Source organism: Diuraphis noxia, unplaced genomic scaffold, assembly GCF_037042655.1.
Source record: "Diuraphis noxia isolate RWA-SAM2 unplaced genomic scaffold, SU_Dnox_SAM2 contig0005, whole genome shotgun sequence".
NCBI classification, from domain to species: Eukaryota; Metazoa; Arthropoda; class Insecta; order Hemiptera; family Aphididae; genus Diuraphis; species Diuraphis noxia.
The window spans coordinates 36,326,028-36,606,068 of record NW_028301715.1 but is presented as its reverse complement, the minus strand read 5'-3'; the positions used below and the strand labels follow the sequence as shown (position 1 = coordinate 36,606,068).

At 29.5% G+C, this 280,041-nt stretch overlaps 10 protein-coding genes, 1 long non-coding RNA gene and 1 pseudogene across 15 annotated transcripts; 7 read left to right on the top strand and 5 right to left on the bottom strand.

Annotated features, from left to right (window-relative positions):
- Window positions 1-24,035: 24,035 nt before the first annotated feature.
- LOC107169958 (uncharacterized) lies at window positions 24,036-56,598 on the bottom strand. The gene is made up of 12 exons (XM_015519933.2): window positions 56,200-56,598; window positions 28,827-29,588; window positions 28,016-28,129; window positions 27,816-27,910; window positions 27,555-27,723; window positions 27,338-27,483; window positions 26,888-27,016; window positions 26,667-26,828; window positions 26,466-26,583; window positions 25,443-25,700; window positions 25,244-25,311; window positions 24,036-25,106 (listed from the first exon to the last, which is right to left on the bottom strand). Exons 2-12 carry the CDS (start codon window positions 29,548-29,550, stop codon window positions 24,975-24,977), a joined length of 2,115 nt encoding a protein of 704 aa, XP_015375419.1. The 5' UTR covers window positions 29,551-29,588; window positions 56,200-56,598; the 3' UTR covers window positions 24,036-24,974.
- Window positions 56,599-69,400: 12,802 nt separating this feature from the next.
- On the top strand, window positions 69,401-70,925 carry LOC149055253 (uncharacterized). Its single transcript, XM_089229605.1, has one exon. The coding sequence runs from the start codon at window positions 69,801-69,803 to the stop codon at window positions 70,923-70,925; it is 1,125 nt and encodes a 374-aa protein (XP_089085731.1). The 5' UTR covers window positions 69,401-69,800.
- An 18,029-nt stretch (window positions 70,926-88,954) lies between these two features.
- LOC149055252 (uncharacterized) lies at window positions 88,955-94,600 on the bottom strand. The gene is made up of 3 exons (XR_016192221.1): window positions 94,503-94,600; window positions 91,406-91,504; window positions 88,955-89,091 (listed from the first exon to the last, which is right to left on the bottom strand). It is a non-coding gene; the product is annotated as an uncharacterized LOC149055252 (long non-coding RNA).
- Window positions 94,601-102,826: 8,226 nt separating this feature from the next.
- On the bottom strand, window positions 102,827-207,540 carry LOC107172235 (protein Skeletor, isoforms B/C). 3 transcript variants are annotated; one of them, XM_089228395.1, is made up of 15 exons: window positions 207,317-207,540; window positions 192,643-192,852; window positions 166,946-167,089; window positions 163,423-163,504; window positions 159,373-159,484; window positions 124,418-124,656; window positions 117,193-117,373; window positions 115,706-115,726; window positions 115,185-115,363; window positions 114,217-114,557; window positions 112,193-112,369; window positions 111,534-111,632; window positions 111,218-111,373; window positions 110,307-110,470; window positions 102,827-109,963 (listed from the first exon to the last, which is right to left on the bottom strand). In XM_089228395.1, exons 2-15 carry the CDS (start codon window positions 192,767-192,769, stop codon window positions 109,787-109,789), a joined length of 2,199 nt encoding a protein of 732 aa, XP_089084521.1. In that variant the 5' UTR covers window positions 192,770-192,852; window positions 207,317-207,540; the 3' UTR covers window positions 102,827-109,786. The 3 variants fall into 3 exon arrangements, with proteins under 3 accessions (XP_089084521.1, XP_089084522.1, XP_089084523.1); XM_089228396.1 differs by lacking the exon at window positions 207,317-207,540 and adding an exon at window positions 207,010-207,238; XM_089228397.1 differs by lacking the exon at window positions 207,317-207,540 and adding an exon at window positions 206,505-206,521.
- Window positions 118,145-124,382, top strand: LOC149055251 (adenylate kinase 8). The gene is made up of 11 exons (XM_089228398.1): window positions 118,145-118,225; window positions 119,163-119,298; window positions 120,192-120,283; window positions 121,710-121,809; window positions 121,892-121,978; window positions 122,114-122,205; window positions 122,304-122,481; window positions 122,637-122,719; window positions 122,983-123,092; window positions 123,257-123,464; window positions 123,910-124,382. Exons 1-11 carry the CDS (start codon window positions 118,160-118,162, stop codon window positions 124,204-124,206), a joined length of 1,449 nt encoding a protein of 482 aa, XP_089084524.1. The 5' UTR covers window positions 118,145-118,159; the 3' UTR covers window positions 124,207-124,382.
- Window positions 132,624-138,026, top strand: LOC149055250 (uncharacterized). 2 transcript variants are annotated; one of them, XM_089229381.1, is made up of 9 exons: window positions 132,624-133,268; window positions 133,397-133,489; window positions 134,023-136,254; window positions 136,315-136,425; window positions 136,481-136,791; window positions 136,854-136,986; window positions 137,046-137,222; window positions 137,313-137,417; window positions 137,474-138,026. In XM_089229381.1, the coding sequence occupies exons 1-9, from the start codon at window positions 133,109-133,111 to the stop codon at window positions 137,953-137,955; spliced, it is 3,804 nt and encodes a 1,267-aa protein (XP_089085507.1). In that variant the 5' UTR covers window positions 132,624-133,108; the 3' UTR covers window positions 137,956-138,026. The 2 variants fall into 2 exon arrangements, with proteins under 2 accessions (XP_089085507.1, XP_089085508.1); XM_089229382.1 differs by having other exon boundaries at window positions 137,467-137,677.
- Window positions 140,371-145,771, bottom strand: LOC149055249 (uncharacterized). Of its 2 annotated transcripts, none has more exons than XM_089229384.1 (9): window positions 145,133-145,771; window positions 144,912-145,004; window positions 142,147-144,378; window positions 141,976-142,086; window positions 141,610-141,920; window positions 141,415-141,547; window positions 141,179-141,355; window positions 140,980-141,084; window positions 140,371-140,923 (listed from the first exon to the last, which is right to left on the bottom strand). In XM_089229384.1, the coding sequence occupies exons 1-9, from the start codon at window positions 145,290-145,292 to the stop codon at window positions 140,442-140,444; spliced, it is 3,804 nt and encodes a 1,267-aa protein (XP_089085510.1). In that variant the 5' UTR covers window positions 145,293-145,771; the 3' UTR covers window positions 140,371-140,441. The 2 variants fall into 2 exon arrangements, with proteins under 2 accessions (XP_089085510.1, XP_089085511.1); XM_089229385.1 differs by having other exon boundaries at window positions 140,720-140,930.
- LOC149055248 (uncharacterized) lies at window positions 201,767-203,846 on the top strand (annotated as a pseudogene).
- A 9,141-nt stretch (window positions 207,541-216,681) lies between the features above and the next one.
- Window positions 216,682-220,145, top strand: osi (electron transfer flavoprotein regulatory factor orsai). Its single transcript, XM_089228420.1, has 2 exons — window positions 216,682-216,955; window positions 219,773-220,145. The coding sequence occupies exons 1-2, from the start codon at window positions 216,914-216,916 to the stop codon at window positions 219,992-219,994; spliced, it is 264 nt and encodes an 87-aa protein (XP_089084546.1). The 5' UTR covers window positions 216,682-216,913; the 3' UTR covers window positions 219,995-220,145.
- Window positions 219,745-222,239, bottom strand: LOC107167463 (charged multivesicular body protein 3-like). Its single transcript, XM_015516511.2, has 6 exons — window positions 221,995-222,239; window positions 221,857-221,917; window positions 221,509-221,688; window positions 221,317-221,438; window positions 221,150-221,245; window positions 219,745-221,086 (listed from the first exon to the last, which is right to left on the bottom strand). The coding sequence occupies exons 1-6, from the start codon at window positions 222,037-222,039 to the stop codon at window positions 220,934-220,936; spliced, it is 657 nt and encodes a 218-aa protein (XP_015371997.1). The 5' UTR covers window positions 222,040-222,239; the 3' UTR covers window positions 219,745-220,933.
- Window positions 222,240-222,453: 214 nt separating this feature from the next.
- Aldh (Aldehyde dehydrogenase) lies at window positions 222,454-227,731 on the top strand. Its single transcript, XM_015516508.2, has 10 exons — window positions 222,454-222,975; window positions 225,557-225,661; window positions 225,731-225,871; window positions 225,944-226,190; window positions 226,268-226,455; window positions 226,516-226,665; window positions 226,726-226,863; window positions 226,933-227,097; window positions 227,172-227,329; window positions 227,387-227,731. The coding sequence occupies exons 1-10, from the start codon at window positions 222,865-222,867 to the stop codon at window positions 227,532-227,534; spliced, it is 1,551 nt and encodes a 516-aa protein (XP_015371994.2). The 5' UTR covers window positions 222,454-222,864; the 3' UTR covers window positions 227,535-227,731.
- An 11,600-nt stretch (window positions 227,732-239,331) lies between these two features.
- Osi24 (Protein) lies at window positions 239,332-274,417 on the top strand. The gene is made up of 7 exons (XM_089229222.1): window positions 239,332-239,752; window positions 252,134-252,701; window positions 254,307-254,483; window positions 258,275-258,509; window positions 267,227-267,520; window positions 271,728-272,026; window positions 272,383-274,417. Exons 2-6 carry the CDS (start codon window positions 252,314-252,316, stop codon window positions 272,023-272,025), a joined length of 1,392 nt encoding a protein of 463 aa, XP_089085348.1. The 5' UTR covers window positions 239,332-239,752; window positions 252,134-252,313; the 3' UTR covers window position 272,026; window positions 272,383-274,417.
- The last annotated feature ends 5,624 nt before the right edge of the window (window positions 274,418-280,041 follow it).

The following is a 280,041-nucleotide window of genomic DNA, read 5'->3' as shown; positions in this document are numbered from 1 at the left end:
TTAGTGCAAGGATTTTTGTTTACCCGAAAAAAAATACCGATTAACGGCACTGCAGATAAACATTAAAATATAATATTAAGATAAGTATTATGGATCATAATAATATAGTCATAACACTAAAATATGTATAATAATTCTTATGTAATATTAAATAATATAAACACAGGTGCTATCAGTTGGTGACATTAAGCTTACCTAAATCAAACGACGACTGAGAGATGGGATAGGTAAATAATAGTATAATGTATAAATAAGTATATATTTACTTACACGTAAGTAAAGCATTGACAGGGTTTTCAAAAAATTCTTTTTTTTTCAACCAGGTTAGGAATTTCAGACACACCTGTTGACGTGCCTAAGATTTTTCTATACGGTCGTGGTGGTGCCCTCAGACCAATATCTATTGTTATCTATTGGTTTTATTTTTTATGGTGATGGGAGGAAGGGTGTACAAATGCATTATACGTTATACGCAAAATAATATTATTATCAATTCTGGAATAAAAAATGTTCGAGAAAAGAGTGTAAAAAAAATCTAAGAGAATCGAATGTACCCCTATAGAACTTGTGCCTAGCTGGCATGTGCATATTATCATAGGTACGTGAAGGTGGCACTACAAAGTACTCAAAACTTTTCAAAAACATTCCAACAATTCCTACTCGGACTTGTTGGACGTTGTTGGACATTTGTTGGAATTTGTTGGAAAAGTTTAGAAAAGTTACGAGTCTTTGAAGTTTGTAGTGCCAAGTACATGACCAACACTACAAAGTACTCAAAACTTTTCGAAAACATTCCAACAAGTCCGAGTAGGAGTTGTTGGAATGTTTTTGAAAAGTGTTGAGTACTTTGTAGTGCCAACTTCACGTACCTTATTATCATATACCTACGTATCATTGATGTCCGATGTAGGTACATCACACGATTAACTCTTTACTCAAAAACCTATTCACAGTGTACAGAGATTATACTATACTCACGATTGCACACATCACGATTCACGGGTCAAATCGATACATGCTTACCTACTCAGCAATTATATTATAGAAGAAAGTCCGTGGACGAGAAGTGACGGTGGCAATCATATCTATTTTGTATATGTGTCACTTCTTAGTTTTTACGCACTTCCATGAGGCATTATCACATTATGGTTATCGATAATTTACTCTGTCGCACGGGAATTAAATTTTTTTACACAAGCTTAGATACCTACCATATGTATATATACCGACAGAGAGATATTCTGACAGCTAAACGCACAGCTTGTATATTATAATATTATTATACTGGTCGACTTCTGAATGCTTAGAGTGATAATTAGTGACAAAATCTGGTCTCGACTTAATTCAATAGTTTTTGTACATAAATAAAAATCAATATTTTTTACAACACATATTATTATAGGTAAATATTTTCATTTTTTTATGTAAGCATTTTTATGAAAAATAAGTTCTGCTTCTGAATAATATGAAATGACAAATATAAGAAACTAAATGACTGTATACAACCCAAGAAACAAAAAGGTACCCATGTTTAAAAATAATAACAGATTATTTTTACATAAACGTTAAGTGTTAGAGTGCTTGTAGGTAACTATAATGAAATTGTTTTTTTTTTCATCATAAACATAATAATATTAACTACGGCTATGATTGTTCCCCCATACAAAAAATCATCCTGTATGTGCATCTGCTTATATAAATGGTGACATTATGAGTATTTTTTCTAAAACGCAGTATTGTGCCACACCGTTCTACTGCACACGCATATTTGTTGTTGTAATTGCCTATTGGCAATGATCCAAAAAGAAAGATAAAAAAAAGGGTTGAGTGAAGATAAAATATATTTTTAGCATATCAAGAGGAAGTGGGCCGTCGCCGTTGCCACCACCATTGTAGAACTACCTCTATATGTTTATTTGTTTTCTGAAATTCAAGTGCATTAGATTAATAACTCTACGACCTTAAGATTTTTCTCAATTTTCTAATTTATATTTAGAATTATAAAGAAATAATGTCAATGACATATTATACTTAGGCCTTCTTTGAAATGAAAATAACTTCCAAAATTCTTAAGTATATTATATAGATGTAGGTTAATAAAAAATAATTGTTAACTTAGAGTATATTTCCATTAAATATATAGATATCAAATCGGTGACATTTACGTATTTCCCACATTTTCAATACCAATATCTAATTATATTTCAATAATGTATAATTATTTTATAATATCCCGATTATTATAGGTACAATTTAAAAATTTTAAATATTTTGGTTCACAATAGTTATTAGTTATACTACTTCTATAATAATAATATCTATTATACTATACTATATCATTATTAAAAATATATCTGAAAAATATACATTTTTAATATAATGAATGTACTATTTATGTATCATTTTGAAAATAATAACTTAAACATATTTATTGTTAAAAGTATTATTATTATTATTATTATTATAGAAGTTATTAACTATATCACATTCAATGATATCATAAATTTAGTACCTATAAAAAAATCAATAGATTAAAAAAATGACGTAGGTATATAAATGATTTACGTTTGACTTTTGTACGTTATGGATGATAAACTTATGATTTCAGTTAATAAAACAATTAAGTGCATTTTTAATGCCATATGATTTTTTTAGATTCTGAACGAAGTGATGAATGTATAGATTTTACAATGATGTGTGTGTTTGTTTTTGTGTCTGTGTACAGCATAACTAGTCGAAATAATGCTTCAATTTCAAACTTGGGGGGTGGTTTCTGATGTAAAAGTGAATATCCTTGGTGCATTATAGAGGTCAAAAGTAAACATTTTTCAACAGTTTTAAAAAAAAATCGAGAAAAACAAAAAAAAAATGACAGCAAAACGGGAATTTTTACGCAAAACCAATTTTCGTCCAAATTGATTTTCGAATTTTTTTTTAAGTATCGGTAAAAAAATTTTGGATCCCCAAAAAAACTTGAAAATTTAATACAAGGTTCTTTATAAGTTGTTCTTATTGAAGCTAAAAAAAATTAAAAATCGTTAGTCACAATTTTTTTTATAAGCGTTTATAGTTCAAATTTTTACGAAATCTGTCGAAAACGCGAAAATTCGCAAGTAATTTTGAAGTTGAAAAATTATAAAATTTTTTTGTTTATAACTAAGGATTTAAAATACAACACTTAGTTTTCCATAAGTTTTCCTTCAAGTAGCTATAGAGAAAACTCGAAGCATCATTATAGGAAAAATTTTAAGAGTGTTTGAATTATAAATTTTTACGAAATAGCGAAACGATAACGATTTAACCTCAAACAATTTTAAACATTTGTTATTATTCAAAAAGTATAAAACGTAGATACTTAAAAATTTTACCAGTTATTTAGAATGGCATTTTATTTACATGATTTAATTTTCAAAATATTTTGACTTTTTTTGAGATATTTATAGATAACTGAAATTTTCAATTTTTCTGAAAATTTATTTTTGAAGTGTCGATAAAATTTTTTTGGCCCTATCAAAATACTTGAAAATTTAATACAAAGTTTCTCATGAGTTATTCTTATAGTGATTAAAAAATTGTAAGAACACATAGGCGCAATTTTTTTATTAGCAGTTGAAGTTCAAATATTGACAAAAACTCGTTAAAACCATGAATATTTTTTTTGTGTGTCTGTCATCACGTTTTGGAGCATTAAGAGTACTTCGATTTATGACTTCGCAGTACCTTATTCGATCAGAAAGTGAATCTAGTTATCTAGTTGGTAATTGGGGGTCAAAAGTAAAAAATTCTTAATATTTTTCTAAATAATCGGGATAGACAAACTAAAAATTAAGGGAAAAACGGGAAATTTTACGCACAATCAGTTTTCGACAAGATAGATTTTGATTTTTGATGTAACTTTAAAACAAATGACCATTAATACATGAAATTTTCACCAAATGTTTATATAAGTATATTCTATCCATAATGAAATTTTATATGCAATTTTCGATCATTATTAGTTTTTTTTTAAATTAATATCGATAAAAATTTAATTTTTGGGTAAAAAATCTTGAAAATTTAATACAAGGCTCTTAACATATTGTTACAATATAGCAGTTGAAAAATAAAATAAATTCATGGTCACAATTTTTTTATAAGCATTCAAATTTTGAATTTTGACAAAATACGTAAAAATCACAAAAATTCGCAAATTGTTTTAAGCTAGAATTTCATAAAAAAATTTTTTTTAATCTAAGATTTTAAAATTTAATACAAGATTCCTTACAAATTTGTCAATCTTTATCACAAAAAAAATGTCCACCGGAAATTCAAATTAAATTTTTATTAGCATTTGAATTTCAAATATTGACAAAAATTCGTCAAAACCATGAATGTTTGCAAATTATTTTGCAGTTCAAAATTCATAATATTGTTTGTATTTATATCTAAGGTTATAAAATTCAACACTATGTTTTCCATAAGTTTGGCTTCAAATAGCTATAGGGAAAATTTGAAGCGTCATTATTATAGGAAAAATGTTTTGAGCGTTTGAGTTTTAAATTTTTATGAAATCGCGTAAGGATACGATTTATCCTCAAACCAGGTATATGTATATCTATGATAATATAAGGTATTATGAATTATGATAACTACATGCAATGTTTTTGGAAAAATTGATTAACCATGCCTTATGCAAAATGCGTCCAAATTGAAAAATAATTAATTTGTTTCAAAATAGAGTATATAACAATATTTAAATATAACATATTCTAGACTGACAGATCATCTCCGTTCAGAATCGTTTTTCGTATACAATGATACCTATCATTGCATTCAGATCTAACCTACCCTAGTCAGAGGTCCACCCCATCACCTAATGTACAGCAGAGCGATACCCACTTTCCCGTTTTTTTATATTCAATCCACAGTGCCTAACTAAACTTATTTGAATTCAAACGATTTCATTGTTATTTTTTTAAATTTATAAATAACAATTATCTACCATCTTAGTTGCAAGCAATTCGTTATGGTTTATACCAATCATTCTTTTGAATTTTCTATACCTCAACACATAACATGATTTTCTTAATTACACTCATCGTATTATTTAAAACTTACCTTTATACATTTACAGACAATTATGGCACAAACATTTAGTTGTATTCCAAATAAAAGACCCACGATATAATTATTTATCATTTGTCATAACATTTAAAATAAAAACCGGAAGCAATTAAATGTCATTATTTTAAAAAAATTTGGACGAAATTAAATAAATATCAACTTGAGGATATACATGCTGAATAAATCCTATATAATATACATTATTCAAATTATTATTGTTTTTAAACTACCTATATAAATAATTTATCGTAATGATCAATTTTATTATTCATTACCGAACAGGTAGGTAGTTCAAAGTATTTCATTGCTATCTGAAAAATGAATACCTAGTGGATACCTAGGTAAAGTATAACGTATAACTATCATAAACATTAATAATTTATAATAGTAGATATGAAATTAATTCAAACATTATAATAGTTTATTATTTTAAACTTTAATTTAGATCTATCCTTTGTCATATTGACATCCATATTCTTCAAGAATATTGAATATCAAGATATTGAAAATTTGTACGTGATATGGCGAATTATTTTTTAATCTATTGTTTGTGTTCGATAATATGGTACGTGATTATCCGAAATGGTCTGGTCACGCCTATTATTGGTCTAAGTAGTGAAGTTTCGATATTTTATTAACTTTAAGCAATATTGTCAATGTACTACTACACTGCACCTATAATAACATTATTTTTAATGTTTATTTCCACCCAATGGCCTATTTTGCCGCGGGTTCTCCTTACAAAAAAAAAAATAATAATAATAATGTTTGACACTGTCGGAATTATCAGTAAATTAACGAAAAATAGGTAATGGCATAAATATATATATATAATCAATATACGATTCAACATAGCAGAAATTAAGTTTAATTTGAGTTCAACATAAACGAGACAAACAATGTTCGATAATTCAATTTAAAACTAAAATACGACGTGGTAGTACATCTCATATTATCTGCAAAACCACTTTAATACCACCATATACGCACAGTAGACCTTCGTATTCTCACTACAGAATATAAGCTAATTAATATAGTAGCAATAATAAATATATATGTATTTTCTTTAGTCTTACTTAGGTACTTAGCGACTTGTTGATACATTTAATTTCAACCTTACTCATTTTAATGTTAATCTGATCGTTCCTACCTATAATAGAAATGAACAAATTAATAAATTATTTCTAAAATGTGTGAACAATATGGATGTATAATGTATAAATCAAAAAAATATCAATAATTTGGTAATTATCATTACAGGATAAACGTGTGGTTTTTATTAATTTGATTATTTATAATATTATAGTAAATTATATTTATTTGTGTCTGCTTGTATTATTTGCATTAAGATATTTAAATATTCTTGTTAAAACCAAGTACTGATCATATTAACGTATCTATGTATTTATCTACACAGGTGGGTTTTCGTATTTTTCCGTTTGAATGTGTACCCTTTTAGGAAAAACAGAAAACACAGTTAATAGGGATTAAAAACCTGCTATTGTAAATATACTTACTGTACATAGAATATTAGGTATAATATTATAATAAAGTAGTAAGTATTTATCACAAATACCTATTCATAACTAGATATTTAGCTATGTTATGATGAAATTGTGTATCATATATTAGTGTTATTTGTCATTTGACCACTCATAACTGTTATAGGGTAAGTGTCTATGTTAATTATTATTTCCTCATACAATCTACAATCAAAATATCCATAAATATTCAAGTTATATATTACTTTTAGTTTTTTTTTCATTAGATACAAATTCCTAATATAAGTTATAACTATGTATGGATTAAACATAAGTAATTAGAAATATAGTCTTAAGATAATCATTTTCTAATGTGTCGACTTAAGAGTTATCGAAAAGATTTAATTAATTGTTTTAACTAGTCACTTGTTTGGTTGCATAAAATAATTATTTACAAAATTTGCCGATCATCGTCAGAATATTTTATATTTTGACACGTATAACTACGTGTAATGTCCTACTAGTTTTCATAATATTGTTATCTTTTCTTTGCAGACCGCATACACTTTCCTATTAAATAAGTTTCTACGTCATGTCTATGATAGATTGATAGTGTTTTCATTACGTTGTGACCGGAACTAATTAAATGTATATAGACACACGCCTCACAGTCACATAACAAAAACAATACTCTCAGCATATTGTGCAACTTTTGAAACTATTGTAAAATTAAAAATGATGTATAAAATATTATAATATATGGTTGGTAAAATCCATAAGTCAATTGGCAAGTTAACCTGTAATAAGGAATAAGCAAGAATAAAATAACCATATAAATAATAAAGTAGGAACTTATTTTTTCAGCAATGTAAAGTATTTTCATTCGAAATATCCCACAGTCTAACATAATGATGTAATGAAATATTATTCTGCAATAAGCTGTTAAGTACCTACATTGTCGATGCTAATTTCAAACATATTGGTTTTAGTAGAACTGTCTAATAATTATTGTTTTAATTTGTATATGCATATGATTCCTACGTTTGGGTTCTTTTAGCGAATGCGTTTATAATCCATTTTCATTGTGCAGTAAACTAAGTGATGCGTTTGTGAGCAAAGAGTTGCACAAAAGCGATAAATAGAACCAAACACAACATCCCAGAATTTCTATACCAATCATTAGGTCCAAACGTGTCAGCCATCAAACAAACACTAAACATCATAAAAGAAACTGAAATTGAAAATATATTGTAAACAAATATTATAAAATAATATGTAAAAACTAAACTACCTATGTAAAAAATTATATAAAATCAACGTAAACAATGTCAGCCAATGGCCACCACCGCCTAGGCTTATTCTTATAAAAAAAAAGCGATAAATATACGCAAATGAGAAACACCCATAATTCAATGAAATATTTAAAAGTCTTTAAGTAAAAGTACCAACTCCAAAACACGCTGTAGGTACGTAAAATAGCATAGTCAGTTTGAAGGAAGACATTTCAATATTAGTGGCTTCTCACGTTTTTTTGTTGTACACAAATCATTTAAAAATTTAAAAAAATCATATATCTATGCAAATGAGTATCACTTGTTATTGCTTTGAATAAATTTTGTTTATCACAATAATATTGGTCAAGTATTAAGGCACAGATGAAAAATAAAACAATTGAAGCTCGAATATAAAAAGATTATATAGAACTAAAAATAATAATGATTAAACTAAAAATCTTAAACACAATCTTTAAGTGGCATAATTTAATTGGCACAATAATTTTTATATGTAGATAATTATACATAACTACATAAGTCATCGCTTTATATTAAAAACTAATGTTTTTGATTTCAAATGTTTGCACGTGCGCGCAATCAAACGATAAAAATATACCTATGATTTATTTTTCTACATTTTGAAACTTAAGCATAAGGGTAAGTATTTAAATTCATTATTATAGAAAAAACGGCACGTGTTATGAGAAGTATACGATTATATTGTTAAGATATAAAAACCAATAAAATCGAAAAAAAAAATGTATAACAATAATAATGGCTTAAGATTATAGCTTAATCTATTGGAATCTATTAGTTTAAGATCGGAGACGTAGAAATTGACTTAAAATTTAACTTCAATTTTTTGATTTAACAGGAAATAAAGAAAAATATCATGTTGGAAAGCGTAACAAAAAGAAATATAATTTTCAATATTATTATTGAACTATTGTACAAGTAAATCATTTTGTCTGAGTTATGAAACCTAATATGTACTCATAGTACTCATATTACGTAAAAGAAAACAATTATCTGTAGTTTAATAATCATATCAAACATCAAATCATGAAAGCTAATTTAAAATTAGTCCATCAATTAAAACATGATTAGGCTAAATTTTAAATCTCTAGATCGTTACTCGTTTTAAATGCTATAGGTGCATATGTTATAACTGTGATAAATAAATATAAGCTATTGAATCACTTTCTAAGCTTTACACGTTCAGATAATTGAAATTACTATAATGAGGAAAAATAATAATGTGAAAAATGCTATTGGTAGAAGAAAAGTAAATAATAGTTTGTCGAAAAGAGTAGACATGCCGTAATTCTCCATAGAATTAAAAATAAAAATGCCATGTATAGGTACAAATTTAAATATATGTGACTTATTAAAAATAAACTCAACTATTTCAGGCGTAGATATGGTATCTCACGTAAAAAAACAATTACAATCGGGTCGATGTTGTAATAATTAGTAAATTATACGAAAGTAAATTTCCACCATTAGTAGAAGACTTATCAGAAATTCTAAAACCATGTTTAAAGGAAATAAATGGTTTTTTTTTTATTACAAGAAGTAAAATAATAGCAAGAAGTAAGCAAATAAGAAGAATACAATTGATTCTCATAAGCATAATATATAACAGAATGATGCAATACATATATATATATATATCGAATTTTAAAGAAAATTGTTTTTAATATAAAATAAATAAATAACGTTTAAAACAAACGAGGTTTATAACATAATATCTTGAATTGGATGATTTGATACTTACGATATTATCACTACCTATAAAAATTGTAATTATGTTTGTTTTATTTATCGACAACTCTTAACGGAGATAAGATATAGATAAGTATATATTGCATTGTTTATTGTAATATATGACTATAACAAGTAGGTATGTGTTTCGAGTCAAGTGCAAATTCACCTATGATTTATATTTAGTTGATGTATGCCATGAATTATATTTTAAATATTTAAAACAGTGATCTACTGAAAGTGCAAAGAATATCCAAAATAAAATGGATAAATATAGGTAGGTATTTCTTTGTAGGTATTTTCAGCTATTTATTCATCATTTACAATTTAACTCATTAACTTTGATGCAAATAATACGAATTGAGTAATTACATTTTTTTATATTTTTTTTTGTTAACATTTTTTAAATTTGTACAGGTATGATTTTTATTCAATAAGTAGGATTTTAACTTATACAATTATTTAAATATAAAAATTATTCTGCATTTTAATTAGATACAAAATCATTTAAATTGATCAATATTAAAATCCACGTATTACGAATGAAGGTCATTCAAATCAAGTATATCTATGGTTTGTATAAGTCAACCTAAATATTACAACTATCTACCTAATAAATAGAAATGAGTCTGATATTCTGAAGTAGATAAAGCCTTATCGAGTGGAATAGATAATTGTGTCCAATTAATAGTATTTATCAACCATTTGTTAGAGATCTATTAGTATAATATTATATTAAACTACAAAGAGTTCAATATTGATTAATAATTTAATTAACACTACTACATATACCTACAACAGATATGCGGTCAAATATAAATAATTGTTGATAGAAATTTGCTATCTTCCACCGACTGCTGAGTTTCTTTATTATAAAATTAATAACAATTACCATTATTCAATACATTTTTTTTTTAAATTATAATTGCAGCATATTTTTATTATAAAATACACTTTGATGTATTATATCATTGGTAATTGATAATAATTATAATTGTAACAATATTTATAACGTAGGTACTGATGTTAAAAGATATGTAGGTATATATCATATTCGTATACAGCTGTTGTAGAAATGCAATAGTGTTGGTGAATTTCGTCCAAATACCTTAAGTCACTCATCTCTAATTTGCGCCTATAATTTAACTATTACTGCAGTAATATTTTTCCACTGATAGTTAGTTGTTTATTGATATTTTATACTTTTATAGCATACTTCACAAATAAAAATTGAAAATACATAGTTGAGGGGGGGGGGGTGGAGTGGCCGAGCGGACTAAGGCGTCTGTTGCCATGCACGCAGTCCGAACCGGCGTTCGAACCTCGGTCACGGGCGGCATCGCTCTTTGGGCATTTCGCGGTGTCTGGAGAGAGAGGCCGCCTGGTAAGAGGAGTATTCCATACGGTAAATTAGCATTTAAAATGTACTCAAATACTTGTTAATAAACTGCACTTACAATTTAAAATAATGTGTTTATAATTGAGTCAACGATGTAATTGAATACAAATACTTAATGATTAAGTACTATTTAATAACACTGCTTCATATAGACGAATTTTTATTTGTACTAAGGAATATCATATAATAATATGTAAAAATAAAATTACCATGTGTTACAATTACCCCTGTACCGGACGTAACAACCTATAAATACGTATCCGCATCCGTCATATCATGCAACTTTAAAGCCATATTCAAGTTTTCCATGTCTTACTGAATTTTCAAATCCGTTCCGGGTATAATATATATATATATATACCTATTAGGCACTTAATTCGCGCTTGAGTGAGTGTTTTCTCAAAGTTTGTATTTCAGAAACTCCACGATGAACGTCCCCTCGAGACTCCAACGAAAACAATAATAAAACCGAGAAATTACAAGTCTCCCGACAATAATAACATAATAATACTGATATTTAAAACCAAACAAATTTTATACGCGACTTTTCGATTTCGCGGCACATTTTACTGCTGCAGTCATTGCCGAAAAAATTAATATCGTTCGTCACCGCCGCCGACCTCGTTTAAAATTATTGAATTCGACACCCAATATAAAGTGCATAATATTATCGATATATGTGCACTTTTAAATCGAAATCATAAATATTTTATGTGATAATTACATGATAATAATAACTGTAGCACAGGAGTAGATCCTGTGATTGTGTGATTGTATTATATAGGGTAACGCTTGATACATTATACCAAACCCATATTATTCTGTTGGCCCGAAACCAAATTGCGATTAATTTAAACCGACCTGCAGCACGTTTTGAAAACCATTATAATATTATATTATATTTTATAGTATCATAGTAGCTCGCGTCTATGTCGATGACGCATACGATTGCGTTTGCTTGTCATTCTATTTTAACCGGAACATAATCGATTATGTGTGTTCTATTATCAAGATCAAATGGTATTCAATAGTTTCCTCTTCTTCTTGTATTATATTTTCGTGTTTCTTTCTTTTCACAAAATGTATTATAATATTCTTTTTCATCCCAATTTACAGAGATTCATATAGTCTTACAGGTTATTAATTTATGTCCATATAATGATATGCGATGGTTATTATTACCTAAACATATTACTTACTACCTACGTCAAACGTGGAATAAATTTGAATGATAAGCGCGAAATTCTTTAATACAATTTTTTTTTCACTTATGCAAATAATTTTGATTCGGTCGGGATCAAGGAAATGTACAAACCATGTCCTCGGGAGTGAGTCCGTACACTGTGCGAGTACCTACCTACGAATGCAATAATAATATAATACAGATTACAATATTTTTTACATTTAATTACTGCGTTGATCTTGAACTTTACATTTATGTGACCTAAATATCTTATGACTACCTATTATACAGCTTTCATACTGGCGTAAAATAAAAATAACGATATTTAGCACTTGCCTAGACACGAAAATTAACGTTATTAGACTATAGTCATAAATATATATATATATATATTGTAAAACAAAAAGTAGTTCTATGAATATGCAATGTGACCGATTTGACTCGTGAAATTTTTTCTTTCTGTTATTTATATAGTTATTGTATTTCACTGTACTCTGTCGATTGTCACATTTTCGATAAATATAATAATAATTTTGGACCCAGTCTTGAAAACTAAAGTAGAATTATAACATTTCTACAAAGGACTAAACTTTACAACCTTATATTATAATGTATCAATTTATCTTTATTAATGCTAATGTTAGGCGTTAGCCAATAACCTTAGTTGTTGGGCTTAAGTAAATAAATAAAAAAAATTATAATAATTACCGTATACGTAAAAACAAAACCATTTTATTTTAAAAATTCACTGTGGTTTAAAATTATCTACATCATACACATGATAAAGATATTATACTAAACATTGGCACTATTATTATATACCTACTTTAACGCATATGATTTTAATTTTAGCCTAAATAGTGACGTTATTATTATCATATATCAAAGCTACTGGTAACATTATATTATTATAATATTAATTATTTTAATATTTGATATGAATAAAGTGTGCTCTTAACTATCCATAAATATTTATTACATATTATTACAATTTAATATGACCTAAGTAAATATCTTACATATTATATGCACAAATAATATAGAGTGTGATTTTACTTGAATTCTATTGTTTCAACGGTAGCCCACCTATCATAATGTATATATTTTCATCCAGGCCCGTCGCTAGGGTACAAGCAAGCTATGCGTTGCTTTAGGGCGGCATCACATTTTAAAAAAATGAGGCGGAAAATTGTAATATTAAATTTCCAAAAAAGACAGAAATTTAACTATTATTTTTATTCGCTTTAGGGCGGAAAATGTCTTACGACGGGCCTGTTTTCATCTAGTCTAATTGAAAACAACCTGCTGAATATATAACATAGTTGTGACACTTATAGCACTACACACCTGATTTAAACCAGTTTTCTTCATAGTTGCTACAGCCACGCTATTATAATAGGTTTGCGTGTTTTATTATGATATTAAATTAATGTTATGTCTGCAAATTAAATTTCTGAAAATATCTTTAAAATAATACTTTGATAATAGGTACTTATTTGTTCACATATTTATTTCAAAACAAACATAATAATTTAAAAAACGAAAAAAGGTCATGGGTCATCAGAAATTTATCAAACTGATTCTGAGTAAAGGAAACCGCAGATTAGACATTTCTTTTAATTTTTTTTTGTTTTGTTATTCGATGACTAAATACCTACTTAATTGATGGTTAAGAAACATGCTGAAGTGTGTTGTTTTACATCACGCATTGTAATATTGTATAATATATACCTATTGATTATATTCCGGATACGGTATGAAAAACACAGCTGTGACTTTATTATATATTACATTGTTGCAAATACATTTACTGTATACTAGTATATAATGTTTACTAGGACAATTATAATATTATTATTTGTTATAGTGTAGTATTTGTCGCAAACATTTACAACCACGTAATTCGAAAAATATTAATGTTTTGAATTTAATAATAATAATACATTTATCTGTCAAAATAATATTATACATAACATTAACAAAACTAAAATTACTATTTATGACGCCACCCCTAAGGCATAGCTTGTAGTGAGTGCAGCAAGTTTTATACAACACTAACTTATTACATATTATATTTAATTATTTAAAATATACATACAAATATAACATTTATAATATTATTTACGTATTAAATATTATGCAACAAAACGCCTATTTCATGTTATAATTTAAAATAATGCAAAGAAACTACAACTACAAGTCTTTGTTTATAATGTAACATGATTCAGATTTAGATATTTTAAAAAATGTTGATAATGATATTTAATTTTATATGATATTAGATTAATATATTAAGCTTAGATACATAAACGAATACCGAAACATTAACAACAGTTTTTCTATCAAATTCTTTATTTGGTATTTAAAATATTTAATATAATTAATTGTAATAATTTAGTCCTGAGATAATCTTTTTCCAATTTTAGGTTTATCCAGACTTTTTTTTATCTAGTCATTCGCTTTGTTGCAAAAAATAATTATTTTCAAATTTTTTTGATGTACCTATATATGTATAACGGCGTTTAATGTCCTTTTATTTTTCAATTTTTAATATTGTAATCATTTCTTTATAAACCGCAATTTACCGCACACGTTTCTATACATGTCTATAATATAGGTATATTAAATAGTGTTTTCATCGCGTTGTGACCGGAACTAATTAAAAGTGTAGCCACACGCCACACAGTCACATAACAAAAATAATACTCTAAGTATATTGATATTGTGCAGCTTTTGGAACTATTGTGAAATTAAAAACGATGTATAATATTTATACAACATCCAGCTGGTAAAATTCAAAAGAACCAATTAACGCGTAATAAGGAATAAATAAGAATTCAATAATCGTACAAAATATTCATTAAAATATAGTTACCTATTTTTCAGCGATGTTAATAATTTAAAGATTATGAGTTTCGAGTATTTCATGGATGCATTCTGTGATCACTCTCAAGTTGACGTGATTCATACAGACTTCGCATAAGCGTTTGATTGTGTAAATCATTCTGTACTTATATAACAGTACTTCAATTAGTTAACTTTGGAGAGTCGCTGATATTTTGGTTCAGCTCGTATCTTTTCAATAGAATAGAATATTATATGTATAAATTAACGGTGTTTGCTTTCAACCGGTGAATATGTAACGTAATTTTTGAAAAGCCATTAAAATGCTAAGGTTCTCGCTCAATATTTCTATCGCGAATAAAAGCTATCTAGTTCCTTAAAAGTTAATTTGTTTGTTCTATACTTGAGTATGAAACTATAATTTAGTACTCAACAGGCATGGGTGACAGCTACAAACTTGAAATAAAGTCCAACGCAAGTTTCTTGAGTGTGAATCTTTCAGGTTATCAATTGATTGTTTTTCACGCGACTATAATTCAAGTCTTCGCCCCCTAGGTCAACGAGCGTCTAGAGACAGCGCTGCAAGAGCAAATACCTTATCAATTATCATATCGTATTTCTTATTAATTATAATACTATAACCGTTATAAGACTACCATAATAATTAATAAATTTATTAAAATTTAAAAGCAATAAAAACTAAAACCGTGATTAATATTAAATTTATAATTCATTTGCAAGTATAATATCATGTACAGTATAATATAGGTATTGTTGTTTTAAAATGCATGTACAAATAATTAAAAATAAATATATAGGTAAGCGTAGCTAATACAAATTATAATACTAATAATAAAATAATATAATAATAATAAATATATAAAAATTATTAAATTACTACCTTGTTAATGATTTATTGCTCATATGAGTAGTCAAAATGTGGATCTATATGGTATATGGACATAAGGAGACTCTTCTTTGCCATTTAAGTCATCTATTATTTGCTGTCTTAATGTTGGATTGTTTAATTGCTGTTCCTCAGGTATTTTTAATCTTATAGTTTCTTTGTTGAAAAAAATCGTAACTGCTTTTTAAACATTTTTGTTAACTGGTTCACGATTTTCAGTTAATTATTAAATATAGCAGCATTGCTTTCCTGTTCATATAATATTTTTAAATTTGTGTCTAATGATAAATTATTTTTTTTCAGTTCTTCATTGTTTAATTTACCCCCCCCCCCCCACCACCTGTGACACAAACATGCTGTAAAGTTAGACAAAAATTAATAAAATACTAATACCTATTTGTTATTACTTAGTTTTATTTATAGTAAAACATTTACATTTATACATTTAAATATTATTCTAAACCTTAATTTTATTTAAATGTACATTCAATATTTAGTATCCATTAAAACCGAAATTAAATACAAAATATTCGACCCTCCCCCTATATTGATATCAAATATAGTGGTGTATATTAAACCTTGTTATAAAAAATAAAATAATATAATTGTCAAAATGGGTGCCAACACTTCAGTGTCTTTCACCTCACAAGTTTGCCGTCATTTTTAGGTTTATATTGCTGGCAACACTGAGTTTGTATATATATATATATTATATATATATCATTACTTTTCTATGAAGTGTGTGACATGCGTCGAGTGCACTGTGTAGTTCAGCGTCTAAGTCAAAGTCTAAGCCTAAGTGAAATATATTCTAATGCTATTGTTTGAAGAAATAAGTACTATTGTTTTACTATAAAAGTTGAAGTTAAGTTTTATTGTGGTAATTGAAACCGTTAACAATCTATTTTGTTTACCAGTTTGACATGTAAATTTGTTAGTATAATTGCTGTCGCGAATTATTCATTATCACGTTTACAGAAGGAAACAAATTAAAACGAAAATTTGTTTGTCGAAAAAAAAATCGCACGTTTAAAAAATATTCTAATTTATACACAGTTCCGTCTGAATCTGTAACAAATTTCAACGTGATGAATCTTGAGCACAGTTTATAAATAGTAAAACATTTAACACTCAGTTCGATTATCAAATATTATACTTAACAAACAGAAAACAAATATTACAATATTATCACAGCCAACTATTGCAATTCTTCTTTAAAATTATTTATTCGAGCAAAAAATGTACAATTAATGTTTGAATAAAAATGTCATAAATAAATTCAACGACGTGTCCTCTGTATAATAGTTTATATAATTATTCATATCCGTACTCAATGACGATAGGATTTTTAGTGATAATTCTTCTGAGAAAAACATGACATCCGCGAGGTAATAACTTAGGTACTGTTCGCATCTCAGTGTAGGTGTATTGTCCATATTGACTCATTCATATCTTATCAATTTTATTAATTTTGATATTTGTGTTGCTAACTTCGATTTAAAAATATATTAGGTATATTGTATCCAAGGGAAAATGTAGACAACGTAATTAAAACAATGAACTTGAATGGTTATATTAAGTTAATAGTTAACAAACAATAATATACAGTTTATAACTCTAAAAGTCACAGGTTAATGTGCAGAAGAAAAAATAAACAATTTATATTATATAGACATGTAGGTACTAAATGATTACATCTATACGTTACTTTAGGTTAGTTATTTAATTTATTTTAAACAAACATCCAAATCTTATATAGATAATGTATAGCTTTCAAATATTTTAAATATTGACGAAAATGTTTGTCTTAGATTTCATTATTTCTTTTTCCACACGAGTTAATAATCGAATTAGAGATAATAATTATATTATATCTAAATTTAATTATATTATAGAATACTTTCTTTTTATTTCAAATCTGAAATCATTGAATATACAGTATGGTTGAACAGAAAAATAATTAATAATTATTATTCGTCATTACATAATATAATAGTTGTAAATAATATGTTAACTTACAATGGATTTATATAGATAATTTGAATAAATTATATAATTTTAACTTGACGCGGGTTATTTGTGAAAATTAACCGGGAAATGTAGTGGTCATTATTATATTACAATATGGATATTAAAGCTAGTCAAGTAATTGAGTTAATTACAAAAATTAATGAATTCATTAAATAAGTTAAAAGTTAAAAAAAATTTTTACTTGGATTTGCAGTCATAACTTAGTAATATCTAATTAATTATGATTACACCTTTTTTAAGTTTTTTCGCGTTCGCGCAATGACAGTAATAATATGGGCTTCTATGTTATTGTTAAACCTAGATAGGTGCAATTATATATTATAATATGTTCTAGAAATTAAACAAACGCTTATTAACAAATGATGCGTGTCAATAATCATTGTCTGCGTTGGAATTATCTATGTGTATTCAATACTGGAACGCGTCAATAGGCGACGAGGTGTACCTATATGCCTTGTGAATGCAACCGTTGCAAATGTAATATTCAGATCTCAGACGGTCATTTGTGACTTATTTTGAAACGAAATAATATAAGAAAACGACATTATTATTGTTATTATACTAAACTGCAGTGCTGCGGTTTAGACGATTATTCCAATTTTAAATACACTGCATTGTATTGTTTTGAATAGTCATCGATCGACGGGCATATAGTTATCGTGAGTTCATACATATAACGTATTAATGCAGGTGATTTGAAAAATATCAAACCCAATTTTAAGTGGTTTCTAAAAGGCTTAAGTTTCTCAAAAAAAAAAAAAAAAATGGTTGATCCCGTATCGTATGCTTGCACAAATATTGTGCTTTCGGATTTCTGTTCATATATTTAAATATAAACACTGTTAGTTGTTACTATTTAAAACTAATTTTATTTAGCTCTCACCCACCCTTAAAAAAAGATCTGCGTGCATCCAAAGTACGTGGTTCTAGATATGGAAAATGATTTCCGGTTTATTAAACTGTGCTGCAGTGTTACCGTTAAATTATATGATACATTGACACCGACGTATAGTGTACCACGTTACCATAATGTGTGTTGTATTCTGAATGTATGAAATCAATTATTACGTCTATGATTTAATAATAACTTCTTATGCCATCATACAACGACGAGCATATTTCCAGCTAGTTCATTAAATAAATACACAATATGAAAACTACAAACCACCAAGCTCAATACAATAAAAAGAAGTATCACCAGATGGATTAATAATTCATTAAAAAGGAAAGAAGAATCGGTAGGTTAGGTTACCTAATGACAAAAGAAGAACCGCCATCCCTATGAGAACGCGAAGTCTGCGGTGTTCAACTAACTATAAAACACATAATAACTGAATGTATCAAATACGAACAAGATCGAAAAATCATCGGACTAGATAGTGACATGTACTTTACACTGGGACCCAACACCGAGGAAAATCGGAGGATGATGCAATTTTTAAAAGCAACAGGCCTTTACAATTTAATATAAAAATATGTAAGTTATCTATTTGAACAATGTTACTTTTTTTTTTATCTTTAATTTATTGTACTAAAAAAAATACATATTTTAATTATTAGTTCTTATATGTATAGTATAGGTAATGACCAGTTATTAACTTGAGACTTGACTAAGGTAACAGTTTATATTTAAATTAACTTTCGAAGTATTTGTATACGTTTCAAGTATGCTATGAAAAATAAATAAATAAAAACAATTTTAAAGCATTATGCTGTATAAAAAAAAAACTGCAGAGATATCAATATTCGTAATACTATTAAATATTAATACTATCGCTGTGATTAAGTGTAAGAAGAACACGGAAACGTCAATATGATACGGGTTACACGTACCTATTATCTATAATATATTATAGATTATTGACTATAGATATTTTAACGCAGGTCACGACAGACGTTAAGATGGATGATGATTGTCGAAATATTAAGTCTCAGATCATTTGACCGAAAAAAAATCTGTGGTTTAATTGAAACAGAATAGACCCCGTTGTCCATACCTAGTACCTATACGGTAATTATTAATATTAAACATCAGACATATTATTTTATATTCACGGCGACTTGATAGGCAAAACAACTACTAAGAAAATCACAACAAACACGAAATTATTCGAACTCAATATTATTTTTACCTAATCTTAAGTACAGTTAGGTTAGACGTACCAATTATTATTAAACGTATCAACATCAAGGTTATTAGCTTACAATTAGACTATATAGTTAGGTACATAAGGAGTTTTTACAATGACGTTAAAAAAAAAAAAAATAATAAGTTAAATTAAGTTGTACATTTCAACTTTTTTTTAAATGTGATTATTTTTTGTATGTTAGCACAGGGTCTTATACCTTCGTATAGATTTTCTGTATTTCACATTCTTTTTTGGCCTCCGTGAAGATTTGGCAATGGATTATGATGTGTTTGACTGTAATGAAAGAATTGCAATACCAATTATTATATAATATTTAAATACAGGCGTTTCTTACTGAATCTCTGAAGTGGAGTACAGCAGAAGTGGTCGGAATCTCTGTACGTACTGCCCCAGTGCAAGGATGCCCATATTGGATGGGGGGGGGGGGAGGTGCAAGGGAGGGACATTCGAAAATCTTGAAAAACTGTTAACTGTGATCAGAATCTATTTATTAAAATAGAATTTAAAAATTTAATTTAATATAGTATGAAAATCTGTAATTTGTTTATGAAAAATCGGTTTACCTATTTAGTTTGGCTAAATCAGGTTATCAGCTATAAATAACAACACGCTTTTTCCTTTCTATTCTATGGATAGTAAGTTATCAAATCTTAAAATATTGTATATTGCCACAAATACAGTATGTATATGTGCGTGTGTGTTTGAAAATGTTGTTCCCCCCTTGAGAATTTTACTATGGGCGCCCTTGCCTCAGTGCAACAATAATTGTTGTTCGGTGTTTATACTTTTGTCGTTAAATAAAATATAATCGTACCTATGTAGGTAGGTACACGAATCATCACGATCCCTCTTTAATCAGAAACGGTTAGCGGATTATCTCCAACGGATTGTGTATTATATAGGTACATGCGTGCAAACGAAAATGGGATACGTTGCTACTTGCGGTCCATCGCCTTTAATGGAATTGCAATAAGTGGTAAGTTATTTCAACCAAACTGCATCAATCTCTCGTCAATCATATAGACGCGGGCCCGACACGACTTCTGAAAACTGATTCGAATTCGTGTTAATGTGTCTATTTGCGATCGACCAGGCCACTTTTTTAGAAAACGCTTAGGTAGCCAAGAGAAATAACTATGCGTTTGGGACGTGACAGTGTTTATCAGTTTCATTCTACCCACGAACTAAAGGTGAGTAACTAAGGTAGTGTGGTAGGCACTATGTGCATTAGCTTATAACAAGTCAATGGGTAAATACGTTCTCCGGTTGGCGATTCAGAATAACGTGGACGTAAGTCATAATACGATGTCGGTTGGCCTAAAGCAAGTATAACCATATTGTTGGCTAACGTTTGTTTTGTATTACGAAATTTTTTCGAAATTATCCCAAGTTAGATTACAGCCGATCCGGTAAAAAAATTAAGTTCGAATAATTTACAATTTATATAGGTACACGTGGTCATATCAGAAATTTTGCTAGGGAATCATTATACACAATGTACCGGACTTGTTTTTTTTTTTTTTTTTACCAGGTTTCGATGTAGAGGTGGTAGCCGTCGAGCAGGCTGCATCCGATTAGGGTCCCAAATCAAAAATTGCTATACTAGTCGAGTTATTAATTTATAAATATATATATTGTATATCACATTTGTGTTGGTAAAAATGTGTAAGATATAAATTTAACAAAATCAAATCGATTAATTATTCTTAAAATACTTTGTTACATAGGTACTTAAAATAATCCTGAAGCCAACTATAGAGTAGTATCTGCGATTGGACCCTATAGTAGTACACGGGACTCATGATGAAAAACCACAGAACAGATTAAATTTATTAACGCTCATATAGTGCTAGTATTGTGATTACTGATTAGGTAAATCATAAATAATAATTATATTACGGTCATAGTTGAAACACATTGTGTACTGTGTAGGTGATTGTGTGTTATCAATTATCGTCTATTGTTAAATAGATAGGTATATAGGTACAATAATATATTATCGATAGGGACAATATATAGTGCGATTATAGTACGTTGTAGACACCTACTTAAATTTGCATCAATATGGTTTTCTAAGGAAGATGTGTTAAAATAAACAGCTCAAACGATATTTTTAAACCTTCCAGTCCATTACATAATAATATAATAAGAAGGGAAGTCCAAAGTTAGAGGAAAATAAAAATCTGTGATGTCTAATTCAAAAATGTGTGGTTTCACAGATTATTATGTGTACTTATTTGTGGTAAGATTTTTCTGTTTTTCATAAATTGCGCACAAATGAGTTTTAGGCATTTTAACCACTATAGAAAAACACTTATATAGAGATTTGGAGGCCCGGTCCATGAATAAATATATCGGAGAGTAGGTACTGCTTATATCAGTATTCATCAGTAAACTCTTTGGTTAAAAAATACAAATACCCCTCAGCATAAAACCAAGTACGCAACTCTTTAAACATAGTTGTATAATGTACAACTACAAAAATGTTTAAATGTTTAAGTGAAATAGATATAAAACAACATAAGTTATGTTTGTTATTGGTGATACCAAGATATTATGATATGGTATGTATAAATGAATTTGTTATGAAAACAATTACAATATAGTGTATAATATTGTAATAAATAAAGCAAGGACTTTCATGCATTTGCATATTTTTTCTGGTTAACTTTATCGTATGCTTGTTAAGTACAAAATACATTTCATAACGTTTATGATGAAATACACAAAGTTTTTAATGCATATTTTTTGGTTTAAGGGGCATATTTTTGTTTATAAGAGCATATTTTAAGCTTTTAGTGCATTATTTAATGGTTTATCGAAAAACAAAGCTCAACATTTTTCATGAACTAAGGTCAACAATTGTTATAAACTCATAAAGACGATAAAGATAAATTTTATCTTAAAATAATAATAATGGTTGGCAGTAATAATTATTTTAAACGGTGATACTTGTTCGCGCACAGTACACAATTTTTTACCTGAAAAATGACGACTCGTTTGCGTACAGCTGTTAAATTAGACTTATATTGCTACGTGTGAGCAAATTTCGATTAGATACACGTAATTGATTAACTAGTGTGCGGTTCTAAAGAAGCATTACATTAAAATTAATAAAATAGTAAATACAAACATAACATTCAAAAAACATGACAAATTTAATTTAAATTAAATCAGCAGAAAAAAAGACATTTTTAATCACGCTAGTTATAAACAGAACGTCCTAAGCCTATAAAAGTGAGAAGGAAAATTTTTGAAAACAATTTTAAACATTATTTTTGTTAAGGGTTTTTAGTAGACTTTTGCTATACTTTATGTACGCAAACGAGTCCTACGTTTTGGGTCATTTATCACATGTCTTAAAAATTCGTGTGCGCAATCGAGTTATACATTTGTACGCAAACGAGTCGCAAAAAAGGATAAATGTGCGCAAACGGGTATCGCCCATTTTAAAATATCTTTTTTGTTTTATTATGTGCAGAATAATAATTAAGAAGAATGGGTTCCAACATTCAAAACAGATTTCAAATGAATTTAATAATATAAATCTAGTTAAAACTTATATAGAATAATAAAATTAATTTTTTTAAGGGCATATATGACCGCATATTTTTAAATGCATATTTGATGATTGTTTAGTGCATGAAAGTCCTTGCTTTAGTAATAAATAACAATATTACTGTCTAAATTTTTTACAGATGATTCAGATTAAGATTTTAAGAATGCCTTAAACTTAATGTTTTTGAAGTGGCCAATGTTTTGTTTAAACAATCAAGATACTTTGTCAGACATTGTATACCATTGTATAATTTCACAACTACACTATAATTACATTTTCATTATTTTGTTAGAATCTCAATTGAAATATACAATAGTGATTTATATAATATAACATTAAATTGTGAATTTAACAGTTTATTAGAATATATTTAATTAATTACTTATAATCTTGCTAAAATGGAAAATTATGTATAACATTTAAAAAATACAATAGACTTTAATAATTTATTTAATTTTAATCTTTTATGTTAGTGTTCTATTAAAATATTTAATGCTATAATTTATTATTATAAATAAATATTATATAATTGAGTAATAAAAATAACTTTGCACGAAAATAATTAGGTACCTAATTAGATTAGAATCTTATAATATGAAACTAGTTATAGGCTATTAAACTATAACTACGAAATAGTAATGTACAAGTAAGTACTTAACATTTGACAATTAATATTTTCCAAGTAAAACATAATATTTAGATTATGGTAAAAAACTTGTTATCTAATATTGTATATATATATATAAACAAATAATGATATAAATAAAAATGGTTTTGATGGTAAAAATATTACAATATAAAAATTTAAAAAATAATAACTTCTTAATTATAATATCATGAACTTAATAAATAGTAATAACATTATATTTTTTTAAAACAAATTTCCTTAGACTAACCACAATATTATCTAAACATTTAGTGAAAAATTCGATAGAAATGTAAAAATCACAGATGTCCTGTCGTTCACGATCCATTATATTATATTATATTTAAGGTAAAGAGTCGTTACATATATATTTTTTTTTATGTATTATATTATGTACAGTAAAATGAAAACTTGTTTTTTAATGAATAGTGAGACTGTCTATACGTCGAGTAGACCACTCGCGCACACAAACCACACAAACACATATTCGAGGAACAAAAAAAAATGTAAAAAATATTTATATATAATATATTTATAGTACAATAATAATGATTGTTTCAAGCGAGACACACAGACAGTTGTAGGGAAAGACTGTAAATATATAATTTTTAATATAATCATTAGGTAGGTATACTATAACGCAACGTCGGCAGGCGCCGCTTTGAAACTGGCTCTTCGTTTGGGATTCCGACGCAACGTGCCTAGAACGTTCATCATCTCGTTGACGACGGGCTGAGGTTCATGTTTTTTGACCGGAATCTGTTTCTGAAACAGTAGAAACCAAACAATGTTTCACTAATATAATAATATTAACTAATCGCGACAAACAGAATTTCGAATACGAATATCACCCAACGTTGTAGACGGTATTCATTAATTTTTATAACGGATCGAGATTTTACCTCCTTGTCCGTTGCTTTTAGACTGAAACGTCCTCCTTTGATCTGATTGATTATCGCGTCAATGGCACCTGAAACATAATAACAGCGTTACAAATCACGATCGATCGTTATATTTTAATAATAACTATTGTTTTCCGAACTTTACCCTCTGCACTTCTGCAGTGGTAGGCATATAGCATAGTCTGCACAGGTTACTTACCGTTCTGCACTTGAGGGCCCTTGGGAGTAGCCATTGGCAGTCCTAAGTAATTCCCTAAATCTTCAATTGCGTTGGAGTTGTGGTTCAGCGAGCTAACCGTTTTCAGCTTGATGCCACCGCTCGTACCCGCCGACGCGATCGGTGGAGGGGGTGGAGGTGGTGCTGGTGGTGCTGGTGGTGGTGGTGGCGGTGGGGGTCCGCACTGGGGCGGCGCGGCCGCGGTTTTGGTTTCTCGAAGTTGTTTACTGAGTTCTTCAACTGAAAACGTAGGTAGAATGTATATTTTTTTTTTACACTCTGGCAATTTATCCATTGCGTGTATAAAATAGTTGAGTTTTTCAACGATAACGAAGTGAGAAATCCACATCATCTAAATTTGTTATTTTTGCCCCATACCGACATGCAAAAACAATTTCCCACAAAGGTTTGTTGTACATTTCAATGGAAATAATGATTTAAGTGAAGCACCAATCATATGAAATAAATAGAAAAACAATTGTTGTTTTAAAAATTATTCATAGCTCATAACCATTGTCTTTAGATAAATGTATTATTGATATTGCTTTAAGCTATAATAATAGTATTATTTGGAAAAATGAGAAAGCATAGATACATGTCTCAAAAATAATTTTTAATGTTTTTTATTAGTGTCGTATCATTATAGCTTTAAAATCATTTTACTATTGCTAGTAACACTTTTTTTTGGTACGTTTCACACGTGCGAGAGACAAACATAGTATAGAAAATCTATGTACAATACCTTTAAAAAAATGTTTCATAAATTGACTGATGACTATAAAAATGAGTATGCAATAGCTAAATTCAAAAATAATCATAAAACTGTATAGAAGTAGAAGATATATTTTACTAATTATTAATTATTGAAATAATTTTTATACCACCATTTATTTTTTATTTTTTTAATATTATAATATTAATAATTTTACTTTGTGACGAGTTTTTAAATATGAATAGTATAGATAATAAATAATAATAAATTAATATAATAATATTATATATTACCCTGAGATTCAGCAATGTCAGCTTTTTGTTGAGAACATAGTAATTCTGCTTCGATTAACTTCAACTTCTCTTCGTACAATTCGATTTGTTCGGATTCACTTTGAGATTCCAACTTTTCCTGAAAAAATCCATATTTAATAGAAAAAACAATAATTAATACAATGAGTATACGATATATTATCTCATCACAGTTTTACTCACTTGTAAATATTTTATTTGTTCCATGTGCTCTTGCCTCTCTTGGCTTAGCGTTCTTTGTAATTGTTCCACCTCAAACAATAGTTTCATTATTTTTTCGTCCGACGCAGCATCCATCATCAACAGCTGACTTTGTCTGGCTAACACATCCCTCTCGGATTTTACCTGTAAACTTTTTGATTAAAACAAAATGTCTACAAATTATTATTTTTAAGCCAACTGACTTTGTTCGCATCACTTCGTATCTTTACGCCTTCTTCTTTTTCTCTCTTATATTGTTGGTGTAACACAGTCGTCTCTTCGACTACTTTACGGCTAACTGTTTCCAAATTATCGTGTTTCATTTTTAATTCCTTAAAGAGTAGACAAAAAAATGGTTAAGTAATTATCGATTTTTTAAAAACTACAACAATCAAATCGAACAAAAGAAATTAAGTACAACAATGGTTTGATGTGTGCAATTGAAATATACAAACATAATTTTTCTATTAATCTAATAAATATCGGCCATTAGTTGTTAATTATTTTAATATTTACATTTTTTTTTCCTAATGTGTAAAGATTCTTACGAGTAGGTATATTATTTTAAATTGAATCGAAAAATATAAACTTAAGTAGCGGAACATTGTACAATTTGATGAAATATTATTATTACAAAATACGGGTGTAATTACTTTAAGTTCTTGTTCGGCCCGTTTTCGCCCCCTACGCTCTTCTTCCAGTTCAGAAGTCAAGTCTACCGTCTGCTCCTGGGCTTCAAACTCTTGTAGTTTGATTTTATTTAATTCTGCTTGTAGCCTCGAAACTTCTTGAGTAAGCTCTACACAAACAAATTACATACATCCAACATTACATGTTTCATTGCTATCGAACAGTATTAAACCTTTATACCTTTGACAGTTTTCCGTAGTTCTTCCATTTCGGTGTCGTTGTTGTCCGCATCGTTGTCATTACCGTCCGTGTCATCTGCCAAGTCGTCCAACGTGGACGGCGCCACCGACATAACTTTTTGCATTAAAGCAGAGCTCCGTCTTTTCAGTTCACGATTTTGTTTATACCACTATGTTATATAGAGACAGGAGTGTATCAATTAAAATCTAATTGAAGCAGTTGCGGTGCGGTTGATTAACGTTTAATTATTGTATAATTTACCTGCGAAGCTCGTTCCATCGCCTTTTGCAACGTAGTTGTCTCGAGTTCGTATTGTTGTTTTAATTGATCATATTCTTTGTACATCGCTTCGGAAACTATAATATATATACGCACAAAATAGCATGATTGAATTATATATATATTATTGACAATAACCAAACACTCGACATTAAAAAATACTATATATATTGTATACGTACGATTCCTCAGCTGAGAGAGTTGTAAGGTCCTTTCCGATAAGTCTTTATTCGACAGTTCGAGATTGGCGCGCAGTTTCGCCACTTGGCGTTCCATGTCAGACTTTTCTCTCAACACTAAACAATAAACAATCGTCAATGTCGAAGCAATATCGATTTATTTCAATTACACCTATATATAGTGATGTGCGTTTCGAACGATCTGGACGAGTAATAATAATAATAACCTACACACAATTTTATAACATATAGAGATATGTATCCGACGTTTTTCTTAGCCTGAGTTTTAAAAAGGAAATTTTTACTTTTTCAGAAAATGTATTACCAATTCAAAATGTATCTGGGGCGGTCACATGTCGTTACAATAATGCTGATTGTTAATAATCATGAAACTTAATAGAAAATTAGATAGATACATATTATCTATATATGCAACATAATTGCGTATTATACTTCAATAATATGATTGCAATTTGCAGTTTATATACAGCCGAAATACGTATAATCAAAAATCAAAGATAACATTTTTAAAAACAAATCAATATTCTTTATAAAGTTGATACATATTTACATTAAACACATACATTGTGATATATTTTAATTTTTTGAACTCGCATATTATTGTATGCATATATATATTCTACCACGTAAGACGCTTCCTATAATATGCTGATATCTTTCTATTACGTATAATATACGATTTGTGTCGTCGTGGTTAAAATATACATATCAAAAATCGATGAGACATCCTAATAAAACGGAATTCTTCCGCGGTGGGAAATTACATGGCTATGTATATAGAGTAGGTACTCACGTTTTTGAGACTGAATCAACAGACTCTTTCGCTTCGCCTCCGTTTCGTCATATTTGTTCTTCCACTTGTTCTCGGCGGTTGTCACAGGACTGCTGTTGGTGTTGCTGTTCAGGACAGTCGAAGATTTGACCGAAAATCTGGGCGGAGTGTTGTCCGGTAGCGGTGGCGGAAGCATTGGTTTGGCACCGATTGGCTTGGGTGGATGTACGGATACTGCTGGCGAGTGCTGTGACAATTTGACCTCACCGAACGACGTTTTCGACGTGGTTTCCTGAGGTGATTTTACAGCGAATTTTGATGCAACTTCCGCAACCGGCGACGACTTTGAGGCGACGAACCGGTTGTGCACTGGCACCTGCGCGGCGGTCATGTGCTTATTGCCGTGGCCGGGCGAACCATTTATGTTCCTCGTCATCTCGTTCGCTAGATAACTCTGCAGAAAACTGTTGTTTTTGGTCGCAACCGGCTTGATGCTGCTGTTGCAGTCTTCCGGTGCGTCCGGCTCTTCGCGAATCGTCTTGAACCGTCCACCGCCACCGTTTTGCGTCTGGAAATTCGACATTTGGTGGTGATGGAGATGGTTGTTGTTATTGTTATTGTTTTTGCTGTTCAGACTTGACGATACCGTGGAATCGGATTTCCCGTAACTCAGCCCGGGCGGATTGTACGGGACCGAACCGTTGTTCTGGCTGAACTTGTTCCGAAGGTTTTGCACGCTCATCATGTGTAGTCGAATATTGTGCTTTTGCCGACAGGAAACGCCTGAAAACAAAAACAATAAAATTATACTGTTAGGTTAAACAGAATTTTGAAACAATTAATTTTTAAAATTAGAATGCATAATATACCTCTACAGTATAGTTGTTATACCAATAGACGTTATTATAACTTACAAATAAAACTGTTGTATAATTCCTATACCTTTTTAAATTATTATACCAGTTTAACTTTACATACTTTGATATAGGAGCTCGCTTTATTTGCAATATAACTTCATTAGGTGTACTTATTAGTCTAGGACTAGGATTTTATGGCAAATGCTTCTTTTTTTATATATATGAGATAGAATTTTTACACATAAATTCGTTTTACGTCATTCTCATTCTATAAAAACCAATTTATTTTTGCTTTTTTCAGTTATTTTAGGTATGGTATTTGTATATTATGTTAAATATGTTATAGTAATAAAAAAATACGGAATACGCAATACGGACTAAATGATTTAATTGCACGGTTTTCTAAATGTATAAAAATATTATGTCAGACAATAAAGTCATTTCACTACTGAAAATCTTGTCAAATAAATATGGTAGTATGAATTATTTTTATAATTTGGTTTAGTTTTTAAATTTTTTTATTCAGCCTTACAACTAATTCATATTAATATTTGGTCATTTTTTATTTTTGCTTTTTAAAAAAAAATAAATATGCTTCATTTTAGCTTTAAAAAAAATCACTCTTCATAAAAAATAGATGAATAGGTCACTATTATGTGCGCATACTTATACCTATACATAGTATAGGCTGTAAAGTATATAAAACTAACGCCGTTTCGTTATAATATATATTGATGAAATTTTTTACAACGAGCTATTGTCGCCACTCGTACCTGGCGAAACTCGTGTAAATTACAAAAATAAATAGATACAAATTGGAACCCGAGTGAAAATGAAATTGTATAATATATATTATACTATTTCGATCTGCGTTCAGACTTGAAAGACATATACGCACAAGTGCAATATTAAATCTTATAATACACAACGATCGTTCGACAAAGGTTCGTGTATAGTTTTATGGTCAACACTCGTGACATGTCATATTGCTGTGCAATATACCTCATCTGTTAATATGTATATGTAATATATTGATATATACATATTATTATGTGTACGTGCGGGTCGTAAAATTGTATAAATAAATAAATAACGGCGGATAGCGCGAGACATGTTGAGTACCTGTAATAAGTATTCAGATGTGAACACGAAAAACGTTTTGATTAGTACCTAAACATTATTCTAACAAACATCAAAAGTGGCTATTCGGCAAACAGACAAACATTGTAATATATAATAATATACCTATGTCACTGCTGTAGGTTGTGTTTATGGCACGTGACTATTAATGTATCACCGGCTACTTTATCGTAATAGAACCATATTATAGGTACATTACGTAATTCTGCAGAGAATTATTTATTATCATAATATTATGAATTATCTATATACATACATTTCGAAATTATGTCAACTTTTGTTTTAAAATATTTTGCGTACGAATATCGAAAACGCGCCGTTCGGCTACCTACGCATGATATAATATAGCAATACATTTATCATGTTTTGTGTCGGATATTATATTATTATGATAGAATAATACAGAAATCGGGCGTAGGTACCTACTATATAACACACATGTGGGCACCATTACGCCATCACGGGTGTACCATATTTTAATATTTATTTTCAACGACGTGTGCGTTATCGAAATCGAGATTAATATTATTTTTGGGGAGTTCTACGCATCAGGACATCTAGTGGTGGTGTTTGGAATCAACATAAAAGTCTATTGTAAGGCGCAATTTAATATATATTATTTTCGCCGTCGGAGATAATACGCATATTAATGATAATAATATAATAGTAGTCTGGTGCAGCAGCTGAAGATGCTTTTCGACAAAAAAACAGTGTACACACAATAGAAATCAAGACGAATTTATACATTAAACTGGGCCGCTGTTGCAGATCACGCAGTATAATATTATAAGTAGAGATTGTGGGTATTGCGCGCACGCCATTGTGTTTTTATTTTTTTATTTTTCTCTAAAACCGATTATTATTGTTAGGTGTACCATACGTCTATACATACCTACGGATTGTTTGTGATTTTTTTTTTTATTCGTTTTAATATATTACACGATTATATATCTCTCGGATTGTCCGACAAAAGCACGTGGCATGGCATGTACTGCATATAATATTATAATACACGTAGATACTTAACCATAATACAAGAAGTGTATTTATTTATTTTTCACGCACTCTTCGTCTACCCCCGATGAGTCGTGTCGTCCCACCAATATGATTTTATTATAACGATAACATTAATAATTATTATAATGATACAACCTTCGTGATGATTACCCCGATGGTGCTGGTGAGACATACGACTATATACGTGATGGTGAACCAACAGGTTTCCAGTACTTTAAGTTATGTGTTTATTATGATATCGATGATACGCTTACAATATTATTATTTCAGTCGTAATGGAAAACCAATAGGAATTTGTACTTTAATTTTTTCCTAATATCTACACGAGGAAGCCAATAGATACACGGCTATTGATTTTGCACACGATAGTAAAGTATAATGAAATTTGGTCATCGTAATAAGTATAATAAGTATAACACATTACGCTATGCCGCTATGGGTTCAAATGTGATGAGACGCATAAAATACAAGTTTACAATAACCAAGGATATTACTGTGTAAGGGGAAAATGTAAGTGTATGTTCGTATAAATTATAATATTATTATATTGTAGCTACCAGCCGGAGACGATGCATACTCGCTACAATGGCTGTACCTGAGAAGTGATGTGGTAAAATTACAATTATAATGATCATCCAATATTGTAACTTGTAAGAGTAATAACGAGTAAAACATACACTCTCGGTACACAAAATCACGATCATCGAGCGTATTAAAAATAAAAGGCATGATAATAATATATAATATTCTATTGGAACGGTTTTGTATAATATCATAACTTAATATGGATAATAATATGCTGCTAAATAAAAATAAGACATTTCCTATACGTTCTTACTTACAGCTATAATACATAATAGTTATAAAAAACGACGAATAATATGATACATATGGATGTTATTTACATCACATTATTTATATTTACTTATTGATTTAGTAACTAACACGTAACCATCGGGCTATCAATATAATACTTGCATTGTTTAAGTCTTGGACATAGCAGGAATTAAAAAAAAAACAATAATTGTTTTTGGAACATTAAATGGGAATATTAAAAACTCGATTCTTTCAAAGAGTTGGTGGCAATACTGTTGTATATTATATTTAAATATTTTATACACAAAGACCACGTCGATGCATTTACACTAGTCTCGCACAATGAGAACCGAGACAATAATTATAGCTACTTCTTAATAGAAGTTAAATATTAGTTTTATAATATGTATACAAGATTTATTGTTGAAATAGTTGTCGTGGTTGTTGTTGTTGTTGTTGTTGTTGTTGTAATTTTTGTTGTTAAATACGGTAAGGGAAAAATGTAAATTATAATATTATCATGTACACTATATATACAGTGTACGTATATACACGCGCACACACACACACGTATATAATACAATCATGTCGACACTCTACATCGCGTACTGATGAAACACCTGTGGTTCAATATATATAAGTATTATTGCAGCATGCAGTACCCCGCTATTGTAAGAAAAAAATTGCTGACCGAATGCCAATTATATATTTATGTTTTGTTTTCTATTTTTTTTTTGTCCAAAACGTTTTTGAACTGCGAAATCATATTTTACAGCGACCGAATGTAACTCCGGAAGGACGTTTGTCTGCGTAATACATAAGTACATATATGGTATTAATTAAGTATTTCGAGTATGTATATGTAATAATTGTACATTTGTGTAATTACCTTGAAACCGCCACCAGTGCCACTATACGGGTAAACATATCGTATACGTATTGCTAATTTAATGGCATAGGTACCGCAGTCTCATCGACAGAGAAATATTCAGATATTTTAACATTGAATTACACATGCTGAAACATTATTATTATGATTTACCGACCGGTCCGCCGCAGCCAACTCGTCGCGTAATAATATGCGTGTTATGAATGTTATGATTATTATAATTTTATGTTGTGGAAAAAACTATTATTTATTTAATTTTTTTGTTATGATGGGTGTTGCAAACATTTATGTACAGACGTAGCTTTGTCTTTGTTCGCCGGGGCTACATGGGGTCACGTTGGAACCCTTTCATCGACTTATGTCGTGTTAACATTTCAACCGACATAACATAATCATAAAAATTGAAATGTCACAATGTACTGGTATAATATAACTATATACGCCGCAATGGTTTTACTATCATTATTCATGTATTAAATAAAAAACTCTCATATAATTTTTTTATCATATAGGCATTGAAAAAGTTTCTATTTTTGCAGTTATCGTTTATTCGCCTATATTGTTGTTTCAGAACCTATTATACTTTCAGTAAACTTTTAGACATAAAGTTTTATCATATTATAAAAATACGATTTCGATCGCAGAAATGTGTGTATTTAAAGTAGGTAATAACGTAAGTACCTACTGAGTACCTATGTAGATATATACAAGGCGTGTCCAGAAAGTAAGTTCCGTTGGGCAATAAAAACATGTAAATGTGTAAATTTTATTTGAATATAAAATACATGTATTACTCTATTTTTCAACATAGTTACCACCATTATTTAAGCACTTATCATATCGAGGTACTAGTTTTTGTATCCCTTCATCATAGAAAGATGACGCCTGTGATTGTAACCATGCGCTAATAGCCTTTTTCACCTCATCATCTTCGTTGAAGTTCTGGCCACCCATAAATGATTTCATGTGTAAAAAAATGTTCTAAATGAGTAAATGAAATAATCTGATATGACCGTAATTAAGATAACATCGTAAACGCGATAAAAATAGAAAACGGAACTTACTTTCTGGATATACCTCGTATATAATGACATAATGTGGAATAAACGGAAGGACTAATGCTTGATATTTTAATTTATACTTTTCAGTTCAGCTATAATAGACGAGCGATAACTGCAGATCAGCTGTGTGAATAATTCCAAATAAGTAATTAAGTATTTTGAAAGCTTTTAAAATGTTAGTTTTTTTTTTCAGCATGTGCAGCTACTATTATACACTTGTTGTCAATTTTAAAATCTAAAAAATATACTTATAATAATGTTATTTACTTTAATCTTAATGACGATCTATTTGCGAAACGTAATAGGTATTACTAACGATAATAATATTAGTACCTAATCGATACCTAAGATAAAAAAAAAAAATTATAAAACTCGATATTTAAAATATTACCTCATTGAAATGTCGACTGCAGGTATAATCAAGACTATATTATATTACAAAACGTAAGTAGTATACAGCTTATGGTATACAAGATTCAAACGTTGTAACGATAATATATGATTATCGATTATATTGTATAATCATTGAAAAAAATCTTCTTTTTGTTAGAAAATTGCGAATTATTTTTCTTTTGCATTGAACATATTTTATCGTGTCAGTACTGTCTGTGTTAAAATACAATAAAAAAACACACACATTTTACAATAATTGATGTATTCGTACAGACATTCGTGATCGTAGTATGTATAATAAATGACCGTATGGGGGCACAGAACTTAGGTATATAAAAAAAAAATAATAATAATAATAAACGTAATATATTATGCAAATTGGCTGGAAGACGCGCGCGACGTCTTCTGAACCGTCGCGCGTACAGTGCACCGACGTCGCGGGACATCGCCATATGTTATTTAAGCGGGCGTATATAAATATATGTATGTATAATGAATATAGTACATTTGAGTTATATTATTATTATATTCGTATGAAAACCGAAATCCCGGCGTGGGCGGTATAATATTTGAAAAATATATAAATGGAAAATTCAAGACTGCATACGCGCTTTTACAATGGTACACGTATGTACCTATAACATACGTAACCTTGGACCGAGATAAGTTAAAACGGGAACCGTAGAAATTTAAATAAACCATACCTAACAACACATTGTGTGTATTTATAAATACACGCAACCGGAATAGAGGAGAATGACAAAAAAAAATACATAATCTCTATTATAATATAATGATAATATTATTATTTACAATATTATGAATAAAACATATAAAATACAAAGGCTTTAAATGCTGACGCCACGTGTTTTAACAATAGAAAAAAATGTATTCAAACGGCCACTGCGGTGGTCACCCTGCATATTATATGCAATTTAATTTAAATTTTAATCAATTTAGTGCGCAATAGATGGTATACTTCGATTATTTATGTCTTTAACAACTCGCATAGTTATTAACTAATAATAATAATAATAATAATTCCGATATAGCAATTTAACGATATTATGTTTCCACCGAGAAAACGATTATATTATTATAATATTATATTCGTAAACCCATTTTATGTCTTGCATACAGGTATACATTATACACATAGATAATATAGTGTAATACAATAAACAGTATCTAAGTGTTTATTTTTATGTCATATTATAGTATAGTCGAGTACCAGCTATAACTGACAGTAAAAAAAATCAGTTTTGACAGCATGTAGACCGAGAATTTCCTTGCCATCAATTGCGTTTTAATGGCACACCGCACACACGTAGACTCATTGAGCTTCATTATAAATATTATACACGAATAATTATACTGTCGTTTCCGATTTCACTAATTAAAGTGTTTACGCCATTTAAAATTGTTCAATATGTCAACGAGGTGTAAATAATTATAACCACGCATAATATTGTTGTGACGTCGAGACCGTCGAGTATTGTTGCAGACACTGCTATAGTACTAGAGTTATTTAGTGACTCATCTATCAGATGAGATAAAATGGGGTTGGATATATAATATTCTCAGAGCGAATAGTTACAGCATAAATAAGATGTCGGTAAAAATATATAAAGTTCTAATGATAAATTAATACGATTTTAAAATCATTATGGTCGCCAAATTCTCACTATAACTAATCCTGGAGTCACTATGATTATAGGTAGTAAAACACATTTAAACGACTATTTCGAATTTCGAATAAGATACCTATTAGGTGGATAGTCAAAATTAAAAATGCATTTATGCTCGTATATATTGGGGTGGGTGGGGCGGCGTTTTTAATTTAAGAGTGGCGTGCGCAGACACGAAGGAGTAGGTATTCGTGAGGTGGTCACATTTTTTCAGATAATTTTTTATTGTCAGAAATGATTTATTCATTTATTGTTATTATTACTTTAAAACCTTAAGCTTCGGTTGGCGCGACTCTTGTTCATTTGTGAACATAATTATTGTACCGGAACGTCAGGAAAAAACTTGTTTATGTTTCTGTTTAGAATAATTGTTCACTTAATACTTATTGTAGTATACCGTGTATAGAAGCAATATGATATACATAAAACGGTATAATATAATAAAAGGACGTCACAGGAAACGATATTTTATCGATTGAGTTGGGCGGACGTTCGAAAGTCTTGATATCAATATGGTCGAAACTATAAAACCCATTAACATCATAATATTACGAAATACGAGAAAAAAACTCGTCGATTTAACATCCCGATATTTCCGTTCGACGAGACCATTTACATATTTTATATTCGCTTATTATTGTTATATTAAAATATTAAATTATTATTATTAGTTATTACCTACTTCTATATAGTGTATACAGTTCATCCTTGACACTGAATTTAGAGAGTGATGATTCATTAATTTAAAACACAGCGCAAACTGTAGATATAGAAAGGAGATGGATGAGAAGCTACGTTTCGGATGGGTTTGATTTCTAATTGTAATAATATTTATCGGTAATTTTAACTCTTTCACACGTCAAAAATCAAAATAGTATATATAACTGTTAAAAAAACCGATGAAACGTATGTTGCATGTGACTCCGGTCCACAAACATTTCAAATAATACGCGTTTAAAACTATTCCGGAGAGATTGTGTTTTGTTTTCCTTTTTAAATCCGTCCAAACTAGTTAGCCCTTATTTTAAGTGTGTTTAAAAAAAAAATACTTTTAAACGTTTGTCAAATCGAGTACACCTATACCTATAAACCTATACAACCGGTCGAAGTATGACGAAGCGGTGCGAATTTCACGGACCACAAAAGCCATATATAATATCGATCACAAAATATGTTTTATGATTATTAGTTGACTGCGAACGAGTGGAATGTCATTCTCCTGTGGTGGTAGTGGCTATAAGAGTCGAATATATTTTAACGGCGTTATTTTTTCATCTGCACATGTCTTTGTCACAAATTTTAAACCATTGCGTTTAATTTTTCTTCCGCCACACCGGCCTTGATGTAACATCACACAAGACCACGATATTTTTTTAATGTTTTCTGTCACTCTAAATGGTTAAAAAACAAATCTCTTTACCCTTGTGAATAATAATGCGCGCATTCTCGCTCGTTCGAATTAATATAACATTATACACTCCGCCGCCGACGTCGCGTGTATGAAAACGACAAAAGAGCAGCACACACATATGCATACACCGCGTAGCATCTCTATTAGGAAAAAAGTGATTGTTGGGATATATATATATATATAGATAATTACTATAAGGACGACCGCGACGTATTTTTTATAAATATATAATATGTAACATTATCCTGCTAAAACCATATAATATTGATATACGTATACGCGCGCGTCCCGCGGCGGTCGATGCTAGTTGACAGTAAGTTATATATGGTCATCATCGGTTCAAACGATATATTTTTACTATATTTTGGCACCACTTATTTCGTCGACGGTGAAGAAAGTCTATCTTATAGGTGCGTGTATGATGTATGTGCGAACTAGTAAGAACGGTCATCTGATTGAAATAATAATAATATTATATAAAATGTACACATTAAGAGCCCGCGAATACCAATTACGGGCATCAGAAGGACGCATCGCCGCCGCCGCCAATATCGCTCGACAGACGGAGCTCGGACAAAAGAAAAACGTTTCCAGAAACAGCCGATTTAGGTCATGATCGTTTTGGAGCCGGGCTGTACTTGACCGTGGACATTTTTTTTTTTTTTTTTTTAAATCTGATCGGGATTGCACGACTAGAAAACAAATAATACATACAACGACGCGATAGTCGTACAGATCGACCTATGCTGTTTATTGCAGATTTTCTTGTGTTCACAGTTCGGGACGAGAAAAAAAAATATTATACATACAAACGTAATAAATGTTATGTATAGACTATAGGCTATAATATTATACAGTATGATTGTGGTAACGTTTTTTGGCGATATTTTTCGCATTATAATGTATGCGTTCATTACTATTCGCTTAAAATAAATGCTATTTTATATTCATATATATGTATAATTATCATAAAACTGCCCCGTATACACAATTTGGACACATAATTATATTATTATAAATTAAATAAAATGCCTTTCTCCGAGATTTAGTACAATTTAAATGCTTATATTATGTAAATCTATTTTTTCTACTCAAACATTTAATTACGTGTACATGATAATATCTATACATACCATCTACATTATTTATGATCTCGAGAAATATTCAAACCAGGAATCGTGATGCACCCATTAAAGAATACAATACAATTATAAAATTTTTCATTGAAAACAAACAATGGAGAAATTTTAACGAAAATATATTCATCTATATATATGTATGTTATAGGTACTGCATTATAAACATATAAAATTTTGTGGTGTAATATGCACAAAATACTTTTTAAAAAGGTTTTTTTGTGAGAAATTTATATTAACAATATTATAATACCGATAATTACGTAGGAAAAACAAGTATAAGACTTATTTTCCGTTTAGTATACAAGATTAATTACCCACCGATTACGTTAGGAAAAACGCGAAAAAACAATTTATAAAAGTTAATTCTTAATTTGTTTTTATTGTCTCAGATTAATTGTATGATAAAAAAAAATTATACATTTGATATTCGCAGATAACAATGGATTTATTCTTAATTTATTAATATGATTGAGCTCACAGTAAATCTACAATATTTTCAAATAATTGTAGATGATTTCAAGATTTTTCTTTCAATAATTGTAGTTCAGATTAAAGACGGAGGCCAACTGTTACGAGGAAATATAAAACACAAATACATCTTCCACACAGTTAAATCAATAATATTTGGAGGCCTTCCAAGTCCCAACTATTGTAAATATTTATATATTGTATTTGTTTCTACGTGAATGTTATTTTATACTCAATGACAACACGATTTTAGCAAAAATCAATAAAAAAGTATATTTTAACTTCACAAAACTTCAATCCATATGAAATTGGCCAGGAAATATATTTCAAAAATATTTAGAAGGTATATAACTTCTCGAGTTTATTTTGTGATGTTAAAACATTTTACGACCAACGAGAACTAATACTTCTGGACAAAAAAGCATATTTTTATGGTTGATTTTTTATTCTATAATAGCTTCTTAATGTTCTACTGCACATCGTAGAAGGAAAAAAATAGTGAGAGAGAGAGAGGTACATAGATAATAACATTTGGTTTATCACCGTTTCTGGACACCCTGTAGATTCGAAACGTGATGTGTTTGCGATATAAGAAACGAAAGGCTATATTAGTACAATATTATAATACTGATGAGTGAACCGACTGCAGTTTATTACTATATCACTATGTGCGCTGCACGCGGCAAGCAATAACTCGACCGCGGCCCCCACGCAAGGAGCTCCATTCTCGGTCGAAGGGTATTTTTCGACGTCTATTTCGAGAACGACGGATCCCATCATTTCCTGCCTCTTGATCCCGACCCACGACACTTCCGCTTTGGCCGTAAACGTTCTTTTAACCCGCGTACTACACAACAATGGTATTATGTATGTCGCCGTCGCCGTTGTAACGGACTCCCACGACCGGAAGAAAACGTCAGATTTCTCACACCGATTACATAAATATAGGTATCTGAACATTCTGAACTGTATAAAGGCACATTTTATTAAAATCATTATGATAATGCGGTCCATTTTGCTTATAAATTTCCACTCAATAATTAGAACAATACAAGGCTCCTAACATATTTTTACAATAGCAGTTGCAAAATAAAAGGAATACATAGTCACAATTTTTTTTTATAAGCATTTAAAGTTTGAATTTTGACAACATATGTAAAAATCGCGAAAATTCGCAAATTATTTCAAACTAGAAATTCATAAAAGCATTTCTTTTTAAATCTAAGATTTGAAAATTTTTAATAATTTATAATATATCCTAGACAGATAAACCGTCTTCGCTCAGAATCGTTTTTTGTATACAATGATATAATATCATTGGATTCAATGTTAATTCCATCCATTACAGTAACCCACTTGTAACCTACTGTACAGCAGAGCGACATACACGACTTACCCGCTTTTTTATAATTTGTGTTGAATTTCGAGATTATATTTCGAACCATAACGTGCTAGTGAGATGTTTGAAACAAAATCCGGAAATAAATGGTATCACCATTGACATAATATTAACAAATTACACTGCATTAAATAGTTCCTGCAGTCTTATCGGATTTGCCAACCACTCATTATCCGCACTATACGTTCAGTAATGAATTATAAAAAAAATTATCCTTACTTTATTGAACGCAATTTTATTGTAGAATATGTTGATCGTACAAAATTTAAAATATAATAATATATTATAGGGGGACATTTGTAGTTATTTCTACTATAGACGAGGACGCTACTTTACGATACCATACATAGTAATATAGTAGTTATATCTAAGACCATAAATTGTCAAATTAACATATAAAAAATTAAAATTTATATTTAAAAAATTCAAAAAGTTAACTAAAATGAGGGAAAAGTCCATGGAAAACCATCCGTAACCTAAGTTAAAAAAAATTAATCACCTCCTCCACGAACGATCAAGCAAAAATTCAGATACAACATAGACGTGATAAATGTACTACATCAGAGATACTAATATATACTTCAGGTACGTTTGATCGCTATCGACGAACATAAATAACGCACTCATTGTTCTTTTTAATATAAATATATACCTACATGAGATCGAATATCTTGGCCGTTGTCGATGCAAATGTTGCTTTACGGCTAATGGATATTGCATATGTTAAAACTTATAAATAAAATTGTATTTATTACAGTAAGTAAAATGGTTGAATGGATTTTTTTTATACAATGCTTAAGCGCGAAGAGTTATGCCTATACCTATTATACTCTACAATAGTACAATCTAAAGTCTATAGACTATAGGATCCAAACAGAGGTTATTTTATATATTATATATTTGATATAATGTAATATATAATGTATTTACACGAAGTATTATACATGTACAATGCAATATAATAATATATCGAATACGGATGACTGTATAGAATACCTAGACTATATAAAGATGAAAAAAACATTTTAAGTTTTTATCCTCAAAATTTTATAAAAATTACAAGTATATCAATAGCCGATGATGAGGGTCGGGAATACTCGGGATACTAAATTTATACTAAATAAATGTTACGTATACTAGACAAAATCAGTTAATTATCTTCATAATCAAAATACATAATTCCAGTGGATCATTTGCAAAGCCTAGAATTTTTAAAAAACATTCAAATCTAAATCTTATATACAAAATATAAGTATAGGTACGTATAAAAATTTTGTCATTTAAGTCGCAAGACATAGTTTGACATATTCCTGTAGCTTCATTTATATAGGTACTACTATAATGATAATAAAAGTATTATTAACCGACAATTTCTGTTTTTTAAGCTAAGACATTTTTTTATTTTTTTGCAACACTAGGTACCTATACATATCTAACAAAAATTTAACCAACGAACGATGACACAATGTCAAACCACAATTCAAATTACCACAACGCTGGGAAGAACAAAGCAGTTACTAGTTAGCCAAACGAACGAACGGGTATTGGGGTGAGAACGGTACAAACGAGAAACCTGCTTACAAAAACGTACACGGCGTGCGCAAATAACGTGTCTATACTAAATTGTTTAAACGCAATATTATACTCACTAACTCTCCGGATACTCGTTACAAAAAATTATTATTATACGTTAATGAGTTACTATTTAACAAAATGTATAAACCCCCGTTACCATGATATGGATGAATATTTGGCATTTTTTTTTTAAACATATACAATTTTCTTATACAAATCGTTAGAATTTTAATTAGTTGATGTCTCCATAAGAAATCATCGTCAATATTTTATAACATGAAAATACTCCGCTATTAAATTAATTATGACTATATGCGCACGTTAGAAAATATATTTTATTTTATCACGCTGTTTGACACACACTCCATCACTCCAAGGTAATATTAATTGATGTAATATTATAATCATTATTAATCGTTCATTGAGGGGAAATAAAATAAAACTGACTGCTTATATATAGTAGATCCCTTACATTAATAATCACCGGAAAGATGAAATATTAAAATATGAAATACTGTATTATGTTTATTTTTTAAAATCTAAATACTGTATTCAAACGCTTAAAATAATATTTAGCATATGCGTGGTCGTTCGTAGAGTGTTATCGGCAACTGCCTTTTGAAATAGTGTGAAGAAATATTATGTTTATGACTATATAGTAAACATATAAAAGTTAAGTATTTTGATAAAATTTAAGCTAATTTTAAGGATTTCAACAGATAAGTATACTCATTAAAAAACAGTCTGATTTATTTTATAGAACGTTTTCATAGATAATGGTCTTAATGAAAATAAAACAACAAACAACTTTATTATAATTAAAGTGCTTATTTGAAGATCTGCGTATCTATATATGCATACATGAATATAAATAGTTAGAATCTACTAAAAAGCGCAGTTTTATTGACATGATGCGAGACATCCGTTATACCATAAGGTTTTATTTATATTTTTCAAATCTGGTATATTATAGGTAGGTGTATGTATTATAATATTACACATAGTATGCAAATACAATACCTACATCATAAGTAAGTGTCGTATAGGGAAGTATGAAATGCTGGCTTTTTCTGTTTTCTAAAAATTTCGTCAATAATAAAGGTCACTTAAGTGCACTCTTAAGACAGTAGACACTGAGAGGGCTAGGGGATTCAAACTCTTGAAACATGGATAGTATATATGCAAATGTATTTATTGAACAATATATAATTATTATGAAAAATCCTTCCCATATTAAGTCCATGTATACAGCACTACGCAGATGCACCCTGCTACCTTTATTAGCTATTCAGCACAAAATACTCTACAAAAAGGGCGATGCGTTTTGTCGGGTTCAGGTAATAATTATATGAGTTATGTTAGTTTTGAATAACTCATATCATTGAAATTTTATAACAACACACATACATTCATATATACATATATACATTACTATCGTCTATCACTATATATTTATATATTATATAATGTTACCACTCAGATAGCTACACAAAAATTATTTGACAGAAAACCAAATAATGAACCGGACCTGGAGAAAACACACAGTGATGACAACCTGCAATGTTAGTGGTAAGACTTGAAAACCAACGGAAAATATTGTGGTTAACCGCTCGCCACGAGTACGCCGCACTCACGACGATATGGATGGCGGTTACCTTGGCCAAGCTTACTGTACTCACCTGTGTACGAAGGATTCACGTGAGCACATACATCCACGACGAATTCATCAACGAAATTCATTGAAGTCCCACGAGCTCACGTGGTTCAAGCACGATAATACAGTGGAGTTACTGATATATATTTTTTTTATATTTTTTTGGCTTTTGAGTATTAACAGCCAACCACATAATATAAATGAATAGGGTATATTACGTGACCCAAACCCCTAAATCTTAAAAATTATCGAGAAGTTACCGCTTCCCGAAAACCACGTTCGACTCGTGTAAATGCACAAATTTACATCAATTGTTCGCTGGTTTTACATAATATGTGGCCTTTAGGTTAAACAAACAGTTTTATATATTTCTATACGACCGTTATATAGAAATTAGAATTGCATTGCATTTACATTTTATATATTATATCCTATGAGGTAAGGAGGTACCTACCTTAGTTTGGAAAATCCGAAGAAATCCTATTAGGGAAAATAATATCAAATTTATACGCGTTAAAGGCAATTCATTTAATTGCTGGTTTATTTATATGCCGATGATACGCGTATTTTTCAGGTGTTATTATATTAACTTTAAGTCTTTAAATCATTATGTATTGTGTCCAATATTACTACATTATTTTATGGTTCTTTTGGCAGACTTTCCTAACTTTGTCAATAATCTGAATTATAATAATCAACAAATAATGTACTTATTATGGTATGATAATTGCGCAAATGTGTTCGTCATATAGGCACGCGCTCTGAAAAGTACATTTCATCAAGTAGATTATAATAATTAGTTAAAATTACTTTATTGACGATTTCCTACAAAAATGTATATAAAATAGTAATTGTATCTACAACTATGACTCAAAGATTACAATTATAATATTCTCTGTCAAACGGACCAAACGGTTCTATACAATACTAGCGCTCGTATTTATATGATTTTTGTTTGCTAATACTTAATTATTGTATAAAATATATTATTGAATTGTTTATTTTTGAAAAAAAAAATACATTTTATTAAATTTATAAAAGTAGACACAATGATCCTCTACAAAAACGTATTGTAACGAACCTTGTAGTAAATGATTTTTAATTAGTCTGATTACCGATACATATATATTAGACATTTAATAAAATTAATTAAACCCAATTGTATGTACAATTATTAAATTTAATAATAACAAAATGTGATATTATATATAATAGTAGGAAAGTACTGGTATCGTGGAAACAAATTAAAAAAAATTGTAATTTCAGACATTATATTATATTCACTTAAAAATATATAGGTAATTTAATATAACATATAATATTATGGATAAACCGATAATGTATTATTCACCACTTGTGACACCGTATTCATTATTGTTGTAATACATTAAAATGGCTCACAAACGTTAAGCCCATTAGTCATACCTGCGTTTTATAAACTCTAAAATATACAAATATTAATATAACCAACTAGGTATGTACAATACAAATCAACGAAAATACGAGCATTCAGTTAGATTATATACCTAGTTATTAAACATTGTAATTACACTATCCTATACTTCATACATTATTACGATTATAAATCGTTATACCCAAATAATATTACATAATATTATAATATATTGTTAAAAGTGGAATGATGTACATAAAAACGTATTATATCCGCGGTGATATACCACAAACCAGAAATAATATTTCCAACGTATATTTTTTGCAGATAAAGCAATTTTTTGTAGCCCTGCAATGTTCCGAATCGATATTCACGAAAACTATACAACTATTACTGGAGTAGTGGAGTGGAGTGTGTACTAAATACAACACATATTCATTAAGGTGTTCGGAGTTTGGGACAGCAAGCTGGGACAAAAATCATTATAATAATTTTAACTACATAACCATAAAATGTACTTAACTACTAAATAAAATTATTTTAGCTACCTACTCGTTCGCGGCCATCAAAGCAGACCGTAAAAATAGAGGAAAGATCCCACACCGTAGAGGAGTGGCAACGGAGATGGGAAGCAACCAGGAAAGCGTCTTGGACCTGATCCTGCATCCCATCCATCAGACGTTGGCTGGAAAGAACGGTCCCGCTAGTGCCCCTGACGTTCCACATGTCACAGGCACTAACGGGACACGGCTGTTTCCAGTCATATCTCTACAGGAGAGCCAGGACCGCCAGTCCAATGTGCCTACAGTGCAGAGGCGGCGAGGACACGGTGGAGCATACTCTGCTTGAGTGCTACTACTGGAACGTCCTCCGTGATTCTTTGTCCATCCACCTGGGGCACAGACCGCGTACAGCCGACATCCAGGATATAATTTGCGGGCCGCCATTTGACCAGCTTCCAGCAGACCCAGATGAAAAGTTGGATATACTAAGGTACGCGGAGGAGTCCTTTCGGCTGTTCTATGGAATGGTCGAACGCATCTTCTCACGCAAAGAAGAGGAGCGAGTCTGCCAGGCTGCGGAGGTGCGGCGATAAGAAATGTTGTTGCAAAAATGTTGTTGTAAAAATTATTATTGTAAAAATTGTTGTTGTAAAAATTGTTGATGTAAAAGGTTGTTGTAATATTAGCGAGTGGGGGATTGTCCCACCACTAATAATTGTCGTTGTTATTGTTATCAATAAACGATGGGAGTCAGAGGAGAAGTAATGCTAACGCGGTTCCTTCTCTGGCTCTTGACACAAAGGGAAAAAAAAAAGCTACCTACTCGTATATTACAATTATATTAAAAGTATAATAAAATCGTTTAGAAATTAATATAAAATAAACATTTAAAATTTTATTTTAAGCATAATATTATTGAAAATATTTCATAAATACATAAACAGAATAAAACCATAAAACAAACAAATAAATAGCTTATTTTTCTAAAGTAAATAATAATTTAAATTGCTTCTATAATACTTTTCCTACAAGTTACTAACCAACTGGGTATTAAAAATAAAATGTTTAGTTCATATAAATTGTAACATAAAAATTACTCATCATTAAAGTTAATTTAATTAGCCAACTATTTCAAAACCAAAAGTAACTTTAATAAGACTATACTACACATTTACACTTAGTTTAATAAAGTTAGAAAGAATAATTATGGCTTGTAAAATCTTAAACTCATTAATGCAAATCAGCATGCATACTTTGCACTTCGGACATATATTATGTACCTACTTATACCATTCTTCGTATACTATACCTTATAATATTTCCTAATTCCACGCGTCTGGATTTAAAATTTAGATATTATCGTTTACACTCATAAGTAGGTATCACAGTATTATTTATTTATCTTTCATAAATCAGGATATTTTCGCACATCATGATATATATTATAGAAACTCTTTCGTTATAAGCACAATGTATGCGTTTAGGATTAACAGGACTGACAAATCTATAGGACAATATTTTTGTGACGCAATTCTATTAGCGAGCACTGTTTTTTTTTTTAGCTGCAGGTGCCTAGTATAATATAATATGGTTAAATACTGTACGTAGGTACAATGCATGCGATATACGCCCAGAAGCTAGATTTACTAACTACGCTACAATACTATAATCACTCGTATAATCATAAATACCAAAGTGGGACCTAACCTATACAATACATAAATTTAAAAACCAAACGATTAGTAGGTATTCTTATTTCGTTCGGGGCCAAACGCATATATAAATGAAATTTATTTCTCAAATTAATTGTTATATGTGTCTATTAAATTGATTCAAAATATTAATTTAATATACAATAATATAACGATTTTAAAACAATAAAACAATAAAATGGTTCTTATTTCCTTACAGTTGTAACTTTTAAAGTTGTATTTACTAATATTATCATAATCATAATCGTTATGTGTCAATAATTATTTTTTATTTTCAGTGAAATATATGTATCTACAAAGTACATACTCTTCATATCTAAACGTTTTATATTTGGTTTTGTACATATTACATCATTCACGATGATGCGAAATAATTATATGTAAAGATTGAAAATAATCATACCTATGCAATACTGAATTGAAATTCAAAACGAAAACAACAAAGGTTATAATTTTGATTCAAATGACCATGCCACGTGGATAAACTATAGTTTCTACACAAACCATCATTTATACCGTTCGCCTATTTTATAACCATTACGATCGCTTCAATAAATTATCTATGTTCTATATCATCATTCATCATATATAAATCCGTATATCCGTAGAACTATCATAAAAATGAATTTTTGCGGAATGTAAAAACAAGATTACCTAGTTTTTTCGTCTTAAACCACCCATTACCTGTACCTTTATAGCTCACAACCTCATTACATTCCAAATTACTCTTAACTCACCTTGTAATTTAAAATATAATATAATATCATAATATAATTGAATATAATATTAACAAACTATAAAAGATACTTACACTATCGATGGAAAATTGGAAACTGTTAAGACTTTCGCAGAGTATTAAAATTGTGATTCATTAATAAGCATGTATTACTATATTAGATATTTTTACTTGAAAATAATAGTATTAACTATGATTCATATAATGAAAAAACTAAAAACATCATGATAAGTATAAATTACTCGACACCTTAAAATGTGAACACCATTTATGATGAACTATTATCACATTGTTTTATTCTGAGATCATTCGAAATCGTGTAACCATAACGAAAAGCCGATCTGCAAAAGCCGCAGGGGTCTACTTTTTTAATACACGTCTAGTCTACCTATTTATCTTAATAATAATATTATCTTTAGGTAGACATAAACGTAATTATTCCGGTATATTTCACCTGTAGAATAAAATAACGGAACGTCCGTATCAAACTAGAAATATACTTTTAATAATATAGGTACCAATATTATATTATATACGCATATCTTAAATATACATTTAAAGGTATTCCTTGTACATCGCTTCGGGGTTCGCGCAACTGTTGATAGTCACCAATCGGTACATGTTTTAATATTATTACTGTGTAAAAATAACATATTATTTTATGATAATACACGTCTGCAGCTGTGATGAAAATACCTCATTGCATGTAATAAAACTTGTGAAATTTTTTCAGAAAATCGAGTAAAATAATATTGATTCTTCTATATTCGCACTCCTGCGAGCACTTCTGTATACAGCCTGTATACTACCACGATGTTGCCGCAGGGAAATTTGATTTTTTTTTAAATGTGAATATGTAAATTTTTTTACAACTGATTACCTGGTATAAAGAAACTAGTTCCACCACCGCCGCATCAGTAGAATATATATATTTATATTAATATACGTATATAATATACATGTAGGAGACCAACAAAAAGAAAATATCGACAATCCGACTACGATAATAATCATTAGACACGGACAGTTTTGGTCCAGACACATACCTATTACCAAATACTCTGCTATTATTGTTAAATATATATTTATTAAGATCATCATTAGGTATGCTAAACACTGCCCCGATCGTATTATGAGTCATTTGGACGCATGATGAGTCACTAAAATGCGGTTTGTTAGTTTGTTACGAATCTAGTCCGTGAAAATTGACATATTCGACGACTACAGTAATATGATTATTATATTAAACGTATAGATACCTACTATCGTATTCTGTATAGACGCACATTATATGATGATGATGATTCATATAATTCAATTTATTATAATTTAAATGCGTACTGATTGCACATTATTAATACGATAATTACAAGAAATTCATGTGGGAATATCAGTCATCGGACATCGCAATCGATGCATTAATACACTTTGGTAGCTGTCAAATTAACTGCAGTTAAAACCTGGTCTTAGTTACGAACAGCACGCGTGGAATAGTACCTCCATAGCTATGCGTGGTATAGGTACTGACAACGACGAATGAGTATTTGTTTTAATAAATCATGACAATAATGCGATGTTATAGTAAATATAGGTAGGTGTTATTTCCTATACAGGTACAGAGATACACAAAATATATAATTTTAGGTAAAAATTAAAGGATTATTATTTACTGTAGAATATTTAAAAAAAATGTATTTCCTATTAATTGATTTTTAAGGTACTTTTCCATAAACGAAGAATAAAATGATATAAATTAATATAATATGTTTATACCAAGGCACATAATATTATAGGTATATATGTATACTATATTATTATAAACTCGTCAAATTTGTCTTATTATGCATCCCAAATGTAAGTACGAAATTTAGCGGCATAAGAATCTTATTCACACATGATGATACGCATATATTATATGAAATAGTAGTACTTCTTATCAATCATCTTTTCCAAATATGAAATTAAAATGATTAGGGGTAAAAAAAGTAAAAATCCAAAGTACGTATGGGTATAAAATTTATTTTAAGAACTATTTTAATTATGTCAAAAATACAAAATTACCATAGGTAGGTATTAAAAATAAAAACAAAATAAAATTTGTGTAATAATATAATCATCTATCAGTTAAATATTACATACGCATAATTTATATAGTATATATGCATACAATGCACAAATATATATATAATCAAAATTAAAGAGTGGGGGTGTAGTAGCCGGGCGGATTTTTTAGACGTCGGTTGCGACGCGCAACGTCACCGGTTCATCAAATCCCGGTCATGGGCGACATCGCTTTCCGGGCAGTTCACGCTATCTGGAGAGAGAAACCGCCGCCCCCCACACGGGTATGGCAGAATATTGCAGAAACCTACAAGTGCCCACTAGAAATTCTGCCGAAAAAAACACACACGCGCATGAACCAAAAATTTAAAACCCTTACAGTACCCTCCCTACACACAATGGCCTATGTTTCCGCGGGTTGACTAAATAAAAAAATTAAAATTAAAGAATCTGGTACCTATAGCAATAATATAATTTTAAGGCATAGTAATATAAGCCATAATAACAACGACGGCGAATTTTCTTATAATGCCGATTACAGGTAAGAAAATAAAACTGGTGGACTTGACAGTTTACATTAGACATTTTCGTTACCCTTTTAACTACAACCGGCATTTAAGTGAAATTTAAAATCGCTCCCTAAAAAGGTGTCCATATATTAATTGTGAAGGATGTATATTACAAGTACCTATATAATAGGTACAAATATTATGTACTATAATGTACATTATAATCAATGGAGGCTACTTTTTTTTATTAGGTCAACAGTGCATGGAATTCCGGACGTACCTACGTGTCTCACATCAGTTTAGTCATTATACTCGTAGATTTTGACACATTTCACAATATTTCAATTATTAGATATCAAATTATTATTAAAATGTAACATACGTAATGCTGAAAGAAGATCAAATTAGGTATACTGCAGGGTGTCCCGTGAGAATTTACCCATTGCGATATCTCCCGAAAGAATTGTGATATCGATTTTGTAATAAAAATCACATGGATAAGAACTACAATTGTTTCATATTTTAATTTATTTTTATGTTTTGGTAAAAAAGTTAAAAAATATATTTTTATATTTAATTATTTCCAAAAAAATTAAGATAGCCATTTTGTAGAGTATATTTTTCTGAAAATATTGACGTTTCAAAATTTTATTTTCATTAATTTCCTGATTTTTAATATTTTTTTTTAGTTTCGAGAAAAATTGTGAATTATTTAACACCGCATAATGTTATCAAACATGTGACGCACCGCGGAGCACGCATTCCCATACGGTCGGCCGAATACTTTCCGTGTTCCTAAGAGTTGTAAACTTATAATCATATTTTATTTCTTCAAAACTAGAAAAAATATCAAGAATCAGGAAATTAATGGAAATAAAATTTTGAAACGTCAATATTTTCAGAAAAATAAACTCTAAAAAATGACCATCTTAAATTTTTTTGGAAATAGTTAAATAAAAATATATATTTTTTAAATTTTTTACAAAAACATTAAAATAAATTTAAAAATGAAATAATTGTAGTTCTTATCCCTGTGAATCTTATTATAAAACCAGAATTTTGATATCTCCTTTATTTCGTGAGATATTGCAATGGGTAAATCCTCGCGGGAACCCTGTATAATAATATATTATTGTATTAAGTATGAACGATTATATCCAATATGAGAGAGAAAGCAGCGAATGAAACAGAGAGAATGTAGGCATGAGTGTTCATGAGGGAGAGAGCAGAAACTGGTAACTTTATAATTTAACACGACTGCAATCGTAAAAGTTGGCAATAAAACTTCATCACTTCCAATAAAAAAATTAGTTATAACAAAAACATAAGAATCGATCGTAAATTTTCACCTGGTCTTTTATAATACTAATAATAATATTTATTAAGCCAAATAATATTAGGAAATTTAACGGAAATTAACATCTTACGTAATCTTTAATCTTATTTATGGTAGATATAAACAAAGGCTCGACCTCTCGGCTTTGCACGAGTACCTAATATTAATTATTAACGTTCGCTTTCCACGACGAGCAAAATAAAATGTCTGAAAAGTTGGTGATGTGTTTAACGTAATATGCATTCACGTAAAACATTCTCATTGTTTTGTAAAAATACAGTGAATGATATAATATCATTTAAGTATTTTAAGTTAATTTTAACGTCATATGCCTATTTGAAAAAAAAAAGAAAACATTTTAAGATATTGTTTTTTATTAAATAACTTACCGATGTAGCCATATATTACTATATTACTATATTACTATATTGGTATTATGTAATACAAATAAAAAATAGTTCGTTTAAAATATAATGGTTAATAGAAAATTCATCATGGTAAACCGGAAGGTCGTTCGATGGTAGACTATAATATTTGCAGAAAAATTCGCAAAATTAAAATTAAAAAATAACGGCGACGATAAGCGCAGGGATCTATAATCAACCTTTCTGACAACGTCATAATATTACTTAATATTATGCCATGGCAGGGAAAAATAATTGTTTCGCGCGATAGGATTTTTAAATTAATACATAATATTCATATTACATAGTTTACTGTACAGCATTCGACAAATAATCATATAAATTACTATAGAAAAAAAGAACCTTTGGGCGTAAACTCAGCATACTACGTAAAAAAAATACTATTGCCGCTTATGCACACAACTATTTACATAATATATAATAGTAGCTACCTACATTAGTACATATAGGTATTACCGACGTGTCAAACGCAGATTATTGGTTCCTTTGTCCGAGCACAAACCATTTTGTTATTATTTTTTTTTTTTTGTCGAGGATAGGGACCGCCGTGGTTGTGTATTGTAATGTTTTAGCGCACCTATAAATAGTCACACAAACTATACACGTACTTCGACTTAAACACGATACTTCCATTAATAAAATCTAAGTAATCAACAGAGTTCAAAGCGGCAATTTTCATATGGTCAGTGCGGTATCAATGTATCATCATATACGATCATGACTTCACGACCCCATATCCTTATACGTGCGCGTCAGCAAGTGCATTAGGTAAACAACGAGGTAAACAATATATACGAATAATAGATACACTCACGATAAAGAATAGGTAATAACAATATTATTTTTGTATTGTTGCAAAAATATAGTTACCTACTAAAGATATGTTGCACTTGGTGAGTGGAGGTGCAGTGTCACAACTATAGCAAAATATAGAATAATTTCGGTAGTGTATATTAGGGTAGTCTGATTGGTTTCCATTTTTCAGGAAATCATAATCGAGGGCTGATGTCTAAACTACTAAGTAGGAAATCTACAAGGAAAATGTTTAAAAATTCAAGATTTTGAATTCAAAGTTGGTTTTTAAAATCATTTCGAGTTTTACCTATAACTAGGTTTTTTATGAATAGGTGTGAATGGTGGGATGTACGGGATTATTAAAAAAATTAATGTACAACCATATACATAAGTGATTATTAAAATTATTAATTTAAATATATATTTTAAAAATCGTTTGAAACTAAGAAATAGATACAAAACTACTAACAAAAAACACTTGAACACACATTAATACGACGCGAGAGTCTTATTATAGATTTATATAAGAATATAAAATATTTTTTATCGTATTAATTTTGTTTAGGTCTTATTATTTGACTGGCTGCTCAACTGACCATGACACTAGTAGGGGTTATTGCTAAACACCTAAAGTGGGCGAAAAAATGATAAATCGAGGATAAAATATTGTTGTCTTATTCGAGTATTTCGTCTAGCTGTAATTGAAATTTGTCGATATGTCAAAGGGTATTTGGCGAGGTATTTCCATTTGGCGTTGATGGTCTACCGGTGATAACCTAAAAGGTGATTTAATTATTTACCTCGTTATTCACCATGATATTATAAGAACCGGTAGATAGACTGATACAGATTATAAAATATACGTTTTAAAGGTGGGAATATATTTTGTAAGTTGTAGTATCGACCCGTGATCACATGACTATGGTTTTTAAATTTAAACCAAGCAATTACATTATGGTTATGATTTATTAATATTTTGACAATTATTTCAAGCCAAACGAGTCTTGATTTTTGAATTTATCGTTAAAAATATACCCAACTATTATAGCCGCATTAACTCTTACGATTACTTCGACAATGGTCGTAGGGTCATGGGTCAGACGTTCAACTCGAATAGGATGAACTATTATTTATTAAAATAATTGTACATTTGTACAACAAAAAAAGCCATCACTCATTGGGGTTTTCCCTACATATTCAGAGTAGACGTACGAAAAATTAACACATATTATACCCATTTTAGTGTTAACTCTAATAAGAAAAAATCAGGCAAAATTGGGTTCAAGTTAACTCCACCAGTAAAAAGATCAGCCATCAGGTAATAGTATAAAATTAATATAATGTATTATTATAAAAAAAATTATTATAGTTCACATTAAATATTGCGTAATAGGTATACCAAAATGGTAAACTTAAAAATAAAATGTTGGTTAAAAGTATAAAATTAGATTTTATTTACATTTATTTACCTACAGTATCAAATGTATAATATGTAAATTATAATTTTTATAATCATAATCGTCATCGTTGAATAAAAGTTATATAGGTATGCGTATATGCCAAAAAATATACATAACTTAAAATTAAAATAATAATTGTCCATACAAATCATATAAATTGTAATAATCATAAAATATGTACTTAGACATCTAATGTTACATTAGGTACCTATTTTATAATATTTTTTGAACTGTGAACTAAATTTATCTTATTCAATTTATAGATTCTATTCTATTTCCACGTATAATATAAATCCATTAGTGTAAATAATTATTAATATAAATATAGATATTTATATAATAAAAATTACTTCATAGCGTTCGTTTAACATTTTTTTTTTTTTTTATTTTCAATTTTCAAGCTTTTTGGTTGTGATATATTATAAAGTTTAAAGGTGGGTATAAGGCGGAGTATTCTAAACCCACAAGGTACAGGCAAGAAAATAAACCTGACGAGGTTGGTCCGGGTGCGTGTAAATGTGAATTTGTAATACTATAATAATAAAAATACTTAACATTGTATTTTCAGAATTTTTCCTCGTGTTTAAACGGATAAAAAAATAAAAATTTTGTTCGAAAAAATACGTCGGGATGGAGGCGGTACCAAAACGAGCGCACCTAGGTAGAGGTACCTTCAATATTTCAACGGATTTATGGGGCTGTATAAAAATAAACACTGAAATTCTAACGTTGGACATATTTTATACCCCATAAGGTATAATCCTACATTTATACCTCCTGTGGTTATCAGTACAAAAATGTCGTAAAATAATATATATTAATATATTATGCAATAGTTATGTTCTGCTAGAGAAAGATTTTTAAAATAAATTGTAATATCGGTGGTATCGACGACGAAGAAAATATTTACTATATTTACTAAATTATCTACCCAACTCCAGTAAAAACCCAAATTACCTGTTTGTGGCGGCGTTTGCGTTTAACTATTAATCCTGTGCACTGTACGGTGGCCAACGGTAATCCGGTGTCACCGATTCATCCTCCGAACACGGGTAGAGTCTACCACACGTTCGGTGCGCACAACCGGCGAGGATACCGTAAAGTGGTTTTATTCTGATGCTGTTGTGAAAATCTCCGTCGAATCGTGTCTCTCTTACACCCACAATCGAAAACCCACCAAACCGCTTCGATGCGACGAACATACAATATTAGAAAAAACGCGACGCAAACAACACACAACGGACGGCTGCGATGCACTACGCGCTGTAAACGACCGTTCAGAACCGCATGTGGCACATACCTACCGCGATAACGTGTGAGCGCAAGTACCACAGTACCACACAACCATTCTATTCCACCACAACGCTGATAACAAGTCGTTATTGAAGGCCACCGCGCGACCACCACCACTGTCGTCGTTGCGACATTTCCATTACCATAGCTACAACAATGTTGCACGAAGCACGACACTGTCGTGGTAACACCAATCCGATAAACAATAACCGAAAGTAATAATAATTTAAAGTGGCGATGTACAGGTGTAATAATGAAATACTAATTATATACTATTGGCACTCCGAGTTGTGAATTATTGTAACCGATGCCGCACTGTCGTCCGTGAGTTATCGTTTTAGATGCAAGCAACTCGAATTATCTCAGATGTAACGTTTTTTTGTAAAATTTAAAAAAAAAGTCTTACACTATTCCATTTGGTGCGTTGACAAAATAGTGCGTTACAAAATAAGTTACATTTTTGATAGTTTGTATAAATGTTTTGTTATCTCTCATAGGTTATAATAATAATAATATATAGTCTATCAGTTTATCAGTTTATTCCTCGAAGTACAAAGAATGGACTGGAAACGACAAAAGGCAGGTGAGTGACAGGGATGTGTAGATATTAGAGCTTGTGATAAACTTATATATAAACATATTATGTTTAAGGGGAGTAAGAAGTATCTACGAAAATCTATGAGCCAGGTTCTCATAATTTGAGCGGAAAGTCCTGGCTATGATAAAATTGTTATCAACGAAAACTTGTCGCGCTATATAATCAATTATTAGTATCGTTGGCAGTTTTACAAAAGTAGTTATCTTGTTAATCACAACAGTATTTTTGTTCATTGACATGTTTTTATGAACAAATTGTAAAAAATGCTCTAAAAACTTAGAAAAAGCACGTCAAAAAATGCGTTTAAGGCGGTTTAAGGTTAATTTTATCAAAAATGTTATACAAAATTATTTTAAAATAATTAGTACTTTTTTAAAAATGGCTAATAATAATAATAAAAGTTATATAATGATATATGTATTATATTATTTAAAAACCATTGCCAACTTAATTTGAAAACGACCAAAATGGCTTTGGTCGAAACGGGAAAGGTTGATTTTGGACGAAACGGGTGCCGCCTATGTAAACTGCGCCCCGGTAAAATTACAGGTATAATAATTAATTCGTTACAGCCATATATAATATGAATAATTAAATAAAATATAATTTTAAAAAGCAAAATAAATACAAATATTACAAATAATAACGTCATATTGTTATAAGATACCTATTAGGAATTAAAAAATATATAATTTAAAAAAGCGGGTAAGTCGTGTATGTCGCTCTGCTGTACAGTGGGTTACTGTAATGGATGGAATTAAATTTGAATCCAATGATATTATATCATTGTATACAAAAAACGATTCTGAGCGAAGACGGTTTATCTGTCTAGGATATATTATAGATTATTAAAAATTTTCAAATCTTAGATTTAAAAAGAAAACTTTTTATGAATTTCTAGCTTAAAATAATTTCTGTATTTTCGTGATTTTTACATAATATGTTGTCAAAATTCAAACTTTGAATGCTTAAAAAAAAACTTGTGACTATGTATTCCTTTTATTTTGCAACTGCTATTGTAAAAATATGTTAGGAGCCTTGTATTAAATTTTCAAATCTTAAAATTAAAAAGGAAAACTTTTATGAATTTCTATCTAAGATAATTTGAACATTGCCGTAATTTTTACGTATATAGTCAAAATTTGAACTTTAAAATGCCTAAAAAAAAAAATTGTGACTATATATTTCTTTTATTTTTCAATTGCTATTGTAAAAATATATAATGAGCCTTGTATTAAATTTTCAAATCTTAGATATAAAAGGAAAATTTTTTATGAATTTCTAGCATAAAATAATTTACGAATTTTCGTGATTTTTACATAATATGTTGTAAAAATTCAAACTTTGAATGCTTATAAAAAAAAATTGTGAATATGTATTTCTTTTATTTTTCAACTTCTATTGTAAAAATATGTTAGGAGCCTTGTATTAAATTTTCAAATCTTAGAATTAAAAAAGAAAACTTTTATGAATTACTATCTAAGATAATTTGAATATTGCCGTAATTTTTACGTATTTAGTCAAAATTTGAACTTTAAATGCTTATAAAAAAAAATTGTGACTATATATTTCTTTTATTTTTCAATTGCTATTGTAAAAATATATAATGAGCCTTGTATTAAATTTTTAAATCTTAGAATTAAAAAAGAAAACTTTTATGAATTTCTATCTAAGATAATTTGAACATTGCCGTAATTTTTACGTATTTAGTCAAAATTTGAACTTTAAATGCTTATAAAAAAAAATCGTGCCTACGAATTTTTAATATTTTTTAACTTCTATTGTTACAATGTGTTAGAAGCCTTGTATTAAATTTTCAAGCTTTTCTACCGAACAAATAAATTTTTATCGATATTTATAGAAAAAAAAACTAAAAAAGTTGAAAAATTGAAATGTCAGTAAACAGCTCAAAACAAATCTAAATATTTTGAAAATTTTATCAAATATATAAAACGCCTATATAAACATTCAGTCAAAAATTCAAGTATCTGCGGTAATTTGTTTTAGAGTTACACCAAAATAAGGAAATCGCTAAAAGTGAACATCCAATGTTGTAAAAATTTAAATTTCAAATGCTCATAAAAATTTAATTTGAATTTCAGGTGGAATTTTTATTTGTGATAAAGATTGAAAAACTTGTAAGGAATCTTGTATTCAATTTTTAAATCTTAGATTTAAAAAGAACATTTTTTATGAATTTCTAACTTAAAATAATTTGTGAATTTTCGTGATTTTTACGTATTTTGTCAAAATTCAAACTTTGAATGCTTATAAAAAAAAATTGTGACTATGAATTTCTTTTATTTTTCAACTGCTATTGTAACAATATGTTAAGAGCCTTGTATTAAATTTTCAAGCTTTTCTGTCTAACAAATAAATTTTTATTGGCGCCCGCAGGCAAATGATTTTTAAGGATCAAAAAAAAAATTTGGAAAAAATTATGGTCTTTGAATACACAATGAAGTGTGCATTATGCATTTTTAAGAATAATTAATGAAATAAAAAAAAAAATGATAGTTAAATAATGATAAAATTATGTTTTTTAGTTGAACATGGTTAAAAAAGTTTGAATACTTTTGACAACAAAAATAAAAAAGAGCTATATTTTGAAAATAAAAATTGGAAAGTGGTATTGTCGCCCGCAGGCCATTTTTAAGGATCAAAAAAAAAATTTGAAAAAAATTATAACTATATTTTGAAAATAAAAATGGGAAGGGGGTATTGGCGCCTGCAGGCAAATGATTTTTAAGGATCAAAAAAAAAATTGGAAAAAATTATGGTCTTTGAATACACAATGAAGTCTGAATTATGCATTTTCAAGAAAAATAAATGATAGATAATTAAATCATGACAAAGTTATGTTTTTGGTGGCAAGTGGCTAATAAAGTTTAAAAATTGTGTCCACAAAAATAAACTAGAGCTATATTTTGAAAATAAAAATGGGAAGGGGGTATTGGCGCCCGCAGACAAATTATTTTTAAGGATCAAAAAAAAAATTTGGAAAAAATTATGGTCTTTGAATATACAATGAAGTGTGCATTATGTATTTTTAAGAAAAATATATGAAATAAAAAATGAAGGATAATTAATTCATGATAAAATTTTATTTTTTAGTGGGGAGTGGCCAATATAGTTTAAAAATTGTGTCCACAAAAATAAACTAGTGCTATATTTTGAAAAAAAAAATTGGAAAGGGGTATTGGCGCCCGCAGGCAAATGATTTGTAAATTTCAAAAACGAAATTTAGAAATAATTATAAACTTGGAATACATAATGAAGACTGCACTATGTATTTTCAAAAAACAAAAATAAATGAAGGATAACTAAATCATGATAAAATTATGTTTTTTAGTGGCAAGTGGCTAATAAAGTTAAAAAATCGTGTCCACAAAAATAAACTAGAGCTATATTTTAAAAATAAAAATAGGAAGGGGGTATTGGCGCCCGCAGGCAAATGATTTTTAAGGATTAAAAAAAAAATTTGGAAAAAATTATGGTCTTGGAATAAAAAATGGAAAGGTGTATTGGCGCCCGCAGGCAAATGATTTTTAAGGATCAAAAAAGAAATTTGGAAAAAATTATGGTCTTTGAATACACAATGAAGTCTGAATTTTGCATTTTCAAGAAAAATAAATGAAAGATAATTAAATCATGACAAAGTTATGTTTTTGGTGGCAAGTGGCTCATAAAGTTTAAAAATTGTGTCCACAAAAATAAACTAGAGCTATATTTTGAAAATAAAAATGGGAAGGGGGTACTGGCGCCCGCAGGCAAATGATTTTTAAGGATTAAAAAAAAAAATTGGAAAAAATTATGGTCTTTGAATACACAATGAAGTGTGCATTATGTATTTTTAAGAAAAATATATGAAATAAAAAATGAAGGATAATTAATTCATGAAAAAATTTTATTTTTTAGTGGGGAGTGGCCAATATAGTTTAAAAATTGTGTCCACAAAAATAAACTAGTGCTATATTTTGAAAAAAAAAATTGGAAAGGGGTATTGGCGCCCGCAGGCAAATGATTTGTAAATTTCAAAAACGAAATTTAGAAATAATTATAAACTTGGAATACATAATGAAGACTGCACTATGTATTTTCAAAAAACAAAAATAAATGAAGGATAACTAAATCATGATAAAATTATGTTTTTTAGTGGCAAGTTGCTAATAAAGTTAAAAAATCGTGTCCACAAAAATAAACTAGAACTATATTTTGAAAATAAAAATGGGAAGGGGGTATTGGCGCCCGCAGGCAAATGATTTTTAAGGATTAAAAAAAAAATTTGGAAAAAATTATGGTCTTGGAATACATAATGAAGACTGCACTATGTATTTTCAAAAAAAACAAAAGAAATATAATTTAATCATGATAAAATTATGTTTTTTAGTGGGAAGTGGCTAATAAAGTTAAAAAATTGTGTCCACAAAAATAAACTAGAGCTATATTTTGAAAATAAAAATGGGAAGGGGGTATTGGCGCCCGCAGGCAAATGATTTTTAAGGATTAAAAAAAAATTTGGAAAAAATTATGGTCTTGGAATAAAAAATGGAAAGGGGTATTGGCGCCCGCAGGCAAATGATTTTTAAGGATCAAAAAAGAAATTTGGAAAAAATTATGGTCTTTGAATACACAATGAAGTCTGAATTTTTCATTTTCAAGAAAAATAAATGAAAGATAATTAAATCATGACAAAGTTATGTTTTTGGTGGCAAGTGGCTAATAAAGTTTAAAAATTGTGTCCACAAAAATAAACTAGAGCTATATTTTGAAAATAAAAATTGGAAAGGGGTATTGGCGCCCGCAGGCAAATGATTTTTAAGGATCAAAAAAAAAATTTGGAAATAGCTATAACTATATCTTGAAAATAAAAATGGGAAGGGGGTATTGGCGCCCGCAGGCAAATGTATTTTAAGGATCAAAAAAAAAATTTGGAGAAAATTATAACTATATCTTGAAAATAAAAATGGGAAGGGGGTACTGGCGCCCGCAGGCAAATGATTTTTAAGGATCAAAAAAAAATTTGGAAAAAATTATGGTCTTGGAATACATAATGAAGACAGCACTATGTATTTTCAAAAAAAAAAAAATAAATGAAGGATAACTATATCATGATAAAATCATGTTTTTTAGTTGGTATTGGCCAATATAGTTTAAAAATTGTGTCCACAAAAATAAACTAGAACTATATTTTGAAAATAATAAATGGGAAGGGGGTATTGGCGCCTGCAGGCAAATGTATTTTAAGGATCAAAAAAAAAATTTGGAAAAAATTATAACTATATCTTGAAAATAAAAATGGGAAGGGGGTATTGGCGCCCGCAGGCAAATGATTTTTAAGGATTAAAAAAAAAAATTTGGAAAAAATTATGGTCTTGGAATACATAATGAAAATTATGTTTTTTAGTGGGAAGTGGCTAATAAAGTTTAAAAATTGTGTCCACAAAAATAAACTAGAGCTATATTTTGAAAATAAAAATGGGAAGGGGTTATTGGCACCCGCAGGCAAATGATTTTTAAGGATCAAAAAAAAAAATTTGGAAAAAATTATGGTCTTGGAATACATAATGAAGACAGCACTATGTATTTTCAAAAAAAAAAAATAAATGAAGGATAACTATATCATGATAAAATCATGTTTTTTAGTTGGTATTGGCCAATATAGTTTAAAAATTGTGTCCACAAAAATAAACTAGAACTATATTTTGAAAATAATAAATGGAAAGGGGGTATTGGCGCCCGCAGGCAAATGATTTGTAAGTTTCAAAAACGAAATTTAGAAATAATTATAAACTTGGAATACATAATGAAGACTGCACTATGTATTTTCAAAAAACAAAAATAAATGAAGGATAACTAAATCATGATAAAATTATGTTTTTTAGTGGCAAGTGGCTAATAAAGTTAAAAAATCGTGTCCACAAAAATAAACTAGAGCTTTATTTTGAAAATAAAAATAGGAAGGGGGTATTGGCGCCCGCAGGCAAATGATTTTTAAGGATTAAAAAAAAAATTTGGAAAAAATTATGGGGTTGGAATACATAATGAAGACTGCACTATGTATTTTCAAAAAAAACAAAAGAAATATAATTTAATCATGATAAAATTATGTTTTTTAGTGGGAAGTGGATAATAAATTTAAAAAATTGTGTCCACAAAAATAAACTAGAGCTATATTTTGAAAATAAAAATGGGAAGGGGGTATTGGCGCCCGCAGGCAAATGATTTTTAAGGATTAAAAAAAAATTTGGAAAAAATTATGGTCTTGGAATACATAATGAAGAGAGCACTATGTATTTTCAAAAAAAAAAAATTAATGAAGGATAACTATATCTTGATAAAATTATGTTTTTTAGTGGCAAGTAGCTAATAATGTTTAAAAATTGTGTCCACAAAAATAAACTAGAACTATATTTTGAAAATAAAAATTGTAAAGTGATATTGGCGCCCGCAGGCAAATGATTTTTAAGGATCAAAAAAAAAATTTGGAAAAAATTATGGTCTATGAATACACAATGAAGTGTGCATTATGCATTTTTATGAATAATTAATGAAATAAAAAAAAAAAAATTATAGTTAAATAATGATAAACTTATGTTTTTTAGTTGAACATGGTTAAAAAAGTTTGAATACTTTTGACAACAAAAATAAAAAAGAGCTATATTTTGAAAATAAAAATTGGAAAGTGGTATTGGCGCCCGCAGGCAAATGATTTTTAGGGATTAAAAAAAAAATTTGGAAAAAATTATGGTCTTTGAATACACAATGAAGTGTGCATTATGCATTTTTAAGAATAATATATGAAATAAAAAATGAAGGATAATTAATTCATAATAAAATCATGTTTTTTAGTGGGGAGTGGCCAATATAGTTTAAAAATTGTGTCCACAAAAATAAACTAGAACTATATTTTGAAAATAAAAATTGGAAAGGGGTATTGGCGCCCGCAGGCAAATGAATTTTAAGGATCAAAAAAGAAATTTGGAAAAAATTATAGTCTTGGAATACATAATGGTGACCGCACTATGTATTTTCAAAAAAAAACAAAAGAAATATAATTTAATCATGATAAAATTATGTTGATTAGTAGGAAGTGGCTAATAAAGTTTAAAAATTGTGTACACAAAAATAAACTAGAGCTATATTTTGAAAATAAAAATGGGAAGGGGGTTTTGGTGACCGCAGGCAAATGATTTTTAAGGATTAAAAAAAAAAATTGGAAAAAATTATGGTCTTGGAATACATAATGAAGTGTGCATTATGCATTTTTAAGGTCTTGGAATACATAATGAAAATTATGTTTTTTAGTGGGAAGTGGCTAAAAAAGTTTAAAAATTGTGTCCACAAAAATAAACTAGAGCTATATTTTGAAAATAAAAATGGTTAAGGGGGTATTGGCGCCCGCAGGCAAATTATTTGTAAATTTCAAAAACGAAATTTAGAAATAATTATAAACTTGGAATACATAATGAAGACTGCACTATGTATTTTCAAAAAACAAAAATAAATGAAGGATAACTAAATCATGATAAAATTATGTTTTTTAGTGGCAAGTTGCTAATAAAGTTAAAAAATCGTGTCCACAAAAATAAACTAGAACTATATTTTGAAAATAAAAATGGGAAGGGGGTATTGGCGCCCGCAGGCAAATGATTTTTAAGGATTAAAAAAAAAATTTGGAAAAAATTATGGTCTTGGAATACATAATGAAGACTGCACTATGTATTTTCAAAAAAAACAAAAGAAATATAATTTAATCATGATAAAATTATGTTTTTTAGTGGGAAGTGGCTAATAAAGTTAAAAAATTGTGTCCACAAAAATAAACTAGAGCTATATTTTGAAAATAAAAATGGGAAGGGGGTATTGGCGCCCGCAGGCAAATGATTTTTAAGGATTAAAAAAAAATTTGGAAAAAATTATGGTCTTGGAATAAAAAATGGAAAGGGGTATTGGCGCCCGCAGGCAAATGATTTTTAAGGATCAAAAAAGAAATTTGGAAAAAATTATGGTCTTTGAATACACAATGAAGTCTGAATTTTTCATTTTCAAGAAAAATAAATGAAAGATAATTAAATCATGACAAAGTTATGTTTTTGGTGGCAAGTGGCTAATAAAGTTTAAAAATTGTGTCCACAAAAATAAACTAGAGCTATATTTTGAAAATAAAAATTGGAAAGGGGTATTGGCGCCCGCAGGCAAATGATTTTTAAGGATCAAAAAAAAAATTTGGAAATAGCTATAACTATATCTTGAAAATAAAAATGGGAAGGGGGTATTGGCGCCCGCAGGCAAATGTATTTTAAGGATCAAAAAAAAAATTTGGAGAAAATTATAACTATATCTTGAAAATAAAAATGGGAAGGGGGTACTGGCGCCCGCAGGCAAATGATTTTTAAGGATCAAAAAAAAATTTGGAAAAAATTATGGTCTTGGAATACATAATGAAGACAGCACTATGTATTTTCAAAAAAAAAAAAATAAATGAAGGATAACTATATCATGATAAAATCATGTTTTTTAGTTGGTATTGGCCAATATAGTTTAAAAATTGTGTCCACAAAAATAAACTAGAACTATATTTTGAAAATAATAAATGGGAAGGGGGTATTGGCGCCTGCAGGCAAATGTATTTTAAGGATCAAAAAAAAAATTTGGAAAAAATTATAACTATATCTTGAAAATAAAAATGGGAAGGGGGTATTGGCGCCCGCAGGCAAATGATTTTTAAGGATTAAAAAAAAAAATTTGGAAAAAATTATGGTCTTGGAATACATAATGAAAATTATGTTTTTTAGTGGGAAGTGGCTAATAAAGTTTAAAAATTGTGTCCACAAAAATAAACTAGAGCTATATTTTGAAAATAAAAATGGGAAGGGGTTATTGGCACCCGCAGGCAAATGATTTTTAAGGATCAAAAAAAAAAATTTGGAAAAAATTATGGTCTTGGAATACATAATGAAGACAGCACTATGTATTTTCAAAAAAAAAAAATAAATGAAGGATAACTATATCATGATAAAATCATGTTTTTTAGTTGGTATTGGCCAATATAGTTTAAAAATTGTGTCCACAAAAATAAACTAGAACTATATTTTGAAAATAATAAATGGAAAGGGGGTATTGGCGCCCGCAGGCAAATGATTTGTAAGTTTCAAAAACGAAATTTAGAAATAATTATAAACTTGGAATACATAATGAAGACTGCACTATGTATTTTCAAAAAACAAAAATAAATGAAGGATAACTAAATCATGATAAAATTATGTTTTTTAGTGGCAAGTGGCTAATAAAGTTAAAAAATCGTGTCCACAAAAATAAACTAGAGCTTTATTTTGAAAATAAAAATAGGAAGGGGGTATTGGCGCCCGCAGGCAAATGATTTTTAAGGATTAAAAAAAAAATTTGGAAAAAATTATGGGGTTGGAATACATAATGAAGACTGCACTATGTATTTTCAAAAAAAACAAAAGAAATATAATTTAATCATGATAAAATTATGTTTTTTAGTGGGAAGTGGATAATAAATTTAAAAAATTGTGTCCACAAAAATAAACTAGAGCTATATTTTGAAAATAAAAATGGGAAGGGGGTATTGGCGCCCGCAGGCAAATGATTTTTAAGGATTAAAAAAAAATTTGGAAAAAATTATGGTCTTGGAATACATAATGAAGAGAGCACTATGTATTTTCAAAAAAAAAAAATTAATGAAGGATAACTATATCTTGATAAAATTATGTTTTTTAGTGGCAAGTAGCTAATAATGTTTAAAAATTGTGTCCACAAAAATAAACTAGAACTATATTTTGATAATAAAAATTGGAAAGGGGTATTGGCGCCCGCAGGCAAATGAATTTTAAGGATCAAAAAAGAAATTTGGAAAAAATTATAGTCTTGGAATACATAATGGTGACTGCACTATGTATTTTCAAAAAAAACAAAAGAAATATAATTTAATCATGATAAAATTATGTTGATTAGTAGGAAGTGGCTAATAAAGTTTAAAAATTGTGTCCACAAAAATAAACTAGAGCTATATTTTGAAATTAAAAATGGTTAAGGGGGTATTGGCGCCCGCAGGCAAATGATTTTTAAGGATCAAAAAAAAAATTTGGAAAAAATTATGGTCTTTGAATACACAATGAAGTGTGCATTATGCATTTTTAAGAATAATTAATGAAATAAAAAAAAAAATTATAGTTAAATAATGATAAAATTATGTTTTTTAGTTGAACATGGTTAAAAAAGTTTGAATACTTTTGACAACAAAAATAAAAAAGAGCTATATTTTGAAAATAAAAATTGGAAAGGGGTATTGGCGCCCGCAGGCAAATGATTTTTAAGGATCAAAAAAGAAATTTGGAAAAAATTATGGTCTTTGAATACACAATGAAGTCTGAATTTTTCATTTTCAAGAAAAATAAATGAAAGATAATTAAATCATGACAAAGTTATGTTTTTGGTGGCAAGTGGCTAATAAAGTTAAAAAATCGTGTCCACAAAAGTAAACTATAACAATATTTTGAAAATAAAAATGGGAAGAGGATATTGGCGCCCGCAGGCAAATGATTTTTAAGGATCAAAAAAAAAATTGAAAAAAATTATAAACTTGGAATACATATTGAAGACTACACTATATATTTTCAACAAAAATAAATAAATGAAGGATAACTATATCATGATTAAATTATGTTTTTTATTGGAAAGTGGCTAATAAATTTTGAAAATTGTGTCCACAAAAATAAACTAGAGCTATATTTTGAAAATAAAAATGGGAAGGGGGTATTGGCGCCCGCAGGCAAATGATTTTTAAGGATTAAAAAAAAAATTGGGAAAAAATTATGGTCTTGGAATACATAATGAAGACTACACTATATATTTTCAACAAAAATAAATAAATGAAGGATAACTATATCATGATTAAATTATGTTTTTTATTGGAAAGTGGCTAATAAATTTTGAAAATTGTGTCCACAAAAATAAACTAGAGCTATATTTTGAAAATAAAAATGGGAAGGGGGTATTGGCGCCCGCAGGCAAATGATTTTTAAGGATTAAAAAAAAAATTTGGAAAAATTTATGGTCTTGGAATACATAATGAAGAGAGCACTATGTATTTTCAAAAAAAAAAAAAATTAATGAAGGATAACTATATCATGATAAAATTATGTTTTTAGTGGCAAGTAGCAAATAATGTTTAAAAATTTTGTCCAAAAATATAAACTAGAGCTATATTTTGAAAATAAAAATGGGAAGGGGGTATTGGCGCCCGCAGGCAAATGATTTTTAAGGATCAAAAAAAAAATTTGGAAAAAATTGTAACGGAGCCTAGTATATTACCAACATATAAAACGGTCCTTTTCAGGACCACCAATCACAAAACAGAATTTACAAAATACAATGCCACAAAGATTGAGGGGCGAATTTGAAACCCTTCTAGGCGTTGTATATTCCCAACAAATATGGCTATAGAAAGAGGAGATCGTGACGAAATAAAATATACCATCATAATAATTAAAACTCCAAAATTGACCAAATAGCGAGGCAAACCGTACCGACGGCAAACACAGTTACGCACGGCGGCACACCGGTGGTTTACGAGTCGGTACGGGAAATAGTATATATACCGATCACAGTAGCAGAGCAACATTCATTCTTCCGCCAACAATACTATCGTCAACAACTTACCAACGGCAGCGAAGACACTCGTCAAAACGGGGCGGCAATCGACGATCTTACCGACGGCAGCGAAGACACTCGTCAAAACGAGGCGGCAATCGACGATCATACCGACGGCAGCGAAGACACTCGACAAAACGAGGCGGCCACAGACGATTCTACCTGCGGCAGCGAAGCTACTCGTCAAAACGAGGTGACAACCGACGATTCTACGTGCGGCAGTCGACAGCGAAGGCACTCGCCCCAAGGCTACAATTATCCAGCGCAATTGCGGATTGGCCAACGCCAATAAGTCTTCTATGAACAAATTCCAGCGGCTTCATACGCGGGCTTGTTCATAGTCGGCTCACTTAAAAAGGCTCTTTTCAGAGCCATCAACAATTATAGTGCACCTACATAGGTTTCACTACCGGTTGATATTGAATCACGACTTATTAAAGTCCGTGTATAATTCAATATTACCCATTCAATATCATATACTTTTTATTTGTAAACAGATTTCCAATCTGTAAAAGTATATCGCGCCTCTACAGGCCTGATACCGCCCGCTGTGGTCCGCTTCTTTAAGCTAGCCCTGCGGCCCGGATATATCATGATACTTATTTATTATTTTATTTATTGTAAATTTCAATAAACATTTCTTAATTGTACAAAACTATGTATTATGAAATTATTTCCGTACATGGTACGTCAAAAGTTTGACGCACCGTGTCAGCTGGCGCCCAACCCGTGACTCGAAATCTTCACCAATCAGAACGACTATTCAAGAAGCAAGTTTACTAGTCGGTACGGCTGAAACATATACCCATAAATTGCCAGAACGACTATTCAAGAAGCAAGTTTACTAGTCGGTACGGCTGAAACATATACCCATAAATTGCCAGAACGACTATTCAAGAAGCAAGTTTACTAATCGGTACGGTGGAAACATATACCCGGTAACACTCAGTAAAATTAGGAATACAACAAATAGTTAATATTCATCATAATGAGTCCAAACCAAAGACAGAAACGTAACCAGGGCACGTCTGGAGGAGACACACAAATATTAGAAAAGACGCAACAATTAGAGGAGAAAATAGAAATACTGGAAGATACTGTGCAACAACTGCAGAAAAAACTAGAGACTATGGAAAATCAGTATGATGCATTAAGACAACTTATTAATGATACGGATACCAAAATATTAGTAACAACAGCACGACAGGAAAAAGATATCCAGAATCTACAGACCAATGTAACCACACTGCAGACTACAAAAAATGATGGCGTATTTATGAACACCAGCAATAGGTCAACGGTGGATATTATAGCCCCAACTTTTAGTGGAGAGAGCAAGACGGAACATCCAAAACAATTTCTGAAGGAAATACATACATACTTAGAACACAAACAAATCACCATCAGAAAAGAAAAAATGATAGTCATAGAAAATAACCTTCGTGGAAAAGCAGCAAAATGGTACACAATGATCAAAGACGCATCACTAGACGAAGTAACGTTCAATGAATTGTTCCTCAAGCATTTCTTTTCCGAAAACCATCAATGGGATATCTTTATAAAATGCACGGAAGCGGGAAAAAAACCGATTAAAAAGGACTTCCAAGAACATTTTCACCATTGGATGGCGGAATTGAAACACCTTGATTCACCCAAAATGAATGAAGAACAAGCAATTAATTTGATCACGAAACATTTTCCAATAGCCATTCAGGCGTACATACAAACGACAAAGGAAAAAAAATTTTTACCAATTTGGGAAAAATTAGGTGAGTTGGAAAATAACATAAAGCAAGAAGAGGAACCAGTTAAATATAATGAAAACCCAACTAAACAGATAAATACCAGGCAAAACAACACATACAATAGAACAACATACCCGACAAACAACCAAAATTATAAACATACTTCAGATGTACACAAACCATACACGCAGAGACCGGTACAGCACTATGGAGGTAACCGTAATCCCAACATCAGACAATTAACCATGGATCAACCAGAACTCGATGCTGACCACATAATTAGCGACAGGGAGGAGACGATTGAAGATATTGATAGGACAAAAAACTGGGAACAGGGGACTGTGGAAATGGATCAACCTCAGTCATAAACACCCTTGATCTAAAAGACATTACAAAGACAACAATGAAGAAAAAGCACCCACCAGACAAGTCATTAAATTTATTAAAATCAGAAGATTTAACAAGAGATGAAGACTTTGACGTGGCATTTACCAAAACACAACAATTGGGTTGTCCATACATAAAAACATCTATAAACAATCGAGAGTATGACATGTTAATCGATTCAGGAGCCGAAATATGTGCAATATCGGAGGAATACTACAATAATATAATACAAGATGACTCAAAGATACCAGTAATACCATTAACTGGACTTAGTATACATAATGCGATGGGCAACAAACCAACAAAAGTAACTAAGCAAATTTTGTTACCAATAGAAATAGGAAATGAACAAATACAGACACCATTCATTGTAATAAACAATTTGAATGAAAAAGGTATTATAGGCAGTGATTTTCTGGAAACAAATAAATCATTAATCGATTATGAAAAAAGACAGTTGACAATAAAAATAAACAACAATATGTATGATATACCATTTTCGGAAAAAGAAACAAAGCAACCCATGCATTTACGAGCAATATGCACACAGCCAATCACGGAACCATTAAACCAAATACAATTCAATACACTACCTGACCACATTCAAGAGAAATTAGATAAATTAGTACAACAATATCATAGTGTATTTCGGAATATCCCTGGTGAAATAAAAGGGTATGAATGTGTAATAAGATTAAAAGACGACAAACCAGTTAATCAAAGACCATATCCTATTCCGATCACGAAACGTGAAGCAGTCGAAAAAGAAGTTAAACGAATGTTGGATATGGGCATCATCAAACAATCAAGATCACCATATTCGGTACCAATTGTGCCAGTTTTTAAAAAAAATGGTGACGTACGATTATGCTTGGACGCCCGAAAAATTAATGAACAAATTATTCCAGACCGAGAATGTCCTATGACAATAGAAACAATATTCTCGAAATTTGAAAAAATAAAATGCATTAGCACGTTGGACCTCCGAAGCGGATATTGGCAAGTAAAGCTTGCAGAAAAAAGCATGGATCCGTGTTCATTTCTCATAAATGGCAGAAATTATTCATTCAAACGTTTGCCATTTGGACTCAATATAAGTGGGTCAGAGTTTCAAAAAAGCATGGACATTGTATTAGGCCCGTTATTACAATCCTTTGTAACAATTTATGTAGATGACATATTAATTACATCGGAAAACGAGAGTAGTCACTACGAACACATAAAAATGGTTCTCGAAAGATTTGAAAAATACAATGTTACCATCAACATTGACAAATGTCAATTCTTCAGAAAACAAGTATCATTCTTAGGGCACATAATTTCAACGGAAGGAATAAAAATGGACACTGACAAAATAAAAACGATTCAAGATTTTAAAACACCAAGCAAAAAGAAAGAAATACAAAGTTATTTAGGATTTTTAAATTTTTACAGAAAATATGTAAATAAGTTCGCACACATAATCGAGCCATTAATTGAATTGACAAGAAATAACGTGAAGTGGAAATGGGAAGAAAAACACCAACGAGCGTTTGAAGAATCAAAAAAGGCATTTTTGAATGACGTGATAATAATTTTTCCTGATTTCTCAAAACCATTATATATAAATACAGATGCGTCAAATGTAGCCATAGGCGGAGAATTATACCAAATACTAGATAACAATGAAAGGGCAACATTAGGTTACGCAAGCAGAACACTAAAATCACCTGAAACAAGATATACAACAACCGAAATTGAAGCGTTAGCTTTGGTATATTGTTGTAACAAATTTCGACAGTACATTGTAGGCCATAAAACTATTATACAAACAGATCATCATGCGCTTACGTTTATGAAGAGTTGCAGACTAACTAACGGAAGACTGACCAGATGGACGCTAGCTCTGCAAGAATATGATCTGGAAATACAGTACATCCCGGGAAAAGACAACATAGTGGCAGACACACTTACTCGTTATCCAAGGATTACCGAAGAACGAGAAGAAGTAAGCATATCAATTAATAAAATCAAAAAAGCAGAATACAGCGTGGAGTTAAGGAAATTGATTGAAAATTTAGCCAAGTTGCAACAGTCTGACATAAAACTAAAAAGAATAATTAATGCAAAAAACGAATATATGAAACTAAATGAAAACATAGTATTTGTAAAAGGCAAAACTGAAAATAATTGGCGAGTAGTTATACCAGGACAAATAGCAAACAGATTAACACAAGAAACACATGAAATTATGGGTCATCCAGGAAGGTACAAAACGTACCATGCATTAAAAGGAATATGCATATTCAAAAATATGCACAAAATTGCAGCCTTAATTGTAAGGAATTGCGACAGCTGCCAAAGAAGTAAACCCATTAATTACCAATCAAGCGGACCAACAAAATCTCACAAACCAAAGGCACCATTTGAAACTGTATCAATTGATTTAATGGGACCACTCCCGACTGGCCGAGGAGGAACTCATTACATTCTAGCGATATTAGACACATTTTCAAAGTTCATAAGATTATATGCACTAAAAAGGGCGTCCGCAAAAGCGATAATAAACAGACTTGAATTTGACTATATACCCAAAACGGGTAAACCTCAGTCAATACTTACAGACAACGGTACCCAATTTACGGGAAAATTATGGAAAACGAAACTCCATGAGTTAAATATTATAATAAAACATTCTACCAAGTATCACCCACAATCGAACCCGGTGGAAAGGTATAACCGAGAGATAGGTAGGTTGCTAAGAACTTATTGTTATGACCAACACACAAAATGGCCGAATTACTTAGAGAAAATAGAAAAGTGGATGAATAAAGTACGATCGGAAGTAACAGAAATGACTCCATGGGAAATAATTAAGGGAGAAATACCGAAACAACCATTAGAAGAAATAATAAACTTTCCCGAACAAGAGAATAAAGATAAAAAAAAAGAAGAAATAGTACAAATGGTAGCGTCCAGAATTAAAAAAAAGGCAGAAAAACTCGAATCAAAACAAAAAAATAAAAAAAATGTTAAATATGAGATAGGACAACATGTTTTGATAAAAAATCACGACTTATCTAATGCACAAAACAAAGAGATAAAAAAATTATTCCACATATTCAATGGACCATTCATTGTAACCAGAATAGTAAGTCAGAATACACTAGCCGTAAGAAATATTGACTCAGAGCGGGAAGAACTTGTCAACGTATCTGAAGTTCGCCCATACTACGGTATGGACAAACAAAACATCGATTAAATACAAAAAAACTTATCATAAGAAGCCAATGAGAGGTATGACAGCTTTGACAAATCAGCGGAAAGCATTTAACATACAATTAAATATATAAGAACGGTCGACAAAGTTATACTCATCAGTTTCAAAAATGGCACCAATAAATGCAGAACGTGAAAAGGCTAAACAAGAAGCAGCAGAAAAAAGAAAACAACTGTTAAAACAATTAAAAGAAAACAAAGAAAAGTTTAATGGATTAGCATTAATAACGGCGACTAAAATTCAAACATCAAGCTTAACTGTAAATAAGAAGGAAGCAGACAGACAGAAGACAGACTACATAAGTAAATGGGTAAGCAATGTAAATCAGGCCAGAAACATTGCTGAAACGCACTGGAACCAACCTTGGGATTGGAGATTTGTAACTGAAAAAACGTTGCACAAATATATCCCATTTGAGAAGAATATTAGCATATCACAAGCAATGGATCACATTACTAACAACCTTCAACGATATAATCCAGCACCAAAAATAATATCATCTCCGGATGAGGATACTCCTCTCTGGAATTTATCAAGAAATGCGATTCGACGGGCGTTATACAAGGCTTCAATCCGTAGGCGTATAATCCACGGTTCAACAAATTTGTCATCAGTTCATTCCAATTCCCCGGTGACAAATCTGGGGGGGGGAGTTGTAACGGAGCCTAGTATATTACCAACATATAAAACGGTCCTTTTCAGGACCACCAATCACAAAACAGAATTTACAAAATACAATGCCACAAAGATTGAGGGGCGAATTTGAAACCCTTCTAGGCGTTGTATATTCCCAGCAAATATGGCTATAGAAAGAGGAGATCGTGACGAAATAAAATATACCATCATAATAATTAAAACTCCAAAATTGACCAAATAGCGAGGCAAACCGTACCGACGGCAAACACAGTTACGCACGGCGGCACACCGGTGGTTTACGAGTCGGTACGGGAAATAGTATATATACCGATCACAGTAGCAGAGCAACATTCATTCTTCCGCCAACAATACTATCGTCAACACCTTACCAACGGCAGCGAAGACACTCGTCAAAACGGGGCGGCAATCGACGATCTTACCGACGGCAGCGAAGACACTCGTCAAAACGAGGCGGCAATCGACGATCATACCGACGGCAGCGAAGACACTCGACAAAACGAGGCGGCCACAGACGATTCTACCTGCGGCAGCGAAGCTACTCGTCAAAACGAGGCGGCAATCGACGATCATACCGACGGCAGCGAAGACACTCGACAAAACGAAGCGGCCACCGACGATTCTACTTACGGCAGCGAAGTTACTCGTCAAAACGAGGTGACAACCGACGATTCTACGTGCGGCAGTCGACAGCGAAGGCACTCGCCCCAAGGCTACAATTATCCAGCGCAATTGCGGATTGGCCAACGCCAATAAGTCTTCTATGAACAAATTCCAGCGGCTTCATACGCGGGCTTGTTCATAGTCGGCTCACTTAAAAAGGCTCTTTTCAGAGCCATCAACAATTATAGTGCACCTACATAGGTTTCACTACCGGTTGATATTGAATCACGACTTATTAAAGTCCGTGTATAATTCAATATCATATACTTTTTATTTGTAAACAGATTTCCAATCTGTAAAAGTATATCGCGCCTCTACAGGCCTGATACCGCCCGCTGTGGTCCGCTTCTTTAAGCTAGCCCTGCGGCCCGGATATATCATGATACTTATTTATTATTTTATTTATTGTAAATTTCAATAAACATTTCTTAATTGTACAAAACTATGTATTATGAAATTATTTCCGTACATGGTACGTCAAAAGTTTGACGCACCGTGTCAAAATTATGGTCTTTGAATACACAATGAAATGTGCATTATGCATTTTTAAGAAGAATATATGAAATAAAAAATGAAGGATAATTAATTCATGATAAAATCATTTTTTTTTAGTGGGGAGTGGCCAATATAGTTTAAAAATTGTCCACAAAAATAAACTAGAACTATATTTTGAAAATAAAAATTGGAAAGGGGTATTGGCGCCCGCAGGCAAATGATTTTTAAGGATCAAAAAAGAAATTTGGAAAAAATTATGGTCTTTGAATACACAATGAAGTCTGAATTTTTCATTTTCAAGAAAAATAAATGAAAGATAATTAAATCATGACAAAGATATGTTTTTGGTGGCAAGTGGCTAATAAAGTTTAAAAATTGTGTCCACAAAAATAAACTAGAGCTATATTTTGAAAATAAAAATGGGAAGGGGGTATTGGTGCCCGCAGGCAAATGATTTTTAAGGATCAAAAAAGAAATTTGGAAATAATTATAAACTTGGAATACATAATGAAGACTACACTATATATTTTCAACAAAAATAAATAAATGAAGAATAACTATATCATGATTAAATTATGTTTTTTATTGGGAAGTGGCTAATAAAGTTTAAAAATTGTGTCCACAAAAATAAACTAGAGCTATATTTTGAAAATAAAAATGGGAAGGGGGTATTGGCGCCCGCAGGCAAATGATTTTTAAGGATTAAAAAAAAAATTTGGAAAAAATTATGGTCTTGGAATACATAATGAAGAGAGCACTATGTATTTTCAAAAAAAAAAAATAAATGAAGGATAACTATATCATGATAAAATTATGTTTTTTAGTGGCAAGTAGCTAATAATGTTTAAAAATTGTGTCCAAAAAAATAAACTAGAGCTATATTTTGAAAATAAAAATGGGATGGGGGTATTGGCGCCCGCAGGCAAATGATTTTTAAGGATCAAAAAAAAAATTTGGAAAAAATTATGGTCTTTGAATACACAATGAAGTGTGCATTATGCATTTTTAAGAAAAATATATGAAATAAAAAATGAAGGATAATTAATTCATGATAAAATTATGTTTTTTAGTGGGGAGTGGCCAATATAGTTTAAAAATTGTGTCCACGAAAATAAACTAGAACTATATTTTGAAAATAAAAAATGGAAAGGGGTATTGGCGCCCGCAGGCAAATGATTTTTAAGGATCAAAAAAGAAATTTGGAAATAATTATAAACTTGGAATACACAATGAAGTGTGCATTATGCATTTTTAAGAATAATATATGAAATAAAAAATGAAGGATAATTAATTCATGATAAAATCATGTTTTTTTAGTGGGGAGTGGCCAATATAGTTTAAAAATTGTGTCCACAAAAATAAACTAGAGCTATATTTTGAAAATAAAAAATGGAAAGGGGTATTGGCGCCCGCAGGCAAATGATTTTTAAGGATCAAAAAAAAAATTTGGAAAAAATTATAACTATATCTTGAAAATAAAAATGGGAAGGGGGTATTAGCGCCCGCAGGCAAATGATTTTTAAGGATAAAAAAAAAAAATTGGAAAAAATTATGGTCTTGGAATACATAATGAAGACTGCACTATGTATTTTCAAAAAAAACAAAAGAAATATAATTTAATCATGATAAAATTATGTTTTTTAGTGGGAAGTGGCTAATAAAGTTTAAAAATTGTGTCCACAAAAATAAACTAGAGCTATATTTTGAAAATAAAAATGGGAAGGGGGTATTGGCGCCCGCAGGCAAATGATTTTTAAGGATCAAAAAAAAAATTTGGAAAAAATTATGGTCTTTGAATACACAATGAAGTGTGCATTATGCATTTTTAAGAATAATATATGAAATAAAAAATGAAGGATAATTAATTCATGATAAAATCATGTTTTTTTAGTGGGGAGTGGCCAATATAGTTTAAAAATTGTGTCCACAAAAATAAACTAGAGCTATATTTTGAAAATAAAAAATGGAAATGGGTATTGGCGCCCGCAGGCAAATGATTTTTAAGGATCAAAAAAAAAATTTGGAAAAAATTATAACTATATCTTGAAAATAAAAATGGGAAGGGGGTATTAGCGCCCGCAGGCAAATGATTTTTAAGGATAAAAAAAAAAAATTGGAAAAAATTATGGTCTTGGAATACATAATGAAGACTGCACTATGTATTTTCAAAAAAAACAAAAGAAATATAATTTAATCATGATAAAATTATGTTTTTTAGTGGGAAGTGGCTAATAAAGTTTAAAAATTGTGTCCACAAAAATAAACTAGAGCTATATTTTGAAAATAAAAATGGGAAGGGGGTATTGGTGCCCGCAGGCAAATGATTTTTAAGGATCAAAAAAGAAATTTGGAAATAATTATAAACTTGGAATACATAATGAAGACTACACTATATATTTTCAACAAAAATAAATAAATGAAGGATAACTATATCATGATAAAATTATGTTTTTTAGTGGCAAGTAGCTAATAATGTTTAAAAATTGTGTCCATAAAAATAAACTAGAGCTATATTTTGAAAATAAAAATGGGATGGGGGTATTGGCGTCCGCAGGCAAATGATTTTTATGGATCAAAAAAAAAATTTGGAAAAAATTATGGTCTTTGAATACACAATGAAGTGTGCATTATGTATTTTTAAGAAAAATATATGAAATAAAAAATGAAGGATAATTAATTCATGATAAAATTATGTTTTTTAGTGGGGAGTGGCCAATATAGTTTAAAAATTGTGTCCACGAAAATAAACTAGAACTATATTTTGAAAATAAAAAATGGAAAGGGGTATTGGCGCCCGCAGGCAAATGATTTTTAAGGATCAAAAAAGAAATTTGGAAATAATTATAAACTTGGAATACATAATGAAGACTACACTATATGATTTCAACAAAAATAAATAAATGAAGGATAACTATATCATGATTAAATTATGTTTTTTATTGGGAAGTGGCTAATAAAGTTTAAAAATTGTGTCCACAAAAATAAACTAGAGCTATATTTTGAAAATAAAAATGGGAAGGGGGTATTGGCGCCCGCAGGCAAATGATTTTTAAGGATCAAAAAAAAAATTTGGAAAAAATTATGGTCTTTGAATACACAATGAAGTGTGCATTATGCATTTTTAAGAATAATATATGAAATAAAAAATGAAGGATAATTAATTCATGATAAAATCATGTTTTTTTAGTGGGGAGTGGCCAATATAGTTTAAAAATTGTGTCCACAAAAATAAACTAGAGCTATATTTTGAAAATAAAAAATGGAAAGGGGTATTGGCGCCCGCAGGCAAATGATTTTTAAGGATCAAAAAAAAAATTTGGAAAAAATTATAACTATATCTTGAAAATAAAAATGGGAAGGGGGTATTAGCGCCCGCAGGCAAATGATTTTTAAGGATAAAAAAAAAAAATTGGAAAAAATTATGGTCTTGGAATACATAATGAAGACTGCACTATGTATTTTCAAAAAAAACAAAAGAAATATAATTTAATCATGATAAAATTATGTTTTTTAGTGGGAAGTGGCTAATAAAGTTTAAAAATTGTGTCCACAAAAATAAACTAGAGCTATATTTTGAAAATAAAAATGGGAAGGGGGTATTGGCGCCCGCAGGCAAATGATTTTTAAGGATCAAAAAAAAAATTTGGAAAAAATTATGGTCTTGGAATACATAATGAAGACTGCACTATGTATTTTCAAAAAAAAAAAATATATGAAGGATAACTATATCATGATAAAATGATGTTTTTTAGTTGCAAGTAGCTAATAAAGTTAAAAAATTGTGTCCACAAAAATAAACTAGAACTATGTTTTGAAAATAAAAATGGGAAGGGGGTATTGGCGCCCGCAGGCAAATGATTTTTAAGGATCAAAAAAAAAAATTTGGAAAAAATTATGGTCTTTGAATACACAATGAAGAATGCACTATGTATTCTCAAGAAAAATAAAAGTTGGATAAATAAATCATGATGAAATTATTTTTTTTTAGTGGCTAATAGCTAATATATAATTTAAAAATTGTGAACACAAAAATTAACTAGATTTCTTATAGTTTATTGAACAAATTATGATCAGAGGACGTATTATTTATTGTGATTGACATTAGTTCATATGATATACTGGTATAACACTTATACTCGTATGGCTTTAAAACCGTGATCCAAATTATGACAATATTAATCTGGTATATATAATATTCTAAGTATTAAGTATTCATTATAAAAGCTAAATATTTTAATATAAATGTAGTATTAATATTTTCCTCGTTAATTTTTAAATATTTTTCATTGTTATGTTGACAATTTCGAATACCTTGTTAGTTAATAGGAAAAGATCTATGCAAAGGTCACGACCAGTGATGATAGTCATCTATCATCACTTGAGCTCAACATACCATTGGCTATAGGTACCTAACCTAAACAACCTCCTTATGACTTAATTAACCATCTGCATGTCCGCGGGGAAGGCAGTGCCGTAGCCAGGGTTAGGATTTGGGGAGGGAAAAAGTGTATACAGTACTATACACTCAATACCCCTCGGGAAGGCTGACTACGACACTGGGTTTAATAAGTATCAATCTGAATGATCGTATAAAAACAAATGCTATTTGGGTTACGCGTGACAAACGGATGGTTAACTAGGACACTTTGAATAAAAAGATCCTTAGTTGATTTCCGATATAAGTGTTTACTTATCAAGTTGTTCTCTTGATTGTTAACCTCTTAGAAATAGCTCTTATTATAAGATGCTGAGCCTCTTGAAATATTTTTCTCCCTACTAGATTTTTAGGACTTCGGTGAAACTGATTCTTAGATAATATATTACCTATGGATAGAGCCATGCCCATTTTTTTTATGTATATAACTTTAAGCACATATTTATATGACGACGAGTGTCTGGCCGCGATGAGTGCATAAATAAGTATACGTGAGGGGAACTGTTGTTAACACATCCATAGTACATTCTATCAAGTCCTAATCAAAAATTGTCATATAAACTCGCAAGTATGATTGGATGTAAATTGTACAAGTAATAACTAATAATTTTTAAAGATTTATGTGTTTGTATTGTCTCCACCTTACAAAAGTCCTGTTGAAGAGAATGAGAGTGCGACATCCCCATTAAAGCAAAACAACTTTTGTAATATTATTACATAAATGGTGTAATATCTAAATTATTTCCTCTTCCAACATACTAAAATTATAATTATCATGCTTTTCTGGGCCCAAAAACGTCGGGTGGTACCATAATGGTAATTTTATATTTATTTTTATATGGTACCTAATAAAAACCACCCTATACACTAGAAATTGAATTATTACGATTTTGAATATTTTTTAAATGAAACGATCAAAAAAATGTTTACACAATCTTTTCTACAATAAAATATTATTATTTATTATTTCAACATAATATTTTGCTGTGTGATTGGTAATCTTTACTTCACTGTGTCTGTACATTTTTTGTGTCAATGATCAAGTGTCCAGAAGAAAATTAAATCATCTAAAATATCTCAAATTACATACTTTTTGTTAATTATTATTATTAAAAAGTTATAATATGAAGTATAATATCTCATATAGACTTAAACAATGTACAATTGGTTTCTTATTTTTTTTATTATTACATAATATACGTTTTTTTTTTAAACAAATCCTTCAGCAATTATATATCCATATTGCGTGTGTTTGTTTAGAAACACGTGAGTATGTGGGGTAAGGATTCGTCACTAAGAACCCAGGTGGTCACCCATCCAGGAGCTACTGACGCCAGGCGATGTTTGACCACGGCAAACCACCGCGCCACACCATACCCCAAAAAACAGTATATACGACTAGTGTGCAGTGCATATAGGTACCAGGCCAGAGGCAATTTTTTTGTTTTCAAGATATCAACTGCATAACCTGATTTTACTGTTTGGTTTTAAACACATGTAAATAAGTCTATGATTCATCACTAAGAACCCAGGTGGTTGCCCATCCAGGAGCTAGCGACGACAGTCGATGTGTTGACCTTTAGGTTCAAAATTTACTTTTTTTAACATATAGAAACCATATCTATTATATAAGATAATTAGTACTTGTGTACGTCTATTTTTCATCAAGTTCAAGAATGTTTTTTTATTTTTATAGCTAATAATAACAACAACACGTATGTCACTTAAAATATTGAATACCTAGGTAATAAATACATACGTGAACAACAAAAAATTTTTTTTCTCAAATCTTAAATTTAAAAATTCCATTAGACTAGTCGAAAAAGTGTACGATTAACACTAGTATAGATTCCAACACTCAACTAAAATAATACTTTAAAAATGATTGTATTTTTCAGAAAAATTAACTATCACCAGATCTTATTTCTTCTTTCCAGTATTAGAGATTTGGATTAATTTTAAAAAACTAGTAATATAAGTTGCTTTCAATTTCATAATGAAATTCTTTTAACTCTTAATCACCTTCAAAAGTTGTTTTTCTTTTATCTCGACAAATTACTATTACAAATTTTTATTTTAAAACATTTTATGTTTTCTAGAGCAAAGACTTTTAATGCATTTTATATATTTTTTCTTTTTTGTAAGCTTTATTGTATGCTTATTTCTAGGTTAGTAGTAGTACACAGCATATTTAAAAACTTATGTGATAAAATTCTAAATGTTTTAAGTGCATCTTTTGATAGCTTATCGAAAATCAAGCACTTAGGTAAATATTTTTTGGATCAAAATATAATTATATTAAATATGAAAGAAAATTGAGATTTTTACTAGCACTTTAATTTTTTTTTTTTTAATATATACAATAAATCATGTGTCTCAAATAACAGGGAGTACACTTTTTTGCTCATTAACCTGTAAATATCTTTAATTATTCTGTTTGTTGGACATCAAACTAGACAAATCATTCATAAATTCCTATATCACTTAAAATTCTTATAAGTCATGAATTTCTTCATTTTTTTTAAATGGAAATCCCTATTTTAAATATCATTTTTGGATATCATGAAATTCTCATACAAGGAAGAGCTCATCTGATCATACCAATCTAGTATGTCGGACTACCAAAAAAAAATTTAATTTTCAATAATTTACAAAATAAATAATGCCATTGTACACTATAAAAAAAACCAAATTTACTGGAGACCAAACCAAAAAACTAAGAAGTATAAATAAAATATAAATAATCACACAGAGATGTTTAGATTTAAATAAAATAAAAATATATTATAGTCCAAATGATGACTATTAATAAATAAAAATAAAATAAATATATTAATTTAATAACAAATAAAATTAAAATTATAGTCCAAACGATGACTAATAATAAATAAAATATAATCCAAAGAAGATTAATACATTTTTATAAAAGAATTAAACACAGAGAATATTTTTATATTCAAAAAAATTAAAATATATAGTCCAAATAATGACTTATAATAAATAAAGACCTAATAAATATATTAATATAATAACAAATAAAATTAAAATTATAGTCCAAATGATAACTAATAATAAAAAAATATCTAATTAAAATAATAACAAAAAAATTAAAATTATAGTCCAAACGATGACTAATAATTCATAAAATATAATCCAAAGAAGATTAACACATTATTTATAAAAGAATTAAACACAGAGATGTTTAGAATTTAGATTCAAATAAAATTAAAATATATACTCCAAATAATGACTTATAATAAATAAAATATAATCCAAAGAAGATTAATACATTTTTTATAAAATAATTAAACACACAGTTGTTAAGATTCAAAGAAAATTAAAATATATAGTCCAAACCATGACAAATAAAATATAATCCAAAGAAGATTAATTATACATTTTTTATAAAAGAATTAAACACAGAGATGTTTAGATTCAAATAAAATAAAAATATATTATACCTATATTATAGTCCAAATGATGACTAACAATAAATAAAGATAAAATAAATGTATTAATATAATATCAAATTAAATTAAAATTATAATCAAAGCGTTAAATAATAATAAACAAAATATAATCCAAAGAAGATTAATACATTTTTTATAAAAGAATTAAACACAAGGATGTTTAGATTCATTTAAAATTAAAATATTTAGTCCAAACGATGACTAATAATAAATAAAATATAATCCAGAAATGTTTAACACATTTTTTATAAATTAATTAAACACGTCATAGTTGTTAAGACTCAAATATATTATAACTATATTATAGTCCAAATGATGACTAATAATAGATAAAAATATAATCCAAAGAAAATTAAAACATTTTTTATAAATGAATTAAACACAGAGTTGTTTAGATTCAAATAAAATAAAAATATATTAGAACTATATTATAGTCCAAATGATGACTAATAATAAATAAAGATCAAATAAATATATTAATATAATATCTAATAAAATTAAAAAATTATAGTCAAAGCATTGAATAATAATAAATAAAATATAATCCAAAGAAGATTAATACATTTTTTATAAAAGAATTAAGCACAGAGATGTTTAGATTCAAATAAAATTAAAATATATTAGAACTATATTATAGTCCAAATGATGACTAATAATAAATAAAATATAATCTAAAGAAAATTAAAACATTTTTTTAAAAATGAATTAAACACAGAGATGTTTAGATTCAAATAAAATAAAAATATATTATAATCCAAATGATGACTAATAATAAATAAAATATAATCCAAAGAAGATTAAAACATTTTTTATAAATGAATTAAACACAGAAATGTTTAGATTCAAATAAAATAAAAATATTTTATAACTATATTATAGTTCAAACGATGACTAATAATAAATAAAGACTAAATAAATATATTAATATAATATCAAATAAAATTAAAATTATAGTCAATGCGTTGAATAATAATAAATAAAATAATTTAATCCAAAGAAGATCAATACATTTTTTATAAAAGAATTAAACACATAGTCGTTAAAATTCAAATAAAATTAAGATTATAGTCCAAACGATGACTAATACTAAATAAAACATAATCCATAGCTGACTTTTAACAAATAAGTCTGATTTATATAGAAAAGAAAAAAATAATGATAAAAAAATAAATTTCCAGAGATAACAACAACGATCAAATAACTGAAACAAACAACAAAGTTTACCTAACATAAGTTCATAATCATGGACAAAATGAATTTTTCAATAATATCAAACAAATGTTTCTTTTTCAAAAATAATATTGAAATATAAGATTTCACATTTGATATATCACATAAAAATGGTAAAGAAAACAGAGTATCAGACTGGCTACAATAACATAAATACAAACGATAAAAACATTGGAATCGACAAATCACTTAATTAGGTACGAATGTTTGACATAAATACATCATATACCAAAGATCAATTTTGCATTTACAACAAAAGCGATTAATGAACCCAAAGAAAATATAAATAAAAACATATTAAGGAATTCACGACAATTTGTCATAATAAATAACATATTATATTATCAACGATGCACACCATATTATACCAATTATAGCATTTTTTTTTCCTAATGCATGATTTTGAACCTTATTTTCCAATAGATATACTAATAGCAGAAAAAGCATGCCTTACAACATATAAAAATTATTAAAGAAACTAAACAAAATAAGAAATGAAATTCCACAAATACTAAACGAAAATATTATTTAGACAAAAGTCACGGAATAGTAAGCTTTAATCCAGGTGACCAAGAATTAATAAAATTTCCATTTTCACAAATAGGAAAAACGCTTAAATTAGCACAAAAACATAGAGGCCAATTTAAAATAATTTAAAAATAATAAATAAATATCAGAATTAAATTCTAAAGTAAAATTATACTTCGATAATAAACTAACTGAAAACATCATTCATGTTAGAAGAATAAAATCATATTATCACAAGTTAACCATACAACAAAAATACAAATTTAACATAATAACCAATTTAAATGTCATAATTTACAGATTTCTACAAGACTATAGGTACCTAAAAATAATACTAATAATCTAATTACAAATCAATGTTCAAAAACAATAAAATAAAAATAAAAATTTTTAATTTATAAAAATAATAAATGTAAGCTACAAGAAATTAAATGGATTATCCATTCAGATTCCAGATCATAATCATGAAATCCTTATACAAGGAAGGGCTCGTCTGATCATACTAAACCACTACAAAAACAAAATTCTAATTTTCAATAATTTACCAAATGAAAAATGTCATTGAACACTATTGCCACAATCAAGCAAATATTCCAAGAGTCTAAAGAAAAAGACAACAAAACATCAAATAAGAATAATACAATAGAGATTCTAATATCCAATCTCATACATATTAAGTACTTCATAAAAAGCTGTTCGATATTCTACTACCTACATACCTACAAGTTATCAAGATAAGACATTTATACGATAAATTATTAATTATGCCAGGAAACGCTAGATGCTAACTTCATAATAAATATAGACAACAATAACAACGTATACAAATATTAAAAGGCATCTTCACAAATCTTACTCAATTTATCTCGCGTATACAGAATGAAAATGAATTTAAAAAAAAAAAAAAACACTAAAGATAATAAATTTAAAGAAGACGTAGGTAACATTTCAACATTCAATCACAACATTCACAACAACAACAAAATGCCTTGATAAAACCAAAATCAAAAACATTCAATGAAACATCATCATACTAAACACAGGACTTAAAATATCGCTACTATACCTACCAAACTTTTGATTGGAGTATCAAAATATTAGCAAGACATTTTACTAATCTAACACAATGTTTCATGAATAAACAACATAACAATATATTCAAAAAAAAAAAAATACTCATGGGAAACAAAAAGTAGAAGTCTACGCCAATCACAAAAACAACAAAACCAAGTTGTATGGATACCACTAAAATATTTGTGTTAAAAGAATTTTAAGTCATATAGGAATTTATGATTGATTACAGGGTATAATTAAAGGGTAATGAGTGATAAAGTGTACCTACCCTGTTTTGTGGGACACATGGTATATATATAAACATATGATAAATGCATAAAATATTTAATTAAGTAATTTTTATAGTGTAATAAAATAATGTAATTAGTAAGTACATAAAAGTCCTAGCTCTACAGTTATTTATTATACTTTTTACTTCCAATCATGCCTACTTTCAATTTTATTTTTTTAATCACAATCCTATGATTTTACTATTATAATCCTGTAAAGTAATATTAAACGAAAGTATTCAAATATTTTATTTTGAAATTGAAGTCCTAGGGAAGAAGAATATTTTGAGAATGAGAATTTATTATATTTAAATTTGTTTACTTATCAAGCCACAACTCTAATACTTTTTTTTATTGATTAATATAAATTTATTAATACTTTTCATAATAAGACTATTAACTTTAATATGTTTAATGAAATTGCAAATTTGTGTATAAAATTGAAATTTGTTATTTTAAAGATAATATTCATTTGATTGATTTTAACAAAATATTTAATGACAAATTCATACTTTTTACAAGACTTATAATAATGTAAACAATCAACAATCAAGAGCTTTTTTGACTTGATAACACTTAAGAGGATATCAGTGCATTTCTTTTTTTTCTCTCTGACCCACGCACAACATAGCAAATATTATGTTCACTATAATCATAATAATTTCTAAAATTAGAGTGAAATGGCCTCTTTTAAAATTTTAAGATACTTATTATTAATACCTAGAGCATCTTATAGGTTATATTTGAAGCGAGTTATGAATACTTTAAAATATTCATAACTCACTTAATAATTAAAGTATAATAAGACTATGATATGCCCTAGATAAAAATTTAACCATTAATTTTTCTCTAATTTTAGAAATTATTAAGATTATTGTGAACAAAAAATTTGATATATTGCGCATGAGTTGGAGAAAAAAAATTCCACTGACATCCTCTTAATCGGCCTAACCAACCTTCTCTTTTTATTCTATCCCATAAGTCGAAGGTTGTAAACCTTACCTAACCTGGTAGTATCACTCAAAGGGTCGAGTAACCTTTGCAATTTAAGATCCTTTCCTACATATTCAAAATTGTTAACATAACTATTCTACCTAACTATTCCCCTTCCCCCCACCTTACCTAATCCTCTCTCTCTGCCACTACCCCTCTTTCTTCCTATCCCTATAATGCTCTCCCCTTCACCTATCTCACTGTCTCTCACAACCTCTCACAATTCTCTCTCGCTTTTTGTTCTGTTTCCCCACCTAACCTTATCATCTCCTTTTGACACTACCTCTCTCTCACCCTATCACTTTCACACCATCCCCCTCACCTATATCTCTCACACTCACTCGTCTGACATTCCCCCTCTACCCGTTTTTCTCACACTTGCACCCTCTCATTCACTTTATCTCCTTATCCTTCATCCTATCTACCTCTCTCTCTCCCTCTCACACTATCCTTCTCTCGCCCTCTCTTTACAAGTCACTATAGTACCTACTTTACCTAACCTAACCTCACACTATCTATCTCTCTTACTATCTCACCCTTTTCTCTCGATTTTTCTTCTGCTTCTCTACCATCTCTCTACACTACTTCTCACTACTCTCTCTCTCTCTCTCTCTCTCTCTCTCTCTCTCTCTCTCTCTCTTTCTCTCTCTCTCCCCCCTATCTCTTTATCCTTCTCTGCCCCCACTCTCACTCTCCCAGTCCCTATAGTACCTACAGGTCATCGTACCTGATAATTGGAAAAATATTTAAATATCATTGAGGAAATTATTAAAAAAAAAAATTTTTAATATTATATCTGATCAATTTCCTAATTTTTATCACGATTTTATTGATAACTTGAATAGTGTTATACCAGTGATTAGCAACGAATAATTTAAAAATTGCAAGTAATCTATCCCCTGATCAATTAATGAATTAATAAAATAAAAATAAACCTACTGAAAAATAAAAAATCACTTACCCAATATCTGAATCTATTATAAAACCTCATCTTCGAAACATTGTTAATACATTTTACACAGGCTTCAAAACGAATATGATATTTAGTTGGCAAATCTTCACTGACGAATACCATCTCTGAAATTTCAATAAAATATTCAACAATATGTTTTGACCTATTCATTTTAGATTCTGAACGAAGTGATGAATGTATTGATTTTACAATGATGTGTTTTTTTTTTTTTGTCTTTACAGCATAAACTTGTCGAAATAATGCTTCAACTTCAAACGTTGGGGGGTGGTTTCCGATGTAAAAGTGAATATCCTTGGTGCATTATAGTGGTCAAAAGTAAACATTTTCCAACTGTTTTCAAAAAAATCGAGAAAAACAAAAAGCAAATGACAGAAAAACGGAATTTTTACGCAAAACCAGTTTTCGACCAAATCGATTTTATTATATAATTGTAATTCAAAAACTAATCACTGTTAATACTTGAATTTTTCACCAAATGTTTATGTTAGTGTAATCTATATACAGTTTAATTTTACAGTTATTTATAGACCACAGAATTTTAGATTTTTCTGAAAATTTTTTTTTGAAGTGTCGATAAAATTATTTTGGCCCTATAAAAAAACTTGAAAATTGAATACAAAGTTTCTCATAAGTTATTATTATAGTGATTAAAAAATTATAAGAATACATAGGCACAATTTTTTTTATAGGCGTTAATAGTTCAAACTTTTACGAAATCTGTCGAAAACGCGAAAATTTTCAAGCAATTTTGAAGTTGAAAAATCAAAAAATGTTTGTGTTTATAATTATAAAGTTGGATGGAGTTCAGATATTGACAACAATTCGTCAAAACCATGAATATATTTATTTTTTTGTGTCTGTCATCACGTTTTGGGGCCGTAAAAGTGCTTCGATTTTTGACTTCAGTACGTTATTCGATCAGAATGTGAATCTAGTTGGTACTTTGGTGGTCAAAAGTATTCTTAATATTTTTGTAAATAATCGGGATAAACAAACTAAAAATTAAGGGGAAAACGGGATATTTTACGCACAATCAGTTTTCGACAAAATCGATTTTGATTTTTGATGTAACTTTAAAACAAATGACCATTGATACATGCAATTTTCACCGAATGTGTTTATAAGTATATTCTAACCACCATAAAATTTTCAAAAATGTTTGACTTAAGTTGAACTATTCATAGGTATATGCAATTTTACAGAGCCAAAAAAAAAAATACAAAAATGTCTTGAGAATGTCATCATGTATATAAAATTAAGGTTTTTGTAAGTTTTAATGGAATCACTAAAATATTAATTTTCGTCCGAGGAGGTAGAGATACAAATAAATGTTTATTATTTACATAAAAACTATTTTTTTGTAGATATTAAATATTGTTTATCATTATTAGTAAATTGTCTCTGTGCTGCGCCCGTGTGTGTGTGTGTGTCTATTTTTGTAATGGCGTACCCGCATAGCGCATACGGCCTCATCGAAATATTATTTCAATTTATAACTTTATCCCTTATCTTTTGTTTATTAATATAATATATATTATTATAATAATATACACGATTGTCCAAACGTCCGATGTTCAGTGTCGTAATCTAATTGTTCAGTGTACTCATGACAGTGTTTAGTGTACAGTCGTGACTCGTATTTGCAAAATACTGCAATAGTTATCTAAAAAGTTTAGGTAAGTAAATTTTATGATTTAATTTTTTTATTGGTGGATTAGACGACATAATGTATCCAAAAATTACGTAGGTAAATCGTAAACGTATTAACAGTGTTCTAAATACTTATACGTAAAACTGGTAAAACGGTAAAACTGTAAAAGTGTTTAGTGCCTTATGTTTAAACCTTAGTGCACCACTCAGTGATCAATTCTTTTATTCTTTAGGTCATAGGGCTTTATAGGTGTAGTAGGTGTACCTACAATGTAATAACTTAATAAGTACCTATGATATTAGATATAAGATAAAGAATAAAGGTTATAAATAACTATAAATATCTATAATATACATAATTTATGGAAATAAAATATATTTTATTCTAAATTCCTGACTTCTAAAGTTGGATTTGGCACAAATTATCATTTACGAATTAAAATTGATCCCTATGAGTTTTGGAGACTGGAGTTATCAGTTAAAACGGATATTACAATTAATTAACTAAACAAAAATTGAAAAATGTCGATTACAAACACATACCTAGGTTATAATTATGAAATTATAATTATTATACGACTGGCAACCTGAAAAACGACGCAGCGCGTTTATATTATTCGATCTCGCGTATTTCTTAATTTCGCGCTTAGAAATAAAATATGCGTCAACGATACTTGGAACTTGGAAAGATATTTTTAGTGACGTTAAATATTTATTTAAAGCCTAACATAAGATTCAAGCCTCAAAAGAATATGAAAATAAACTTACCTCAAACATCGACTCATTTTCGGGGTTTTGGTGAAATCCGAGACGTGTATGGGTACACTCCGATACCGACGTAAGAACGCATCAGTACTTAATTGAAGTCTGAAAATATTATTAATTATGAAATTAAAATTATACGGAATACAGAATATTTTTAGTTCATGTTTGCTCTAGTGCTCATTGAAATTATAATTTTAGAATCTTTAATCGACTGCCACTTCTGATTCTGAAAAAACAATTGCCACAGATTATATTATGTTACGCTAATAGGATAAATCCAAAGATATATAATATTTCAATAAAACTTCTATTACCAAGGAGGTTCACGTTTATGAATAATGCGTGATATAATAAAATGTGATACAACAATAACCAAAAAATATTTGTAATTTTAAATTTAAATTATAATATAATATATTATTTTTCTTAGCCTATTTTTGTTTGATTATTGATTACGATCATGCTTCTTTTATGCATTACAGGTATTATGTATCTAAATTAATCCGATGAATGTTTAATTTTTATCTTCCCTACCTAGTTATAATGTGTTAATTTATGTTTTAAATATTTTTTTCAAGATCTTATTATTTCTTCACTAGTTCACTAACCACAACAAGTTATCTACTAAAACTCGAATACCTACCGGTTCGTTTTTATTTTAATAACGTAAAGATTAATTATAATTATTTGTATTAATGTTTATTTATTTTACTTCGATAATTTTTAAAAATATTATTCCAATTTATTATTTATTAATTTTTGATATATTGTATTTTTTTTTTTAAATAAATAATAAATGCAATTTTAATAAATTATTGAATTAGGTACCTACGTAAAATATAAAATAACCTATTCATGAAAAAAAACCTAGACATAATTAATTTTTTAAGAAAAACAAAATTGTTCAATCTTATATAAAAAAAAAATGTTTTATCCTAATTAAATAACTTACCATTGTATCAGTACCTACATATTATATTATATTTTATATCATTATTGTAAATAAGTGTAAACTAATGGCCTTTGTTTTCGATGTGAATATGCTCAATAAAAAAAAGAAATATATAAAATAATTATAAAATTGTTTACCTATAAATCTGTAAAAATTTAATTTAATTTTAAATGGTTTAACTTTTAAGCAATATGAATTATAAATATAATGTATAAATAGGTAATAATATATTAATGTATGTCAGTTGTTGGCTTATTGTATATATTTTGTATAATATTATATACCCTAATAAATACCGAATGTAATTCATTCTATTAATCATTTTCTGATCATTTCTAATGTACAATATCAACCATACATTTTAATTTAATTGTGTTATTGTTCTATGAAAATATTAACAGCTATTAAAAATGCAGAATTTAATATTACAAATAAAGTAATATTGGATTGTTTAATACTACACCTTCAGTGATACGTACATGAATATGAGAACAGTAAGTAGGTAATTAGCAGCTACACAGTTGCAATTTTTTACAAGCTATATTATTATAATATTTTTTCAGACGATTTACCATTGAAATCCACACATGACACATTCAAGCAAATCAAATGAAAGTTCACAAAATTGCATTGAGCTAGTAGGTGCCAATGGAAACTTAGTGTGATAAAATAACTGACTCTAATAGTAAATAATAATTTTATCTTGATCTCGTGTTTATATTAACTTTATGTTACAACACAGTTTGTATTCTGTTTACAGATTTAGATAATTAAGATTTTGATGATAGTATTAAAGACAAGGACTAGAAGGAAAATAAAAGCTCAGGAATATCATAAGAAAGGTCTAAAATCAGAATTTGATGACATTTTAACTAGAACAAGGTGTCATAGTAAAGATTTTTGTAACAACTTTAATAAAAATACTATCGGTCAAATGGTTTTATAGAGAGATAATAAATTAATTAAAGTTAAAAAAGAATTCCCTGATAAATTGTTTTTACAACAATTTAAACAACTTATGGGCAAGCAAATTATCAAGAAATTATAGTTTTAAATAAAAATAAAATTATCAAACATAAATTACATATGAAATTTGCATTTATTGAAAATCTTGGAATCTTACAAATAAAAAAGATTCAATTTTATCACACAAAGCAAAACTTAATCCAGATACTTATTATCATTTATATAAAAACTTAAAAATATCTGAGATTGATAATACTTATAACAAATACTAATAAAAAACTATGAAGATGGTGATTAATTTATATAATAAATTAGACTTATTATTTATTTATTTTCAAAGCCATAGGTACTATAATATTACTAAACATAAGGCCATGATAATTATAATGAGTAACTTTTTTTTTTACATTGTATTTCAAACAAGTATTACCTATATTATTAAAATAATAAATTATTCAAATTCGTACATAATGTTATAGTCTTAGTTGTTGTTCAAAAGCATTTGATTATTTTATAGTCATTATCAGTTTAGAATATTTTTTTTTTAATTTGTCATATTATTTGTTACTCCGATACATAAAAATATGCTTATTGACTTAAAGACAAGTAGTATTTTATTTTTTATTTTGTGTTTTATTGTAAATTATTTTTAAAGATATTGATTACATACCTACAACTATTAAATGATTAATTTTCATCCTTATATATATTACCTATACAACTATAAAATATAACACAATTATTTTAATAAAATTTCAAAAAAACTAACAGTTAATAATATTTTATTATTCATTAATAATTTAATGTTCAATACTGCCATAATTGGATATATGATACAAAAATAAACATAGCTTAAATTCAATACTGCCATATTTTGGTATGTCTGAAAATCAATTTCTGTATGCAATACAGCCACATATCAAAATATGACAGTCTTGCATTTACTTAAAAAATTGTAAAAGACCATAATAAGCCTGACTTTTTGGGTTCAAGGGAATATTTTATTATATTTGAAAAATTCACAATATAAAGTATGCTTTATGTGCCTATTGTAGTTTTTAGTTTCAAATGCATAGGTGAAGAACTCTAAGCAAACATCACCATTGTAAAAGTGTACGAACGTGTACTTCAATTCTTTTATAATATTAAGCCGCAAAAGAATTGGTATTAAAATAAACTTACCTTAAATATCAATTATTTTGGGCTTTGTTAGAGTCTGCGACGTGTATGCACTCCGACGCTGAAATGGAAACGCATCAGATACTTCTGAATTGTAGTCTAAAAATAATGTGATTTATGAAAAAAAAAAGATTAAACGGAAAGCAGGATGTTTTCCGTTCATGTCTACTTCGCTATCTAATTGAAATGTTAGAATCTTTAATAGACTGCGTCCTCCGCGACGACTTTGACAATCGCCATGGATTATATTGTACCAAATCAATAAGAGAAATCCATAGATACCTAGATTTTTATTATAATACTACTTTTATATCAACGATGTCCTTGCATACAATCTGTTTATTGCAGGGCATCGGGCAATAATGAAATGAGATAACTATACCGAAATAATGCATAACTTTAAATTAAAATATATTTTTTTTTTTTGTGTTAAATTAATCAATATTACAGACCACAATATTTTAGCCGAAACTTATTAAAGCAGAATTTATACCGATGAGCGTTATAATAATCAATTTTTTTAAATTCATTACATAGTGATACTGCGATAGACAATATTATATATTATTTTATATACATTATACCCTAGAACAAATTATAAATAATATAATAGTATATTAGTATATTAATCAGTAGGTATATAATAATATTGTATTGTAGGTATAATATAATTAGATATCAATATATTATGTTCAACACTTCAAACACCTTTTTGAAAATAAAATCGCTGCACTGGCGTTATTAATAATTCTTGATGGAAGTACTAACAATTATAATGAGCACACAGAAAACTGACATTTTTTTATCAACTATCAAGAACAAATTAAGGAATACTTATAAGTTATAATACAAATTACAAAGCAAAAAAAGGTTTATTTTGTAGGTATATAATTGTTGTTAAAACTAGACAGCTCTAAGAGCTTAAGAGTAAGACTAACAATGCTCCAGAGCGTACATGGTCCTGTAGGCTTGCATTTATTTAAACTATAAGTTAGATAAGTATAGTAATATGCTATATCAATCTCTGTCAATAATATATAGGCAATGAGGCAGGGATCCAACAATTCACCTTTGCAAAAATATATATTGTTTTCAATTTTTAATCAATAATATCTGTCCTTGTATTTTATTTGAATGTACCTATCTATAGTTTTTCTGATTCGTTTATTTTAGAATAATCAATATTGTTTTACTCTCTTTCTCTATCACAAGTTTGCTTAAAAGAGCTTTTATACTCATAAACATTGTACAAATAATTTGTATTGATAATTAATTTAAAAAAAATTGTTTTTCTCTTGAAAAAATTAACACAAGAAAGTAAGAAACAGCAATTTAATTTTTGTTTTTTGTTAACTTGAGCATTTATATATTTATATGCAAATGGAGAATTTTAAATGTAACTGCCAGTTGAATAAAATATGCCACCCAAAATTATTATTTTCAATAATAATAAAGAATAAAAAGGTTAAATATGTATAATTAATGCAAAGCTAAACTGTTAGTATTTCTTGTCTGTAATTTGTATGCCTAACCGTAAAGTCAAATCATATATGCATAATGTATATATACCTAAATAGTATAAATTGTATGTACACCTGTATTATATTATGATTTTTTCATCATATAATACATCATGATATAATTTAATGGAAGGATCACTATTCATATCTTCTTCTTTGAAAGGCATCAATATTCGGTAAAATAAATTTTTCGTTTGATACCTACATTTTAAGTATTTTGTTAATGTTCGTGATACCTCATTTTTACATAAATATCTAAATTCATTTGCAACTTGATTTTTTTCCAAATACTTAAAAATAAATACATTAAATTTAAATTAGTTTGTTTAATTTTTTATTTTCATAATCATAATTGTTCATACGTAATACGCTTCCAATACATTCATTACTCTCTCCTTATCTAGTTCAAATAATTCGTTCCTTATAAGGTGATAATAACGCACACATTTTTCAGTATATTCTTGATACTTTGATCCACTTAGATTTATTAAATTCATAAAGTCGAACCCTAAGACATATTTTCATGAGTGGTTATAACATATAACTTATATTACCTAATCGTATTTAGTAATACGACAAGGTTATCACTACTTCCGGCATAGTTCTGCTAGTTATTAACAGAAAAGTTAAAAGAAATTCAAATAGAAGACAGAAGTATACATTAAACTAAATAGTATAAATGAACCGTTTAAATTCCAAAACTATAAAAAAAAAAAAAAAAAAAAGTTAGAAATGTATTTAATAAAAATAATAGTAGTCAAATACCAATTGATGAATAGGTATGTATCCACCATATGTTATTGTTTGTAATATTTATAATTATTTTAATTTTTTACATTTCCTAATATCTTATATAACAATATGACGTTATTATTTGTAATATTTGTATTTATTTTGCTTTTTAAAATTATATTTTATTTTTAATTATTCATATAATTATGTGGCTGTAACGAATTAAGTATTTTACCTGTAATTTTACCTGGGCGCAGTTTAAAATCTCCGAAAAAAAAGGCTCCGAGGCTGAGAAAGTTTGAGAATCACTAGTATAGTGTACACTTACAGAGTGTACATGAAAAAAAATATTAATTGATAAAATTATTTTTTCAGAAAAGCGTGGACTGGCTCTGGCTTTGCATCTGATTATTTATTCACCTGTAGTAAAGTTATATCCACGAATGATATGATAAGCTAATGAAATAAAAAAACTAATTTAAAATTTATAAAATATAATTTAAGATTATTGCATTGACTTTCATAGGCAATAGAAATATCTTTTAGTTTTATTTAAAATCTTGGAGTGAGGAAGCTGTAGCCCACTCAATTTCCCCCAAACGTAAATACATCTGTGGGTACTATAAAATACCATACGTTCTTATATACGAATGAAAATAACGTTTATTTTGTACCTTTCAGTTATTCAACGCAGACAACCATAGATATTTTATTATACAATAAGTATTACATATTGTATATGCAGACAGTTGTAGTTATTACAACAGCACTCCAATATATTCTCCCTCCCACCCCGACAGTACATCCACCCACACTCACATATCAATGCCAGATTATTTCTACCTGTAGACGCGTGGACCACCAGGAATTCGTGGCAATAACAAAGAATGTTTTTGTGTATCTTTGTACAAAAAGAACAGACTTGATATAATGGCTTATAATAGAAAATTATAATACCTATATGCATAAAAAATGATTTAGAATAAAATAAATCGTTTATACAAGTAGGTATAAAATGTTTTTTTAAATTTCAAAATCTGTTTATATAGATTATAGTTAGGTAAAAATAGGACATTGCGTAAATAATACGTATGTAATGTACTAATGTGCATATAACACCAACGCAATTCAATATAGTAATTATTCATTACACATTAACGAGTAATAATAATTAACGGAATGAACATTACAAGTTTATAACATTATATACAGTCCATGTATAGGTTAGGCATATACTCCGCATATACATATAGCCATATTTGTTTTTAGTACCAACTATTGCCAAGTAGTTTAATTGATATTAGAAATGTATTTTATTACACGTCCTACCTGCCTATTTGCCATTCGTTGGTATATTACATTTTTTTTTTTTTTTTACCATTTATACATCACAATCTGTAAATATTATTTTACAATAAGCGTATGTGATAGTGGTGACATGGCTTGAGTTTCAGGGAGATAAGAAGCCACCCATTGGAGGCACTTAAGGTTAGGATTTTAATGTGCTAGCAAGAGAGAATATACAGGATTAAGGGGAGGTAGAGGTATATACAATTTTAGATGAGTAGGTCACGACACCAGCAGGTACGTTTAAGACGCCTTCTGGGGTCAATAGGAATAGCGTTGGTGGATATAGCTCGGAAATCGGGGGATTACGATGGCTATGGAACTTGAAGTGAGTGCGTTTGTATAGAAAGTTTTTGCGACGTTTTGGACTGTTGGAATGGCTAGAACTCTATGTAGAGTGTCGTTAGATATATAGTATTATAGGGGGCTTTGGTTATTTGGTGGAGACATTTTGATTGAAAGACTTGGATTTTGTTTAAGTTGGGCTTTTTGGATGCACCCCAGAGTTGGATATCGTATGTCCAGATAGGTTTGCGTAGGAGTTTGTATAATAATAGCTTGTTTTCTAAGTCGATGTGTTGAGATGTGAGGAGATAAATTAATTGGCGAGAGCGATTATTTAAGACAAGTCTTTTGTTGTGAGTGTGAGTTACCCAAGTTAACCTGCGGTCTAGATGTAAACCAATAGGTATCGGACATTTTGGGCGGTTGGGAGAGGTACATTGTTGAGGTATATGGGAGGGCAGACAATTTGTCTTAGTGTGAACGTACAGTGGATGGATTTTTTTTCGTTGATTTTTATACCCCAGTCTTTATACCAGGTTGATAAGAGATTGAGATGATTTTGTATGAAGTTTAAGGCTATTTCAGGGTCAGCATGGATCGCTAGAAGTGCCTTGTCGTCGGGTATATTACATAACTACATAAAACACGTCATAATAAAACAATAATATGTATGCACTAGTGTAGATATACTGGAATATTTACCTAGTTTATTGTAATCAATAATTTATTGAAACATAATATTGTTTCGTTTTATAATAATAAATATATAGTTGTCTAGCTGATTAAAATAATTTAACTTTAATTTTAATAATTTTTCTAGTATTCAATATTCATCAATAATTCCTAATTTGTACCTATTTGAAAGTTGACTCTTCAGAGCCGAAGTTTCTTTTTTTTTCACATCAAAGTTTTTTAAACAACGAAAAGAAAACTATAAAAGTTTTACAAAGATTGCAGGTAACATATTGTGTTATTTTTTAAGAAAAACTTGAATCTGTAAAAATTATTACCTAACTATATTTCAAGGGTAAATTTTATAAAAATAAAGTTGGTATATAGGTTGATAAGTACTTTATAGAATTAATATTTTTCGGTAATTTAAAATGTATTTGAAAATTTACATATTATGACACCGAAATTCTTATTACTTGTCATTTTAAATAATGATGTATGATATAAATATACATTATACAATGCTATATATTGGTATAAACACCAAACTAAAACAAGTATTCATCAACTAGACGCTGTTTACACTTTCTATAGTATCATACATTTTGTCCATACCAACTTTTTTGAAATTGTAGAGTAAATATTAAATATCTATTAAGTGGCTAATATATATAAAAAAAAACCCTGGTAGTAAATATTAAACGATTGTCATCACGATGAGGAACTTGGAAAATAATTAAAATACAGACTTATGACTAATAAATTAGGTAAAGCAGGTAATAACTAATATTTTGTATTATTTTAACATAGTGAAAAATAAAATGGAAACAAAATCTTATAATTTGTTTACTAAATACATTATACCTACCAGTGGGTAAGAAAAATATTATGTTACTTGGAAGTTTTTAGTACCAAAGTACCAAACTACCAACTACAAACACGATAATTAATATACAGCATGAGCTATATTTTATAAACCCAATGTATTTGAGTGACTAGATTTATAAATTATAGTTAATGGTTTATGGTATAACTATTTTTTTTTTTTTTTTAATTATCCCGCGGCAACTAAGGCCATTGGGAAGAGGGTAGTACTGTAGGTTCTTATGGAACTGTAGGTTGGTTTTCCACGTGGGTGAGAGTTTTTGGCAGAATTTCTATTGGGGCATACCCGTAGGTTTCTGCCGTATAACTATTGTGTTAGTAGTGTACCTATATATGCTTTTTTTATAACGCTACACGGTAACGTACAGCCAATATAGAATCATCATTTATATTATGTAAATTATGTAACTGACAACTGTATCTACGCGAATTGCCCCTACATCATAATGTAATAAATTATAATAGTCGAAGACTGAAATCGCTTATTATTATATAATATTGAGAAAATGAGAACTGTGTATATTTCTTATATTTATTTAGATGTGGTAGCAGTTGGTTATCCTGCGATTTGACAGATTGTGGGTTTTTAAATTTTTTTTATTTAATTAAACTAGAATCTATAATCAGTTAAAATCAGCTGCTAGATGACTTTGTAATAATTAAAATGGCCATGTTGGCCTAACAGAATAAACATATAATGATAAAATTATTCCAAATTAATTTAATGAATAATAATAATCTTAACTTTTTGATTCATTTAGATAATGTACCTATATTCTATTATATAAAATACCTACTAGGTAGCTGTATATTAATCTCTTATAATATATTTGTGTTGCAACAAATTATATTATTTATTATATCATTATTTCATATTTATTTGTTATCAGCAATATGCGAACACAGACAGACACATCAACCATCATTACGTAGCTCTTTAGATTTGAACGGCGTTCACAGCCACTCTGAGAATCGAGCACGCAAATCATTATTATCTGCTGAAACATAAGTTTTTTAACCTTATGGATTATATAGGGTTGAGGAAGTGCTTCGAAAACACTCCCCAACAGAAGAACAATTAATTTAAAATATAATAATGCCAAAAAATTATTTTTTAAATGCCCATCGTGTGTTCAATAATTCAAGAAAATGGTAATCATAATTTATTTGCCACCATTACCAAATATCTTCGAGTAATTATTTATAGCTTTAATAATTTGTATAAAATAAATTTAATTTTTAATAATTTTAAAGCATTATTTCTGATTTATAATAGACATTTTTAAAAACATTTTCAGATGATATTTGCATTTAAGTATAATAACATTAATAACTAATACTTTGTATTATTTAATCACAATTTATTAATCTAAATAAAAATAGAAACAAAATGTACTAATTTATTTGCCCAATATACATTGTATCAGTGAGTGGGTAAAATGTTAATTACATCTCATAAAAACACTTTATATAACTTTTAACCCTCTTAAGAATGAAAGACGATGTCTGCCAAAACAATTTATACATGAGCTTTTTATAAAATCAATTTATTCGAGTGGCTAGGCTTATAAATTATGGTTGATGGCTATTAAACGTTATTAAGGCTTATAATATTAGCTAGGTATTTGTTTTACGGCGCCAGTAAACGAACTTTATGATTATATGGGTACCTGTGTTATAGTTGAGCTGCGGTAACAAAGTTTCCAACATTCAACAATTTATCAACTATTTTTGTATGTAGAAAATATTTTACGTAACCAGGTAAGAAACTAAGAACCTTTTAAAAATTCTTGTAGTTTAAGTAGAAGGAGAATAAACGCTGCAATATAACTTTTATTATATATATAATATATTTACATTATTATATAGATTTAAATTCCAAAATGCATAATAATATTTTTTTAAACAAAAATCTAAATAACCACGATTTATTATGAAAGCTGTGATTACGCTTTTTTCATCTTTATTAGTCAGATTTATGCTACCTATACATCAGTGATTCCCAAAGGGTGTGCCACGGCACACTAGTGTGCCGTGAAATTTGAAACGTGTGCCGCGACAACTTGAACTTTTTTTTATAAAAAGACATAAAATGATTTTTTTCAAAATATTAAAATATATAATACAAATAAAAATAATTAATAAAAAATTAACTTTAAAATTACAAAAAAAAGATATAATTGTAAATTTTAGTGTGAAACGTGTGCTTGATGTTGTTTGCATAATAATTCAATTCTAGGGAAATCGACGATAAACACACCCGTATTTCTTGTTCAACTGATAAAAGTCGTTCACGTTTCTTATTTTTAATATTTATATTAATATTTTTAATATCTATACGTATTATTCGATAAGTATATAGATAATATTTATCCAAAGTGTGCCGTGACTTATAATAACTAATAATAATGTGCCGCGATGGGAAAAAGTTTGGGAACCGCTGCTATACATTATAGTATACTAACGTCCAACAGCGTAAGGCATTTATTAGTAAAATACTAAAATGTTTTCATAATTGGTCATCTTTCAGTTATTAAAAATAGAGTCTTATATAAAATTCACATCCTTTACTTTAGGTATCTATTATCTATGGACTATGTTATAGGTCTGTAATAATCTACATCCGTATATAAGTATACATAAATAATTAACAAGTACATTATTATAACTTTGAAACGTTCGGTAGAGTTTCATGACTTATTTTATTCTGTAGTACCTACCTACATTCACTATTAATCACTACAAATAATAATAAAAAAACATTATTGTCTTATAATATTTCCATTCCTCGTATTAATAGAAGTATATATAAGATAGAAAGATATATAATCATTAAAATATACAAGATGAATACGATATAATAAACACATAATAAAAAACAAAATATACTTGTAATTTTTTTTTTATTAAATAAATAGAAGAAGTAAGTGTTATAATTATTTTAAAATCCAGTCATACGATTTACATTGTAGATATATTTTAAAGTTTTAAACATATATTACTTTTTTTTTAAATAAATTTTAAACTGTGCTATTTAGTAAGTATGTTATGTCCATTATAATATAATAATAATAACTGCTCGAGAACATAAGAAAACGTAGACAAACAAAAGTGGTTGGTATAATAAAGAAAACATAAACGATACACGTCATCATCTTTTAGTTTTACTTAATACTTAATAATATGAAATTATGTATATTATTTGAAATATAGCTGTGAGATAGCTAGCTTAATAATAATGTGGAAGTTCATATTATTTTGATAAAGTTTGTCAAAAAAAAAAAATTGGCTACCATCAATAAATATACAAATTAAACTAATATTATTGTCAAGTGTTCATATAAAGGTAACATTAACACATTTATTTAATCTAAATTAGTTTACACAGCAAAAATTATATTTATTATTGTATTTTTTTTTCAGAGAGAGACAAACAGGTGTACACAAATCTATTTATACGATATATAAATATATATACAGGTATATATATATTTAATATTCTTCACTCAATTAACCGTGTCTGTAACGTTTTAATAATTTTTTTACACATTGCACACTTAAATGTAAAAAAAAAAATGAATATTTTTACAATATCCCATCTCTCTCTCTTCTGTTTCTTATAAATACGAAATACCTATACATGTCTAAGTGTAATTAATCGTATGAATGAATTTTTTTTAATAAAAAAATCCTTTCATAAGCGATAAATACATACATTATTCATATTAAAAGTTAACCTATATTAAATTGTTATTTATTAATCATCTAAGAAAAATTATTGTCGAGGTTTACATAAAATTCAAATTTGACTTGTAGCCCTTAATAATAAAGAACAACAATTATTATAATAATAGTAATAATAATAATAAATGTACAGTGTAATAATTATTGTCATCAAAAACACAGATTTGTTCCTTATATCTACTTATAAAATATTACATTAAATAGGTATACATTATAATATTATATAGCAATAAATATTATTATTACACTTCAATACATAATAGGTAGGTACACGGGAATTCGATTTGTTTTATTGTGTATGGTTTATGTGTGGGTTTAACGAAAAATTTTGTATTGTTTAATAATAAATTGTAAACTAACATGTTTTCAATTTTCCAAGTGTAATAACATCATCTGCGGCATAATAAATTAGGTCCGATATGAGTTTGGTAAATTTTGAAAGTATTAAATTTAGTCAAAGGAAAAAACAGATATTAGGTAAGTTGGGTCCCTCGAAAAAAAGATTGTAGATCCCGACTACTAATCGAAAAAAAAATGAATAAATTTAATTATCATAACAATTATATATATTATGTATTCTATAAAAATAAATTACATTATACATAGGTATTACATTATTATTTTTTTGTTATTGATCAAAATACATCGACAACTAGGCCATTAGTATAAGAAATTTTTTTTAGGTTACATTTTCAGTATTTTAAGTATTTAAAATTTTTACATTAAATTAAATTGTACAATTCTGTTTTTTAAGAATAAAATTAAGTTTTTTACATCCTGTGGGTTTGGTCCAAGTGCTTGACAGATTTGTTCGGATTATTATTATTATATATATATATTTGGAAGCTAATTGTGAGGTGATTAAATCAATATCAATGAAGTTTTTACTGAGTACATAATATATATATATATATATTATACCTATATGATATTAATAATGACATTTATTTTTTATATTTTTAATCAATATAAATGAAGTATATAATAATATAATGATATGATGAAATTTATTTTTTTAATTAGTAGCCGAGATTTAAATATTTTTTTTCCTGGACCCAACTTTCCAATTACCTTTTTTCCCCTCGACTCAATTTTCCGAGTGAGGATCATTTGGGAATTGGGACTTAATTTACCAATCCCGTATCATCATATTATTATTTTGTACTCTTTTTTTTCTCTCGATATCTTTTGACTGTTTTCTTCACCACATATTTTTTTATTGCGTAGCTGAATGATAATTACTGATACCCTTGAGTATTTTATAAAAATAATTACCTACCTATAAATGATACATTTGGAATCTACACACATTTACGTTGAATACATTTCATTCCCGGTACCGTTAAAATAATGTTGACTGCATATAAATACGATTTTCTTTAGATATAAAAATCATATTATAATAGGTAGGTAGTAATATTAAAAATACAATATAATAATATTATGCTTAAGACTTAAAACACATAATATAAAAAACTTAACCAATATTAAACTTTTAACACGCTCTCGTCAGAAATAAAATATAATTCTATAATGAAGTGTAAACAAAACAATTAAACTAATTAACAATGTACGGATTTAGGATGAAACTTGAAATGAATAGGTAAATATACACTATTGGTACGTTACGACGTACTGATGTACACCACACATAATCGTAACGATTATATTACGCATTACACCAAATTAAAAATAAAACTGTTTATTTATCTTTTAAACTTCCTTATTATAGCATAGTCTAGGGCCGTCTAGACGATAATTTATAGTATGGCTTAGATAATTATATTCCCGAGGGCGGGCTAAAAGATATGTAATTTTCACTATTTTAGTAGTTAATTTCTCGTATCAGGGACAATATAAGTTTTTATACCACAATTTTAAGTATACCTACGAAGGAAATTAACTTTGATGTGTATAATAAACTACCTTATTAGTTATAACCAGGGCTCGGGACTTAAAGCATTTGCTTATTTTTATGGATTGACTTAAAATGTAGCAGAGTGCTATAGAAGTGTATGCCATGTTGCAACACGTTCAATTATGAAATTTGAGAGTGCGTTTTTCAGTGAATTTAAAAAAAAATGCTTATTTCAAGTTTTTCTGATAATTATTGCTTTTTTGATCAGTTTTTATACTTTTTTATGATTTTCTCCTGCAAACTTGTTTTTGATGGAATTAAAATTAAAAATAATTCTTATCTTATCTACGTTGTCGCGTAGTCCGTCGCCGACCACGGCATCGTTGCAGGGTTAATAAGAATATTCCAACGCTCAAAATAGAACTGGATTTCGGGGACACAAATTAATATAATTGAGTTCTTGTTTATCAGTCTATCACTAATTAGTAATTTCTCGGTAAATAATATTATTTGACCGTCGTGGTTTTATAGGCGTGATAAATACAAATAATGTTTTGATTTCAAAGTTTAGTGTAGTCGACTGTCGTTTGTCGTGTTGCTTTCGTTTCCGAACGAAATTATAACTTATAACATATACAAAGAACCTGTTAATTTCTCTCTAGATAAATGCAATTGTTTACGTTATTATATTTTAGGACTGAATTGAATTTCAATTTTTATTTTACACAATATTCTATAGAATAGTATAATTTATCAGAAAATAACCATTTCATAGTTTCGTGTAATGCGTATATTATGTGCTGTATTATTAAATAGTAAAAAAAAAAAAAAATGATGGACGAATTTAGCTACAAATTACTGTACTCTTTTATAATGTTTATTCGTCAAGAGCAATATCAGATAAAAATAAAAAAAAACTACTTAAATATTTACAACTTGACGAGAGAAATGTTGTACAGTATACTATTATTATTATATTTTAATATTTTATTTTATTATATTATAATTTATATTTATTTATTATCATGTGCACATGGGTACAATAGCCATATTAATAGGTACCTATATGAATTACGTAAACATAGTTTGTTACAAAAAATTATACAAAAACGATTAACATAATATTTTAAACATAATAACCACTTAGAACATATATTTTATTGTCAATAATTACCTATATTATATTTTATATTTAGAGATTCCTTAAAATTTAAAACCTAGAAAATATTATTGTCATTTTGTTTCAACATTCAGTTAATTGGTTTAAACGTTTCGATTACATTATAATACAATATATAATATAAGGTATTATATTGTATTATATTATGGGATGCGCGAAGAAATCTGATGATCGGTTGTAAATTTAAATTTATAATATTATTATTATTAATAAATAATAATCACGAGGGCGTATGAGTTTATTGTATTCGCGGATTTTACTCGAAAATCGGCATCTGTCGCAGACATTAATATTATGTTATGCGTGATCGTGATATTATTATATTTTGAGCAATATTGTTAAAAGATTTGATCGGACCGAATATATAGGAATCGGAAGTCGTACCTCTCAAAGTCGTAACCATGAAAATAAAATCATTGTCAATATTATTATTTCATATTACAATTGCATTGTATTATTATAAATAATGTGTGCGTATGCTTCATTTAAAAATTTTCGAATGACAAATTCATCGACACTCGAATTTATTTAGACGTTGTATCGTAAATAATATTACGATAAATCGAAGTCAAATCTAGCTATTTATATAATTTTATATTTTTATAATTTGAAGTGATCTGTGGTGTATATTGTATATGACGTTTTTTCGTGTGTCTTACGTCACGACATTAATTAGGTATAACCGAATGTAATTGTTAATTTTTTTTCAACTTTAAAAGTGAGAGAATCTATTATTAGTTTTATGCTGTGTGTTTTACGACTTTGATATTGTTTTGGTCGGTGCTTAGTGCTTACAAATCCCCACGTTTCCATTCGAGTTCACGAAATGACGTTTTTTATAAAAAGATTCTTCACCTCTACCGGTTTATAATTTGTATTCTATAACATATAGCACAACAAATGTACTCAATATTGCATTTTTAGACTGAAAATGTAGCCGAAAAGTTGGCCGTCGCGTTACACATAAACATGAACCTGGTACATGTGCTATATTTGCAGAAAAATAATGTTGTATTTACGTTGGTGGTTGTATTTTTTAGTGTATATAAATTGTCATTTGAATTGTGAAAGTTCAACGGTTTGACTTCATGCTGACGTATTTTAAAATGTTTACAAGTACCTACATCACGATATCAACTCAACAAATAATAGACACTCGATATAATTATTAAATTATAGTCTTTGCTATAATGTTGAGGATAACGGTGCTGACATGCTGTGGTTTAGATGATTTAATAAGTATTTATCTAATTATGGGTTTTATTTTGTTATTGTGGATATCCAACAACAATTAATTGAATGTATTCGCGAAGCTCTTCTTGTCGGCCACTTCTTATTTGTTGTCAGAATTTAGTTCCAGGAAATATCATTACCGTTATATTTGACGGTGGTGGCAAGAAGGTCCCTTTTTTATGTCCATTGGTTTAGGGAGAAAATAATTTCCAGCAACGAAGCTTAAGAATAATATACAATATTGAATTTACGACTTAAGCGTACCTATACTTAATTATAATATTCTACTTACAACAATCTACCGTTAAACGTGCTTAATAACATAATAATATTATACATTAAATTATATTACCTATATTATTATTATAATTTAATAATAATATGCCTTAACGTCTACAGCAAAAATCCACTCAATTATTAGTTTACTATGTGCACAATTAATGATATTATACAAATGATATGTTTGGTTTTGCTTGATATTCTGTTGGGTAAACCGCGTTTTCGTTTTACGTTTAGTTTGTGCGTTGGACGCCGCCTTCGCGTTTCTGTTCTTGATATTTTAATACTTATAACCTTTATAATAATAATTAATAACGGGTCAGGCGCCGCATTTAATAATATTATCGCTATTTGCCTTGTAGATGACAAACAATAATAAACACCATTCGAATTTAACGAGAATACGGGATTAACGTATTTTGTTTGTTGTTATCGGATTTTGTACAACCGACACCGTCGCCCTCAAGTCAAATGTGATAAGATAACCATAACGTGTGAAACGTTCGAAAATATTACTGCGTATCTGCCAATTCAATAAATTAAGTTACATAGTATTTTTGTTACATACGTAGCAATATAGGATTCTAGCTCCACAATCAAAAAATAAATTAATAATTTTTGTTCGAAATATATACTAAATTATGATTCTAATGATAATAATTTATGTACTATTGTAACTGTACGTCTGTAGGTACTCTTATATTATTTTAACATGTTCTGATGCATACTCAAGTATAATAAATTCTAAATTCTAATATTCCAAATAGAATGATTATGACTAATAATTATTACGGTTGTTACTTTCAGCTGTTGAACAATAAAGCTGCGATCGGTTAAATGTGTCAAAGTCAGATTCCGGGTGGTCATGAGCACGACCACAAGACGCTATGGACGACGGCGTGGCGTTCCAACTCACAAGTCACAAACGTAAAAACGAAAAACGCATCATAATATAGAAAGGTATTAAATGTGCGACGGCGAAGATCGCTTGAAATTCGCTCGTGTGGAAACGCACTCATCGGGTGTTGTCCCATGTAAAGTTGTAGTTTTATCGAAATATCAATTAAAAACATTCGTCGTCGTAACGACAAGCTCTCGAACGCCAGAGACGAAAACGCTTGGATTTGATTATTATTATTATTATAATTTTTGTTTTGAAGTACACACGCGACAATAATAATATTATTGAACCAATCAAACTGATCGTCTTGTTTTAAACGCGACAAAACCCCGATACTGTAGCAAAAACTGTTCGGTGACAATTATTATAAACGACAAAAAAAGCCGCCCGAGGATAACATTATAAAAATATAATATTTTTCCATACTTGATTTATCAATAATATTATTATTATCGCGAAGACGAACGTTCACGTCACTGGTGTTCGGTGATCGTCGACGTCGACTACGGTGGCGGTGGCGGCGGCGGCGGTCAAGTGTCGTGTTAATATAATATTATTTTTGTTGTTGGGCGGTGGTATTGTTGTGATCACGCTGCCGCCGCCACATCGTCTCCGTCGTCGGCCCGTTATTTACCGGATCGTAGATACGCATCACAGTAAACTAATCGTGAAAATCCACTGGACAGTTACAACAACAATTGTGAATATCGCGCACGTCAACGGCAGACCGTCGTGCTGGCTATTGGCCGCGTCTTTCTTGTCGTCGCTCCACTTGTACCCGGGATCGACCACGTGGATTTTCCATCCCACGAAAGTCTGTGAATAGCTCTGCGAAATCGACAAAAACACTGCATGTGAAACTGGGTCGTTAAGAGTGTGTTACATGGTTACTGGTCAGGCTAGGTCGGGCGCACGTTTTCAACACTTTTTTAAACGTCACTCGCCCTTTTTATAATATACAATGTACCCAAAGATGATCTACCCATTGCGATATCTCCATAATTAATGGATAAATCGTAACTATGTTTTTTTTTTTTTATAAGACTCACTAGTTAGGTTACATGACTACAAATATTGTTATTCATCTATTCAAAATTCGTTTGAGGTGCAAGTATAATTTTTTTAACTAAATTGTATTACTCTGACCAAAAATGATGGTTTATAATTTCACCTGATAGTAGACCAAATCCGGTGTTTCTTCAGCCACCGTCCAATTTAGTAAGCCAACGTTACCATTTTCGCAAGATAATTTTAATGAATCAAAAAAGGCGTCGAAGGTTTCCATTTCTGATGAACGGTCGTAAGACTTGAATTTAAACTCACAATATCGACCGGCTAAAAGAATAATAACACCCAATATATTAAGTAATATAATATATAATATATTATAAATTTTCAAATGTTTGAAAAAAATAAGTTAATTCTATCCTACTGACCACTAATATAGAAAAAAAAATGTGTAATAGACAATAGTACTTAATATAAATTATTATTATAAGATATTTTTAAAAAAATGTGAGTTCTCCGATCAAAATAGTTTTTTCAGTACAATACTACAATGATTATAATCGTTGAATTCACATTTAATATATCTGTTACAGTGATCTGATATTGAAATAGGCCTATTATACAGCAAAGCGACTTTTCCGTTTAATAGAATTATATCAATCCCAAAGCTCGAATTTCATTTTAAATTCTGAGTGGAATGTAAGATTCATATTATAATACACCCGAGCCCAGAGGCACTGATGTTTTTAATTATTTGGTGTTGTAAATACAAATACATTGCTTCAATTTAAAATCTTAATATTTTTAAATAAAAATTAATAATAATATTTAAGCTCTCATACTTTAATTATTAAAATATTGTGATATCTATTTAAATAACAGGACATAAAAAACCCCTTGTTAAGTGAGTTGAGGCAATTTTAAGTACTTTTAAGTAGATTTGGTGGTATTTCAAATCCGAATAGCATGTGTATGTGTATTATGTCTACAATAGATATTAATATTAATATTAAAAAGGTTTTACACTAAACGTTTACCAAACTTTTGCGTAATAAATTAATGTGAATAGAATACCTGTCGTAGGAAAAGGTAAGCCGTCAGAGTCGTAGACAATTCCGGCAAAAACCCGCTGTTTCCTCTGTTCCGCATCGTCTTTCTGTCCGAATCCTCCTTCACTGCTGTCCGTGATGTAAAGCGGGTGATAGTGTTCGCCTTTGTTGGGGTCATTTCCTTCGCGAATTGTTAATTATATTCATTAGGTGTTTGTGTTTTAATCGATCTCGTTAATCATATTAGTAAATATTTGAATAATTTAAGCAAACAATACCTACGTTGTGTGTATTGTACGCGAGTATACATAAATAATAAACCATTAATGTTATTAAATTACCTCCTTCGACAATGAACGTGTAGGTCTGTCTCCTTTCTACGTAGATTTCAGGTATGAGTTTGTCGTTTATGTACCAGACGACGTCACCCGTAGTATGTCCTGAAAAAATTGAAAATTATTGAAATTGTTAAATACCCATCTGTTAATATTAAATTGTCTAGGTATGTTTTTGATTTACCTACACTGTCCAGTATAATATTATAACTATAGCAGCTAATTGTTAATATTTTTTTCGCAAGTTAATACTGCATGTACGCTATACACTCATAATTTGTGATAAATTGATAAGATGTGTTAGATATGTAGGTATGGTTGTAATAGTTGAAATATTATTTATTTTTTAATTTGTTGAATATATTATGATTAAAATAATATATAATATGAAAAAAAAAATATGAAAATGTTTTTCCATTGCTTATCCATCTTAGACAAAATATGTCGGTGATAGCTAGGTAGACTTAAAAACCGAAGAATTTTAATTCCGTCGGTCCGTAAACCAACGTTTAAAACGTTTCAAAATCGGTTCAGTAGATCCAGATATTTCCCCTAACAACGTCATAAACATTTCCTGTTTATATATAATGGTCAAGATTGTATTGAATTATATTAATAACTCGATTTCTTTGACCGCATCCATTACAGCTATGTTAAATTCTTACCAGTAATGGCCGTGTAACCCCGAGCACCACCCGATGGCCCGAGCTTTGCTCTAAACTCTTTTTCGCCAATGACGATGTTCGGCGGCCAGGCGGAGAGCTCCATGTCATCGTCCAGATTGTACAGGGATATTGTACACGAGTGATCGTCCCTGGAGTTGAAATTTATTCGTATTTCGTCTGTGAACACCGATAAGGTTTGGTTATTGGTAAGTTTAAATAGATTTTTTTCAGAGCGTGTAAGAACTTAAAATACCTATATATCCTATAATTTTGTTTAGTTTACCTATTTGAAGTCACGAAAATGTGAATATTAATTTTGTATTTAAAAAATTTTAAATTTTAAAATCTAAATATCTTTAACGTTCGAAATACTTTTTATGGGCCTAAACCATGTCACCCAATTTCTGACAATGGGTTTGGTAAATATTATTTACAATCATCGTTTTCAAAATATTATTGTGTTCGTCCAATTTCATTATAATTCAATATATTATATTTAATACTCATCAATTGAAACATCTAATCGTACATATAATGTAAGAACACGAATATATAAATATATGATAATATGTACGACATTTTTGATATAGCTGCACTGAATTTAACTGATATTTTCGACTATTTTGACAGATCAAAATTGAAAATTCTCAGTAGTTTTCGAAACTCTGGGAAAAATCTTATTTTTTTACATAAAGGATAAAACCAATTTTTGAAAAAGTTTTTATTTTTTTGTGTAACACAAAAACTATTAATCTATTTATAGCCATGAGTTATTTTTGATTTTTAATTATTAAATATTTTTTATTCATACAAATATTGGAGTATGTCTATATTAATGGAGACACAACGTCTTAGCTCAGAATCATTTTTTGTATGTAATGACATATTATTATTGAATTCAAATAGAATACATCCATTATACAATGACATGCTCGACAGCTACAATTATGCAGTTTAACGAATAAAAATATTAATAATCTTACTGTCCGTTTATCATCTGTTTAATCTCGCGGTTTCCATTTACCTCAATATACGAAATTATATAACGTAACTTGTTTTAACACAAACACGTTTGGCCGATTATTACATTAAAACTTATAATATAATTAAACATTTATAGGTATTTCAATTATGCGTGTGGGTGTATAGACGAAAGATCAATGCGAAGACGTTTATGCAGATTAAATTAACTCAAGTAGGTAATTAAAAATTTATTTTTCAAGTAAATGAATGAACGAACATTATAAACGTTGTATTCATAAAGGCAAAAGGAATTTCAAACAGCCGAGGTAGTGCATTATTATGTTTTTTTATAATTTTATAGGTACATATTAAATTTGCATTATTATAATATATACGTATAAATCATAAGTCATAACTAATAATAATGCAAAACTATTCACTCATTCATGCAGCAAGTACCTAAAGTGATTTCCTAACCTATAGGCTATAATACACATTGATATATGATGTACTATAATAATGCACGTTGGTAAAAACCAAAGTCAAGTAGTACAATAATAATTGACGATATGTCATAAAAAAAAACCAGCGTGCGAATTTTATTATCGTGACACAGGTGTTCGTGTATGTTTGCGATAGCTTATTTTCAAGAACATTTTGACGTTGAGTGATGTGTGCCGATTGGTTTTCCTATCTCGATTCTCGAAATAGTTTTCAAACATTTTGAATTGAATAGAATTTCGGAGCAGATAAGTTGAAACTATATTTGTGTACAAACAATAAAATATGTATAATACAGGACAAATAAAATACTTTTGCAATACCGATAGTGTACACGTGGATAATAATATGTTGGATCAGTATTGTTCGCCGTCTTTATTCGAAGAATTTTTCATATTTCGCTAGATCTCCTTCCAAGCAAAAATATTCAAAATATGCCACTGCACAGGCCCCTTGAAAAGTCCTTCCATCCCGCCCAATACCCGAACAACACGTTTGACAAAGTGATAAATTATGCATAGCTGCAGGCATCTCGCGGTAACAAGATGGCAGAACCTTACCTGCGGTCATGTCCTGGATGGCGTGGGCGCCAGGCTGATCGGAACTTCCCAGTGGGCCGATGGCTGCTATGACCAGTGCGGCCGCGTCAACGGGCACTGGCTGGTCGTTGATGGCCTCGTTGGTCTGAACCGGCCGACGGTACACGATGCACGTGACGCCGTTACGCCGCGTGCCGGTCACCAGAACCGCATCGTTCCTGCCACCCAGTCGCTCGTCCTGGCACACGCCGTTCTTGTCGTCGCACTCGGTAGTAGCAGACAGGTAATAGTCCTCTGCGTGGAACGAGTTCTTAGCTCGGTTGTAGAACACTACCACTACGTCGCCGCCGATCATAGTCACGCTGTCGAGGTTGAATATTAATTATGCATCGTTTATATTTTAACATAAATATGTTTTCGGGGCGGCTGCGACTTTATTTTTTTCTTCGCCCGGTTTTCGCAACACTCTCTGCCGTGGCAGCACCACTCTCCCTTCGCCATAAAAAAGAAATTTATGATTCGTAGAATTTCTTTGCGCGGAGGAAAATTATCGAGAGGCGTGTTATACGTTTGTTACATACATACTCGTATAATACTGCAGAACACTCATATACTTATATAAGGACGTCTCACTATATAGGACAATTTCTAAATAAGTTTAACTTTTCGTGTATCGATATTTCAGAAAAAGCATAAAAGTACTCATTTTTTATTTACTATTATATTTCAAAGTTATTACATTATAGGGCATAGGCGTTAATATTTACAGTGTCAATTCCGCCCCCGAATTTTCGTATTTTTAAACAAAATTGTTGGTTATTTTTTTTAGAGAACAATATAACAATATTATTATTAGGTATATTTTATATTATATATACACATATTTAAATATTGATTTGAAATTGTATAAAGAATATAAATTATTACGTATTCTAGCTAAATACTATTATATATTATATATTATGTATATAACTATTAATGGTACTAACCTATTTTGGTTACCACTGAGACCAAAAGCCATGTATTGGTTTTCACGTATCTTTCCGGTCAACTGCACTTGAACCCAATCGCCTTGCACTTCCCAGTGCACTTGTAATTTACCGGGTAATAGTTCTCTACAGTTGCTCATCTCCCAACGTCCTTCAGGATCTGAAGTAGTGCTGCTCGTCTATAAAGTATAGCATAAAACTTTATCGATTTTTTTTGTTCTAATTTCTTAAGTATACTTTTTTTTTCGAACTGAACTCAAAATGTATAACGTGAAATGAATGCAATGAATCATAAACACCTGTTCTAATATGCTTACATTTTAATTGCAATTAAATGGAAGAAGAAAATGCATTTAAGTTGAAGCCAACTCATAAAATCCTAATTTGGCTACAGTAATAAGTACAATTTTGTTTGGTTGATTAGGATTATTCAATGACGCTAATAATTCTTGGACTTTGAGCCAAACATATATTACCTTTATTAAACTAGGTTTATAAATATCATTAAAATTTTTACTTACTGGATTGTACCACCATGTTGGCTTTAAATTCGAAATGCAGCACAAAATAAATACACAAGTCAAAAACATATTATAATATTATATGAGTTATTAAATAAGTTTTATCATTAGTTATTCGTTTTATCAATGCAATGTTTTTGAGCTAGTTAACCAAAGTTGCTTTTTAAGTTGGTAGTATTTTATAGACTCAAAGAAAAAATATTTATTAAGTACAATATAAATGTTTATTATTAATTATATCATTTTAATATATGAGTAGGTATGGCATTTTGTAATCAAATCTTTTAATATCATGGATTGAAAAATGTATTGCGATGAATATACCCATCACACATTTATATATATTTTTTTATTTGACTACCTAATATTATACATACTTATTAATGTAATATATTTATACTTATTTAAAATCATTAGTTGTTTTGAAATTTTATACATTTATATAAATCACACGATTATTAAAATATTGAGAAAATATTTTAATGTTTTCTTTGATTATTCAAATATTCTTTTATTATGTTAAAAATAAGCAACTGTAATAAAGTTACGATTGATTGTAGACAAAAAAAAAAAAACTAAACGATTTTGCTTTTTATAAAATTAACAATAATATTTAATATTTAAATGAATGTAAAGTTTATACTTTTAGATAAAAGTAAACGTAACGATTTATATTTTACAATTAAACTTAAAACTGATTATAAAAATGAGAGAATAATATTTACTGGAAACGTTTGTATATAATATATATTTTATTTTTATGAATAACAAAAGTTTCAATTTAATGCATTTTTTGTAAAAACTTAATATTATTTACAAACGTGTATTTTAATAGACAGGATTTGTAAACTAAAGAGAACGGATTAACCTCCCCCCCATAAAACAAAATACACATATAAAAATACAAAAATACAAAAATAATAATAATAACAAAAAAAAAAAATAAAAAAAAAAAAATAGTCGTCTTCAACTAGAAATAAAACTGCTATGTATGTAAAAAAAAATAACACAAATCATATTTTGTAAATCGTAAGAAGGTCACTCTATTAAAAAAATAAACTTATAACAAAACCGATTAAAAATTCAAACGTTAATATACTAGATACTTAAACAAAACAAAATAATAATAATAATAATAATAATAATAAAATAATATAAAACAACATAAAATATAAGGATACGAAATGATAGGTAAAATAGTTATAGAACGTATATAATCGGGGTGTACAGTTATGTTGGTAAATAGTGTACTAATGTCATTATGGAATATGATTATATTAGTAGTTAGGGTACCGCGGTATCTTGGCAAAGACTTCACGTCTGGTTTGCGGATAAGATTCGAAAACCCACGGTGGCGGCGGCGGCGGCGACGGTGGCTGAGATGACGACCACGTCTGATGGCGCCGCGGTTTTTTCGTCGGCCCATCAGTCGTCGGCCTACCGCCCGAGCCCTGTCCGCCACCGCCGCCTCTGAATTTACTACTCACGGTGAGCTTGGTCTGCCCCAACGCCGGTGGCACGTCCAAGTCGTCCGGGACGTTGACGTGGCCGAAATTGTGCGTGTACTGCACGCACCAGACGGCCAGCCAATCGATCGAGTGCATCGTCAGGCTTCTTGGTAATTGGATTTCTATGTCTTCACCCTGGTAGCCTTTCAGTGGTTCCAAGCTGAAAATATAAATTCGTATATTGTAATGCGCATTACATAAAAAAAACGTGTAGCCGAAAAACGTCATTATTCACGTTGCACTTCAATCATGACGATGACGGTGAAAAGTAACAAATTATATTTATAAATTAACTCGTGAGCACTGCTATCTGTGATATCGCTGATACATATATATACTATAATATATAACTTTTCTTTTTTAGATATTGTGTAGTGATGAGTTATGACCGATGTTAACATAATACAGTGTTCGAATATAACATACATTTTTTGCCGGATAACAATTTAAAAATATTGAAGAACTTTAAAGACTGTTAATTTGTTAGATTTGCAAGAGGAGGCGCGTGCTGCGTATTAGGTACTATTCGTATGGAACGTATTCAATATATATATAATAATAATATGGTAACTATAAACAGGGTGATTCATTTAAAATTAAAAAATTCGAAATGTTTTAAAAAACACAGAACATTTTTAAATTTTTACAATTTTAAGAACGGATAGGTATCTAAAGTCATATAGTATTATTACAAACAAATACAATGTGTTCTCAACCGACAAAAATAAAAATAAATTCAAAAAGGATTGCATTTTTTTCTTTCTATAGAGTTCACGATAAATGATGTGTATATTGTTTTTATTATTTGCATTTTGAACGCGGAAATGTGGTTGCCATGAGCGACAAATTTCGTGATATTAATATCACTCGTCCGGAAGAATAAAGGTAACTGACTTATTCGTTTTTCATAGCCTTGACATTACTCATTAAGTCTTAAACGTCAACCATGGAAATTATCAAAGCCAGACAGACGTGTTACTTGGAAAAGCACAGGATATATGAAATGTTTAGGGTACGTACACATATACGTATCAGCTAGGTCTCTATTCTATACGTATTATAATTTTATGCCTCCTAAAAATTAAGAAAAAAACCTTTCAATTCAATTCATTCATTATATAGATGTGTAAACGAATTAGTAATATCACAATCGTCAAAAATATGATCATCGTATAGTCAAAAATCATACAAACATTTTTTATAATTTTTTTAAATTAGCAAAAAATTTTACTGGCAGTTTTATTAATTATTTAAAATTCAAATACCAAATTATTACACCTCGTGTAATAAAATATATTTATGAAATTATGCTTTAACTTCTCGCAAATCCTTTATATTATATTTTAATATTAACATGTCTTATAAGTATAATTGTTTTTTAAATAATTTTTGATCTTTCATAGCTGGATAACTCTGAGATCACATGTTTACTTGCTTTTTTTAACTAGGTAATAATATGTTTTTGGGTTAAATACAAACTAATTTCGAATATTTATCGTGCTTTAGTAAGCACAATAAAATATTTCTAACTGATTTTTCGTAAGTTTTTCGCTGTCATGGTTACTTATTAACAAAAATATTTTTCATTTTTATTGGATTATACACAATCTGTAATGGTTTTTACAATAAACATATGTGCGAAAAAAATATATGTATAAATTCAAAACATGGTCACGTGAAGAGAAAGGTCAGCCAGTAGTAATACTCAAAAACCTATCTATAATATATAATTCATAAATTTTCCTTATAAAGGAAAAACATCGAGAAGTGGGCTAGGGTTTAAAAAACAATAAATAATCGTTGTCTTTGATTTTAAAGGTTTAAAATAGTCCTACTCATAGTTTCGTGCTATAGCCCTAGATTGTTGTACGTGTATTCATAATAGCGTATTATTTCTAAAGGTTAGACAATTAATGATATTTATGTCGATGAATTTTTTTCTTTTCCAGAACATGGTTAAGGCGTTCGTCATCTCACAACCCTCTGACCCTTTGCGGTTCATTGTACGGTATTTGAAATGCCGGCGTCACGTGGACGTACCAAAAATTTTGTTGGTCGCTCCTCCCGATCACCGATTGGATACAGGTATACAGGGTGGTCCCACAGAGATCTGACAAATGAAATAACTTTTGTTTTAATTAATATTTTTTTAACATTTCTTTTTAATATAACTCGTGCTACATTTTTAGAATACATTTTTATTTTTTATTTTATAATACTAAAAATAAAAAACCTAAATATTTTTTTCGAAATATTGGATATAGCCAATTTGTAGATCTGATTTTCAGAAAAATTTACATGGTAAAAACACTTATTTAAGTCAAATGACTTATTTTTTAAAAATATTTTAAATATACAATATTTTCGTTAAGTAAATTACGATCTAGTTTATGTTAGAAACATTTTAATTTCAAATAATATAAAGTTTTTTAAAAATATTTTATAAGAACATTTTGAAATAGGTGCATGTTCAAGTCTAATTATTTTTTTATTGTATTTATTTTAATAATATGTGATGCATAAACTATAAATTACTATAATTTACTATAATTTACTTAGGTAACGAAAATATTGATATTTAAAAAAAATTTGACTTAAATAAGTGTTTTTACCATGTAAATTTTTCTGAAAATCAGATTTTCAAATTGGCTATATTTAATATTTCGAAAAAAATGTTTAGGTTTTTTATTTTCAGTATTATAAAATACAATATAAAAAATGTAGCACGAATTATATTAAAAAGAAATTTTTTAAAAATATTGATTAGAACAAAAGTTATTTCATTTGTCAGATTTTCGTGGAACACCTGTATATCGATGGTGAAACCTTCTCTTAAGGCTTACGCTCACTATTCCCCCCCCCCCCCCACACACACACACGCACACACAAGGGTGAGTCGGAGTAGTGTTTATATGCAATATATTGTGATCCGCAATCTTGTGCAAATATTGACTACCATACTCGATGATTTTGTTTAGACAAAGTGAACGTTGCACTCAACATAGCCAAAAGCACCGGAGTGGTAACCATCGATCGCCGGAACGTATTGCGTAGATACCGGAAAAAACGAGTTCGTACTCACACGAGTATATTGAACATATACTCAATTTTATAAATTATAATGCATTATTTACCCTCCACGATATCTTTACATACGCTTTCCTATTATATTTTACATTCACGTGCATGTGTTCCACATTGGTATATTTTGTTGTAAAGTACTTGCAGTTAAAATTAGAAAATACGGATATTATTCGTTGTAAGTACGTAATTACTGCTACGCATTGAAAAAAACCTAAAGAGATAACAAATAAAATACTAATGTTTTCATTTCTTTTACATAATATTTTGAAAAACAATATCAAAATAAAGTAAAAATATACATAAATATACAATATACTATTATTATCACAACGTCATGATGATAATACCTATGCTAGTATGCTACCTATTGTAAAAAATTAGAGATGTGAGTGGTGTAAATTTACAGGGTAAATTTTTACCGGTAAAAAAATTTACCGTAAATTTTACCAATTTTTTTTACCGGAAAATTATTTTTTACCAAAAAAAATGTTGTGTGACCTCTCTAATCAAATGAAATCGAAAACGCCTAGTCTTAATTGTAAAGAGATATATTTTTTATCAAATGATAACAATACAATAATGAATAATACCAAGAATGCAGATAGTGTGATATTGATAATATACTATTATTAATACAAAAGTTAAGTCTAAATATAAATGTTTTGACTTAAAAAGAAGTAAAGGTTATGTGAATTTTTATAGTTTAGTTTAATTTAAATTATTTATTAATTGTAATATGAATAATTCAATATTTATATTTCATAAAATGTACTAATTACTAATGTCTAATACAGAACAATATATATTTTAGATTCATTTTTTAAATTTTTTGTTATAATTATTGTTATTATTAGAAAGAACTAGATTTAACAAGTAGGTATACAACATTAGTACCTAATACAAATCGTATTTACTAATTTCTAATAGTAAAAAATTACAATGGCTCTAAGATTTAGCTATTTTACCATTTTTACCACATTATTGGTAAATTGACTGATATTTTTTTTACGTAAATTCTCCATCTCTAAAAAAAAATGTATTTTATATTTGGACACAGTTAGGTTATAAAGTTTTAAAAGTACCTTGTTTACTTTACCCTAAAACTTTTTGATTTAAATGTTATAAAAATAAGATTAAAAAAAAAGGTATTTTAATATCGTTATTATAATAATTGAGTAAAAACTTTATAACAATAGTTTATTTTTACTAATAAAACTTATTATAATTGAGGTACAATGACCATCGTGGTCAAAAAATATTTGAAATTTAATTACTTGGTATACGATATTAATGATTCGAAGTTTGAAAAGCGTGTTTGATATAAAATATAAATCCACATCTATCTATTGTTCTTATAAGCTATTATAGTGATAAAAATATTATTCTATGTGTATTGTTCACGTGTGATTTAGATAGACGATGATGACGAATGTGATTCAACGGATTTCATGACCATGTTGAGGGAGTATATGAGAGCGAAAGGGGCGTCTGTAAAAGGATGGATACTTTTAGGTAATATAATACAAACAAGTCTTGTAATTTCAAGAAACCGACATAATATTTGGGATATTGTAAATTTTTTATGTTTAAATAGATATCCCACATAGTAACAAAGAAGCAGACATGATGATAAGTCTTGGCATTTTACCGACACACACAATCGTGCTGAAAGAAGCTCCAGGTAAGAAGGTTGTGAATTTTACTGTTGAAACAGTTTAAGATGAAATAATATTATTACATTAGTATACCGTCAACTTCAGTGTATGATTTTATTATTTATATTGTTATCATTAGGTATTATCATTTTTATTTGCAGCTTTATGTGATACTCGGACAAAAAAAAATTTTAATCTGAATTACAAAAACTTAGAATTTGAAATCAAAATAAAATTTCGGTTCACCTTAAAAGTTAGTAAAACGCATTATTATAATGATATATATATAACATAAATCGCCAAACAATAAACCACCAAACATCTGCCCATATTACACGTATATTTGGGTAGGAAATCAATGTACAGTCTAAATCGATCGACGAGATTACTGAATTATGCCTAGATCAAATAGCATGTCAAAAACCGTCAGACGTTCCGTTTGTGCCCAGAGTGGCAATAATCGGCCCTATAGGATCGGGACGTTTCATTGTGGCCAGTGCTCTATCCAAAAGATTCAATCTAGTCAACGGTAAGTGTTTGATCGTGGGTGGGAATAAAACAATAAATTGGTCAGACGACCTCCCCAATAACCGCGTTACGATATTAGCAATAAAAAATTATAATTATTATATATTATATATGTACAATATCCAACTGTTGTCATACACCGTGTGCGATGTGCAGTGGATTTTGATCAAATGTTGGATCAAAAAGTTGTCACCAGTGATAGAAAGCTCGCAGAAGAAACGGCACTCACATGGTTAAGAGTCTGTATAACATATACCTAACCTAATCTATACTCTGTCTAGCGAGAGAATACGCCGATTTTACACACATCACACTCTCTCGTCACGCAAACATTGAAACCGTTTCTCCTATGACAGGGTGCCGCGTGATGGGGATGCGCTGAAAACCATTTTCGTCGTCTGTGGCGTGTTTTCTTGTCGGACAGAGTATAATAATGTCAATTTAAAAAAATAACAAATGAATGTTATATTATTTTATGAAGTCGTTTATATTTTCGTTTTAGGATAAACTAACTGAAGACGATTGTGTAGAAAATGGTTACGTGATCAAGGGTTTCCCGCGTACGAGGGCTGATTTCGAATGGTTGGATTCTACCGAAATGGCTCCCAACCGGTAGGTATATAAAGTATATTAAACAGATGAGTGATTATTTTAATAAAACAACAAAAAATGTTGTCAGTTAATGTTTGTGATATTATTTACATAAGATATTATAATTTTTTTTTGTTGTCTTTTACATTATCGTGGACTGTTGTAACGTATTCTATAATCCGCAGAGTCATATTTTTGGCGATTAGTTTCCCGGAATTATACCTTCGTTACAAGAGTAGGTGCTTAGTTAAAAACACAGGAAATATTATGAGTCTGAATCAAGCACTCGAAGAGCTGAAAGCGGGTACGTTGAAATTCGAACACCTAAGTCGGTATCCGTCGAACTCAGGAAAATTTCTATGCGAGTTCAAAACGTATTGCGGACGTTTAAAAGTGAGTCTAATCAATATAATAGTATTAAATATGATGACTTCTTGGTTGTATTATATTATACACGTGTGTATATATAGTAATTTATTGTGTCTCAGTCTCACCAAATGTTTATGCATATAAAACATTATGCATAATGAGCAATATTATAACTGCAGTGTTGTAATAGACTATGATAATCATCAGAACTTTGAATAAATATATCTAAATGTTTAAATATATTTAATAATATATCGAAAGCAAAGTAGATATAAGTAACTTGATAAATATCCTCAATAACTCAAATATCAGTATTATATGATTTACGATAGTAGCGAATGTAAAGAAAGTCTTAAGTTAACTAAATATTTGCAGTATGTTATTATGTGTAAACCCATCATTTTGGCCGAACTCGATATTATAATAATCACCTCGTCGATCATACATAAAACACTACTGTGTGCTGCAGGAAATGCTCTATTATTGCGGAGACGGCTGCTCGATCATCCCTTTTGGAGAGTCGCTCTGTGACAAGGCGTCGGCGTGCATCGTATCTGGGAGTCCAGCAGCCGGCCCGAGGCCTTGCAATCACATGCCGGGCCGCCTGACCTCGAGCCTTGCCGAACGGATGCTTTTAACCACGGGAAACGAAGACGTCTGTCGCGACCCTGGGATGTCCGAGGCCACTCGTAATCTACTGAACGCCCTCGAACAAGACGCCAAAACGGCTGGACGACAAGCAGAACGGTTTCGATCAGAATTTTAAAACCGTCTGCGCCAAATAATATTAACGTTTTTTTAACCTATATCCGATATGTACAATATGTATTATTCCTAACCTACTTCGCGGAAACGCAGAAATAATCGATCGTCGATACCGGATGATATTATTGTGTTTCTCTTGTCGGTTAAACTATAATTATTATATGCCTTGCAAAGTTATTATAATGTCGTCGAAATGACATGCATTGTATTACCTTCCGACTTCGTTCGGTACTTTGACGCCGTACGGCGACGGTTCCGATCCATTTCCGACGAAAAAATATGCGTCCGGCCCCAAGCCGTCGTAGTGTAAATTTGGTATGTAGAATGTCCGCGCGTCCAGAATACTGATGTTTCCCGACCGCAAGCTGTGAGCGAAACGTTTAAACTCTGGTAAGATCCGAGGTTTGGGTGGGTCCAGTGTGACCGGTATGAACACCTCGCCGAAGTTTACCTGAAAGAAGAGATTAAGCCGATTAAAGACAATATAGCAATATAACAACACAATCCGATACGATGTATTGAAAAATCATAATTTGAAAGGAAAATAAGCGTTATATCACAATATTGGTTATAACACAAATATTTTAGCCGTGGTTTGTGGTTATAACCTAAATTAGGATTAAGGATATTTTATATCATAGAATGAAAAGTTGTTTATTGACAACCGCATCAACCGAGAATAGCTAAATCGATTTGGTTAGTTTTTTCTCTAAATGTTTGTAATATTGTAATAATATGAATGAGGTTTTTGATATATATAAATGTAATTTTTTTAAAAATTACTTATGAGGTAAGGTCAACGAATAACGATGTACCATTGGATATTTACGTTAATGTAGTAATATATCTAAATAATGTTGATGTTATCATGTCATTTTCCTACTTTCATCCTACTGCCACTCAATCACTGTGGTCCATAAAAAAAAAATAAAAATTTTATTTTAATATAAACCGAATATTATATTGAGCGTGTTTTTATTTGATCATTTTTAGTTTTGAAAGTTAATTTATATTATAGTAATAATATTGTCTACCTAGTTCGACAACTTCGATACGTTAATATAATCGAATATTACATTTGACAAAGTTGTAATAATAATAATAATATTATTGAGCGTTTATACGATTTCGAATATGCTTAGCACTCGCTCATTTAAATACAATGCACACGTAACAGTACAAAATATGAATCCGACGCACTGCCGCACTAATGGTCGAAACATTAAGGAGAGTTGACGCCCTACCACGACTCCCTATAGATGCAACGGAGGTAAGACTATGTGACATGAGAGCTTTTACATTATTTATGACATTGTACTAGCCGAATCATATAGGTATCATAAATATGACTCCAGGTTTTTATCAGTTCATACTCTGTACAATGCTCGTCATTTTAACGTAAGATTGATTATAGGAGTTTTATATTTGTGTATATGTGTGTGTGTGTGTACTAAACAATGTCTATAATAAATGATTCTCTTTATTCTTCAAAAATAATATTAAATATCCAATCGACCAAAAGTAATAATTTTAAATAACTAAAATTATAGATTGGTACCTACAGTAACCACGTATTTAGTTATACTCATGCTATTTTAAAGGTAAATTAAACTTAAAACTTAAAACTTATATTTTTTTTTTTTTTGTCAGAGTGATACTTTTTTCCAAACTGAAAGTAAATTGGTCCTAATAGATATCAACCTTAGCAAAAACGAACGCCAAACTATAAATCTATTCTAATTAAAAATAATTAAATTAAACAAATTTTTTAGGAATTTAACTAGTGAAAAGTTTTACATGGGCCAAATAATCTCAAAAGTAAGAGAATACAATTTCAATACACTGCTACATATTATCCACTCACTATTGTGACATACGTAAAAAAAATTTAAAATACAGTTTTAATATATAAATCAATCATAACCCCACATTGATCTTATGGTATCCAAATTTGGGGTCAAGTAAAGCCTTCTCATATAAGACCCATACAAGCCCAGTCCAGTCTATATGTCTTAGAAACCAAAAACTAGTAGGTAATCAGAAATTACAAAAAATCCACTTTAAATACTCCTCTCAAAATCTCCAAATCGAGAGTATGTAATCTTTCTCTATACTCAACAATCTACTGAGAAAATTCAAACAGAAATGGCCGCGAGACGTTCTCAAATTCTAATGGAACAATTCAAATCTAAACATGAAAGAACTTACTAAAAACACACTTATAAAAGGGTGCTGTTGTTGAATGGGTACCCTACTCATTCCCATTAAGCCAAATATAAAAAAAAATACGCTGTTATCACATATGCTTATTGTCTTAACTTTTTGTCTGGATTGTTAATAAAGTTTTAATTAAATAAAATAATAATTCAAGGGAATTTAAAAACAGCGTTTCTCGTATACTGGTACGTCAAAAATATTTAAGGTTATAACATTTATAATATCATAGAACCATAAAGATTCACAGATGGATCTATTAAATGATTTTTTTGGTACCTATAAGGCATAATTATTGAATTGTTATTACTGATCGTGACTGAGTAATAATATCATATTATACTTACGCAGGCATTACAGTTTATATACGGCCCCACAAAATCCCAATATTACAGATATGCGTGCATTAACTTTACTATTAATAAAACGCGTATTGGATAGGCTTGAAATGCATTTTTGAGCTTTGAATTTTAATATACCAGTATTACACGAATGAGAACATGGTGTCGTTTAAAAGTTGCAAGTTTTGAAGCTTTGTAACGAATGTATAAAGGGTAAATATCAAATTATATTCATTTGTTTGTATACGAAGATGTTTAATACTATATTATGTAGGATATAATATTTATCAGTCCGGCGTTAGTTTTAACCTTAAAAATAAAATACTTTTTTGAACTTATACACACACTTCGGTTATTTTTTCAGAATAATACGACAATAAAGGAAAAACAATTGTCGAAACGCTGTTGCGAACTTTATAATTTGCTGTCACCTTTTCGGTATTTTATTTCCCGTTAAATCGAAACCACCCGCCGCCTGCAGTGTTATGTAGATTTTACTGAACAGTTCAAACATCGAAAATTAGTTTTTTATATTTACTTTTACTGTCCACGCGTGTGTAATATTATACCTACTAAATATTTTAGTTCCGGGCACTGACCATTATTGTCGTCCCACAAACTCGTGCTACCTATCTACTACCTCGATGAAGTTTGTATACAAGGTAAAGTTTCCAATTTATTAGTTCATATTTGGCCAAAGATTTGGCCTCTACGTCTATATATAATTATACAGATGTGTTATTAAACTATATAGTCGACTGCCATGAAGCTTTTGAGAGTATAAACTATTGTCATTTTGCTATCAGCTGCGGTAGAGGAGTTCCTTTCTACAGTAATACTTCTGTAAAAGACGCTTCACACAATAAGGAAGCACGTTTCATTAGTATCTACGCAGTTTAATATATTGTCTTCATACCCTTTGTCCCATTGATTCGTTAAACCGAGATGCGTTTTTCTCGTTTACCATTGACGATCACCACATTGTACGTCATGTTTAATTTTTAAGCCTTAAAATTGTCTAATAGACGATGTCGAATTAAAAATAACAGAGGGATAATACATATGGGTTTACTGAACTAAATCGCTGTTAACATTTAGTAGGTCACGTGGGTTCCGTCACTCGGACTAAAAATTGATTAAACATAATATAATGTATTTTCTTTAACATTAATCAATTTTGAATTTTTAAATAATTAATAGGGTGTTACCATTCGGTATCCTCTCCAATCATACGATTCATGTTATTTATTTTTGTTTGTCGCTTATCAAACCTAGGTACTCATAATATTGTACAAAGAATATGTATAGATTGTAGATTCATTTCAATAAAAAAATTAAAATAGATATATTGATATACAATATATAATATGTATATACAGTAATAACTCTTTATAACAAAACTCGTTACAACGAAAAATTCTATATCACATAAATAACATTAAGCTAACTTATAATGGTTGCTTTGATTTAAAACCTATTAATAAATTACTCTCTATTACGAAACCTCTCAATAACGAAAGAAATCACATAGTCCCTTCAGATTCGTTATAGAGAGTTTTCACTGTATATGGATATAAGCATTTTAAGTTAAATTTTTTTCAACTTTTTACCAAACTGTCATGTACATAAATCGTAGCCAGTGAAAATCCTATCATTCTTATACACCAATCCAAATAATATTAAAACATAATTGACCGTGCACAATATGTATATTATGCTGATTGGGTTAGGGTTAGGTGAGCTGTAGCGCATTGCGGAGTTGTTGCGGGACGTTTAACTATTGTACATATATGTACTATGATACACAGAAAACATTTTTATAATTCTAAATTAATTATTATGAAATATTACCAAGTTGTTCTTAGAATTTTACATAATATCTGAGCGTACAAAGGCATTATAATTATTATTATAGCACTTGATATTTATATACTTAGATTATTCTGACTAGTGCTGCGTCTCTCGGAATCGACGGCATAACATTTAAAATATGATATATTTAGCATGTATAATATGTATTACGATATGGTATATTAACGAGAAATTATTTCGATTAACCTACATACAGACGAATGGCGCAGCTTTCTCCCTGTATTCGTAATAGTTTACCAATTAATACAAATATAGATGTTTAGGGCAAACAAAATGCGACAGTCACATGATATTAATATAGGTTTCAAAATTTTACTACCTTACGCTCCGTTTCGAGCACGCTAAAATGAGAAATTTTTTAATGACCAGCGTGATGTACAAAGTGAACCGTCCAGTCGACTTTCCAAACAGTAAATATAAAATAACTATTAAACGCATTTTTAATGTGAGATATATAAAGTATATCAAATTGTGACCTAGTAAAAGTCAAAACATCACACGCTAGTGCGCTGCTCGTGATAGTACTTATCCGATTCAGTATAATATTATCACTCAAATGAATTTACATCCATAACGGTATATAATATAATATTATTGAACATTTTTCAAAATCACATATTTATTACAAAAAAAAAAAACACAATTTATACAGTTGCGATGTACCTCTCGTCGAGTATTCATACAACTACACTGCATTTGTACACACGTTAATAATAATATTATTATATTTCTGATGCTCGAAGCTCGGTCAAAAATCGAGGATAATGAAGACTTTTATCACGGCTGAAAAATTAGCCGGCTTCTGAACTGATTAAAAATTATAACGTTATAAAAGAGTAAAGACTACCCTTCGAGTAATCGGATTACATTTTATTTTTCTCTCGGTATTTTATGAACCGCTTATGTGCCCACGTCCCATGACGCATAAGCACGTACTCACTATAATATACTCGTCGGTAAACGTGCACCATCTCTATATTTTTTTCGGTAAGAATTCGTTCCTATTTTTTCCCTTCGTCCAGCGAACACGAAATTCTAAAAGAGATATAAAAGATCTAAAAGAGATGGCGCAACGTATACTACAATCCGTAGCCGCGTTAATGACGGGGGCGGTTGTGGTGGAGTTAACGATGACAGCGGTGTTGATGAGGGGTGATCAAATAGACGGAGTTTAAAAACGTCACGGGAATCGCGACTGGACTGTGATAACAACATCAACAATAATAATAATAAACGGAGGGGCGACGAATAGCTATCTGGGACGACTGTTGTACAATAGTAATAATAATATTATATCGCTAGCACAGCGAGCCCGGACCGATCGACCTCAGTGCTCTGCAGCAGCCCTTTCTGCAACAAGCGGAACCCACACTTCTCGCCACCGCCGACTCACAAGTCCGAACACCCATATTTCACCCTCAAAGCGGTCTTTCGCCTTTTGGCTTTTACTGTTCACTACATACGCATGTTCTCTTATTCGCTGACTCGCTGTCAAGGCAAACGAACCAGATCGAATCAATTGTATATTATATTACAAATTACATTAATAATGATATTAGGTAATAAAATAAAATATATTGTATAATACAACTACTGCGCAGATCGTGCAGGTATATGCCCAAAAGACAATAGAGGTTCTAAAGAGATTCACAAAATTCGTTGACTATAATAGGTAGAATTTTATTCTCGTGGATAAGTTTCGGGGGTTTTTTTTTTATCATAACCTCTCGGAGCATTAAAGGTACTTGAATTTTTTACTATTAAGGAGGGTTTCCGTGAGAAAAATCGATGTTCTTGGTGATTGTGGGATAAAAAAAAAAAGCGTTAATATTTACACTACACCGATGTATAACATTTACTATAAAGAAGCTTGAAAATAATAATTAAACACATTGTCCCTCATTAGTTATTAAAGATAAATATTAAAATAATTTAATTTCTTGATAACTTTTATAAAAAATATTGATAATAATTTTTTTAAATGTAACCAAGTCTCATTGAGACTTAAATTATTTTTATTTTCTACAACGACAGTTGATTTTTCTGATGACGAGATTTATGTCTTATATTCTACGTTTATATGATGGCATTAAAACGGTTTACATTCTATAAACCGTTTTAAAAGTTAAAATGCATACACTATGTAGTTTAAGAATTTAAACCGGTTTAATTTCAAACCGTTTTAACGCCATCATATAAACGTATTAATAAATATGGTGTAGTGTTAAATTACATTTAATATTTATTTATTTTAAAATAAGTAAATTCACACTAATTTAAAAATAACAGGACAAGTTAAACGTAAAATTTGTCATGTTGTACTTTTGTTATAGGACGTCACACGCGCGTCCCCCGTGTATTGTCTTTGTATTACTTCAAGTATTGGTAAATTTTTCGTTCAAAATAATCCGTTTCAATTGGTTACTTTTAAAACTAGGGTTATTTATAAAACACGTGGACGTCCTCTCAAATATGCTAAATTATTCCCTGATCAGTTATTCATTTTTAAAAAGTCATCGTATTGATACACTAATTATTTTACTGTAAGATATTTTATGACTGAAAAAAAAAACGTATTGGATAATAATTATTATATGAGGCAGGATTAACTGTTGAGACTAATGATGGTTAGACCATCAAAAGTGTTCGTTAAAATAAAAATATAAAATGCTTGTTTATAACTCGGATATCGTGTAGAATTAATTTATTAATATTTTCCATTTATCGAAATGCCATCATATGTTATGCTACAAGTGTATAATTTTTTACTACTGTTTGTGGAATTAATACATGTACCTATAATATGTTATAATATAGGACATACGTAGGTATACTATGGCTGGCTTATAAACAATACAAATAGTTCGTTATAGACATTTGCTGTTTGTTCTGTGAAATATTAGAATTTAATGTAGATCAAAGGATTGCGATAAATTCATTCAAAAACATATAATCACGTGTTGTAACTGATAATAATACGAATGATATGATAACATAATTTATATGTTCGTATACATATTGCAACTCATCCATAAATTATTTCTGTTGATAAAGAAACTTCGAAAGTTGTACACACGACGTGTTCATTAAAATACATGATTTTTTCCATTATATTGTAATTATAACATACGCTATTTAACTTTTAAATGTAATTTTGTTTTATTTGTTGTAATACGAATATAATTAATTGTGGAGCAAAATTATTTTTTCATGTTTTTATATAAATACAAAGTAATGAAACATAGCGATCGCCTCACTTAAAGATAAAAACGTTTGTTTTAATAAAATATATACGCTTGTAGTTTAATGATAAACAAACATCATGTTGAGTAGTATAATTTAGGGCATTCTGGATCTCCTCCCCCTTAAATTTTACATGTAAAAGCATAGGCTCCTCTGTATAGGCAATTCGTAGTACATGCTCCTCCCAAGCTCCTCCGAAACCGACAATAATTAAGCAATATAGGCAACCCGCAACATACATAAATTCATCACACGCCGCCAGATCCTACACGTGACCAACACATATTTTTCCCCTTCCCACATTACTTCCCCTTTTATTTCCCCTTATGAAATTTTTTTTAAATATAATATTCTGGTATACTATTATATTGATCCTTTGTGGTATTTTACGTATGAAAATATACACGATACCATATAGGAGACATTAGTCCACAATGACACCACCGCCACCACCGCCGCCACCACCATTGTTCGTTCATGCCACACACACACACACACACACACACACACACACACACACACACACACACACACACACACACACACACACACACACACACACACACACACACACACACACACACACACACACACACACACACACACACACACACACACACACACACACACACACACACACACACACACACACACACACACACACACACACACACACACACACACACACACACACACACACACACACACACACACACACACACACACACACACACACACACACACACACACACACACACACACACACACACAAATTCGCACATAGTTACAAGTACACACATTCCATTCTATCCATACCACCCTTTCTCACGCCTTTACCTCATTAACCGTCTACACACCTATAGAGACATGTCTGAGTATTGTCGATGATTACCAGACAAAAAGTAGTGCATTAAGTAAAACGAAGCCAGTCCGTGTATTACCGTCTATGTGTATTGTTGTGTTTTGTCGTCTGAGTTCTAAAGTGTTTTTAAGTGTATTCAAATATTTTACAAATATTATAAAAATTTAATTATTTATTTTTCTTAAGCAAGCGCCGTAGTTCATTTTTCCACCACTAGTTTGATATTAGCTCATGCGTCAATAATTCGCTTAGATAAAACTATTTCACACTGTTATTTAAAGTACAAGATATTTGTCTATAATTCATTACATATCTATTCGTTGAAGAGTCAAGTCGTGTATAGTATTCTTCATTCCTAATCATACCTAATCATGTTCTCGTGTAGTGTATGTGATAAAACATTTACATTGATTAAAAATCTACACAGACATGCCAAGTTGCATGATGTACCTAATAAAATTTCGTGCAGTATATGCTCAGAAATATTCACACGGAGAGATAACCTCATCAGACATAGGAAAGAAAAACATCGTAAGTATTTAACAATTTAATATATTTGTAAACAAGACGACTAAGTGTATCTTAGTAAAACTTAGTTTCATTACACTATCTAAATATAATATTATTTTAAATTATTTAACTATTAATATCATTTCTAGGCTCAAGCATTGTAATTCAACAAGAACCAACCATAACCAAGCGAGAAATTCAAGATTTTTTTAAACCAGCTGAACATATTTACGATTATAATGGTAAATATATCATTCATATGTTTATTCACCTCCTATGATATAACAATAATATAAATATATATAATAAAATAATATTATGAACACCCCTCATATATTTACTAGTACTATGTACAAAAGTAAGTATATATCTAAAATAATCTGATAATATTTCAAATAAACATATTTAAAGTTATAATTAGTTATTATATTATTACGAACGTAGGCATTTTAAACATCTTATTATTAATATTATTACACAAAAGAATAATGTATATTATTGCTATATCTGAGACCTCTATATCATTTTTGTTTTTGCTTTTGCATAATATATACACACTACATATACATGTATGTAATACTATTTAGTATTTGTAGATCTATCTCAATCGTGTGTTCCATATGATAAACATATCACTAAAAAAAATTTTTAATTCTTAATTTTTCTTCAGATATTTTTATTAAAAAACGTTTATATTTATAACAACAATTTATCTTTACACACATATTTCTATAATTTTTAGCATTATAATAGTAAATTATTTATTTTATTTCAGTTCCTTCGGCTTCAAATCGCAATGATCTTAAGCGTGTACATGCGGAAAATTCAAACGAAGCAGTAAATGCAAAAAAAACACGCATGACTATCGTTAAAACCCCCGGTTTTGTTAAGACTGGTTCATCGCTCTCTAATAAAATCATTTGGTATTATAAGAAAAATACAGATAATTTTAACAACTTCAGCGCATTTTTAGTATCATCAAAAAAAGACTTAATTCAATTACTTAAATCATCGTCGACAAATCACCCAATTAAATTCAACTTGAAACTCGAGGCAACGTTCAGTCGGCCAAACGTAGAGAATTCAGCAGAGAACCGTGCGTTTAAAACTTCAGCAAGAGAAATTTTTATGGATACGGATATCGACTCAATAGTAGAACAAGCGTTCGTAAAATTATTGGTCGAAGAGGATGTTTATACATCTAAAGGAAGTGGCTTTACTTTGGAAGCAATAGACGGCTTATTATTAGGACTATACAATTACACACCTATGGGGGGTTCGTCTTATATAACACTTCCAGAGGACGTTAAGATTAAAAAAGCTGTTATCAATCCACAAAACTCAGACCAACAGTGCTTCAAGTGGGCAATCCTAGCAAGATACGTTACGGGTAATAACAAAACTATTATAACTGAAAATTATACATCGCTCGAAGATAAATTTAATTTTTCTGGTTTATCATTCCCAACATCTGTGAGAGAAATAAAAACATTTGAAAATAATAACCTGAACACGTCTGTCAATGTATTTGGATTAAAAAAAGAAAAGAATAAAAAACATATTATTTTCCCACTTAAAGTTGTAGATGAAGAAAAAAAAGATCATTTCGATCTCTTACTAATTACCAACGGAGATAAAAGCCACTACACATATATATCAAATTTCTCACGACTAATACGCTCACAGAAAACTGCTCATCATGATAGTATCATTTTTTGCAAACGGTGCTTTACATCCTATGATAATCAACCTCGGAAAAATACGCTATGTGGACAAGCAGCACTTGATCAGCATAAATTGATATGCGGGTCGCATAAACCTATCCTACCTCAGATGCCTGAGCCCGGTTCAATGTTGGAGTTTAGTGCATGGAACAAAACACAACGCCACCCCATAGTTATATATGCTGACTTCGAAGCGCTTCTCGTTAAATGTAACGAGAAAAAAGGAAAAAATACAACTGTAATTCAAAATCACGAGCCTATGAGTTATGGTTTTTTCATAAAGGCAGATGATCACATACCGAAAGAACTGCTTGAAGAATTTGAAATACCAACATCGCCAGTTATATACCGCGGAAGTAATCAAAATAAAGAGGTAGCAAAACATTTTGTACAAAGTATTGTGGAAACAGCAGAAAAAATATACAAACTGCTCAAAACCAACACACCAATTATAATGACACCGGAACAGCGATGCATACATGAATTATGTAAAGCATGTAATTTATGTAAAAAGGAATTTTCCAAAGAAAACCATAAAGTAGCTGATCATTGCCATCTATCGGGAAAATTTAGACAAAGTTTATGTAATTCATGTAATCTCAAGCTTCAACAACCAAATTTTGTACCGGTTTTCTTTCACAATTTAACCAACTATGATGCACACTTTTTGGTAACTGAGCTTGGATATGATACAAACACAATTTCTGTAATACCAAACAGCGAGGAGAAATTTATTTCGTTTTCGAAATATATCAACAACTCCTTCACAATCCGCTTTATAGATACATTTAGATTTATGTCCTCCAGTTTATCAAATTTAGCCAACAATTTAATAACACCAGACTTGGAGAAGTTCAGAGAGACGAGAAAACATTTTCCAATCGAAGACATGCCACTCGTTACTCGTAAAGGTGTTTACCCTTATGAGTATACGGATGGCTGGAGCAAACTGAAGGAAACACATCTGCCGAAGAAAACAGATTTTTACAGTACATTAACAGAAGAACACATTAAGGATGAGGAATATAAATTTGCAAAGACTGTTTGGAACCATTTCAACTGTCATACGCTTGGAGAGTATTCAGATCTGTATCTTAAAATCGACATCATGCTGTTAGCTGATGTGTTCGAGAACTTCCGAGACCTTTGTTTGACAACTTATAGCCTGGACCCGGCGTTCTACTATACTTGTCCAGGCTTTTCTTTTGATGCGATGTTGAAACATACTTCAATGAAGCTCGAACTACTTCATGACTATGATATGTTGCTGATGATCGAAAAAGGTAATGATATAATATTTTATAATATAATGTTATTATTTAATAATATATGATTTATTTTAGGTATACGTGGTGGTCTCACGCAAGCAAGTATGAGATACGCCAAAGCGAACCACAAAAAGACTCCAGATTATGACCAGGCAAATCCAAAATCATGGTTGATATACCAAGACTGTAAGTTTTTTGTAATTTTAATTTATTCAGTTAAATATATTTTTCTTAATTTAAGGCAATAACTTATATGGATGGGCCATGTCACAATACATGCCATACGGTGGGTTCAAATGGGTTGAACCAACACTCGACAAACTGAACAATTTGACTGATACTTCACCCATAGGAAGGATATACGAGGTGGATATATCCTATCCGCGAGAATTACATGATAAACACAACGACTTGCCTTTTCTACCACAGAACGGTATACCTACTGGTTCAAAAGTGAAAAAACTAATGGCAACATTAGAGTCCAAGAAAAATTATATTGTTCACTACCGTAATCTACAGCAAGCTATTAAAAACGGCCTTAAAGTAGATAAAGTAAGCGTTTATTTTACAACAATTCTGCGATGAAGATATTTTTAACATTATAATATTTAAAGGTACATAGAGTCATTGAGTTTAATCAGTCGGAATGGTTGGCTGATTACATCAACCTGAACACTGAGTTACGCAAGAAGGCCACAAATGATTTCGAGAAAGATTTTTTTAAATTAATGAACAATGCAGTATTTGGTATGTTATTATAAATGATCATTTTTCATTTTTCATAACATTTTCTTATGATTTTCCAGGCAAGACGATGGAAAATGTACGCCAACGTATAAACATTAAGTTAGTATCCAGTGAAAAGTGTTTGCAGAAACTTATAAATAAGTCAACGTTTAAGCACTGTACAACTTATAACGAGAATCTAGCAGCTGTATCGCTAGAGAATAAGGAAATTAAATTTGATAAGCCAATATATATAGGTAACTATTACACACACACACACACACACACACAAATATTATATTTTAATGTTATTAATTCCAAATTAATTGATTATTTGTTTATTATAGGTTTTGCGGTACTTGAAATAAGTAAAACTCTTATGTATGAGTATCATTACGATGTCATGCAAAAACATTATGGTAAAAAAATAGAACTCATGTATACAGATACAGGTAAATATTTTAAAACCAACTTTATTTTCTTATACTGACTAACATTAAGTTTTTAGATTCACTGGTGTACCATATTATTACGGACGACTTTTACCAGGACTTGGCAAATAACGTCAATTTGCTAGAACGGATGGACACAGCAAATCTCCCGAAAGACCATCCGTGTTACATTGCCGAGAGGAAAAAGATCCCAGGTTTGTTTTCCGACGAGACGGATGGACTCGTTATGACAGAGTTTTGTGCGTTACGGGCAAAATCATACGCATATATTCTACAAGGCAAGGAGAAGATCAAAGCCAAGGGAATCCGTGGGCACGTGGTCAAGAATTACATGACATTCGATGACCATAAGAAGTGCCTGTTTGATGACAGTGATTTAGACGTTTACCATCAAAATGTCTCCATACGTTCATTCAAACACCAGCTCAAGACCATTAAATCCAACAAATTAACTTATAATAACTATGATGATAAGAGGATTATACTCGAAGACAATATACATACCTACGCTCATGGGCATTATAAATTTGTTTGTTAATTGTATTCATAAAAAATATGTATATATGCAGTTTATTTTATAGTAATAAAAGTCTTATATCTTATTTCAAATCTTGTTATTATTTATATTTCCTTTATACATTCATTTGTTTACATTTGAATCAACTTACATTGCAAAGATACATAATAGGGTAGAAATTTGAGAGTATGTCACAATGATATTTAATATACATATCATTAAATGTATACGTGTTTGATAAAATAATTAATAATAAAAATGAAACATGCCGAGTTTTTTTTTTTTCTTAGTACTAGTCGTTAATATAATTACTAATAATCACATACATATTTTATTAAATTCCATAATATAAATAGACATATTATATAAAAAATATATCATAATTTTGATAAAAGCAATAATAATTGACATACCTAGACAATGTTATCAAATTTGAATAAGTATGTTTTAAATTCATTGAAAACATCCTTATATAATACCCATATTGCTATTAAAAACATGCTCAAATAATTGTATTTTAGTAAATATATCGTAAATAACCTGATAATATTACAAGTATTTTTAAAAAACATACTTAAAGTACTCGAAAAGGTTAGTATTTTGAATTAGTATTAAAAATAATATGATACAACATATTAGATCTATTGAAAAAATATCAACATAATAGCCATATTGTTATTAAAATAATTATATTATCTTAAATAATCTGTTTTTATCACAAATATTTTAAATAGGTAAGCCTAATTAAAGTACTCGAAAACACAAGTATTTTGAGTACCTATGGTAAAATATTTAAGGAATATTTTTAATATTTTTTACTTTAACCATGGCATTTATTTGATCGACATGCAATTAGTTAAAGGAAATGTCTACCATAGTGTTCTAAGTGTTCAGGTGCAAGCTATTAGTATTTCGATTTAAATATATAGTGGCTATTAAGAGTATGCGACAACCTGGCGACACGGATGATTATTAGGCAGGTTGTATCTAATAGGAATTTATTTGATTGACGCATTGTTAGTTAATTAATATCGATACAGCGTTAAAATGATAATATTTATACCTAATTGCATATATTGTCTCCTAATGACAATACAGTGGCAGCCATTCGTACTTATAAATGTTTATTATGCAAAGAACTACATTTAGGTCAGACTGAGAAAATAAAATTTAAAAAATGAAAGTCCATGATTCATCATGACTACATCATCACACGGCGAAGATAAAGTTTTTACGTCTAACCTATTCTAACCTACACTAACATAGTGTAGTTTTGTAGGAGAATATATAGACGTAAAAACTTTATCTTCGCCGTGTGATGATGTAGTCATGATGAATCATGGACTTTCATTTTTTAAATTTTATTTTCTCAGTCTGACCTAAATGTAGTTCTTTGCATAATAAACATTTATAAGTACGAATGGCTGCCACTGTATTGTCATTAGGAGACAATATATGCAATTAGGTATAAATATTATCATTTTAACGCTGTATCGATATTAATTAACTAACAATGCGTCAATCAAATAAATTCCTATTAGATACAACCTGCCTAATAATCATCCGTGTCGCCAGGTTGTCGCATACTCTTAATAGCCACTATATATTTAAATCGAAATACTAATAGCTTGCACCTGAACACTTAGAACACTATGGTAGACATTTCCTTTAACTAATTGCATGTCGATCAAATAAATGCCATGGTTAAAGTAAAAAATATTAAAAATATTCCTTAAATATTTTACCATAGGTACTCAAAATACTTGTGTTTTCGAGTACTTTAATTAGGCTTACCTATTTAAAATATTTGTGATAAAAACAGATTATTTAAGATAATATAATTATTTTAATAACAATATGGCTATTATGTTGATATTTTTTCAATAGATCTAATATGTTGTATCATATTATTTTTAATACTAATTCAAAATACTAACCTTTTCGAGTACTTTAAGTATGTTTTTTAAAAATACTTGTAATATTATCAGGTTATTTACGATATATTTACTAAAATACAATTATTTGAGCATGTTTTTAATAGCAATATGGGTATTATATAAGGATGTTTTCAATGAATTTAAAACATACTTATTCAAATTTGATAACATTGTCTAGGTATGTCAATTATTATTGCTTTTATCAAAATTATGATATATTTTTTATATAATATGTCTATTTATATTATGGAATTTAATAAAATATGTATGTGATTATTAGTAATTATATTAACGACTAGTACTAAGAAAAAAAAAAAACTCGGCATGTTTCATTTTTATTATTAATTATTTTATCAAACACGTATACATTTAATGATATGTATATTAAATATCATTGTGACATACTCTCAAATTTCTACCCTATTATGTATCTTTGCAATGTAAGTTGATTCAAATGTAAACAAATGAATGTATAAAGGAAATATAAATAATAACAAGATTTGAAATAAGATATAAGACTTTTATTACTATAAAATAAACTGCATATATACATATTTTTTATGAATACAATTAACAAACAAATTTATAATGCCCATGAGCGTAGGTATGTATATTGTCTTCGAGTATAATCCTCTTATCATCATAGTTATTATAAGTTAATTTGTTGGATTTAATGGTCTTGAGCTGGTGTTTGAATGAACGTATGGAGACATTTTGATGGTAAACGTCTAAATCACTGTCATCAAACAGGCACTTCTTATGGTCATCGAATGTCATGTAATTCTTGACCACGTGCCCACGGATTCCCTTGGCTTTGATCTTCTCCTTGCCTTGTAGAATATATGCGTATGATTTTGCCCGTAACGCACAAAACTCTGTCATAACGAGTCCATCCGTCTCGTCGGAAAACAAACCTGGGATCTTTTTCCTCTCGGCAATGTAACACGGATGGTCTTTCGGGAGATTTGCTGTGTCCATCCGTTCTAGCAAATTGACGTTATTTGCCAAGTCCTGGTAAAAGTCGTCCGTAATAATATGGTACACCAGTGAATCTAAAAACTTAATGTTAGTCAGTATAAGAAAATAAAGTTGGTTTTAAAATATTTACCTGTATCTGTATACATGAGTTCTATTTTTTTACCATAATGTTTTTGCATGACATCGTAATGATACTCATACATAAGAGTTTTACTTATTTCAAGTACCGCAAAACCTATAATAAACAAATAATCAATTAATTTGGAATTAATAACATTAAAATATAATATTTGTGTGTGTGTGTGTGTGTGTGTGTGTGTAATAGTTACCTATATATATTGGCTTATCAAATTTAATTTCCTTATTCTCTAGCGATACAGCTGCTAGATTCTCGTTATAAGTTGTACAGTGCTTAAACGTTGACTTATTTATAAGTTTCTGCAAACACTTTTCACTGGATACTAACTTAATGTTTATACGTTGGCGTACATTTTCCATCGTCTTGCCTGGAAAATCATAAGAAAATGTTATGAAAAATGAAAAATGATCATTTATAATAACATACCAAATACTGCATTGTTCATTAATTTAAAAAAATCTTTCTCGAAATCATTTGTGGCCTTCTTGCGTAACTCAGTGTTCAGGTTGATGTAATCAGCCAACCATTCCGACTGATTAAACTCAATGACTCTATGTACCTTTAAATATTATAATGTTAAAAATATCTTCATCGCAGAATTGTTGTAAAATAAACGCTTACTTTATCTACTTTAAGGCCGTTTTTAATAGCTTGCTGTAGATTACGGTAGTGAACAATATAATTTTTCTTGGACTCTAATGTTGCCATTAGTTTTTTCACTTTTGAACCAGTAGGTATACCGTTCTGTGGTAGAAAAGGCAAGTCGTTGTGTTTATCATGTAATTCTCGCGGATAGGATATATCCACCTCGTATATCCTTCCTATGGGTGAAGTATCAGTCAAATTGTTCAGTTTGTCGAGTGTTGGTTCAACCCATTTGAACCCACCGTATGGCATGTATTGTGACATGGCCCATCCATATAAGTTATTGCCTTAAATTAAGAAAAATATATTTAACTGAATAAATTAAAATTACAAAAAACTTACAGTCTTGGTATATCAACCATGATTTTGGATTTGCCTGGTCATAATCTGGAGTCTTTTTGTGGTTCGCTTTGGCGTATCTCATACTTGCTTGCGTGAGACCACCACGTATACCTAAAATAAATCATATATTATTAAATAATAACATTATATTATAAAATATTATATCATTACCTTTTTCGATCATCAGCAACATATCATAGTCATGAAGTAGTTCGAGCTTCATTGAAGTATGTTTCAACATCGCATCAAAAGAAAAGCCTGGACAAGTATAGTAGAACGCCGGGTCCAGGCTATAAGTTGTCAAACAAAGGTCTCGGAAGTTCTCGAACACATCAGCTAACAGCATGATGTCGATTTTAAGATACAGATCTGAATACTCTCCAAGCGTATGACAGTTGAAATGGTTCCAAACAGTCTTTGCAAATTTATATTCCTCATCCTTAATGTGTTCTTCTGTTAATGTACTGTAAAAATCTGTTTTCTTCGGCAGATGTGTTTCCTTCAGTTTGCTCCAGCCATCCGTATACTCATAAGGGTAAACACCTTTACGAGTAACGAGTGGCATGTCTTCGATTGGAAAATGTTTTCTCGTCTCTCTGAACTTCTCCAAGTCTGGTGTTATTAAATTGTTGGCTAAATTTGATAAACTGGAGGACATAAATCTAAATGTATCTATAAAGCGGATTGTGAAGGAGTTGTTGATATATTTCGAAAACGAAATAAATTTCTCCTCGCTGTTTGGTATTACAGAAATTGTGTTTGTATCATATCCAAGCTCAGTTACCAAAAAGTGTGCATCATAGTTGGTTAAATTGTGAAAGAAAACCGGTACAAAATTTGGTTGTTGAAGCTTGAGATTACATGAATTACATAAACTTTGTCTAAATTTTCCCGATAGATGGCAATGATCAGCTACTTTATGGTTTTCTTTGGAAAATTCCTTTTTACATAAATTACATGCTTTACATAATTCATGTATGCATCGCTGTTCCGGTGTCATTATAATTGGTGTGTTGGTTTTGAGCAGTTTGTATATTTTTTCTGCTGTTTCCACAATACTTTGTACAAAATGTTTTGCTACCTCTTTATTTTGATTACTTCCGCGGTATATAACTGGCGATGTTGGTATTTCAAATTCTTCAAGCAGTTCTTTCGGTATGTGATCATCTGCCTTTATGAAAAAACCATAACTCATAGGCTCGTGATTTTGAATTACAGTTGTATTTTTTCCTTTTTTCTCGTTACATTTAACGAGAAGCGCTTCGAAGTCAGCATATATAACTATGGGGTGGCGTTGTGTTTTGTTCCATGCACTAAACTCCAACATTGAACCGGGCTCAGGCATCTGAGGTAGGATAGGTTTATGCGACCCGCATATCAATTTATGCTGATCAAGTGCTGCTTGTCCACATAGCGTATTTTTCCGAGGTTGATTATCATAGGATGTAAAGCACCGTTTGCAAAAAATGATACTATCATGATGAGCAGTTTTCTGTGAGCGTATTAGTCGTGAGAAATTTGATATATATGTGTAGTGGCTTTTATCTCCGTTGGTAATTAGTAAGAGATCGAAATGATCTTTTTTTTCTTCATCTACAACTTTAAGTGGGAAAATAATATGTTTTTTATTCTTTTCTTTTTTTAATCCAAATACATTGACAGACGTGTTCAGGTTATTATTTTCAAATGTTTTTATTTCTCTCACAGATGTTGGGAATGATAAACCAGAAAAATTAAATTTATCTTCGAGCGATGTATAATTTTCAGTTATAATAGTTTTGTTATTACCCGTAACGTATCTTGCTAGGATTGCCCACTTGAAGCACTGTTGGTCTGAGTTTTGTGGATTGATAACAGCTTTTTTAATCTTAACGTCCTCTGGAAGTGTTATATAAGACGAACCCCCCATAGGTGTGTAATTGTATAGTCCTAATAATAAGCCGTCTATTGCTTCCAAAGTAAAGCCACTTCCTTTAGATGTATAAACATCCTCTTCGACCAATAATTTTACGAACGCTTGTTCTACTATTGAGTCGATATCCGTATCCATAAAAATTTCTCTTGCTGAAGTTTTAAACGCACGGTTCTCTGCTGAATTCTCTACGTTTGGCCGACTGAACGTTGCCTCGAGTTTCAAGTTGAATTTAATTGGGTGATTTGTCGACGATGATTTAAGTAATTGAATTAAGTCTTTTTTTGATGATACTAAAAATGCGCTGAAGTTGTTAAAATTATCTGTATTTTTCTTATAATACCAAATGATTTTATTAGAGAGCGATGAACCAGTCTTAACAAAACCGGGGGTTTTAACGATAGTCATGCGTGTTTTTTTTGCATTTACTGCTTCGTTTGAATTTTCCGCATGTACACGCTTAAGATCATTGCGATTTGAAGCCGAAGGAACTGAAATAAAATAAATAATTTACTATTATAATGCTAAAAATTATAGAAATATGTGTGTAAAGATAAATTGTTGTTATAAATATAAACGTTTTTTAATAAAAATATCTGAAGAAAAATTAAGAATTAAAAATTTTTTTTAGTGATATGTTTATCATATGGAACACACGATTGAGATAGATCTACAAATACTAAATAGTATTACATACATGTATATGTAGTGTGTATATATTATGCAAAAGCAAAAACAAAAATGATATAGAGGTCTCAGATATAGCAATAATATACATTATTCTTTTGTGTAATAATATTAATAATAAGATGTTTAAAATGCCTACGTTCGTAATAATATAATAACTAATTATAACTTTAAATATGTTTATTTGAAATATTATCAGATTATTTTAGATATATACTTACTTTTGTACATAGTACTAGTAAATATATGAGGGGTGTTCATAATATTATTTTATTATATATATTTATATTATTGTTATATCATAGGAGGTGAATAAACATATGAATGATATATTTACCATTATAATCGTAAATATGTTCAGCTGGTTTAAAAAAATCTTGAATTTCTCGCTTGGTTATGGTTGGTTCTTGTTGAATTACAATGCTTGAGCCTAGAAATGATATTAATAGTTAAATAATTTAAAATAATATTATATTTAGATAGTGTAATGAAACTAAGTTTTACTAAGATACACTTAGTCGTCTTGTTTACAAATATATTAAATTGTTAAATACTTACGATGTTTTTCTTTCCTATGTCTGATGAGGTTATCTCTCCGTGTGAATATTTCTGAGCATATACTGCACGAAATTTTATTAGGTACATCATGCAACTTGGCATGTCTGTGTAGATTTTTAATCAATGTAAATGTTTTATCACATACACTACACGAGAACATGATTAGGTATGATTAGGAATGAAGAATACTATACACGACTTGACTCTTCAACGAATAGATATGTAATGAATTATAGACAAATATCTTGTACTTTAAATAACAGTGTGAAATAGTTTTATCTAAGCGAATTATTGACGCATGAGCTAATATCAAACTAGTGGTGGAAAAATGAACTACGGCGCTTGCTTAAGAAAAATAAATAATTAAATTTTTATAATATTTGTAAAATATTTGAATACACTTAAAAACACTTTAGAACTCAGACGACAAAACACAACAATACACATAGACGGTAATACACGGACTGGCTTCGTTTTACTTAATGCACTACTTTTTGTCTGGTAATCATCGACAATACTCAGACATGTCTCTATAGGTGTGTAGACGGTTAATGAGGTAAAGGCGTGAGAAAGGGTGGTATGGATAGAATGGAATGTGTGTACTTGTAACTATGTGCGAATTTGTGTGTGTGTGTGTGTGTGTGTGTGTGTGTGTGTGTGTGTGTGTGTGTGTGTGTGTGTGTGTGTGTGTGTGTGTGTGTGTGTGTGTGTGTGTGTGTGTGTGTGTGTGTGTGTGTGTGTGTGTGTGTGTGTGTGTGTGTGTGTGTGTGTGTGTGTGTGTGTGTGTGTGTGTGTGTGTGTGTGTGTGTGTGTGTGTGTGTGTGTGTGTGTGTGTGTGTGTGTGTGTGTGTGTGTGTGTGGCATGAACGAACAATGGTGGTGGCGGCGGTGGTGGCGGTGGTGTCATTGTGGACTAATGTCTCCTATATGGTATCGTGTATATTTTCATACGTAAAATACCACAAAGGATCAATATAATAGTATACCAGAATATTATATTTAAAAAAAATTTCATAAGGGGAAATAAAAGGGGAAGTAATGTGGGAAGGGGAAAAATATGTGTTGGTCACGTGTAGGATCTGGCGGCGTGTGATGAATTTATGTATGTTGCGGGTTGCCTATATTGCTTAATTATTGTCGGTTTCGGAGGAGCTTGGGAGGAGCATGTACTACGAATTGCCTATACAGAGGAGCCTATGCTTTTACATGTAAAATTTAAGGGGGAGGAGATTCAGAATGCCCTAAATTATACTACTATGTTGGTTAAAATTTGTCATATTATAATATTTTCCTTAGGATTTTGCATCGAAAAAAGACAAAATAAATACGAATTCAAAACAAATATTTGAATAGTATATATACCTTATATATAATACACGTGGGTGGACGAAAATACATCTAAAAATGTTTATTAAAATATATCGGCATGTGCGCAAACAATAATATGAATCGCTTAAATTATTAGGTAATTTAATAACAATTTTAGAAATCATTTTAATATAATATTCATCGGTAAACATTTTTTTTTACAATTTACTATAATCATTATCGAATTCCTATGATCGTTATAGTGGAAATGTATAACTTGAATGTATATTATGCAGGGTATATGTGAATCACTAAGCATGCTCAGTGCTACCCCTTTTTTAATTTTATTAAAAATCAAAATTTTGTAATTTTTAATTTATATTTAGAGATCACATTTTCTAATTTATGAAACTTTTTGTACTACTTAATCAGTGTCCTATAGAGATATAAACTAATAAACTTCTGTTTTTCAAATGAGAAACCCCACTTCTAATGCTAATTACTTAGCAGATAATTTTTCTGAAAATGTTTAACTTCCTATTCGTAGTTCAGAGTTATTTAACTTTGTGTAAAGTCCATGTTAATGTAATTGTAAAATGTGGGAGTTATAAGATATGGTGTTCTGAAAATCGTATTGATTAATATAAATCAAACAACATTTATAATTTGTAATAATTTGTAGAATTCTAAATTCTAATATAAATACTACATCCAATATTAAAAATATATTTTATTTTTGTAAAATCATATTATTTAAAGAATTTTATCCTTAGTATATGAATACTTTTACATCTGGAAAGCTTATCGTTCAAATTTTAAATAATAAGGAACATCAACATTTGTCAAAAAATTTATCCACTAAATAATTTACAGAAAAAAGGGGATTGATATTTAAAAAACACAAGTTTGTATTCACACGGGATTATAAAAGTGACCTATTTTTATGGCAAAGCACTCTGTGTAGTATTAGGTATATATTATTAGGTATACATATTAATGTGTTGTATACGCAGCGCCGTTTCAACTGCCTAATGGATTTTTTTCCGGATCACCGCGACGATATATAAAATAGTACGTATAGTGTGCACAATAATATTAATTACGAGCGATATTTTTTAGGCGAGTGATTACGATTTTTTTCCTCGACATTCCCTCCATTCGATCACAATAAATAAGAAGGGAAAAGACCGGCAGCGCGCGTCTCAACGTTTCTCGCGGGCGCGGGGTGTGAAAAATACGATATACGTATAGTGTATAAGATCCCACGGGATAGCTTCCGTAAGTATAGCGAGTCGTAAAGCTCGTACGTGCAGTGGAAAAGCGCCGGGTGATGGATGACACCGAGCCAGTGGTAGACACCAACCAGAAGACAAGTCATTTTGTGCCCGAATGAAAAATCTCCGGCACACCGATAAATTCTGTAGCTATACAGTATCGAATTACGACTGTGGTTGCGGCCCGTCATCGTTTTCAGGCTAAAAAAAAAAACTCAACAACTTATTCTCGACGGGTAAAAAAAGAAAAATATACAATGAAATAAACCTATGGGCGTATATAATACGCGCTCACCGTGCACGTCGAATTGTTCCGATCCTATTTATGTTACCGTGGCTGTAAACGAATTGACGATGATCTAGTGATGACTGCAGGTATAGGTATGCGTCGTATAGTTTGGTCGTATTCGCTATATACACACGAGACGAAGCGACACTTACAGAAGGTGTGATATCGCAATCCTCAAACAGTCAGACGTATTTTTTATTCCTCTTAACTGCAGATTTCACAAACGTTTATATCGATAGCGCCATAGTGGTATATATATATATATATATATATATATATATATATACATATAAAGGTAGTGGAATTGTTAGACGGTAAAGGACTTAGGCGCATAAAGTAAAAAATGCCCCCTCATGGCCTTTGCTGACATGATATTTTAATGTTGATAAATTTAAATATAATATATACCCGTCACACATATTATTGTGAGAGGACACTGCTTCACTTTGCCCTAGATATATGCTACTAGCTACGTCACTATAAGTATATAATATACATGATTGTGGTACTTATTATGACATTTAATTTATTTTAAATTAAATTTTAAATAATTAGGAAAAATTAGGATTAGAGGTGATATTAATTCAGCTCGAGACAATGATGATATACATAGTATATCATAGTGTAGTTTGGTCGTTTTTATTACGATACACGATGTGTATACAGGAGTGACATTTACAGAGGGTGATATCTCGATCCTCTAAACGTATTATTCATTTATTTTTAAATTTCACAAACGTTTTTGATTAGTTTCATAGGATCTGGTTATACGTCCATACTTCAAAACTATATAATATTCTAATATGGTGCATAATTAATATTATGCTCGTCAGAAAATTATTCAGCTTCGGATAAAGGAACCAAAAATGCGTGTATAATATTATAATATCGTTATCAGCATTTTTAGTTTTTTATTGAAAGCGATAAAAACAGTAAAATGTATACCTATAAACCTTTGTTTGAAAAAATGTTCTTTTTAAAACACTTAAATCATTACAAAAAAGTATTTTCAAAAACGTTAGTGATTTTTGAAATGATGAGTGGTTATTACATTAAATGGATCACCCGGTATGTTGCTTTATGCGTCGTATAATGTATATAAATATAGTGGGTGAACCGAACTGTATTCCGTTTTATGTCTCGTGTCATGCTACCTATAATATATCATGTACAGATGTTTATCGGTCAGTGACACTCGACATCAAGTACCTATAATAATATATCATTATGTATTTATAATATAAATCGCATAATACACCGTTAGAGCTCTGATTCGGCCCCTACTGCGGTGGTGCTAAAACCGATTGGTAGTTATAATATTATACTATAGGAGATATTATAATCCTGCCGAAACTGCGTTGTTTCCAGTCGTTAGTTCGGAACGAAAATCATATCCGGGACCGAGATACCGCGGCCACGACGACGGCGACTGCTGCAGCAATATATAATAATAATGATAATAATAATAATAATAATAATAATAATAATAATAATAATAATAATAATACATAATACGACGATGACACTAATAACCGGTCGAACGATTTTTTTAGATTTTTTTAATACGATTTATAAATATATACGAGCGCACGTGTGCCCTACTGCACCACGCGCCGCCGATCCAACAGCCACCCCAATCCGATGTAGTTTTCATATTTTACGGGGCGGAAAAAAACCCGACACGCCGTACGCTCGCATCGAGGGTGAAAACCCTTTGAGTCGTCGTCTCCGGGAAAATACACTTTGAATCCGAGACCGGTGGTAGTGTTTTACTCATGCCACCGTGCGACACAAGAGCTGCCCCCGAGACCCACCGCCGCCGCCTCACCGGTACATATTATTATTATATCATGCGAACGCCGTACGACGACACCGGATCGATAAATATCCACGACAACGATATTATTATAATATTATGCATAACGGCGTTTACGGTTAGTCCCCCCCTCCGCGGACGCAAAAACTTCGGATTCGAATTTAATAATAAGTCGTCATTATTATTTACGAAAGTATTTCTCGGTTTTCGGTTTTATCTTCTTTTCTTTCTTCGCTGGATATCATCATAATATTTTAACCGCTCTTGTGCCGATACGATAATATCTGCTGCTATGTACGCGTACAATAGCCATCGGGCTCGTTCTGTAATCGAGTTTTTAATGTATATATATTTTATGATTATATTAAATAATAATTAAATAATGCATACAATTTATTAAGTCTTTTTTTTTTTTCGGAGATTACATAATAAATTACCCACACTATGATCGTTGATATAATATTAGTTTCTTTAGTGTACTACTGGAATTATGACTTGAGGTTTTTATTTTACGAAGCAATACATTTTATAATATTATTTAAGGATTATTATTATATTATATTCGTCTTAGTAAAGTACCATTCGCATAATATTTTTAATTTTTTTTTTTTTTATATAAGCGTCAGTGGAGAAAATAAGAATACTTCTAGGAGGGGCTTAAGTAATAAGTACCCTCGTCTCTTGAGTATTTTTTTAAATATTGTTCAGGATTTTGGGGAGATGTCTTGTGTGTATTATATTTTATGAGCTTTGTCAATTTTTAATTCAATAATAATATCAATAATCAATTATTGTTTTTAATATAAACAATTTAAAAAAAATATATCACATTTGGACACGTAGGTATTTACACAATATTGTACATATTATTATGTTAGTATCAGAGATTTTATTTCTATATGTATTAGGGATCAAAACTACGTACAAATTAATTGAAAAAAATAAATATCTAGATCTATGGTGATTATATTCAATTATATATATACTATATATACTATATGTAAGGATACGAAATGAGTTATAAATATAATAATACAATTTTTAAATATATAAATATACTATAATGGATATTGTTATTTTTATTTATTTATTTAAAAAAAATGTTTGATTAGGTATAGGTACACCATAGTAATTCAATTCATTAATAATATTGACGGAAGTGAAACATTTTGCTACCCATCTTTTAATCTTTAGTTTATTTTACACATCACTAGAGAGTAGATACCAATCACTAATTGAAGATATTTTCTAAGACCATGGTACAGTATTTAGTATTTACTATACATGACGTGGTATTTTTTTTATATTATATGCATACTATTATATTATGCGTAATAAGATGTATCTATATAAGTTTATCAATGTTTCGACTTTATTTTTCCAAAATATTCAACTTATAATTAAACACAGTGATTAATTTTTAAGAAGAAAAGTATTATAATTTTCATTTTACAAATATTTCACGAGAAATTAAAAAAGAAAAACCTCTATTAATCATGATAATTCACATTAAATTAAAATACGAAGTGCAGCTGGTATTTTGGAAAAAAAGTCATAAGTATTAAATAATCATTATTGAGAAGGTGGTCTTCTTTTTCTCACTAACTATCTTAATTGACTAAACTGGTAATTTTCATTAAAAAATAATAACGAGATTATTTATATAAAAAACTTTTGTGAGTCCATAATAGCTGTGGCATTTTTATTTCATGTATAATATAGTGTAATGAACCATTCGAAGTATCGGAAATGTGCAATTTCAATCATCTGAATGACAAATGATGAAATTCGAGTGAAAAAAATATACCTACTTTTAGCGAAAAATGTTGTTAATTGGAATGGGCGCTGGGCAGTATATTTTATTTTACAACATTTCCCCCCTAGCTAAACCGTAGTTTTACGGACTAAATAAATCACACTCTGCTTGAGCCAAATGCCTATATTACGAGTATATAATGAACGCTAACATATTGTTATAATTTATATTATTCGAATCATATCAACAATATAATAAAACACAATATATGTTTTAACAATGCATGGTAAATTTGTCGGAGAATTGTTTCGTTCTCATTAACCGGCTATATGTATAATTATAATATCATATTAATAATATAGTATACGCATTACACGATAATACACCACAGCGACTCACACAAATCCCCACATGATGATGGGATTGATGAGCGATGGAGTAGTTTTTACACTCGCACAATATTATTATGACAGTATGGTCGCCGCCATAAGCTAAACTATGCAATTTTAATATAACAGGCGAAATAAAAATAATTAAAACATTATAATTGTAAGATAAGGTTAGGTCTATTAAGTATTATTAGTATATTAGACCTACAAGCTTATATCATAATAATATGAAGGCTAAAACTTTATAAAAAATTATAATATTCGAGTCATACTTACAACGAGCGCCATGACAACAATATAGGTATAATATGATCATTGAATGGTAAATTTGGTTGGAAAATATTGTTATTTTCGTTCACGTTAACCACGATAGGTAGTAACAATACTACGCATCACACGTTAATACGCTACGGCGACCCACAAATCCCACACGAATCTCCCCACTCGGTATTGATGAGCGATGGGGTAGTTTTTACTCTCACAATATAGTATTATGTAGATACGTATAATAATGTTACGGCAATACGGTTTACCGCGATCGTAAAAAACGGTCGGGCGAGCTCCATCATACCGAATGATATTGTCGTGGTACTGGAACGCGTTAAGCACGTCATTAACGACTGACTTATTAGTTGTTATTATAATATCTAATTATTATATTATGATATAGTGTGCATTACGTATCTGTCGAGCGAAAGTAGGGTTCTCCCCCAAAACCAATTAGCATTTATGGACTCCTAGTTAATATTAATCTTCGATTTCCGGTGCGTATATAAACCTCGATCGTTGATATCGAATCATACCAGCTGCAGTAACGTCGATGTTTATATATAATTTATGTAGGTATGTCATACAAACTGTGTCACGCAGGTATTATTATTTATATGTTAAAATACTGTTAAATAACCGTTTTTTGGCTGTATATACGTTATTTATTAATTTATTTTTTTGTCACCGATTCCATATTATATATTATTTTATTTTATAACGTCGAACACGAAACGGGAAGAAAATCTTTTTGTTTCAAAAACGGCAACGACGGCACTTTCTTGGCTCTTCGCAAGCCGCCTCCTTTAGCACTCGAGTGCGTTATAAACGTATTACGTGACACGCGTGTTTCCCGGCTCGGTGTTGGCAGTCGGTCGCGCACGTCCATATATATATATATATATATAAAAAAAACTTTATAATATTATGGCGTCGTGGCGACTATAATATATTATATTATGCATTATACATATACCGTGGTATATCGTTCGCGTCCAACTTGCGCGCGCGATCGAATTTTAAAATAAAAAATAAAACTGTTTCGTCCTCGCCGGAATAAATGTGTTATAGCCTCATAGGTGTCTGTATCTGCAGTGTACGCGTGTGCGAGTGCGTAAGGGTGGAAATAAAAATCTCGGCACGCCTTTCGGATTTGAATTTCAAGATTTTTTTTCTTATCCGTTCCGTCCTCTCATGAATAACAATATTATTTAATATACATATAAAAATAATAATAATAATAATAATAATACGTATCGCGCGTATACGCTTTATATTATTGCCGCTATACAGTTTGCGTTTCATCGCACACGCACATCGGGAATACGAAACTACCACCACTACAGGCCAACACCAGCTCGTCTAGTCGTCTGTCCGATTCGTTATAGATAAAACAATATAAAGTGAACGCACCGACCTTTTAAAATCTATCTTTAAAGCCTATTCTAATTTTACCATGCAAGTTGCGGTTTTTAATCACATAATAGTATACCAAACTGAATTCTGAAATGCATTATACTACGAATCCGTCTCTTGAATTAAACTTATTAACTCATTATTTTATTACTGTTTGAATCGCCGTAAAAAAAAACCCCCCGAGCTTTGAATTTAATTCGTGGTGAGACACGGCCACGAGCTGACAGCCCTCCGTTCACGGACTCGCGACCGTTATTGCAACGAATATGACCAATAAACATTTGGCTACCATAATCATACCAGCTGCTGCAGTAACGAATACGGCTGCCGAATGCACTGTTTAATGGCGCGGTGTCTATTGTTCGAATATTTTATTAAAAACAAAAAAAAAATTCGACTCCCCCTTTCATCGTCGCGTTTTGACCCTCGATAATTAAATCAACACATATAGTTATCATTATTAAAATAATATATAACAATATCGTGGTCATCGGACTCATCGTGTCTCACGCGTGATTTTCGCCTTGCAATATTGCATAATAATATAGTCTGCACACTTTATAGTCACAGCGGTGAATATAATACCGTTATTACGATATAATACACGACCCTCGCCGCCCCCGCTGTAATATGATATCGTACGAAATTAACTCTCGATCGCTTTAGAAATATATTATATGCCCGTTAATGCGCACAACAGAGCGTGTCTTGCAGCAGACGAGTGGAGACGCAGTAAGAAAAAATGAAGACGAAAAACGAGGACCGACGACGCCCTTGTTGTCGGCACTGTATTATGTTTATGTGTTTATGTGGGTGTGCGTGTCTGGGTGGGTGTACAATACGTGTGCGCCGTATATTAATCTTTATACCCGCTGTGGAGTTATCGTTTCCTTCCGAAAACGATTTAAGCGCATGTGTTAAATTTTTATTGGTTCGCGTACCACGCGCGTCTGCAGCAGTGTACTATCACCAACCTGCTGCAGCCGAATGAAGACACTATTACCACTTCGGCGGGCGTGCAACAGCTAGTTTTCGTTTGTATTATTGCAACCCCACCCATAACCACCCGAATATTATACACCACCCACGAATGTAACTGAACTGTAAATTTAACGAACCTAACTTCTTTAATTCCTGGATAATAAACTATACGGGGCGATTCTCCCCAGCGAGTTAACAACTATTTTTTTTTTCATTTCCATACACTGCTCACACGAGTCGGAAAAAAAAATAAATGGAAAAATACAAAACAAAAGAACCTTTTTGAGTAAATGATTTGGATTATCATTAAGTTATCTTAAATTCTTAACAACAAAAAATGTTAAGATACAGATAAAGTTCTTATTTATGCATTATAAAAATTCGGTAAAGTTATATTGAAGATAGTATCTCATCTGTAACTTTTTAACATGCAAAACCGTTCTCATGGATAAATCACGAATAGTATCGGTTTGGCGTCCTCTTAAAAAGTTTTTACTTAAAATTAGAAAGACCCTTTTTTATTTTTATTGTTAATAAAAATTTTTAAATTATTTTATGTAATATTTATAAATTAAAATTAAAATGAGTAGTTTCAATATTATTTATTTCAAAAAGTACCTATGTACATAATATTTAAAAATAAATAGTTACCTCTTATCTATGATTACAGGTTTAGAAAATTAGATGATTAGGATAATATTCAATAGTTATTACGTTAATTAAAATTTATTAGTTTATTAATAATAATTTATAATTTTATAATGTCTCGAGTTTAATAAGAACTTAATATTATATTTATTAGTTTATTACATTACATCAAGTTTAACAACTCAAAAACTACTCATTCGAATTAGATGAGTTAACATTTAATAAAAACCACCCAATTAACAATTTACAGTAAATAAGGGTGGTGTAGTTCAGCTAGTATAAAAAAATAAAATTTTATCGCTACAGAATGGAATAGGTGCTTCTTAAATGGGACACTCAATCAAAAACAATTATTGGTAATTTTGACATGACGTGTGTATATTGATATTTAAATATATGAAATAAAAAAACCATTTTAGTAGGTATTTGGAAATATATAGTCTATAATATAAACTCAATAAGATTGTAAAAATTAGAATTTGAATAAATGCACTATTAAAGGATAAAAGTGGGGTGACAATGCTTCATGAACCGCCCTGTTTATCATTACATAAAATATATGACTTTATTATTTAAATTCATCGTTGTCGAATATTTCTCGCGTACCTTAAACATCGTTTGATCGTGCGTAGCTATTAAGTAATTTTTTCTACCCTTATATTATTATGTGTAGATCTGTATATAAAATGCCGCAATTTAAATTTTCACCGCCCTTATGCCAGCGTAACGCGGGGTTGAAACCTTCTTCATTTTAAAACCACTTACGATATCTCACGACGGTATTGAGTTGACAGTTTTCATATACAACGGTAATTACTAATTAAGGTCCCAAAAGATTCGTGTAACTGGTGATATGTGAGCTCAACCACACATTACGGAAGTTAGGTACTTATATTGTATATATGTATAAATGTTTGAGATTTTGAACAAGGTCTGCTACGAACGTAGAGTGACGAACGATTCCTCTTTTTTTCAGATGGAAATTAACAATATATAAAACTGTCGCGGTCGAATCTAGTCTGGGTTCTCTTTTTATTGTTAAATATTTTGTATACATTATGAACAAATCAAAGACACATTTTTTGTCTTTATAAATAATTCAATTATACTATATAATTATATAATGTAATTTTATTATTATTTTCCATATTTTTTCTTTGCAACGGCCTATGTGTGTAATACCAATTCGTTTTTTTTTTTTTAATAGTATTGCGTTGTTGAATCATGAGTTATGTCAAATTATTCTACCTTACATTTTTTGAGTGAGGGCTAGCTATATCCCCATTCCCACTCTTATTACAATTGTTTGGTCGTTGGGTTTATACAGTGATCCATTTGATTACATATATATTACATTTAAACGAGTCCAAATTTTTCACCAATTTACATTAATATAATATTATTGACTGTGGCCGGTATGCGATGAGCCGATGAATATAATGCAATTAATATATATATGTATATTTATTATATTAATAAGGTTTTTAGAAATATGTGTACGTTGTACGTATATGATATTATTATATGGAAAAACGGTAGTGTACGCACATACGAATTTTCATGTTTAACACAACATTTCTCGAATACGCTTGTACTATAATATTTATACATTATGTATATACATTCCATACTGCCTGCAGTCATTTCAAAACCTAAAACCTCGTTTTTCGATTTACTACCACTATGTTATATTTATTATAATATATATATATATATATATTTAATACGGTGAAAATACGGTTCACTTGGCTATAGTATGGTACTGTTTACGGCTGCCCGTATTACGTGTACAGAATCTTTAACTTGATTTCAAATTAAATATACCATTGTACGTTTCAATCAATTTTGGAATTCTCGGTACGTCGTGGGTTTGAGTGTTATTACTATTATATTATAATGCGCAGTCTCAAAAACTTTTTAACTTTTAAGATTTACACACTTTATAATATTCATCACATAGTTTCACAAAGAATTCACGGATAAATAAAAAAAAAAAATATTTGAATAAATTCCGTGTTTATTATATAATGTATAAAACCTAAAATGTATACAATTCGTAAAATGTTATATATAAATATAATATAGGATATAAAAAATAAAATTAATAAAAATTTTAAAGATACCTTTGGTCAAAATAAATGAGAACCCTTAAGTTTGTTAAATTGGGAAGATAAATATTAGTATAGAGTAATAATATACTCATTAAAAAATATCGACTCAACTGGAGTAATAGGAACTTAAAACAATACAAGATCCAACAAGTGTAGTATCTTTAAAAATCGGGACCCAACTAGTGGTTTTAAATTCAAGACCCAAATCAGATGCAGCCAATAATATTTTATAACACAACATTATTATAACAACAAACAAAACCGTGGATGGTGGATGTGTTTAAAAAAATAATTGATCTCTCAGAGACGTTACAGGGTTGTTGATCAGAAGAAAAAAGGGGGAAAGGGAAAACCGAGTCTCGCTGCGGCTGTCCTCAAAATGTGTGTGCGCTTGATTATTGTAAATGGTTTATTTTTATTCCGTGATTTTCGAAACGCCACCGTGGCAAAAGTGTAATATTGATTTTGTGCCATTCTGCAAGTACATCGCGCTGGTAGACGGCAGTTTTCCGTCACGACCATCACTCGTCGACGACCGAGAATAATGGGCAGGGGTGGGTAGCAGACGGATGGTTGCGCGTTGGACCTATTACTTTGGAAAAAATGAAATAAAAAACAAAAAAAGTAAAAAACAGAACGCCACCATACGAAGAAATGGACGCAATGGGGAGAGGGATAGAGTTTGAATTTCGACGCTAACAAAAGCCGTAAATAAATTTATATATACGATGAGGATTTATATTTTCCTTTTTCACAGCGTGCAGTGTATACCTATATACTTCGATGGAGAAATAATAACATAATTCCGGTTCATTTTCAAAAATAATATACCGGTGCTTGTACAAAATTTGAAAAAATACGATATACTTCAGTTATTATTATTATTATATAATATGCTACGGCTTTGGGTTCGTTTTTTTAAAGTTTTCTCAAATGCCCGGATGGAATTTTTATTAATTGAAATGAATGCCTGTGATTTCGCTCATCGTCGCATTCCGCCGTATATTATGGTGGATACAAAAATAAATATATGTTTATAGGTTCACTCGTATATTTTAAGTCCAGTGATTTTTTGTAAAGATAAACATTTAATATATCAACAATTATTAACGTTTCGGAAATATTGTTTTTACATGATTTGAAATCATTAAAAAATAAATGTTTTTTGTTAATATTTTTTTTTGAATAATTTTTGAATAGTTTGCAGAATATTTTTTTGAGAATTCTAACTTTTAAAAATTTTAATTAAAACATCATTGTTTTTAAACATTTTATTTATATAATAATTTATAATGGCGTTTATACATTTCGTGTTTACGTTAAAAAAATCACCTGAAGTGTTCTTATTGCACTTATATTTTATATTACCTATACATAATACATTATGCACCTGCAATAAGACACGGTGTAATATACGGTACATATTATGTCTGCACGCGCGGTTATAATTTTCGAACAAGAAACTTTTTTTGCTCTTCATCATGAGCTTCCATAGCTCATAACTTTCACAGCGGAAAAATATTAAAACAAGCTATTGTGCGACACGTCAGTGTGCACGTTTTATTGTTTTCGATTACTCGCGACACGACGCGTGCGTAATGTGCATTATAATGTAATGTGCATTATAATGTAATGTGCATATACACATAATACTATAATAGGTGCGCGCGGCTTAACGGCGGTATAACATCGCGAGAGTAAAAACGCAAACGACGATTTTTCTCGGAACTCAATATAGGTATATACCTCTCCGTAAGTTCGCAATTTATGATACCGTGTGGCTTGAAACCGAAGCGGCACATATGCATATGTATTTTTTAACTTATAACTTATAAGTATATATAAAATCGAACCAAATGATTTCACGTAAGACGCTTATATAATATAGTATATGACATTATTGTATTTATATGCATGCATGTGTGTGTGTGTGTGTGTGTACGCGAGAACGGTGTAAAAAATGAGATTCAATATGTTTCACTCACCGTAAACCGCCTACACCAGACCGATAGCCATTTGATGTCTTTGATGCGTTTTCCGCCCGGCAACCGCAATATGATGTTCGAATTGTTGTGCGTCTGTAGCGGGGGCGGTTCCCTGTGAAACAATAACGATTCTATAAATTACACGCTATTGTTTTAATATCGTATGTATATGGGTATATTTAAGGAATTTGTTTTTAGTTTAGTTTAACTTTTAGTTTCCAAAAATCTATCAACAGCGGTCCCAAAATTTATGGCACGTTTAAGATTATTATTCGTCCTTGTGGTGACTTGGATGCTTAAGTTATATAACTATATTAGTCTAGTCATTACTATCCTATCCTTCAATATTTATAGTTCATCATAGTGATCAGGTAGTCTATATTAAAGGGTTTTTTATATTACACCCACAGAAAAATGTTGATGTACATAATGTTAGCGACAGTGATTCTAAATGACATCGAAACAAACTTGAATAGGAATAATGAAAAAGTGAAAAAAAAATTATGTATTGGAAGTCTATTGAAAACGTTATAAATTATGTTCAAATCATTGCAGCTGTTGTGACCTTAAAAATATTTGTTTTACAAGTAAAAATTAAAATTTTACAAAAATATCATATTATAATTTTATAATAAAGCAGTAAATTAAAGACACTAAAACAAAACAATTTTAACAAAAAATGTTTATATGATAGTAATATGTACTCATAGACATTATTATTAAATAACATATTACAATACGTCTATAGTGTATAAATATTTGGCCAGGACGAAGAAAATCACATAATATTGAATGAAATATAGTATAGACTATAGGTGGTATTATATTAGATATGAATCGACATTATTGTTTGCATAACCGATTCAAGTATGATAATATTATAATATAATACAATATATTTCAATATATATACTTCTATACTTGTACATATATATAATATATATAAATAAGGTTTTAGTTTGTGAAAACAAAAGCTGATATTCTAGGAAATACATTATTTTTTTTTAATTTTAAATTTATTTCTAGTTGAATAATCTCGAAATTCAAGTTGCATGATGATTGAAAATATAACCGCTTTTGCCTTAATTCTATATATAACGAATATATTATATTAAATAATATAATATATTTACATGACTCCAATTTATGTAATTCACAAGTAACACATAATACCTTTCATTTTTTTAATGTAATATATTATTATCGTAACTCATCGCACATAATACTCATGATGGCGAATTTGGATACTCCTCACATAGTCACACCTTTTGTGGATGGCATTTGGAAAAAGTTTGTCAATTGGCAAAGAAAAATTGGCATAGATTTTTATTAGATAGTTCTTTAAATAAACTGTTACCCTTATAAGGTTACTGGAAAAAAACCCACTTCAGTGGTGTAACAAAATTGTCCGTATATGCCACTATATTTTAATTATATTTGAATAGTGATATGCATTCAAAATAATATTGTTATAATAATAAATTAGAATTATATTACAATTTCAAATAAGTAATATACAATCTGTACCAATTGAGACAATAAGCATAATATATAGTCTAAAATTAAAAAAAAAAAAAAACATGAATATATTATTTGAAGAAAGAAGCCTCCCAACGGTGACACTTTTAATTGAGGAAAATTCAGATACGGAACAATAAATAAACGGAGGTCTAGATTGAACGATATCATATTATTAAAGTTCTGAATAATTAGTTTTATTGTCGAAAATTCTTATTAAAAAAAAAAAAAAATCAAACTGAATAGTTTCACAATATTATGTTGTAATAAATATAATATTATCTAATGTGCAAAATATCGATATCCTGACGACAAGCTTTCAACACGAAGCATTTTATCTCCCCCCTCCACTGGATGAAATGGCAGCCTAACTGAATTTATACATTTTATTTTTATTAGTAAGATGAACCCGAGTGGAGTTATTTTTTAACCGCGAAAAACACTTACCTATGTAAAATAGTGTGTATTCACCATAACGTAAGACACGTTCAAGAAATCGCTCTACATATACATTATGCACGTAGGTACCACTTATTTGGGTAACCGAATAAAATTATAATAATATATTATATTTGCGTATTGGGTTTACAGAATAATTCGTCACGGCGCAGACTTGGTAATATATATGCCTGTATACACTATATATAAATCCACGTTAAACAAATCGATCGAAATTCAATATACATATTATATCGTGTGCAAGTATGCGTTAACGGTAATTGTATTTAAACTAATATAAGAACTAGAACTACAACAATGATGAGGGTGAGCGAAATGCCAAGAATACGAAAAGTGTAAAGAACTGTAGCTGCTTCTATAATAGGTATCTATAATAGAAAGTGAGTGTCTAATAAATATGAAACCATCAGAATTTTTCCAAATATTGTACGTCAATAATAATAATTATTTATTAACAATCTATATTACCTACATTATGTATTAGATAATAATATGTACTTATACTTAACTATATAATATATATAGTTACTATAGGTTCTTGTGTTACTACTGTTGGAATACACACACACGATTAGAATACAAAAAGAAGTTTAGAAATCAATTACAGCCGATTCTTGTGGATAACTTGAATTTCAATGAGTACAAAAATAAATTCTTATATTTTTTTTTGCAAAGCAAATCAGTACACACTATACCTTTCACATTTAGGCAAGCCCTTTTTCCTGCAAATGTATTTCTTTAGGACATCCTTATCTCTTCCTAGCCAACAGTAAGCTACCTTTGTCTAACACTTGACCAAGTTTTAACTCTACATTTATGTGAAATCCCTAAAAAATCAGTTATGCATGATTAAATATTTGATTGGTAACAAAGTCACCCTCATTAATATCATACTCCCCATGTACAAAACGTAAGTCTTATTAAAACCCATTTAGGCCTCCAGCTAATTCCTAAAAAGTTTAATCTAAATAAAATACAATATTTTCAAAACATGACTTAAAAAAAATTGGTAAATGCTTTTAAAAACAATTCACGGCAAAGCTAAATGTTTCAGAAATGTTATAACTGTCTATCTTATCATTAAAATATACTCATGAAGAATTTATCATACCTCACATTTAAAGAGGGCAAGAAAAAAAATAAGTTATCGATCGTCAACTGTATTAAATAAACTGTATTAAGCATACTCAAACCATCTTTAAATTATGGATATATTATACTCAAAGTTTGATTTTCGGAATTTCAAAATGTAGTTTAAAGACGATAAATTAGAATAAATACATTTTTACAACATTGAAGGAATATCTTGTGGCGTTCCAAACTTTGGTTTTTTCAAGTGCGAGCTTAGAAGATTTTTCTGAAATTGTTTTCGTATTGTAATCAATTTTTAGACGAAAAATGTCATAGTTATTCTAATACATTTAAGTTAAAATCAAATTAAATACTATACCTAGGCGTATCGAATTAAGACAATTTAATTCATTATTTCAAACGTTTGTTAGATTTTAATTCTTATTATTTACCTTAATACTTAATTTTCTGATGACTATATTATTTTAAAATATTTGAAACTTGTGATAGCATGCTCATAAATTCTAACAAAATTTAAATCTTATAAATAAAAAAAAAATAAATATTTTAATTACATTCATAGTAGTAATACATAATTTCACAATGTTTGATTGTTTCAGATTAATAATGATTTATTCACTATTCATATAATCATTTTAGTAACTATACATTTTATATACAGCCTCCTACAAAACTACAAAAGAACGATTAAAATACAGTGACTTTGCATATTGTATATTATATAATATATTACATAACTAGCTTCCGTTAAAAGCATTAACTTTTATGGAGTGCTATTAATCCTGTTGAATTTTAACGAGAAACACACGTTTTAATTATTCAAGAAATCCCCTATCTTAAATTGCGGTTTTTAGAAGTTTATGAAAATTAAAATCTAGTTGTTAATAATCATATAATTATTAAATTATTATAATTTTATATTTTGTCACCTTCTTTAAATTAAAACCATTTCGCAAAACATTAAGTGATAAAGGTACTCACACTGCCGGATAGTCCTCAGGATATGGAATGGTAAATCCGTCCGGAGAAATTCTTGATGATTTCCCAGCCCAAAAATAAGCAGCTGCAACGAAAATACAAAACACAGAAGTATTAAAAATTATGTAAAATATTATTATTTTTGTTCATCAATTAATGTTGAATTCAATAATATTGTTACATATAATGTAACATTGACATAATTATGAATTAATTGTATAATATAAGAAACATTAGGATATCACGTAAGGCCGTTTAAATTCTATTGACATGATATAATACGAAAATTACTAAGGAACTGTTCAAATAGCATCTTTTTGAGTTTTCAGAATATTACAATATAGTTGGGGAAGTTATAAAATTGCAATCATCTATTGACCTTTGATCATTTTCTGCTGTTCAAATTATATGTAGTTTAATATCTATGTATACGGTGTAAAGACGTACGTTTATGTGCGATGTAAATTCTTTCGATAATCGATTTTTAAATATTGAAATTCTCAGATTCTTTGCTTTAAAAAATGTACGAAAAAAAGTTAAAATATTTTTAAAAAAAACTAAAATTATATTTTTTTTCAAAATGTTGTTATGTATTTTCTTTGAATTATGTTTAAAAAAATGTATCTACTTTTTGAAATAATGATCGTTTAGTTTTAAAAATATCACATCACACGATTCACCCTATAAAATTATACTTATACTCATATAGGTTTTAAGTAGGTACATCAAATCATGCATATAAAACCTGAAGACATTCGATATTCACCCACCTGGCCCAGCAACTAATGAGTACAATAATGCAATGTGCATGTATTTATACGCCAATAAGTCAACAAGTGACAATAACAGCGCGTCGTCAGTAAAAAATAATGAATGGATGCTTTGCACAATAGAAAGGGTGACCTATTCCATTCACGCAAATAACACGACCCGTAATCACCGTTGCACATAATACACATTATTAGTGCCACACATCTACGATTAGGTATGACCGCGGCAACGATTTTTGCATCATACAGAGGGGTTCAAAAGGCTTCACACGACTACGAATTGATGTGGGTAGATCTTAAACTGCATGACGTACCTATAATAGGTAAACGACTTATAATTAGACCGTTGCACTATAGAGATCGGATAGTGGAGTTTGTTTCCGTCGTATTTTTTTTTCATTTTCGTTGCTGATAAATGTACAATAAAAAAATAAAAATTTATTTTAAATACCACAATATAAGATGATGTATTTTGTTTGGGCAGTGGGATCATATTATATTGAACGTTAAAGCTTAACACGTTATGTAACACACTGTGTAAACTTGATTGTATTTTGATTGAATATTTATTTCTTCAGTCCATTCCTGCAGCTGTATCATCATTTTTAAAATAAATATAATTTTTTGAAATCTAATCAAGATTGTGAACGGTGATTTGGTGATTATTTGATAAATATACCACTGTCTGCTTACTAATAGTATCGAGAACAACGCTTAACATGTTTCGAGTATACAACAGCACTTATGCATATGCATAAGTTTTAAAACCGACACTGTTTAATTTCGTGATTTAATTAAAAATCAGTTATTACTGTTCCGACATAGATATAATACGAAGTGGTTTCATAATCAAATTTTAGAATACAATTATAATAATCCCTGTAAACACGAAACGTGCATATTACTATTGTTATTATATTACTCGTGAGTATAATATTTTGTATACCACAGACACTAAAACCATGTTCAATGAAACCTAATGTCTAATGCGTGTCACAGTGTAACACACTCACGCGCCTGTTGTTCTATAGAAATACTCGTATTATCATAATATGCATATTTTGTTTTTACTTGGTTTGAAATAAAGTCAATAGTATACCTACTACAATAATGCATTCGCGGTGGTACCATGACATTAATGTATTACATTATATTACGTCATAAATTATGTTATAAATAAATAAATTTGATCAAGTCGAACCGAAGAAAGATCCACGTGCTCTAAAAATATTAAATATCGCATGAATATTATTTAACATATAATAAAGTACATGAAATAAACTTATTAAAAAATGGAGAAGTTTTGTTTTTCGTATTCATAACAGAAATTCTCACTAAATGGACGCAAAAAAAAAATATATACAAACAGAAAACGCAATTGGAAAAAATCAATTTTGACGTTGCTTGCTTGACTCAAATAATAATGTGTTTTATATAATATACGTATAATACCTATTTTAATTTTAAAATAATATTATACAGTAACGATAAGACTCATGATATTTTGGTATGCCTTAATAACTTTAAATTAAGTAGGTACGTTATTACAGTGAAATATCTATAAACAAAATTTAAATTAACAATATTTTCTGTAAAACGAATATTTTTTTTAAAAAACAAACTAAATTAGAAATTCAATTATTTAATTTTATATAACGAAATTCTATGACATGAATATTTTTGGTGCCCTTGAGACTTTGTAATATAGAAGCTTCGCTGTATAATAATGTAGGTACTAGTCGCCATTTCCACCCACAATTTTTCTTTAATTATAATATGGATTTATTTAAATTGTGATATATATATTTTTATTTTTATTTTTTTTTGAAGTGACTTGATTTGACTATATTTTCTAATTATTGAATATTTTACAGCGTTTAAGAAGTATATACTATGGTCATTACAGGTCATATATACGTTTTTTTTCAACTCAGTATATTACGACTATTATACTCGTATTTACTTATAATAATTATATAGCAAATATTTTTTATGTATATTTTAATTTGTATAAATGGAAATTTGAAAGAGTAATTTTAAGTTTTTAACTTTTCATGACGTAGTAAGTCTAAAATATATGGAGTTAAAATGCTTTAAGAATATTGATCCAATAATTAATATTGAAATAATTATATTTTATAATTTGTACATATTATGGTCTGAAAATAATTTTATAATTGTACTAAAATATATAACATCCAATGTATAATCTATATAACAATACATATTGTTAATATTATTGTCTATATGTAAAATTACGATCGAGAACATTATTATATCCTTAGTTGATACATTAAGTTCAATAATCCAGAATTTATTTGTTAGAATTTCTATTTAAATTCATCAAAAATGCACTTTCTTCACAATTATTTGCAATGATAAACGGAGGATCTCATTTGAATAATAGTAGTTTGTAATGCTACAAGCCCACCAAGACACTTCTTAAATGTTATAAATAATCTAAATAATTAAAAAAGAACCTAAGCATAAAGGTTCGTAAAATAATAATTTGAATAAATGAATTGTTACTATTGTTACTAACGTGTAAAAGGGTGGTGAGCATATCATTGGTTAGATCACCCAGTGAATTTTATACAAATATACCTATATAATATGCTATATGGCTATATTAAGTGCGTATTCGGGCGTCTTAAACAGGATCTGATAGGACAGACGTCGTCTGATACGAATTATCTAAGTTCAAATGCCTAAAGTTCGATCTATTTATATCATATTATTTCATATTATATACTTACTCGGGCCAATACCATCGTAGAAAAATTCCCGGATGAAAAGCGTGTTTTCGTCTACTGCGTACACGGTTCCACGGACACCATGAGCGATGCCCTTAATGTACCCAATGTATCTTCCGTAATTGTCATCCAACACTCCTGCGTCGCCTGAAAAACCATTTATACACATTATAGGCGTACATAAAAAATGGTACTGGTTTTTACGGTGAAGAAATTTGTTAAAATGAAACTCAACGTATATTTACACTGGAAAAAATTTAATCAATTGAAACAATTTTATAGTTTACTTTGTTGCAGGTAAAGCATGATATGTGCATATATGTACATATTTGACATGAAAGTAATATCGTACCGTGGATATACAAGACTACCTAGGTCTAAGGGGGTATACAGGGTGATTCTTTTTATCAAACAACACTCATTATCTCAAAAACTATTGACTTTTTTCAAATTTTTTTTTTTCTTCAAAATTTTAGAACCATCTTGTTCTAGAACTATATATTTTTTAATATTTTCACCTTTATATTTATCAGGTTAACCATTATCAACTTTTGATTTTCAAATGACAACCTATACTTAAAATTTCATAAACTAAAAAGGCTATTTTTTCAATGAATTTTCACGTTTAAATTTCATTTTTCGTTAATCCGTTTACAAGATATAGCTTCCCAAAGTTGGGTGGTTTTGGGTGGTGTTTGTGTGTTATAGGTGTATGTTAGGTGGTATTTACATACAAACACCATATAAGTGTTGTTTGATAAAAGAATCACCCTGTATACTAAGTTCCTAAACGATAAAAAACAGGTACGTATGTTGGTTCCTACACAGTGGAAAAAAGACTACGTGTATAAATATGAATATAAAAGAATTTTCACCAATATATGATGATTATGGAGTATGAAAAAAATCGCATGACGCATTTTCACAAATAAATATATAATTATTAAATTATTATACTCGTAGTAAAATATTGTTTTTTATTATTGCATTTTTTGATGTCTGCGCTAACCATATAATAATTGCGCTGAAATATAATATATATTTATGCAATACATAAAATAACTTTATCAATAACCGAAAAAACCCAACATTTTATGAATTACTGATAAATACCATAATATAATACAATGCTCTCGAAACCTTAGGTACATGTTATAAATAATAAAAAAAAAATAATAATTTATAATGTCCATCGTTTGATTTTTGCGTAACAAAATAAAATATAATGGGTCTACCTGCACGGTGTACACAACTATATATATATATATATAAATAGTAATAATTACTAAGTACTAACTATAACAAAAAAAAATGAATAGCATATGAATTGCAAAATGTTTTATAGAAAAAAGCCAATGCAAAAACTATAATTATTATTATACCATACGATTTTACCATACTATATAGATTATGTAAGTTTTACCATTATTATACTGAGCAATTACATAAAACCATAATGTAAGTTATATACCATTTTAAATTATAATCATATTATGCGTATTTTAATCACTGATAAAAAAAATACTATACACACTTTCAATTTTATGTTAGTCTATGTTTTAATATGCTGATGTGCCATGTATAATACCATTCTAGTTGTAATAATAGTAAGCCTGTTTTGTTATGAGAGCACGTTGGCGGTATATGATCAAATCGATCGTATTTGGTGTCACAATAACTATAGAAATAATAATAAGCGGCAAAAAAACGTAATATTAATCTACAAAAATAACGATGTTTCAATATAATCTATTCGACAACAACGCGTGTTCTATATTTCAGTTACGCACGAACGACTTCCGCCGTCAAATGTAAGTAGTAAGTATACTAAATATATAAATATGTAATGTAATAGTACGCTATAGGGTGTGAGCATGTAACCAGGATTTTATTAAGGGGGCAGTGTCTTAATTGAACATTTCATTCTAACTTGAGGGGGGGGGGGGGGGGTCAGTGTTCACATGGTCTTATATATAATATAATATATTATTGTTATTTTATCATTATCTTATACATAGGTATTTTTGAATTATATGCCCTGTAACAAGAGTGATGTATGAAAACTACGCGGATTACTGCTGCCAGAACGCACAGTATAAAATATGTAGAAACCGTGCTAATGGCGCTAAGGCTGAATTCGAAGATTTAAAAAAAAAAAACAATTGTCATTCGGTTGATCAGATAACATATGGTAAGAAAGTAGGTAAATAAGAAAAAAAAAGTATTTTTACTATTAAACTTATCTAATAATATGCAAATACACAAAAGACGCAATAGTCATCATTGCATGCAAGGGTGATGAAATATGAGCTATTATATTTGACGGGTTATATTAATCGCGATGCGAGACCTCCGTATCTTAACGACCTATTACAGGTGTATTACTCGAGGAAAATAATATTATATATGCTCCAGATGCTGAAGGAAAATTCGTAAACCTAAGTCGATGACTGTAAGCCAACCATTCGTGTACAACCGAATCAAAGTCACTACTATATAATATGATGTCTATAATATACTTATATACACTACGGTTTTGTATATTGTTATACCGTCAGTGAACTTCATATAATAATTATAATACATATATGTATATATTATATACGATCTGACGCTTCATTGTCATCGAATAAAGGTGCTGCACCCGATTCATTTGTTTGAAGAACACAATGCAGTGAAATAATAATATATATATTATATTATTATTTAACGCCAACACAAACGCCGTCGTATCATAATAATAGACATTTGACGGAGAACGCTGTCGAAAAACAAAAAAAACGACCACTCTGTATACTAAGTAAGTACGCGCTCGATGCGACAGGGTAGTAAATACACATACGCGCGTGTACGTACATATATATAATATATTATCGTCGTCGTTTTCAATTTGCTAATGAGTCAAATATTATTTCGACGGAGAGATAATATACATATATACACGCCGCGCCGTCGGAGTAAAGGGTTGTTGTAGGAGACGAAAGGGGGAGGGTCGGCCGATGTTGGGCGCGTGCGCGCGTGCGGGGTCGTCCGGCGGCGTGCTAGTCGGGTAGAGCTGCAGGTTTCGCGTCGCGTCTTCATTACTCATTAATACTCAACGCCGGTCGCGCGGCAGCAGTCCCACCGTTCGCGCCACCGGATGTAATATATCATTAAAATAATATGTCTGTGTATATTATTATATACAGGTACACCTTGTTCATCCACTTCCTGTGGAGCACTGCACCAGTGTAAATCACCTGCGAACATCACTCGCGAGAAGTTTCATCGATTACGATAGCGACGACATCAGCGGCACCCGCTTTATTACTATTATTATGGCTATATCATATAAACTCTTTCAATCTCATCTCTGACAACCGTCTCGTCGCTGTCATCATTATCGTCGGCTTCGTTTTGCAAATAAACTGTGCCTAAAGTAAATCTATCCCTTTTTGCCTACATCTTTCCCCTTCCTTCATCCGGCACCGTTGTCGGTACACAATAAGCCTCCGTCGACCCGTCAACAGCGATCGTCGCATTCGCGTCTCATTAACTGCCGTACTGCTGCAACAGAGAGGCTTTCCCTTTTTCTCAGTAGATTTTAGTGTATAGCACCCGAACATTTTTTATCGAATTTAGCGACGATAGGCGTATTAATTTACCCGCCTCCAAATAGTTAGTCACTTATTAACATGTTATTTTTAATCAACGTAGGTATAACACCAAAATATTGTCGAAAATGCATCACTCAGGTAATTTTAATCTAATGCTGAATGATTTATAAAAAATTTATATCTAATAAAGAGTCATGTGCCTGTATTGGGACTAAAGGATCTGCTTACATCTATACACGTTTTATTTTGCTTAATAGATTTCTTTCAACATAGGTTGTGAACTTGTGAACTACATCATTATATGAAATTATTATTATATTTTCAAATATTTTTAGTGCATTTTTAAAGATCGTTTAATTTTGTGAATACGTTTCATGATTTTTGGAGCATTTTTGAGAATTAATAAAATGTTTAACAGTAATTTAATTTCGTATGACGTATAGCTACATTGAAAATAAAAATATTTATTTGAGATTTTAATCATGTAACTGTGACATGAATTAATGGCTATTATTATTATTTATTTTCATTCTATACCTTGCAGTATACCCTATTAGTTTTATAATACTGTACTATTAATTTTTTTTTTTATCGATTTAAACTTTAAAGTGAATTTTAGATATTATTATGAAACGTAGATGATTTTATTTTATTATTAAGTGAATAAATGCATACATATCAATTCTTTTTAACTTCTTTTAATGGTGACATATAATTTTAATTCTTTATTCTAAAGCAGAATATTTTTTGGAGTACCTTCTTCAATGTATATAAAAATTCAAATTTTTAACAAGTAGTTTATGACCTATAACTCTTATAACTTATAAGTATTTAACGGTTTGTTGAGAGAAGACGAGTAGTAACCCCACAAAATATATCTCCATTCCACTAATTTAAACCTTATCTACTTATGATGGTTTAAAATTTGATTTTTATAAATCGAAATATAGTGAATAATATTGTGCTCCAAAATATGAAATTAAAAATCTATTATGTTATCATTTAAAAGAGTGACTACTTGCAGTTAAGTGAAATAATTATTCTATATCAACCTATTTAATATTACAATATAACACATAGGTATTTAGTTAATTTTTTTTCTTTTAAGTAGGTACTTGCTAACTGATAGTTAACAGTTTGCTCCACAGATTATTCATGTGAAACTATTATTATTTACCTGCATGTTCCAAATGTACCCGTATTTTTTAGATAACAGATGATAAAATATATCTTAATAAAAAGAGGTACTTCAACACCATTATACATTTTTGTTTACAAATAAAATATCTTAGGCACGAGAAGATGTTTTTGTTGGAAACTTGTTTTCGTTGACAGATCGCTTTTCTTCTGGTAAATAGCTGCCGTTATTAATTACGTTATTCTAGCGATGTGATTATTACGTACACCGAAACAATACGCGGACAATACTATGAAACGACTGTTTCAGAACAATGCAAACGAGATTTACTTTTTGGGACACACAATTAGTAGTTGTTAATTAATAATTACGTAGTATACGCATAATATAAAATAATTGTATTATTATATAACCAACATAACCAACCGATGTATAAAAAAATCATAAAATACATGGTAGGCGATCAACGGAAGGGTGGCTTATAACTCTCTTTCCATCCCTTCAAAGAACAAAAAAAAATGTGAACGTTTGAAGAATATTATATAACTTTTAATACAACATAGGAACAATTTCGTATAATTATATAATTATTTGTAAATTAGATTATAATTTTAGTCTATTTGATTATACGTGTCATCGTCATCCCAGCTATGTAGTATAATAACTTTTTTTTTTACTGAAGTTATTCAATAAAAAGTGTTTAGAATTTTTTTTTACCTTTTGTTTGTATGATATAGAAAATAAAAATATACTTATTACTTACCTAGCTATTACATTTTATTATTTACTATTTTTTATCACTAGTAATGTATTAAGGATTTTATGATATTAGTTTACCTACTAGTTTATAAAATAATTTAGTCTAATCAATAGTATTATGATTTATAATAAATAAGATAAAAATAAATACTAAAAATAATATTATACTTATCTGATAATTATTTTATTTGGGCCCAATACGTATCCGTATACGGTTGTAATTCTGTACATGTATTTTGTATTCATATTATATTTTATATTGTGTAGTGATTAATAGCATCAAGCGCATTGTTGATTTTTGTTAGGTACGAAAAAAAGATAAGTAAAATACGATCAACATAATTTTGTTGGGTGTTCTGTTTTTTTTTATTAACTAGATACGTAGCAGGTACCTATACTACCTTGGTCTAACCGACGATGGGCTGTAAAGTCGACTTGTGAATTTTCTGAGTTCTCAGCAGTTTTAATTGCTTTCCGAATTTTGCCAGTAGTCCCGTTGCGAGAGTAAGAATATTATAACAATGTAATAATATTCGCTTTGATGGGGTATACTTAAAGAAAGTTCCATTCTGAAAAGCAGTGAAAATCAAAGAAAACATTGCTACCTATATTATAATATAAATCTGACGGGTTTTTTTTAATATTTTTTTTTCTACTCCGAATTATGATGTTTAATACCGTACACAAATTTATAATTACGAGCAAAATATTATATTTTATTTTACTGTTTCAAAGGGCGTTTATTAATACGATGTGTATTCATCTAGAATATTATACTCAACTGCAGAGGTTTCCGAGACATATAATGACAACATATACTGCGCGAAGATCAATAAAGTTTCCAATCACATAAACGTACAATAAAACTACTATAGACGTTTCAATCACTGCAGTTGTGGACATATTATAGTTGTTCAATAAACTGCTTGACATATTATTGAGTACGGTGGCGCGTATAGTATATTATGTGGTTATTTCGGTTGTATTTCAAAAATCTCGCAATGTGATTAACTATTGTATCGCAGATTCTAGAAAACGATTTCCCACGATTACTAATTTAATCCATATGATTGGATATACGATATTCGTTTCTTTCTTTATTTTTATATATACCCAGCGGAAACGTAACGCTATTACAATGAAATTCGTCCGGCATCAATTCAATAGAAACGACACGTCGTCGAATGTCCTGTATCGAGCTTATGGATTGATGTTGATATTATGTGATTTTTTTTATTCACTGGAAAACATCGTTGCATTTTGAAGCATTTTACAATATCATATTTTATGTTGTAGGTATAGGTTATACCTTTGTGCATCCATATATGTTCAATCCGTACCTTCCATTGGTTATGAGCTGAATAAGTCCACGGTATTGGTTAGTAATTTTTTAATATCAACATTTTTTGTGAAAAGTATTCACCGGCTACCTAACCAAACTCGAAGACACCAATGATGACGACGACGAAGGATCTATTTGGACCGAACTTCGAACAATATAAGATCGTTTTCCGAATGCCATTATATATAATAGTATTATATTGTCAAGTCGTCAGCTTTAGATTTAAATAATTAAATTGTAATACTGCCGCGTTTAAATTTAAATTAATATACACAGCGCACTATTATCTTGTGCCGACGCACGACATGAGCGAAGCGAGACCAGAACGCTTTTTTATATATATATATATATATATATATATATATTATATTGATTCATGCGGTTGACTCGAAAACAAAGTTCGCTCATTAAATATAAAACCGGAAGAAGTATATTATGATGAAAAGTTTAAAGCTCCCCTTTATTATTTATTAAAATGGTAAATAAATTATTTTGTCCGTCGTAAGTAGCTTACTGCGTTAAACTTATATATAAGTTTCATAAATTCGATTTAAACTATTGTATTTAAAATCATAAAAAATAGTAGGTAGTCATTATATTAGTTGGTACCTATTTCAAATTTGAAATATTTAAAATAACATTTCACTGTAAAGCAATTTTCTAGTTTCACCTAACAAAGATAAAAAATCCCAGGAACATCTTATATAACATATATATTATTATATAACATTGAAGGAATGGCGAATGTTTTTTATGTGAATTATATTCCAATTAAAATTTTCTTACTGATGATAAAATATATTATTTTATTAAATAATATTTTATAATTAACAAGTGTACAAAATAATATCATATCCGTTTTATTTTTTTCATTGCGTTTGTACTCTCAAACCCCTTGTATAAGTTCCCACCTATGTGTACCGCGATAAAATAAATCGATCGGACACAATGACGATTATCGTGTTACATTGTGTGTATATACTTGAATAGAATGTGGGGTAGTCCGGGCCGCGATGCTGCGGTGGATGTAGTGGGGTTTCACCAGATTGAAAAACTTTATGGTTGGCATACTTCTGCTAGGTAGTATCATAATAGAATAAAATATATACATAGGTATAAGCGTGATTATACGTATTTATAAAATATTAATATTATAATATTATACTTGGATTATGATTTACTATACAGATGACCTATACATATATAATTATGATGTCGTTTAAACAGGCGCGTACTGGGATTTTTGTTTGGGGGAGAGGACATCAGAAGTCGACAGAATTCTGACTTCTGTAGTATACAAAACTGAAAATAACTTTCAACAAAATGATCGGCAATCAGACAACTATTAATCTGTGCATCTATACATAACAATCAGATTCAAAATAAAACACAATCATTCTCATATTTTTATATTTGTGAAAAAAAATATAGTTGTAAATTTGTAATATTATAATAATGTATAATTCAATAAAAAAAGTGTATTTTTTAGTTTTGAGTGTTTTGACATTGCCTTTAAGATCACACAATACGGTTTTGTATGAATCATCATGGGCTCAACAGCATTAGATTCAGCATGAAATAAGTAAACTGCATGCATATACATAATGATATAACGTATTGAAATAATATTAATTACTTTAATACTACTACTAACACTATTATAAGCATAATAGTCATTATACTACACTGCAGTGACTTACTTCACTGTATTTGCTATACAAACCGTGAAAGAACGAGAGTGGTATTATTATGCTCCACGAGAACAAAAGGGCCCTGGATCGCCCCCAAATAAATGTTTTATAATGTACGTTCTTAGATTATATTGTAATAATAATATTATCCGTATATATTATGTTTTTAGACAACGACATTGTTTTGGACGTCCACCAAAAAACACTAAAAAAGCACGGTTGTTTTTACCATGATATTGCGTGGTATTATTATACCACTAGTAATAGTTACTATATTAGCGAATTGTTTTGCAAAGTCGTGGTTTTCCAATTCTCACGATCACATAATGTATTTATTATTGTGTTGCATATATAAGTACAAGTGTGGGCTTGATGAACTTAGATCCATTCTAAATCAAGCGTAGATCCCTCGAAAAATTCAGAACATACAATTTTTTAAAAATGTATGGAAATACATATGTGATTAATCATTAATGTAACAATTACTTATTTAAAAAAAAAAGTGGAATATGGATAGATATTTTATTATTACTAGGGCTGCGAATTCATAGAAAAATGCTTTATTTGTAACTTGCCGTATAAGCTAGGTTCTTCATAAATTTTGAATGATGTTGAAATAATTCAACTTCCTAACTTACAAAGTTCTAACTTATTATTTTTTATATTACATTTTTTTATGTTTCATTTTTTTGTATTTGTGTTTTATGATTTTGGATGTTTTCAAAATATAATTAGTCCTTGAGATTCTGATAAAATGAACAATAATACCAATAACAAATATGTTTTCTGTATCAAACTAGCAACTAGACGGAGACAATTATAATATTAATATATCATTATGTGTATTAGAATAATTTTGTTTTAAATATCGTTGACTCTAAAGTTATTTTATTTATATAAAAAAAAATAATTTTGATATTTTAAGAGTAAATTTAAGCAAAATAGGCGTGGGGAGGGGTGAATATCTACAGACTGGTATAGTGTATACTATATAATATATATATAGAGTAAATATAATATACGTAATATTAAATATATAAACATAGGTACCTGGTACATATACATATGTATCAATGTTGAAAACTACAATTGAAATGTATAATACATCGTGCCTGTTCATATCAAATCAAATTTTGATTTGACGTGGATAACAAATAATAATTATTCGTCTGATGGTGAATGTGCACGTGCATAGCATCATGGTAGTGTCTATTATTCGGGTTCTGACAGCGTATAGTCTTACTACGCATTTAACATATTACTATCATCCTAATATCTATTATATTACGGCGTCAGGATGCTGTGTGACACACTAACACATTATACTTGCGTGGTACCTATTATAGACGTATTCTCATCACAATATTATACCTGTACCAGTATATGATACACGAATATGTGTTATTGTCGAGTATACGCAACTGGAGCCGTGCGTAAACTCATAAATATAATAATAATATCCATTTACACGTTTCGACCATATTATTATTACCTATCATATCTATCGGAATGCAAAATCACGAATCGAATTAATCGACAATTCAAATGATCGTCCAACTCGCATGTTGGTACCTAGAGATAGTAATTCATTTATTCTGTAACAGATCAACGGACAACGACTGTGTTAAAAATCTGAATGTAGCAAATTATTCGATAAAAATAAGCAACACGTCTAGCCTACAACCTTAACCTAACCTATCCAGCTTGCCAGGAAAGTCAAAAACCGGATCTGATCGCAGGAATATTCACCATAATTGAGTAGGTGCCTATAATAGTTCGTGTATCAGATATTGACTTGTGCGTGTTTGTCGCACGTATACCGTAAGATTTATGTAAGGCATTTCGTTCGGTTGCAACGGAGTAGGCATCATCACTGGGTGCGTAATGAGTTGCGACCACCAGTCCTCTGGGGATTGCGACCTCTCGCGCACCACAGTGGATATATATATAACGTCTCGTTCGTCATCGTTATTATCGTCATTGGCGCATGTTATATACGTCTTATATGCGTACACACTATACAGCTGGTCGTTATATACTTCTCCTCTGCCCTGAACTCGAGCGAATGCACGCATATATACCTATATAGGCGCATTACAATATTCTATATGAATTATTTTATACGTATCGGTCGTCGTTGATGTCAGAGTATAATACAATATTATAATAATACATATATTGAGTTGCATAGGAGGGGGGGGGGGTCCGACACATCGACGACGACCAAGACCACGATGACTGCGATTATATAGTGACCATGACGACGATAACAACGCACGTTTATAATAATATAATATAATAATAATGTGATGCCGAATCTGGCGCATCGCATCGTTATCCCTTTTCCGAGATTACGACGGGACGAAATCTATAATGCCGTCTGTCGGTTCTCCCGCGCTCGTATTGTGTATTATTATTACTATTATTATCATTATTATTGTTATACTATCATCATACGAGCTTATGCTATGTGTGGGCGTGTGCAATGTATATGATATTATTATGCTATGAGCGCGAACTCACGTCCCGGCAACGCGACTACAGCAGTAGTACAATTTATATATTATTATTTTAGTATCGTATTGCTGTGGAGTGGTATATTATAATATTTCGACGGGTGATAAATAAAATATTTTTTCCTGGATTTTTGATTTCAGTTAGGCTCGGGTAAAAAAAAAAATACTCATCCCCTATAAAATATATATATAGTAAACGCCGGTGCGTGTGTTTGTGAAAAAGACGTCAAAAACAATTTCGTTACAGCCCGGCGCGGTGGTGGCGCGTAATACGTAATGACGTAATGGCGTGTGCTCGGGCGATAACAGATAGAAGATAACGCATTTTGCCATGGTTTATGCTCGTCGTCGCCACTATAAAATGTGCAATATATAATAATGTATGTGTGTGTGTGTGTGTGTGTAATGCATGCCACTGATGGCGTGTACCCCTATCACATCACCGCCGCCGACAACAGAGAGACCAATTATCGCACAGCAGTCGAGAAGGGGGTAAACATGTTATTATTATACTATTATTTTCATTATTCTATATTATATCCGCGTCACCCCCACAATTTAGCGACGATGAACCGTGTAACGGATATTCAGCTATTATTTTAAATAATTCGCGTTTTCCATTCGTGTCAACTGACTCTCGCACGCATATTCCTCTAAATACATTTGGGTGCCTGTACATGTTTATAGAAAGTCGGCTACTGGTTGTTGTTAGTGTTGGGCTTTTAGCATTACATATTATGTGTAATATAATAACTAATAAGTGGCGCACACAAAGGGATAAAGGGATGGCAGTCGACACCCACGTTAAATGTGTTGTGAGTGGCCCGTAGGCCGTAGGTGACTGTAAGTAAATTTACTGTTGTATAACTTATACAGACAAAACTTATATAAGTGACCTCTAATTAATCTGAATTTCGTTGATACGTTTAAATGTTTTTTTGGTAAGTACAGCTATATATTTTAATGGACAACAGTGTGTGTCATAAAAAATGATCACACAATGACAACCCATATAGAAAACGAGTGGCATACTGATAAGTGTATTTTAAAATAACATCGCCTTGTTAAATATATATACATAGGTATTATAATACATTATTAGCATATTATTAACCATTATATAGCTGGCACGTTCTTGCTGCTGTAGTATATAGATACTCTTTCGGTACCTTTGTGTACCTATAAATGCAAACTAAACGTTTTGGCGTAGTGTAAATGATACGCGATATCGTAAAAAGTTTTTTTAAGCTTTTGTTTTTAAAATTAAATTTTGCTCACCGTAAAATGAATTATGAAACTTATATAATATTATGGGTCACGAATTTTGTAATATACCACTAATTTTATATCTTATTATATTACCTAATATATTAAATGTACAATATTACGGCTTGCACGGGGATAATAATTCATTATCTTTTTATTGAATTATAATTTATAATACGCGCACTGTATTATAATATTATTTTTCTATTATTTACAAATAAAAGTATCTGTGAATGTATTAGGATAAAAATAGTTAAACAAATCCAGATTTGCATTCAAAAGCTGATATAATTGAATGGATTATTATGGTATATATGCAACGAGCATAAAATATCCTTTTCCGACATGTTAAAAAAAATATGGATAAGAACAGCAGCTAAAGTGAAAAAAAAATTTTTTTTTTAAAGAATTTTAACAATGATAAAAAAAATCGTAAATAGAAACTACTATTGGACTGATGATATTCTATTATAATAACATATTATATGCTGTAATTACTGTGGTATAGAAGATTTTTTTTATTGAAATGTTCAAATATATCACATAATATATTATCATGCCCGTTGCCCTACTGAAATATCTAAATGCTGGACACTACTAGTCACTGAAAATGTGTCTGCTATTTGAAGATGTCCGTTTTTTAGATAGTTAAATTTGTAAAAAGTTTGTGTTTTGTTCCCAAATAAAGTCTGCAATTTAGAGGTATCCGTTAAAAAAGGTTTCACGTTTCACTGTAACTATAAAGTACTATCTCTATTAATTACTATAAAGTAATGAATAATAAGAAACCTTAGATTAAAGGCTACAATCTCTCATAATCTCTATATAGCTAACTCTATAACGACAAGTTTATGAAAAAATTTCAAAATTTTACGTGTTGTACCTAATATAGTAATATATAATATAAAATCAGTCGAATGATATACCGTACATATGGAAATCAAGTCAATATTTACTCTCCTAAAAAAGTGTTAGATTAAGTATAATAAATATATTAACACAAATCACAGTTAAATAATATTATTATTACTATAGTATCGTTATCCCACAACATTTTTATACGCATATTGTAGGTATACGATATTATTGATATTATGATATAGTATAAAAATATAGGATAACGTATAAGTAATTTTAAGTACCTACGTTTTAGAATTTTTAGGTATGTATGGTATTTAAAAATATAAATAATATACAAACTATTTGATGTACTATTATATATATATATATATTTTTTTTACTGATCAAAGTACATCGACAACTAAGCCATTAATAAAATACATTTTCTAGATTAAATTAAATTGTACAATTCTGTTTTTTTTAAGAATAAAATTAAGTTTTTTACATTCTTTGGGTTTGGTCCAAGTGCTTGACGGATTTGTTCGGATATGTGAAATTGATTGGGATGGGGGGGGGGGTCCCCCCCAAAGAATTATTGAATGCGTCTGGAGACCTTAAATTTTAAATATTTAAATATTATAATAATAATTATAGTAAGATTATTTTGTATTATGATATGACACCCCCCCCCCCCCTAATCAAAAATTGTAAATACGCCACTGGTTACTGGAACAATATTTCGCAGAAACAGTGCATTTTGCAATATATTTAACTACCTAGTATGTCATTTTGTATAATACTTGTAAGTAATTTTATATTTTGCAGTGAAAATAACACAGTGCCTACATTGCGGACAAAACAACTTGTTATCCTGTTTGATAAACATATTATTTTCACTAACAGCTATTTACTAAGATCAATTTAAATATAATAGTTTGGTTTTCTGTTGCAAAACTCATTATCTCCATTATAAGTAGTTAGTACCTTTTCTGTTGTGTATGTATTCAACTCAACTATTTCTCAATACTCTGTTCAGTCATAATTTTTACTTTTTTTCCAAAACAATACAATTACAATACAATACAATAAAATTATCAATACACAATGATTTCATAATAACTATATCAATCTAGCTGCTTATAACTACATGTTTAAATTTCATAAGTAGATAAAAACGGAAATATTCTGTTTTAGAAAAACACTTCACTCAATTATGAATATCATAAAATTGCAGGAATTTTGATCTTAAATATTTTAACAATAATCAATTGTACACATTTAAGGAAAGCTACGTATATTCTAAAAATATTCCAAAAAAATCATCTTAGTGATTTGCATCTAACAAAATAGCGTGTACCTATATCACAAATCAGGTCTTTCCTAAATAGTATAAAAAATCTATATAAATAGCTATAAATAATATTATAGGGTCCTTATAAGTATTTTATTACTTGAAATTTCCAAAATATAAAAATTTGAATTAGTTCAAAATAAAAATTATAAATGTGTTAGAACGATCGCTGTGAATCACCATTACGATAGCCTATCCTAACGTCCTAACCTAACCTTTAAGTGCTAATATAAGGGCCTCAACATACATGTAGGTATATTATCATAAACATTCATCACATATACCTACTGCCCAGAGGCGTACGCAGGATTTTCAATGGGGGGGGGGGGCTTGAAAATGAATTACTATTTATTTTTATTTTGTCCATTCTAATAATTGTAGACGTTTAGGTGAGGTATTTAAAAATGTTTGTACAACTTCAACTTCTCAACTTTTCTAGTAGAAAAAATGCTCTAATTATAAACCTTGATAGGAGTTTTTGGAAGGAAATTGGATTTAGTTTGAAATTTGAGAGGTCAAAATTGAAAATTCTCAGTATTTTTTAAAACAATCGGGAAAACAAAAATAATTGAAAAATTGTTTAGTAACCTTGGTTTTTTTTTCTAAAAATGTCAATAAAAAATTATTCGTTCGGTCAAAAAGCTTTAAAATGTAATACAAGGTTTTATTATACCTATAGTTATCTAAAAATATTAACGACACATATATAGGCACGATTATTTTTTATAAGCATTTATAGTCCAATTTTTGACAAAACCACAAAAATTAATTTGTAGATTAAAATTTATAAAATATTAAATTTGTATAGCTAAGGCTTGAAAATTCAATACAGGTCATTCATACAAGTAGTTTATACTTTTACCAAAAAATTACTAATTTTTTTACGAAAATTGGTATGCAAATCAATGTTTTTTTTTAAATGAATTTATTCTGGTAAGACGTTTATTAATTTTCGTCTTGCTTACTATAGCTGACGACAGTTGAAGTTTGATACATTTTTTTTTTTTTAAGTAATACTTATGAGGGCAATGGGGGGGGGGGGGCTACAGCCCGTTAGCCCCCCTCTGCGGACGCCACTGTACTGCCTATATACTTTCGAGATGGTGATGTGTATAATTTGGTCGATCATTTTTGAAAGTTTTCCGTCACTATATAGTTACTTACTATAATATAATATAATATGTAATATACATCTGTCGAGGGTGCATGATAATATACATAATAATAATACGCGTGACATTATACTGAACAAAACGCGTATAATACAGTCAATATGATTTATGAACCGTTCGACGTCGACGCACGTTACACGTATTAAAATAATAATAATAATAGTGTATAAAAAATAAAAATAGTGGCAATGTATATAATATTCTACAGTACCTACTCGTATATGAAAACAATATATTTTATAGGGTGTACCGAGAGGACGTTAATTATTTGCATCGTCCCCCAAAAACATTTATGAGCAGTTTTTTCTCTCATCGCTCGACAATTATTATTAATTATTTTATTAATATTGCTGTTATCATCATTGTTGGTTATTACCCCAAGTCTTGCGGGGCGGTCACGCAGGACATTATATTATATTATTATAATACACGTTCAACAAGCGGTCCGTTTAAACTACACAATACACCATGGTCTAATGTATATATTATCATATCGGATACTTTATTACATACGCAGACACGCCTATAATATTACTGTATTATACATAAATAAAAATATATACTCAATATCCATCCTACTCCTTCTCCTACTTTAACAGATAATGTTATAATTGAAACAAACTACAAATTTGTTTTTTTCACTTAGATGTTTATATGCTGTATTTATATGCTGTATTTTAGCAAAATTTAGATACAAAAATATACTGTAATACAATTTAATCGGGCTATCGTCCATCATGTCAAATCAAATAAATGTAATGGACTTAAATAAGTTGAAATGGCGGAAAACGTTTAATAATGAAGCCTGCAGTTTTGAACCAATATTGTATATTTTTTACAATGTCTATGATTATTAACAGTTATTTTCCGATATTTATTTGAATTCATAAGAATATTATTAAAATATAATATGAATTATTATGTTACATTCAGTTGACGACAGTACAATATTCATTATATTTGGTAACTCTTATATAGTTATAACATTATACTATGTCAGTGCATATCGTACACCGCAATGTGTATATTATCATAATTAAAGTAATTCATAATCATTACAAACAAAATTGAGTTGGCCCCATTAGAAAGATTTTTAACGAAACACTACGTAACAAAATGCTGTATTTTAACCTGCAGACGTACCTGAGTCAATTAAATTATACGAAATCACATTATTACATAATATTATTATATTGTATAATATAATAAAAGTAACACTGATAACAGTATAGTATACATACGAACTTAAAATGTAATTAATTTGCTACAATAATTACATATTACATATTATTATTTCTTAATATTATTATTGTCCTACATTTTATGGGTATGTACGCATATTCTAAATTTTTCGTGGAATTTCTCGAAAAGTACATAACATAAAATAATCTTTTACACAGTTCATATTTTATACATTAAATTTTCCAAACAAATATTATTAACTGTTATATCAATAATATTATATTATAATGTATTCAATGTTCAAGGTATTAATAATTTTAAACGATTATGCGAAGCCCGCCTGTATTTAAAAATCGGCCAATTTTCACAATGGTCGCAACTGTAACGAAGAAATAGTAACGAGACAATCAACTAGATTATCAATGAAACTATTTGTTAAAATCAAAATTCACGTCCATTTAAATACGCGATGTTTCACGATGTATACAACACAATAAAACTTTATACCTATAATCAAAGTGCCATAACCATGAGCACTGTCTGCAGTATGCCAGTATGTATAAGGAGCATAGCCGAGTACCGATGCCATTATAGGTCTCGACGTCTGCACTTTCGAATATAGAAACTCGCTATTGTCGGGGGTAACTTTTGCGCAAGTACATAATTATACACAATATAAAGCCGAGAAACTGATGAAGTCGAAGTGAAATCATTATAATATACTATTATATAGTTATAATATTATAATATATGTATATATCATGTTTACAACTGTGGTAGTAATTATAACACCACGTGGGCCGCGGTTTTTCACATGTGTATATATTATAGTTGGAGTTTTGGTAACTGCAAAATCGTCGTTCGTTATTTTAAAAGCAGCTTAAATCGTTATAGGTGTATTTAATGACGTTAGAATAATAAATAATTAAGGTACATCTACATATAGTAAGTTTATATTTTTCTAACTTTCTTTTATTTGAATACTTACGTCTTAAACCATTGACTAATGGTGATCTATATAAATAAAGTTATATAGTGACATATTAATTCTTATCATTATTGCATTCAAACGAAACGTTTTATTCATATCAATTTTTAAAAGTTCTAAAATACCTAAATATCTTTTTAAAAATATTAACTAAATTCTTTAAAATTACTGCAGGTTCATCAATTATCACAGAATAAATAAATATTGACTATTTGCATTAAATACGTATATAGTGGTAAATATCATGTTTTAAAGTATCTCCCGTATAAAATTGTGTTTCTTATGACTTACCACAGAATTTAACCTTTTAACCACCGATATTATCCAATACATGTATTATATTAAATGTGTGCGCGTGTATATATATATATATAATATATATACGTATCGCATCCCCTTGGTGGCGTTTGTCGGGCGGACTCGGTGTCGACGGCGTCTTTTACCCGAAAAATGTGGTCACGATATCGATCATAAAACGGTACCGCCCCTGCGCCGCGCCCGGATATGCGACCCTGAGCACACAGACTCCGCCCTTCAGGCCACCGATAATCACTCCCCCCCGTACATAATATATATATAAAATATAATAGTAGTCGTACAGTAGATTCTGTGCCCAAACCGCACAGTGCTTCGTATATCTTATTATTATTATTATATAATATATAATATTGTAAACGGCCGCAGCAGCCCGAGAAATATAACGTTTGGTCCGCGGCTCCTCCTCGTCTCGTATATCCATCCGTATATAACCGCTCAGCCGACACTGCGGATTTCATGTAATGTGTGTGTATAAGGGGGATGGGGGTTGTGGGTGTGAGTGTGCGTGTGCGCATAATGCTGATTTAGCTTTTTCTACGGATAACGCATCGTCGTCGTTAAAATAGTCTATATACACCACCTACTTATATAATATAATATAGGACCTATATTACAGGTATATTACATACATTATATTATGTATTTATGGTTTACTATATCGTATATTATTACTTATATTATTATGATATTGATACGTCCTATACTGTAAGACGCACTATGGCTGGTATATGATGTGCGCATTCTTATTATATTTTTTCTTTAATTAATTCTAAGCCCGGAAACTATATTGCCATTAGTTGTTTGTAGGGGTAACGATTGGTTTGGAACATGTGTTGTATGTGAGGTAAGGATTTTGTTGCTAAATATCCTGGATGGTCAGTGGTCACCCATCCAGGAAGTATAGTAATACCGGCTGGCATGCACACATAGAACGCGTAAGCAAGCTATAAGTGTAGAAACCGGGCCACACCAAGCCACCTTTTAAATTACTATTATTATCATGATTATAAAAATATCTACAATGTGTTAGTGTATATAGATTATAGGTGGTAGGTTAGGTGAAAATATAATATAATTTGTTAATCCGCTTGCTAAATAATATATAATAATAAATGTGATATGTATATATTATAGTAATGCAACGTACCATGTATACATAATATTATCATACAGCCATATAAGTGGTTTCGTTACTTCACGTTTTTATTTCTATGTTTATTTTATAAATCTATTATGCATTTGACACATATAACATGCATTTATTATAAGAAAAAAATTTAATTTTTACTAACTCTTAATTTCAACAAATAATATTGGGTTATTAACTTTCATATGAAAATGCACTATGATATTTTTATGCCGTACAAGTAACACAATAAATGTATGATAGTGATAGTATATAAATCAGTAAGCCCCATGTGTTATGTGGACATTATTTTTTAACTATAGCCTATATAAGTTTGATTATATTTTTTTAAATTTAACTAAATTAATCTTCATTAACTTAATCAACAAACTATAGTTTAATTTACTATTGTAATACATTAGCCATTTACATTTGTTTTAAATCATAAAATCTATCATTTAAAAATTTAAAATATTATTTTGTCGTTCTCTCTGTATATTATAGTAATAGCTAATAAATATTTTCATGATGTTTCATGGTAATACAACAATAATAGAGATACAATGATATATTATGATAATAAAGTAAAATTTTAATTATATATGCTATTATGATCGATAACAAAATGATAACAGCCTTCTACTAGGGTCCGGAAATTATAAAAATAAAGAACATTTTGAAAGTAAATAGAGAATTTAATTCCGAATAATAATAGCATATCTATAAATGATAACTCAAGTTGAAATGTAATAAGAAGTTAAACTTGTTCTTGTGGTTTAGATATTTATGTATTTAAAAATTTTTTTTTTTTTATAGCCAAGTTATAAATTTATATTAAATGCATATATTATACAATGCATATATATATATTTAAATGTATTATTAGTTAAGAAAAATGAACAGTCTTATGTAAATTTAATGCGACTATTTCAATTAATTATTTGTTTGTACGTACATTTTCCTGTATTATTGGACTATACATACATTTATACTTATGTTGGTAATATGTACCATATACAATGTAGATATATACCTAAGCATCACACTAAGCAGTATTAAAAAAATACAGATAAAATAATAATACCTACAATACGTAAAATCAAACATTGAGGTAAAAATAAGTAAAAGATGGAAATCACTACATTAACTTTTATTTAGTGAAAAAAAAGATTGTCGGTCACTGCACTCGTTTTTGCAGAGCAAAAATTACGCACACGTGTCCCTCGTTTTATGAATTTTTTACTATTATTATCAGAGACTCTGATACTCACGCATCCTCTAATAGGGTTTGTGTGAGTTTCTGTTTATACCAATAAGCTATAAAGAGAAACGACTTGTCATATAAAACTTTAAATCGTTTTATACGTAATCCTAGATCGTTCCACGATCCTAGTTTATATATGTTATACATTTATACCATATAATACCTACTTGATATTATATAACATTATAATATATTCACCGCGGCTCTTGATTTCGGTGGCAATCGAAAAACAAAAATATGATAATTAAGCAGAAAAATCAATGTCGATCGTTTTAATTTATGCTTAATATAATATTAATGTACCTACTCGATAGATAATTTATATAATATTGTACTGTATAATATGCATTCTCGATACATTAAAAATGTATACACTCTTTTTGTCATTGACACACGCACGAAGAGCTACAAGAATGTTGAATTCACAACTTAATTGAACAATCTGTAAGATATGGGTGGCGAGTAGCATAGTAAATTATAGTAACTGATGTTAAATGTACTGGTGGATTTTATTTGTATATTGCATTTTGAGATAACCAAAGAAAAGTAACATACCTATTATGATTGTAATATTAATGGATAAAAATCGATTAAAACATTTTTTATAATTTTTTCGAATATTTAATAGGTGATGAATCTGTTTTAAAAATTATCAAAACCCCTTACTGCGTAAAGTAATGTTTTGTCAGTATTCGAATCTCTTTTCGTAAATATCCCTATAATGAGAGACATCATAAAACCAAATCTAATAGATATAGACCTATTCCCTCCGACCTCCGCTACAGGTTATAGGTATCCTTCAATAACCTAAGGTTTTATGATTTTAACATGTGGATTGTTTATAATTGTATATAGGTACTTTTAAAATTATTATTTTGAACTTAAATTTATATAAATTGTTTTAATGACTTGTTCCCTTTAGCGCTTATAATTTATGATATTAATATAATATTAATTAATATTAATATAATATTAATTAATATTATGACTTATTCCGTTTCTCATAACAGTCATAACATGACATGAAATTTGACTAGTTCGCATAACCGAATTTGACAATTATAACTCATTAAAGAATAATAACACCAGAACAACTGCGTGACTATTAGATATGGTGTGAAATTTCCTACCAATTTAACATTATACCGAATATTTTAAGAATTGATTTGTCCCCCTTTTTATGAATTCCGTTCAATGATCTCAGTCGGAATCAGCTAATGATTTATATTTTGGTTATGCTCCGGAGTGAGTTATTACTGTCAGAAATATCGTCTACTCGTGGTGAGCCAAATATTTCACCAATTCAGAAGGTAGTTATATAATATTGCTTACATAATATATATATATAGGTAAGGATTTTGAAACTATCCAAAGAAACCTTAAGATATGGTGGATGGATCGTTACTACCATATAAAATAATACGGCGTATTTAAATGATTTAATTTGAATATAATATAATATAATCTATACACCAATTTGTCAAATGAACATATATCATGTACATCTGGATCAATGATTAGATTTATTAGAGTCAAAAATAGTAACACACCTGAATTTTATTTTAAAAATTTGTTTATATAAAATATTAGGTCACATCACTCCACTTCTATTAAAATTTTTTTTTCAGAAAGAAGCATTTGTTTAGACAAATAATTTATAGTCAAAAATACGTTTGGGTGGTCGGAAAAATTGTATTTTAATAGCTAAGAATGGGATGTATCTTTTATCAAACAGAACATTTTATTTTGTATTTAAATTTAAATAGTACATGTAAGCCACTCATATTTATCTTATGTGATAATATATAATAATGTATTATGCTCAGTTGACTACATAAAAATGTATATTATACTTGTCCTTCTATATATATTATAAAAGTTGTATAACATCAGAAATACAATCGCAGAGTTTGAAATGCAAAAAACATTTTGTCCTATAAATATATACTATTTTTAGATTATATTCGCGTTAAGCCACGTCGTCAGACGACACATCATTCGAACTGCGGACAATGACGAGACAAGATAATATGACAGATGGCTGCAACGAGATCGGCGACTTTTGTTAAGTTGATAAGTCGCTTTTAGAAAATAATTGTATTGAAAGTGTAATGGAGTAGGCAAAAAGACGATTTATTTTGAATACGATCATTTTTATGTTGTAGGTAGCTTATATTATTATATGCCTTAAGACGAATTTCGATTTTTTTTTCGACTGAAAATACTATAATAATATGTCATCACCAACTTTTTAAGACTATAATTATTTTCCTTAGTAAGAAGAATAAACTTTTCAAGCCAACCATGTTATACACCTACCATTAACTTAAGTATCAAAGTATCGCAATAATAATTGAGGAATTTAATTTATTAATTTTTTTTAAATTATTACAAATTTTTACTTTAAATAGGTATTATGTATTTTACTTTTTATAGTTTTTATTTTATATATTCCAATTAGCTACAGAAAACTTCAAAAAACACAACAAAATTGATCATTTAAATGTGTGGTTTATTTAAATGAAAAAACGCAATTTATACGCGCAAATATACTTTAAGAAAACGAAAGATAGTCGCTACTCCCTTCACAATACATTATTATAACGGTCTCAAGTTTCTATCAGCTGTTACCTGACCATAATAACAGAGCTACACGCGCACTTGATACAACATTCACGCATTAAGCTAAAAATTAATAAATAAAAAACCAAAACTAGGTTCTGAATTTCTGATTGTAAATTGTGGTTGCACACTGTGTTGTGTATTTATAAATTTTGTAAAAAAAGTGATAAATCGTGATCGAGATTGACAAGACGTGAATACGCAATATTTGTTCAATTTATAAAAAAACGATCTTACCAACTTACAGCACCCTTTTATCTAGCGAATGTAGTGATGTATTATTACGGTGGGAGGATAACCGTTCCCCCTATCGCTGTCGTTATTAGAAAGAATTTATTTCCAATGAGATGTAAATAAAATGATTTTTTTTTTGGTCATTATATTAAAAAACTAACATTAAATCCCCTACTAGTCCCCCTCCTCAAAAAAGTATATTTCTGGTACCTAAATTATAATAATCATAATCAACGTCAACGTCAACCAGCTGTGATAGGGATACGATACCATTTTTATGTTAAAATCGAATAAGTACACAAAACCACGATATCGTGAAACGCATTTGCAAAAACAATCGTGTCAGCAAGTAGCAAGTGTATTTAAGAAGTGTCGTGTACTCGTAATATAGTATGATATTATCATTATGTACGAACACGTGAAGGATAAGCCATGTTTAGTCAATGTACGAGAAACCGAAGAGTATATGAAAAAGTAACGTGTGTTTAATATGTTAAGCTCTTATCGCCGTCTGCTGTTTAATAATTGTGATGTGATATACACCGACAGTGAGATAATAAATGCAAAACAGAAGTAAATATGATTTAACTCGACGTAGTTTTAAGTTTAATTATAAATCACTGGCTGGGTATCCTAATAATTTTGTTAACGCCCGACACTTTACTGGAACGTCACACTAAGCGGCATGACGTTATCATTTACGGGCGAAAACTGTTTCAGATACCACGTGAAATATGGCAGGCATTCTAGGGTATTTAAAAAACCTTTTTTCTCTTTCTCACTCTCTCTCTCTCCCTCGCTCGATGTGTCTATCTCGTCGTTTCTGTTTCTATTTACTATCACTTTTTACTTTGTTTTTCCTTTTTTTGTCATTTGTAATCTAATGTTGTACGGCGATTACGCTTCAACCCTTTCAAATAAGTTTATTTTGTATAATGAAATTTAAATTTTTATAATTATAATTTAATATGTATATTCAATATTGTAGATAAAATACCTAAATATTACATTATAACGAACTTTACGAGTGTCGCATCATACGATAATAATATCCCCAGAAAATGTCCAAAGCCGAAAAAAAAAATATTAATAGGTACACATAATTAAATCTTATAACGTAGTTCTTGATTATTATTATAGACGTTCACTCATTATTTAGGATTTGGTCTGTGATGAGTGCTGCAGTCGAAAATTTGAATAACGACCTAATAATATGCACACAATGGCCGTGTATAACAAACTTCTGTGAGCATTAAACAAGAAAACACGTGTAAGAGAAACTTCACAGTTTATGCGCGTAGGTATTTATTACCCATTCATAATACGTCTTGATCGCTGCCCGATAAAACACTCACAATAGTTAGCTAAGTATTATTACTATTATAATATTATCGATCTGTTTATTTTGTGTAGTAGTGTTTCCATATATATTACCATGTAGGTACTTACAATCTCAGTTACCGTTCGAATCATAATAATCATAATATAATATTGAAATAGAATATATCATTTTGTATTGCATCGTAAATTTATTTTGAGGATTGGTATTGTAACTGATTTAAAGTTTAAAATAATATTCAAACATTTATCTTCTGTGGACCGAATTATCAAGTTTAAGTTGGACCTCATCATATTATATACGATTAAAATAGTGCAGCCACTTGGGTAATTCAAATATAACCGAATAAACTTTGCTATGATTGCAGTACTTTTTTTAGCTCTTCAAACTTGTATTTTGTCGGCAAAAAATATATTATTGAACCTTATTGTATAATTTTATCTCTGAGAGCTTATGATATGATATACATAAAATGTCCAGAAGTTTGAAATTTTTTAAATGGAACATGTTATAGGTATTTTATTTTCGGACTAAAAAGACTAAAAGTAATGAAAAATCAAATATATCAGAAAAATAGAAGAACATTTTATTATTTTTGATTAAATGGATCCAAATATCCAATTATATCGGAAGTTAACGTTTAACATGTGTGAATTTATTATTTTGTGTTTAGATTAAAACGATGGATTACGACGCATTCACTTCGTTAATTTGATGTACTGAAGAAACAGTTTTCTCCAGCTGTGGAGTTTAACAATTATATAATTATAATTTGTTAGGAAAAGCTGTTTTTAAACATACCTAAGTATCTTATTTTTAATATAAGTATTTTTTAGACGATTACCACCATTATTATTAACCATTGTTTAATTTGTCTGATATTTAAAATAGATAAAATTCAAACATACACGAGAATGGCTAGCACATTATTAAGAATACATTTTCAAATGACTCACCTGAATGCAGGACTAAAGTTGTGATACACAGGATGACGGCGGCGATATTATAATTCTTAACGTTGTTGCCGTTGATGGAGTCGCGGGTGGCGAAAAACCGTTTTGTGGCCATCCGGACGACTGCCATTTCGGTTTCGTCGTCGTCGACAATGGTAACGGAAGTGTTGCAGCACACGCATGTAGGGAGAACTAACTGGCTCTGGAATCACACTGAAAACAAAGCATTTAAGCACCGGTTTAATATTATTATATATATATATATATTATATTTTTTTTTTATCATTGACACATTTTATTATAACCGGATATCCGGTGATTTTTGGCAGCACACGATAGACAACTTTCAAACCTGCAGCAGAATCTGAGACGAATCCAAAGATTTCAATTTTAGAAAATTATTCATAATATAATATGCCATACCTATAGTTAATTAATTTTTCTGTTTTGAAAGGGCTCTTTATGGTACCTATATTATTATTATGATATGTAGCAAGAAGTCAGGACTACATTTAATTATTACGTTTATGGTCCAATCAACCAAGATTATATTAATATGGTTATTGGTTACACTATTTATCTACTTATATAACTTACAGAAATTAAGCGGAACGACCTATAAAATACCACCTCCCTAACCACTGTCATTAATCATAGAATATAACTTACAGTAAACAAGAAAAGACGTGGATACATTCAATGTATGGCAAGTTTACTGCAGTATAACATCCATATTGAGCTATCTACATGTGTTTTTAAATTTATTTATTTTCACCCTGTGTCATTGATTTTTTTGTCATAGTATTTCATAATGGGGAAACTCCAGATAATATAAATGACAATATGCGCACTTCATACCTAAATTAATATGTTTTTCTTGACCTAATTACGCTGCACAATAGATATTTCCAGGTGCATACTTTACGAGTATAATACGTACCGATGTTAAGGACTACTAAAACGATTTTTTTTTCAACGATTTGCCTCACACTTATATTTTAGATACGATTCATGAATATTTTATGTAATGTATAAGAAATAAATATCCTAATTAATTTTTCTCGTTAGTATTATTTTTTAAATTATTATGTAGTATTATAGGTACCTAATACCTACACACCTTGTATTACAGGGACTTGATAATATAACATTTTAATATAAATAATGCAATTGCATGTATATTATTATGATTGAGGATTAAACATTTTTATAGATATCAAAAACACATATTTTATCTTATTCACTTTTCAATTTTAATTATTTTTACCAATAAGTCTAAACATTTCTGTTATTTCCATTCTATCTGTATAAACTATAGTTATATATTATACCATATTTAGCCTTTAAAGTGGTATTATATTTTAATCTGTGATAAAATGCCTTTATTTTTTTAATGCGTTAATAAAATTAAGCAACAGACATCATCTCAAAAATAATTAGTTTGAGTGCTGTAATTGAATTTCATTTGGTAAGCCATTTGAACGATTGTTAAGAGATAATTTGTTTTGATACGTCTAATGGGTAGGCACTTCTGGAAAGTCCAAATGTTTAATAATTTTCCATTCGTCGTCCATATTGACATTTACATTATAATTTAGCTTTATTTAAACTTAAAACAGTTAAAACTTTTGTCAATCGATAAACATTAGTGAGATTTTATTCTGTAGTTAAATTATTATTTTAAATTGTTGCGTTCACATTTTTATCGATTTCTTACTTTTAATTATGACATCAATAATAATTAGTGTCTTGATATTTAATTTAACTAATGTATCAAGTCGGGCAATAACATAGTGAAACAATTAAAAATTTCAATAAAACAAGTCACTTTAACAGTATATTATACAGGTATGCAGTTAACCAGAAAATTGTAATACCTAATCAAACCACAAAAGGTATAAAGCCAAATAATTGGACTAAGCATTAAAGATGAAATTTTGGATTAAATTTGAGTTTTTTTTTTTTGAGCATTCAATACTACACATCATGATTCCATAAGATTGATGGGAAAGAAAGTACTTATAGTATACTCGTTGCAGAAATCAAGATTCAAAAGTCGAGATCTGAAAAATGTGTGCAAATGTTAAATTTAAATGTTCAAAATAATATTTTTAACAGTAGGTACCTACTATAAATAAATATCTGAGTTAAATAAACATAAGTATAGCGAAAATACTATAACATTCAAACGAAACCTAATTATACTAGTGCGATATTATTTATAAAGAAACGCCGGAACAAAGCGATTGAATAATAATAGTAATAATAATATATTATAATATATTCATATTATATTATATAATCTCGGAGAGATGTACATGTACTATTATGATATGTCCGACAATTCAGTGCTGGCGTTAACTATTTTATCTCGTGAAGCAAAACGTATAGATGCTCGACCACCACCGCCTAAATATTATCACACAGACCCGAGGGGGCTTTGCCCCCACACCCACAATTCACAATTCTACAACAATAATTTACATGATCATGTTAGTACCTATCAGAAATATAATAAAGTTACTTATGTTTGTGTTTCATTACTTATATTTTATAATATATTAATAAATAATAACATTACAACTCTATAGAGTTTCCGGTTTCATGTTACACTGTTACCACGATACCACATTATTGTACACACTACACATAGTGTATTTCCAGTAATCGTGAGATACAAATTATTATATAATTAGTATAAATAGTATTTAGTAAATAGTTGACCACTTGACCATATTATGTGTTTTTTAATATCCATTTCAGGAGGTACCACCACCTAATCAGTCGTGAGGCAATTGCCTCATGAAACACCCTATCACGCCGCCACTAGACATTGATGATGAATAATAATGATCGTATTTTTATTTGATATATTTATAATTATAATGCATCTACCTACTAGTATTATGCCCATCTTCGCTGCGACTTATCGACGGGGACATAAACTCGATGAAAAGTTTTTTTTTAACTTTTTAACTTATCTACCAGTTTATTTTACGATTAATAACACTTAGCATTTTCCTGTTGATATAGTGAATAATACATCGAAGTTTTAAGATCATGTAAATAAATGATATATTCTATAACCGTAGGTAAAAAATAATAAAAAATATTTTTATTGATAAGTTTTTTGAATGGAAATTTTTTTACGGAGGACGGAATCACGGAACACCGAAAACCTGTATAATGCTCGAAGCGCACAGTATTTCTGAAATTGACTTTTCCATGAAAATGAGTTCATGGTTATGGATGTAATACCTTTAAATAAAATTGGTTCAATAACCATTTTTCTATTGAGTTTTCATACCTAGGTACCTACATTTCGTTAGTTGTATTTTATTCTTTATTATGGTAATAATAAACGGGATAACGAATTTTGAAATGGTCGTCCTAAACAATTTCAATATAATATGAACTTACCTGGTTGTTGCAAAGAACCCCTTATACATTTGATTATTGCTGTAGATATTATTGTCTATGCGTAAGTACTCGGTGAGGTTAGTGTTATTATATTATTGTTGTTATAAGTTATAAGTGGAAAACGTTGATTTGTATACATTGTGGAAAAAAATTTAATTTACTTAGTCATCCGCCATGGGCAAAAAAAAAATATTTTGTTGCTGAGCATGTCTGTCGATCATTGTAGTATCGGTAAACTATTTGAACAAAATATTGTGAATTAGTTGTTCACACAAGTCTGATAATTTTAAATTTACCATATTTTCTTATCTTTGTATAAGTATTAAATTAATTTAAATTTAAATGTTTTAAATTTACACACACAACACACACACACACTGGATGCACAGTTCTATAATTTGCGATTTTAAATTTTAAATTTTTTTTAAATTACCTAGTAAATATATTTTGATTTAATAATTTATTAATAAGTATAAGAGCATATCATAATTTCACCTGACTACCACAGTATGAATCAGATAAAATAACCATGAATGTTTGATGAAATTGTTAATTATTTATTAAAATAAATTAAGAGTTTGTTACAATCAATAGATTTACTTGACCTTTAATACCTAACCTAACTATTTTTATAATAAGACAAGTCAATATAGCATTCCGTATTTGCTTTAAACAAGTTACGTGGTTCAGCAGTTTGCGTTGTTTCAGTGGATACAAGTGGGTACGTGAGATATACGTCATACATATAATAATTCATAATTTATAATATACATCAGTTAGCTGATACCAAAATATACATATTATGTTATAATTAAATATTTTGATTTGCTCGTTAGTTTATTCCATGCGGGATGTTCCGTGACAGTTTTTAAGTTTTGCGACACTACACTTGTCTTTAACACCCGACGTGCTGCAATATAATATAATAACAATATATTATATACACTCGGGATACATATTTTTGTTTTCTCCCATAAAATATTATTTTGCGTCGTTATCGCATAAATCGTGCATAATGGTATATTTGAACTGGTGCTGCGAGCATATTATTATTATCGTTTCGATTTGCCGAGTGTGAACATTATTTTCCTCGTGCGACATGTATGATAAATACGAGTAAGTATATATACATACCGAGTAAATATAATAATACGCATTTAACCTTAAAGCGTGGATATTTCATACAACAGCTTTCGCGATCGTTCCGTTTTCAACGACTTTCTAATATCGTTGGATTAAAATATTTAAATACCTATTACGATGATAATATTTATATATATATAATATATATATTATATACATTATTATATAGGGTGATTCACCAGGCAAGTTCATCCCCATTTTTATCCTTTATAATGATGCACTTATTCAAATTATGATTTTTTAACATTTTTTTTTACCAAACATTGTTATAGGAAGATTATTTTTTTTCAAAATGTTTTGTACCCTAATCGAAATTCGTTTCTGAGATATTAAATTTTATGTTCTAAGGATAATGACGATCTTTATAATAATGGTTTGAATTATATATTAAACAACGATTATATATATTATATTATAATATATAATTCAATCGTCTTATCATACACGAACATTTTTGAAAAATACAAAATTCAACTTTCATGTAAAATAAAATATGAACTACTTTAATTTTCAAATAATTATAACCCTAAAGTTATAACATAACAAATATCTCTTTCGAATTTGAATTTCCCTATGATATAACTATGATATAACTATTTGTAAAAAAAAACTGTACTTTTTCTCAAGTACACTTATAATTTACAAAAATAAGCTTTTGAAATTAATTCATAATTAAAAGAAAAAGGGGATGCGTATGCTAGGTTAATACAAAATAACTTTATAGGTTAGTTACAAATATCATGTTATTAGTATAATTATTATGTATTCTCATACACTTATAACGTCTATGTCTGAAGCGCTTGCTTTTTATTATAAATAAAATCAGGTAATCTTTATTTTTGTAAGATCAAAGCACTCCTCCTCTAGTTAAATGATCGTTTTTAATAAATAATTATATAATCGTTGTTATTATTTTTATATCTCACCACGTAGATGATACTACAGTCTACAATAACAATATAATATATATATATATATATATATATATGTGGTAATTTCGTACACAAACACGTTCGTATATTAAACGGTTTTTGAGTTGGAATCGTACATAAACTTTGCGGACGGGCGTGCGGTAAGGCGATAACGCATTCCTCTATCTCGTCGTTCGTTTCCACATCGCCAACCTCCTATGTACATGATCTTTAAACAACTATGACTTGTTGGAAATTGCATTGCATTTTACCAAACGATTTACGGCCGCAACCCATGAAGACCATATTATCATAATATTATTATCGTGGCGATAATAATGCAAATTATGCGGCTCGTATTTAATGGAAAAACAAATTTGAAAATAATATTATACACTCGAATGATGATAACGTTTTTATTTTTTCATTCCATCGCTGCACTGATATATGTAATATTTTATACATAAATAGCTGTTTAAATAATTAGTTATTCATCCTACAGATAATTAAATAATTTTCACTTTGGTTTTCAACTATATTATTGTATGGGAATGTAGAACAAAACGCTAAAGTTTTGACAGTTCAATTTCGAGTTTGAAAAATTATTTGCCTAAGTATTGTATACAATAACAGTATAATAATAGATAGTACGCAATACGCGCATTTTCAACTGAAATACAGCTTATATTATCATCTTTTGTACAACATACCCCGCCAACTACTGACGTATATTTAATCTTAAACTATAATTTTAAATAATATAAAAGTTATACAGGAAGACGAGAAGAGATTTCTTGCCAAGTTAAGTCGACGCGACGACGCAACAGTTTCGTTTGGACTTTTGGAGAAATTATTTATCTTCGCGTCTTCGACGCCATCGTCTCTAACGGAAACCAATTGTTGATGACGTGTTCGGTTGCAAAACTCTTCTGAAATAATATTTTATTTTCTAGCTTTTGTGACGCCTTCATTTTTAACATTGACTACATGTATCTGTTATTCAATATATTTCACTTATATTGTGAATATTCCAAGTCGTACATTATTGATCTCTCTACAGACGACACGCGCGATAATAATGTTATAATTTAGGTACTTATAAGAAAGATGTTTTGGTGAGATTTTATGTTGTATGAGGACTGAGGAACAGAGGAACAAAAGAATAAGCGCATTTGTTAAATATATCAAAAAATACATTTTTGTTTTTACACTGAGCATTATGTGAGTTATAATTACATGTATTGTCGCGCAGCTCTACGTTAAGACTAAATATTAAAAGGTCATGTTCAAAAATTCGTTGTAAATAATTACATATTTAACGAGTAACAAATATATATTATGTATATTTATTGGCAAATGTGCATTTGAATCGAAAATATAAATATATTAGTTTACTAATGATGTTGTACATCAATATCATTCATCTATACACAGCGCGTAGGTATATCATTAATCTGTAAATAAAGTACCTACGATCTAATTAGAACGATTTTCAAAGTTTTTTTTTTTTTAAATAGTAATAATGATTATTATTCGAAGCGCTGCAGATCGTTTTCTTTTTGTACGGGTGAAGAAGATGAACGATGTTTCCGACTTTGTGGAGCTCGGTGACTTGCGATCGGAGAGTGAAGGGACGAAAACTTTTGTCCGCATTTAGGACCTTTTATGTATATATATTATACATAATATAAAGGGACAGAACGGTTCTATTCTGAAAAATCAAAGCGACACGCCATGGACGGAGGACAGCAAACGAGGTTTTGACATCCCTTGCCCAACCCACATTGACTGTAGAGTGGTCCACGGGGGGGGGGGGGGGGGAGAGCTGAGAAAGAAACTTTGCGAGGCGAATAATATATATATTATCGTTTATATTATTAAAATACAGGGCCGGTAAAACGTTCAAATCAATTTGCTAATGGGGCGCAAACATTCGCAGAGAAGTGATGACAAAGGTACGTGAGGGGATTACCTGATGATATGATGACTACATATAAAATATGTTTCGCTGATATACTATATTATTTCTGATTGCCCTCGTAGTATTATTACTTTATATCTTTAACAACTATATAACCAAGTTCAAAATATTATTTATTATAACCATATAAAACCGATCCAGTTAGCTTCATGCGTCGGCGGCTTACGATTTCTACGATATATTATAATAACATAATATACATATAATAAAAAAGCCCTTATTCCACCGTGCTACATATTAGTATATTACACCCCCTTGGGTACTCTTTGCCTCTGTCAAAGAAAGGCCCGACAGCACTCCTGTAGAAGCCTACTGCCGCCTATCAATTCATATTACTATCATACATCCATGGATATTTCACCACGATGACGAAAGGGTGTATATTTGGCTTCGGTTATGTGGGGGTGAGCCGCGAAGGGAAAAAACGTATTTCACCAAATCGATTTTTACGCCCCACCGACCGATTTCGACAGTGCAATTCGACAATGCCCCCAACACCGCTCCACAGCCACACTCGCTCCTTTAACCCTGTACCAGCAGCAGCAACAAACCCTGGGCCGAGTAGGCAGAGATTTACTCTCTTTAGATATAATATAATATATATTGCTATATATAGGTATTACAGTTGAGCTCGCGGAATGACCTGGAGAGTAGTTCGCGTTCCAGACCTTGCGATACACATGGCTCAAGTCTCGAAGCCAAAAATCCGATGGCCCGCGATATCGCCACATTATAGAATTCAATGGGTTTTCGGAAACCTCTACTTGTACAACATTTTATATACATTTACCTATATATTATTTTAGCCATCATATCGTCATGTAGTTTACACGTATAAGAGTGTGTAATGCGTAGTAGGGTACACACACATATAATATAATATATAGTAAACTCTTGAACAATATATAATAATATGTGGTACGAAAATATATTGTATGAGGCGTAATTAAGCGTAAAAGTCGTGTGCGTTCGAGCATCTCGCTTTCCCTTCGCATGTATATATAATATGTACAAACGGCTGTACAACAATTTAATAATATATTAACGTTCGCACGTAGTATACACGTACGACGACGTACCTACCTAATACAAAACGCACCTAATAATGTACCAATAATTCGTGTTTGTCGAAAATAACGTGTTAGAAACCAAACAATCTAGAGTGTTTCACGACTGATGGAGTAGTGTGCCGACTACCGCCACGAAATCAAACGTCAATAGTCTATAATAATAATGATAATATAAATAAAAACATGATGATTAAGTTGTTGTCTCTTCAGATTTTGACTGTATTTTTGTATTTATAACATCAATTAATTTTTACACATAATTACTATACCTGTAAACTAATAAATCACTGTGCTTTATTGACTGTAGCAGGCCTGTAGCCAGACCAAATTTTCAGGTAAGACAAAATAAATTTTAAGATAGCATTATACATTAAAAAAAATACCTATCTAAAAGCCTTTCTAATATTTTTAATATTTTTAGAGGGGGGGACGATTGTATTTAGGAAGGTTTCACTCACCGTCTCACCCCCCCCCCCCCCCTTCCCCCCACTGTACCTCGGGCCTAGACTGTAGCAGTACAATATAAGTTATATAGGTACCTACCATTATTTGGGATAAAAGTACTAAAGTTTAAATCGTGAATAATCATAATATATACCTATATGCGATGTTAAATTGACCTTAAATTAAAATTCCTGCATCCTGATGATAATTAAATAACTTTTATGGATCAGTGGCTTTTATTATTTTTATATATAGTTAAAATCAGATCTGATTTTAAAATAACATATTTATGTACCTGCCTATTACGGGGCTGATATGGAAAATAAATTATACGATAGTCAATTTTGATCAATTAGGAGATATTGATAGTTTCTTCACTCAATAAAAATAATAAGTGTATTGTATTTTCATTAAATTTTCAACTATGATCAAAATTAATACAGAAGGATTAAAAAATTTAATAGAGACTGCACCAAGTTAATTCAATCATAATCACCTACCCCAAAATAATGCGTGATCACAGATCACATTATAAATGGAAATCACTGAATATAATATATTATTATAATTTATAATTATATAACAATTTTTATACCTACTATACCTACCTATTATTACCGATTATTTACCTCCACACAATTAAAATCTTTCTATAACATTATATTTAATCTCATTTCGTACATATGTTACGGGTAAAGTACAAAATATGGTTAGTACTTAGATAAAATAACGATTGTAGATAAATGTTTATGAGGAAACACACGGACTATTTAGTACAGTGCTAATTCGTCTTAATCACATGTCATACATATAATAGGTTTTTAAAATGACTTAACACAAAAAATATTATAAGTGTTTTTATAAAATAGTCAATGAAAAAAATAATAATTCAGATTATTTATCGGCAGTTAAGTTAACAAAATAGTTTTGGAAATTAAAAATGTGAGATCAAGTGGAATAAAAAGTAACAAAGCATATCAAATTTTGAAAAGATACGACTTCATTACTATTGGAGAAGAAGATAAATTAATATTGCGGTTGTTGGAAGGTAATAAAAACATTTTTTACTATATGTTACTAATGAAAATAATATCTATAATGTGCTACACGATGTACATTTGAATATTGGGCATGGCGGAAAACACCACATGAATGCTGAATTTAAAAAAAGTATAAAAATATAACACAAGAAGCAGTATCTATCTACTTAACATTTTGCTAATCATGTCAATCTAAACAAAAATCTAAAAACAAGGGTCTAGTGATTAAACCAATGGTGTTTTCGGAAATGAATAGTTGGTGCCAAGTGGACCTGATTGATATGCAGTCGCAGGGGGATGGAGAGTTCCGGTTTATTATGGTATATCAGGAATTCGTTCAACTAAAATAATTAAAAACAGAGAGAGCAGAAGTTGCAAAACATCTTATCGACATATTATGTATTTTCGGAGCTCCGATAATATTACAATCTGGAAATGGCCGCCAGTTTGTAAATAAATTAATAGAAGACTTAAAAGAAATGTGGGACACACTGAAAATCGTTCACGGAAAGCCACGCCACAGTCAATCACAAAGAAGTGTCGAGAGAGTAAACCAATACATACAAAATATGTTGTTAACGTGGATAAAAACAAATAACTGTAAATCATGGTCAGAGGGACTTCGATTGACGATTTGTACAGCTAATGAAAAATAGAACCTATTACGATGGCATTTAAAGATCTCCATACATGGCCATGTTTAGTACTGATATGAAAATTGGTTTGTTCTCATCTTTACTACCAGCTGAAGCAGTCAGATCCATTAACAAATTCCCACAATGCAATGTTGGTGACACAGTTCGAGTCAAACTACCAGAAGTAGACATAAGTAAAGGTGATCCTTAGAATGTACTCTTTGCGATTGTGTCTATTAGTGATAAATGATAATCAATATAACGAACTAGGAAATAAAAATGACACTCTTCATCAACTTTATTCCAGAAATCAATTTACTGTATCTTCTGAACCATTAATAGATATTTTAAAAGTTTTAGCCACAAAAAAATCTCTGCGTGAAATAGCTAATCTACAATCTTTTTTTTTTTCTGGTAGTCAAGTTTTTAAGAAGTGTTTACGTAAAACTAAATGCTTAACAAATAAATATAAACGCAAATTCGGGAGAATACTTTGTAATTCTAAATGTTATCCGAACTCAAATTTTTCTAATAAATGTATTTCATTTTTAAATTTTAGTTAAGTAAATAGTAAAATTGTTCAAATATATAATTTATAGTTTAATAGTAATAATAATAAATACATTTTTTTTGAATATTAGTATAATTTGGTTTTTGCTACTAGCAAGACCCTGTATAATCTGTACCATTTTAAGTGTTTGATGCATTGGTCGTGTTGTACCGACGTTATAAGTTTACGATTATAGTTATATGAATACTTTATCCACAGCACACCAGATAATGTATAAATTGATTGGATACTATACATATTTAAGGTGGTAAATGTATACATTACACTGTCCATATGAATGAGGTTCACATTATCCGGGTAATATGTACTCTAACCGTTTTTGTTCTTTATCCCTAACACATACACAAAACAATATTATATAATACGACTTTTTCATTCTATAATGTATACCGATATTATTAAAATCATTATTATTATTATTTTTAATTATTTTTATTAATCATCGTTGAGTACTAATCAATCAATAATATGTGGCAGGTCTACAGTACGATTTTTAACATTGAGACGCGAAATAAACTTATGTCATCGATGATTTTTATTCCTATAAACGTGCGTACGGTTGTTACAGTATGTAGTTTGGTTTTTACTGCTGTAGATAAGTCGAACGAAGTATTATTAAATCAAAGCGAGAAGTCCGTAATATAGCACATAGTATACATAAATAGTGATCCATATAGCATGCGTTAATTGAGCTAAAATCATTAATCTCTATCATCGAACCACCCAACCCGATTTATATTCAATACACGTTTATACGATCAGCAGATTTTTTTTCTAAAAGACCGTCTTTGCATCTACATGGCGCAATACTGTGAAGCTATACAAAAATATATACCTACGAGTTTTCAAGTTCACACAAGTTGCAGCCGTTTCAAGTTTTTAATTTCAAAAATGTTGCTTCCGTATAAGTGTTGGAAGTATATTATTATTATGATTATAATAGTCGTCTAGAGTTTTCGGAGAGTTGATTGTGTGAACTGTGCGTAAATAATATACCGGTACAAGCGCGTGGCTGGGGATTGGGGCGTCAAACCGTCTACCCTTCTCCAAACTCAATCTGTAACAAACAGTTAGGGTCGGTGAGGCTCGTGCTCGGAATCAAAATACACACTTTGGCACACCCTTACAATATAATAATCATCATCATCGTCACGCATTATACCGTTTGGTCGGGGAAAAACTTGACCGCTTTGTAAAATGAATTACAAAAATAACAACCAATATTAAGCTCAAACGATATCGTCAGACACTTTATAAATAAAACTGTAGAACAGCTCTTATATGGATAATATTTCTACCAGGAGTGCTCTTAATGAGAATTTTCTATTGTTTACCGGATTACAGTCACAAATACCCGTTTGCATCATACTTAATATTTTTTATAATAATATCTATACAGTTTTATTATAGTGACTATTTACTTTTAACATGAAAATAATATTTTAACAAAACAGCTATTGTAGTCAATGCAGCTGAATACTACACTGCAAGAACACTATCAGTAAAATTGATTGCAATATTGATATGAAAAATATTATCGCGCTAAAATGTTTTATTGTTTTAATTAAAATGAAATCTAAATACAACAATATTATTGTAGTTTTTTATTCCCATTAAATTACAATACTTCGTCATGTTTAATGCGGTCAACGGGTAACGGAAATTAGTTTGGTACCTACCTATACTTAGGTGATTTGCGGCGTTTATTCTCTATAAAATTATTGTAATTGCGTCTAATTTTTGTCCATTCAATGAAAAACGTGCATAGTTCTAGTTATACAAATTGACTGATACTTGATATGTATAATGATTAATGACTAAAACAAATTTATATGCGAGTTCACTGCAAAATAGTTGAAAGGTTAGATAATATTAAGAGTACAACGTGGTTTTAGATTTTTTTTCAAATGGTTTATGGTTCATAATATCCTTAATGCTATTTGCATGAAACATATTTGAAGTTTACTTGGGAATAGAAATATTAACTGATAGAAAAATCAAGCAAATATAATATTTTTCATCAGCCGATTCAAAAAGTTTTAATATATTTCAAAAACGAATAAATTAATAATAAAAATATAGGTACCAATCAAATAGATTATAAAACTACGGATTATTAAAACAATACGTATAGTTTGTACGCACAAAATACCGAATTATGGGCCGCTATCGTCGAAATAATTTACTAATGAAAATATATGAATATTGATTTTATGATGTGTATAAACGTAACGACTGAATCATTTTACTAAAAGTACAACAATCAAGCCGTTCACAGCCATCATAGAAAACCTATTTTTCTGGGTGTAAGTAAATAATAATAAATATTGTTATCGTATACGATTTGCAATATTCTATAATCGTCAAAACGTATCCAAATACGACAAGAATTGTGATCATCGCGGTATAAGTGATGACTTAAACAGCAAGACGTGTCGGGAGGTTAGTTTGAACTATTACTTATTACTTATTAGGTATACTTAACACGCTGCTCGAAAATTTTGGTGGGTATGTGCGGGTTTGTTATTGGTTGGTCAGTTAATAAGACACAAGGCGCAAATTATAATTGAACATAACTGTTTTTCACATTAATGCTAAGATTTAAATACTATACTGTACTTAATAAATAAACATATATTATTATAATTACCAGTACTGCAGCAGTGTTACGCGTATAGATTGTGAAAAACTGAAAATTAGTCAGTGATAGAAATAGAATAAGAATACCATCGACACAGCCGAATGACGATGTCCTATACGGAATAGAGGTACCTTGTGATATAGATAAATATACGTGATTATAGTGATTTCTTAGACGACTTCAAATTGGAAATCTCCTTACGGTATACAAGACCATCAATATTTGGACGTCGAATTCCGAGAGGACAAGAATACTTATATTATAATATATATAGCGTCACATAAAATTAATATAATATGTCCCTGCAGCTATTACAATATCATAATATTATTATCAGTGGTACGCTCCACGAGAATTCGTCCTAATGACGTTCTGTTATAAAGTTAATTTTTTTTCAAAATTTTCCTTGGCACCCGTAGATCGGGAAAACGCGAGAGATTTTTTAAGTTATCGAAAAAACAAAGCGCGTGGACTGGGCCCACTATTAATGTTATTGTTACAATAAAACTATTACACAATGCACGCAGCTAGTTGTTCAAGCTATTCGTTTTGCGAATATTATAAATTATAATAGTCTGTCGAGAGATTTCCTCTACTCATGTTCTGCAGGTAACTGCGGGGAACTGCTAGCCGCGGGTTATATGAAGTGCAACCGTTTTCATACCCGTCCATACCGATAACAATAGTTCGGCAAACGTGTTCTGCACTTGTCGCGACCAAATTGGCCCTGGGCATATTACTATTCCACATTACAATATTACTACAATTTAGGTACGATAATGAAACCAAAACGACAACGTTAACAGAAAATCGCCACTCACATTGTCCGTCTCGGCGATACGTTCCGGCGGTTTCGGCGGTTTCGGCGGCGGTGTTGGCGGCGGCTGCTGCAGCAGAGTCCCGCGCGTCTCGGTCGTGTCGCGATGCGCGCGCGTCCGTCACGTACTGAAAAGCGGCGGCGGCAGACTCGCTCGGTAGCCTTTTACCCACCTTCCCGCGCGCCACGACGCGACGCGACTACCGTATCCCACCCACTCGCAACACGGCCACCCGGCCACCCACCCACGCCGAGACCGTCTCGCCGAACGGCCGCTGCACGGCACGCGCGGCGCAGTACAGAGCCGCGCGTAAAACGGCTCGCGTAGTATATACGATCGGCGGCGGCCGCTGTAGCGTAATACGACCTACCTGCCGCCGCCGTCACGACCACCGCCTCCACTGCCACCACCTAAGCCACCACCGCCGCCGCTGCCACCAAACATGCGCCATTCCGTCTATATCAAGTCTTCTACTACGGTGCACACTACTACTACTACTACTACTACTACAACTATACTACTACTATTACGCTACTGTTATATATACGCGTGTACTATATGTATATTATACAAGCGAGCGCACGCGCATCAGCACACGATCGTACTGAACCTACATTATACGCATATGATAATGTACGCGTGTTATTATCATTATGTACTCTATTAATAATATTAATAATAGTATAAAGTGAAGAATTAATTTCTGTTATTGCGATATGTACGATAAATGCAATAATATGTGAATTTATCTGATGAGTAAATTGTAATTTATTGTGTTCATAAAAAAATTATTTTGCGCATTGTTATAATTAGAAATCTTGCGATGACCCGCGTACCTATATCATGCAATCGATTATATAATAATATAATTGTTTTTGATTCCAGCGATCTATTAACAACATAATAATATCGTCACTGTTGACCAGCTATAAGTTATTTGACGGCGACAATCAGCTATCGGCGTTAGTCCCTACCAGTCACAGAATTGACCATGAAATCGATGTCCTACCGTCACGAGTAACTTTTTTTTCGCGAATTTGCACGTTATCGAGAAAAAAGAAGGCTCGCGTAACACTGCACTCGTGCACCAGTTTATAAACAACTATGCAATATATTATATCCTTCTCTGAGGGTCATTACGTGCAGGATAAGTTGCACTGCAGTACCTATAGACAATTATAGGTGAGTGCATTCAAACATAATATTTTAAAACTAATGTAAAAACCATGTGCATCAAACCAGACATTTAACAAAAAAAAAAAATGGCTGAAACACTGCAATATGTGACGACGACACCCACCGACGAACATGCGCGCCAGTGCACCGGTCAGTGGCTCGCGAGTGTTTGTCGTCGTCTGCAGCGGCGGCGGCGGCGGTGGTGGTGGTGGCTGCTGCTCTTATTGCTTTTTCGCTCGCCGCCGTCCGGAGATGGGTTGCACGGCTTATTTCCGTTTTTACGGCATCCCGCGGTTGTCCGGAACAATGGCAGCGACGATTGAATTTCACGCGAGCCCGCTAAAAAGTATATAGGTACGTGCCGAGCGTGTCCCCCCCCCCCCACGCCAACATTGTGTAATTTTTTTCGGACAGATCTCAAAATCGTATGGTTTCATTATACTAATACGCATATTCTAATAAATTCTAATATGGAATATTCATTTAATTATTATAGAATTTTTAATTTTGAAATCATCGTCAGCGAACTCGAGAAACAATAAATAAAAGTCTAATATAGAGCAACAAGTTCAGAGAGCCCCCGTTAATTATATTAATTCAGCATTAATTGTGTGATGTGTCTGTGCAATTTGTATTATCGTCAGTGTTGCAATTTTAAACTCTTATAGGTCCGTGTGCAAGGATTTATTTTGAGGTTCTGAAATTTATTATTTTTAAAATATGATAAGGAGTTAAGGTTACTTTATTAGTTATATTACTTAATACTTTTCATAACCATCTCATCAAATGTTGTGACTAATGTAAAATTAAATAACTGACAAAAAACAGGTCACAGGCTGTTCGAACTGTTCAAAGTAACTTATTTTAATATTAGTATTACGGAAGACGATTTAATTTTCGTCAAAAGCATTGCGTTTATTGTATTAATCAATGTTTACCTAATTATTATAATAGTCTAAATTTCTATCGTATTTTATTATTGTTAATAATCGTTGAGTTAATACCACATTATCGTAGAACAGTGTAATACACAGCTACAAATAAGTAATAGTTTAAAATTTAAAATTAATCTAAATATTTAAAAATGTCATGATCCTGCAAATCTGGAGTCCGTGGTTCGTGTGCACACCTGACGGCTGACACACCCAACTATTGCAGAACTGATTATTGTATACAATTTTTAATACATATTAAAACGCCATAGGGACATTAAATCATTTATTATTACTATTGTCTATTAGTATTGTAATTTATAATAAATACAGGTGGTTTCGAATCGACGAATAACTATATTGTAATGACATAAAAATTATGATAATATTTATTCGCCTCACTGGCCACAGGTATAGATACTAGATCTGTAATAGTTTTCCCTATTTTATTGCTCGGTAAGGATTAATAACTAAATCCAACATTGCGGATACCGTGGTAACTAGTTGCTTGAGGTAAAACAAGACTGAAAATAATTCGTCAATCGATAATCATGTAATTTATACGATTCAGAATAATATAAAAAATAATATAAAATATTTTATTGACACCAATGCATGTCTGCAGGTACTCCATTTCATACTGTCTCAACTGCTAATCTCATAATTTGTGTTAATGAAGTTAATGTTTATAAAGTCTTCCTTCATAAAATATCAAAAAAAAGATCTCAAACACTATTTTAACAATGGAAATATCTTACCTTAGAAGTTAAAGTACAGTGGTTTTTATAAATGGTGATGGCCAATGATCCAATGTTAAGTCACTTTGATATGTTTTTATAATAACTAAAAATACATATCTTTGGTTGAACATTTGAAATGTATTTCATTCAATTTAATAAACCAAATTATAATACTAAATGTATTAAAATGTATTCCGTTTTTACACATACTCGTAAAACGGTATATTTTATCAATAACCATATTAATTTATAATATAAACATTTGCTAAACATTTCAAAATTTGAATAATTACTAAAATGGCTGCATACGAATTGCGTCCCGGATATTTTTTGGAGTTATACTAGTTGCATCCCGAATTTTTTTGTGCATACCAAATGTGTCTCGTATATTTTAAAAACTAAATAATATTTCCCTTCCCATTTTTATACAGACTTAGGACTGTCTGTATTAATAATTAAATAATAATTACTACTACAAGTAAGTTAAAAATATTATTTTTGCTTTTTATATTATTATATTGCATTTGTAATTTTAAATGTATAAAAATATTAAAAAATATATAAATATAAACTGTAATAAAAATCTGTATAATAATAACTGCATAAAAATATAAGCGTAAGTAGTAAAAAATATTATGATATTTGTACAAATTTAAAAGAAAACTTTTTTTATGAATTCAAATCTACTAATTTTTTTTTTTTATTGAAAATCTGTCATTGCTTGTTTTAAAAATTGTTCTTTATTCATTATCGATATTTTACGATTCTATAAGTGAGTGCTCCGTTGTTTTATATAAATATCAGTTCGTGACCTCTTCTTCAGAATATTTATAAATTGAAAAATATTTGGATGAGCATTATAGAACATCGCGTTGAGCTTCGAATGAAAAGCTTCACAACTACGAGTATTTGTAGTTCATATAGTTGTAACCGAATACCCTGCCCATAATAGGGACATAATTCAACCGTGTTCGAGAAAAATTCGGGACGCAATTAGTATTAAACCTTTTTATACGGGACGCAATTCGTACGCACCGACTAAAATAAGTCGTGGATTATCTGGCAGTGATCGCTATACCACCACGATAACCAATAACATTGTTTTAATTAATAATTATCTTCTACTATTTAATAATTTTATAGTTTATAAAAATGTAAGTACAATTATATGTATCCAGGAATTTAAATACAATTAATTGATAAAATGTTAATTGATTTTAATATTTACCTTTTTGATTAATTAAATGATTCTTCACTAAATCATTTTCTAAATTTGTGATTACTGGTAATATTGTTAACTGTTTCTCGAAATCATAAACTTAGAACCCGAGAACTTGGGAACGATTATCAGTCCAAAAATTTGTCATATTCACCAGTTGACGGAACAAATCGGTTACTGGTTTCAAACCCTTTCAGTTATTCTTCAAAGTATATTATAGTTTTCGCGCGGAGTCTTTGACATATTTTAATAACATTTTATTATGAGACACGATGATTAACGATCTTCTTAAAAACGATATAATATGTATAGACGTATATTTATTGTTATTAGTGTTATTAGGTACTTACATTCAAATTGTTTTAAATTTAAACGATGGCTGTTTCATTTATTTTTTGAAAAGATTTTTTAAATTTCACGCTTTTAAAATAGCAATTTTAAATATTGTTGAGTAAATTATCGTACGATAGTCGATAATAATAAACACTGTTGTCTGTTATATATTATTAATTTGTATTGTTATTGCAGTGGAGTATATTGTATATAACATCAGTTTTGTAGTTTGTAACGTGTAACGATGTAATCGTGACAAAAATCCGTACCTGCAGGTATATACTCTGACTTGGATATTTTAATTTAGGGGTTCTGTAAAATATTTATATGTATGTCTGCAAATATAGGTGTGATGTGTTATAAGTATAACCTTTAAATTCATTATGCACGGTGATAATATAATTAGGTGGGCACCTATTGGCTTTACATCCGGGTTATAATTTATATATGTAACTAGCTGATTTCCGTGCACTTCGTTGCCCGTTAGAAACTGCACCCACTATATATATATATGATTCAAAATGTTCGATTAATTCGTCGTTTTTACCCGGCTAGTTATGATCAAAATTTCCCGTGACAAATTCCTGTGGATTTACCCTATCTTAATCTCCATAAAAGATTTTTAACACAGTCATTTAAAATACAGGACTAAAAGTATTATTTAATCATAATATTTTTAGCTTTGTATAAAATTAAAACAATTTTTAAAATTGTTACCTGATAACAAATTGATAATTTCTTATTCTTCCATACTAAATTGTGTAACCAATAGTAACCATATAATACGCAAAAATGTATTTAGTATTATTATCATTTCTATATAAAAATAAAAAAATCTCGAATTCGCAATAAAAAAATTAAGAGCCACTTTTCAAGATATAATAATATAGCCTATAGATTCATGTTGTGATCGTGTAGCTTTCTGATGGTAAAAAATTTTGAAATCAGGTTAATAGTTCCAAAGATTAAACCGATCAAACGAACAATTTTTTTTTCTTTACGTTATGTAACAATTTTAGCATAGGTAGGGATTGAATTTTGAAAAATCCTTTCTAAGTGGATGTCTACACTACAAAACGAAACTACTGTTTAAATTTCTTACTCATATCTTCAGCGGTTCCGGCTAGGCGATGATGAATCACCCATGCAGGGGCCAGGACAAGTTATTTTATATATATACAGATAATAACCTAAGACAATTATTTGAATTTCTCGGGCGTTTTAGCTACCACGATAATAGATTTCTCATTCAATGACTATTCTAATAGCAATTTTTATTGACGAATTATAAACGATAATAATTATTAATTAATCATATAAATAGTAACCATACTGCTGATCGCTGATCGGTTTATAAATGATATATTTTAGGTTTATAATGATAGGTTTATAGTGAGAATCTCTCTAAAAAAAAAATTATGATCAAATTAAATGATTAAACATAATATTATTACATAATCTTAATTAACATATATGATTACATTTAATTTATTAAAATAGAAATTGAAATATTGAAATATTTTAGCGACTTAATAGTTTTTTCGATCTCCTGAAAAATGAACATATATTGTACAGTGCTCCCAGGTAATATTCAATTTGTAAATCCTTTATTCAGTTTGAAGGGTATAATGGCTGACAACTCTTGGTCGCGGCCGGTTGCCCTGCATGTATTATGTTTAACACTCAAACTTCGTGGGGTGGATTTGAATGATGGCCGATCAGTCAATGTTATTATTAATATTACAAAAGTTCTACAATATAATGTGTATTATAAATTTATCAAGTATACAGATGTTGGTTAGGTTAGGTTGGGTTAGGTTAGGTTATAATAAAAAATACTAATTAGAGGGACATTTTAAAGTACCTACGTGTATTATGAAATACATCAATATACCATGATTGAGGTACTTATGTGTTTTATACTGATGATGAAATATTATACTGTAGCATAATTAATTTTTAATTTTTTGGTAATACACGATTGCATCTGAATTGGGTCATGAAATAAAAAATGTTTACCAGTTGTATCCTGAATTATATAAAGTATACATGTTATTCACTTTAAATTCCAATTTTAGACGTAATTAAAATTATAAAAATTAAAAATTAATTAAACAAAACATTTTTTAAACTCAAAATTGGTATTTATATGACATTTTATAATATCTTAACAATGAATCATTGAAACAATATCATATTATGATAGTATTGGAGTCTTCGGACAAGTGTTCAGTCAACAGTGCTTAACACAGTATTACATATTCTTATAAATCCATATTTATTTAAATATCGTTTCTATATAAATGATATCGAGTTGTTATATTTTTCTTTTGAACAAAATGGTATGTTAAATATTCAGTATTCATATATTGTTTTATACTAAAAATCACTACTTTTTTTATTTTATAATTATTATACATTGTACTGTTCATATACGACAATGAATCACGATCAGATAACTAGCACTTTCAATAAGCATTTTTTTTTTTATAGATATAGAACAATTTACGGCGGATTACTTTTAAAAACGAAACAAAATTCTTTTGGTTAGATTTTTATGCTCTGTTACAAAATAGCAGTAACGCAGACTATAGTGAATAATAGATAGTAATATAAACAACCATATAAATCCTCGTTTCTACATTCATACGTGAACGGTGAACAGCATATATTTATTGGTATAAAGGAAAGGTCGCACTGTTTCCTTTTCCTTTGTTGTTTATGATGAAGGTTTCATAACCGTAGTGTTAGTTGCCAATAATGTTTGTGCTTTTCTCCTAAGACTATACGTATAAAAGTTGATTTCCAGACCTCAAAAATTATGTATATAGTATATAATATATAAATTATAAATTAAGTCAATAAGTGTCATATACATAAATTAATATTATAAATAATAATTATTTTATTCACTAGCCAATGCTAATCTACTGCAGTTTAAATACTTGAGTTAGGTATAGGTATACGATCCACTATTCAGCAGTGGTTGAATTGGGGGAGGACGCAGGGGGACTGAACTACTCTTCATTTTTCTTCAAATTATAGCGTCCCCCTTTATTATATTCATCGAGGAATAGGGTTACTATTAAAATAATTTGCTTAATTGTTCAACTTCATTTAGAGTCCACCTTTATTTTTTTTTTCCAATTCAACCACCGCTATTCAGGTATGAGAAAATATTATGCTGACTAAAATAAAAATATTACACAACTCTAATTAGATATTTTAGACTAATTCAATTTAAATTACAATTTTTCAAAAAAAATGTCATTATTTCATTTTCCGTATAGAATTGCATTCGGTTATTATAGACATGCAACTACTGCGATGTGTATCTAAATTGCCAATCCAAAACGCCGTGTTACCATAATCTGCAGTATTTTAAGAAGTGAATTAATTAGCCATTTTAGCTTATCTAGGAATTATAATAAGAGGAAAAAAAGTCTCCCTAGTCATTTAAAACACGATGTAAAAGTATTAGGTATGTCAGCTAGACTGGGAAAATTGCGGAACTCAGAATTACTGGATCTTGATTTCGAATATTGTTTTCAATTAATTGACAAGTTTATTACGTCTAGCAAATTAAAATAACAGTTAAATAAAAATCCGTTAAACCAGTCTTAGGGTTTTGTCTGACAATTAGCTCTAAAATTTAGAAAAAATGCAATCGTTGATGTACCTACGAGGTGGGAATGGTAACATCGCGATATTTCTAGATAAGTTTTATTATCGTTTACAAAATTCTAATTTTATTTAAATTTCATATAATAATTTTGAAGAACTGAACATTTTTGTCGTATTCTACCTTAAATTCACCAACAATTATATATTGTCTATTTGCTTATATGTGATAACATAACCAGGCAAAAAATGTAAATAACGTTGTTTTGATAAATGCTTGACTTTATCTTTCTTCAAACGTTTGTCGTTATAAGAAACATAATTTTCATCATATAATTAATCATGAACAATAAAGTTTTAAGATAATAATATAATTTAAATAATATCTTAGTTTATGTTTGTAATTGAAACATATCAAATATTATTTGAACTCGTTAGGTTAGGTTACCTAACCGCGTTCAATGCCTAATATGTTGGAATCTTAGCTAAATAAAGTATGTTGAAACAAGCAATATACATTATACCAGCGGTCGCCAACCTTTTGGACCTTGCGGACCACTGAAACCATATTCTAAATTCTACGGACCATCTATATCTTAAAATAGTTTTTTTACATAAACACCGTACTACTACTAATAAATTTTGCACCAAAATATTATAAAAAAAATACATATTATGTAAAATAATAAAAAATGTTTTATTTTTATTTATGATTAAAGTTTTAAGTTTTAATTAAATTTGAATGTGATATTTGTTCCTGTTTGTTTTAAAGAATTTCGTGCAATTTTGGCTAATAAAATAATATTGCAAGTTAAGTTCAAATTTTTCCGCGGACCACCTAAATTTTCACGCGGACCATCAGTGGTCCACGGACCACCGGTTGGCGACCGCTGCATTATACAATGCACATATTATTATTATTTTACAGTTTTACACTCGAAAAATTGGTGACTGTAAAAGGTTTCAATTGTTAGTTCACTAATTTTTCCATTGGAGTGCTAGCTGTATTCCTCATCACATCAAACAGCTGATTTCTTACAAGTTACTTTGGCCATCACTCTGATAGTCTGATATCCAATTTCTATACCTACGGATTTTTGAAAGTTGTCTTAAAGTTTAAACGGATAAGAAGACTGAAAGTTGAAAACTCATCTAAGAGACTAAACAAATTCTCTACGCTTACCAGCCATTTTGGAACCTATGACAATAATTCATACAAATATAATAAATTATCGATTATCGAATAACTCGATTGTCTATCCTACGTTATGTTAACATGTAACAATTGTGAACAATCGAATTATTCGATTGTGATTCACCGCGATAAAAATTATTATATAGGCACAGTAAGTTAGTTGTAGAGTTAGCCATATAGTCACTGTATAAACTCAAGGTGGATTGCTATCAATCCACCTTGACTGTATTGTTTTATCGTATCAGTTCGCAGTCAATATCAGTGACGACCACAATTCAACATCAAAAAAATAACAACAACAGTGGCTGTACTTATATCACAGTGAAGACGATACGGGTCGCCTGCGCAGAAGTACTTCGACGTTTAAACCTCATCCGACTAGCGATGGGCGCAGAACGCCAAGCAGTGATTGACTTATATAAGACAGTAAGTGTGCCTGTGTATGTGGGTGTGCACTTTGTAAGTGGTTAACTACACCCACCCCTAAGCCATAATATGGGCAGCAGATTTTCCGGTGGGGTTGGTGAAATCCGATCTCGCTATCGATCGGGTTCGTGGGCAGGGATGACGATTTGGGTAAAGGTAGAGCGGTCGGAGGGATGTGGTACTTGTTGGATGCAATCATATTAATATCATCATTCATTACCACTAGAGACGTCATAATATACTCATATTATATTACATCTCGTACGGATCCTGAACGTGACGTATTTCAACAAATAAGTACTACAAAATCTGTTTTTTTTTTCTTTTCAATATCGTTACCACCCACTTCACATGCGAATCGTTGTGCTTAAAAATAGTTCAAATTGAAGTATTAATAGTATTATATTAAATCAAATAAAAAGAAAAAAAATGATAATATATTATATTATTATTACGTAATTACATTGTATGTTCAATTTACAACGCGTCTGAGTGAACGCGAGTATTGTCGAAGTTGATTTCAATGAAATATTGATTTTTGACTTTTCAACAGTCTATTTTTAGCCCAAAAATGTTGCTTCAAGCCAATATTTTGTAAATATTGCAGTTTACCTGGCACCTGTGGCTAGGTACGAGGCTCTAACAGCATATCACAGATTCGACGTTTCAGAGGACAATGAGGCTGTAATTTATTTTTGTTATAGTATTTCCGCATAGAACAATTTGGTATCACTTCATTAATGATACATTTTTATTTTGTAAAAAAATACATGTACCTTTTTTAAATGTCCATGTTAAAATATTGCAGTTGCTAGTTTGCTACCCATAGTAATATCTGTGACAAATACGTCATCGGGTTTATAAAATTTAATATTTAATATTTATATTCTCGAATTCAATGGCGTAACTTGGTGTTATTTTTTTTTGTGAGGGGAAACAAAATATAATAAGTATTTTTATGCAATTGTGTCTAAAAATATACAAAGTTGTGGAGTAGGTGACGTCTTTCTGGAATTTTAGTCCTTAATAATTGACCAACTATAAATCTATACCTTCATAGCTAAAAATTAAATGTATTGTAAAGCACATCAATGTATTAAAGAGCTTAAAACATATGAGGAGAACCATATCTTTTTATATATAAAACTATATCTTTAAATATTTCAACTATGTCTCTGCTAATGTCTCGGAGGGAAATTTCAATTACAGTTGCAAGATAACGTTTTTAGTTGTATACAAATCGCGTGTTACGCAGTACTGAGGACCACCAACAGGTGTTACAAAAAATTGCGTATTAGTAGTTACCAATTAGAAAACTTTAAAAATTAAAATTGGTCTCATTTTAATTGAAATAATTTAAATCGTACACCTTTTTGTTATCAAATTATAAAAAAATTGTATTTTAATAAAATCAGTCAATATTTTAACGATTCAGAGGTAAGTACAAGTTAAAACAATAATATATTACGAAAAAAATATTATAATAATAGTTTGGCAACAGTTATAATGAATATATCAATATTAGTAATTTATTTTATATTTAAATTATATAATGTAATTTATAGTTAAACTTGCCTACTTATATTACCTACCTATAGTATTATAAATAAATTATAAAAATATCCGTAGAAAATAGAAATAGATGCAGACACACTTTTTATCTTACATAATAACTCACCATTAAATTTAAAATTGTACGTATCAATTGCAATTTACATTTTACAATGACCTAGGTTATAGGTTTATAAATCATGTAATTTTTAATGATATTAAATTTTTTAAACTGGTAATATATAGAAAAACTATAACTTTTATTCGAAACTTTTTTCTATTTTTTTTTTTTAAATTTGTTTAATTTGCGTTTTACTTTTTTTAAGAATAATACGGATTTACCCTAGGTGCGGGGTAAATCCATATGTACTCTGCGGAAAAATTGTATGAGGATAATTGTTATACCAAAACACAGTTCATTATATTTATTGGTAAATTATTAATTGGTATTGGACTTTTATTTAATTAACTTGTAAAGTTTAACTAAAATTAGGCAGTATGTAGTAAGTTATGTATGATTTCATTTTCATTAATTAAAAATGTACCTAAACATTGTTTTCAATTCATCAAAATGTCAACAAATTAATAAAACCTACTCCCATTGGCAGTAGTACAACAAATACAACTTACCTAAGTACCTATATAGTGTTATAACCATACGATTTTGCTCCACAAGACTATTAAAAGTTATCGAGCTTCATATCAAACATTAAATTAATAAATGAATGTATTTATACTGCAAATGTAAATTACACTTAATTAGCTATTAAATAATAAATATGGGATAGCTGAACAATTTTTTCAAAATATCCTGATATACATAAACAGATTTATATAATAATATTTCAAAAGATATGACCATTTAATAAATATTTTAAATAGTTAATGGGATGCTAATTTTAAACCTGGTGGTGCTTAGCACCCCCCCCCCCCCCTATGTGCGCCTAGGGTTGTACGGTGGTAATAGGTGCGAGTGTAATTTTTGCGCCCAAAGCATTCAGTCTATCTATAAAATGTTTCAAATACTCCCATAGTGAAGTACTGTAATATTATTGGAATGTGCACTTTTGTTTCAAATAGTATGAGAAAAAAATACAGATTTACTAATCCTTTTGTGGTTAAGATTTTGAAAGGTATTAAAAATAAAAATCACAATAATTAGGTAAATCTTAAAAAAATATGTTCCTCAGTACTCAACCTGTTGTAGCATAAGCACCATACAATTAAATAAAATAGTATAATATAAATAAATTTTTTTTATTGCAGCTACTTTATATGGGAAGAGACTATCCTCAGGGTTATGACTTTTTCCGTTCACGATTGAAAAAAGCTTTTCAACGCAACAGTGATATCAGTGATCCCGAACAAATAAAAAAGCTGGTCAAACGAGGTGAATTTGTCGTTAAAGAAATCGAAGCCCTTTACATGCTCAAAAAATACAGAACATTAAAAGATAGATATTCTATGGAGAAGGAAAATAGCCAATAAAGCTATTTATTTAGTTGTTTTTTTTTATATATATGTATATTATATTAGTATTATAAAATATGTCTTTGTGTAAAGTTTTTTATAAATATGTATGTAGTTTAATCTTACAAACAGAATAATAAAAAAAAATAATAATATTGGTACCAATAAATTATATGTTAATAATCCATTGAGTGCACACTAATAAAGTGCATTAAACAGAAGAAAGATGTTTTAAATGCAATATTATTATCATCATTTTGAAATAAGCATAGAATTAAATGTTTTAAATTTAAAAATAATAATTAGAAGTTAAAATTAATTTTTAGACAGAAGCATGAAGTAAATATAAATATAGGTCACATAAGTAAGTAACAATAAAAAAATAAATAATACAATAATATATTCTATTATTATCTTAGGGGATTCAAGTTAAATTGTTAATTAAAACATAAAATATTAAATTTGAATATAATATTATATAAATAATATAATATTTAATTAAGGTGTAGAGCAAGAGATCAGATGTAGTTTTTACTACAATTTAACATGAATCATTATCCAATTTAATGATTAAAATTAATTTTATAGAACTCAACAAAACAAATAAAAATCTCACATAATATGACTTTTATCATAAGAGCATAAATCTCAACAATACCTCAATTGAAGTTAGACAAAAAAAAAATATCTGGTGCAAAACACAAACATCTAAATTTTAGTCTCACTAAGTCAAGTTATCATCTTCAATACATTATTTGATAAAAATATATAGAATCTTAACACATTTGCAATTGATCAAATATAAAAAATAAATCATTAGTGTTCCAATTTTCCTAGTAAAGTCAATAGTTTTATTCTTAACTTAAACTATTTGAATTTATTATTTATATTAAATTCTGTTAAAGGACAAACTAAATTCAAAATTGTATAAATTTAGCAGCTTTGTAATACCTTTATTTAACTTTTTAAAGCCTGTAAGCGATTTTTCATTTCTTCCAGGTCCCCATCCTCTTCAACTGTTTCAGTTTCTTGTAGTACTGAACCTCCCGGTGTTTCAGTAACTGCCATAGGTGCTTGACCTAACGCTCCAGCTGTGATTTCCCATAATACCTAAAAATATACAATTTATTAATTCAAATAATATTAGTTTAATTTAATTATATTTAAATGCACTTTATCAATTTCTGATTGTGCTTCTTCTTCCATATCTTCGGGATCATCCATTACATTCTCCATTGTATCATCTAACATTTCTTCAATGATTCCAGCCTAAAATCAAAATTAAAAATTCATATGGCCACATGGGTTGACCAAATTTTAATACCAGAGACTAGACTAACCTTCATCATTTCTTTGGATAAATCTCTCATAGTAGCTGCAACTTCAGGTACTTTGATCAAATTATGCATTGTTTGCATTACTTCTGTAGACTTTTGCAATGAACCAGCCATTCTTAGTACAGCTAAAATAAACAGTTAAATATACATTATAGTATGCGACTTTGAATATAATATAGTATATTATTAAATTACACAGCTGGTTTTTCATTTGCATTTGTATAGAACTCATATGTGTCTTAGAAGTAATCAATTTATTGATGGTTTTGCGTGACCTCAGTATTTCTTTCGCTAGAATGATGCACACATCTTTGTTTCCCTTCTTAGCTGCTTCTTTCATTGAACGTTTAACTTTTTCTTCTTCTCGCTGTATGCCTGTGTCACAAAGAGACCATATCAAACCCCCAACCAATATTTTCTTTTATTAAAACGATAAAATTTGTACCGGTAATGTAATTTTATAGTTATTAAAAAAATAATACAATTCAGTTGTATAATTGTACCTATACGTGTAAAGATGTAACACAATGCTATAACACTTACCTCTTATCTGTCGGTCCAGTTTATACGTCTCTTTGCGTATGGTCGACGTCCACTGTTTGACCTTAGGCACAGTAGCGAAAAAAAAACTCACAGGTTAATAAGACCAGTTTAAACCATCGACCAACTCAGATTACTCACCTGATCCTTAGGATCGACAGTGGCTGATTTACCGAATATGCCCATATTAATGACCGTCTATCTGGAACGTGTTCGTTGTCTGTTAATCACGTAATGCCAATGGCGTTTCTGTTCATAATATCAATAAAAAATATGGTAAAATTAGTCAGGCCCGTTTCCTACGCGTCTGCAGTAGATAGTAGACATGAACTTGCAGCTTGCAGCTTTCTTGAAACTTATCCTCGCTTATCACAGATAACGCGCATAATATGTTATCTATTGTAATGCACGTCGTCAACATCGCTTATCACGGATAAACATGTTTATGGTCCGCCTCAGTCATATGTTTTTGGTGATACTGCGTCATCTCGACCATGGTCATGCTATTACCTTAGAACAATATAACAACACGTCTGTTTGTACTCTGTGACTGTATTCGAGTCCCGGTCCTTCGACCTTGAACAATGAACAGTAAACACTACTGCACTATTTAGATTACTGATTAGCGAACGGTTCTGTTCTAGCCTAACTGCCGGAGTGAGTACTGCTGCAGGCTGCACTTTGACACTTTGCCCGTTGTCTAAACTCAATTCAATTCACTAATTCAGTCGAAACACTCGAAGCTCTAACACTTCACTTGTCACTTGTCTGTGTTCGATCTCTATGAAGTGTTTAATTGTTAATTGTTAGTTAGACTCTTAGACTGTCGGTGCCCAGTAGTCAATCGGTCAGAGAGTAAAGCGGAAACTTGATTTTATTACTGTGAATAACGCCAACGCGTCAGCGCATTCAACCGGCAAAATAACCCGAATCTCAAAATTCTTTCTCAAGAAACAAAAACGACGGTGCCTGTTTTTTTCAGTTCGATTATTATATCCACACCAGGCAAACATGTTTTGGTTGATGAACAAGATTTCCGGGTCCTCGCTGCCGGTGGTGCAAAGGTATTTCGCCAGCAGTGTCCCTAAACCGATAATCAACCCACCGATTAAATACACAGAGGTAGTTATTAATATTATTATATTATGTAACTATATATATATATATATATATACAGGGTGATTCTTTTATCAAACAACACTTATATGGTGTTTGTATGTAAATACCACCTAACATACATCTATAACACACAAACACCACCCAAAACCACCCAACTTTGAGAGGCTATATCTTGTAAACGGATTAATGAAAAATGAAAATTTAAACGTGAAAATTCATTGAAAAAATAGCCTTTTTAGTTTATGAAATTTTAAGTATACGTTGTCATTTGAAAATCAAAAGTTGATAATGGTTAACCTGATAAATATAAGGGTGAAAATATTTTTAAAAAATATATAGTTCTGGAACAGGATGGTTCTAAAATTCTGAAAAAAAAATTTGAAAAAAGTCAATAGTTTTTGAAATAATGAGTGTTGTTTGATAAAAGAATCACCCTGTATATATATATATATATATAACCCGTGTCACGTCTGTTTACTCATTTGATGTTTGACCAAAAACTACTAGCTACGTGCATGTGAAAGATAATTATAATAATAATTTTAGATCTTTAGTGACCGTGATATTATTATTTTATAGTACCTACCTATTTAACAAACAACTCGACAAACAATATGTAATTATTCACTGGCCACTGCTGTCTTTTTATATCTTATGGTATCAAAACATTTTAATAGGTATCAAATTTATCACTATTTATGATTATATAGGTATATTTAATCACAAAAAAAATCTATTTATATTTATTATAAATTGTAAAAACTCATTAAAAATGTGATTTATAATTTAAAGTAGTAAAGTATTTTCAGAAATTAGGTTTTAACCAAGGTATTTATGTTGTATATCAACAGGTATCCATTACCTATACATTCTCAGGTTAAAGTTAATTTGAAAATATTAAATCTTAAATTGGTAGTGTAAAGGATATATAGTGAGCATGGTACCCATAGGTAACATTTTAGGGGGGGGGGGGTCAAAATAAATTTTTTTTCGAATGTAAGATAATAAAGATTTAATGTTATTTTTCACATATAAATATATACATGCATGTTATAATTTTATTTGAATATATATATAATATTGTGTATTAATAATAATTGCCATACGAACAAATGAATAAATAAATAATAATTTTAATAAGCATATTAAAAAAGCGGGTAAGTGGATATTGCTCTGCTGTAGGTTACTATTGGGGATGGTGTTAAATTTGAATTCAATGATATATCATTGTATACAAAAAATGATTCTGAGCGGAGACAGTTTGACAGTCTAGGATATTTTATAAATTTTTAACTACAAAATAATTTAAAATATTCGATATTTTTACGTCCAAATTATAACTTAAAATATCTAAAAATGTGAATAGACTTATATTTCGCAGACCAACGAGTATCACACAAGTGGTATATTTGTAACCAATTTTTGACAAAGTACAGTTTCACAAAAAAAAATTAATTTCAACAAATAATTTGCCTCGGTAATAAGGTAATATTATGGTAATATTTATTGAGCTATAAGTTCATAATATTTTTTTCCAGGGGGGGCAAGTGCCCTGTTTTGCCCCCCTCCTTCAATGGGTGCCCATGATAGTGAGTATAAATATGTTATATGATATAACATATAATTAATGAATAGACTTTTTTATGGGGTACTACTTCAATATGAATAATTATTCAGTTACACTTAGATTTTTATGTTTTCATATTTCAAAATGAAATTATTCTCGATCTATTAGAATTTTAGTACATTTTACTATTTTTATAACAATTTCTATGAATATTGATAACCATTCTGTAGTTACCAATGATTAGAATTATGATTGATAAATTAATTCTCCCAATTGGTTTTATATTAGCTATATATGTATGTATATATTTAAATATTTTTTTTTAACTACAAAAGTGAAAGGTTATCTGTAATTAATTATTTATTGAAGGAAATAAAAATGTTTTGCTATATAGGATCGATGAAGGCACTGTCATTTATACTATATACGTTAATTAGATACATTATTATAATTATTTTGTTTATCATTATATTACTGTGTACAGAATGTAACGGAAAGACCTGATAAATAAAATTGAAAAATTTATCAAAGTTAATTGTATTCAAAAATTTTGAATATTATAATTAACGATTTATGGTTAAAAATCTTGCCTGAAAATTTCCAAAACTAATATTTAAAAAAAAAATTATTATTAATATTCGAATAAATTTACTATAAAACAGTATTTATATTTTAAAAATTATAAATAATTGGCTCCTTGACTTAAATCAACCTTTCTACCATCAATATTTTTATAAATTAGCTTTTATCAAAGCTATTATCAGTGTTGGTTCTGCTAAGCATAAATTTGTTATATTGCACGTAAGTCAGAGATAAAAAAAAAATACCACACTGACATCCTTTTAACACATCCAAGCATCTTTAGATATAACATGCGATATAAAAATCTAAAATTTCTAAATATAACTACATAAATTAAATATATCAAATTACTTTAACACCTCTGTGATAATTGTAAATTGGTACCTACTCCCATCATTTTACATTTATTGATTTAAATGATTTTTGTTTTTTTAGTTATTCATTAATAATGAGTTTGTTAAATCATCATCTGGAAAGACATTTGATACTCTTAATCCTGCTACTGGTGAAACAATTGCTCAAGTTCAAGAAGGGGATGCTGTATGTTCCATATTTTGTTTCTGTGTTATTTTCATAATTTAATATGTAATTGTTTAATGATCTATGCAGGTGGACATCAACAATGCAGTTGCTGCTGCACAAGAAGCATTTAAGTTAGACAGCCCTTGGCGCACAATGGATGCTTCAAAGCGTGGTATGCTTCTCAATAAATTAGCAGATTTAATCCAACGAGATGCTGTTTATTTAGCTGTAAGAATTACCGCTTAATTAATGTAGGTATCCTATAAAGTTTTGAATTAAATCAAATTAATTTCTTGTTAGTCGTTGGAGGCTTTGGACAATGGCAAACCTTATAGCGTTGCATTGTCCGACGATATACCTGGAACTGCTGGTGTATTACGGTACTATGCTGGTTGGGCAGACAAAAATCATGGTAAAGTAACCCCAATTGACGGTAATTATTTTGCGTATACCCGACATGAAGCAGTTGGCGTATGTGGCCAAATTATCCCTTGGAATTTCCCATTATTGATGTTGTCTTGGAAAATTGGACCAGCTTTGGCTATGGGTAAATTACCAAATTATTAGTTATATCTTGTACATTACAATTTTCACTAATATGATATCTATCATAAATTTCATCAGGAAATGTTGTTGTTCTCAAGCCAGCTGAACAAACTCCTCTTACTGCTTTATATATTGCTAGTCTTGTGAAAGAAGCTGGATTTCCACCTGGAGTTGTTAATATTGTTCCTGGATATGGTCCAACTGCTGGAAAGGCTATTGTTGATCACCTAGGTGTAGATAAAGTTGCATTTACTGGTTCAACTGAGGTAATGTATTCAAATGTACTATCATATAAATACTATATTTTCATAATATGTTTCAATTAGGTTGGCCAAATCATAGCTGAAGGTGCTGCAAAAAGCAATCTGAAGAGAGTAACATTGGAACTAGGTGGTAAATCTCCAAATGTGGTTTTCAGTGATTCTGACATTAATCAAGCTGTAGAAGGTGCTCATTTTGCACTTTTCTATAATATGGTTAGTTTTAAAATTATATAATTTAATGTTATTTATCAAACTTAAATCTTTATGATTTAGGGACAATGCTGTTGTGCTGGCTCACGTACTTATGTTCAAGATTCAATTTATGATGAGTTTGTTGAGAAAAGTGCAAAAAGAGCAGAAAAACGTATTGTTGGAGATCAATTTGATCCAAAAACACACCAAGGACCACAAGTAAAATTTTTTTTAACAACACTCATAAAATATAAACATTTTATTAGTAAAGTTATTATAATTAATAAGGTTGATGAAGAACAATTAAAAAAAATTCTCAGCATGATTGATAGTGGAAAGAAACAAGGAGCTACACTTGTCACTGGTGGCTCACGAGTTGGAGACAAGGGTTATTTTGTACAACCAACTGTATTTTCTGACGTTAAAGATGACATGAAAATAGCAAAAGAAGAAGTATAATAACAATACACTCAACTATCTATGTATTTACCTTGTGTTGTTTAATAATCTTTTATTTAATTTTACAGATTTTTGGTCCTGTACAACAAATATTAAAGTTTAGTGATTTTGACGAAGTCATCAGTCGTTCTAACAACTCTGATTATGGTTTGGCAGCTGCAGTGTTTTCAAAGAACATAGACACAGTTAATAAAGCTATTCAGAGTTTTAGAGCTGGAACTGTTTGGTAAGTAATAAGAATCACTTGAATTTTTTTGTTATTTAAAATGATTTATACATACAGGGTTAATTGTTACAATGTATTCGGAGTACAAGCACCATTTGGCGGTTTCAAAATGTCTGGTCATGGTAGAGAAATGGCTGAATATGGTCTCCAACCATATACTGAAGTAAAAACAGTTATCGTTGCTACCCCCAAAAAAAACAATTAATTTAATTTAACGCCATATTAATTATTTTTACATTTTATATTTATTATTATTTTCTAAAACGTAAGTTTATTAATCAGTGCCATTTTTAAGTTTCATTGTTTTAAAAGATTTTAAACAAAAGTTATTATTTTACCATGCCATTATTGATTATGTAATATAATTATTGCAAGTAAAAAATATATTTTAATTTTTCAATATTATGTATTATCAATGTATATTTAATAAAAACCATGAATTCTTACCTTTCACCATTCAATTGAACAAGTAATGATAGTTATTACTACTTATAATTTATTGTAAAATTATCTCATTATTTTTAAATATTCCTCATACAGTATAAAATATTACTGCCACAACAATAAATCAAATATATTATAAAAAAAAAACATAATTATTCTTAAAATACCTATAGAACTTATATAAAAATTCACAAACAGAATGATTTGTTATAAAATATTGGGGTTTTTTCGTTTTGATGAATTATTACATGTAATATAATTGAAATTTTTTCTCACTGAATGTTTTCTGTTTTCGGTATAAATGTATGATATTAAACTAACTATTCTACATTTTTATGAACAATACACTTAGTGTTCATTTACAGTTTGCTGTAAGACAAATCATTATAACTAAAATAGTAGGTACCATCGAAAATAAAAATAACAAATACAGCTAAAGCAATAATTCATTTTAGCAATTTTAATGATAAAAAAATATGTTAAATAATAATTGTGTATTTTTAAACATTTAAATTATAATAGGTATATCATTGATAAAGTAAATAATTAGGATATTTCAATGTTAACCTTAAAAAAATAATTGCATATACTATAATAGAGGTACCCGGTTCTTTTTTTAAATGTGGAGTAATGAAACACAAACAATAAACATACTGTTATATTATTGAATGTGTTCGACTGTGAGGTGTACTATGGGGGTCACCAAATTGTAGCTTGTGGACAATTTTATGGGCAAACAGACAAGAGAAAAAAAAGTAAAAGCAATTAATATACTTAATGGTGTTATAATTTATCATTTTTGTTCGTTAGTTTTTACAGACTTGAAATTTGAATGGCTTGTGAACAATTTCAAGATCCCTAATCTGATTTAAAAAATATTTATTGGTGACTTCTGGTATACTATATATGTAATGAAAGTATCAAAATACTATTACGACATTGTATGAAGATCATTATTTACTAGTAGATCATCCTTGATAGGTGTTATAACATTTGCATTTTTAATTACAAGTAAGGAATTTATACATTAGGATTAAGTGATAAATTTACTGCAAAATAAATGACATAGCTGAATGTTTGGAATAACAATATATTAATATGTGTTGATAATGAGTGAACCACTTCCTTCTGCCTGTCAATCCTTTTGGGTAACTCAAAATGCTTTCAAATTACATTTGATAGAAATGAAAATTAAACCGTATTTCATTTAGTGGGATAATGGGAACAACTCCATAGTGTGGCACTATCTACACCTTTCACTGTACACGAGGATAATGGAATAGATATTATTTATATACCTATAGTTTATATTAGTAATATTATGCTTTGAAATGCAAATGGTTCGTTATCAAGGAGTTTGGTATAGGGCATAGGTAATATGAAGGTTATGTTTGTAAAAAAGCTAACTTGATGTGAAATTCGCTCAGAAATTTTTCCACTGCATAATTCAATAACAACTAAAATACTAAGCTATGTATTGAAATGGCCAGCAACAGATGTCTCCAATACTTAAAATAGAAAAAAAGTTTTTCAAAAACAATTATTACAGACTAAACTTACACACATTTATGTATGTTTACTTTGCATACACTTACAAATCACTTTAATATCATTACCCATATTAAATTGCCTATATAAATTTCCTCGAACAAAACACGACTGATTCCAGCTCACTTAAATTTTTATATTAATCACATAATAATATATGGTACATGATTTAATTATATGTTATGTTATATCATTAAAATTTGATAATATTATATAGGTAGGTTTAGAGTATGTCATGGTTGTAGACTAATAACTATATTCTTAAGAATTAAACTTTCAGCTAAAATTAGAATCATCTTAAATTAAACACTAGATATAAGTGTTATACATACTTATTAATTTTTTGTTACAATGTTATAAAACGATCATTCTTTTCCTTTTCAATTTCTATCGTATATTAATTCAAAACTTAAAATAACTAGGTATCTATAAACTTACTACTAAGCATTGAATATAGGTTATTGGCTTAAAAATAAAAATAGACTAAAATTTCTGTCTTCTACTTCAATGTAGGTAATTTTATATTATTTAATCACATTTTTTAATTATTTTTATTCCTGGAGTCGGTAGACATAATAATATTGATATCTACATTGATAATAATATGATGAATTGTTTAATTTAGTTTTTTATACAATACCAAATTATTTAAAAATGTTTATGAAAATTTAATATTCAAAAATTCTTTAGTTGTTAATCGTTGTGTTGTTTGTAAGACATAATAGGTATATAGTAGAATAGTAGAAAAGCAGTGCGGTCGAGATAGGCGTTACACGGTTTTTATAATATTTTAACAGACAAATATGGACAACGACCTGGCAAGTCTATATTTTTAAATGTTCAAAATTTTAAAATTCGTTCACACATTTAATCTCACAGAAAATAATTTACAAAATGTATAACTAAGAATATAATAACTGGAATGCAGCTTAATATGGCTTGCTGGCGTGGTGGTTGTATTCAGTCACGAAACATGCTCACTGCTCTGGATACAAGTATCTGCCGGTCTCACAAGTTTCTGTACGGATGACCAATTCAAGTTTTTAGTGACAAATCCATGCCACTCATAGGTACACTTGTTCTAACCATCATTATCCTCTCCCTTAGTAATTAACTTACTAAATACCGCTACAAGCAGTACTAACAGCTAATGGCCATAATAAGGCTCTATATAGTCTATGTAGTGCCCTAGCCATAAGCCATAGTATCGGCCGTATCGGGGCATTTTAAGATCAATAAAAAAAAATCAGAAGATTATCTAGTAACTAGAGTGACTAGAATTATTATAGTTAATACTTATTTCACGGTTTTAGAATATTTCTAAGACCGTCACCTATTTAAAGGTATTTCTTCCGCGAAAAACGATTTCATAGAAAAGTCAACTTTGCAGGAAATTTTGTTACTTGTTTAGTTATCGTTGCATGGAGCCCTTCAAAAATTAATATTTTTGAACGTGACAATTTTAATAATTAGAAAAATGTATTAGGTTTAACATGGCAATTACTAAAGTAGAATAAATTGTTCAATGAATCGGCATTGTTGAATACCAATGAATTATGATTTATGAACAGTGGACGAAAAATAAAATAAAGTGAAAAGTATGATGAGTGATGACGTACCTACCAAATAATAGCCAGCTAAATAAACAGCACAAATGCTATGAACAAAATAAACAGGTAGATATCATAATAAAATGAAATAAAACTAGTATATATTTTTATTGTCCGACAAAACATTTATAGGTATAAATTAAACAAAAAAAATATGTGAATCTTATTACCTACTCTTCACAAAAAAGTTGGATCCCATGAAGTCTACAACTACTGGCGGGAGACGACCGTGCCATGAGAACTGTTTAGAAAACATCATTGTGCATATGGTTAGTGTTTAATTTATTACAATATGTATACATACGATTCTACTATATAAGTACTAATTATTAATGAGTGTTATAATATTATATTTATAGTTGCGTGCAACTGGTAGCATGGCGTTCAGCAAAGCCTTAAGATTCTGGTAAGTAACTTGCATTTTTTATAAATACTATGCCATGAGCTAGATTCTAGAGTGAAAGACAGTATGCCAGCGTTTAAATATTACAATCCGTAGGAGAATATTTGATTTCTGGGTAGCTACGGTTGTACTACTTAATTTAAATAAATTGTAATTGTTCTCAGATTTACCACCTAACATTTGCAGTAATTTAAATATTTTATCAATTTAACGATTTTTACATGGAAATGCTAAAGATTTACAATACATTTTAAATCATTCTGCATATTATATACTTACTAGGCACTTGGTGTATCATTTATTTATCTTTTTTAATCAGTCATCCCGTGTTGATCTTTAGCGTACCTATATATGTATAATATACTAATTTTTATACTTCGTCTACGTATAGGTATATTATTAAATCATAATTCTAATACTGATATTATTGATCAGTATTGAAAATTATGATTAAGTCCTGAGTGTTTAGATAGTAACTCATTAGCCAGCATAACCGTCAGTAACCGATAATTTAGGACTTGAGTGTAGATATTAGCCATGTAGGTATATAATATATTATAAAGTGACATACTGTTTTAATTCTACGAGTCATGACTTTTAAAATATTCAATTCGTTTTGACTAGTATACAATTAATAAGTTTTAATTAAAATTAATATTCATGCTATATCAAGCAAGGTGCATTGATGCCATCCATGGTATATTTTATACCTGCGCGGCGGGTGCGTGTGGTGGCATTCAAACATTGTTTCGTTGATAAGTGTTCCTCAGATTCTTCTATCTTAAAATAACCATTTATTCTCGATTTGTGTCGTGTTATTTTACAAACGTATACTGCGTGTTACCGTATTAGTTTAGTAAATATGTTTTTTTTCTTTCGAAGAACAAATTGTATATATAGGTATACAGTGTGAGATGATGTTTGTATATAGTCAAACAAGTTTTAAAATAATAAACTTGCAAATAAACTGTTTTTGACCTATTCTCCAAAACGAATGTTACTAGTATGTATACTATATTATATACACGTTATAAATATATATATCTAAATAGTGAATGGAAATTATACCAAACAGATACGTTTTTGATAAACGTGTTTTTCGGCTTTTAATAACATGCACTTCGGCCAGCTTGATAAAAATCAAAATCATCCATAATATTCTAACGTTAATTAATGAATATACATATATTTGATTTTAATTAATTATATTTTAGTTTTTAAGGTGTTAAAAAGTAAAAAATAGTTTGTACAGTATTTTCGATAAAAACAAATTTGTATAAAAATAAAAATTATGCCAGTTAAAAATAATAACCATTTATCATGATAATCTAAATATCTAATTTCAAATAATTATTTTTAACTTCCTAATTATAATTATTTTTGAATATACATTATCGATCAAGAAGAATTGCCTACAGCCTACTTTACTACATTTTATGACTATAACGTAAGAAAGTAGGAAAAACAAAAAGATACCTAACCAAAAAGATACCTATATAATTGTGACTTTGCAATATTGCAATATACTTGTTAAACAAAACGATAAAAAAGTGTAAAACTGATATGACTATAAAGTAGTTTATAGGAAAATATTTAAATATCCAACCTATAATCCAAACTAACTTTAAGTTTGTATATAACTATATAAATAACTATATGTAAATTTAACTTCAAAATAAGTAATGAATCAAATGATAATCATTTTATAATACGCATTACACGTACACGTATTAACGTTGATACGATAATTTCTTATGAATATCCGGGAATTGTAAACGACTTAAAAAAATATATATTTTAGTGTAAATAATCTAAAAGCAAAAAGTCGTAAACATGACATTCGCTTTTTCACGGTAAACTGTACATAGTATTTAATTAAACCTTAAAATAGTCAAAATCTATTCATAGATGGACAGTAACGATTGAGTTACATTAATAATATTATGTTAGGCATAGGATAATTATTACCTTAAAGTTGACTATTAAAATGACCATAGATACATGCATTTTTCACCGAATTTTTATATAGATACTCGTATATTCTATCCACCATGCAAATTTTTGTTTTGATACCTTATATATTTTCTGTTTCACATTTACTCATTGTTCCTAAGATATAGATTGTAAATTTCTTTAAAAAAAAAAAAAAAAACCATGCAATTTTCAAAAATTTTCGACTTAATTTGAACTATCGGTTAGGTTAGGTTAGGTTAATCGGTGGTATCCGATGTAAAATTGAAGATCCTTGGTGCATTATACGAACAAAAGTAAAGATTTTCCAACAGTTTTCAAAAAAATCGAGAAAAACAAAAAAAAAATGACAGAAAAACGGGAATTTTTACGCAAAACCAGTTTTCGACCAAATCGATTTTTTATATGGTTGTAATTCAAAAACTAATCACTGTAAATACTTTAAATTTTCACCAAATGTTTATGTTAGTGTCATATATAGTTAAATTTTTCACTTTTTTTGAGTTATTTATAGACCACTGAAACTTGAAAATTTAATACACGGTTCCTTATGAGTTGTTCTTATTGTAGCTAAAAAAAATTAAAAATCGTAAGTCACAATTTTTTTTAATAAGCGTTTACAGTTCAAAATTTTACGAAGTCTGTCGAAAACGCGAAAATTTGCAAGTAACTTTGAAGTTGAAAAAGCATAAAATTTTTTGCGTTTATAACTAAGGATTAAAAATACAAAACTAAGTTTTTCATAAGTTTTCCTTCAAGTAGCTATAGAGAAAACTCGAAGCATCATTATAGGAAAAATTTTAAGTGCGCTTGAATTTTAAATTTTTACGAAATAGCGTAACGATAAAGATTTATCCTCAAACGATTTTAAACATTTGTTATTATTCAAAAAGTATAAGTCATAGATATTAAACAATTTTACCAGTTATTTAGATTGGAATTTTCTTTACATGATTTAATTTTCAAAATATTTTGACTTTTTTTGAGGTATTTATAGACAACTGAAATTTTCAATTATTCTGAAAAAATTTGAATATTGAATTTTTTTATTAATTAAAATTGAATTTCAATAAAAATTTTATGGCCCTATCAAAATACTTGAAAATTTAATACAAAGTTCCTCATAAGTTATTCTTATAGTGATTAAAAAATTATAAAAATACATAGGCACGATTTTTTTTTTATTAGCATTTGAAGTTTAAATATTGACTTAATACGTAAAAATTACAGCAATTTTCAAATTATCTTAGATCGAAATTCATAAAAGATTTTCTTTTTAATTCTAAGTTTTGAGAATTTAATACAAGGCTCATAATATAGTTTTGCAATAGCAGTTGAAAAATAAAATAAATATATAGCCACATTTTTTTTTTACATGCATTCAAATTTTAATTTTGACAACATACGTAAAAATCACGAAAATCGTAAATTATTTTATTCTAGAAATTCATAAAAAACTTTCCTTTTATACCTATGATTTGAAAATTTATTACAAGGCTCCTAAAATATTTTTACAATAGCAGTTGAAAAATACAAGAAATGTATAGTCACATTTTTTTTTACAAGCATTTAAATTTAAATTTTGACAACATACGTAAAAATCACGAATATTCGCAAATTATTATAAGCTAGAAATTCATAAAAAAATTTATTTTTAAATCTAAGATTTGAAAATTTAATACAAGATTCCTTACAAATTTGTCAATCTTTATCACAAAAAAATGTCCACCGGAAATTCAAATTAAATTTTTATTATCATTTGAATTTCAAATATTGACAAAAATTCGTCAAAACCATGAATATTTGTAAATTATTTTGTAGTTCAAAATTCATAATATTGTTTGTATTTATATCGAAGGTTATAAAATTTAACACCAAGTTTTCCATAAGTTTTGCTTCAAAATAGCTATAGGGAAAATTTGAAGCGTCATTATAGGAAAAATGTTTTGAGCTTTTGAGTTTTAAATTTTTATGAAATCGCGTAATGATAACGATTTATCCTCAAACCAGGTATATGTATAATTTATATCTATGATAATATAAGGTATTATGAATTATGATAACTACACTAATTGATTAACCATGCCTTATGCAAAATGCGTCTTAATTGAAAAATAAAATATTTGTTTTAAAATAGAATATATGACAATATTTAAATATAATATATCCTAGACTGACAAATCATCTCCGTTCAGAATCGTTTTTCGTATACAATGATACCTATCATTGCATTCAAATTTAATCCCATCCATTACAGTAACCTACTGTATAGCAGAGCGACATCCACGACTTACCCGCTTTTTTTATTTTGAATATACTAAGCAAATGGTATATGTATAATATATTGTACTTAGTTAAGAGTTTATCGAATTCTAGGTCTGTGGCCGGTACATATGTATTTTTTTTAGGCGGGTGCAAATGTATACAAATCGGGAACAAAAATATGAAATTGGTTAGATTACTGTAATGATTACTTACGAGTTACGAGTGTCTTCAGTGGGACGACTTCTCTTATAAAATTAGGTACTATATTATTTATGACTTATGAGTTATCTTGTTAACTAATAAAAGTATAAAACTCATATTATGCATTTTTTATACCGATGAATTAAATATTTTTAGGAATAGGTATGGACCATCATTTATTTAGAAACCATCTTATTTCTTCAAAAATTCCGGTCCATGCACGGAATGCATGCGCTTGAGTGGATACCAGCCACAAGCTACATATATAATTATAGCATTTATCCATAATATTAATTCATAGTAATTAGTAACGTTGACCGATCAATATGTTTGATAATAGTATATACTATATTGGTAGTATAACAATATAATTAGCACTATATTATTACCGGCGTGGTAATAACATACTATAATTTATAGTCTACGAATTATACTGCACCTATAGTAGATACGACGATATTATGTTAGGTATTAGGGATAAGTGGGTTTATGGTAATAATATATATTGAACCTATCCATTTGAAACGAAACACTGGACAGCGATTAGTGATTACTGATTATATATTGTACACAGACATCATGTCATCGTGTCATTCAAGTCCAAAATACTTATAGCTATGTGTGTATTAAAATGTGTAGAAAGAGGCCGTGTGACCTTAAATGTACGCTCAATCGGTGTTCTGTATACTATGAAATATAAATAGGGACTTAATTATTATGATATATTATGCATTTATTTTGAATTTGTTTCGATGGCCGAGTTTCCGTTGTGACATCTACGCGCACACAAACTGTCTTGTATATAGGAAAAAATACATATTTTATTCATGTTCGAACGTTGAGCGCGTAAAACTATTGAAATCGGAATCATCGCGTGTAAATTTATAATCATAGTATGCATGCGTATCTATAATGGCATGCGTTGTAATGTACATACATTTAAATGGATTTTAACTCGAACAAATTGGTTAAGTACACGTGAGTTGAGGGTACTGTCGCGTCCTGCACAGTGGCACGGTTTGTATAGGACACCTCACTGAGAAATTCGAGTGCGAATAATATTTAGGTATATATATATATATATATATATACATCTGTATCTTATAGTTAATTGTTATTACTTATTAGAAATTATCATAATGTTCCAAGATAACATTGTTTGTGCATTTTTGACGAGGTATAGTTTTCCAACGATTATGCGTTAAGTATAATTATTAAATTTCGAAAAACGAAAACTTGTTCCTTCATTTACTTTTGACAATAAATTGTACCAAACGTTCATGATATCATATTTTTGACCTGCATACCAATGTGTAATATAATATCTTTATCAATATTTTTAACATGGCAGTGACTGTAAAAGGTGACTTTGACTTATGATCGTTGTAAAGTTATATATTATGATGCTAGATCAAGCGTCATTATATTTGAGAAAGAAGTTTTCACGTCCTAATTACTGTTTTGGTGTGCTTTTAAAATGTTTATTTATACATTATAATATAGTTGTATATACAAATAATAATTTATGATATTATTATTGAGCATAATATTTGAGAGTAAATTAATTAGTTTTGTTCATTTTTTTTTCACGCTTATCTTATGGACATACCTATAGTTTTATGGGTATTGCGCACTGTTATTAACGCGTATTAAGAGTAATTAAAAAGTGAAGACGGTAACACGCCACACATACACATATAATTATAATATTAAAAACTGTTCAGTGTAGAGTTAACACACGTGAGAGTATGGGTAGCTCAGTTCCGGGACGCGACGAGGTTCACCGTAGGAAAAAACTATAGGGGTTGATTGTAAAGGCCGAAGACCAATACAGCTAGTTAATATTATTTATTATTATTTATTATAATAATTATTATCATTATATCGGACGATGACGACGACTGTTGACTAATTTTTAATTACTTGTATATGCTATCAAAGTTGTTTTTGTACCTATATTATTATAATATTCAAATTTATGCCAACATTTGTACACGTATTTTTATTTAAGAAACGGAGGGAAGTCCGACGTAGACGTTGGGCGTTGTTTTTTGTTATTGATATTCTTATAATGTAAAAAAAGTTTTTATAACATATATATTTCGTGTTAAGCTCTACAGGACGTTTTATATTTTATCCAATACAATAGTTAGTGGTATAAAGCTTATTCAAGGAAATCAAACTGTAAACAGTTTAGTCTTAAAGAAACTAATATTTTAATTAACACAAAGTTACAAAAATACACAAGCTTACATGTATTGGCCATTTTTTTTTTACAAGGTACCTACTATTAAATCTTATTTGTTTAAGTTTTTAAAACCACTCATATTCTAGAAAAAAAAATGAAAACATCAAATTAAAGTTTTCATTTCTTTCACCTATAATATGCTAAAATACGTATTATTAGTTATTACCACATTAAATGTTCATATCTTACAAAATTCGACACTCATAGACAGCCATTGCTGTAAATACTTTATATTATTACGAATAATTTCAAAACTTATCCATTAATCCGCCCATGACCAGGATTCGAACCGGTGACGGTGCGCGTCGAAACCGACGACTTATCCACCCGGCCACTATACCCCCATACTTGATTTTTATCTGCCAACGAATAAAATTATTATTAAGCTAAAATAAAAACTTTTTTGTTTCATTTGAAATTTCCTGCAACTATTAAATATTAAGTTTTGGGTTTGGTTAATTTTTTTATTTTATCATACATAATGAGTATGGATTGTTAAAATTTAGTTTTATTATATGTGTCTGTATGTAAGTAGGTAGTATATATAAGTAGATAGTTACTTCAATGACAAGAGTACCTATCAGAGGGAAAAACTATGGAATAAAAGTTTTAATTGCACAAGATAGCCGAAGAGTCACAGGAAAAAAAATGAAAAAGAGTCACATTTACGATTACGCAAAATACTTGAATACCTCTACAAAGATTTTTGTTGTCAGTATACAATTAATATCAATCACCACTTCATTATAATTGTACATATATTATAAAATAGATTATAATAAGCACTATAGGTGTATTAATAATAATTATAATCACATTAATGGTGATAAATCGGTTCGCACCAGCTACCTATATATGCATTACGCAAAACCAAAAAATTCTGATTGTACTGAATTAAAAATTAATCACTCAACAAGATTTAGAAAAATAACCCCTACCAACCGGAGCATACTTTAGCATACTAAAATTAAATGTGAAAGGTCTAGCTTGCAAATTGCCAAAATTTATATAACACGATTCTGCATTATAATACAAGTTATTATTCGAAGAGAAAAAAACTATAGAAAAACTAAACATCAATAACGAAAACTCTTGTCGCCCGTTTCGCATTATCAAATAAATCGTTGCCGTATGAGAGATAATTTTGCGTAATGCAATAATTTTTATTATTACGTTTAATATATAATATTATGCATTAAACATGAATGTACGTAGGATATTATACTTGTATGGGTACGCGGACCGGTCTCCTTATTAGAGGAGGGCGCCTAGCCAGCCGACCGGTCGTCTCAGCAGTCTCGTCGGTTTCCGTCGCAACACTAGCCGGTCAGTCATCAACAGCACCGCACATCGTTAATTCGTCCTTATACACACGCTCGCGTACACGCAAGTAATATATTCATGAACCTGTGAAGCTATATATTAAAAACTATCGACATCACATATTTCCGTCGAAGTATCGTAACTTTATTGTCGTGCAGAGAACTACAACGATCCGTTTTTGTTTTCGATATAAATTATAACGTAATATTAATGTACTAATCGCATTAGTTTCGGTTTTTGTTTTTAACGATAGTTCGAATCGATAACGTTCTTTGTGTGCGTTTCGTGAACCCAACATCCGGACGCTTATTGTAAAGTACTGAAGTGTTTTCGACATTCGGTCCGGACGTGTACGCACAACATCGATACAGCACGCTGTAGGTATTATATTATACCTGCAAATACACGTGGTGAGTCTTTAATTTAATATAGTCTTGGTCTCGATGAGTTTATAACATGAAGCAGATACGCATACAATCAGTACTCTGATTTTTGCACTTACGTTTACTTACGCGTTAACTATGTATTATGTACCTATGCCAGGAAATGTTAGCAATTGCAATTGCTTATTTTGAGCAATCGATCTGTCCACGATTATTATACTTTATCGGTTGTCACCCTCACGTCTTACACATTATTATAGTAGATATATTATTATACTTAACTATGATACAGATTAACTTGTTACGGTTACTCGAACTTAATTAGTTTTAGTCTTCAGTACATTGACGATTTTCCAAACTGTATAATTGTATTCTCGCATGTTTTATCATGTGAGATTTTGGACGTACACAGCTCCAAAGAACTCGTAGACCACATAGATCAAAAATAAATCACCATATTAACCTCGGCGACGTTGGTAATGATAATAAAAATATTTATATTATATACTTTTAGTAAAAGTCTGACTTGGCAAGGTGACAAGTCGAAAACTCGCGTTTTTTTTTTACGTCCTGTTTATATGTTTGGTCAACCCGAACATTGTCATGTGGGTGAATGTTAAACTACACCGCACGCAATATTATAATAAATATGTACATTTGGAAGGGATTTAGAAAGTGTATTGGATTCAAATCACATAAACATACCTATTTATATATTATACACTATAGTATGCGAACGGCACTGAATCATTTTAGAACGGTGTTAACTGTTGAATATAATCTATCTCGAAAAACGGGTGGATAAAAATCATTTAATTGGGATTAGAACTTTTATGAGGCATATTCTAATTTTGCCAAATATGCCTGGAAAAATACCATAGAAATAAAATAACATAATATAATTTTAATAATTTTACTATTTCTAACATATTATATATATATATATATATATATATATATATATATATATATATATATATATATATAATACTACATATAATAAATAATAATAATAATAAAACAACATTAGTAATATAGACAAACGTTTGGTTTCGGTCTGGAGAGCGCAACGTTCGGTGTGTACAAATATGGAAAACATCATCCCAGAATATATACGAGTACGTTGTGATTCGCGGTCAATACATCCATTTAAATTAGTCTAAATATATAAATTTGTACAAATTATAATGTATTATTAACTTATAATAATTAATTACTTATAAATTGATGTCAGGAGTCGTGGTAAAACACCGTGTATATAACTTGGTGACATCATTAAACTCGTATAATCTTATGCACGGCCCTGAAACTCCAGTGTAGTATAATTTTATAGGTATATAGGCTGTGCGAAAATCGGACATTTAGACGATTAGCACGCTTGTTTGTGAATCGTGGCCACGAGTAAGCTGTAAATCTATGTTGTAATTTTGTTTAATACGTTATGTTTGCATAATATTATGTGTGGGATGATTTGTCTATCACTCAAAAATCAAAATCTCTCGATTTACAGATCTCTCTTACCAACGGGTTTTCTTGACTTAATGTTTTTTTTGTTTTGTAAAACAAGCATCCACACCACAGTTTTGTCTTTATGCAAGTTTACTGAAATATCTCAAAAGTCGTAATATTATAAAAAGTCCTAGGCTGTAAGCCTTTTAGTTTTACTCAGATTTCTGACTTCTAGATTATAAAAAAAAATTAGGAAAATTGGTTTAAAAAATGTTATTATTTCATAGAATTTAAAATTCTATGTTCCATAAGAAATAACTAGAAACTTCTTAGAAATAAAGTAGCGAGTATCCTAAATGCCATAATGGTACTTAATATCCATGTAGATAATAAGAAAATTACTGTCATAGTCAAGCATATGATAATGGTATAAATAATATGGAAAGATATTTCAGAAAATTGTATAGAGCTTCTTTTATTCCATACTCTATACCTACTCACTACTGAAATTTTAAGGTTTCTACTGAAATATGGAAAATTCTTCTTATAAGTTCATGAAATTTTAAAAGTGTGTATTTTAATAAATAACAATTTCATATTTTATTTATGTTAGACTTTACAATTATTTTTGCGCTCCTTGAAAATCTTGAGAACATCTCTAAATTATTTTAATATATTGTAGATTGCATTAGCTGACGATATTTAGAGTTGATGTGTTAAAATAATATAAGCATTGAAAAATCATTCTATATATCGGTATATGATGCGCACATATTATTAGGTATTATTTAGTTTAGCCTAATTAATATGATCAGTGATTTTTATTCGGTGTGTGTTCCATGAGAGAAAAACGACGACAATTATATTGTTACGCCGCTGTCTGTTATAATATTCCGTCTTATGATGACGACTGTGCGTAGACTTTCTATGCGTGTAGGTACTTACATTGCTTGTGTAGTACACACGCCGTTTCCGCAACGTTACCAACTCTAATTAATCACGCTCGCAGCGAGTGCCACTGACCATAATATAATAATAATAATAATAATAGTAATATATTTTAATAGTTATATTGTTATATATTGTGTTCAGAGGCGCCGACTTTTAGATATTATCGCGGGGGCAAACTCTTCTATTAAGTGAAAAAAATTCTATAGTATGCTGTAGTTTGCTTACCGGGAGGAGTAATTACCAAATTGTCCCTTAACTCTATTTTAATGCTCCTCTAGGGTAAATATATTTGCTTATAATTTATAAATAATATTATTTGAATTGAAAATTTTTAGTTTATATACTATATAATGGTAATAAAATCAGTTCCGTCTCTATATTTCGGGAAAAATTGAAATGACAGATGTATTTTTAGACAAAATATAAAACCAAATAGTAGTGAGCGTCGAGCGATCTATAGTATTTATAGATCATATTTAGGTAATATACAAATATACAATCGTCGATGTTCTAATGAATATTTTCATGTTATAATCTGGTATTTTAACCAAATAATTATTATTGTACACAACGGGGCACGGGGGCGAAATAATACTTTTGCCCCCGTTAAATCAATGTACGGGGGCGATCGCCCCCTTTGCCCCCGCGGAGTCGGCGCCTATGATTGTGTTGGTGGTTCACCTGATGAACTAGAATCGTATTCGGGGGTTACTTTTGTAAGACCGATGCAACATCTCTGTGTGCGCGTCCTTGAACCATATAATATTTATATGTTTCTACTATTATGGTATATAGTTTAGGCACTACATATTCGTCCGAGGGACGTTTGTTATAATACGTATTCAAGTCTTGCTAAAAGCAACTTTTTTTAATCTTCCGTTAAATCGGTTCAGTACATAATGTGATTTTAATTACGATTAGATAGTAGGGTTCGCTGTTGACGACGATCATTCCGCTTTTAAATTTTCAAATAAAAATGCACTTCGATTTTCAAATAAATTTTTTCAACTCACATTCAAGGGTTTTACATATGACATAGCATTAAGTATTAGTATTAATAACATAATAGGTACTATTTTTTCATAAATATGCATTTTATTTAAGAAAAATGCTAAAATATGCATAAAAATTAAAAATGTTCCAAATATGCAAAAATATGCAACATTTAATTTTGCATCGTCCAACACATTTGGTTAAGATTCAACTTTGTAAGTTACCTAGCTATTTTTAATTTAATAAATAAACGTATGCAAACGCATACTATTCCGGGCCCTAATTATTATACTTGTGATGACGCACAGAAATATTAAAGTTACTCCAAAAAAGAATAAATATAAATAGAATAATATATCTTAATTTTACCGATGATCATATGATTATAAAATTTAAAAAAAAATACAATATGCACACAAGTCTCAACCCTTTTAAAATTATTTTATCGCAGCTTAAACGAACGAAACAAACTTCGGTGAAATTAACTAATATAGGTACCTATAGTGAAATCACAACAACTTACGTATATCTATACTATATAATAAAATATCATCGCTACTATAAACACCTAGTACATATCTTGCTTCATATCATAAAATATTATGTTGACAAGGCGTCGCGTGGGGAAAACATTTCTAGTTATTTTATTTTTTATGCTTCAGAGAACGATAATATTAATGATAAACCAAATAAACAAACGAACCGGCGATGACCTTAAAACGCCGACCAGTTTGAACCGTGGGGAGAGGCTTTCTTCCGGCAGAGCCTAGTCTAACTATAGGTTGTTCCGCGCATATTTCCTATATAATCATATACTATATATTAATTTATAAAATGTTTGTTAGTTCGGATGACAAACGAGTTGCCGCGTTCGTGTAACTGAAGAAGATCGCGCTTGCGGGAAGTGGTTCCCGATAAAAATATTTACCGCGTGCAATATTTCCCACGAAAATAAAGTCTTGACTCTCGTTTAAAAATCCTCTTCTGATGTGCTAAAAAAACGCTATTGCTACAGGTTTGGATCTCACTACCTCCGTGGCATATTTAGAGCTTTAATCGTTATACGATTTGGATATATTTAACAGATTTAAATAATGTAGGTATTATTATTAAATTTTAAATACTTTATATATTTATTTAGGTTTCTATATAAACATAATACTATGTTAAGATCACCTTTTATCTCCGTTGTATCCATCCGTCCATTAGTTATCAGTACTTAGTTACGATTGTTGATATTAAGTATTTAATTTTATTATCCGTAGTTACTGTACATAAATTGCACATGGAATCATAATGTATTGCGTTGTACCTATTAAAATAGTCTTAGAAACCGTGAATTTAGAACACACACAGAGCGAACTTTCCTAACTTATTAATTATAATAATATATTATAATATTATATACTTAGGTAAAATTATAACAAATGAGTTTGTCGAACTGGTAATAAAAATCAAAAAAGCAAAATTAAGTACAAAAAATACACGTTGAAAAATTACTTACAGTTTTTCAAACTTTATAATATCATTGAACTTTGTTCAATTTTAGGTTCTAGGTGTAGCAATCCTCATTGATTTTTCAATGCTGTGTGTGTGTGTGTATGTTTTTTGCGTTTTTATACACGAGTATAAGTTATAGAAATAATGCTTTGATTTTCAACTTCAGTATCATTTCTAGTGGTATAGTGAATCTATTCCAGTGTTTAATATTGAAAATTATAAATAGTTCCTAAATACAGCTGAGGAAAAAAATTAGTATCATGAAATATATTTAGTAATATACCTATATATTGACCGTTCACACACCTTTTAAATTATAACTATTTTTTACATATCATTATATTTTTTATAATATCAAAGATAGATATTGTTTATGAGACATTTTTTTGGAGATATTTTGACCTTGCATCCTAGCTATTGGAAATTCACCATCACTGTATATTATAGTTAATTGTTGGACAGAAACTGGTTGGAACTTGGCACAATTGATACTTTCCTGACGGAAAGTATACGTTATACGTTTATCGATTTTTCGTTTCTGGACAAAAATTTATTTCACCGTGTTTGCGTTATACTCGCCGGACGAGTTTTCATATGGGCTAGCGACACAGTTTGTTAAAATATTTTATACTTACAGCTTATCGTCTCGACTGATTTCTCCCGCGGATATAGTTATATGGACATCGAGTAAGGGAGCGTTCAAGAATTTTAAATGAGAGAGTATAATATCAGTTTGTGTGTATACTGTTTAATATCTAAGACAAACATTTATAATTATAACCTTTATAACAAAAACTAACCCTTCCATACACGAGATCATACTCACATGATCCTCACATGCATTTTACGGTAGAACCTAAAAACCGATAATATATTATTATAGAAGTACGGATGTATAATATAATAATATTGTAATATATTTTTCATTAATTACGTTAACTGTCATTATGCTTACATTTTTAATAAAAATAATTGTAGGTATTGATTATCAATTTATTTATGAAATCTTGGTTTACGTATGGTTTTTAATTTGTTATTTAGTTGGTATAGTAACAAATAAAAAATGAAAAAATATTTAATAATTTCTAGTAAAAAAAATAAAAACAATAATGCCAATCAAATACTAAAATATAATAACTTTTATTAATTTATTGAATGTTCAATAGCTCTGATATTAATACATTTTGTGTGAAGTCATATTAGTCTTATTAGTTAATACAGTTACTCATCGAATCACTTAATTAATTTTACTGTGGGACTTAAGTACACAAGAGTATTTTTCTTTATTCGGGCTATACTATACATTTCTATTGTATTTGGGTTCAAGCTCTTAATATTTTCTTGAATATAGAATGACGCAAAAAAATTTTATGTTATTTACTTTGATGTTTCAATGTTAATTTTTAACTTGTTCAAATAATGTTATAAATTAATTTTACAATTACAAAATATTGTATCAATATTAGTGCTGTATGATTTTTTTAATAAAACATTTCGATTTTTAAATTGGAAGTATACTGGAGATTAGTTTCTTATGATTTCGTCTTTTTTAACGTTTGCGCGCATACATTTCTTTTCTTCTTATATTATTTACGCTTAGTTATGATAGTATTTGCTAGTTTCGGGACTTGAAGTTGGAGATTTGAACGCCAGCCGCTGTATGGTGATCATCATTCATTATCTACGATATTGTGTTTGTAGTGATGTGTATTATTCGTATATAAGTGCATAGAGTTCATCTCGATCACGACCATTAATATCGTCTATAATTCGAAGCTGCGCCCTGCAATTCGGATATTGTCATACTTTCTCCTATAAAAAATGATCGCGATGTCTATATACGATATAACTTTTATAATAAATTGCCGTACGCTTGGTGAGTATAGGTTGGAAATAGATATGTAAAAATAACAAATAATATGCAAAGGTATCGTAATATAAGTATTATACGTCTATTACTTTATTTTAATAGCGCTGCAAATTTCTACGAGTAGATAATGTCTAGTATATTTACATAATATAGGCCGGATTCTCTAACGCGATATCTTATAACAATATGTATATTAAAACAGTTAAGTTAATTAAGTAAACAAAAATTGAATCATACACCACATACAGGTACAGTACATAACATAGGATAGAATTATTATTATTTGTTTAGTATGCTATAGCTAAGAGTTCCGTTTGAGCAATTTAAATATTCTATAGTGCAACGTGGTTGGGGGACCTTGTTACGATATTAGTTATCCAGAGAAGGTTTTCTATTCCTTATGGATAAGTTATGGGGGTTAGAGCACTGTGTTTGAGGTATTTTATCAATAATAAGACACGTTTGGTTTATAGATCCATATTAATTATTATATTAAAAATAATATTATGATATACTATGTATATTATATTGAAAATTTCAAAAATAATATTTTGAATAACTGCATTATTAAAGAAACAATATTTTTTGTGAATCTATATACTTGTATATTTTTAGTATTAATTACATATTTATACATTATACTAATATTTAAAAGTAGGCATACATAATTCATCCATAATAATATAACATGAAAACCAACGTATATACTAGTTCGTGAAATCCAATCGAAATAAATTTGATATTATATATTATATTTTTAGAATGTTCCTGGACACTTAATCTCTAAAGTTCTAAGCTTAAATTATTGTAATTCTTTTTACCTTGTACAGTTAAAGTGATAGCTAAAAATCTTTAAAAAAAATCATGAATCACGATTTTTGATTTCGAGCGGCACCGTAATGAGTAATGCCTACCTAGTTATTGTATTTTCGATATTGTTCTGTATCTTGTTTCGTCTGTGCATTTTTTTACGAAGAGAGGGTATAGAAAAATTAACCATAAAATGTCGAACGTATGTTCAGTTTAGACTGTTTAGAGTATATACGATTATCGAGATATCATAGTTACACAGACGTAGAAATATTTTATTTTTATTTTTCATAGCTTTTTCTTATATGTAAGATCCAATTACCTTAATAGAAATCAGTAAACATTACACAACACACTACGTGGGACAGTCTGTATACAATAATAATAATTACTAGTATAAATAACCACGTGCAATGTTGATAGTAATAAATGTAATATACTATCATAATATATTATCTATAAAATTATTTAGTTAGTCATGCTAGTATATATAGTTAATTAAAACGTTAATCTTCGTATATTATCGCTATAGTATTGAACTGAAACTACAGAATAGATTTTATTTATTCTGTGCTGAAACTTCACTGATCGCAGAGATTCAATACTTCGCCGTATCTCTCTATTTTTTGGTATCTATATACTGTACATATATAATCGTATCAAATAATTATTTAGTGTTCTGCGATTCACGTATTTCCCCAACTGCGTACAATATATCGAATTTTATATCGTTTTATATTTACCTATATTATATAATAAACCTGAAGCTACCAAAGCGACGTTTGCGCATTATTGTATAACATAATATTGGTACGTCATAGGTATACATATATGTAAATTTCTTGAGTGCGGTTAGTTTTCCTCGACAAATTTCGTGTTGATGACCGAAGTCGTCAAGAACCAGATCGATGACAATTTTAATGATCATCCGAACGGTTTATTTGCAGGTGGTTGATACCTAAGTACAGGTACTCACGTTATGTTTTAATGGTAATTGGTCATCTCTGAATGATAAATTCTCGTTCACCAAAACCAGAAAAACACGAATACACAATAATACTGTTATACTAATACATAATATATATCTAACTACACGACTACTACGGTGGTAGCTTAACGGTTAAAGTCGCGATTGGGTGCGTACCTACCAAGTTTAATTTTACGATAACATATAATGTAGGAGATAATAATATTATATTGTACTAGTACAGCAGGATTTTTCTGATTCACTGCTGATCATAAAATTTTTAAATATATGTATATATTTTTTATAACTGCGTATTTAAATTATTTAAGATAATATGCATAATATAGTATACTCGTATATTATATTAACGATATTATATAATTATGAAATACATATCGCAAATTTTATTGTAATTTTTCTTTGTCTAATTACGTAACTGCCTACATAGGTACTTTAAATTTATGTTTATGATATTCAAAGCAAAAATACTAACGGATATTGTAAAATAAAAAATCATATCACAAAACGAGTCGAACGCGTTATCGGATGCCGTAATGAGTCTCTTGTAAAAATCAAAAATCATAATGCATAATATTCACGGGGAATCAAATCATAAATCCGACGTCATAATAAATATATATGTGTGTAAATGTTATATAAGTCAGATTTTAGGTTTCAACAATGGTACATATTTTAAATTCTGACAGTTATTTTTGGCACGTTCAAATTATTACTCTAAGAACTTCAGCTTTCAATATGCAATCATAAAGTCATAAGCGAACAGTTTTTAGTATAATCAATAATAAATATATTGCATATTATTATAATTTGTACCTTTTTACTTGTAAACTGTAAAATAAAAATAAATACTGATAATAGTACAATGTTTATATACCAAAACCAGGGTGTACCTTCTTGTACGAATTTCGGTTAATAATATTATATATTAGACTATGAGTATATAATTTTATACGACTTAACTGATGGTGTAAGAGTATACTAACGTAATTTTTTGTGCAGGTGAATAATCTTCTAATAGTGGAAATTATACACAAAAAAGGTCATCAACCATTGAATTAGTCATGTAGTACCTATACACTGTTAAAAACGCGTATTTCTAGTTTTGTCTGCAGACTGCAGTTATATTATCATATTATTGTACTGGCTTAATAGTTATTCGATTTTGTAGTTTTAATTTATACGTATGTTATAACTTATAATTTAGGCGAAGATTGAAAAAAAAATTAAACATAAGTATCTAATGCAATACATGTTATGGATTATGATAATATGATAATTCAAAATACGCATGAGTGTAAAGTATAATATAGTCTGATTAGGTTTGAGGTTAGGGGTAGGTTTGATATATCAAATTACTATTATATAGGCACCTACTATATATGGGATTAAAACATGTTATAAATGCAAAGTTCTATTGAACTCATCTATAACTACGAAATAAATTACCTAACGTTGTTATATATACTCGTATATATCAATCCGTAACAATAAGTATGATATTATGTTGGAAACGAAATTAAACAAACGATAAAATTCACTATAGGTGTACATTTTTTAAATAATTTATATTTTGGCTATTTATTACATGGGTTACTCTAGATATTTATCGTGTTGCACACGTCTCATATGTATATTATATTTAAATTTTATAAAAAAATTACTCATAATGATATATGCATTGATAATCTAACTAATTTACGTACTTGCTTGTACCTACAAGCTAATACAATTATTAATATAAAGAAATATAAAGAAATATGAAGTAAATATAATTTATATCGTGTAAGTAATAAATAATAATTATGTATGTAATTTATTTATTTTTATATGAGTTTAAACATTACATTAATAATTATAATAAATACATTATTTACTATTATCCGTCGATAAAAATGAATGAGGATTGAAAAACTAAAATACACGCTTTCAATACCTATATCTACAGATTAAAACTTTGAACAATTTATTTAATTTATTGTGTAATTATAAAATAACTATTGTTCTCTTGTACCAGTTGTACCTAGTCGATTTTTAATAAATTATTTTATATCCATATTATGTTAGTCTTGTTTATAACATTTCTAAAACAAAAATTCGTACAAATATTCAAAAAGTAACCAATAAGAATTATTTATAAATGTTTAAAAAATGTATTATATAATAAAATTGACATGGCTCTTATTCAGTCAATATTGAACTTAGAGTTATAGTTGATACATGGAAATTACTTCAAAAAAATAGACCTATCCGAATATGGTGTTAAAAATAGGTGTTGCTATTTCAACAAAAAAATTTTTTACTGCGCATGCGCAGATCAAATTCTCAAAACATTTTGAAATGTATCGAAAAATGTGTATTCATATACTATCAATTTTAAAAAAAAATCGATTTATTCCAAACAAATCCAGCCGAGAAATTCAGTGTTCCCTAAATCGGTGAGCACATCGTATATGCGTGGTTAAGCCGGGTTTTCACTATATTATGCATGTGTCGTGTACACGTAAAATGTTCAGCTATGTCCAACAACAAGGTGACGTAGTTAATCGTGTAGTAACCTAACCCAACCATCAACTAACTAATCACAAAAAAGCATTTGAGCGAACATGTGTAGTGGAAACCCGCCTTCAAGTGCGTTGTAAACTAAAACGCTGTACTTGAAAATATGTACCAGAAATCCTATGTATAAAACGCATATTATATGTAAGTTTCAGGACAGGTTATCGTCACACTATACACGTGCAGTGCCGAAAGTCGTCGTTTATTGCATCGCGGCCGCATTTATTATAACTCCGAACGATATCCGGTAGCAATTAAAAATGAGAATTAAGAGGAAATCTTATTTTGTGCTCATCTTCCCTGCTATTGTTTTGGGAATCTCAATGATTATTGCCGCCACCACTGTCGATTTACGTTATTACAAACGAATTAAAACCAGTGAAAGGTCTCGCGACCTAGTCTAGGCGTTGACCTAGACCTTACTCCGGACTACGAGAAAGTAACTTACACCGTCAGACGCGTGTCGAATACGAAACACGAATATGAAACACGTCGTATAAGTAGGCATGTATAGTTTAGTCGCGCGATCTTTATTTCAAGTTCAACCCTACGTATATAACATTATTATTGTAATACGAAAAACGATACAATGTGACGAATTTTGGACTTGAAGTCATCGCGTTATACTGCAGCGGCATAACATAAACGCGCGCAGATATACCCATACAGTATTGCCCCTTGTCATTTAATGATTTTCGCAAACCGCTACTTGCGCGCCTCCATGCCCACGTAGGTAAGATTTCTATCTAAACGTATATCATTATAATGCTGACATGGCGACGAAGGTATACGCGTCACTTGGATTAATAATTAGTATCACTGTCCTACATCACAGTTTATATAGGTACCGTCTTAATGCCTTATCCGCATGCCTGGGCTTTCATCTGTGTATACTATTAGGTGTTCGGGCGTATTCCCGAAAACGTTTCGATACTTCAAAAAACCTACGGTAGTTAAACTGCCACGCATAGGTTAATATTAAATGCATATCCGTATCGATTTTTGAAAACTATTTTATTTTTAGTCTTCTGAAATACTTAATACGCATTAACACGTGTAACATATCTGATATATTTTTTTAAATATCTTTATTGTAATACTATGCAAGGAACCTGGCACGGCTTTAAATCGGTAAATCATGGTGAAAGAAATCGACAATCTTTGAATGTACGAAATACCTATATACGAACAAATTCCTATATTTTTTATGATTATATTATTTTAAGTTATTTATAACGATTGATGTCGTTACAAAAAAGGCATATTATTTATTCTCGTTTTTGGTCCGCAGAGTCATTAGTGCGGTCCATCACCAAGTGACATCAACATACATCAAGCAAACGGTGCCGCTGACGACGACATGACGACAACTGCGGCCTGACCCGCCAATCATTTCAACCGATTTTCTGTGCGAAAGCGACAACAAAGACGACGCTGACAAAGCAACATACTTATATATTTCTGTTCCACGATGAATTGGTACACTTGCACGGCTGTTCTGTCGGTAGCCTTTGCACTCTGCTGTACAGTGGCCGTCGCCAGATCCGATGAGTCTGCTGCTGTGACTACTCAGTCAACGATGACGGGGATAGAGGACGGGCATGGTCAGCTAATGGATACGGTGGATGGGATGTTGGACGCGGCCGACTCGTATCAGCTGGCGCCCGGCGTCCGAGTCAAGCGGTCCGCCGAGGATACCACTAACGTTACCGCCGTTTCTCAGGCTGACCGTGATAACGATCCCGAGAAGTACTTGATCGACAGGATGGCCAATTTCATCGGTACGCATGTTCTGGACGTTAACTTTTCCGAGATGTTCCAGTCTTCCGGTAGAACGTTCTTCAAACTTCATCATCTTCGTAAGTATAATATAATATAAAGATATACAATTATTACTTATCGTGTGTCTCGAAATTAATATATTATGATAGAAGTACTAAGGGAAGGTTTTGGAAATAGGTTTTCAAATCATGAATTGTGGTATATATTATGTCACATGTCCACAATCACACCTATTTAACTTTTTGCGATTTTTTTTACTAAATGATATTAGTATTTAGTACGCCATTCCTATGGATTCTTATTGTGCCTATTGGTAAATATTGTGGATTTGTGTAGAAAGAACAAAAGCATACATTTTAATATTAAGTTTTCCATGCTTATTCTGCTTTTTCGATTTACTTAAAATTTAAAATTACGAACGATGAGAATTCGTTTATTCTTAATACATAATAGATCATTATTATATACAATATGTCGTTGTTCTACGTGATGGTCATTATCTTAGAAAATATATAACTTTAACAAAATAACATTACATTAATAATTATAATAATGTATGACTAATAACTAATAATAATTAATGTAATGATTAACTTACTAAGGTACTATGGGTATGTTTTGGTTACCATTGGTAAAAATTATTACAATTCGTATGATGTTTATATAAATTTTTACTTACTAAATGAGCCTATGAGGCGTATGATGCATAATGCCAATTTGGACCCCACTTTCTCTTTTAGTTAGCTCTGTCATATTTATTATTTTTGAAATGCCCATAAACTGTATTATCCCATTGCTACTTAATAACTACTATTTACTTTAACATCTTCATGTATCTATATCTTTAATTGCATACCTATGTATATTATTATTACTATTATTATTATTTTTTTTGCTTTCGCATTGTAAACCATATTACCTGTTTTATCTATGTATATAAGGGCTTATCCCGTGTATTCTAATAAAATAAAATAAAATTATGGAAATTTGAAACAGTTTTCATACATTGTATGAGATGTGTGTGATGTAACAAAAAACATCACATTTGAAAAAAAAATAGGGTATAGATTATATATGTAGGCACTATGTAATATATGTATCAATATATAACTGAATTAAAATAATTTAAGTTCTGTAATTTAGCCTAGGTATAAATTATATAACGGGGTGGCCAACATGCGACCTAGCGTCTTATATAAAAAAAAACTTAACTAAAAATATTTACTTATTAACGATAAAATTATAAAAATTATAAAATGTATTCATAAACATGTTGACTCTTGATATCATTGTATTTATCCATGTGGCTCGTGGACGTATCCATGTTGCCCTTTTATATAATATACGATATTACCGTTATAAACTACAATTCAGTTATAAACCATTCGATCTTATATTATATTGAAAAAAATTTTACTTCCCACTTATTGGCATTAAAACTAAGTGTACTTACTTAATATATTATGACATTATATAACCTGTTAACTCATCAACATAATTTATAGAAACTGTAGTCAATTGATTAATTTAAACTCTGTATTTATACTGCTAAATGCTAATATTGTTATGCGTATATTATAATATGCACGCAAATACAAAAAAAAAAAATCAAATCCAATCGTTATAGAATAAAATAACGGACACACGGTTGTATGAATTAATATTATTATTTTATTTTATAGCAAGATTTAACTTTGGCAAGAATTCGTTTTTGACCGGTTTTGGATTGGGTTTTTTGGCGTTTGGCTTGAAGAAATTATTGCTGCCAATTATCATCGGAGCACAGATTATCAAATCCATCGCACTAGCCGCTCTGTTACCAACACTGTTAGGTAGCGTCGGCAAAGTTGTTTCAAAAGGTATGAAAATCTTTATAATAATTAATATATCTAGTACTATCAATATAAAAAAAAAAATTATAATTATAATTAGCTAATTTCATGGTGATAAAAAAATTATTATTTAAATTTTATAGTGTGACTATTCACTCGTTGGGAAAAAAAATATTTTTAAATTTAGAATTCATGTTGCAATCAATGATGGTATTTTTATTTGAAAGTATATACTTTAAAAATGATATGTGGTCTATATATTTATAAAATAAAATAAATTATATAGTCCACTTATATTGAGAGAAAAATGTCTGGCAAAGTGAAAAATAAATATGTGTCGCAGACGAGTATTTGTTTTTCACTGTTTTCTTTATACGGCGTGTCCATTAATTTACTTTATGACTGCTTATTAGATATCCTTCTAATTTGTCTTCTTTACCTCCTTCACTCGAACAACTCCGTTTTAAGGAAACTGACTCCGAGAAATTGTCTTATGTGTTGAAATAGTTTCCCAAATTTGAACGTTTTGTTTTTATTTATTTACATGATGTGCACAGTATAAGACACATAATATTGTATTATTATAACTTAAAAATAAGTCTAAGTACTAAGTGAAACTATTATTAAATGAATAAATTCTGTAAATATTAATAAATAGTTATAAATTAACATACATTTATTTTTAATCAGGAATTTTTCGTTTTTGTTTATTTTCCAATATTGATACAACAAACTTTTTTTATATATATTTATACAACTTAAAACTATATAATATATTAATTACTAACAAAATCATTGTAATAACTAATCTTATATAATTGTAATTGCCAAACGTCAGCCAGTGGCCTTCGCTGCCGAGGCTTATTCTAATAAAAAAAAAAGCGGGTAAGTGGATGTCGCTCTGCTGTACATTAGGTGGTGGGGTGGACCTCTGACTAGGGTAGGTTAGATTTGAATGCAATGATAGGTATCATTGTATACGAAAAACGCTTCTGAACGCGCGGAGATGATTTGTCAGTCTAGGATATATTATATTTAAATATTGTCATATATTCTATTTTGAAACAAATTTTTCAATTATGACGTATTTTGCATAAGGCATGGTTAATCAATTTTTCCAAAAACATTGCATATAGTTATCATAATTCATAATACCTTATATTATCATAGATATACATATACCTGGTTTGAGAATAAATCGTTATTATTGTGCGATTTCATAAAAATTTAAAACTCAAAAGCTCAAAACATTTTTCCTATAATGACGCTTCAAATTTTCTCTATAGCTATTTGAAGCAAAACTTATGGAAAACTTAGTGTTAAATTTTATAACCTTCGATATAAATACAAACAATATTATGAATTTTGAACTACAAAATAATTTGCAAATATTCATGGTTTTGACGAATTATTGTCAATATTTGAAATTCAAATGCTAATAAAAATTTCATTTGAATTTCCGGTGGGCATTTTTTTTGTGATATAGATTGACAAATTTGTAAGGAATCTTGTATTAAATTTTCAAATCTTAGATTTAAAAAGAACATTTTTTATGAATTTCTAGCTTAAAACAATTTGCGAATTTTCGTGATTTTTACGTATGTTGTTAAAATTAAAATATGAATGCTTATAAAAAAATTGTGAATATATATATTTCTTTTATTTTTCAACTGATATTATAAAAATATGTTAGGAGCCTTGTATTGAAATTTCAAGCTTTTCTACCGAACAAATAAATTTTTATCAATATTAATTTAAAAAAAAACTAATATAATGATCGAAAATTTCATATGCCTATGAATAGTTCAACTTAAGTCGAACATTTTTGAAAATTGCATGGTGAATAAAATATATATATATATAAACATTCGGTGAAAATTTCATGTATCAATGGTCATTTGTTTTAAAGTTACATACAAAATCAAAATCGATTTTGTTGAAAACTGAGTGTGCCTAAAGTTTCCCGTTTTCCCCTTAATTTTTAGTTTGTTTATCCCGATTATTTAAAAATTTTTACTTTTGACCCCCTAAGTACCAACTAGATTCACTTTCTGATCGAATAAGGTACTGAAGTCAAAAATCGAAGCACTTTGACTGCCCCAAAACGTGATGACAGACACAAAAAAAAAATATATTCATGATTTTGACGAATTTTTGTCAATATCTGAACTTCAAATGCTAATAAAAAAAAATTGTGCCTATGTATTCTTATAATTTTTTAATCACCATAAGGATAATTTATGAGAAACTTTGTATTAAATTTTCAAGGATTTTGATAGGGCCAAAAAAATTTTATTGACACTTCAAAAAATAATTTTCAGAAAAATTGAAAATTTCAGTCGGCTTTAAATTTCTCAAAAAAAGTCAAAATATTTTGAAAATTAATTCATGTAAAGAAAATGCCAGTCTAAATAACTGGTAAAATTTTCAAGTATCTACGACATATTATACTTTTTGAATAATAACAAATATTTAAAATCGTTTGAGGATAAATCGTTATCGTTACGCTATTTCGTAAAAATTTGAAATTCAAACGCACTTAAAATTTTTCCTATAGGTAAGGATGCTTCGAGTTTTCTCTATAGCTACTTGAAGAAAAACTTATGGAATACTTAGTGTTGTATTTTGAATCCTTAGTTATAAACACAAAAAAATTTATGATTTTTCAACTTTAAAATTGCTCGCAAATTTTCGCGTTTTCGATAGATTTCGTAAAAATATGAACTATAACCGCTTATAAAAAAAATTGTGACTAACGATTTTTTGCTTTTTTTAGCTACAATAAGTACAACTCATAAAGAACCTTGTATTAAGTTTTCAAGTTTTTTTGGTGATCCAAAATTTTTTAACCGATAGTTAAAAAAAAAATTCTCATAAAAATCGAAAATTTCAGTGGTCTATAAATAACTCAAAAAAAGTCAACATTTTTTGAAAATTTAACAATATATGACACTAACATAAACATTTGGTGGAAATTTCAAGTATTTACAGTGATTAGTTTTTGAATTACAATAACCATATAAAAAATCGATTTGGTCGAAAACTGGTTTTGCGTAAAAATTCCTGTTTTTCTGTCATTTTTTTTTTTTTGTTTTTCTCGATTTTTTTGAAAACTGTTGGAAAATGTTATTTATTGACCTCTATAAGGATATTCTTTTTTTACATCAGAAACCACCCCCAAAGTTTGAAATTGAAGCATTATTTCGACTAGTTATGCTGTACACAGACACACACACAAAAAAACCAACACACACACATCATTGTAAAATCAATACATTCATCTCTTCGTTCAGAATCTAAAAAAAATAAAAAAATATATTAATTATTTAAGGGTTTTATTGATTTTTAAAATTTTTATACTCGCGAGATAATTTATGGACTTATAATATTTTACATTTTACCAATTTAATGGAAATAAAAATTATAACTCATCATTCAATTTCGGTACATTAAAGTTTCTATAACAACGAATCATGCTTTAACTTCAACAATCCAGAAAATATAATATTGCTAATGAAAGAAAAAACTCTGTGGAAAAAATATGTATGATGTTGATATGACAAATTGTTAATAAAACCGAAAGGTTATTCCAATTTATTTTCCTTGTACAGTGCTTATCTATATACTAAAACTACCTATTGACAGTAATTTTGGAGAAATTCGATATTTGATTGATACAAGTAGAACAATTTGGAGATCTGGAAGTTTTCAAAGTCATAATATTTATAAAATCACTCGTACTTCGATTAATAAACCCCGATCTTCTAGAAACTTTATTAATAAGTAACATGTTATTATAATTCGATTATTTGTTGCAGGCGTGTCAAACTTTGCGTCAAGTTCATCACACTTTGGGCCCAGCGCTGGTTCGGATGGATTGAGTGACTTTGAATTTAAAGACCAACAACAACCGAACATCGGTATAGGTTATGACACAGCTGGAGCCGCCGATACTTCGGGTTCGGAAACGGGTTACCAGAGTATTTGGACGTATCCACCGGATAACAATGTGAATGCAATCACTGCAAGTTACGGCAGCAGCAGCAACAATAAGTAACTAATAATAATTTTATTCTATCTTAAAATATGCCTTACTGTCAATCTAGTCACAAAGCTTATGACATTTTTTATCCCTGATGTTATAAATACTTGGTTGGTAAAAAAAACCGCGTTTGTCGTGCATATATACTATATAGGTGTGCACGACTGTTTTCGTCTCATTATTGATCGTGATATCAAAACAATTTTTTTGCTAATAAATTATTGACTGAAAATATGGATTTTTATTGAATAATTCGAAGATCGAGGAATATTAGGTCCACAAATTATATTATATATTAAATATTAGGTTTCGCACAAATATAATATAATATTGGTATTCGTTATAGGTGTATATTGTAGGTTGTCTATGAATATATTATACACTTATAGCGTGCATAATCGGACTGCTGTTAGAACTAAAGCTATGTCATGGGCTCATGGCAGTAAACGCCAAATTGAGAAGAATACGTTGAGGATTATGATATATTTATGTACAGTTTGACGAATGATAGTATAATTTATTTTAAAAAAGTACAAAAAATATAGTTGACGAAATTATATTATTACTGTAAGGGTTAGACGTGAGGCAGTGTTTGATATAAAAATTAAATTATTTTAAAAAACTTATAAAAAGTTGAAGCTTACTGCTTAGATGATTCTGATTATGAAAAAATTTGATTTTTACTTCAATGCACTTAAATGTACGTAAAATATTATGATTTTGTTGACATTGAAATACGCATGTCACGATTGTTAGCGAATCCGGTTCACATGATATATTTGTTAAATAATTTTTTCGTTATGTACCTCGCGGCCCAGTTTTAAAAAATTATTGCGATTTCCGTTCGTTACAATAAGATTCGTTAAAATATATTTAAGTCAACCCGATGACCGTAAAAATAGCCCTCAGCAGGAGAAATAAAAATAAAAATGTCAGTAGTCATCTATGAATAATCAAAACACGTCATCAATTCTTTCTAAGCTTTTGAGTTTTAGTTTAACCTCGGGGAAGACCAAGATTAGTAAAACTGTCTATTACAATGAAATATTTGCTTATATATTATTACTATTGTTATACATATAGGTACTATCGATTGTTTATATTGTAATAAGAGTCTATGATAAGCGATTTGAGAGCGCCCTTAATAGTTTTATTAAATTTAACGGTAAAACATTAAATATTAAAGTATAACTTAATGTTCCGTTACATCTTTGTGGATATTAAACCATGTCTAATAACTTATACTGTGCTCGAAATCATAAATCTTCCAATTGATTAAGTTAATTAATAATTAAATTTGAATAGCACGAATTTTGTGCAAGAAGAAAATATGTGTTTTCATGTATCTACGGATAAAACATAGGTATAATACTCGTATACGTGATTATAGTGTACCTGCACAGTGCTCCTCATCGTGCTTATATTATATTATTAGATATTAAAAATCCGGTTTTAGTAGGTTGTTTTGGTGACCTAATATTGTACCGAAGATGAAAACATTTTTATTTTTATTTCTCTCAAAAAGACCGTGCGCTACACACAGTTGCTGAAAGTTGTGGATACCGAATAATATACCTAATACATTATTGTATATTTATATATTATCATCATTTATTATATTACAACGAGACATGATATTTCGGACATGTTGTTTTTGTATTGTTTGAAGACTGGAGGATAACGAGCCGTTTTGTATTTAGCAGAAACTTTTACAATATTAACAAATAACAATATAATAATATAGCACAACGTGTAGACGAATTTGTGTCATTTATGGTTCGTAATACATAGACAACTACAGTCCCAAGACCTTTTCTTCGTTTGCTGCAGGTAGATACCTACATAAATATTGGCGCGTTTAGATACTAAACAGATGTACAGATGACGTTTAAGCCAAAACTCACGACGATCATAATACGTATATATAACAATATAGTATTATTAGGCAGTAATAGGCGAGACACGATTACGCTGGTTGCGTTATACCATGGTACGTTGTGTACATAGTGACGCCGTTAAACGGTTTGTTAAAAAAAACCGCACGACAGTAAGTTTATAAATACGGAAGAATAATATGTCAAGTCGTGTGTTTTACTAAACGTTGCATTGTGTCGTTAAGCTATCGATCGTTTTGTATCGATATTAAACGTAAACACAGTCATGTGGTCAACAATTTGAATGATCCATGTAGATAAACGCGTATGATGAACAAAACGCGGGAGATAAAAATATACAATATTATACAAAACAAAATTTCTAAAAAAACCCCTATTTCCAAAATAATACATATTATTATGATCTGGCAAAAAATGAATGCGTTCAAGTAAAAGTAAATATTTTATGAGTAATTCGATTAAAGTTTCTAAAATGTTATGTTTACGTGTCGTATACACGACGCATGTGTACATTATTACGTATTTGGTACGAGATTTATTTTTCAGTGAAATTATATAATAAAAAGCTAAAGCAGCTGAAGTTTAATAGTTGCAGGTAAAACAATACCTATAGTGACTTAACAAGCAACTCCCCAGCTTATATGACATTTCTTAAATTTTTTTTATTATTGAAAATAATCTAAATGATTGAATAAAAAAAATTAATTTAATAAAATTAATAATTTAATTATATGAGTTTTAGGACGTACAATGTACATGCTTAAAAATTCTAAAGATCAGAATTTTAACTATATTATATATTATATATATATATATATATGTATAATATAATTCTTTGTATAAGATAACACAATATGAAATACATAATTCATAATAATAACTACTACCTTTAAGTAAACTATTGTGGTACTTGTAGTAATAATTGTTAACTATATTAATTAATTATTAGAGAATAGAGGATTAAATATTATAATTTTAAAATAATATTTGCGATGTGAATTATCTTCGACACATGTTTGTAGCATTCAAACGACTGATTTATTTGGATAGTTGGCGCCAATTCGACGTGTTCGCATTGATGCGAAAACAAACGGTTCGAAAATATTAATCGTTTTAAAAAATCAATAACATAATTTCAGATTTTTCATTGTTATTATTGTGAATCTGATGATAGAAAATAGTAGAAACTATGGAGGTTGAACAGAAAAACAAAATAATATAACGATAGGCACGTATACGTGCTTTCAAGACGTTGTCTCGGTCCGGACAACCGTTTGTGTGATTTTCGTATTTGATTTTTTTCTTCGGTTGCACGTTATTGGTTACGCGAGCGAGCGCGAACTGGAAAATCGTCATTATTATTGTTATTAATTAAATATATTTCGGCCGACTGAACGCCATCGCCGTGGCGGCAGTCGTCGTCAACGCTCTCCAAAAGGACACAAAGGAGAGAGAGAGCTCACGGATGAGCTGACGTATGTGCGTGCGTGTGTGGAACCAGTTTTTGGTTTTGTACGTGACCAAAGTGACCGGTGTATGAATTCCTCCTTGTCGTAATAATAATAATAATAATAACAACAACAAAATAGTAATGATAATAATAATAATAATAATAATAATAATAATAATAATAATAATAACAACGAAAAGAGAAAAACGCACAATAAGAGTTGGCAGAAATTTTAACCTCAATTATTACTATAAGAGACAACCTAGTTGGCGTAAACGTCCTGTGAGTCTTTTTCTGACGACAACAAAATCAAAAGTTGAGGAGTTCCTACACCAAAACTTTACTACAAAAAGCCTACCTACTGCTGCTACCGCGATGTTGCAACGAGCTCATTAAAGAGTGTGAGCTTAATTGTTTTCTTCAAAATCTTATTTACCCATCTGCAGCGGAAAAGAATCTGAAAATGTCCACAACGTATCATATTACTACAGAAAATACCACGGGCTTTGGTAATGTTTGAATCGATTGTTTTCGTAAACGATATACGTAGTTGATCAGCAGTAGTACATAATATATCGGCTAAATCTTGAACAAATTGGTAAGTTAAAAAATACTTTTTCCAATATCGTAGATATTTTGTGTTCCGTTCAATCAATTATTTTTATTAGGTATTATAATTTATTAAGTGTATATTAACTACAATTTGGACATTATTCAGTTCGTAGACCTTTTTAACTAAAAAATACTTGAACGTTGCTTTACAGATTACTTTATTTTTATACCTCTTCCACATATTTGATGCTAAACATTAAACGGTTATTAATATGTTTTTGACTATTTAAAGTTGAATTTTGATCGTAACTCAATCATAATCATACTGAGAAAAAACTTGCCTGTCTAGTGCCTACATGTTTTACCTATACGAAGCTAATACTCAACGCTATCGTATAACATTGAAATAGACGTGACTTGTCCATATCAAAATATTCGGAACAAAATTTACATAACATGTGATAATTGCTCACGAGAAAGAAAGGCGCGATTACATACACCAAAGTTATTCATCTGCCTATCGGATTTGACTTCATGGATAGATACTTAGGTATTAATTTTTACGGTTTATCTAAACTATGAACCGTTTTTAGCATACTTCTGTGACTACGACGACGACATCGTACTACAATATAACATTTACTTATAGTCAAATCGTCAAGGTCGCCTCGGCGTATCGATGTTCGAGTCTCGGTCAACACGCTTTAACACCGACCTGCGCGGAGGACGCGTTTCCGAAAGAGAAACTCATCGGATATGATTTTGTATTTGAAGGAATGTATGTCAGATATGATTTATAATTATTATTTGTGTAGGTTTATAATATAATATAACATTGTATGCATAGTATATATATTATATATGTACTTATATCGTATAATATGTTAACGCGCAAGAGTCGATTCACCCGCGTACTCGTCCTATAAAAGCGTCGAATCAAAAATATGTTATTATTTAATTACTAGTGCCTTACTATATATGTCAGTATGTCACGTTGAGTAAATTAATACTCATTTAACTAATTAACTGAATATAATAATTTTATTTCTAGGATATTCATAGCAAAAGCAAAAGCAAAATCAAAAAATTAAATTATTTATTCTCGAGTTTCTTTAACATTTTAGATAATATCCAATATAAAATGATATTTTATTAAACTAATTTTTGGAAATATCCTAAAAGTTAAATTAATAAAATAAAATAATATTCCTCACAGCATAGACTTATGTTTTCAAGTTAGACAGGTAGAATATACCTAGGCATCGTAAAGTTAATGGTGAGATATTTGCTGTTGAATTGGAGTCATATTCAGCACACTTGTAAGTTATAGAACAAGATCATCATTAAAGTTACACGTTTTTTTTTAAATTTTGATTATGATTGATTTTAACCATATTTTCTTGGTAAATTTGTTACAAATTACAAAACTAATTAATATTGACACGTATTATAGTTAGTCAAATACAAAATTATACTTAATATGGAATGATCGCATTATAGAGAGATAATTTTAAACTATCCAAATGCAAAAATATATTAAAATGTAATAAATTTCGAGTTGTGGTCTAGTCGTGGAGTTATAATAGTAGGTAAATGTATGCCTCCAAGGTCCTACGTAACAACACCGTGCAATTTAAAAAATATCCTAACCAACACGATGAGCGTCATAAGTATTATAATATATCTATTAAAAATGTATAATATGCTTATAAAATAATTGAAATCAGTATATTTTTTTTAAAAGAGTAAAAAAAAATGAAAATAGGTACACGGCGGTGTACATCAGAATAAATTGAAACGTGCATAACTATATACGAGTAATATATCCCAGTACATAATTTTATAAATGGTGTGCGTGATGATTGATGAAGAAATCGCAAACCAAAATATAGTTATATATATATATAGTTATACACTTTCCGCGAACGTGGCAAGCCATTTTCCTATGTGTAGCGGCGCATTCGTAAAGTGAGATTACCTATATACGGCTATACTAACATACACACATAATATATACGTACGCATAAATGGGATGAGTAAAGAGGAAGTCATCGACATAATATATAAATTGATATTGACGTATAATTGTGGACAGTCAGCTGCGTAATCGGAATTGTTCGCGAACGACATACGATATGGCCCGATGATATGAATTATTTTATCGTATAATATACATGCGTATTATTCTCCATAATAATGCGCACGTCGTAATAATACTACACCCATGTACCCATCATCGCGATGACACGATGGGTCATGGATGTGTAAATTAATGTGTTAGAATCACGAATTGATATACAGAATGTTTCCAAAGCCTCATCCAATTACGAAGCTTACATGATATATCTCAGCAACCATAAATTGCAGCTATGAACGACCATATTATTATAACGATATAAATTAATAGTGAAGTTGGTTTCTGTAAAATCATTTTTAATTTCCGATAACTCCGACGCTTCTTGTGAACATGTTTTGTAATAATTAAATGACTGCCGTATATAGTGCCGTTAGTAAGTGTCGAGATGGCAAAGCCGCTACAGAAAGTTGCTTTGTGTTTAATTCACACTTCACCTCTGTATTTTCAAAATAAGTGCGCTTTTTTAAATCGAATGAAGACTTTAATAATCACCCTATAGATTCGGTCGAAACTATATTATTTACGAATGGACATCCGTGCCATCAAAATAAATTACGCCGTGATAACATACATTCCCACACTAAATTATTATCATATTAATAATAATAATATACTTCTCAATGATATATTATTTTCATAGCGTATTGTTCCGTAGTCCGTATTGTTGTTATTGATAGATCACTACGTTGATAGACCAAAGAAATAATTGAAGCGCCGCGCGGTTGTACGCAGACATACAATATATCACTGTTATAATAATATACAATATACCATTGCAACCATTGCGATATGCCTCACGAACTTGCACCGAGACGCCGTGTTTCAAAACATCGTTAATTATTTATCATGTTATTATTTGATCGTAGACGTATAGCCCGTATAGGTACGAGAAAGAGACACCGAAAACGGAACGTAACATCATGTGATATAAATAACATAATAATGAAATGCGAACATCGACAGGTCTGTAAAGAATCTCGCCGTTTCTCCGTTATTGCAGTTCTTCTTGAACACTGCTGCAACGGCACGTACGACATTCAGTGCGACGAAAAATTCGAGAAAAAAAACTTTTTTATTCACACACAACATAATATTGTTTACCGATTTCTAACGAAAAATCCGGCGCACAGTAATTTGAAAAATCTATCAGTTGGAATATTACCGGACGTTTGTAAACGGATTACTTTGCTGCAAATAAGTCGTATGAATAAGAACAACATGAGTATTTTATAATAAGACAAACCTACCTACGTGGCATTAAAGTAAGCTGTCCATCATTTTTATAGTAGGTGACTATTTTTTCGAGTAAGTACCTACACACACATATATATAATATAGGCACTAACCGCGTTCACCACACGCCCCAAATCCGAAAACAATGAAACGTGTACACACACTATATTATTATATTCATAATATTATGATTGTCATTTGTCATATTATATATAATATAGCTAAGCTAGCGCGTACACAACTTACTGTAGTTGGCTTACCAATACAATAATATTTTTCATTTGCAGAGCTCGTTAGTCTCGTTGTTATATTCCAAAAAAACAATCTTCTAAACGATGATTCAGAAGAATTTTATGAAAAGTCGGTCGAATCGAAACGGAACAAGATAATATTATTATAATACTTTATTGTTATTAATTAACCTATGCGCTCTTGCATATTGGACGGTCGTAAATCGTGCTTGAAACTGCATCTGTGTTAGGTTCAATATTAATCAATAATATATATTAGACATAAACGACTTCTGAAGACTGGCAAGCTGCTGTAATAGTCCAATGACCGGTCGTTGCATTTTTATGAAATGTCATCGAGTTTAAATGGTGCAGCGTATAACAGTATTTTTTTTTTTTAGGCCATACGCATAATATATATCATACCTATACCTACCTACGATGGTATTTAAATATTTCTTATTCACAAATCCATTGATTGCGTCCGTATATAAATTATAAATATATATATGTGACACGTGGTCTGTTTATTTTAATGTCCTCGTCGACGATTGGGAGTCGTTAAGTTTTAAAAATATCAAAATTATAATATTTACTATGATGATGCTGTTTTTTAGGTGCTTTATTACGATAAAATCTATTTTAAATCGTTTATTTTTTAGCGATATAACTCACTCGTTTCTGATTTTTAATTAAAATTTCTAGGTCGAGAGACCCAACTATAGGATCTAAAGGTATAATGTAACTGACGGTAGAAAATATACGTCAAGTTGACACTTAACCGACGTTTTATTTATTTATTCCGTACGTGACGGTATTCGTAGTAATACAACCACGTATAGACGTATAGTTACTAATATTATTATGGTTTTAATAATTCGGTGATAATAATAAAAAAAATCAAATAAATATAGTGTTTGATTGATGCAATTGCAAGTGGTCGGGGGGGGGGGGGTGGGGAGCGGTGAGGATTTCTAGCGATACACACACAACTAATCACCATACCTGGACACCTTCCTTTTTTCCTGTAAAGCAATCTGACTACACTCCAAACATAACCCTAGTCAACCGTTTAAATAGATATTAAGCTCATATAATCCATCTAACTTCCTTGTAATCAAAATCATTATTAAAACAGCCTTCAGTAGCTATAAGTAGTTCATACATGTACCTAAACATATAAATATTATATTATTCAATGTACTAATTATTCGTGATCACTTGGCTGCAGGTATCCGCTGAAATACGGTCTGAACGGCATGTCCAGCACCAAGCTCCAGTCGGGCAACTATTATACCAAGGATAAGACGGAGGACTTCAAGGTGTTCCACACGATACCTGCCAGTTCGCACCTGTTGGCCAACTACGATCCATTTTACAGCCCACTGCTGTCCAGGATCGACACTGTGTACAAGCAGCTCGGGTACACGACCGAACCGTGCAGGGAGCGGTTGGTGTGCCAGATGTACAAGAACCCAGCCAAGTTCGCACCATACAGCAATCTCATATCGGCGCAGCTCAGCAGGTCAGTGCACTTCTTTTTTTTCTCATCAATTTTTGTGTAAAGAAACTCATTATTTGTTTTGCGTAGGTTACACGTTTAGGTAGATAGGTATAGGCAGGTATTACCCAAGTACAATAAAAAGACGCAGTGATGTAAAGAAATCTAACTATGTGATATTGGGTACTAGATATAAATAATGAATGATTTTTCATATAGCTACAGAACTCCGAAATGAATCATTGACAAAGAGAAATATCAAAATGATATAAGTTTTTAATTATTGTTGAAAATATTTGTGTTTAATGAAATAAAATTAGCTAGGTAGGTGATAATCAGAATCCATATTAACAGATAGTCAAGAAATATTAGAAGTTTTTGAAAAAAACTATGTAGTAGCATACCAATATGATCTTTTTTAATTTAAAATACATATTTACAATCTGGAGCTTGTGTACGATAAGCAAATATGATAACATAAACAACAAATTAAATTACATAATAAATGTTTAAATACAGAGATATTAAACTAAACATTTTTCATTTATTAAATAATTACAATGATATAATATAATAAATTAATACTTAATAGAACCATGCAATTGATACCTTTACAATATATTAAATTATATAGATGGACGATGAACTTAAAATTTAGATTCGTATAAGAAATTGTAAATGTATTGCTAACAATAATTATTTATTTTCAATGATATTATAGTCGGAAACTAATAAAATAATATCTATTATATTCTATTTTATGAGATATACACGAACTACTGGACTGCGAGAGATACAGTATAATAATATTCCTACTTTATTATTTCAGTAAGTAACTACTTTCCTTTTTGATACTTTTAAAAAGCTATTTGGACATAAAATAACAATTTTCAGTTGCGAAAACTGTATATTTTTATTACAAAGTCACGAATCGTATTATTATTATTAAAAATGAAAAAAAAAAATAAATAATCGTACTTATTCATTTGTGTTCAAATCGTTATTGCAGCGTTTAAGTCTTATGTACAACTACGCACAGCCGATATTAGCTTTTTTTAGATGAAAATACAATATACAAATGGTTTTATACAGTAGTGGGTAGTTGTGTGTTCTCGTGAGTACTATCCCAAATTAGAAATTCATCAGCACCGGTAGTGGCATATATTATAATATCGTTTTACTTTCAAACGTTATTTACGTCGACAGAAGTCTAAATATTCTTCATTCGTATATTCGTATATAATATTGAACAAACATTTTTTTTTTGCTTATTTTATTTTTAGTCCACTTTTGATCATAAGAACTCAGCTCATCCATATTCAAGCATATTATTATTAATAGATGAGCTTGCAACTTGTTTATCAAATATGTTTTCTATACTATTGTATTTCTTGTTTGTCGCAATAAATTATATTATTACTATTGTTATTATATAGCAATATTGCATGCATTATAAGAACATATAAAAACATAGTTTGATCTATCAACGGTTAATTGGTGTTTTGCACCTCAGGGTTATCGGACAGCAATTATTCTATTTAGCACAATACACACTATAAGTTATAATAATTAATGAGTTACAAAATGATGTAGGTACATATGCGCGGTGTAGCGATACTTTCACTCGGCCGACGAGCATAAAAGTGCTTTAATCGCGTGCCTATTGTTTTGTTGGCACTTGCGACGGTATGTAGGTCGTGACGAGCTTCTTCTTATTAGGCTGTTAGACAAACATGTTATTAGAATAATATTATTCCCTAAACGGACGGATATAAAATTTAAGGAACAGTCATCGCTGATGGTTTTGTTTTCTATTCCGCTTAAAATCATGACACGACACGCGACCACCGCATCTACCAACAATTATTGTTAATAATAATAATATTGTTAATAACTAATAAGTATACAGTCATCAACTATTTTATTTTATTTTCATTATTATAAAACATAGCATGTTATTGTAGACATTCATAGCTGGTAATTTGAATGAAATCAATCCATTCATTTGAAATTATTAAATAGTTCTATGGAACAATATTGTTGTTAAGATGATGTATAAGTGAACATTAAAATCGTTTTATTGTGCGATCAGTGATATTGTGATAGATATTGTAAAGTACTAGCCAATATCATACACATTAATATTGATGATTATTAAGTAATTATATATAAAGACAATACGTTTTAATCCTTAAACAGAAACAATGATAATATTACAATACTCGAGTGGATAATATACTGAAAAGGAATTTTATAAAATATTTAAAAACTTTCAAAATCATTGATACACCCATTTTTACAAAAGGAGTTAAAAATATTGATGGAACTATACATATATTGTTTTTCTGGTTTGTGCCATAACTATTTCAAACATTACCTGACGTTATTAATTTATTTGAATTTTGATTTGATTATGAACACAATGATAAGAATAAAATCGTAAAACATATTATTGTACAAGGTACCTACATTTATTAAATTAAATAATATTTATTTTTGTTAAATCATGTTTAATTAATACAGATAATATAAACCTATTTGAAAAATATATATTAAATTATTTGAACAATAATATTTATTTAAATATTTCTATACATGTTTTGATTATAAAGTTATAAAACAAATTAACTATATGTATGTACTATGTACCTATATGATAAATTGGTGACCTGGTGTATACCTTATTGGAGTGTCACACAATGATTTATTAATTTAATCTACATTCATCTAATAGAATTCACGTGACACCTATCACATTCAAATAGTAACTCTTCATTAGATTTTAATATTTTGTTCACATAATAATAATTTAATAAGTAATCTGAATTGAAATAGAGCGTTTATTTTGTTAATTAAATATACAATTATAACATATTATAAAGTACCTTAATCAAAATTAAAAATTAGTTTTTTTATTTTAATATTTAAATTGGGTTATACTATAATAACCGCGAGAATGTTTATTTGCTATTGTATAATGAACCTACATACGTGTTAGAATAAACTATTAAATTTGTACAATTAAGTTTTTAATTAGTAAACAATATAAATTATTTAAATATACTTGAATAATTTATTCAAAAATAGAAAAATGTACCTATTTAAAAATACAAATTAATATTTACATCAAAACGCATTTTAGAAACTAATAAAATATATTGTACCCGGTTTGTTTAGTTATAAATTATGTGTGTTTATGTTATATATAGAATAGATAAAAAGCATATGCTTGAAAATTATCTAAAATTCTTCGTACGCTTTTGTAATTTCGATAAAAGAGGCTAAATGTGAAAGTTTAATTATACAATCATCCAGCCAAAAATCACTATCAGTAATTGTAAATTTGTAGGAACGTTTAGCATATTTTCTCTGATGACTAATGAAACGGATTTGATCACCGCACGTGAAATAAATATAAACACAAAATTCAATTTTATTATAATTAATCATACGAAACCATACTAATATAGAATCCGTTCACGAGCCTATTCGAGATTAGGATATAATTTATTTTAGCACCATTTTCTTTTCGCTTAAATTTTTATTAACATGAATAATATTATAGATTAAATTTTCAATTTTATAAACAATATAATAAATTATTTACCTATATCGTAAAACCGTGAATCACGTAAGTAATAGGTACATATTAAACCAGCATCACATGCATAAAGTAAACATAGTGTACTATAGTCTATAACTATAATCAAATCACGTTAATCTATGATGATGCGAATCAATTAATTAATGCAATTTTAAAAGTAGTCAACGTATTTGTAAATTTAGTTTGGATAAATCCATTTGTTAATATAATCACATTTTTTTATATAAGTTTGAATTTAAATTATAATAGTGTTTGATATTATTTTTAGTGTATAATTAACCAAACTATAAAATATCTTAAAAATTTTAAAAACAATAGCAAATATTAATTTAAGTTTACAAGAATCTGCAGAGGCCTAGATTAAATATAAAAACAAAATATAAATTATAAACTATTATATAGGTGCTCATGATATAATATCAATATGATCATCTTTTATTATAATTTATGATATTATTTTAGTGCAACCTATTAAAACAAATAATGGTTATCTATTTTTAATATAATATCGTAGTCACTATTTTCAGTAATACGAAAATAATTTTCACCGTCATGAAGTGTAGGTAGTGTAGTGTTTCAAATGTCGGCAAAATCAATCCCTATGACCGTAACTGTTTTGTGTTCCAGAGAGCTGAACGAATTGCGCAAACCGTCGTCAGAGAATCCGGAGATATTGCGATTTTTTAAGTACATGAAAGCCGCCAAAGACGGTCAGGACAACAAAGACTGCGAGATGATATTTTCATCGTGCGTGTCCCAAAGATCGCCGGATGATTCGGTGCCCATGATGACCACTTACAACGAGATCAACAAACTGGTACAGGCTAGAAACGCAAAGAAACTGGCGGAATCGTCCACTGTCACGGACAACGTAAAGTCAGAATCGTCTACCATCGCAGACGTAGAGTCGACGTTGACACATTGAAGTGAGTAGTGCAAGACGCATTTCCTATTAATAATAAAAAGTTATAATAATTATCAACATTAAACTGTACGTATTAAATTAAATATAATACGATTTTCATTTCATCGTGCAATATATACCTCCTCACTGGGAGGATTCTTCTTTTAACTGCACTTCATGTCATTACCTGTATTATATTGTAAATTAATTATGAATTAGCTGATTGCTCAATGTACCTAACAATTTGTAAAGCCTATGAATAAAAAAATTGTATTAAAAAATAATTATCATATTTATAAATTCAGTTTACTACGATTACCAGATATATATTTTTGTCATAAGATAATATTATAATAATGGACAATTTTTTTTTCGCAGGTTAGAGACGACGGTTTTTCCAATCCATGACGCAGCGTTGCAGCATATATTCAAAGTCATTAGGAAATATATACGGTACCTCGTCTAGCTCAACATAGTTATATAGTTGTAGTTATTTTGTATAGTTACGGTTATAGTTAGTATGCGAAATGCGCACATATATAGTAGGATGATAGTTATTTATTGAGCGCAGGAAATACTGTTATATTATGTTATCGGTATAACGCGTGGTCGTATTTTTATCATAAAAAAAAAAAATAATAATATTTATTGTATAAACTCCGTGAACATAATATTTCGATAATTTGTCATAGTTTTCGCGCCTATTCGATCTGGATGCACGATATTATAATTTATAATATTCTATGTTTGATTGAAAGTTGAAACACGCAGAGTACCAGTGGAGTACTGGAATCGTTGCACTGACAAATTCATCGAATTTTATGTTTTCGATACCTATTATATATATATATACCCTACTGCCGAAATAGTTTTTGTTAATCTCAACAGAGTTTTGTTGTCTGTCGAATTTATCTCAAGTTCAGTCAAATTATGAAAAACATATTTTGAGACCCATCCTTGGCACATCTATTTATTTATTATCTTATTTATTTGTTTGATTATTTATTTATTAATTTATTTGATTTTGGGTTACTCAGCTCGAAGCGTAGAGCAAAAGTATTTACCTGGAAAAGCGTTGTTGAAACGGATTAAAGTATTATATGTGATATTAATACAATTATTATGTAAATACACCGATTGATTATTTAGGTAGGTACCATAATATTATATACCATTTTATGATGGTTGGTCTATAACAAATATTATTCCTAGTTTTTAAACGAAAAACATTTCGAACATATTTTTAACTCGCAATTATTTTAAATTATAAAAGAAAGAAACGCGGTTTTGGATACATTTATTAGTTATGAATTTATGATTATGACTAATAACTACCGAACAAGCGTATCTAAAGTAACAGCAATTGTCAACTGTAGAAAGATGTATTACACAGATCTACATAATAATAGTAATAACTAATAATAATTGCGCGATATTATATTAATTTTAACAGTAAAATTAAGTACCTAATTTATTTATATCAGTGATATTATCATAATATTAGTCATATAATTTTGTTTTGTATTACAATATCATTGATATAGGTAACTTGAAAGATCCGGTTTATTTTACCGGTAATTTTATAGTGTTTTTGTCCACAGAAAATAATCGTATCACCCAACGTGTGTATTTATATTATTATAATATAATATTACTTATATTGTTTTAAATTAATTATTATTAATATTAATATATTTATTTTGTTTTATAATTTTGTAAACACCAAACACATATGATGTATAGCCATACTATGTAGATAGATTATAACATAAAATAATACATGACAGTTATTGTGTATTTTATCATCAATACACTAAATACACATATGTGTATAAATATTTTTAGTATTATTATATATAGTCAGTATTTTGTAATTTATTTGTGCACTAATCAAACACAGTTGTTTTTAAAATCATGTTTTTAAACGAATTTATATTTGTATTATTTTTCTTTAAAATTCTGTACCTTCGAAACACTTCCATTGTTTATTCTTAAAATAAAAACTTTATATTTAAAAATATTATCATCAATAAATTGTATATCGATATATTATGTTTGTTATCGCTTAGCAGTGTTTATTATTAAACGTATAAACACATTATAACTTAAATCAGATAGTTTTGAGTGTTACTGTATAAAACATAAGAAAAAAGCGCTACAATTTAATAATTTAATACAGAGCGTACGTAATAGTTAGATGATACAACATATAAAGCGCTTTATACACGTAATATAAAATACAATTTCAAATCAAACTATCTGATTTTCATGATGTTAGTTATTAAATAACCGATGTAATACATTAAGATGTTACTGGTTATATTCAAACGATACTATGTACTTTTATAAATGAATCCTTTTATTTAAGGATGATTGTATTAATAATTAATATTATAATTTTTATTTAACTTAATTCTTACTAACTTTTGAATTTTATTAGCCCAGCGAATATCATATTTGCTGGAATATTAAAGGTTATCAGATGACTGGAATAGGTTATTGATTCAAAATATACTTCTTTATTTTAACTGTATTAGAAAAATATTATTAACACTTTTCGTCGATCTATCAGAAAGAAAAATCAATAATTACCTCGATAATGAATTTGGATCTAATGGAAATTATGTAGTGGAACTATTATATGATTTCACAAAAAATAATTTCCTGCTTTAGGTCATTTAATCTCTAAATTGGATCAGTCATGGATGTTTTCGATGATAAAAAAATAAGTTTTATAAAATATAGCACTATATGTGAAATAAATTAAAAATTATAAGGTATAACTGTTATTCAACACGATGATATACAAATGTTGCCTATATATTACGCCGTACAAAATAAGTCTACAATGTATTGTCTTCTATTAATACACTTTTGAAATAACTAACATGCAATTATAAACTTAAATAATAAACCCTATTGGATAAATATAAAATAAAAATATGGAATTTATCATCAGAAATTAAAATAATATATAAGTGATTTGAGGTGCACAGTTAGAAGGAGGATCGTGGAATGTGGATAAAACAGATATATCGGAAACATAGTTATTAATAATTATGAAGATGGGTGAACAATTTGTAAACATCGAATGTCATCTTATTCGTATGTGATCACTATTTATTTATTTTATTATTGACAACATACAAGATGATTCACCAAACATCCCCATTTTTCCTTTGATAATGAGTTTATTTCAATTTTGATTTTTGGAATTTTTAAACTATGTACTCAAATTTTTTTTCAATTTTTAAATGTTCTACTTAAAGAGTGTTCTTGGGTGATAAATTTTTTTTAATTTTTGTAAATAAGAACCCCTCTTTTTACTACAAATTATTTAGTGGATATATATATATATTTTTTTTTTAATTTGTATGCTCTTAATCGTAAGTAATTTATTTAGTTAATATTCTTAATAATTAAAATGTTTGTATTAAATAAAACAGTAAAACCTTAAAAATTGTTTTATAAAAATATAAATCAGCTGATGTAATATTGGATCCAATTTTTATTATACTTGAGTCGTTATTACAAATAATGTGAGTTGGTCGATCAATATAAACCACTAAAGTTTTAAAACCACCATAGCCTCCATATCTTACAAGCCCATTTTAATAGATCTAATATGCCTTGTACCTATAAAAATAGTTATTAACTCAAAAAACACTCGTTCAAATTTTGATTCTGAAACGTCATACATTTTAAGAAAAATCATAGAATATTCACAGAAGAAAATAATGGTTTTTATTAAACAGAAGTTTGTATCTCTATTCTTCACAAAATACTCCTGAAAAAGGGTAAATAATATAAAGAATTTCAATGTATTGTCTTATAGTATATTTAAAAGTTCCAAAATTTCGATTTTGAATAACTGTATTTACTGAAAGAGAATGGGAGTGAACACGGTTGGTGAATTAACTTGTATACTATTACTGTAGGGCCCAGATTTCAATGCAGGTATATAATTCGTTTCATGTAATGAGTGTTTCAAAGCTAAACATTTTATTTTGCATTTTTTTGCATATTTCAGCGTTTTTATGTTTTAAGAGCATTTTTAGCATTATTGGGTAATTTTTATGGTTTTAATGCCTATTTGTTCAATATACTACACAAATTTAGCGTATTTATTAATATATATTTTAGTATCTATGTTTAGAATAAATAATGTTGCCCTAAAACGCATATGGCGTGTCAACATCATAGCAGCATCAAGTCAATTTTTCCATTTTTTTTTTCAATAAAATAATAAATATATTTTAATAATAAATTTCAAATAAAAATAACAAATAAATATAAATGGCATTTTTTAGGTAAAATTCATTTTTTAATGACATATTTGGCTATTTTTTAGAGCATATTTGTATGGTTTTAAGACCATTTAAATCCGGCCCCTAACTATATAAGTAATCTATTTGCATATTTCAGTTATTTTTAGTTCTATAAAATCCTAGCTCTACTGATGACAATATTGAAGCTAATATTAAGATCGAGAAGAATATTTGACGTTTTATATAATTAAATTATATATTATTATAATAATGGTTAACTTGTACGGAAAATTATTGGTCTCTTATGAGAAAATTATTATACTAATAAATTATGTAATAATTAAATACCTCATATAGGTAACATTTATTTTTTCATCAAATTAAAATTATATCCCCATCCAATTCATATAAATAATTTATGTAATTATTATAATCATATACGATATACATGAAAAATCCAATTTTTTAATCAGCGCTCTAATTATTTATGCCACTTATGGTCAATAAGTATCACCTCATATCATATTAATGAGTTGATATATAGATACTGTTACTGTGCAAAGCTATTTATTGAATAGGCATGTGATTATTTCAATTTCATATACCGGGGCGTCTGGATGCGACGTCTTATCCTACAAACATTTGTGTCCCTGTATGCAACTCAACACATTTAGGTTATTTTATCATTTTAAGCACATATTTAAATTTATCTTTTAACTAATGCTAGCAATTGAAAATTAAATAATATTTTATATTTGTATAGTAAAAATTAATTTTAGCAATATTCTGAACGCATTGTTGACGCACTGTCTTTTGAATTACTTATGCTTGTAAATTACACAATTTAATGTTTGACAAAAAGGAAAATTTGGTATATATTTTATGCAGTTATAAAATTTCGTGTAAATTACCAAATATGTATCTGCATGGAAACGTGCTGGAGTAATACATATGGATAAAAACCAGTCTTAAAAACAACCAGTTTTACTTCGAAGTTCGTCGTCGATTTTCGATTGAAAATGTTCAGTATATTAATAGGTAATAATATTATTTTAAGTTGTATACCTACCTTATTTTCGACTCATATTATCTTCTTTTTGCAGTTTATCATCGTCGTCGTATAGTGTTGAAAATAATTGTTTCCGCCAAAGATTGAGTGTAATAAATTAAATTAATGTTTAAGTAAAGTAACGTAAATACATATAATATACATAGAAGATGCGTATTACTATTTATTTAAGCGCGTCGTTGTTAACTTATATAGGCGTTCAAGCGTAACATGATAATAATAATATATAACAAAATTATTGTTGATACGGTTGATTAGATACAGCGCAAATATTTTACTCCTGCAAAAGATTTTACAAATCTAACCACAAAATCATTCAAATGGTTATGGTTATAAAATTATGGCTCGTACGGTTGGTCGTATAGATATCGACCACGGCGGTGAATCGTTTCAAACGTTTTTATTTTGGAGACCAAAAATTAATTGCGTTTTTCAATTCCTCGAAGCTTTCAACTTTAAAATATAGGTCACTGCAGTTATAAAATTGATTAAATCACCTCAGTGGTTTTCTACGTTTTTTTTTCTTAATTTGTGTCACCTTATTCACCGTGAGTATCCGATTACTGTGCTCATATTGCCATCAAAATGGTAAACGGTCACTTTGAACGACAAATATTGTGGAACGCTAATATATTGTACTATTATATACATGAATTATTCTTTCAAATATAAGTATTGAAGTATATAACACAATGTTATAAATTTTGACGGGATTTAAACATTATTTTTAAAATTCTAATATAACATTATGAAATTCCAATTTAAAATGCATTTCAACGATAGACGCAAAACATAATTTGATTGATTTTGATATGATGGTTGGTAAATATATTTATCTTTATAAATTTATAATATATTATCAAACGTATCCTGAGCTGACTGATCAATGTAGAATCTAAACTATGATACATAAAGACTTGACATTTTCGTGGAACTTTTGTACCATCACTACCAGGCTGTAAACAGTTTAAAACATCAAACTATGGAAGGATTTTCCAAAGTTTAGATTTTAAAGAGGTGCTCACAACAAGTACTTTGAGATTCACAATGGATATCGAAAAATGATGTTTTATACATAAATGGTTGTCATTGGTTAGTCGGGCAGATGGGATAAGAGTATGCATAAAATAATTGCCTTTATGGTCTATGAGCCTTCCTTCGCTATAATTAGTGTTATTTTATGTCAACACTCTTACTCAAAATACCATGTTTTTATAGATAGTAAATAATTATTTAAAATTAATGTTTTTTTATTTAATGGTCTCGAATAATGAAATTAAAAAAAAATCTGAAGTTGTATTTATAAAATGATCCTTCTATATAATATTTGTTGCCTATAGACTCAAAAACTACTTAACTGATTTTAACGAAAATGTCTAGGATTATTTTTAGAAATATCAAATAAATTTAGAGAGTTATTTTAACAACGTTCAAAAATATACCAAGAGCTGTCTAAACTGAGGAAAACTATTACTGAGGTATAAAACTGATATTACATTTTTTCTGTCAAAATCAGGTTAAGCAGTTAGTTTTATTGAACCGATAAATATGATTGTTAATTGTTTATTTTTGAAGGTTTTTAGTAGGTATGTTACTATGGGTAGGGCACTGTTGTTTTTATACACGTGTGTGTATATGTGTGACAAAGATTTGTCACTGAAAACCCTGGTGGTCACCCATCGGGGAACTAGTTGCATCGACCGGTGCTTGTACAAATATCGTCGCGTTTTACGGCTTATTGAAATACTGCACCACGCTAAGTCACTGTAAGATTGTGTTAATTTGTTTATTTGTGTACCATTTATCAGAACTTGCTATCCGACAATTTGCTCATAATAGAGCCGATTTACTTAAATGGTTAAATCGTATTCGAATTTTTCTTTGCTTCAGTCGTTCGTGGTTACTTGGCAAAATGTGCGGTGGACGTATCGTTATTGCCGAATCATAATATCGATAATATAATATTACATATTATTTATTAATAATAATAATAAATTCATAGCCGCGCGACCCGGATACCGGTCAGCCCGGCCCGTCGAAGAAAGTCCGGTGCGTCACCGCCAGAGCATAATGTGTGCATATGGTAATAATAAACTATGTTTGTTCGGATTATGAAATAGGTTTTTTTCTTCTTATTATTATTATTATTCCTTTCCAGAAGCGTGTACGACCCCGCGAGGTCGTGAGCGACGCGGTCGGACAACGATTGTAAAACATTACAATATATTATTATTATTAATATATCTTGCAGTAATCGGGCGCGCATGCAGCCGCACCGGAATATCCGAAAAAACAACAGTGACTCAGCGAGTTCAACGTGCCGTATATGTTATGTATGGTAGGCGTCATAATAATATTATGCAACATCACAACGCTCGTGTTATGTAATCCAAGGAAGACTAGATAGCTCTGCGGCAGTTCCCGGTATCCCGGACCGCGGGTTTAAAAATTATAATATTATCAAAAAGATAATAATAATATTGTTTATTACAGACTTTCACGGCGGCGTGGGCGACTTATCGGGGCTATTACGATGGCGCCGATGGTGGTAATAATAAAACGAGTCGTCTCATCCCGGCACGACCGATCTGGTTACGAGGTTAAACGAAGACGGCGCGTGGTTGCCTATTATATAGTTTGATGACTGCACGTGCACAGTGTACCTAGTTACTACCACGGCCGAGAGACGATTTTCTCTTA

Bases quoted from the DNA above. Each gene is read 5' to 3' on its own strand.
- LOC107169958 (XM_015519933.2), bottom strand. From the start codon at position 29,550: ATGATGAGCGTGCAAAACCTTCGGAACAAGTTCAGCCAGAACAACGGT. The intron at 26,829-26,887 runs GTCAGTTGGCTT...AAAAGTTTACAG, and splicing joins TACGAAGTGATGCGAACAAA to GTAAAATCCGAGAGGGATGT. The intron at 26,584-26,666 runs GTGAGTAAAACT...GGATTTTTTCAG, and splicing joins AACAAATAAAATATTTACAA to GAAAAGTTGGAATCTCAAAG.
- LOC149055253 (XM_089229605.1), top strand. From the start codon at position 69,801: ATGAGTCCAAACCAAAGACAGAAACGTAACCAGGGCACGTCTGGAGGA.
- LOC149055251 (XM_089228398.1), top strand. From the start codon at position 118,160: ATGGAAATTATCAAAGCCAGACAGACGTGTTACTTGGAAAAGCACAGG. The intron at 118,226-119,162 runs GTACGTACACAT...TTTCTTTTCCAG, and splicing joins GGATATATGAAATGTTTAGG to AACATGGTTAAGGCGTTCGT. The intron at 121,979-122,113 runs GTAAGAAGGTTG...TTTTATTTGCAG, and splicing joins CGTGCTGAAAGAAGCTCCAG to CTTTATGTGATACTCGGACA.
- LOC149055250 (XM_089229381.1), top strand. From the start codon at position 133,109: ATGTTCTCGTGTAGTGTATGTGATAAAACATTTACATTGATTAAAAAT. The intron at 133,269-133,396 runs GTAAGTATTTAA...TATCATTTCTAG, and splicing joins ACATAGGAAAGAAAAACATC to GCTCAAGCATTGTAATTCAA. The intron at 136,426-136,480 runs GTAAGTTTTTTG...TCTTAATTTAAG, and splicing joins ATGGTTGATATACCAAGACT to GCAATAACTTATATGGATGG.
- LOC149055249 (XM_089229384.1), bottom strand. From the start codon at position 145,292: ATGTTCTCGTGTAGTGTATGTGATAAAACATTTACATTGATTAAAAAT. The intron at 142,087-142,146 runs GTAATGATATAA...GATTTATTTTAG, and splicing joins GTTGCTGATGATCGAAAAAG to GTATACGTGGTGGTCTCACG. The intron at 141,085-141,178 runs GTAACTATTACA...TGTTTATTATAG, and splicing joins TGATAAGCCAATATATATAG to GTTTTGCGGTACTTGAAATA.
- LOC107172235 (XM_089228395.1), bottom strand. From the start codon at position 192,769: ATGGCAGTCGTCCGGATGGCCACAAAACGGTTTTTCGCCACCCGCGAC. The intron at 117,374-124,417 runs GTAATACAATGC...TTATATTTTCAG, and splicing joins GTACCGAACGAAGTCGGAAG to CTTGGAACCACTGAAAGGCT. The intron at 109,964-110,306 runs GTGAAATTATAA...TCGATTTCGCAG, and splicing joins CGGATTTGGTCTACTATCAG to AGCTATTCACAGACTTTCGT.
- osi (XM_089228420.1), top strand. From the start codon at position 216,914: ATGGGCGCAGAACGCCAAGCAGTGATTGACTTATATAAGACA. The intron at 216,956-219,772 runs GTAAGTGTGCCT...TTTTTATTGCAG, and splicing joins TGATTGACTTATATAAGACA to CTACTTTATATGGGAAGAGA.
- LOC107167463 (XM_015516511.2), bottom strand. From the start codon at position 222,039: ATGGGCATATTCGGTAAATCAGCCACTGTCGATCCTAAGGATCAG. The intron at 221,689-221,856 runs GTAAGTGTTATA...TTTGTGACACAG, and splicing joins ACTGGACCGACAGATAAGAG to GCATACAGCGAGAAGAAGAA. The intron at 221,439-221,508 runs GTAATTTAATAA...TGTTTATTTTAG, and splicing joins GCAAATGAAAAACCAGCTGT to CTGTACTAAGAATGGCTGGT.
- Aldh (XM_015516508.2), top strand. From the start codon at position 222,865: ATGTTTTGGTTGATGAACAAGATTTCCGGGTCCTCGCTGCCGGTGGTG. The intron at 227,098-227,171 runs GTATAATAACAA...TTAATTTTACAG, and splicing joins TGAAAATAGCAAAAGAAGAA to ATTTTTGGTCCTGTACAACA. The intron at 227,330-227,386 runs GTAAGTAATAAG...TTATACATACAG, and splicing joins TTTAGAGCTGGAACTGTTTG to GGTTAATTGTTACAATGTAT.
- Osi24 (XM_089229222.1), top strand. From the start codon at position 252,314: ATGAATTGGTACACTTGCACGGCTGTTCTGTCGGTAGCCTTTGCACTC. The intron at 252,702-254,306 runs GTAAGTATAATA...TTTATTTTATAG, and splicing joins CTTCAAACTTCATCATCTTC to CAAGATTTAACTTTGGCAAG. The intron at 267,521-271,727 runs GTCAGTGCACTT...TTTGTGTTCCAG, and splicing joins ATATCGGCGCAGCTCAGCAG to AGAGCTGAACGAATTGCGCA.